Genomic DNA, 279679 nt, shown 5'->3' with positions numbered 1-279679 from the left:
ATTGTTAGATTCAATACTGTTAACCTTTGAGTCACACATTTTTTTCTTATTAGGCCCATATTTTGAGTTTATAGACAACATTTTACTTTTGCCAAGCTGATTTTAAAATAATGACGATTGTCTTATTGCAAAATCTTCAGAAAAACAGCCATTTCTACCATTCTCTTTTTAATCTTCTTATTACTACCAGGACTACACATAACCACAAAATTGCTGTTGGCAAGTTGTAAGCACATATGGGGATGTGGAGTGTGCATGACATAATGCCATGTAAATGGGTCTACAGTTCTGTTAACCCTTCCTGCTGAATCCTTTTTGACAAGCAGAATAAAAATTGCTGGGATTACTTTTGTATTTGGATAGTTTGTCGTAAATTTACATTTGGTTTCAGTTCTAAAGGAAACTACAGAGAAACGAACCTTTGTCTAGACCCCTCTCTGACATGAGGTACTGTTCCACTCACGTTTGTGGTGTCAGTGCTGCCTTATACCTGTTTAGGATCTGTTTCAGCATGTCTGTGTTAAGTCCAAGGTAGAACCTGAATCTGTGTTGAGCTATCCTGCACAAAGAAAGCTGCAAAATGAGCAAAACAAAGACCTTGCAATGTGAGAAACTGATGTGTGTTTTGCCTTCTAGACTCAAGAAAAAATGACTCTTGCCTTTGAACACAGGAAAGTGCTTTCAAAGTTCAAAATGCAATCCATGGAAAGTAAAGATACCACATATATAAAGTTATATAAACCAAACAACTTTTATAATGTTTAGGTTCATCATCCAAAAAAAATACCAGAAAGTTCTTTTCTACATTCTTGGAAGAAAAGAAAGGAATTCTGCCCTGTATCAGCCTGCTAGGAACCTCTCATTGTGTACCTGTACTCCCAGAGAGAGAGAGAAAGAGAGAGAATTATGCCAATGGACATTCCCTGCCCTCATAAAGTAAATAGTGCATTGGTTCAGAATTTGCAGTTAGGCTGACAGCCCAAACTGAATCCTTTTTTCCCAGAAATTACTTTAGTAGATTTGGGCACATTAAAATAAATATTTTATTTTCTCTATGCTCTGCTAAAATTGGTTACAATATAAGAACACATGCATACTTCAGGCATTTCGGAGTACCATTGCAAAGTAGCAAGATAGTGTAATTTCACACTACAGGAAAAGCAGGATGCAAATATTGATCCTTACCATATAAACTGATATTATCTTGACTAGCATTTGCTTATGACAACTGGCAGATGCTGCCCTTCTTTGTACAAATGGTACTGTAATGCTGTGGGTTTATCTTGTTTTAATTATGGTGGACACTCTGTCAAACCACAAAGATGTAAATAATTAAACTTCACTTTGATCCTCTAACATGGCTCTATCTCATTAAGTAGATATATTTTCAGTTTCCACTTCCTCTTCAGAGCTGACATATCTTTATTTTTCCTACATTTTACTTGAATGAAAAGTGTGCTAGATAGGAAACTCTTTCCTGAAGTAAACTTTTCAACCTTCTAATTCAGAGGTTATAAGTAATTTTACAGATATATGTTTGTCTGATTTATCTTTAGCCATCTAAAGAGCAACAAGGACCCTTCTTTATTAAATGTAAAAAGTTATATTTTAGGATGGTGTTATCACTCTTCAGAGGTAACAACCCCATTGACCATCAGAGGGAGTCACTCAGACTAAGAGAATCAGTGAGAAAAATCTCGCCATCAGTTTTTCAGCAGAATGAAATACGTACTTTCAGTTATACCAACAGGCATTCTTTGGACACAAGCCACTTTGCAGTTATGGAAAAAAAAAGTCAAAAAAAGAAAAATAACACACTAAAATCAAGTGATGTGTAATTTTATACCTTACGGTTTCTGTGGGAAGCATCTCCACAAAATCTACTTTTTCTTAACTGAGCATAAACAGAATGAATATGGGAGGATATAAAGTACCTCTGATATGACTACACTTTAGATACTCCCATGGAAGTAAATTTTAAGCACATATCTACTCTGAAAACAAAAGTCTTGCTCCTAATACTTCTTATGTACCATTTCAAGAATGGGAAACCTGAGACTTGTTCTCCTCTGCCCATGAAAAGGCACAGAACATTTGAACAAACTGAGAATTTTTAGCAAGCTGAATCTACTGAAGCATTTGTGGCCCTTTATGTTAAGTTTTTAAGATTTTTAAGTAAAGTAGTTTTAAATCTACCATATACTGACATTAGGCATTCAGTTATTATAACGGTGAGCATTAACAGGTAGTTAAATTTACAGAAGCTAAAGCTGAAGCAGATATCTTCAATACTCCAAATTGGCTGGGGTTTTGTTTGTTTTGGGTTTTTTTAATATTAGATGTCTTAAACTACTCCTGAATGAACAAGTCAGCTTTATGCGATAATAAGAATTCAATATAAAGGGAGAGAATGAGACAAGAAAGCAGAGCAGAAAAATTTCAAAAATTAGAGAGTATATTGAAAATCACGGATCTTTTTTCACTTATTCTGTTACTAGTCTTTATTGTTCATAGTGAAAAGACACAGTGTGTTGAATATACAAGGATGTTTTAGTCACACAGGGTCAAGGTTTTTACTGCTCCTCACCCCTCTACACCAGTGAGGTGGCTGGAGGTGCACAAGAATTTGGGAGAGGACATAGCCAAGATAGCTGTCCTCAGCTGACCACAGGGATATTCCATGCCATGTGACATCAAGTTCAGACTGTAAAGCTCAGGAAAGAAGCAGCAAGGAGGGGGCGCTCACACTGATAGTGTTTCTCTTCCCAAGTCACCATTATGTGTGGTGGATACTGCTTTCCTGGGAGTGTCTGAACACCTCCTTGCCCATGGGAAATGATAAATTATTTTTTTTCTTTCCTTATGGGCACAGCTTTTTCTTTCCCTATTAAACTGTCTCTACGCCAACCCACAATTTTTCTCACATTTACTCGTCCAGTTCTGTTCCCCTTTCCTCCATGGCAGAGAGTGAGTGAGTGGTTGTGTGGGGCTTAATTGCGAGGTGGAGTTAAATCATGCCAGCTATTAACCCACTTCTGAAGATACTGAAGTCTCTCAGTCTTTGGTCCCCAGACTAACATCACATCCAAGGACTATACAAGCAAACTGCTAATGTGCACCCTTTTGCACATGTCTCAGTGCAGCTTCCACATGTTCCAGTTTTAAAACTGTCTGACATTTCTATTTGAGTAGATTGTGGCTAAAGATGTGGAGGAGCAATTTTTCCAAAATTATGAATTTAGTTATTCTAAAATGTTTATTTCCCTAAGTAGCCAAAAGTACAAGTCCGCAACCACTACAAGGTGGACTGGAAGGGCTTGCAAAGTTACATTAAAAAAACAATGCAATGCTTGAGATAGAGAAGTGTGGAAGAACATCTGAAAACAGTAACCTCCTTTTTCTTTTAGTTTTATTTATGTTTATTCATTTGCACTACTGTAATCTGAAAATGGGTTTTTCAAATATTATGAAAACAAATGTGCTACTGGATTTAATACCCAAGCATCAGGACAGGAAAACTGTTTTACAACCACATTATAATTCCCTGAAAGATATCAAATGTCTTGTTACTGAGTGGGCAATAACTCAGGTTTTAAAGAAGTTCTTTTCAGCTTTGCATTGTTACTTTCATGCCTAGAGCTTCTGCACTGTTTGAGTGTACAAAAGGGCAAATGCATTAGAATGCCATCATTGTTTGTGAAAGTCTTGTGATCTGAATGGAAAAGTCTCTTTGACTTTGACAGTTTTCTTTAATACTCCTATCATGCTTGTAGTTTTGTTTAGCACTTTGAGAATAGAATGTTCAAGGGTTTTGTTTGTCATATTTTTCTGCTTGTCTTACCTTTTCCTTGTTTTTACCACTCATTTAGGCCTCTCCTATTCAAAGACTCTCTTTCTATTAGAAAAAAACCAGAACTGATTAACAGCCAAAAATAACCCCTACAAAATATCTCTCCATTGATTTCTCAATAGCTTACAATACTCTCAAGGTACTCTATACAGGATGATTAAAATTGGAAGTATATTATTTTGAATAAAAGTATAAAATCACTCTACCTTTTATTTTTCAAAATACAGGAAAATGTAAAAACATATTTAACAGAACATAATCAGCTTATAATTATCACTCCATATCCTCCCTCTCACTGTAGGGAGAAAATAAACAGACCAAGAATAAAAAATGTTTTGTGGAGATTTCACCCCCAAAACAATGAAGCCTGAATGGGAATCAAAAAGGTTATGATGCAGAGAAATCAGATGATTTTAAGGTCCCTTCCAATCTAAATAATTCTATGATTCTATGAAATTCCTTTTTGCCAGTTCTCTTTTGTGCAGGAAATAAGTTTGTGGTGGATGAAACCTGTCGGTTTGATCCCAAACAGCTATCGCAAAACTCTCAGGTTTTTAATTTAAATGTAAGACACCTTTCTTTGACCTCTATGTTTCTGGTGCCAACACAGATATTTGTGCTTGTGCAGCATAGGATGATACCCACAGATTCCACTGCATTTACAGCTCAGCTAGATGATGACAGGAGAACAGACATGAGAGCATTAATTATGTTTCTCTGTCCAGCCTGGTGTTGAACACTGCCAGGTAGGGGGCACCCACAACTTCTCTGGGCCACCTGTTCCAGTGCCTCATCACCCTCACGGTAAAGCATGTCTTCCTAATATCTAATCAAAACTTACCATCTTTCACTTTAAAGCCATTCCCTATTCTCCTTTCACTAAATGATCTTTTAAACAGTCTCTCTACATCTTTCTTGTAGGCTTCCTTCAGAATTATTTCTAAATTTTTAATAACTCTGAATATTTCAGAATTATTTAATAATTATTTATTAAAATTATGTACAAATATGTCAATCAGGATCTTCATCCTGGGGTTTTCGAGGTCACTAACTACCCTAGTCCAGACAAGCATAACCTGACAGCTAGAAAAGGACAGAGACCACTATTCAGTGTCATGTTGTAGGTCTCCATCTTTTCTGGGGGAAGGGGGTTAAGATAACTCACTGTTACAGACAGGATTCACATCATGCTGCTTGGAAACAGTCTCAATGCCTAGAAAACATTACATTAATTGGCAGGGTGTGGGGGAAGTTGCTTCTTTTCAATTATTGTTACATATATCTACAAAATATTACAGTAACATAAAAACAATTACAAACCTATATATATACCTATATTTATCTATATCAATATTAATATAGATTTAGATATAATGCATTCACTCCCCTGAAAATAGCACCTCAGATCAGATAAAACATCAGTAGATCCAAGTTACCACTTACTTATGCAAATCTTCAGAATTTTGGGTGACAAGCTTGATAATCTGTTTCTTATTCTTGTATATTTAGAAAATTCATTTCCTTCTTAGGTCTCATTCAAAAAGTCACATGAAGAGAGGTGCTCTCCAAAAGTTTAGCGTGTCTTTGACTCTGGACAGACAGACAAAATTAACTTACTTTCTTGTGATCTATTAACACGTCTGATTTTAATAATTTTCCAGTTCAGTTATGGCTTAAATCATAAAATAAAAATATTTCAGAATGCACAAACGCTTCTCTTATTTTAGGTATTCATTCTGTTCTAATTATTATGGTATCCCAGGTGCTTTCAACACTAAGTATATCCCTCAAATAATCTAAACACAAAAATGTCTGCCTTTTGCCCTTGACAACAAGAAAAGCGGGTGGATACACTTCATAAAGGTAAGGTAAAATGCAAGTGAACATAGTGCTTTTGTTCTGTCAAAGAGTGTCATGAAATAGCCTCCTGCAATACTACAGCTGTTTTTTCTTTTTCTGTCATGTGTGGCCAATAATCTGAGATGTTCTGACTCCCAGACCAGTGCTATAATCATGCCTGTAACAACTTACTCTCAGATAGTGTGTTCATATACATATATATATGTAGTCTCTCTGTGCATAATACACATATCCATCTCAAAACACATTGATATGCCACTTCTAGTTCACTTGTCAGATACTTAAAAAATTAACAGTTCAGAAAAAAAGTTATGGGATTTACATTTTAATGACCTTAGATATCAACTGGAATAAGTCAGCATTTCATTGATAAGTCAGAATGTCATGGTCTTATATTGGCCAAAGTCACCTCTAAATGGTTGTAAAATGTACTCTATATGCAGACCAACCTTATAGAACCATATAAATATAGAATCATTTTAATTGGGAAAGACCATGTCCACAGGTGCCATATACATACTTTTTAATACTTCCAGGGACGCTGATTCCACCAGTTGTCTGGGCAGCCTGTTCCACAGCTTGACCACGCTTTCAATGAAAACATTTTCCTAATACCTAATATAAACCTCTCCTGAAATACCTTGATGCTGTTTCCTCTTGTCCTATCGCCAGTTGCCAATGAGAAGAGGCCAATCCCCACTTGGCTTCAACCTCCTTTCAGTTAGTTATAGAGACCAATAAGGTCTCCCCTGAGACTCCTTTGCTCCAGACTAAACACCACCAACTCCCTCCTCATCAGATTTATTCTCCAGACCATTCCCCAGCTCCATTGTTCTTCTCTATGTACACTCCAGCATCCCAACATCTTTCTTTAAGCAGATAGCTCTATTCAGAACCTAGAATTTGAGGTCTGGCCTCACCTGTACCCAGTACAGGGAGAGGATAACTTCCCTGGTTCTGCTGGCCACACTAATTCTGCTACAAGCTAAGATGCCATTGGCCTTCTTGGCCACCTGGGCACATGTTGGCTCATGTTCAGCCTGTGGTGACCAGCACCCACAGGTTCTTTTCCTCTGGCAACTTGCTAGCCACTCTACCTCCAGTCTCTAGGGAGATTCATGGGGTTGTTGTGGTCAAAGCATGGGACTCAGCACTTGGCGTTGTTGAACCTCATATCACTGGCCCATTGATCCATCCTGTCCAGAACCATCTTCAGAGCTTTCCTACTCTCCAGGAGATAAGCATATTTCATCAATGAACTTTACAGTAATTTCTACTGCAAGAAGTCTTTTTATTGTAAGTAATCATCTCACTATAAGAAAAAGCAATGAAGAGGCATTATACTTACATGTATGCTATCTAAATTCTAGATCTAAAAAATATGTACTGTCAGTAGACCACTAATCAATTAATACCAATGAAGTCTGCAAACAGGGTGAGCTCTGACAGCTGCAGGAATCACACCATATGCCTAGGAGTATTGTCAAAGCACTTCTTGGACTCTGGTAGGCTTGGTGCTGTGACCTCTTCCCCACAGAGCCTGTTCTAGGAACTGATCATCCTGTGAGTGAAAATCCTTTCTCTAATGTATAACATAAACCTGCCCTGGCACACCTTCAGGCCGTTCCTTTGGATTCTGTCACTGGTCACCATAGAGTAAGAGATCAATGTCTGCCCCTTCACTCTTTCCTCATGAGGAAATTGTAACTGTGATGAAGTTTCCCCTCAGTCTTCTCTTTTCCAGGCTGTACAGACTAAGCCACTTCAGGTACTCCTGGTATGGCTTCCCTTCTAGAACCTTCACCATTGTTGTAGCCCTCCTTTGAACATTCTCTGATAGCTTTATATCTCTTACATGTTATGGTGTCAGAGTACACTGATGAATCTTACTCAACTTACCATCCATCAGGACCCCCACGTTCCTTTCCACAGTGCTGCTTTCTACCCTCTCACTCCCTGGTCTGTCCTTACATCTGGTGTTGCCCCATCCCAGATGCAGAATCCACCACTTGTCTTTGTTAAACTGCATATGGTTGGTGATTGCTCAGCCCTCTAATTTGTCAAGGCCTCTCTGTAGGGTCTTTCTGCCCTGGAGGGAGTCAATAGCTCCTCCCAGGTTATTATTGTCTACAAACATACTTAGCATGCCTTTAAGTCCTGCATCCAAGTCATTAATGAAATGTTGAAGTGCACAGGGACTAAGATGGAGCCCTGCAGAACCCCACTAGTGACGATCACCAGCCTGATATGCGCTCATTCGCTATAACACTTTGTGCCTTACCTATGAGCCAATTACTCACCCACAACCCAGTGCATTTACCCAGCTGTGCTGGACATTCCATTCAGAAGGATCCTGTGAGACACTGCATCAAAAACTTTATTGTAATCCAAAAAGATGACATCAGCTGGCTTTCCTTGATCAACTAGGTGGGTTATTTTGTCATAAAAGGAAACTGGACTTGACCAGTGAGATTTTCCCCTCATGAAGTCATGACTGCATTTCCTCCAGGTATTTTTCAATACCTCCCAGATTAATCTTCGTTATTTTACCAGTCACTGGACTAAGACTAGGAGGCCAGCAGTTTCTGGGGTCCTCCTTCTTGCCTTTTTTGAAAACTGGGACAACTTTAGACAGCATCCAGTCAGGTTGGACCCATCCAGATTCCCAAGACTATTCAAAAATCATCAAGAGAGCCTCGAGATGACATCAGCCAGGCCCTTGATTATTCTCAAATGAATTTCATCAGGCCCTATAAATTTATAGGGATCTAACTTGAGCACCTTTCAGTAAACAACAAAACTGAAAAGAATAAAATAGGAAAGATGATTTTCCTGCATTCTGTCACTTGCATGACCTGAACACAATTTCTAACTTAGACTTTCTATGCAACCAGAACTAATTATCTCACAACAGTCTCTGCCTTAATTTTCACAAAAAAAATAAGGCAATACCTTCAAATTTAATAGAAGCTTCTAGAATAAAATTCATTCATGTGAAACATCTGTTCTTGCAAAATGAACAGAAGTGTATCTCTTTTTTTTTTGCCGTTGAAGTGAAGTGATGTAAAGGTCATTTTTTTGCAAGAGTCTGAAACAGTAGTTGTCAATAGTACATTGGCATGTCATGATGACAGACCATTTTTTCTTTATTGCTCTTGTAAAGCAAAAGTGGCTAAAGTAACTGTCTCTAAAGTGATTCCTATGACTTTTGTCTTAAGAAAGAAACAAAGAACCCCACAAAAACCAAACAAGCAAGCAACCCCCATCTTGCAAAAACAACCAAAAAACTATGACAAGTATGATCCTGTTAGAGCACAGCAAAGCCTCTTAAGAGCCTGAATCCTCTTGTAGCCTGCAAATTAAGTCAGCTTACTTACATACTCCAGTAAGAAAGATCAGGTCTTGTTGAAAAGCTCAGAGGAGGATCATAACACTTTCTTTTAATGCTTTGGATAATTTTGTTTGGAGTATTTTGACTTAATGACTAAGCATAAATAAAGTTTTGTCCTCCTAATTTTCTAGACAAAATGTACAACCTATTCTAAATCAAAATAAAATAGGTTAAACCAGCATGGGTTTAGAGCTCTTCACTATTTGTTTTTTTAGGTTACTTCCTCTCCCTTGCTCTTACTCTATATCAAAAGATAAAATGAGCTATGCAAACTTCAAGACTGCTCCATGTGTCAGAGAGTCTCCAAAACCAGCAGAAATCTGCCCTGTGTCTGTGTCAGCAGGCATGGGATTGGAAAGACAAATGTTGTCATAACCTCCACCCACTGGAATCTAGTTGTTGGTTTAGTTAACACATCCTCTGGCTATTTGAACTGGTCACCCGAGAAGTCAACAGTAAGTCAAGTTGTCATGCATTGCTTATTAGTCATTTCCTCCCACAGCTGGATCTTCTGCTTTCATGTTTACAAATCAGCTGAAATCTTGTTTGTGTTTTGAGGGTGAACTGAAGATATTAGAGGAGTATGAAATGAAGACATTAGAGGAGTATCTACTGTTAAACTTTGCAAACTAAGTAGGTTTAGGTTCCCCCATGAAAGCAAACTCCACCAATTTTCTGTTTGCCAGCTGTCTTGCTACTGCTGAATTACATGAGTTTTACAGTATCTGGGATTTTTTTTTGGTGGGTTTGGTTTTTTTATTTGTTTGTTTGTTTGCCTTTCTTTTTGGCGGAGGAAGGGGCAAGGGGGCACACAGGCAACACATCCTCTGAGCCCTTCTAGGTAAGTTTCCAGGCAAGAACTTCTGCTATTTTCAGTGAAGGAAATGCTTGAGTTATATAGTTTTCACTTGACATGATAGCACTAAGCAGTTATGTTTGTTCATAGAATGAAAGATGTGCATATAATTACTTTTTTTTTTTCACTTAATGAAACAGATGTTTCTGGACAATATTTCGAGCTAACTGGGTAATTGTTGAGACCGTGGGTCAACATAACTGCTTACTTTAATTTAGTTTCAGAAAGAGTATGAAAGCTCTACCTTTAAGAAATTCTTCGGTTTTACTGAATGCAGAACAAGCAGTGTATGAAAAAAAAAAGAAAAAATAAGCATGATATGAAGGGGGAATCTAGAAAATTTGTAGCCAAATACAGCTCATTTTCAAGGATATTTCTCTTGACCTTCTTAATTTCTTGTCAAAATTATTCTTACTCTTCCCTCTAAAGAATTACCTGAAACATACCCTCATCCTGCCATATCTGACTAGTATATCAGTCTTTTCTTCAAAGATTAAACACAGAAGACTCAATCTTTTCTCCTTCCCCTCCCCCTCCCCAAAAAAATTAGCTGTATTAAGAGTTGCCTTTTTATAAATATGCCCCTTACATATTTAAAGTCATTTTTTAGAATTAACTACTACTTAATCGTCAACTTTGTGGAGAAGTGCTTGTATCCTACATTTATTTTTATGACATCTCATTCCCTAGAAATTAATAAATAGAATATATGAGCTGTGAAGGTCAAAGAGATTTACTGAGATGGACCAGCTTCATCTAAGACTCACAGCTTTCTCCCTAAAGCCCACCCCCCACCAAAACCAATCCCATCATTCACTGATAATAGATTTACCAGTAACAGGTTCTATAAGCAAACTAAGGGGTGCACGCTAGCTTGCAACACTGCCCTACTACTATGTCTCTCCATGGTCAGAAACCAACCACCACTAAAACAAAGTTAAGGTTTCTCTATCATTGGGAAGTTTCTTTGACTGCCTGTCATTAAAAATAAACAGTGACATTTCATATTATTACTTTGTCCTAAAGTTCCATAAAAGTGTCTTCCACAAGATGCTAAAGTGCTTTTAATTTTACAGGAGAACAGTTTGACTTTTATGGGCCATAGAGATGAAAAGTCTTTCATGGAAGTTTCCTAAGGTAGTGGAGCCTTACACAATGTTTAATGCATTTTTGCCAGGCCTCTTGAGTCATTTGCAATGAATAAGAGTTTTGATGCAAAACAATTCTATTATTTGTATTGACAGAGTTGCAGCAAAATAAATGCCAGTTTCATTTGTATTATGAAGACATAAGTACATTTTGCAAAAGCATCTTTTTTTTTCATAAGAACTTTTTTAGTCAGATTTCATCTCACAACAGCTATTTTCTTAGTCCAGATAAGATTTGTCTTGAAGTAATCAAATATACATTATACAGCTATTACTCCACCTATATGAGGACAGATCAACTGCTTGAATGCTTTCTTGTGTGCTTTTGGTCAGTAACTAAATCTCACAGCAGAAAAATATGTCTATCGATGTTAAGAAAATTTTTACCTTGATAATAAAGAGTTACACTCACGGGACTGATTTCATTCAAATTCACATTTGTGCTAATAGTTCTCAACTGCAGCTGTTGTTTCCACTGCTCTGCTTAAGCAGTTACCTTTCTTGTGGTCCACTGTATTATAGGGCTTATTTCCAGGAACTGAAACAAACTGAGTCGTGGGATCATCTATTTGGCCAGCAGATGAAAACAAGCAGAAGGAGGAGGGATATGGTCTCCAGTGCTTTGTTTATGAGAACATCCTTCCTGTCATCAATATCCGCATTCCATTAACGTATGGTTTCAATTCTGCCTTTGCAATGTGGTTCAGGCACTATAGTCAAAGCATTTATGCTCCAGTCAAGCACATTTCGCTTTTTAAATCAAGTAAGAAAGGATACTACAGCAGTTCCTGTGAAAGCTCTAGCTGTTTCATAACCTGCCGCTTCTAATCATTTTCAATGGTACTGCAAAACTTTTCCATTACATAAGAGCAAATTCAACCTCTGATAAAATATTATGGATAATATCCATGAAAAATAAGATGCACTCCAAAATGGTTATTGTTTTAATTATTTAACTAGTTTCTTAAAATCTACATTATTTAAACTACCACACTGTCAAAAAGTTATTTGAAAGTGTAAGAAATGAGAAAAGAAGCCTGAAAAGAACAACTAATCATTAATAAATAAAAACCTCTATATGTGTTCCTTCATTTTCATAGCATGTACACTGTATCCAGGTTCATGGCCTGAGAATAGCTTTAGGAAAATGTTTGGAATGTGAACTGATATTGTAAAGGAACCAGGGAATCTATTAAGAAGTTATTTGAAGGTATATAAGCTATACTTTGGCATGAATTCCTAGGGTCAGCTAGGGTATGCTCTAGGTTAGTTAGAGCCCCACTGGCTGTGATGCAAGTGCAAGCACAACTGACATGCAGACACCATGAACCACCTAAATTTAGGTGTCTCAATCTGAAAGATGAATTTCACATTAAAGATCTGAAGACCCAGCTTTATTTCCCCTGGAGAGACATCAAATAGATGTCTTTACTTATGTCAACAAACTGCTGCCTCTGTAATCCTAGATATATTTACATAACCCATTAAGAATACTGGCATCATTACTGCTTATATTGATTTTCCAACATTAAGAAGTCATAGATAATTTTACAGAGCATTGCACTGCCACATGCATATATAACTCTGACTGCAAATATGTGCTGAATCAGATCCAAGGATGGGATCTGCCAGATTTTTTTTTCTGTGCCTTGAGTTTTTGACATCAGTACAACCTGTGGCCAAGGAAATAAAATCACCTTGACCTACAGCTCAAGTATCTTTTCTAAGAATTAGACACATTTGACTAATATATAAAATTTCAGTAGACAGTTGATCATAATTGGTATTATAACTGATAGAGTGATTTCTCAACATAACACCAAATCTGTAACTATGTGTGAATCCATTAGGCTACCACAAACCAGTCTCTAGCAACAGATAACATAGGTTGCTCTGGGGCAAAAAGGCTTGATTTCGTTTGAACAACAATTTCTCTTATGATGAAGGCAATTATTGAAAACAGAACAATTTAGATATTGGGAAAAATAGTAGCATAGCACCTGTCCATCTTTAATTTCTGTCATCTTTTCTGAAGCTTCCTATGACTTCTGGAAAATTTCTTTCTTGCTAGAAGGATATAAAACAGAGCCAGTATTGCAGAACCAGTATTTGTAATGTTGTGCCTGAATTCTGCAGTGGCAGTTTTCTCATTTGCAGCTGGTGCCTTGCCTAACTTAAATTTCTTATGAGAATCATGGTGTCATAGAATATTTTATATGTTTGTTAAAATGGCTTCTCTGGTCAATATATATGTTAGATCTATTTATCCTTCTTTAGAAATTAATAGAACCAAGATAAAATCATTGGCTTCATAATTCCAGTCAAACCTCCCCCCGTGCAGCTGTGAACCATTCCCACACGTATGTCACTACATACCAGTGAGAAGAGCTCATCACCTCCCTCTCCATTTCCCTCCTCATGAAGCTTCAGAGAGCAGTGAGGTCACTCCACAGCCTCCTTTTCTCCAAACTGGAAAGTCCAGACTCCTCAGCCACTCTCTAGAACAGTTCTTCCAGCCTTCTCATGAACTTTGTTGCCTGCCTTTGAACACTTTCAAAGACCTTTGAAACCATTTCCCACTGTGTGGCCCAGAACTGCCAACAGCACTCAAGGTGAGGACACATCAAGGCTGAGCATGGTGGGTCATCCTCTCTTCAGGCTGGCTGGCTGTGCTGTGTTTGATGCACCCTGGAACAAGATTTGCCCCCTCGGCTGCTCAGGCACACTGCTTACGCACACGGAGCCCAGTGCCAGGCAGACTCCTCTCTCTGCAGGGCTGGTGCCTAGACGGTGCTTTCCTAATTAAATCTGGTACCCAGCTTTACTCTCTCCAATGTGCAGAATCCAGCATTTGGAGTAGTTAAATTTCATTCCATTAATGATTGTACAAAGTTCCAGTCTATCTAGATCCCTCTGCAAGGCCTCTGGTCTCTCCAGAGACTCAACAACAGCTCTGAGTTTGGTATCAGCAGACTTGGTAATGATGCATCCACCTCCTACATCCAAGTCATTGATAAACACATTGAATGGAACTGGCCATGGAGTGGGGTCCTGAGGAAGACCATTGGTGTGACCAGTCACCAGCCAGGTGTAGCCTCTTTCACAACAACCCTTTGGGATCAGTTTCATAGTCAGTTCTTCACCCAGCGCTCCATGAACCTGCTTATCCCACAGATGGACAACTTATCCAGAAGGATGCTGTAAGTATTGTTGAGGACCACACTGGTGCAGGCAACTCAATGTGCAGCTGCAAAGAGTAAGCTATGGGTGGTGGGACCCCCAGGCAAGAGGCTATGAACTGGCGACCGTTTGCATAGCAAAGGGCATGGGAAACTGTACTGCCATCCAGGGGACTGGACATGCAGAGGCACAGCAGAAACTAGGACCCCATATTTTGCACACTTAGACTGGGACAGTATAAAAGTCCAGGGTTTCCTTTTTTCAGGGTCTCTCCTTGGACACACCCAGCATGAGCTGTTATTTTGTTATTTAGTTATTGCACCAAGATGAAATTATTTTAAGATCAAAATGTCCAACACTCTACTGTAGAAAACATGGGCTGGAGTTGGTAAGGAGAGCTTGTCTGACTATGGGTGTGTCCTTTGTATGTTTAGGAAGTAAAGCAGGGTACTTAGCAGCTCACTTAAGCTGCCTGCTGCCAAGGGTCTTCATCCCAGCTCAGGTGGTGCAAATGTGACTGCCAGAGTAGCTTCTGGGTGGTTGGACAGGAAAATTTCCTTAACAGTATCAAAAGCCTTAGTAAACTCCAGAAAAACTACATCCACTTCATCCACTAAGATGGATCTTATCATAGAATGATAGCAAAATTTTTAAACAGGAACCCATGTGAACTCATGTTGACTGTGCCTGATGATGGCATTGCTCATTAAATGCCTTTTAATAGTTCCCAGTATAATCTTCTCCATAATGTTTCCACGAGCTGAGGTTAGACCAACAAACAAGTCTATAATTCTGTCCTGGTTTCTGCCAGGATGGGGTTAATTTTTTCAGTAGCCAGGAGGGGGAATGGCTAGGATCCAGGAATTATTCACCTGCATCATTGCTGGGGACAACAGGAAAGGAGTCTGTTTCCAGAAGGAAGGGCTCTTTTCCAGTTTGAGCAACATGGTGGCAGTCAGGTTGTGGGCTCTGCCATGAGTATTTTGGAATGTGACTCACACTCTCTTTTGCACATTTTTGTTGTTAATATTGTTGTTGTTACTAAATATTTTTTTATCTCATTGTTGTTTGCAGTAAATTGTTCTTAGCTCAAGCTGTGAACTTTACCTTTTGTGCCTCCAATTCTCCTTTCCACCATGTCACAAGGCAGGGAAAGCAAGGGAGTAAGTGAGCAACATGTGGTTTTGAGAGCCTCAGTGGGAACTCTGAACAGAAGAGCACCATTCCTAAAACACAGCAAGTTCCTTGGTCCTTCCTTCCCTTTAGGAAACTGGAATAGCACTAGCTATCTTCCAATCTGCAGGGACTTCGAAGACCTTTAACAGATGATCAAGAGGAGTCCTGCCACAACATTCACTAGCTCCCTCAGTACTCTTGAATGAATCCCACCAGGTCTCCTGGACTTGAGAAAATTCAGCTGATACAGTGAGTCCCTTACAATTTCAGTGTCCACAAATGGAAACCACGTTTCCACACTTGGTGGTCCCCTGACTCAGGGCACTGGGCAGCCTCATATATATCAGTATTAGTAAAGATAGAGGGAAAAAGCCACACTGGATGCCTTCACCTTTTTCATCCATATCAGTCAGGACCAATTAATATTGGTCCAATTATTTTTAGACCTCCTCTTGTTATTATCATACTATAAAAAAACCCTTTCTTGTTGTCTGACACAACATCAGCCAGTTTCAACTCTAATTCAGCTTTGGCTTTTCATGTCTTCTCACTTCCACAGGTCATGTAATTTTCTTTTCTTCTTAAGCTCCATGAGGAGTCCCCTGTTCAGCCAAGGTAGTCATCTGCCTGCTTGATTGACTGACTACAAAATGGGATTGCCTGCTCCTGTGCGCCTAAAATGGTGGTTCTTATAGACGGACTAGCCCTGATGGAATCCTAAGCCCCGGAAGTCCAGTTGGCAACTCTACAGCCCATTTTTCTTATTACACTGAACACACTAAACTCAATCTGTGGCCAAGACAGACACCTACCATCACAGCCCCAACAGGTTTCTTCTCTATTCACAAATAGCAAGCCTAGAAGTGGAACCTTCCTATTTTCCTCACTTAGTGCCTATGACAAGAAGCTATCTCCTGCAACCTTCAAGAATTTGAATAAACAGACATAAAAAGAGAGGGGAGAAATTATGTTCCCATGTACTAAGTTCATTAGTTGAAGAGAATCAAGTATTCTGGAATATAAACAAAACTGTTTTCAATAAGCATGTAATCTGAAAGTTTCTTGTGGGCAAAATAACTATCCTGGAGTGGAGCCTAACTTCACTCTAATAGAAGTGACTCCAACACTGTGAGAAAGAACTGGAGACTGGAAATTGAAACAAAAAAAGGACCCAAACATTTGATCACATTTCAATCTTGTGGTTCAGGAAGTGATGGGAAGACATGAAATTACATGAAATCCTGCCAAAGCTTGCAGAGGAGCTGTCAGTTCCTAAAGAACAGGGTGTGCCTCAAAACCACTGCATGGTTTCTTGTAGTCATCAAACAATGAACTTCATTTATATGAGCTAGGTATTCAGGAGAATGGGGTGCTATTTCCACAGCTCAGCTTCCTGGGATTATAGCAACTGACCTCTAAACAAAATGTTCCAGCAACATGCGTCACAACTAAGAATTTTTAATTGATACTATATTTGAAGATGCATCATTTTCTATTAATTCTTACGCTTCTTTCTACATGCAGCTGAAAACATATTTTTCTGCAGGAATTTGGATGCTATGATTCAAACAACAAAGACAACACAAAGAAACCACATTCCCAAGTTTTTTCTATTACTTTGAATATTGATTATGTTCCAAGTGATAGGAGCAGTTACAGTGCCTCAAAACAGGTCTTAGCTTATATTCATAAGTAAAAGTGAGCTTCAACAAGCTCATATTACTTTTACTGGAACAAATCTTGCTTCTAACACTGTGAAATCTCCCTGACAGCACTTGAGTTGATGTAAGTTCATTTCATCAGAGCAGCGGGTTACAGGCACTGGGATACAGATGTCAGGACACAGAAATTAGGAGTGCACAGATCAGAGTTTGTAGAGGACCAGGCAGTGAATCACAGAGTTATGCATAATACCCATCATTAAAACCAGGGCAGGAAAAACAGCTGTTGGAATGCCTACAGCTTCAGGGTTTGTTTTCACAGAGCCTATTAGTTGGAAAGAATTAATTTGAGATAATAGAGTGCAACTGGCCTCTGAGGGATTTTTTAAGTTTGTAAATGATTGGGTTTTTTCATATCCATAACTAAAGCCCTTACTGTGTGTAGTACAGCAGGCTAACTGAGAAAACCATACAGTAAGCAAGGCAAGTTAAAGTGGACACAACCTTTGCTCCATTTCTTGCACTACAAGAGAACTATGGAATGAAAGGTTGAACCTGAACAAATGCTCATTCCCACTAAAGATTTTCTGTTGTTCTGAAATCGTAAGTCAGAAAGAAAAGATATGAACGCTGAAGGCACGGGTGAAAGAAAGATGGCAAAAATGCTACTAGGAGAAAAACACAACCATTCATAAGAAACTTCTGGAGAGCAACATGAAACCCAACTAGTCAAAAGGGGTCAGTCTAGTACCCATAACAGCTAGCCAAAAGAACCCAGAGCTGGATATTGCATGAATAGGGATTTGACTAAAGAAGACCACACTAATGTTTCTACAACTGATAGTGAAAATACGAAAGGGGACACTAATAAATTATTCCTCAGTAACCCTTTCAGTCTTCTTACTGAAAGAAAGAGTAGCCTAATTCAGTTCAAAAGATACAGATGACACAATAGCTTTATACAGAAATTTATAAATAAATAATACAGTGAAAGAACTTATGTTTTCAAGGACATTATGAAATTATGTTTTCAAGGACAGACTCAACCCAAAATCTAGAACTATAACACATCTCTTTGTTCATACTAAGTGATTGACATCTCATTACAAATATTGAACAATGAACTGTCAGTTTCCACTCAAAATTTCTTTAATTAGCAGAGACATGGATATTACCTGTAGTTACGCAGGTCTATTGACACTGGTCAGAGAACAGAATTGCATTGAAAACTTTGTTAGCAGTAATATTCTTCTTTGCCACCTGCTACCTGGGTAATGATTCTTACTACTCCCACGGTTTTCTGCCCTTCCTTGGGCAATACGCTGATGGACAGAGTCTATCTTTCAGTTAGACTCAGAGGGGTACTCTGAAAGCTGGCCATGCACTAAGCCATCCCCCACTTATGGAAAAAACCCAGCAACATTTTCAGCTGGACAAATGGCTTCATCAGGAAAGTACCTAACTAAGAATCTGAAATTCTATGTAGAACTCACAAGTCAATATGGGAATTATGAGGAGATTAATTAAATATAAACCATGGTTTTTATCCTAAATAGGTGTTTATTTTTCCAAGAGGCAACTCTGAAAGTCATTATTTGGAACATACATGGTGCCAATGTAAAACAGATGCATCATCCTCACCAGGTACCTTCTGTCAATTCTGCTTATTTTTTCCAAAAATATTACTTAACTGTTCTACATTTATAAGAGCAATCTAAAAATCACAAAATTGTTTTTGGACAGTCAAGACCGCCTATATCCTCAAAGGCTTTGAGGAACTCTCATGCAATTGATTTCCATGAGAAATTTATCTATCTGCAAACAAACCTCCCAGTCAAGCAGAAGCTATTACTCAAAAGTGTAGCTAAACTACTCAGATGAAGCAACATGCTCATTGTTTTTGCCTCGTCACATGTAGCCAAGGGGGTAATGTGCAGTGATGTTACAGTTACAGTTACTTGTTATACACACCATAAATTAAAAAAGTCTCGATGAAACATATATTGTTTCTAATTTCTGAAAAAAGAAACCCACTTTATCTGAAATTCACAGGTGCAACTGAAAGCCAGGTGAAACCAATAGGATTTAGAATAGAAAATTCAGCTCTGTAAAAAACCTATAGTCTTACAAAGAACAATGCTTATTGAAAATTACTCATCTTTTTTCTAGTATATCTAGATATGTAATATGTAGGGAAGTACATCTCCAGTCTTTCACCAGATTCCTCTCACATCCCATAACTATACTAGTCAACTACTAATCCCGAATTATTGACTTCTAAGTCATAGAGAGTAAACATTTAGGTTCTTTCTCTGGTCAATATAGAGTGATAAAATATCAGTAATGATGTGCATTAACAAATATGCAAGCTTGAGTTGCACTCAATTACTTGAGTACATTTGTATCCTTCTGAGAGTGTTTGAAAATCACCCTCATTAGAAAAAGTCATGGTACTTCACTGTCTCTGAGGGAAGCCTCGGTGTGTCCATCATTAAATTGGGCACATTAATTCAGCCCTAAATTCCACTAATAAATAAAAGTCTATTTATTAGGTATTTAGATATTTTTATGCTTAATTTTATTTAAACTAGGACTCTTAAAGCCTAGGGTTCATGCTACTTGCTTACTTCAAGTACAAGATTCTCCCTACTGTGGAGTCTTCTAATCTAATCCCTAATGCTCAAGGGAAAACTGGGCTCCTCTGAGAAAAGGTGATTAACCTCATATATTTAATTTTGAACTTGTTTTTCCCTTTAACAGATGGTGACCTTCTCTAACTGCCAGGAATCCTCATGCATGTGTTGACCTGTAACTCATCATTTATTCCAGGGAAAGTGTGCAATAGTTTTACTCTCCACTTTATACTGGCTGACCTACAAGGTTTTTCCTAATATTTCTACTCACAGCAAACTGGACTTTTCACCATATGACAGTGACCTCAGAAGCCAACTGCATATGCTTTTAGATAAACAATATGTTTTCAAGATAAACATTATGGTGGATCAAAGAATGAGCTTTTCCAAAAAGGGGCATGTTAACTTCATTAGTTATTGTGCAATTATCCTGCATTTGTTGCATCACTGATTTTCTTTCCTTTGTGTACTAGTTTTCATCTATTTTATACATTCACTAAAATTCACATTATATTCACTTCAGTAGAGGTTAAATGTCTAAAAGATGGATTTAAGTGCACAATTTTCCCTATTTCTATATAATTACATTGCCTTCTATGTTGCAGTACAGGTGTCAAAACAACTTCTCAGTTCCCCGCAATCAAAACTCTCAAGCTAGTTCAGGCTCCAGGAGTTCAGCCTACAGAGGACTCAAACTAAACAGACTCTGGCCCGATGAAAATTAAGCACTTTCCCAAAAGGTGGCAATGGATAGACACCAGATGGCCGATGAAGGGTAAAACAAAGCTTCCCATGTATGCCAAAAAAAAAGATAAAAAAGTGTTGAGAAAACAACAACAGCAAACAAACAAACAAAAAAAAAGAAAGCAGAAGAGGATTTAAAGATTGGCATCAAAGTGAAATAGTAAAATGCAATTAAATCCAAGTCAAGGGTGCTGCCTGGCAGATAGAACAAGCCAGAGGCAGAGGTGAAGGACAGCAGGATGCAGGAGTTCAGGAGAACAGAGTCAGGTTTCAGAGGTGGTATGCAGCCCAGCACACACCTGAGAAGAGAAGCATAAAATGCCCTGGTGGCCATGCACTGATGGCAGAGATTCCAGGCTGCTGGAACTTTCCAGAAGGAGTAGCCATGTTAGAGTTACTGGGCAGCCTGGCTAGGCAGCACCTGTAAACATCCTGTGGGGTGGCTGGTGAGCAGGAGCAGGTGCAAAGCCCAAAGGTCCTTTCCCAGGGGCTCCAGGCAGGCTGGGTGGAAGCACTGCAGATGTCTGAACCAGGAACAAGATGGCAGCGAGCCATCCATCGCCCTTACCCTGCCACGCTACCACTGCACCGGTGGAAAAGCATTATCCAACCTCTCCCAGCACAGCTGTGATTTTAAAAGTTTGCTGTTCCGCATTTTTTAAATTGTAGTGGTTTCAGTTTAAAACACAATTTTGGAGTTTGAAAGGTTCCATTGGTGTTTGTTATAAGAGAAATGTGACATGAGCTACCTCAGAGTTCTACTTGACAGGGATTTCATCAGGGAAGAGAAGCAGCATCACCTGAGGACAACACAACACTAGTTCAATGAACCAGATTGTTGGAAATGTACCCTTGGATTCACTTGAAAATACTCTGCCAGTATCACAAAAAAAAAAAAAAAAAAAAAAAAAGAAAAAATTAAAAAAAAAAACCAAAAACAAACAAACAAAAAACCAAAACCATGGGCTGAGAACTCACCCACTGCAGCTACAGGTTGGAATCTGTGGTATCTCTGCAAAAGCAAATTATGTTCACTCCCACTTTAAATGTTCAGAAAAGTAAATGGAGTATCTGCAGAGCTGGGGGAATTCATCATCCTACAACATAACTGACTTTACAATGATTTAAAGCTCTGAACAAGATGTACAGCTGCAGACGCCTCTGCTGATTTGAAAATCAAATTCTGCAAATGACTAGAAGGTCAAGAAAAGGCTGCAGATGAGCACAAGCCATTTCATATTTCACAGAGGATCCTCCTACTTTCATTAGGATTTAAGAATTTTAATAGTTAGAGGATTTTTAAAAGGAAAGGTAGATTTGTCCAGTATTTCTCATTAGAGGTTTTTAAATTTTGAGACTAGAAACTGTACATTCCATGCACATTGGCTACCACCATAAACGAAGAAGGCTGTAAGTTTTCAAGACTTCAGGCTACCCTAAAAATTCATAACAGCCTTGTTCATTTAAATCAGTCAGTTTATAATCTCAATATGATTAGACGTCAGAATTGAAAGGTGCCAAAATAAAAAATTTCCACAGCTGTAAACAGTAAATACCTGAAGTGAGAAGAGTAAGAAAGCACAAAACTTCCAGTTGAGTGTGTTTTGCATTAATGTGTACAAATCAAATGTTTTGTGAACAATTTAAGTGGATGAAGCGTTAGGAATGTAGCTATATAATCCAGCAAAGTAAAGCATTCATACCCTGAGGCAGAAGTGGTTTTAGGTTTTTTGTCATAGCACAGCATTTTGTTGTGTGTTTGCAATGAAGTGGGGAACATTCAAAACAAGGAGCTGATTAAAAAAATCTAGAAGGTCTTTGCAGAGTTAAAACCCAAACATTTTGAAGAAGTTCTACATTGCCTCACAGAAGTTTTCACTTGCTTCTCCTTTCTAACCAGTAAACTATTTCCCTACCTTTTCCTGTATGCAAATATAATGCAGATTGCAGGCAGCATATACTTGCAGCAATGCTTGTTTATTTTTTTACTGCCACACTCAAGAATCCATTTTCATCTGGAACTACATTTTTATTCATTCTCTTTTTCTCTAGCTCTTATCTAAATTATTTAGAAATGGGGCTGCAGTGTTCCCAGGGCTGGGAGTTATACAGACATCTAGTCTTGTCCTTCCCTAGCAGGTAGTCCAGTGAGAATCCAAACGCACTGAAGATGTTTTGGGTTTTTTTACCCTTTGGAAGGTCATACTTCATTAAAGAGAGACAAAAATGCCTCTGTAGACAACCTGCCACCCACTGACTGAGTTCTGTAGAGTTCAGGCATTTGCTGTAAAGTGTTATCTTCAGAAGAACTACTTTTAATTAAATGTTTAGTTCTTGTCTTTGTCCTTTGAATTACATATCCATGTATTCATTCTTTACACAAATCATCTTTGTGTTTCATTTCAGATTCATGCATAGTCAATCACTCTAATTACCAGTAGTAAAATAAGCAGCTTGAGTTATGCCATTTTGAGGGAATTTGTAAGGGAATTAAAATATTCAGAAGAAGGGTGTCTTGGTTTGAGATAAGCAACTGCCAACCCCCCCCCAAGCACAGAGAGAAAAGCCTCCCTCCTAACACCAGGGAAAGGGAGGAAAAGAGAGGGGAAAGAAAAAAAACCACTTCAAACCACATTCATACTAAAACTACATATATTTCTACAGAAAGGAAGAGACAATTAGAAGAGAGTACAAATATACACTCACACAAGTCTGCAATACACAACAAATTCCTCACTTCTTAACGAACACACAAACTTTACTGTCTTAACTACACATTACTTAAGAAGAAGCTTATTCCCCAGGGAGACAAACTCAGGCAGAAAGGAGAGACCCAGAACAACACATTTTACTTTCCTGAGGTACCCTGTGAGCCAGTGGTGGGCCTGGTCCTCTCCATCCCCCCTGGGACAGCATCGTGCATCCTCCCAAGAGGAGGGCTGAGAAGCGACTGCCTTAACCACTCCCACACTGGTTCCTACTTCCCTGGAGATGATGTCATAATGTGGTATGGAATACAAAATTACTGGCTACAAGAGGTCAGCTGTCAGTTCAGCCCAGCTCAAGTCAGCTGACAGCTTCGGCCCAGTCCAAACTCCAGAGCCCAAATCTAGGCCCACCTAGGTGAACCCATAACCAAGGGTAAGGCTGACCCTTTCCAAAACCTGGCTTGGGATGGTCACCTCTGCACTAAAAACTTGTACTTCATGTGTTGTGTCTTGATGCAAAACAGTCTCCCATTTCAATAGAGAAGTGTGTGTTCATTACATTTCTTGTAGATTTTTTTTAAGTTGTTTTGAGAGTATATTATCAGGAACCAGCAGCTGCACAAAGATCACATCTCAAATACTTAATTTCATAAAATTAAACATGAAGTAGTCCAGTGGGAGAAGAATCTATGTCTGTATATGCAGTGAATTTTTCAAAAGGCAGAGGCTCATTACTCTTATGCTTTAGGTTTCCAACATCACACAATTTAACCATGACATTTCAGACCTGTCACAATATTATGTCATGTCTTATGGGCCAATAAGTGATTGCAAGCCTGGAAACAATTTTTCCACATTTTGCAAGGAGCTGGATAGAACCCTATGTGTATCATCTTGCAGCATCAGTTTCAGCTGTACTACTCAGCACTGGGCTCCCCAAAAGGTAATCCAGGTGTTATGGCATGTGCTTTGCTGGTCAATGTGCAGCACTTTCCATGCCACCATGATGCTTTTCACACTGCAGTGTGACTCTGCTGAAAGCCTGTTGTCTTTGATCTCTCACAGCTCTGCCTTCCAATGGTGTATATTTTTAGATACAGTGGAAGTAAGCCATTGGCTTTTTTTCTCCTTTTTTGATGAAGTCTTCTCACATGTTGTTTACTCTCTCACAGAGCTTTAGTGAGTGTTTCTTCTCCACTGAGAGGAACATACTGTTCACGTGCACTCTTTCTCCTGCTCATGTTTGTGTTGCCTGGAAAAGTCCACTTTTCCCTAACTGCATCATGCCATGCACTATAAATCACATTTGTGTCCCATTTAAAATATAAACCACAACACACACAGAAGAACAAAAGGAACCACACACCCAGCTTTTCTTGACAAAACTCCCACACATTGATAATTAGAAGCACATAAACCCATACATAGGCTAAGAGAGCTTGAGTGGCTGTCATGCCTCATGCTGTCTGTCTCAGGCTCCTCCACTTTCAATTCTGCCACAAAATTGCCTGGAACAGTAAAAAAGGGCAGGAGAAAATTAACATAAACAATCTGTGAAACAATGGAGATTAAAATTATAGTAGATTGACTGACAAGTGTTCTTTTATGAGACTCTGGGAAATCTTTAATTAATTATCTAAATTTGTCCAAGGAATATCTGAAGCACTTAAACACTGAAAGGAGGACAATGTGTTTTAAAAGACATCTGTAACACAAATAATTTTTGAAAACTTTTTAAGTAACTTAGTGCATAGACAATGTGGATAGAGGTTCCTGGATGCATGTTTATTTTTTATTTTGCAATCAGACTTACTAGCCCTAGAGACTTGAGCTGTAATCCTGTAAGCTCACATGTATAAACACATTTCCACTAGACTGAACAGAGCTATCTGAAGGACTGGATTGTCTGGTTTGTTATGTATATACTTATATACTAAATGTAATTTATAGCACTCACTACATTCACTAACACTGTTGCTGCTGTTGCAAGGCTCCATGCATTTGTGCTTAAGCTATGTAAGTGTGCTGGTTTAAAGGTGAACCAGCAGGGGAAATGAACTCACCACGAGAGAGATTATAAGTCAGACCAAAAATTTAATAATAATATTACAATAACAACACTGACACACAAGGGAGATTGCTTTCAACTCACAAAACCCCAGCAGTATAACCCAGTGTCCTGGGGCACAAACCCAAGGGGGTTTGTTTGCCCTTGTGCTGAGACCCCTGTGGTTCCCCCAAGTCCAGAGCAAAAGGAAAAGAAAAACCTGTTGGTGCAGGCAAGGGCTGTGGTCTGGGTGAGAGTGGGGATCTCCTCCTGTCAAGGTCCTGCTGCTGCTCTGGATCTGACGAGAGGTTCCCAAGGTCTTCTTACCCACCACTTATGTAGCCTCAGGGAGCTCTCAGTCCCTCCCCTTGGGTGGGGACTCACACAATGGGTGATTAACTCTGGGAGCCAGGGGGTGTTGAGCTGTTGATGGCCCATTAGCAGCTCCGCCCCCCTCAGGCTGGGTGTGAAGGTGATAATGGCTCCCTGGGCAGCTGCTGCTAATGGCCCATTGACCTTGGGGAATGATAGAGGGGGTAGAATACACAGCTTTGATCACCCCCACACAGGGTTAGCTGGTCACTTCTGCTGAACTAGGACAGTAAGGTATGGTCAATCTGCATGCCTCATGCACCCATTACCCTTTTAAGAGTTTAAACCCGTAAGAAGGAACTGAGCAAGTTAGCAAGGTGTGGAAAGAGAAATAATGGTTTGAAGGGAAAATGAATTTTACCCAAGGAAGTTTAACAGATCAAAGGCAAAATTCAGTAGGAAAAGTAGATCTCTTCATTCCCCACACAGTATCACATACTACATAGCAGTGTGTACTTCATACTAGGATTTTACACGGTATGTTACACCAGGTGTTACACATGGCAAAGAGGGGAAGAAGAACCTCACTGGTAACAGCAATGTAATGACAAAGATTTTATTAGTCTAAAAAATAATCAGCACTGAGCAGTTTTATTTATCAACTTAGGTAATTCTGGCACCAATTTTTTCACTGAAATATGTTTATCTTCCATTAATTTCACCCTTTAATTCAAATGAATAATGATTGGTAGAACATAACCATCCTTAAAATAAAACGTCATTTTGTAAAAGTCAATCCTTCATATTCTTTTACTTATTTTTTTCATTTGCTGTTAAGTTTCTCCCATACAGATATTTGCTACTAATCCTCTGTGCCAGTATGTTATAGGTGTTTCACACAAAGCAATGGAGATGCACTCGGGAAACCTACACAAAGTCTCATGAACTTCATGCCCCCAGGTCATCCCACCACATATTCTATCATGCTTGGCCATTTAGAGCAGTGCCAACATTAAGGAGACCATGATTTCTCCAAAAATACAGGAGTACCTACTGAAGGGAAATGTATGGCCCTGAGTCTAGTGGAAACAGTGATTATTCCTGGGGCAAAATTATTTCTCTTACATGTTTAGGGAGAAGCAATCAACAAGAACACTCTATACCACATTTTAAGGTGGTACCAAGGAGAGAATCTTGTGACAAATTTAAACTGCTTCACATAAGCCATTTTCAAAGTTCAGCAGTGTTTTAGTATTTTATTCCACATTTGTGTAAAAACATTCTCTCTAGTTAAGTAGATGTTGATGAAGATAGCTGGCTTCAAAATCACTGCAAATGATGCAAGTTTTCTCAGTTTCTTGAAGAAATAATTTCACTTGCAATTGACAAAAACTACCTTTTTCAAATCATTATTATTCTTGCATATGTGAACCAAGGAAATCATAAATGTTTTTTCTGTGGGGGCTTAATCAGGACTCTCAGAGTTTATACTTGGGATCTTCCCATATGCTAAAAAGGAAACTTAAAGTAGCCCTCCAGTAATTCCTGAATCTCTCAGTAATTCTTATTCATAAAACTTCATGTGAACAAATTTTTTCATGGAATTGGCTCTTTCAATGTTTTGTTTAACTCAGAATGAGGCAAAAAATCCTGGCCCAAGAAACAGTCACTTATAGGTTCCTCATTTTGTGGTCAGTCACTGGTTTATGGAAATAGAATTGAACTATCTTAATTAGCTATATACTAGACACTTCAACCCACTAAAACCATTCACTGAGAACACACAAATGCAATTGAAATTCTAAAAATTTGCTGTATTCAACCCAGAATCTTGGACGAAATTAATGATGTGATATTGTTTGTATCTTTCCATTCAAATTTATAGGAAGCTATGCTATGATATTTGGAACTCTATATTTTTTTGGAATTGTTTCTCAGACAGAAGGCAGAGGAAACTTTGCAATTTTTATTTAAAAATACTGGGAAAGGGGGGAATTAGAAAGTCTAAGGAAGTGGAGGTTATTTACACTTAAAAAGCAGTACCATTCATGTAGTTCAGCTTATATCTAGGACGAAAATTCTAGTGTGACATCTTGAAGCCTTTAAAATCATAATGCTTAACTTTGAGGAATTCTTATATTATCCATACAAAAAAACCAAGCAACCAACTAACCAACATCAACAAAAAAGAAAAAGAAAAAAAACCACCACCAAGCTGCATAGATCCTTTTTCTCCATAGTTTTTTTCAGATCACAGTTAACACATATTATACATACTTATAGGTGTTATTTTCAGGTCAGATTCCCTGGTACTGTATTCTCAGTACTGTATGTGCAGGTCATGAAGAGTTCAATAATATACCTACACTGCTGTTCTGCTGCATGGATAGAAAGTGTCTTTCACAAGCTTTTTATTCACAGAAACAACATTTTAAAGGGCTGTTTGTTTGTTCTGGCTTCTTGGAATTTTTTATTTTTGATTTGTAACACTACCCTTAGAAAGGTTTGCGTTGTCCCCACTTAGTTTGCTCTCTTTTGTAAGTCAAGAAGGCATGTTGGCTATGAAGTATTTAGCAAAATATCCCAACTCCAAAGTAGTTGACCCTTGGAAACTAAGTTAAAAATGCTTGTCCAGCAGAGAATCCACACATCAGGACTGTTTCAGTTTGTTTCTCACCCTTTGCAAGCACCAGGACCACATGAGGCGATGGAAACCCTTTGCACATGTTTCATAGGCTTGCCAAATTATTTAACTAAACCTGGTAATTACATGTAACTATTTTTGGCCTTTTAAGCAGAGGCCTCATGCAAACACATTTTATAGGTCTTCAGCTGAGATGATTGTTAGTGACACACACTCTTCACTGGAATTTTCCTTCTCTGTACTGTGTCTTATACTCTTTGGCAAGATAAAGCATCCTTCTCACAGCTTCTTACATAAAAATTTTCATGGCTATATGGCCCAAATATGCACCTTGGAGCTGCATTCTGCTGCCTGCCTATGTTGTCTGTATATTTTGTTCACCAGTGTTAAAACTAGATTGATTAGATTGATCGCCTTCGGCTGAGGGATGGATTAGGAAAAGCATTAACTGCTCGATTTCAAGTGCCATGTTTGCTGTAAGCAGCTCAATCGTTCCATCTAGTCAGGATTAAAAGCCAATCACAAGTAAGCCAAGCAAATGGTAGCCAAAGCACAAATCATCATTACATACTGGCAGCTGGCTGCAGCTACATGACAAATATTCACAAACAGGATGCTTGATGCCCTTTTATGTGGATCTTGTGTTCTTTGCACATGTTTGTTCCACATGAATTGTTCTCTTGGAAATACAGGGAGAGAACTAAGGTGATGAGAGAACAATGAAATATCTCATTGTCTCCTGCTGCCTTTTATTCTTGGACAAAGGACCCTTTTATTCATGGACACATTAAGATCTGCCAAACTCATCTGGAGATAAGCAAAACCTGCAATATGTCCCTTATATACGATACACAAAGCATATATGTTCTTGACTGTTTGCCTCCAACATAAACTGATTTACGAAGATATAATAACTGCAGACCATTCACCAAAGTTTCCATCCAGCCACAGCACTAGTACCTCTTCATTACTACTTGGGATTCTCCAGCTACATGGTATGTCTGCCCCATGATGTGGTCTCTTTAGTCAGAGAAAATTAAAAATGTTAACACAGAGTTTCTTTCTTGGAGTGATCCCAGCAGTATTATCACATGGGTGAAGATCACCTCTCCTTAAGGTGAGATGATTAAACTAACATATTTAAATTACTCAATTTTTAAAAGTCTGTTTGGAATTCAATATGACTGAGTGGCTTGGGTGACTGGATGTTTTTTCTATATTTTTTTACTGCCTTTTCACTACTTTTAATTGTTTTTCATAAAGAAGTCAAGGATACACACATTTCAGTGACACAGACACATAAATTTATGCAGTTATATCCTTAAGAAAAAGGAAGAGATAAGTCTATTAACTTGGAGAATATATATTTTTTTCTTCATAATCAAAATAAAGTTTTATGGCATGACTCCATCCTAAATGTTATTCCTCATGGTATTATGTCATTAGCAGAATACAAACATCCCATATCCATAATGAATATTCCTAATAAAAGGAGTTAGAACAATCTCAAAAACCAACAGATTATGCAAGTAACACACTCTTTTCTTTATCTGTACATTCAAATATATTCATACCTCCCAACATGGGAAATACTTTTAGAAAACATACTCATTATAAACTTTCTTGAAGTATTTTGAACATCTGCCATTGAGTTGTTCTCCCATTACACTTCAATACCTTATCTGTGATAGTCATAAATACCAGATGTAAATACCAAAGAAAGGTGTAAGAATTTCAGCACAGGCAAGTGCTGGATAATCCTCAGTCACCTTAACTTTACTCTTGAATCCTAATCCTTGAGAATGGCTTATGCATCAAAATATTTCACTGAGTCCTTTCAAAATGTGTTAGATTTAGTAGGTCTAAATCTGAAGTTCTTACACCTCATGTAAATATCTAGTACTTTTTCAGACTTTGATAAGTGCTTCATCTCACTTTCTCTGGAATAGTGTTGCATGGGTGTTTCATGGAATTGTAAAATCAGCAAAGTAGGAAAAGACCTCTAAGTTCACCAAGTCCAAACATTAACCCAGCACCACTATCTTGTTCACCATGAAATCATGACCTCAAGTTGCATAGCCACATGTTTTTTTAACATCTTAAGGGATAATGACTCCACCACTGCCCTGAGTAACCTGTTCCTCTGGTTGACAATCCTTTCTATGAAAAAATCATCCCTAATATCTAATCCAAACCTCACCTGGTGCAACTTGAGGCCATTTCCTCTTCTCCTATTGTTTTTCACCCCGGAGAAGAGACAGAACCTCACCTTGATACAATCTCCTTTCAGGTAGTTGTAGAGAGTGATAAAATCACCCCAGAGCCTCCTTTTCTCCAGGCTAAACAACTCCAGCTCCCTGAACGGCTCTGCATAAGACTTACATCCAGACTCTTCACCAGCTTTGTTGCCACTCTTTGGAGATAATCCAGCACCTCTTGCAGCGCTCCTTCAGCTCAGTAGACTTCTTTGTTATTGCTGAAGTCTGGGAGGGATTACTAAAGTGTATTACTGTGCTGCTGTTTTGTACATAAACCCCACTAACTGGACCAGAAATATTTACACCTATCCCAGATTTTTAATTTCACAAATCTTACAGACAGCATAGATATATTCATCTCACAGAAGAAAAGTACATCCAGGAGGAAAATCAGAACCCCAGTAAAGTCTGTTTATAAACAGTGCTATGAAAAGAACTTGACATATTATGTAACCTCTTCCAAAAGTTAATGTGACTTTTCTGACTAAGACAAGAATCTGTGCAACTCTGTGAAACAGTGGTTGCTTTTCTGCTGATGAATGAACATCGCTGTTATCTTTTTTGGATTACTTCGTGAAAAAAATAAATTCCTTCCAAATAGCCTTAATTATTCAATGTGGCACTATCACATTTAATCCACATGGGTACATGAATGCCACATTAATCCACTGAATTCTTCCTGCCCAATATTTTGTTTTATCCTTTTATTTAACTGTCCAAATTTAAGTACCTGAATGCTAGATTACTCACATACATTGTCACAACTGTAAGTAGCTTCATATCCTGAAAACATATTGAGCAATATGAGAGTTGTGAATTATTCTAGTGCTGGAACACATTAAAAGTACCAGAAAGTTAAACCAGAGAAGGGTGCTTTCTATTAAATTCCCAGCGGGAATAAAAAGTCTATGAAGCTGATTAAATGACCTCATAATTTCTACTTGAAACCAAGTCCTTCTTGGTATACAAGCACATTCTAGCCTAAGATAACTTTTCAGATGAATGGGATTATTTTAACCAAAAGCTGTATTGATATCCCATTAATAGTGATCCTTTTATTTCAGTAAGCTTATCTGCCATCCTACAGGGGATAAATAAAAAAATAGCACTTTTATATCTGCATGCTTAAGCACACAGTACTAATTTTTATGTTACTGCAGGAGTATCATTAAGACAAAGTAACTTAAGCATTGGGGAAAAGCTGGCAGAGGGTCACATAATCTTCACAAAATTCTTCAGGAAAAGATAGTTTCTCCTGGCTAAGACTTAAACCCACAAGACCTTTTGAATGTGCCTAAAAGCCACTGAAGTCAAAAGGCTTTAAAACACATGCTTACTATTAGAATACACTCAAGCACCATTTCTGAATAAAAATGTTTTCCTGAATCAGGGCCACAAACAAGCTCAGAGCTTCTCTCTGTGACCCAGCATTCCATGTGGGCTGCTGTTAAGTGTTGCCCTGAGGAACTGGAACTGGATATTCCACACAATGATTCAACAATCAACATTTTTCCAATTTGCGCTGGTTCTTTATATTTCCAAGAATGGGTGGTCCCAATTGGCATTGCCCCAGTGTTAAATAAGGTAAAGGTGTGTAGAACAGCAAGTTTCAGGAAGATATTAGTATTGTAGTTCCTTGTGTGGCTTGTAAAAGTAGTTTTCTTGCCAGCAGCAAAAGCAGTAGTAAATAACTGGAATTGTTTTATTTCAGAGACTAATGGTAAATGCAAATAAAGGCTTTTTTGCTCAGAAAGCAACAGCCCTCTGAGTTAACAGAAAACAGAATAACCGGTAGCTTTCCCTGTAAGTAGCAAATCCGGCTAAACAACTATCCACATGTATGTCACAAAGAAAATCTTTCTGCTAAATATTTCTCCCTAGCTCAGTTACTGTCTATGGGGTCACTACCTTAGGTCTGCTAATTAGAACTGTTTCAGCATCTTAAAGTAAAAGCTATAGATTGCATAGAAGAAGTAGGTTAGCAGCTCCACTGAATCTGAGCATAATTGTTTCCTTCAATTGTAAGTGCACTGTTTTATAACAAGAGTTTTAATCACAGCCTTTCCTCCACCATAGAACAAGCAACAGGGCTTAGCTGCTGATGCACTTTTTCTGTGGCTGAAGAATAGGCCAAGAAACTATTGCAAAATACATTTTAAAGTTAAGATTTGAAGCCTCCTTGAAGCTGAGAACCTATTTTTTGTGCATCATTTTTTGGTGTCTACTCTGCTTCCTACTGGCACTAGTCTTTGTGATCCTTTCACTCTAAAGTAGAATGAATTTATTTTCTGTAAGATTCTTGTCACAAGGCTGTAGTAAGAAAATATTTCCATCTGTTTTGGGAGAGAAATGATTAAAGATTTGCCAGCAATGCAAGTGAGTATGGATACATCACAACCCGACCCACTCCCCAAGCTTAATACCTATATTCAGAGAGGCAATCAACAGAAAAGACGACAAAACACAAAGTAAAAGTTTAGACATAAATGATTCAGAACTAAGGAACTGTTGAGCTAAAATATCATTCCAAAATTAGTGACTTGATCTCATCCTAATGTGAACTAAGACTGGGTCCATGACTGCATTGACTTGCTAAATGGGAACAGAATTGTGCCACAGCCCTGTGTCTGGTTTGAGAATAAGAACATTCATTGTTGCTGTCTCGATAACTTAAATATTAAATGCAGATTGAGCTAGTAAATTCAGGCTCTCAGTTCTGAGCAATATGGGAGGTGTATTAATCTAACACTGAGTCAGGCCTCAGGCTCTCTGGCTGTTAATCCAAAATTGTACATTGGCCTGTGCGCATTTCCAAATTCTGTACATAATGGTTCTCTCTCTCCGCATATTCCTTGTTCTGAAAAACCTTCTTCCCACCAGCTTCTCATTCTTTCCATCTTCTTCTTATTCCTTGAATTGTTTTCTTATTTTTCTCCTGTTGTTTTGGATTTTTTCTTCTCTTCTGTGCTTTGATTTACACTTTTTCTTATGATCTCTTTACTGCTCATTCTTTTTTACTCTTGACTATTTTACTCTTTCTTTACATTGATTGGCTACCATTACTGTGTGGAAAATGACTGGGAATATTCAACAATCTAGCAAATGACATAAAATGAGTGAATAATTTTTTTCTGAAGCATAAAAGATCCCTGCATTTCCTTCTACATTCTTGACAAAAGAGGTGCTCAGTGGCTAGGAATCAGTCAGAGGTTTCTCCTCTACACCCTGGACTCAACCCACCTCACAATAGGTGCTAATGATGATAGCAATGGAAAAGGTAAACAAAAACTAGGTCTGGATGAAACCTAAAGCAAAGAAAGCAGGTCCCACACCTTACACAGTGAACTTATGGATGTAGACTTTCATGGAATAAGGTAACATATGTCAAAGTCATTAGAGATGCGAACATAATACACTGAATATCTGTTACACACATGCAGATCTAAAGGTGGAAACAGTGAAACCTCTAAATTATATTTTTAGGAGCATATTCACAGGAAAAAAACCATAGACAATGATCTTATTCTCTTAATGCAGAAGTTGTTTTCCATAAATCTCTATGTTGTGTTACAGAACAACAAAAAAAAAACTTTTCCAAAGCTTTCATATGAAGTCTTTAGTTCTTAATGCAGTGCTCAGGTGTGGTGCGACTTTGAAAAGGAAATGTATATGACATTGCATTTTCTCACACTGATTTTTGCATAAGTTGTCAGTATTTTAGAACAACGAATCAAGAATTTTAAGCATCCTGAACCACCCATAATGTTTTTTCCCCTCAGACTGCCCCTTGGAGGCAATGAAGCTAACAGCATCACTTTATTTTTATTTCTCATTGTCTATGAAAATATTGTATAATGTTTGGTTTTCTGGAGCATCCACTCACACATTTTGTTGCTTATTTAGACTTCCAATAGACTTTGCATATTGGCTTTAGATTTGTATGGTTTTTTTTCTAAGTCAGGTGAACTGAGATGTAACTGAGATGTATTCTCAACACATGTAGATGGATATGTGTCATATGCATGTACATGGCACAGACAGTCCTATAGCAAAGTTTGCAAGGGTGAAATTGAGATGAACAAGGTCCTCCAGACGTACTCTGATGACTCAAGACCTCTGATATATTACCTTTTGCTTGTATCTCAAGCCAATTCCCCCAAGCACATGAATTTCCTTACCAGCCTCAGATTCTCCCAGACTCTCCAGTGCTGCAAGGCACAGTTATACCACAGTAGGCTCCTGGGATTCAAATCCATCCTAGCATTACTTTCCCAGGAGGACTTGAAAGACAATTCTCAAAGACATCTTTCAAGAAGACTACCATAGTGTTTGCATGATGGGAAACGAGTCTCTCAAGGGCACCTTTAAAGAAGCTAGACCACCAGTGAGATCCTGAGACATAGTTTTCTGCCGAATGTCTAAAGCATTAAATCACACATGCTATTTTCCCATCAACAGCTTATAATTAACTTGTTTCACTGCTTATTCGAAAAACTTCAAGGTACCATCTCACCTCTGACTTGTTCCTGTGTACACTTAACATTTTTACTTTCCTTTTTCTAAAGAAAACATAAGGAGAACTGTCAATTTCCTACAGTCACATAAAGTGATATGTCATCGGCATCTTCCAACTGAAGCTCCAGTGAGCTTAAAATATCAAAGTGCGAGAAGGCTTGGCTGCTAACCTAGACAGTATGAAAAGGCTCTAAGAATGTCCATATTGGATGTTTCACTGGAAAACTGTAAAAATCGCATTCCATATGGCTTCCAAAAAAATCCCACAGTTGCTACCAATGGGAAAATTGGGAGGCTTTTACAAATCAACCTCAAAATTCTTCCATCGTCTGTCTCCCTGGAAATTGCGTTCCAAGATTAGCTCTAGAAACTGAAACAAACAAACTTTAAATAACTTGACACAAATAGAATTAATATATAAACTGCTACCATACAAGAAGATTTTTTTAAATCATATTTTTTCATAGATTTATGAAAAGCACAGTGTGCTAGTGCTTGTGCATTTAGATCAGAGTAATGGATTTGTAACTAGGAATGGTGAAATTATGCACTTGAAAATTTGGTCTTTGGAAAGGCCAGGACATCATAGCTGTAGGAGGGTCTCAAGGTCAGAGTGTTTTCACAGACAGGCATGCTCCCCTAACTGGTCCTTTCTTGCTACAAGATAGTCAATAGCTTATCCTAAAAATAGGTTGTAATGGCAAAGGCAGTTTCAGCAGTGGAGTGAGGCTGTGTCTAGACTGCATGAATATGATGTGATTTCTCTGACCTGTGTGGCTGGTTTTCCGTCTTATACAATACAATGCATGACAGAAATAAGTATGCCTGGTCTTCAGGCTGAGTGCAAGCTACCCAGAAGAAACCGTATGGATGCAAGATGTCAGTCTCTGGGACATTCTGAAATCTGAAGTGTTACTGAGAATACTCTAGCACACATTTTTTTGTGAGAATTTTATTCCTCTTGGTTATCACTTTCTAAACTTCCACTGCTAGCTTTGGCTTTTGCATTGCTTGTATAGATGTGCAAATTTTCTATATTATCCAGGATATCAGGACTGAGAAAAAGAATTAAGATTATTATTTACCCTGGGTCATGATGAGCCATATGCTTAATTATAGTTATCATTCTTGATAATTGTGTGTATACAGTATTGGACCACAAAGGAAATGTAATTCTTCTTCACTGATGAAAAAATAGTGCTGGTATACCTCAAAGTATGATTTCTAAATTCTGGAAATCATACAGCTATTATATCTCCAATAGGCTCTATGACAACTTAAATTCACTGAACAACCAGTTGCACTTAACCCTAGTGCAAATTCACAGAAACTGATCTTCTGCAGTTCTGCTCACAATATAGAAAAATAGAAAATTTAACCAAGTACCTAAAACATGACAATGCAACATGTCCTCCAGTATATCTATATACCCATGCCTAGGAAAACATGAAAAGATCAAAATCAAGGCACATTCATCCCAAAAAGAACATATTTCAGACACAAACACTAATAGAGCCACAAAATCTTCTAATTCAAATAAACTAGCACCTTTTGTAATGTATAATATCACTGGTATGAACACATGTTAAAACTAAATACAGATGAACATACTACAATAATTTTTTCCAAGTGTAACTTTTGGAATCGTGTAAGTCGCTGTGGTTTCCAAGAAGACAAATGACCTGGAAAATGAAAAATAAATTAGTTCTGTGACTAATTGCAGTCAGACATTGAAGGTCAGACTTGGTTCTGCAGTTGGCCTTGGTGACCAGTAAAAGTCCAGCTTGGCTCTTAGTACAACTTTCTGTATTTAAGAGTTGTTTACAATAGAGAAACACTGAAAGTGTACATTAGAAAACTTCCTCAAACAAATCTAAAACACATGCCAGTTCATAGGCAAATAATAAACTTATAAAGGGTCATGTTGACAGTTTCAAAACCTTTTCATAGGACCCTGCAGTTTAAGATTGGAAACATTCTAATAAACTTCCCTGCTTTTATACTTTGCTGCTTATCCTAGGATACCTGAAAAAATGTATCAGCTTCTTGAAGAGTTTCATCTCCCTTGGTCTTTCTCATCACATAAGAAAATTATCACTCAACTTTGAGTATATATTGCTTATCTATGAATCTCATCCAATTCTCTTCAGTCAAAAGAGTTAAACTAGTAAAAAAAAATGAAATGTTACTTTATAATCAGGCCTTTTATGTATCACTCAATATGTTACTAATTTAGCAAATTGGCCTGGACTTACAATGCTTGATGCTTTCATTGTAGTGCTTAAAGTATTGTGCTACCTTCGAAAGTGTTAAAACTGTTTCTAAAATGCACCTGTTTCCTTGCATCATGTAATCAATGATCATAAACTCTGTTTATGAAGCATTACACACATAACAGGTTATACAATTTCCCAAAGCTCTGATGAGCATGAGACTCACCAATTTAAGAAAAGTTAAGCTCTTATGCACAAGCATATTACTTCTTGAATATACTTGTAGCCAGTGGAAAAATTCAATACAGTTGAACCTTCCACTACTTCCTGAAGTCCCAAGTAAGCACATAATAGAGTAGATGGAGGAGTTGACTGGAAGAGAGAAATCTGACTTAAGAATTGGGGTAGGAGCAGGTGCATCTCTGACTGTGTATTAGGGAGAGAGGAAGCTGCATGGTCACCAAGATCACATCACCTAGCATCTACAAGGTGATGTAGATAATAAGGCAGACATGTCCTTGTCTTGACTGGCAATGCTTGTAATTTTAGGCCTCACCTGGCCTATAGCATTTACTTACTCTACACCTTATCTAAACTTTTTGCACATGCCTGCTACTCCTATGCCAGATGCAAGAGAAAGCAGAGCACTGCCTGTTTTCTAAGTCTGCAGAACAGAAGGCAACCCCAGTAACTCCCAAGTAGCAGGGTATTTCAGAAAGTGCTATTTACACATTATTCCTATTCACAATACTGATCTGCAACAGTTTGGATGCATTTGCTGGTCTTGCCTCCAGATAATTCTCAAAGCATTGTAGATTCCAGTTTAAAGTCAATCATATCACAAAAATAGCCTTCCTGAAACTGTCTCCTCAAGAGCTGGAAGCTGGGATTTTTCCATGACTAATAAATTCCATGTCTGTTTAATCTATTTTAATTACAATGATGCATCTATTTTTCCCCTTCCATTGTTAAGCACACTGCTACCAGAGCTTAAATGAGTTACTTCTGTCCTTGTTTGCCTCTAGTTTGGGAATGCCAAGGGTACAGACTCTTTACTTTCACTGTTTGCTCATAGGGTAAAGTATTCACTGACCTCCACTGTCTTATCCAGCAAACAATTCAGAAGTCATTAAAAACAGAAATATTTTCAGCATAAAATATAATTTCTTGCACACTACTATGGGCAGATGACTTCTTTTTAAATTTATGGCAGTATATCAACTGATAATAAAAATTCCTTGTACTACATAAGTTAGGAACATAATTTATCTAAACCAGTATTCTGAGAAATAATGAGCCCAGAGAGTCTGACTTTGGTGGTTTGCTGTTTTTTTTTTTTTAAGACAGTGACATGGAGGATGCAGAAAGGCTTGCAGAATCAATATAAGCCAAGTATTTATGGATCACAGATAGTCCAGTCCTCACAAGTCAAAAAAGATTCTTGCATCCAAGTCCCCAACCAAAACCCAAGGTCTGTCTATTTGGGAAACCTGTGAGAAACCTATCAAACCATACTATATTGGTAACCCAGTAACACCATGGGAAGAAATAATATGTATTGACTGTCAAATAGTTCTTAAGGTCATTGGTAAGTTCACAGACAAATGGTACGTGTTGGCCATTGCCAAAATTTTCCACTTTCATAGAAGCAACGCAAAAGCATGTGCCAAATTCTAGTTGTATGTCAGAGAGGAGACAAATAGGAGCTGACATGGTACTGAAGTGGCACTTGCAATTTTTTTAACCCATCTGTACCATTCTTATCTATGCCAGCAGGTGAAGCAGACACAGAATGGAAATAATCTTAATCTCAGGTGTAGTGAATGAGACTGATGTGCTATGGTAGCTATGTGAATGTTCAGCTTGAATGATCACAGGACAGGGCTGATGACTTCAAAATACTGCCAAAATTCCAAAGCCCCTGTCAGTTCTCAGGCCTTTGTACTGTCTCATCTGGTCTCATCTGCAGATCTCCCTCCACCATGCAGAGTAGAGGAGATGGTCATCCCAGTGAAGAACTGAAACAGCAATTCCCCCAACAAACAAGTCTGCTGTTCATTCACCCCAGGAAGCACACAGCAGCTAGCCAGCTTGAACTTGAGAAGCAAAACCAAAATGTTTATGGGATATTCAATAAATGGTTCAGCATTTTGTAAGTCCCCGAAGAATAATATTTAATAAGAAATTTCTTTTCTTTTCCTGCATCCTTCTTGAATCTCTATTAGAAGACTTAACTCTCTCCAGAGGTGTTACCACCTCACCATTGAAAAATATTGATTTAAAGGTGGTCCCTCAGCTAACTCAGACAAATTCTACTCCTGGAGATTAATAGGTCTCTCAGACAATTTATAGAACATACTGCTTTGGATTAAATTAAACCAGAATCTTCCTTTAATAATAAGAAGAAATCAAAAAACTAGAGTTTTGCATGCAAATGAGAAAAGTGTAAGATATCTTATTGTACCCACCTTAGGTGACAATATTAAAACACTAGATTTATCTTACCACTAGTAAAATAATGTTCCTGTCATCAGATATTCTCCACTTACATTTTATTAATATTATAAAATACTTTTTGACCGGCAGTTGATGAGATGTGAAAGGAAAATCCTCTACAAATACACCACATGAAAAGAGTTCAACTTACACACTGTTATTTTTTCCTGGTTATTAAAACTAAAATTTCCATGTAAAAATGTTCCAGAGCACAGGCTTCCAGTCTCAATTAATTGTTAATAAAAACAAGTAATTAAAATACTTTGCCAGTGAATTGTGCAATGTTAATACAAGCATGGAAAGTTACAGAAACTGTGAGAAGTAATATAACAGAAGGAAAATGGGTAAGACTACATGCATGAAATCTGTAGCTTTTCTGTTTTGTACTGTGAGCTCATCAGAGGTCATAAGCAAAGTCCTGGACTTAAGCCAAATTAAAATTCAGATAAGAGAGCCTGGGAGTTACTGAAAAGTGTATTTTCCTTCCTTGGTTAATGTCAACGTATTGCCAGAAGTAGAAATACCTGGAATGCTGGAAGCACCCACTGTATTTCAACAGTCATGTATTGCACACATAATGCTTATTTGTGGCATAAAAAAATGTTGTGCCACCATTTGGACTTAAAATACACATTAGTCCTACTTTGTTTGTCAGATTCTCTACAAAGATAAACACATTTTTCCTAGACAAAAGATATTTCTTTTTTTTTTTTTTTTTTTGGAATTTAAGTATGTCCTCTTTGATTATAATTATCTTCATAACAATAAAAAGTGTATATGCCTTCATGAAATGAAAAGCAAGTGACCCTTGGAACATCCCTTGATTTGTGATTATTTAGCCTAAACTAGAAACAAATATTATTCAGAGTTCTGCATAATCAAAAATGTGTTTGATGTGTTTGCTGGTTAGTAAATCCATGTCCTCATTCCCACAGGGGTGGATATTACCAGGACAAAGGCAGAATCAAGAGTTAATATCATTAAAAGTCAGGAGCTGCATTCTAATTATGGTTTCCTGTGTTATCTGAGCCTCTCATAAATTCTCCAGACTTTGCTTTTCTGCTCTGTAACACGGCGGTCATGTGGGAAGCTGAAATTTTTAATACATATTTGCGAGTCACTTGGTACCACAGAAGAGTCTTTAGACCAGCAGTCAGCAAAGAATTTTAGCTTGCAGTTAACTTCAAGCTTTCTAACTTGAATTATCATATGATTCTGTGCAGAAAACCCACTGAAAGAGGAATTAAGACTTGTCAGCTAGAAATAATCATTGTTATTTCACTGTATTCATTGCCTACAGAAGTTTTCAGTCACAAGCGACATAAAGGAAAGAGTTGGATGAATGGACAGGTGATGCCAAGAGCTGTGCAGTGAATCCTATCAAAAAATTAATTTCTGTGAAACACCTGTCAATGAGATTCAGTTGTCAAGATGGCTTTAGGATTTGCATCACTGTATCAACCAGTTAAAACAGGAATGGTGAGACTTGACCACAACACTGAAATTCCCAGACTAAACAAGGAGCTAAAAAATGCAGAGAAAGGCATTTTTAAGCTTCATGTTCCTCACAACACTACACATTTAACCTCATAACCTGACCACATGTTCTTAGAAATTACCTGTTTCCTGGTGTTAGGAAGTTTTAATCAGAGAAGGCTTTAATTCTCCACTTAGGCACAAGGGCATCAGATATGCTCAAGCATCCTCTCCAAGCCATTCTGCTGTTCCACTTGGGAAGGTATTTCAGTGTTGGGTCTCTGCATCACCCTTGTAAATGGAGTCAACATGACACTTTTTCTGGCCCAATTCTCATGTTACTCCAGGGAAGTAAAGCATCTTCACCATGAGAGTCTAAGCATGTTTTTTTGGTTCATAGACACAGACAAACCACCTCTTAAAGTATTGAAGGTCCATATTCAAAATTTGTCTTCCAAGTCAGAGAAAGTATTTGAATTAATATCAACAATATCATGGATGTGTGATAGATGAGTTATATCTCATGGGCTACTTCAGCAGTCACAGCAGTAGCAGATTCTTCAATTTGCATAGCAAAATATATTCCAACATAGTGTTAATTATCTGAAAATTTTTGCTGAAAATAAAATACTTCTGGGATTAATAGCAACTGTCAAAGTGAAAAACAGGATTAAAACATATTGGAAAGGAATAATTTTTATTGTTGAATTATACCCTCTTGTAATGGTTTGATTTGTTGTTTGGTTTAAGTAGAATTGATATGATGCCTCATGAAAGCCTGGGAAATTACTGACCTGTACATTTTTTTAATTCTTTACATTTTTCCCATACATATTATGAATTATTATAACTGAAACCTTGAGAGCACACTAAAGTCTATTGTCCCCAATACAGTACTCCCAAATGTATTTGCCAGAGACAGGTATCTCAAATCAGAGTCTTACCACAGGTTCACATAACATTTAAAATACAGTGAAGGGGATTTTTTAATAGAACAGAAAGGACACAGTATTCACTCATATATCACTCACAGGATTCAAACTATCAGACAGTTTTTGGCTAATATTCACTGTTGCATTGAGTCTCCTTGTTGAGCATCAACCAGTTTGGCATGTAGTGTCCTGTGCAGAACAGGTATGTGATTGCACGTGGTCTGCATTTGGAGTGGGACTGCATCTTCCCATTTCCCTCATTCCTGATAGTTGTTGTTCAGATTTCTAGTGTTCTTTTCATGGGAAAATGCCTACTTTGTTTATGCTGTGAAACTACCTTCAACATGGAAACTATTAGTCCATTCAAATTTGGAATTTAGAAGCTGGAAAAAGTCAGTCATAAATTAATAGTTTGTTTGACAATGAGATTAATACTTATACTATGAGTGTATAACTTACGAAGACAGTTCTCACAGGCTCTTATTCTGATTCTCTCAGTCTGATTCTTCTGATATGGACAAATTGATTTTTTCAGATATCAGCTAGGAACAGAAGAGTTAAAAATCTGAATTTCTGTTAAAAGATTGATATTATCCAGGTGTTCAGCTATCTTGGGAAAAGGCATTTGAGATATACCCTGTCTGCTGTAAATATCATTAGATAGTGTTATACAAAACTTCAGTAAAACAGAGGGATAATGAAAAAACCATTGTTCAAGTTCAGTGAAATAAATTGTCAACCATATGACGTGCAGAGTGCTGGAGTGTCCATATCACAAGCAGCAGGCTTGTAACATATCATGGAGAGGCAATTTTGGAGTCTTCTGCCATAGGCACACTGGAAACAAATTTGATGCTATAAACAATTTTGTGTTAGTCACATAAGAACTGTATTTCACTTTCTGCTGGAAGGTATAGAGTCCTTACCTGTAGCTTGATAATTTTATTCAGGTTACAAGATCTAAGTGTTAACCCTAACTCATTACATGACATAATTCTGATGCAGAAAATGAAGGTAATCAGAGGTCTCCACTGGAAATCCCTAAAGTTCTGACCCTTGGGAGCAAGCTGCCATGCATCCAGCCAGTTTGGTTTATGTAATATAACTACTAAGCTGTTAAAAAAAAAAAACACAAAACAAAACAACAAACATTTAAAAAACCCACTACTTTTGGTGACCTGTTAGGAGAAAATATATCTTTAGGGTTAAAAGCTGCAAGGATTCACAGGTGAAATTGTCTGGGGAAGTATACATTTTCACAGGGGAATTTACATAGGGTCAATAGCTGCCACCACAATACAATTTGAGTGGGAGAAGGAGTTTTTTAACAGAGCAGTAAAATAACTGTGTCTGTTTGTAGTTATTCAGCTGTTGTGCTTTTTGTTTAGTAGGTCAACACAATGTTGTCTTACTAATTTGTGTCTGGGCCTATTACACAAAGACTTTCCTTCACAAAGGGTTTCAATCATAGTCAAACGAGCAGAGTGGGATGTCCTAGCCAGAATTACTTTTTCAACCCCTTTGAACTGTTGCTTTTTCAATCAGTCTTTGCAGATTTCATTATTAGGTACTTTTTTATAGCATGCACATTTCTCATGACATAACAGTTTTATGTAAGTCAAGTATATGGCCACTCACAGAGGAAACCAGGATACAAAACACTGCTAGTAAAAGAAATAGCCTTAACCAAGTCACACGTCATGTGACAAAAGTAGCTGGTGTACTTCTACTACAGTCTTTTTCTTTTCTTATTTTATTCCTTGTAATGATATTCTATACCAAGTACAATAACCCTCCTGACCTCTCAGAGAATGAACTGTGTGGAAAAATGAGATTTCAATTCCCTCATCAAACCAGACAAAATAATTCAAAGTAAATTCAAAGCTGTCCAAAATAGAAAAGAAGTTTTCTTCTTCCTAAAATCCCTTTCTGAGAAAGAAACAGAACATTTATTCTGTGTTTCTACCTTTAAAATGTTACAAGCATATTTCAAAATAAAATGTTTCACTGAAGAAAGACAGTAAGATGTTTCACTTGGAGAACGTTGAAATGAAACATGTAGCTTTTAGAGCAATGAAATAATTAAACATTGTAACAAACTTTCAACCAAAATTATTCCCTAACTGTTGCACGGATTCTCAAGAACTTCTGGCTGAAACTGTATCTATGGTTTTTGGTGAACTAAGAAACCATCAAAACTCTTTTTCCCAGCTGCTTCTTTTAATTTTCCACACTGGTTATTCCAGGTGGACTCTTCTCTTCTCAGCAACCTTTTATAGACAATCCTCCCTAGATTTGGACATTTTATATAACTGTTTATTTAACCAAAGTCAAACTTATTCCTGCAAAAATAAAAGACTTCCTTTCAACTAAATAAGGATGACTGCATTTTTAAAATATTGTTAACAACCAACTTTTAAATCCTTAAGAAAGCAAGTCTGTATGTGTATATGTCAGCCTGAAGAAGGAGCCAGAACACCAAGATGGTTGGAGATAAATAAACTTGCTTCTAATACTATTTTCTGCTAAGGTGTTTTTTCAGTTGTTAACTTAGTAACTCATTATTGAATCTTAAAAACTCAGGAGGACATACTGATGAGACATATTTTGACCTTGCTGTGTGATTTTGCATCTCACAAAATACAATCTTGATTTTGCTTGAAATCATAACAGGTTTCTATTTCAGTATCCATACTGAAAATAAGCCACTAAATGAGTGAATTATTCTGTGTAGCTATGGATTGTGGAATATATTGAATGCATTATATTTATTTGTAAGGGAAGTAATTATGCTATTCATATATAAGGTGCAAGGGAGTTTTACTATTTTCACTTATATATAAAAATTTCACCTTGGGCAGTAAAGCTCACATTGTATTCCTATACATATGCAGTTCTGTGATGTACTCCAGGCCATGCATGATTTAGACATCAGTCCTTGATGACTGATGAAGAATGTGGATGTGGACTACAACTGTACTGTCAGTAGCGGTAACAGACTATTTAGGAAATTCCAAATCTGTCTGGTTTCCTCCAGTTCATGTCAACAAGCAGTCCAAAGGCACCAGTATGACCGGAAGTGGAGCTGCATTACATCATCTTAGTTTTTAGCTACTGTGGTTACATTTAATGATGTTGCCCTTGGTTGCAAGTTACTTAGCAGCTGTGGTGCCTTCTCAATTTAGCACAAAGAATTACTGCGTCAGCTATGTTTTTTGTTTGCCAAGAAAGTAGAATCCTGCTGTGGTCTGTATCTTGGGATTTCTTCTTGTCTGGATTGCTATCACTGCAAAGTTTGCTTTAATGTGAAGTTTCAGAATTTAACCTCACTCTGTCAGTTCACTACTGCTGGATTAACTTGAATATATGTTTAATGATGATGGATCATATTTAGTAGTTTCAAAAGTACATACAGGAGTTAAACACTTCTTTGATTATGGGGGATTTTTATTGTTTCCTGAAGGGATGACCACTCTAATTTCTTGTGTCTTGTCTCAAGTCAGAGGAGTTCTACTATAACCATTTCTGGTCACAGTAGAAAAAGAGATTTCTGCAATAAGGTGCTCAGCCTCAAACCTTCTGAATATTTAGCTCTCTAGACTGGAGTTTTCATGCAGATTTAAGAAGTTGCCACTTATTTTTTAAATATTTTTCAGCGATGCTGACAACAAATAGTCAGCAGCCGCATCACTCTGAAGGGCAGAACCAAAGAGATACATTGAGACAGACACACCTCTAAGACCTGAGTTATGACAGGGTGTAATTTGCTAGTTACTAATTTAGAGATACATTCTGACCATTTTCCCTTATAGATACTTAAGGAGGACAAGGGTGGCCACATCAAGGGTGATCACAGAGGAATGCTTTTCAAAAGCAGAACTTTCTGTCAAAGTGATGGTCATACAATTACATAGTTTCCTCACTTACTAGATATTTTCTTTACTTAGTCTTTGATTTCATGTTAGAAACTTATACCTTATAAAAGAGCCTGCATCTGTGCTTCATTAAACTAGATTCAGGGGAAGGGGGAAGGGACAAGAAAAAATCTGGTTTTTCTCCAAACTTCTCTGGATTCTCCCAGTGGGACTGGCAGATGCAGAAGGCAAAAGACAGAAATTAAAAACTTAAAAGAGCATCTCAAAGAATGGGCAAATGAAAACACAAAGTATGAGATCTATGACAGAAAACTGCTACAGTTACTCTTGAATTTTCACTTTGGAAAGCATATTTTTCATTTTAAAAATTATAACTGCTTTCTTAAGTAGATAAATGAGATTTAAAAACAAAAGAAAAAATAAAGATAAATTAAAGATGAAATATGAGGATTGTTAATCAATAATGTAGCTGTTCCTATTACACTAGGACCATACTGTACCATAAGTATACTTTTTTTTTTTTGACACTGTTCTGCGCAACATCTCTGTCTCCAAATAGGAGAGACATGGATTTGATGGATGGAACATTTGGTGGATAAAGAATTGACAGGATAGCCACATAAAGAGTTATGGTCAAAGACTCATTCTCCAGGTAGAGACGAGTAGTGAGTGGTGTCCCTTAGGGTTCGGTACTGGGGCTGATACTGTTCAACATATGCATTGCTGATAATGGACAGTAGGATCAGGTGCACTCTCAGGAAATTTGCTAATGACACCAAGCTGTATGGTACAGTCAACATGCTGGAGGGAAGGGATGCCATCCAGAGGCACCTTGACAGGCTGGAGAGGTGAGCCAATATAAATGTCATGAAATTAAACAAACTCAAGTGCAAGGTCCTACACATGGGTGATGACCATTCCAGACACCCCCAAAGGTTGGGTAGAGAACTGATTGAGAGCTGCCCTGTAGAAAAGGACTTGGGTGTGATGGTTGATGAAAACTCAACATAAGCCAGTAGTGTGTGCTTGCAACCCTGAAAGCCAATGAAATCCTGAGCTGCATCAAAAGGAGTGTGGCCAGCAAGTCAAGGGAGGGGTTTCTCACCCTCTCCTTTGCTTTTGTGAGACCCTCAGCTGGAGTATTCCATACAGTTCTGGTGTTCCCAGCATAAGAAGGGCATGGAACTGTTGCAGTACGTCCAGAAGAGGTCCACAAAGTTGATGAAGGGACTGGAGCACCTCCCTTACAAAGACAGGCTGAGAAAACTGGGGTTGTTCAGCCTGGGGAATAGAAGGTTGCATGAAGATCACAGGCTATACCAGTGTGTCACAGGCTATACCAGTGTGCCGAAAGGCTAGCTGGCAGGGAAGAAGGCCGGCTTGGTTAAATAGGGAGATTCTGAAGGAAATCACGGATAAAAAGAAAATTTACTGACTGGAAAAAAGGGCTGGCTACTTATTAAGAATTTATGGAAATAACTAGGTCATACTGAAAAAAAATTAGGGAAAGAAAAGTGCAATTTGAAGTAAATTTGGCTAATTCAGTTAGGGATAACAAAAAGTCCTTTTATAAATACATTAATAACAAAAGGAGGGGCAAGGAAAACCTCCATTCTCTGTTGGACTTGGAGGGAAATATAGTTAACAAAGATGAGGAGAAGACTGAGGTACTTAACACCTACTTTGCCTCAGTTTTTACCAGTAGGACAGGTGGCCCTCAAGACAACTGGCCTCTGGAGCTGGTAGACAGGGAGAGGGAGCTGAATAGCTCTCCTGTATTCCAGGAGGATATAGTTAGTGACTTACTGAGCCAGCTGGATCCTAACAAGTCTATAGGACCAGACAGGATCCATCCCCAGGTGATAAGGGAGCTGGCAGAGGAGCTTGCCAAGCCGCTCTCCATCATCTTCCAACAGTCCTGGCTCTCTGGGGAGGTCCCAGATGATTGGAAGTTGGCGAATGTCACCCCAATCCACAAAAAGGGCTGCAAGCAGGACCCTGGCAACTACAGGCCTGTCAGCCTGACCTCCGTGCCTGGCAGGGTTATGGAACAGATCATTCTGAGTGCAATCACACAGCACCTTCATGGTGGACAAGAGATTAAACCCAGCCAGCATGGATTTAGGAGGGGCAGGTCCTGTCTGACCAACTTGATCTCCTTTTACGATCAAGTGACCCACCTGGTGGATGAGGGGAAGGCTGTGGATGTGGTCTATCTGGACTTCAGCAAGGCCTTTGACACTGTCTCCCATAATATACTCCTGGAAAAGTTGATAGCCCATGGCTTGGACAAGTGTACCCTCTCCTGGATTAAGAGCTGGCTGGAGGGCCGGGCCCAGAGAGTGCTGGTGAATGGAGCTGCATCCAGCTGGCAGATGGTCACTAGTGGTGTTCCCCAGAAGTAAGTCTTGGATCCAGTGCTGTTTAACATCTTTATTGATGATTTAGATGAGGGGATTGAGTCCATCATCAGCAAATTTGCTGATGACACCAAACTGGAAGGGAGTGTTGACTTGCTGGAAGGCAGGAGGGCTCTGCAGAGGGACCTGGATAGACTTGACAGATGGGCTGATTCCAATGGGATGAAGTTCAACAAGGCCAAGTGCCTGGTCCTGCAATTTGGTCACAACGACCCCATGCAGTGCTTGGGTACAGAGTGGCTGGAGAGCAGCCAGGCAGAAAGGGACCTGGGGGTACTAATTGACAGGAAGCTCAACAGGAGCTAACAGTGTGCCCAGGTGGCCAAGAAGGCCAATGGCATCCTGTCCTGTATCAAAAATAGCGTGGCCAGCAGGACCAGGAAAGTGATCCTTCCCCTCTACTCTGTGTTGGTGAGACCATACCTTGAGTATTGTGTTCAGTTCTGGGCCTCTCAGTTCAGAAAGGATATTGAGGTGCTGGAGCAGGTCCAGAGAGAGCAACAAGGCTGGTGAAGGGACTGGAGCACAAGTCCTATGGGGAGAGGCTGAGGGAGCTGGGGTTGTTTAGCCTGGAGAAGAGGAGGCTTAGAGGTGACCTCATCACTGTCTAGAACTGCCTGAAGGGAAGTTCTAGCCAGGTGGGGGCTGGTCTCTTCTCCCAGGCACTCAGCAATAGGACAAGGGGGCAAGGGCTCAAGCTCTGCCAGGGAAAATTGAAGTTGGAGATCAGAAAAGAATTCTTTCCAGCGAGGGTAATCAGGCATTGGAATGGGCTGCCCAGAGAGGTGATGGTTTCACCATCCCTGAAGGTTTTTAAACTGAGATTGGACATGGGACTGAGTGCCATGATCTGGTAAACGGACTGGAGTGGACCAAGGCTTGGACTTGATGATCTCAGAGGTCTTTCCTGACCCAACTGATTCTATGATTCTATGACTGTGTAATTCCCTGCACGGGGGGAGGTACTGGGTGGTCCCAGCTGGACCTGAAGGGATATAATCATGGGGGGTTTGGGACTTGAAAAACCACTCGTCAGATCCAGAGGAGAACCAGAACTTTGACAGGAGGAGACCACCACTCTCGATCAGACTGCAAACACCACTCTTCACCAAACTACATCTGTCAGCTGCAGTAACAGGTTTTTGACCTTGTTTTGCTTCAGACTTGGGGGAACCACGTGAGGCTCTGCACAGGGGTTAACAAACCCCTTTGTGTTTGTGCCCCAGGGAGGTGGGTTATACTATTGGATTTTGTGGGTTAAAAGCAATTTCTCTTTGTGTCATTTTATTTATTGTAATATTTTTATTAAATTGTAACTCTGACTTACAATCTCTCCTGAGATGGGTTCATATCTGCTGCCAGTTTACCTTTAAACTGGTACAATGCCCCATCTCTGGCAGTGCTCAGAGTCAGGCTGGATAAGGCCTTGAGCAGCCTGGTCTAGGGGAGGTGTTCCATGACAGGAGGAGTTGGGACTAGGGGATCTTTAAGGTCTATTCCAATCTCTTGGCATTCTATGATTTTAATTTTTCTCTTCTTCCTAGTTCAGTCCTCTATCTCTCAGAGACACACCATTTACCCCTTCAGTTCCTTTCTGTCTGTTCTACCAAACACCTTCCTACTCCTCTGAGTCTAATTTCTGACAACTGCTTCATACTACATGTCCTTGCTTTTCCTCCACCAGGATTCATATTTGCCAAATGTCCTATTTTTTTCCCTCTCAGCATATTGCTGGCCCACTTTTCTCAGCTGGCACTGATTCTGTGTCCTCTTCCTTTTTATGCACTTACTTATTCCATGTTGCCTTATGCTTCTCGTTTTTTAAGTTTAATATTGGTTTATGAAATCACCACCACATGTCTTAGCACTTTCTTAATGTTTTCTGCTAAGAATAAGAATCAAAGTTTGTTTTTACAAAATGTAAAAATGATTAGTATGTTTAAAATTGACCACTTGCCTCTTTTTAAGAATATGTTCTAAATGTCTATTTCATTTATGCTTCAGTTGCAAAATGAGGAACACAATATTTAAAAACAAAAAAGTTCAATTAGCTCTAACATACTAAGTCAGTTTTCATTTACAATTTTAAATAAATTCACTGCAAAAGTTTATTTGTAACTTTTTCTTCTGGTTGTTTGAGAAATTTACTGCAATAAACAAGCCTGTCCTCTGCCTCTATTAACATAAATGCTGCTTTACAAAGCTCTTCACTGTTGGAACAGTAAACAAAAAGCAGTACATTCTGACACTACTATTGGCAGTGCCTCTGCCATGAAAATTCACTGTTCATCCTCCTCACAGAGAAATAACATTTTTTTATATATAGTTAGTATTTATATATGAGAAATGGCAAGTGCCTAGAGAGTACATTCAACATGCAGAAAGGTTGCCAATGTACATGATCCTACATAGGACTCTTTGACAACCCACTTCAATGAAACCTTGTCTTGTGCAGATAAGATTAGAAAAAAGTGTGCAGCATTCAATTTGATTACAATGTATGAATAAAAATTAATCAGAACAGCAAACAAGAGAGGAAGATATAGCCAGATTATAGATATATGAATTTCATCCTCAAAAACAAAATGTGTTTTTGGCTTCTTCAGTTCAGACATGAAGCCCACCAGGCATTCATTTTAATAAAGGTCATTAGCTCTACTCACGAATTAATGGCCTTCTCTAGTCAAAGGTCATAATTCAGCCAAAGATCTGTCATCCATCCTGGGTATTTGCTCATCCAAAAGTGGTACCTTGTGAATAGAGGCTGCAGAAAAGAGTCTAATTCATAAGGTTGGATAAGGCCTTTAGCAACCTGGTCTAGGGGAGGTGTCCCATGACAGCTACAGTCCAGCTACAGTCTTTAAGATGCCTTGTGTCACTCTCTGTAACTTCAGGTCTAGCATGACAAAGGTATGCACTGATTTCTCCTCCCCAACTTATGAATGAAAAGAAGAAGAGAGGTACAATCTCCCCAAACTGGAGTTATGTTAGCTCTCTGCCAGACACCAGCCTGGGCTTCTCTGATGTGAGTTCGCTAGATTATGACAAAAGCATGCACAGATCTCAGTCACAGAATCATGGAATTATTTATTTTGGTAAAGACCCTTAATATCTTTGAGTCCCGAAGTGCTAGATTTACACATCTTTTACATATCTTCAAGGCTAGTGATTCAGCCACATTCCTGGGCAGCCTGTTCAAGTGCTTGACAACCTTTTACATGAAGAAATTTTTCGTAATATCTCATCTAAATCCCTCCATATGCAACTTGCCCAAAAGTTAATGATAAAGTACTTAAATATGAATCACTTAACAGCAGTGTGGCCAAGTGCTCTTGCACACAAGTCACAGTGGAGGTCTCTCTGAGCGGTTGTTACAGAACTGCCTGGTTCAGTTGTCCCAACAGTAAACTATTATCAGAATAGTCAGCTGCAACCAAGGTATCCTCTCCAGAAGCAGGATAAGATACAATGAAATCCGTGGGGTTACTGAGATGCAAAAGGCAGCTCTGCAGGTGGCTATTAAACTCTGCTGCCCCACAAACCTTTGAAGAAGCCTAAACTTGGGTTCAAGTTTAGCTAAGAGAAGTATCAAACTGGAGAAGGAAAGAGCTTTCTTAGCACACTCTTTTTAAACATGAAGTACTGGCCACTATTGGAGATAGTTTTGTTAGTCTGAATTCTGCTCTGGTCCAGTGCACCAGTTCTTGAGCTAAAGTGTGAGCAAAAGGAAAAATCTGGTCCAGCAAGGCCACAGCTTTTGGTCTTCTGACTTCAGAAGTACAGAGCAGTGATATTGTTTTCATTAACTCCAGCAATAAGCTGGCCTTCTGGGTCCAATCTAAAGCTGCTATGAAAAGAATTAATTACTTTACCAAGCTCTCAGTTTTGAGGAATGAAGATTACATAATTCCAGCCTGGCCTCCTTAATTAATTTAATACAAGAATGTTACTTGCCTGCAGCCTGTCTTTCATTGTCCAGTAATGTTACACAAACTAAAAATTAATCCTCAAAAATAAAAACTTATGTTTATTATCTAATTACCAAGAAAAGTGAAGTTTGGACTTTTCCTGTATTAAGCTGTATTGGCCCTCAAAAGTTAATCTAGATATTTATTTATTCTAGTGAATTGTTTGGTACTTCCCTTCACTGGTGCCAGAAGGTAGAAGGCAGGAGGGCACTGTTCTATTCTACAGAACCTGCCAGCCAGAGGGGATTCCTCCAGGCTGACAGAACAACTCAGAGGAAGCTTCTGCTGCTGCTCCAGTGAAAACCCCTGCTGGAGTGACAACAAGACACTGGTATGACTTGGTCAGCAGGAACACAGCCATTCCCTACACTGAACAGCAGGCAAATGCGCAGGCATGTCCTGCACATTTGTGCCAAAACTACTAAGCTGCTTAAATTCACATTGGCCTCCCCACCTGCACTGAGGCATACATGTAATTAATGCCTGCTGAGACAGTGGCTGGTTCCCATCCCCAGAAGGAATTAGATGAGACCCCTTAGTCCAGCAGCAGTCCCTGAGTCTCAATCCATTGCCTTTTGCTAAAGGGAGGCAGGATTAAACTCAGGCATAAAGCTCAGCACTGTGAGGTGGATCTGATGCTGCACTTAGGAGACAGTTTTTGCCTGCTCCATGGGCTTTTGCATGGGGCCTTCAGTCGCAATCTCCTCAAGAGCTGCTTAAAGAAACGCCACAGCATAGCTGACCCGCCCACCAGGCAGGAACAACAGCGTGGCCTCAGGCAAACATTCTTTCCTCCAAACAAGGTTATCGGGAAAATACACACATTTCTGAGCACTGTGTTTTCTTGATTTGCAGATTTCTCAATAAGAAAACAATTCTGATCCTACACAATCCACATTCCAAACAATCTGAGGAGGGAAAAGAAGTATGGAAATAATGGCATAAAAACTTTTATGTTACTAAGCCTCCAAAACAAATTTAAAACACATGTATTTTTTTAAGTAATTTTTTTCTACAAATTGGACCATATTCAAGTCATTGCTTAATTTTTGCCAAACCAGCCAAATACAGAGCTTTGACAAATGTGCAGGTGATGTCATTTCAAAAGGTCCAAGGACATTTGAAGGGGGAAAACAATTTATGATTTCGCCTCAGAATGAGAACAGTCTGCTGTTTATTCAGACTAAATGCTTAAAAACAATACTAATCTGGGCAACAGAAAATGAGATAATTTTATTTACTTCAACAAAAGAACTGTTTATACCTAAACAGAACTGTAATATTTTCTCTTTTGATATTGACTGTGAAATATGAAAATATCCTTGTAGTAATGCCCCAAAATGATCCTTTTTGAGCCATCATAGCATTCTGCTCTTTGTTGTCCTTGTAGATTACTCTTCTGTATGTGATTTCCATATTTACTGTAATGTTCCCATGTATACACAGAGACCAGAATGTCAAAATGGAAATAGGAGCATCAGAATAAAGAACAGAGGCTTGTCCTCAGGGAAATGGAAAAGGTATGAACAACACAAGAATTTGCCTGACTTTCTGTTGCCTAAGTGACCATCAGACCAAGCTTTCCTCTTTTTGGTCAGCATATAGCAGAGCATATGAAAACTATGCTAAGCCATCTCTGTTTTCCTAAAAACCCCTAATTTGCACAAACAGTGACCTGACTCTGTCACTATTTTCTCTACAGTGTAGGTAGAATATGCTGTGGGTATTTGGAAGGCTCACCCAGCCACATCATGCCTAATGTCTAGGCGTAACATCTTCCAGGTGAGCAGTAGTTTGCTCTGCCATGTCCTTCTGAGGTATTCCCTTCAACAGCCACCATCTAGTGTTGAAAGAGAAATCTAAACCCATCAGGTAGTTGTCATCATTTAATGAAAATAGTAGAGCCAGAAGCTGTCTCCATATAATTTCTTCAAACTTAAGCACTGTATCCTGCTCACACATCCAAGCACAATATATTTCCTCTCACTGACCTCATATAGCTCTAGTTTCAATGATCTCTGTATTTTCATATTTAAACAGGCTTGCACTGTTTCACCTCAGAATGTTGGAGCTTATCCTTCTTCCACCATTCTTAGTGTTCCTCCACTCTTGAATCTACAGCAACTCAACCTTTGTGGATAATCTGCCAGGTTCCCCTCACACACACTTGCAAGGCAATCATAAAGGTAGCCTGCCTGCAGCTTCCAAGATTATTCTTAGAAGTTTATGATATCTTGGAGAGCACGAAATAATCTTTGCATTTTCTCTATTTTCTTAACTACCTCTGTTTATACAAAATTAAGTTTAAGTATATGTCCCATGGGTTTCTTTATATAATGGAGACACCTTTTCTTCTTGCTGCCCATATTGTAACATTTGGCTCTATGCCAGTTATCTAAGAACAATAACACTGGAAGACATGCCAGGTCAGCAGATCTTGGCCTCTGAGATTTCTGTCAACGTATTTATATCTTTATATTCTTTAATGTAATTGCATAAGAGGATAACGAAGAAAAACATAAGAATGCCTGTACTTCAGCCAGAGCTAAGTCAATATTGTAAGCTCAAAGTGCTGGAATTTAACAGTTTTGAGTGAACTCAAGAACATACCACATACTTGAGAAAGCAGACACCAAGGAAGTATTTTAAGAATACTCTTCCACCAGTTTTCCAGGGATAGTTTCTTTAAATAGCACAATGGAATCCCAGGTAATATGACATCAAAAAGAGGGCATTTAATTTATTGATATAGGAGCATCAGCTATACCTAAATTGTATTTAAACCAAGAAGGATGTGGAGATTCTGTAAGCTCATGGAAAACAGTAGATCTGGTATATTTCTGTCTGAGACTTTCACTCAAGAGCTTACTTGTTCATGAGTCCAAAGCATGAGATTTAAGAGCCCAGAGCTTGTTTGATCTAACAGTGATTGAAAACACTGATCTCCCAGATCTGCAGTTTGCATATCAGTTCACCCAGGCATACCATGACAAAAACCCTAAAGAGTGTGTGGGGTGATAGCCTTGATAAGGTCTCGATGAGCTGAGGGAAATGTCCCAGCACCCGCCTGCCCCTCCGCCCCACCCGAGGGATGCTCCCAGAACCATAGTCAGAGGACAAAGAGCTTTCCAAAAGTGCTAAAGCCAGACTGATAAGATTAACAAAGGATGGATTATTGTAAAGATGACAAGGCCATCCTTTGTGACATCTTCTACAACTACACAGGGAGCCTTTCAGGCCTATGCTGTCTATCACCCCCAAAGTATTGACTTTAGTCACACAAACCACCTAAAGGAAAATAAAATGTATAAAAGGAAATTGGGCATAAGCCAAAACTGGAGGGAAAATGTCATCGTATCTTCAAGGGAAGCTGCGAGCAGCTTTTCCTGCCTCCTCCCACCTCTTCAGACAATGTAGGAGTGAGAAACCATGTGTTTTCTATACTTTATATCTTATACTTTCTTACAAATCTTAGTACTTTATACAGCCTATGTCATATATTATTCTTACAAGTACTTTGATTTTTACTCTATTAGCACCTTATTTTCTAACCATTTTTTGCTACTTTGATACTAATAACAGTAACTTGCTTTACACTTTACCACTTACTAAGTATATACCTTAGTTTATATTAGTTATTGTGTTCCTTTTATGTATGCAGTTCTTTTTCGACATGTGTGTTGATGAGAAGCAGCTCTGTTCTTTCCTTTTGCTTTGTGTTACAGAGAAGGTGGTGTGCAAGCTATTTTATTGCCCTATGTTAGTGAGGGGGTGCCTAAATATGTTTTTTGGGTAGTTGTGTTTCTGTTGCTAGTTTCTCTCTGTCATGAGAGTGGGATACATTGCTGTATTGAAACTTAAGTTTGGTATGCTTGTCTTTGTAAAATGTGTTTTATGCTGGTTTATTTTGATGTCTTTTTTTATCAATTAAATATAATCTTGCAGCTAAACGTTATCACCGGCAACACAAACCCCACAGTAACTGTCACACTTGTATTAATACATGTGTTTCAGGACCTGTTTCTCACTATTAAGTGTTGTCTCATAGCAGAGGTCAGAAACCCCCCCAACCTGTGTGCTGTCCTTAGTTCCATAGGCAGTGTTGGGTCCACAAGGCTCTGATTTTCTGGAGGCAGTTTTTGCTACTAAGTTCTCCCTGGCTTAAGTGTGGTCCTCATAGGAAGGTCAAAAATCTTTCCGGCCTGTGTTCTGTCCAGAATTCAACAGGCAGCGCTGGGTTCATAAAGCTTTCATTGTTCCAAGGACGCTTATACTAATAACTGTATATTAATACAGGTGGGACTAGAAGTCTTTGCATTTTCTGTCCCTCCCCTCTCTCCTCCTTCCCCCCCCCCTCTTTCATGTGACAGAGGGTAAATTTTTGATCTTCATTTTGAGGGGAAGGTGGAGATTGAAGAGGCTGGTGATGGGGAGATGAAAGGAGATTTGGTTTTGTACTATAAGTGTGCTGATGACCAACTGCATGGTTCTGTGTCTGCAATTGTGTTGACAATCCCAGGCCTGGTCTGAACTTTAAAGCCTAAATTTAGGCCTACTTTGCTAACCCCTAACATGTGTATTTGGCAGTTGAGAAAAAATTTCATTTTCATGCACCCAGCATCAGAGAAGCTTGGATATCTTTTAGAAAATTAACCAACCCAAAAGATGACATCAGGCAGCTCTTTCTGATGAAGAAACATTCGCTACCATCTTGTCATTTTGTTAGACAAACTGACTAAGTAAAACAAAACAAAAAAAAACTCTCCTCAAACTAAACAAACAGCCTAGCATTGCACCCCAGACACTGGCTCTGGCAGACTGTCAAGAACAAAAACATATATAAGCAGAGCTGCTTGGCTAAGAATGACATGCAGACAGACTTGAAGCTTTGGCCCTGCAAAACGTCTGTGGTGGAGTGAAGTAATAGAGAGGGACCTTTGAAAAACTAGGTTGAAGAGACCAGTTAAGAGTGTAAAAGTAGAACAAAACCTGATGTAAGTTTTAGCTAAAATTAAAGACTGGTGTTATAACTACTCACCTCACTTGTGAATAAGAAAGACTTTGCCTCACATATGCTTCCTGAGAAACAGGAGTTGCTAGCAGAACAGAGCACTGCAGATAAAAGGTTGAAATGGCCACAATGAAATTACCATTTAAAAAAACATAGCTTAGCGCATAGGGAGGCACAGAATGTACAAAGCTGCAGTGCAGTCCAGGAGAACCAGGAGAAGTAGTTTCTCCTGTAGGATACAGGGTGGGGGTGGGGAAGACTAGACGTTTTCCCCTTATTAATTACTGTCAATTATTTAATTTTGAAACATATGTGAATTGTTGATGCCATGTCTTTGTTTATTAAGTAATGGTCATGCTCAGAGTCTTGAAGTTACACTGCAGAATTCAGTGGGCTTGGTTGTATGACTTACACAACTTTACTATCATCATTCCTTTTGTTGCATGATCTTTAAAGAAATAAAGAGTTTTCAGAAGGGGTTTGCATATGTGACTGCATAGGTAAATCCACCACACAATGATTGATTCCCTCTTCAAAGATACTTCTGCAAATAAAGTTTGACTCAAAATTCTTGCAATAAATAGAGAAAGGGGAACGAGTCAGAGTGAGCTTTGCATCTGTAAGTCAAATAAATATTTATAAGCAATGTTCACACAGCTCTGTCCAACCATATTCACATTTCAGCAAAAGGCTTCCATGCTCTCCCAGTGCCAATAAGTCCTTCTCCATTTCTTGAAGTGCCTCTCCCATTTATTTCACTCTCTGTTTCTGTCTCAGATCAAATATAACCTGCTCAGTTTTATCGTCTTGGACAGTCCCACTTGCTAGAACTTGTTTATATCCTAGATGGTGTATTACTGTGATGGAAGATTCTACTGTTCTCACTCAGAAGAGTCTTTGCAGATACTTGATATTTCTGACTAGACTTTCAAAGAATCACAGATTCATTTAGGTTGGAAAAGACCTTTAAAATTACTGAGTCCAAATCTAAATATGACCCATGAACTTGTCAACAGTCCTGTAACTCTGGAGACCAGGCAAATAGCTCGGCTGAAGCCATGGCCCTGTGTACAAGGCTTGAGAAACATCTCTGAAGACACCCCCGCCCATTTTGCTCTGCCAAAGAGAAGCAAACGGGATGAGTCAGATATAGAAAGTTCATTCCCTCAACTTCTGCTCTTTGGAGTTATTAGATAAGCAGTCGTTCCCTTAATTTTGTCATAGCTCAACTGCCTCTGGTATTGTCCCCCTTGGGGGCTCGAGCTGTCATCCAGAGCTGATACAGTCCTAACCTGTATAATAAGCAACCTCCATGTAAAACCCCATCTTGTTGCAATGCAAATTCAGTGAAAATGGGCAGAGATCGCATGTAAACATATGAATAAATAAAATTCCTTTCTAGAACATATGATTCAAAAATCACTACATAAATCTCTCAAAACAGTAGGACAAACTCTGTTTAAATATTTTAATGTGACAGAAAAGTTTAAGGTAACATCTGATCTCTATTGTGCCAGAGTAGCTACAATGAGATGCTGTAAAATGTGGTTCAATGTAAAGAGCTGACAAGAATACAAAGCCTGGTAGCTGTTTCAGGAGAAAGATATAATGAAACTCTACCTCCATGCAACTGCTGTGTTGCAACACCCATCAGTCTCTGAGCCCAATCAGTATGTAGCCGAGGAAAAATGCTTTTCTGATTTGTTACTTTTGTTGTACTCATCTTTCCTACTTCATATAAAATTCTTGCTTTTAGAAACAAACTTGTAAATATTTACAAAATGAATCATACTAAACAGCAAAGAAGATTAGAGAAATGTTTTGGTACTAAAACAATGTGTTTCACATAGCCCGTTTGTATAACTCAATTTTATAGTAGAGGGGAGATATGTAAAATACAAACAGTGAAATATGATCTGATTTTATGAGGTTATATTTCTTATATACAGATGAAATCCAAATTAACTTCTTGTTGCTATTTTTATTTTGAGAAAAGTAAATTTCATAATTATATTAGCATCTGGAGATATTTGGTGATTTGTGAAAAACAATGTTAAAATATTCATGAATCAAGATGTTTGAGTGTGAACGAAAAACATGCATTTGAGGGTTTTGCTGCTGAGATTTATTTTATTTGATCATTCATAACACCTACTCCTTTTCACATAAACACATGCAAAACTTTTGTTAATTATTAAGAAAAAAACAGTAAAACAGTACTGCTTTTTGTTTCTTAATGGTTTATCAATACTGCAGTAATAAAAGAAGACCATAAGAAACAAGGCTGCACTGCATTTGTAGGTGGTTAATTTCTGCATAAACTGCATTTGTGATTTATTGAAAAGCACTGTGGTTTACAAACAAAAATTACTCAAACTGTGTGGCATCAAAAAAAGAGTATTGTAACACTTAAACAAAGACAACTTTGCTACTTAAAAACACATAGATATTGAAAATATATCATTTCCAGAAAGAATTTAAAGATAAGTGGGAAACAGGAAACTAAGTGCAAAGTACTTAGTACAGCTAAAGAAATTAAATATTTTATGTTGAAATAATGTAGTATTTCTTGTACTAAATCACATCAGATGCTATCACAGGTAATTCAGGAGGACAATCAGAAGAGACTAATGAAATTGTGATCTGCAGAACATTCAGCTCAATGTAACGGGAATTGTAAACATTTCCCTGCCCATGGAAATAGTGCAAAAAAAGGGGACTGGTATAGGACACCTGACTGCAGAGGAAGTCCAGCAGATGCCCAACAAAGATAAGAACAAAAGATGAGCTGTACAGAAAAATTGAGATTAAACCTCTGAGGTCTGGTATAGCAACCACTCCAGACTGCGGATCCTAACCTTTTCCAGAAATCCGGACTATTTACTAATTTGTTTCTATTTCTAAGAGAAAAATGAGCCCTGTCTCACTTCATTCATCCTAAAAATTATTTATTTCCTAGAGTTATACAGCTATATTCCTTGAGCTATTTCAAATCAAGTAAATTTGAGACAGTCAAAAAAGTTTGACTCAGGTTGCCTTGAGAGTTTACTAGCCTGTGCTACCAGCTGATGTAGAATACTACCCTGTTGTTTCTGCCGCTGTTGTTGCTGTTGTGATAGACCCAGCTGAAATTATCTTCATGTCAGTGATGATCTTCTTCATCAATATTCACAAGGCTCTTCTCTGATCCAATGCCATTAGCAGCTATAAGCGATCATGTGAACAAAGCTCAAAAGGAAATAAAAATTGAACGGCAAAGAAATGTTAATTGCAAGTAAAGTAGTCCCAACAGAAGATTGATTAGAGAAGTAATATCAACTCAAGGACAGACTCAAATTTTCTATCCTGCCTTAAGCCTTTTTGGCCAAATAGGAGCACTTTGTTTGAGTCATGCCAGTACCTTCAGACAGCTTTTTACTAAATATTGCTTGTCTGTTACCAAATTCTAAGTACAAGCCTAGGCACCTGAACAAGTGCCAAAATCCCACCTCTGACGTGTTTTTAACAAAAATCCAAGTTACTTGGTTCAGATCATGTTTTTTTCAAAATTCAAAGGGAGCAAAAATTGCTACTCTTTGGAGAAGTGTGTGGTTCACCACCTAAAGAAGTGACAGACTTTCTAGAAGAATCTAGCTTTCCCTGCAGACTGAGAGGGAAATTGTGGTAACAAGGCTTCAGGCTTAGTCATGTCCTCATGTTTTGAAAGTCTGCATCTTTTTCCTCAGCTGCAACATGGGAGTAGTCACATATTTATTGTATTTCATCGGACTCTTGTGAGGGAATTAGTTTAGATCACTTTTCAGAACACTCAGTATTTATTAAGTCTGCTCCCACCAGCAGGTATTAATTACTATTTTATTTTGTAAATATTTTGTGGAGTTCTCTTTCAGCTGCATTTAAGGTTTTCCAAAGAAAGGAGCGTGTTAGTAGCTTCAGAAATGTCTCACTAAGCCTCCAGTTATTTATGTCTGTCAAATTCTCCAAGTTGGAAAGGGAAGAGTTGCATTAAATATCCCTATTAACTTTCCAACATGTGACTCAAAGCAATAGCTCTGTCTTTGATTAGTTAGAAATACATCTGCAAAACTGAGTTTACAATACACCACATAATCTCAAATGCAGATCTTACTCTGCCATCTGGACCATACGTGTTAGTGTCAACAACAGCAATAAACAATACAAGACACAGCGCACATAAACATTTCAGAAATCGTAAGCTTAATCATTGTTCAGAAGTTGGACCAAGATATGACTAACCTCTTCAGCGGTATAAGCCCTTGGCTTACTGACTTTGAAAGGTATCCAGAAGAAAGCATATCCAAAACCTGAATCTAGAGATAAAAGGAAATTCATGTAGCATAACAATGATGTGAACAGCAATAAACAACTTCTAAAGTTGGTCAACTGTGAAACTTAAGTTGTGTTGAATTTCAAGCCTTGCTGAATGGCAATCTCCACTAGCACTGCAAACACTATTGCTCTTACAGAATAAGACTAATTCTTAATTCATTCTATTAGCTACTTTGTTTCCAGTTCACTGAAGTCTGTTGGACTGTCTATGCTGTAATCTTTGGCTTTCCAAAAGGATTCTGGCGGCAGCATTAGTGGGTAAAATTGATTAAAGTTGAACCTGGGGTTAAAAAACAAACAAACAAACAAAAAACAACAAACAAACACAAACCTGAGGCAATAATCAGTGGAAAACATTTCAGAAAGCAGAGCCTAGAAAATTATTCTTAAGATGGTCTGTGCACACAAATGTAAGGTTATCACAAACAAGTGCCCATGTGACTCACATGAGTCAGAGCCAGAGCAGTAACAGCCATGGGCCATGGTCATCCTCAGTGCTTTTCTGCTTTGCCACCTCCCTCCATCCTGTGATTTCCAATAATGAAAACCTGATTGCATTGAAAAGGAAAGAGCCATATTTTCTCCTGTCTGACAGCAGTCTAGATATGCCCTTCAACTACTCTTAGGTTTTTTGTACAAGACATGAAGAATGTTTCAGTGTTTTAGAAAACAAACTGAACTAATGAGAGGTGCTTTCTCTTTATCGCCATACATAGACGTTAGGTCAGAGATAGCTAAATTTTAACATTCCAGGTCCAGATTGAAAAGATTCTTGTATGATATTTTGGACAAAGTCCATGTAAAGCAGGTATTTCTATAGCCTGATTCCTCAGCTGTAAGTGACAGCAAAGACCTATACCCTACTAGAATCATATATGACTACATTTACTTGAAAAAATAATCTATCAGAAATTGCTGTCACTATTTAGAAAGACATGGATAAAAAATTCTTACAAAAGAGAGAAAGAAAAACTCTCTTTAGACTACTGGATATTAGTAAGCTTTCCCTTTTCCTCCTTTGGGAGTGATATAAAGGTCATTGACTCAAGCAAACTAGGAATTATTGCTAGTAGAAAAAATTCTGCTGGTTTTCCTTAAGAAAGTACTAAGTATGAATTACATAAAATAACTTTGTAATCTATAGTCTGAGTCCTAAAATTCAGTTGTACACAATCTGTTTAGTATAAGGAAGGTAGGATAACCCTCAATTATTTTGCTACCTCATCCTCAAACCAGTGCGGGTCAAACTGTCCTCCAAAATCCTTTAGACAGACTGCTATTTTGCATCAATATCCAGATAGGGGTAGATGAGCAGTTTCCCCAGGTAATTTGTTAATGCACGTCTCTACCGCCTTGAGAGATACTACACAGAAAAGCTAAAAAACAAGAGCAAAATTAGATGCCATATCTTGACTTAGATTTCAGCAATCGTGGTGTGATAGCTAACAGAAAGTCATGTGCATGGGTGTTACATTTCAGACATCTGTCATGTGAAAAGGGGGCAGAAATGCAAATATCTCTTGTTCCACCCATATTAATATGTTTTTGTTGGCTCCTCAGAATATCAAAGCCTTTTAAAGCCCAAAACAGTCCATCTACATCTAACCTAAAGAGACCCTTCACTAGACAGATTCACTGCAATGGACAGGACTTTTGATACCCAGATATGGGAACAGCACTTAACAGCAAGGGAGAACCTTCTCTGTAAAGTTTTCCTACAAGTTATATTGCTGCCAGCAGCAGAAACAAATTGGACTAATTCTAGCAGTTCCCAAAATAACTTTTATTAATACAAGTACATGACAATTACTATAGGGGTCATGTTGTCAGAGATAATATTTAACTGCATGATTGTACTTAACTAATAAGAAAAACCCCAAAACCAGAACCGCAGTCCACAAAACAGCAAAATAACCTAAGGTTGCCTACAAAACTCAAGCACCACTCCCTTTCACAACAGACCAGCTTACAAAGACTGGGAGAAAAATCTAAATATGCTCATTAACATAAAGCAAAAAGAAAGAATATACTTGCTTCCCACTAACACATAAGTTAGCTCACTAAGATAAATAACTGCACACCTGTGTTAGTTTTACTTAGGCCTCAAATTAGCAGGCTCAGAGAATCTATGCAGATCAGGAGAGACAGGTGTCACCTGACTTAAGCAACCTAAGAAATATTATATACCCGATGATGCAAACCTGAGATAGGAAGGAGGAGTTTCTCAGTTCCATCACAGCCGAAGTAGAAGCAGGACATGCAGCTGCTGTCTTGCTGTCTTGGGCCCTGCTGCTGCTGCCGCTACGTACATTTTGTTTGAGTTCAGGGAGGTAGAAACATTTTGTTGTTATACTTTCTGTTTCTTGCTGGGTGTCTTTCAGGGTGCTTAGGAATTTAGAGTGATGGAATCTGTTTTTGGTGGGAGTTAAAAAATTTTTGTTATATCTAACTTGTGTAAGTGTGTGTTATATTATCGGGTTTTTATATATAAATATATATAGTTAGTTTAAGTTTAAACCTAATTTGAGGGTTTTTTTCCCTTTCACCCTTTTCTCAGTGGGGAGGAGAAAAAGACTGACTCTGTGTTGGGCAGTTGGCATCTTGCCAGCTTAACCCAAGACAACAACTTCAAGCAAATCACTAACAACAAGTCAGCAATAAAGTATACTGTAACAAAACAAAACAAATATAAAGGAAGATATATACCCAGTAAGATACAAAGTGTAAGGCAAGGTAAAATTAGTAGCAAAGTACAATTAGTAAATAAAGTATTTATGAAATAAAGGTGAAAGACAGTATAAGGCATAAGGTATAAGGGTATAAGTTAAGGTATAAGATATAGAAAAACAGAGTAAACATTTGCTCACCCTTGCAGTGTCCAAAGGAGTGGAAGATGCAGGGTGGCTCCTTGGTTACCTCTGCAGAGATGATGGAACTTTTCTCTACCCAGTTTAGCTGATGTCCAATCTCTTTTTATAAATTTTTTCCTTAGGCAGTTTGAGTGACTGTAGTCAATAATAATTTTGGGGGTGATAGACAGATGACATAGGCCTAAGGGTTGGCTCCCTGTGTTTCCATAGGATTTTGTGAAGAAAGGCCATACTATTTCCATAACACACTCTTCTTGGGTAATCCTATCAGGCTGTTTTGAGCACTTTGGGGAAGCCACTGTGGTCTCTTTGACCTTTCTTGTGTAATCCATTATCATCTGACAATGGTTTCTGGGAACACCACCTCCAGGTGCTGAGGTGTTTCCTATAGCCCATCAGGACAATCATCATGGCCTTGAAACACCCTGCAGACATTGCTTCCACAGTCTGTTCTGCCCAATAGTCTTGCTATACCCTTGTCTAAACCTCCAGGTAGAGTCAGGGTTAACAAAGACTTATTAGCATAAGGAACTAAGTAGTTATCTATAGAGTAGCAGAAGCTACAAAATGCTTTCAGTGGCTGAAGTCAGAAAAGAACGTTGTAGGGCTTCATCCAGACCAAGATAAGGGATACAGCATAACTGAAGCTGAACTCCTAGGTACTTCTAGTTATAAAACTACAGTTTAGAACAGCAAAGATACTGAGAATACTGGAAATTTGTGAAAATAATTGATACTGCATAGCCTGTTGTCAAACTGATGATTGTGTGTGTTGGCTGCAAAAGAGAAAAAGTGATAGTTGACTGTTCTGTTGCCTTCTAATGCAGAGCAATTTCTGTTTTGTTGGGTTTTTTCTGTATTTCTGCAACTTCCACTACTGAATATTGTTAATACAGAAGTCTCCAAGAGCAGAAGAGTTCTTGAGGTACTTTTATACCTTCTCTCAGACAAGAAGCCCAAGTAAGATGAAAGGCTCAAATGCCTTTGACCATGTCTGCTGCAAAGCATAGGCATGACAGTGAAAGATACCAACCAAGAGAAAAAAACAATCATTCCATCTGACTTCGTTGAATTCCTTCCCTATGAAATGTGAAATATTCCTTAAAAACTCACATATCATTGTTTTCCTGATTAAAATTCAGAGCTTTCAATTGAATTGATGCATCAAATTAATTCAGCCAAAACTTTTCTTGGGTATGCATATCCAGGATTAACTGTCCTTTTCTTTCGTCACCAAAAATCACAAGCCTCCAGAATCTGGATGTCTGGAGTCACATGGTTATGATAAAGGTAAGAAATTAAAATAATTTCTCCAAAACTGTTGTCTATTTTGAGATTAAAGCCAAAAATTAATAATCTGTGAAGTCAACCATAACAAACAGTCGTCACTAATCAATACAAAGTCATTGTCCACATTTTTTCTGAAGGAAAATGGTTCATCATAACTACTAATCATAAGATTTTAATAAAAAATTACAGATGCCATGTTTCTATGACAGGCAATGAAGATTACAGAGACTGATTGCTCTAAACAATTTATGTTAGTGGAATGACTTGCTAATTCCTCCAAAGAAGGCTGGTTTACAGCATTTGATTCAATTTAAAATTTGGGGGGGATTGTTCCCTATCATGTTTTATGGAGAAGGTGCTATAGAATACATTCGCTATTTTAGAGTGCACTCCAAAGAAGAAATATATAAATAAAATACTGGTGTAAATTAATGGATTTGAATATACTGACTCTCTATATACACAATAGACTACAGTGGAATTAATATCTCTTTATATGTACCACTTCTTTGGAACAAAGACACAAACTTCTACATGTGATCCAAATATATTTGTATCCAAAAAACTACAGAGTTTCTCTAATTACAAACATCTACTTTAAATTCTATTACCATAATACTTAGGAGCCCCAGTCACAGACCAAAACCCTGTTTTGCTGGGAACTGTATGATTCTTGAACAAGAAAACAATTCTTGTGCCTGCAGTGTGAAACAAGAGGAGAAAAGAATGTTGAAGACATACAAATGGCAAGATTCACAGTAGTTTCAGTGTATTAGCAGTCTGGCCATCCAGAAGGCTATTTTTCCATTCTTGTTTGGCTGCTTTCCCTTTTCTTAGTATCATAACAAAACAGAATTTAAAGGTATATATATACACAGTCTAACTATGAAAAGAGATGTAATTTAAGGCAATAGCTAGTTACCATTACTAAGTCGTCTACATTTGTATAATATCAATTTAAAAATATCATGTCATAAAAGTAGCAATACCATTTTCAGACATTCAATATATGTGGCTGATGATAAAGTGCAGCTTTAACCAGTGATTCAGCATCATGAACAAAAAAAAAGACTGAGCTGAGCTAAATTTCCATACCATTAGCACATGAGGATTTCAATAAGAAGATTGTATTTTTGAGGAATACACATGAAAGTGTAAGCGTAATGTGAGAAAATATGAAGATGATAGAGAAATAATACTGCCTCAAATTTTTAAAGGGAAATTCAGAAAATTTTAAGATCTTAAAAATATCTGAAAAATAAATCGTTCATTTAATGTCATTTCTGTTTGATTTTCTTAGGTTATAAAGTACTTCAGTTTTTCTATTAATTTGATGAGGTCCATGTAGATGTGACTCATGCTGATAGCATAGAAGGTATTAATGATCATTTCAGTGTGGGTTACTTTCCAATCACAGCAGTTCAGCATTGAATGGAATCAAAATTGCAATCCAGAATTATTGATTTGTTTACTTATTTAAATCTTAAGCAGTTCTGACATCTCTACAGCTGAACACAGATTTGGTTTATCAGTCGGTTCTCAGTTACAACTACCCATCACCAGATTGTCTATGTGCTGCAGGCTCTATATAACTCCTTTTGCCAAATATTTTCTTGAAGAATGTTTACAATTTTGACAAGTACTAGAAAATATTTATGCATGAAAGCTACTGCTCATTCTCCCCAAATCATTCATTATTGTTATTGTCAGGTCCCCAAATAAAAAGCCAAATTCTTACTAACCTTTAGAGGAAAAAAAATCAGATCAGAGCAACTAAGTCCACATAGGTCTGGTATGAAAACCCATGATGCATGTTTCTTGTTGACTCTTCAGTCATCAAAGATTTATGCCTTATAACCAAGTAGCTGCTATGAAGAAGGGGATTTCAACTTCATGAGCTGGAACTGCAACAGCTCATAAGGAAAAGTCATTTCCAAACATTTTGATTTTTTTTAAAAAATCATTTGCAATAAGTTCTCTGTTCTTGACTGCACTTTGAGTCCTTTGTTACATATTTTTCTTACCGTGTCCTGAACACAGAAGAAAAGCAGATGGCTGCAACCATAATCTATCACCACAACTACTTGTTTCATGAATAACATTTACAACTTTCTCGTGACTGGTTCTCAATAAAATAGTAAAAATATTTTGCTAGGTGTAACATTCCTTCAGCTGAGAATATCCACAAGTGATGTTGTGAATTAATTTTACTGATATTTCAGATAAGATAATAAGTGCTAAATACCAAAATATTTAAAAAACACAGTAGATTTCAGTTAAAATTATTCAAACTAAACCAAGTTACTCTTTATCAATTCCTAGGGTTCAACAGCTAGGAGAGCATTTGCAGATGGCTCATATACTTAAATGCATAGACAATTTAAACCACAATCTTAGATTAAAAAATCAGGGTGGAACCAAGGGTCTGCCGATAAATAGAACAGCAATTAGCTTTCAATCCTTTCCACTACATGGCAAAGTGAAGTTGGAAACTCAGCATGACTGGCAGGCTAACAAGTGTAGTCTTCAGCAAAGCAAGGTTAAAAGGAAATCTGCCAACACAGCACCTGGCACAAAGATCTTACAACTGACTCAAAGAACCTTTCCTTGTACTGGCCCAATATGATCCTGAATCTTAGCCTTAATTTTGCATGAGGTAAAGGGTGAAAAGGAACTGACAAAGTAGAGGTGGTTAGCTATATTTCAATAAAATAGTCTCTCTTTCAGAAAACTGAACTTATGAGAACAAGGTACCACCTTCATCTAAAAAAAAACCCAACAAAAAAAACCCCAAAAAACAAAACTAAAAACAAACAAAAAAACCCCAGTAGGGGAATAGTAATAAATGTTGAAAAATCTTCTTTTGATATTTTCCTTTAAACTTGCAGTTTCTCTGTTCAGGACACAGAACAATTTCTACATTCTGATAACAATGAACAGAAAAGTCATAACATCACAGACAGGTTGAAAAGACCAGGAGGTCCCCAGCACAACAACCGGCTCAAAACAGCACCACTGAGGAAGCCTGTTCTTAAAAAACCCTGAACAATGCAAGACCATATGACCTCTCTGGGCAACCTGCTCTGCTCTGGACTATTACATGTTACGAACGTTTTTCCTTTATATATAGTCTGAACTTCTCTTGTTTCAACTTATGCCTGTTGTCTCATGTCATGCTGCTACACACTGTTGCAGAGATCCTGGCCTCCTCTTCCTGTTAACCCAACTACAAGTATGGGAAGACTGCTCTGAGCTTTCTCTGAGCTGAAGCGGCCCTTTGTCTCATGCTTCCTTCACATGCCAGGTACTCCAGTCTCTGAGAAACCTGGTGGCCCACTGCTGGGTTAACTCCCATCTGACAATGTCTACTTCAGACTGCGGAGACCAAACCAAAAGTTGCAGTGTCAGTGACAGTGTGGTCCAAGACATACCAAGTTGAGAAGAATAATCACTTCCCTCCATCTTTCGGTTGTGCCCTTGCTCATACAGCACTGAAGGTGCTGGCCTTCTCTGCCTCCAGACCCACAGGCTGCCCACTCCTGTGCAGCTCTCTGTCTCTCCCAAAGCCCTAGAAACTCACTCAACATACTGCTGCCCAGGCAGCCAGTACCCAGCCTGGACTATGGCTGCAAAGAAGGACTCTTTGCATAGCAATGCACAGCTTTGCATTTTTCTTCTGGTGTGCTATGTTTCCCCATCCCCCAAGTATAAGAAAAAAGTGTGATTGAATGATTCTGTCCATAAGACTTGCAAGATTTCCTTATTTCCTTTTCTATTTCAGGGCTGCCTCGTGGGATTTCAGCTACTAGTCTTCTTAATTAGTTTGTCTGCTACACACTTTCCTTACTCCCTTCAGATTCTTGACCTCCAATAGTTCTGGTTCCTACAGTGAAGGCTGACACTGATTATCATGTTCCCAGTTGTGCCTCTCCACTCGTTGGCCAATCCACCATCTTTATGAGTAAGTAACCATTTGTACCCTGCAGAAGTCTTCTCAACTGGTCGCAATTTGCCATGTTGCTCTTTCTGCAGATGTTAGGGAAGTTAAATACTCACCAGTAAGCTACATTTGTGATACAGAGAGTTCTTCCATTTGTTTAAAGAAGATGTGGTTGACTTTGACCCTGTCTGTGTGGAAAGACAAATTGCAAAAAATACTCTAAAATTACAGAAATATTTGGATTGATAACAGTATTTTTTTCTGACTGAATTTCTGCTTCTTAGATTTCACCCTTTCATCTTAATTCAGAGCAACAAGTTTATTTTAAAATCTTGACTACATCCTAGAAAAAACCTCCAAACAAACTAAAAAAACCCACAAAACAAAGGAAAAATAACAAAAACACCATCACAATCCACAACCAAAAACTGAATAAACATAAACCCAACAGCCAACACATATTGAAGAGCGACTCCAGGATAGTTCCCTGAAGAGAACAGAAATAAACCATGGAAAGAGCTAGGGAAATAAAAAATGGAGCTATGCCTTGAAGACACATTCCCTGAGGGTTAATTACGTTTTCTTTATTGCACTGTTCTTCACTACATAAATTACAGATTGACACTCATTCTAAGCTCAACGGGTTTTTCCTTTGTAAAGGCCAATTAGACATTAGGAAATGTCTGCTACATATTTTCCTTGCTGGGATTTCTGCTTGCCCATCAGTATGTAGGGAAAAATAAATAGCCTAAAAGAGGACTGTGAGAGCACTAGCAAGAGAATTTGGCCACAAGAGAGGAAACAACTAAACAGGCCAGGTCTGTTCTACTTATTGGTCTCTGTTCTGCAGCTGGCAAAACATTAGAAAATAAAATTGTTTCCTGATATTTTAATTTCCCATTGGAATATACTATGGTAAACTTTCCTTTTGGGTAAGATATGTTTTGTAAATCTTTCTTTGTTTAGCCAGAATAAAAGTCTGAAGAAAAAAACCCTCACACATGCAGATTGGTAAAGTTTCCCTTTCTTTGAGTTCAGATGACATGGGGAGTCCTGTCATCACTGATGGGAAGAAGTTGCATCCCTGTATAGAAAGATGTATTTACTGGATGCATTACCATCACCCTTCATACTGAACTTTGGAGAACCAAAGCAACTGTCACATACTGATAGGAACATTGATATGAATTGAAATGAAGTCTGTATGAATAATATAAAACAGATGTTTGCTCACTGTTACCCAACTAATCTCAGCCATCGCAACACCATGTGGCAAACACCTGCTAAGGCTTGTCTGTGTCTTGGATGTGCTCCTAGTCACTGAAGAAAATTTGTTGTAGCATCCTGTGTAAACTAAAGAGCAGGAAAACTTCAAATTACAAGATATTTGCCTCCAATTACATGGAGTACTCGTCTCTTCTAGTCGTAAGTTTCTTGTTTATTTTGTTGGGGTTTTTTAAAATACTACTGAAGAATCAAGCAGTGTTTAACACTTTTTGGAATGAAACTTTCTTCATACACAAAAGCTCTGAACATCACACAGGAATGCCAAGGAATGATGCATTATCCATTTGAAGGGTAAGATCTCAATCACAGTACAGCCCAGCAGCAGGATGGTAGAGAACAGAGCTTTTGAATCCAGCAGAAGTGATAACAACCTCTCTTCCTCTCACTCACTCCACTTCAACAGTAGCACTTCAGTTTTTTCTTCCCATTGTCCCTTCTGACATTTCTGCAAATGCAGAAATTATTGTTCTGAATTTATGCAACACAGACTCATTTTGCCCACTGAGGACAGCTGAGAAGCCATTACATCATCACAACATGGGTGGGGTGAGAGGATTTTTGGGTTAACTACACAGTGCCCAAAAGGGAAACAATTCTATCCCCAAGTAGCACATTTTGTGCAATAGATTAACTGTAATTACAGATGTCTTGAAAGTATAGAAAATATAATGGAGCAAGATAGAGTGTGTGAGAGAAAACATCAGACTGTTTCACACTCAGATATGATGAGAGTTACGTCTGCTAACAGGCCTGTGTTGTCTCTGCAAGACTTTCCAAGGGCTGACTGATAACATCCATTTCACCCATTTCACTGGCAAGTCTTTCAGCTTTTGTATTCAAACTTTTCTAATGGCACTACATGTCATGTACTGTTGATATTTTTATCAGAAAATTTCCTGCATTTCCATTCTAATCCTAAAAAAGAAGAAAGAAACCAACATGTGAGAGGAAATTACACGCATAAAGAGAAAGAAGAGTTGTTTGTTTTGCAAATAGTAAAACAAAAGCTGTAGAGTTTCATTTTCCTGTAAAGCATTATTTTTATGTCAATTCAAATTCATTTGCTTCAGTGAAATTTTTTCCAATTTAAATGCATGGAAGAGAAGAATCAGACAACCCCTCACTGCTTATCCTGTTATCTCCAAATATCTCTTTATGTATTTCATTTATTGAAGGACAAGCTCAAACACAAATTAAACTAATAATATATCCAAAAAAGGAACATATTTCCACATATGCCGCAAGCCACGTAAGAAAAAGATTTTATACAACTATATAGCTATGTCACATTAAAGGGAGTAGAGAGACAGAAATGTGAAGATTTCTAGTCCCACCTATATTAATATAAAGTTATTAGCTATAAGCTTCTTCAGAACTATCAAAACTTTATGAACCCAGCACTGCCTGTTGAACACGGGACAGAACACAGGCTGGAAAGGTTTTTGACCTTCCTATGAAGACCACACTTTAGCCAGGGAGAACTTATTAACTATAAGTGTCCCAGAAAGCAAAGCTTTGTGTAACCCAGATCAGCCTGTTTGCACCTCACCTGAAAGAGACAACACAGGACAGCACACTGCTTGGAAAGGTCTTTGATACTCAGCTTATGAACCACACTTAATAGCAAGAACAGCTCCTGAAATAACTTTTATTACTATAAGTCTGTGACAATGACTATATGGCTTTCTTAGTCGATGATGGATTGCTGCAGGATTGTATTTAATTGACGACAAAAAAATCCAAAAGAAACTGGCACAAAACACATTTTACAGGCAACTCCAGCAGTATATCCCTCCCACAACAAACTCAGCTAACAGAGGATTACTAATTCAAAACACAGCAGCTCAACACCACATTTAAACACACTCAGTAACCCAAAGCAAAAGCAACAGAAAAAATATAGCTGCTTCCAACGTACACGAATACACCCAGTGAATTATAACAAGTTATAATTAGTAAGGCATAGGAAAATAGAGTAAGAATTTTGTTGCTTACCCCTGCAATGTCTGATGGGGTGGGGGAGGGAGACAGGGTAGCTTGTAGGTTGCCCTCCCAGAGGTGGTGGAAGTATTGTCCCCAGTTTTTGCTTAATCCCAATCTCTTTTTACACCTTTTTTTCTCTTTAGGTAGGTTTTGTGACGATAGTCAGTACTTTGGGGGTGATAGACAGATGCCCGAGGGGTCTGTGCAGGGTGCCACAGGGTGTGCAAAGAAAGGCCATGTCATTTCCGGAACACTCCATTCTTCGGTAACCCCATCAATAAGCCCTTTCAGGGAAATACTGGAGTCTTTTTGTCCTGTCAGCATTCCTCCAGGGGGTCGAGGCATTTCCCCCAACTCATATCTATCACTCTACATGGTATTTGTTTAGAATAACAGAAACAAGAGAAATAACACTTCACATTCAAGTATTTTTCAAGTTCTATGCTGAGATTGTCACTTTTCTATATATATTGTCCTAAGTAAAGAGCTTGTCCATTCTTTAACATACATTCATGAAAGGTTTGCAACTCAGAGAACTAGCATTATTTCCCTTTTACAGATGGGAACCTAGGCAGTGACTAGAAAAAAGATTTGCCATGGCCTTTCTATGGACTTGGATGAGCTCTGGAATTCACATAGTAAACTATTATTTCCTGATTGTGAGACAGAGTGTTTTTGAAAACAGTGGGATGAAGATTCTTAAACAGAAAACATGAGTTCACAGCAAAAGGCTTGAAAGCCTAAATTATTGTAAAGAAATGCCATTTCCTACAAAGAAAATAATGTATTTGTCTAAAAACATCTCAGAAAACAGTAAGGTGAAAATCAAAAGAATCCCAAATAATAAATACTAGCCATCAATATATATTAAATCTTTAAGACTCATGAGAAATATTACAAATATTTCTGTCTGGAGTACTATGGATAATGAAGGGGTTTTCTGAGATGGTATTTAACATTGCAGTTCAAAATATATCAATAGTTTAGCTCTTTAGTGGATGCAAATGATAAAGTTATTAATGAGGATAAAGGAGAATCAACAGATGCAAATCCAGAAAATAAATAATTCTGTTCTGCATTTGGAAGGAAGCAGGTTTATATACTTACATCACAAGGGCAATGCACTTTCCACAAGTAACAAGGGGAAGTGTCAAAGACAATGTGTGTTAGAATTACATGTCTTAAAATCCACAGGCCTATAGTATCTGGGCCTGAGTCTTGTAGCAGTGCTGGCTGAGATGTTCAGAGTCAGAAATGATGCTGTCAGTACTAGAAAGGATGTGCTCCCATAGTCCAAGGGGAAACAGTCAGCAACCTGCTCAGGCACACACAGGTCTCTGAGGCTGGATGGGATCCCCTCAAAGGTACTGAGGGAGCTGGTGGAGGCACTCACCTGTTAGGGAATATATGGTAACATATGGTAACTTGCATCTATTCTCAACTCTGTCTGTGGAGTTCAGGCATTGTGACACTCACCAAGATGCTTTCCATCATTTCGCAGCAGTTCTGGCTAACCAGGGAGGTCCCAGGTGACTGGAAGTTGGCCACTATGATGTCTATCCCAAAGAAGGCCAGAAACGAGGATCCAGGGAGCTACAGGTCTGTAAATCTGTCCCTGGTGCCAGAGAAGTCACGGAGCAGATAATCTGGAGTGCCACCATGCAGCATATACAGCACAGGGCAGCAGGCCCAGCCAGCATGCATTTAGGGAAGGCAGATCCTCCTTGACCTCCTCCTGCTGTGGCAGGTGACCCACTTAGCAGGTGAAGGAAATGCTGTCAGTGTTGCCTACCTAGACTTTAGCAAAGCTTTTGACACCGTTTCCCACAACATTCTCATGGAGAAACTGTCTATTCATGGCTTGAACACATGTATTCTTTGCTGTGTAAAAACCTGTCTGGATGGCTGAGCCCAGGGAGTGGTGGCAAATGGAGTTACATCCAGCTGGTCACTAGTGGGTTTCCCCAGGGCCCAGTATTGTGGCTTGTCCTGGTTTTTAACAATTATCTGAATAAGGGGCTCAAAAGCACCCTCACTCTGTTTGCACACCAAACTGTACAGGAGTGTTCACGTGCTGTGAGATTGGAAGGGTCTGCAGAGGGATATGGACAGACTGGATCAATGGGCTGAGGACAATGGCATGAGGTTTAACAAGGTAAAGTGATGGGTCCTCCACTTGCACCACAACAACCCCAAGTAGGATGGGGAAAGAGCGACTTGAAAGCTGCCAGTGGAAAAGGACCTGAGGATGCTGATTGACAGCAGCTGAACCAGAGCTGAGCCAGCATGTGTCCAGGGGGCCAAGAAGGCTGATGGCATCCTGGTCTATCAGCACCAGCGTGTCCAGCAGGACCAGGGCAGTGACTGTCCCCCTATACTGGGCACTGGTGAGGTCACACCTTGAACACTGTATTCAATTTTGGGCCCCTCACTACAAGAAAGACATTGAGGTGCTGAAATGAGTCCAAAGAAGGGCAACAGAGCTGGTGAAGGATCTGGAACACAAGTCTGATGGGGAGCAGATGAGGCAGCTGGGAGTGTTTAGTCTGGAGAAAAGGCAGCTCAGGGAAGATCTCATCACTCTCTGAAACTACATGAAAGGAGGGTGTCGCCAAGTTGGGGTCAGTCTCTTCTCCCACCTAACAGGTAATAGCAGGAGCGGAAATGGCCTCAACTTGTATCAGGCTGGATACTAGGAACAACTTTAGGAACAACTTTAGAGAAAGGGTTCTCAAGCTTTGGAACAGGCTGCCCAGTGAAGTGGAGTCACCATTCCTAGAGTTGTTTAAAAGGTGTGTGGATGTGCTGATAAAGGACAGGGTTGGCAGTGCTAGATCAACAGCTGGACTTCATAATCTCTTTCCCCTTTCCCTTTCCCTTTCCCTTTCCCTTTCCCTTTCCCTTTCCCTTTCCCTTTCCCTTTCCCTTTCCCTTTCTCCTTCCCTTTCCCTTTCCCTTTCCCTTCCCCTTCCCCTTTCCCCTTTCCCTTTCTCTCTTCCACTCCTAGTTCTGCACAAAGTGAGCCACCAAAACTTCTGTTGTCCACTTCATCAACAGCCAGAAGGTGAAAACCCAGCTCTCGCAACTGGTGCTTCCTGAGGTTTCTTGCAGGTGTGGCATTGCAAACCCACCAAGGCCCATCATCTCTACTCCCTCCCTGAGCGCACCAGGGGAGGCTGAATTATAAATATGAATAAATAGTTCTGTAAACCATTTTGGAGGAACTTATTTGTGTTTCCTACAAAAGCCAGCTTGAACTTCAGAGAGAGGCAACACACTTCAACAGATCTCTCTCAAGTGAAAGAATCCCATTTGTTTGTAGGGGGTTTTTGTTTTGTTCTTTTTTCTTTTTTTTTTTTTTAAGAAATCATAAAGGGTCTAAGTCCCCATAAATGTGTCCTTTAGAACAGAGTTGTTTCAAATTCTTCTATCAGTTTCTTTAAATGTGGGAGTTACAGTCCAAAAAACCAACTCTTTGGAAATGTCAAATTCCTTCAAAATCTCTCTGCTTCTTGTGTGTCTTTGAGAAGTAGCTCCTGCTTTTTCTGACAAAAGGAATGTTTCACTTCTGTTAGCCTGCAAAGCCAAATACATTGCAGAACAGGGGGTTGGACTCAGGCCATCCTTGTGCATCAGCAACAGCACTGTCACCTAATTTGCAAGAACAGAACAATTATGACTGTCAAGAATAGAAGAGGCAGCCCAGCTTTTAGATTCCAGCTTGGAATGAACAATTGACAGTAGGAAAAAAATTTCATTCTTAGAAAATGTGATCTGAACATAGTTTTTTTAAAAAAACCACTCCTATATATATTTTTGTAGTAATAATATATATCAAGCAGCATATATATCAGCAGTAAATAAGACAGATTCTTTTAATAAAGAAAAAAATTCAGTTTGGAATAATTAATTAGTTCTATAACTTCAAATAACTGATCCCCTGACTGCAATTGGCAGTGTACACTTACAGAGCTATGTTCATAAACACAAAGACTATTAGAACTCAGGAAAAAAACAATAACAAACAAACAAACAAAAAATTGGCAAAGATATTAGCAAATTACAGATACAATAAAGAGATAAAAGAAACAGGAGAGTGGAAGATGAAATGCACATTTCAGAGAGGTTATAATGTTCAATGAAAATTAATATATAAATGAATAATTATGACATGTCTATTACCCTTCAAATCCAGAAATTATATTTATGCTTCTTTTTCACATCCATTCAGTGCCTACGTTTAACATTTTTAGATGGAAGATACATGTATGGACTCAAAATCTGTGTCTGCACAGACTTCATTGATGGGTTTGGTTTTTTCCTTACTCTGCAAATGTTATCTTTGTAAACAACTATGTTTGCAAAGGAAAAATCTTTTGCTATTAACAGAGGCAATTAACAGAGGGCTATAACATAAATCCGACCTTTAGAACTGCATTTTGCTCTGCTGATTTCTAAAGATGAGTAGAACAATATTTCACTATCTTAAAGAAATGTTTTTCCTTTGAGGACAGACATAACTTGTAGCCAGTTATCCCAAAGGGAAAGACAACAGGATGGGCAGCTGGATGATCATGTCAAAGACACCATTATGACTTCTGAATTCCAAAGTGGCTCAGTTCAAAAGTAATGTAGAATTAGTTTTATGCAGGTGGCCAGATTGGTCTTCAAACAGGGCTTCACTTGGTCCTCAAATGAGTCCTCCACACTGAAAAATATAACTCTCCAGTTTGAGCCAACAATTTAACTGTATCATCTGCCATTGGAGAGAGACAAGAACACAACCAAGTCATTAGCAAAGCGCCCCTGAAGTGTGCTCATGTAACAAGTGTATGAACCAACACAGTTTTTGGTTCTGCCACCTGTAACTTAGAGATCTGTAATTTTCATTCCTGCCCATTTCCAAAGAAAAAGTCGCTGCATTTTGTAGTAAATACATAACCAAAATGCCAAGTTTGTCTATTATTTTCCTTTTTATTTGCTTTAGGTATTTTTTTACTGTAAGGCAGAATTAAAATTCTTGTCAAGCCCAGACAATATTACAGCTCAGGATGAAGTTCTAAATATAAATTGTCCTAAATATAAATCCTAGTTGTCATATTCAACTCTATTTTATAGTTAAGTTAAAAACAAATGAACAATGGGCTGAAGTAATAAAGGAAATTTTACTCTGCATAGGACACAAGACCTCTCTGTAATGGTTTTTCTAAACAAAACTTATTCAGCACTGAAAAACCCTCTGTTGGCCTTTGGTTTACTTCCACATCTTACAGACATTTTTCTGGGATCCTCCCTAAGATCTCCTAGCATCGTCTCAGAAAGTTAGGACCTACAAAATCTTTTAAGGTCATAAAGAAGGCTCTTTGCTTCAGCAGATCTGCAAAGAGCCTGGTCCATGTTTGTAGATTCTGAATTAACTTTTTATGCTGGTTATGGGAACTGGTGGAAAAAGAACAGAAAATATTTGTAAGGATATTCATATATGGGAAATCTTAATCATTAAGAAAGGGGCAAACTTCTGGATGTTTTTTCCTTTTGCAAATACTTTTTCAATATTGCATTTTTCCCATTTTTTCCCCTAAAATTGCTGTCTTCATAGCTGTTTTCCCTCACACCTTACTTGTGGAATTTCTGACTTTCTCTCTATACACCACAGAAGTTAAATTTCCTTCACTGTATCCCTGGTGATACTTTGATTTTTCCTGATTAGCTTTATATTTTCATAAGACCCATACCTTGCCTTACACTGGCAGGTGACCTTTACATTGGGTATGCCAAACTCTGAGGCATTGCACTTAACCCCATTTGACATCCATACCTGCCTGCCCAGTTTCAAAACCTGCTTCTGAGATCTCTGAGTCACAACACAAAGACATAGAGCCAGTACAACCTGGGTCAATGGGACTGAGGTTCCTCACTTGCATCAGTCATGATGTGGTTCCTGTCCACATATGCGGCATGGAAACCTGCTCCTCTTCCCCCTCTAGTGCGCCCCTCAGCTGTCCTTATATGCACAAAACTTATGTCCCCAGACTTCCTACAAGCAGCTTTCAGGTTTTCTCCTTAAACATTTGCTGGTGGTAAAAAATCTCCTAAATACTTAATATTCTTCCCTCTCCAGGACACTTACCTGTATGCAGCTTAATTTTGTGAGGGAAGTTCTTGGGGCTTTCATTACTTTTACGGTTCTTCCTGCATTTGTTTTTATTAACTAAACACACTGACTACATTAAATTGAATAAATTATAACTAGGTTATCTACACTCTCAAGGGTCACATCTCAGACAGTTGTCTGGTCAAAGCATCTTCTTTTCTTCTGAAATGCTTACAGACCTTTAATTCAAGACACTGAGGAATTCAACAATTCCTGGAAGTACTCTGTACAGCCACAAATCTTCCTATTTCTAACTGGTCATATGTCACATTCAATAATGTACCAGGCACTGGAGCAGGACAGAGAGAGAGTTGACAGGGATTCCTCCACAGCCTAAAAAGTGGAATTGTAATTCTGCACCCAGGACTGGAAGGAAACTCAACCTTACCAAATTCAGTCCAAAAAGAAGGAAAAAGAACAACCTGTTATGAAGCTTGCAACCTTGAGATCACTCTCATTTTCATTCTTGCTACATGTATTTCCCTTCACACCAAAATGTTCTCCTTTCGCTCCTAGCAATTCTCACACCCCTGAAAACAAAAGGGTGAAAGCACACAGTGCTGACAGGCACATTTTGGGTTTGGATTATGTGACTTTTAGCCTGCAGTGTTCTTGCTGATTTTATTCTCTTGGCACCCCACTGACTGTGTTTGGCTGTAGGTCTCCAAAACCTTTCTACCCAGTGCTTACTTGCATAAGACAATAGAAGGGAAAAAAATGAGTCATGAAGAGCTCTCATATCAGCTATGAAAAGTACATTTAGCTGGCTTTTTGTACATCAACAGATTGCAACATAACCTTTGTAAGTTTTGCCTTTGTTTCCTGTCTTATCTTAAAATTCAATTCATCTACACAAGGAGCAGAGAACTCCAAGTTATGATAGGATGAAAGGATGACTTCATTTTCCTTGTTTTTTAATGCATTTTTAAAATAATGAACAATTATTTCTATTCTCCCAAATGACAGAGAAAGTATTTCCCTTCATCCGTCTTCTTTCTTCAGTTATGCCCGAACTGGAAAGCTCCTGCATATTATCATAATTTTACAAATACTCAGGGCAGGGGTGTTCTCTTTGTGTGCATTGGAGAAATTATCATAATCATTTGAGCCATTCCAAAGTAATTCATTCTAAGACATGTGTAGAAATAAGGTAGGGATGAGGAGATTGATCTGTTACAGCATTCATGTGCATGTCAAATGCTCGTTGTGCACTCTAAAAATATTACGCATGCATGAAAGTCTCATTTTCCATGGAAATGAGCCTAAAGGAGCTCTGTCAATCAAGAATCATACTAAAAGTGAATCTGTGAAGAGAACTTACTTTTCCCACAGGCAAAATGTGCTGAAAATGTGTGTGAGTTTTCCAATAGAAATTTTCTGTCCCAGTAAGGGCAGATTTACCAGGAGGCAAATGTTGCTTTATTCCCACCCTATATAGAGGCACAGTTAGTGAGTTCTTGTATTACCTAAAATTCTGCTAAATATAAAGAATTGTGCCCCTAGTGGGTTACATTTTATCAATCAAGTATGAAGAAGCCTCAGTTCCATTTTCATAGACTTGCACTTCTCTAAAGAACAAATAATATGCTGACTGACCATGCATCTGAAATTATAAAATGCAGAAAAGACAAGGTTTTACAGAATTTCTCTAGGTCACTGAATTTTAACATTGCACCTATATTTGCTAGCAATTTTACAAAATTGGATACTGTTAATTGTCTATGTTTCAAATCAAATGAGATGCTTAATTTAGTTTAACATCTTTTTTTCCCCTGAAGTCTCAAACCACTTTGACAAGTTCTGCCCTGATTTATAAGCATTCAGTTCTTAGAATGGCACAGTTAGATCAAGAATTTACCAAATTATTTGATTAAAGACAGCATTTCTCTGAATATATGACAGATCTGGTCGAAACTTAAAGAGTCTGAATAGCAGTGCCAGGCTGTAAACCTCTGAAAAGTACAACCCATTCAGTTAAGCTGGCTTAGATAGCATAGGGAAAGAAGAAGTCTGCCTTCAGGCTTAAAATCCAAAAAAATTTCACAAACAAAATTATGGTTGGGCATTAATCCAAGTGGAACGACTGCATACACATAGCTGAGCCTCCCTCCTGTGCAGAAAGGGTCAGTTTTATCCCACTGTCCAAAAGGAGCAGCAGGGTGCTATTTTGTGGGGGCAGAGGAGAGCTATCAGTCCTTCCAGTAATCATAGGATCTGCAAATAATAACCTATGGTCTCCTCTGTTCTAAATGCCTTTGAATGCAGGAGTACAACCCCCTTTGTATTTCTAGCAGCACTTTATCCTGTCTGGCTTTTCAAGTTCCATGGGACAGAGTATCTGCTTCTCCCCAGGGGAATTATTCCATGGCTAATAGGTCTCATGGGTAGGAGGTTTCCTTCTCTAAAATGCCTCCTACTGTTCTTAACTAATTCTCCTATTGCCAAATCACTGGAAATAATTCCTCTGTATTGTTGATGCATCCATCTCTATATATGTTCATGCAGAAAGTTGTCACAGTTTATCCTTCTTCAAGAATTTAGTAATATTTTAAGTAGCTACTAAAACAAACAAACAAACAAAACCTCACAAACAACAAAAACCAACTATCTGTGCTTCATTTCCACAGCAGCTTTCCTTAATACTGAATTCCCCTTTCGGTCAGTACCAGTTGGTGCAGACCATTGCCCAGAAGATATTTCAGGCGTAATCATAGCACCTTATGAGCAGGAAGAGTTAATATTAACCCACTTTTGACATGACTCTGCACACAGCCCTGTCGCAGCACTGTGTTTTCATGCATAGGTTTATGTATGATAACCACAAACTGAGCAATAAGACAATCTGTGAATGTTGAAACTGAGTTTGATATGTATGGTTTGTTAGTTGCTGTTGTAAGCCTCAATGGAGAGCAGTAGATAGAGGGCTCTTCATGCCTGTAAACTATTCTATGAGACTTAGAAGAACATCTCCTTCATACATATTTTTCTATCATTTAGGCAGCAAAAGACATGACAAAGCTTCAGGGCAAATGTCTAATTTGCATTATACAACTAGGTAACTCTGGACCAAGACCCACTCTAGATCCCTCTCTCTTATTAGATAAAAGTTTTGGGTTATCTTTCCACACTTTTAAATGGTTTACATTTTTTCTTAGCTGAAGAATTTATTTTAATCTCTCCACCTTCTGTTGCAGTAGTGCTGTAGTCTCGCAAGATGTTCAGTTCTTCCCATGCATTTAAATGTTACTCATAAATTTTGATACCAAGCTTGTTACTTCCTCTTTTCAGACACCAATTAAAGTACCAATTTAGACCCACAATAATCGTTGTTCCTAGTAAAGATCATGAAATACAGTGCTAATGTGTTTAATGATCTTCCCGCTAACACAGTGTTTTCCCAGAAGCTATAACCATTGGTTTTGCTTCTCCACAGGAAGGACATTGTCAAAGGTGCAAGCTTTCCTATGCTGCCTTTTTGCGAAAGAACCATATGTGTGAAAGAATAGGTTTCATTTGTATGACCTCAAGACTTCATGACACAAATATGTCTGAAAGTCTTTAAGCAGCTGTGAAAAGATCCCTATGAATCCTAGCTACAATAAGATCCCTGCAGTTTTAAGAAGTGATTTTGGGAAGAACGAGAAACAGATCTTGATTCATGCAAAGTAGGAGGCTACTATTTCTGTAAGGTAAGACCTCTAAAGAAAGAGCTATGCATAGACTCAATTATAAAGAGAATGTACTTATTACACTCTAATTTATAGCTAAACACAAATAATTTAGTACAAAACCAAAGAATCAGTGTCTGTATTACACTTGTTCTTATATAAAGCTGTCCTAACATGGATTTCCATGACCTGGTGTGACTTTTCCCTGTAAGCAGGCAAATAACCAATGAGATGTTCCACTTGATGTCAGTTTGGAACATACCAGACTTGCTGAGTACTCATATATATGCATTTCATGGGCATCACAAGGACAAAGACCATAGCAGAAAAACATCTTATAAAAAAGTTGAACACTGATTTATACATAACTGCTGGCCACCTGACTATGGTTTCTCTGCAAACTGAAGCCATGTATGAGTGGTTAGAAGCTTATTTCGCTCAGGCAAGGAAAAAAAGGAAGGATAAATAGTTGTTTTTAAGGAAGGGAGGCAATGAAATTGCAAAGGAAGAAGAGAAAAGTAAAAGGAGAAGGAACAGAAATACATGATGTGGCAGAGAAAACAATTGACTGAAACAAAATGGTGGTCAAATTAAAGAAACTGTAAAAATCAACTCGTAGACTACAGTTAGTTTCTAATATCTCCTGTTAAAATCTGGCAGCTATATGTTATTGCATCATCAATCTTTTTAAGACTAAGAATATATCATTTCTTCTAGTGTGTATTTGTTTAGTTCTTTGTTTGCCAGCTTTACAGGGCTGTACTGAGAACAGATACGTATTAAGGTTGTGAAGAGCTTGGATGCTGTACTAGTTCCCTGGACAGAGATTAAGGTAGAACATAAAATGTGTAAGTTGTAGATATTTACTTGTGATGGGCAGGATACTTTTTAATTCTTCTATTGTTTTGCTAAATGTAGAGACACGGTCTTGGAAACTGCTAGTTATAACTAGCTCTGACAAACTCCCTGGTATCTTACTAGCACTCTCTTTATTGTTGGAGTAAAATTATCCTGATCATGACTGCTTCTTTCTACACACCTTTTGCTTCAGGCCTGAAAGCAAATTTCCTTGGTTGTCATAGTCCTGTGGTTATTTCTTGGAATGAGGACTATGATTTCCATCAGGTACCAGGAGAATAAGTGGCCAAACAAAAAAAGGTCAAAAGCTGTGTAATCTCCATTGCTGATACTGGATAATACAATATATATGAACTTGTTTAAATCACATGAGCTAGCTGTAACAGGCATAGTAATGTCTTTACACACTTCAACTGAGCTACTTCTCATTTCTGGACTGGCACATGAATGTCCACCTTGTGGCTTATGTTAAGCATTAAGAAGTAGTATAAGCACTCATCTCGCTTTGTCATTGGCCAATAACTTTCTGATTCAAGCTCTATGGATGCCTCCAATTTTGCATGAAGAGAATCTTCATCTGTGAATCTAGGTGAAAGTAATAAAGGTCTGGTTGGTTCTTTCAACTTTGTTTTAACAAAAACAGAGGCATCATTTTACCTAGGACAAGCACCTCAGATATGGTATTTACTTCCTGTTTCATCAGAATTTCAGTTTGCTTTCATTGCTCAAGAAAGCACAGTGTTTTCAGAGTCAGGTGTTCATGTACTAAGATTTACTTCTCTCTGGATTTAAAATTATGACCAGGATCTGGAGGAGACTAGTGTCCTTGTTAAGTCACTAGACAGTCAGTCAGCCTGGGTCTCTCCACTACAAAGCAAAATCTCTGAGCTATTAGGAGTACAGTTATTAGAGATACTGTAATAATTGGAGACAATGTAAATGTAGAAAATATTGCCTGTCATTTGAAGGAAGGAATACATGTGAAAAGGATTGGTTTTGTTGCCTCATAGTAAAACGCATATTGGAAAATCTCATCAACATAATGAAGTGATGTGGGAAATTTGATACTGAGGCAAGAGGGAAGGATGCTGTGTAACAAAATTGCAATGTGACATCCTGATCTATATTGTGTTAGTTCTGTTAGTGTCTCCACAGTCAAAAATTAAGAAAACAGTGCTTGGTATTAACTCATGCTTGAATTGTAGCAACACATAAGAAGGAATGCATCTCATAATGTTCACAAATATTTCCTCAAGTGAAGTTTTGAGAAATTTTCACGTGAAACAAACTTGACTGCTGCAAAGCTGAAAATGGCTAGGGCTTCAATATTTCTGTACATTGAGGCTATATATATGAATGCCTTATAATGTACTTCAAATCAAAATGTCTTGGTGCTGTCCAGAATGTAAAGTATGTGAGGACTAATGTGACATGTAAATTTCTTACAGTTTTTGAAGACTCTTGCTGGCAAGTGCCACCAAATTACAAACTATAGCATATAAATACTATGCTGCAGGAATAAATGGTTCAGACTTTTTCTGCCTGGATTCTTTATTTCTGCATTGCATGTGCTTTGTCAGAAGGGAGAGGATTCGCAAAAGCTTTGTACTTGGAAGGCAAAACAACACATAGAAAATCCTCTCCCTGTTTTAAGCTATGCACAGAGGTATTACCAAAACTGCAGGCAGTTCAGAGTAACCCTCTAGACAGCAGACTGCTACCAAACACAGGAAAGGTAGTAACTTGGAGTGAGAGCAATGGCATCATGCACGTGTGCACACAGACACCCTCCCACTTGAGAGCACTAACATCTTGCAACCATTACTTGCCCTATGATACAGACATAGTCTAGTTAAAATGGAAATGTATTAGTAAAGTCAAACAATTAATTGATCCAAGAAAGGTTGTTTCATGTTTTGTGTAAATCAAAGCTAAAAATTCATTTGAGGGACACTGCCATATTGTAGACTAAACAGATTTTGGCATGAGCACAGGGCTTGGTGTGGGTGTTAAAGTTGTTCTGCACTACACATGGTCAGTAATCCTCAGCAGAAATGTTAACTCAATTTGTCAGCATTATCTTTATGTCAACAGTAATGCTTAAATATTTACAATAGACATAGTACTCTGAGGGCTCGCAATGCAAGATAAATTGGAAAAATGTTAACAAAATGGATGGTACTAATACAAGCCCTTGGCATTTTGTACTCTTCAATTTTATATACAAGAGGGTTTGCCTGAAAGTTGGATTTTATTAGGCTTTATGGCTTATTTACTACCTCCAAGCTTTTGCTAAAATGAAGCAGAAATTTGTACAATCATTGTAAAACAGTAATATATTAGGGTAATGATGCATGAGGACTGGGTCCACAAGAAAGAGGCATAGATTTTTGCATATATGTTCTGGACCAATTTCAGTCTTGATAAAAATGAGTATGAATAGTATAGACCTCAAACTGAGTTGCACCTGTTTATATACTAGCAGAATTCTGCCCTGTATCATCAAAGAAATTATAAATATGCAGAGTATGTTTTTAGATAACCTGTTCAATATATAGTATTGTTCCAATTTCACTGATAAATTAAAAAAATGTAAATTTCATGAATGGCTAAGAACAAAAAGAAACAAAAAATAATTAGGGAAAATGGCTTCATTGCAGCTCTGAAATTACAGGAACAATAAAATAATGAAACAAGACAGCCTTCCTAGAAACTTTGCCTTCATTATTTTCTCTTTTTCAGAGTCATTGCCATGTATTCTTCTAATGAATGGGGGCTATAAAAACCAAGCATTTATTTCAACAATGAATAAATTTTTTATTACTCTTAACCTTGAATGTTTTCCCTCTTTGCATTTCTGACTATAAGCTGTCCCTTAGCATTTGCTCTCCCCTATGCCTATATCCTACCATCTAAGATGTCAGAGTCCTACTGTATTTCCACCAGTAATAGTAGTTCACCAGATAACAGCACATAAGAAATGCCAGTGCCCACTTTGACATGCTGGTTTTAAGAATAACAGGGAAAAAATATTGTAACCATGTCTTTCCCTGCATCAGACAATGTCACTTTTCATTTAACAGTATTTATAGTAGCTTTAACTCACCTTCATAGAACTACAAGTCATTATTCCTCCATACTCTTTTCTCCACCACTTTCTACAGAAAGTTTATCATCTGTTGTCTTGCTACTATTCATACCAGAACCTGTTATCTTGAAAAGTTTGTTTCTATCTACCACATTTTCCACTCTTACATTTACATCTGAAATTCTTTTGGGACATAATTTTTTAGATATTCTGAGTGCTATAAGAGGGGGAAAGTGACATAGTACAACAAAAGGGATTTCATCTATTTCACTGCTTTTTTCTATTATGATTGCATACAACTTCATTGGGTAAAAAATTTTATATGTTCTACTCATATAATTCTTGTCTGCTCACCTTTCATAACCTGCCAGTCATCACTTTACTGTGATATTGTGTAAATATGAATAAACAGCCCAAAATACTAAAAATTAAAAGAGCAGAGCAACAGAAAATTAAAAAAAAAAACAAACAGACCAAACAACAACAACAAAAAACCCACACAAACCTGTGCTTTGCAAAATATATTGTTCTTTCAGAGATGACTGGCCTAGAAGGTTTTGTCAAATGAAGAGCAACTCAACATCAAACTCCCTTAAAACATTTCTGCCTCTGCTCCAACAAAGTACTGCTTCAAGGCACTAATTGCTGAGAGGAATCAACAGGAGAAAACATGTTTCAAAACATTCATTACAGACTGTAGTGTCAGACAAAAGACTTTAGGATATCAGTTTGCAAGACTTCCACCCATTTTCACATACAGTTGCTTTTTTCCTTCATCTTCATCCCTTCCGCCCATTCAAAAGCCTGCAATGCTTACCTTTGAACTATATGGTTTTAACCTAATATATGTTTAGCTAAACAACCTCAAATAATTACATAGTTTTAAGTAAAAAAAATAGTGAAAAAAGGTAAGTATGATCCAGTCCCTTCCTACTCACATACACACACACACTTCCTACCAATGAAACACCGTTCTTTAATTAGGGAAGTCAGCTGGGATTTGAATATTTCTTTGACGGAAACACAGAAGCAATGTTTAGAAAATGTATGAAATACCATCTTGTCATTGAGCTGTCACTCAGGCTTTGAGTCTTTTGCCCTATATTCTATTCGCCATTCTTATTCTGGACCTGTGATATCTGATTCCCGTTTCTGTAATTTCCATCTTTTGTTCACAAGTTTATTCTCTCACAATAACACCATTCAGATAAGGCATGTCTTTGACTAGTCAGCTACTACTTTTTTTTTCCCTCCTTGTAAAGATCCCATTAGTGCCTTGGGATTTTCTGATACAAACGTACAAAGCAAGAGCCCTCTGCTGAAATATTGCAGCTCACTTTTCAGTACTGTTTCAGATAGCATTAGCAGGGAGTTTTTACAGTTTACCTTGCAAATGATGGAAACCACTCTTTGTTAAACAAAAAGAATTAAGGAAGCTCAGCAAAAGATATACTTGTAGTACATAGCTGATGCGTTATGGTATCTTGGCACTGAAGGGAAAATGTAAGAGGATTTTCCTAGATAAGGCACATTGCAAATAAAACATATGCATGTAGTGACACTTTGCCCATATATTCATTATTCAATTCAAAATGGTATGCTTTCCAGATTTAAAAAGTAAAAAGATCAGAGTAATGACCTTGAACTGTGCAGCAAAAGACATATTTTTGCTATGTCTCCTCTCGACACAAGGATTATAGTTTTTTCAAGTACACATTGACCAGCAAAATCAATCAGCATTGCCGCAATGTAAGGAATAAATCTATAATAAAACCCACTGTATTTCAAATAATTTTAATAAAAATAAGAGTCTGATGTTTATTGCTTTAGATACAGCTTAGAAATATATGGTGCATGTTTATAGAGCGAAGCCCTGAGTCATTCACTCCTGGATCCCTGCCACTTACATCTACAGAAATCTCATCTTATATGCCTGTAACTTGGGAATGTTACCATTTGCATCAGAGACTCAATTCAAAGGTGCAATTTCATTTAAGAGTATTTGAGATTCTTGGAGGAAAAATGTCTTAGCCATGTCTCAGATCTACACTTCAATTAAAGAATCCAAAATTCAATGTGGTTTCCACAGGCATTTATTGTGGGATAAAATTTACAGTTATACAAAGCAAGTGATAATAATTGTGTGGGTTTCAGGGGGTTTTCTAATAGTATTTAAATTTTTTACAGTTCTTAGGTTTTATTAAATTTTTTAAATTTTTAATTTTTTTTAATTTTAAAGTTCATAATTGTTTTTACAGTTCTTATAACAAAAGAAGAGTGATTAAAAATTTGATACTAGACTGTGTAATTGTTTTAACACTTATTCAGTAGCTTAGGCCATGAAATAATTAAAGTATTCTTCATCTGCAACCAAACTGACAATAACTTTGAAATATATTTGTTAAAGTGCAATGCCAAGATCAGGCATTTTCCGACTAGTTTAACATATTTTAATTTGGAAAAAAAAAAGAGAGATAGAAAACAAAAATTGTTTCCATAAAAACCTAGATCTGTGTATTCTAACTGGGCCTCAGGAGCTTGTTTACCTTGAAACCTATTTCTTTTAAAGTTTTTAGACCAACAAAGTTGCAGGCACAACTAATGGCAAGAGCAATCAAGGTTGTTGAGGTCACATAATGTAAACAGATAAATATTTAAACAGCACTGGTGCCTCATATTTTGTGGCTATTCTAAAGTCTAAAAGCCTGAATTCTAAACATTTAAATTTGTACTTCTGAAACCCAGGAAAAACATAACTTGGGATGCACTGTGTACATCATACAATGACAAACTGCAACAAAGCACTTACTGAATTTATTTAGGTGGTATTAAACTCAGCTGTGCTGAGAACTGAGCTTAAGCTGTGCCTGAGCACTCTGTTGAACTAGAGGCAATCATTGCTGCACTTGCTAATCTGGAAGTCTGGTGCAGTCTGAGCTGAAAACACAATTCCAACAGGTTTGTTTTTTTAAGGAAAATAAGCACTAATAAGCACTCTTCTAAGAAATGAAATATGAATTCTTTGGCCTTACTGAGTCATTTCTCTTGGTCCTCTTGAGCACTTCTGATCTCAACAGTCAGCACTACAGAGACACCAAGCAGAGGAAGCACATCTGCTAGTCATGGCACCTACTCCCTGGCGGACTTCTAGCAGCAGTTGGCTGTAGTTTCAGCTTTATCTAATGATGCGTCACATATTCAGGCTGTTATGTGATCTGTCTTTGCTGCTTTCTCTTCCTAAAAGCTTTCTCTGTTCCATGAACTTCTACACTTTTTCCACATTTGTGAATTAGGTGCCATATGACTTGCTCATGAAATCGCTACATAGGCTGTTTTTACAGCCCTGGGGTGGGAGCCAGGGATCTCCCCACGTTTGTGTGCCTTCTGCCTCCAAGCAAGCAAGATGGGAAAACTAATTACCATATGAGCACATTTACATTCTGGGACCATGATTTCAGTGGGGAGAGGTCAAATGTACAAACACAGCCCTTTGCTTGCCTTATTATACCATATTATTTCTTGCCACACAAGTAGGAAGCTTGTCACTTGTAAGAATTGTAAAGTAAGGTTACTGAGAATTTTCAAAAGCTGATCTTTGACCAGTAGCCCCAGAGCCTGTCAGAGCCATAGAAGCTGCACTCATGGCCTGGGTACACATAAGCAGAGTGTCTTTCACGTCAGAGAGGATTCAGGAACATGTTCGGTTTGTTACGTTCACAGCATTGGGGCATTTGCAGGTGCAAGCTAAAGCCACAAAGGCAAAGCCTAACTAGGGCACACTGAAGGGCATCTCTTTGATCCCTGAAGGTGCACTAATGCACTGCTGTGGAGAAAACTGTCCTCCTGTGTACTTGGGAACATGGTAGGATCAACAACAGACACAGCTGGATAAGCAGGAAAGAGCAGTTGGCTTCCTTGAAACCAAGGTTCGTATTAGAAACTATGCTTAGTGGATAAAGCTGTAGGTTTTTCAAAATGCACTGAAATCTGGAGAGGAAAGAAAAAAGCTAAAACAAATCAGCATATTTCAATGGGTACTGAAGCAGGTCTAAATTGTGTATGTGATAACTATAGTTATTTCTTTAAGGATTTTGTCCTCATTCACCCCATAAGACTTTTCAATAGATGTTCTGAACATATCTGACAAATCCTGCTTCATAGACTTTCTCCTACTGACAAATCCTATGACTAGTGTTAAATTTAGTTTCCAGTACAGCCTTTAGGGTGCTCTAGTCCATCAGTGAAACAGAGCTGTTATAATTACTCTTAAGGCCCTTTTGGGAATGTAGGGGGATCCAAACTTCCTTTGTCTCCTTATTAGCACACCTTGAAAGAGGTCCTAAATTAGCACTGGCTTTTCCACGAATTAAATGCAGAACTTTTTTCTAGGTTTTAATATGTTCAGAGAGAATTTTATTTTTGTTCAAACAGAATAATCAATGAAACACTTGTTCCATGCCTTATACGTACATGGTAATTATCTGTAATTACTTAAAAAAAAGGAGAAAACAAACTTGAAAACTGCATATTTGGGGGCAAAGGAGTAGCCTAAAATTTTATAGAAGTTTTAGGAAGTATCTTAGAAAGCAGGAGATAGATGCAATAGTGGAACATGTGTAATTCATTATCTTGTCTTTACTAAAGTCAGTGCTCTTTCTGCTTGGAAGTGGACCACGTTTCATACTGAGTGTTTAATTTGCTATGAATGAGTAATTCCATGAGTTTTAAGCTCCTTTTCTATTTATCAGACACCTGTGAATAGATCATTTTCTCTGAGCTTAATTGGTATTCACTGAACTGTGATATTTGCTTAGTTCATCAAGTACTTTTGCATATCTGAGATTTAAGTTATTCTACTCAGTTGTGATCGGCTGGATGAGTGACCAAGCATGTGATGTGCTTGAAAGCACAGATCATGCCCACTCAGAACACAAGCTGGTCTAATCTATTCTCTGTTTGGAAAGGAACTCAGTTTTTTCTACTATGCATTTTCTGTGCACACCTCTAAATATCTTTCCCAGTAAAATTGTATGATTCAAATGCCTAACGGGTTCATATAAACTGGATAGAAAAATCTGCACATTACCTGATTCTTAATCACAATCCATTCAAGGGCTGTTTTAAATGTTTAGATACATAATTTATAAAAGTGTCTCAGGTAGTTCAGTGCAGGAAGAAAAGGAATGTGCCAGGATGGGAATGGAGAACTCTAAATTACACAGTAGATTATGGATATATACATTTATCAAACAGAAAGAAGCTGCCAAGGCACAGTAGTCCAGTATCTAGTAGACATCCTAGATATCCTCTGAAAAGTTGATTCATTTACCTTATTTTACACTGAATCCAAAAGATAAGAAAAGAAAACTGGAATTTCACTCCTAGAATCTGATATGACTTGTGTGAGAGATGAAGTAGACATTTTTATTTATTTATAGTATCTCCCAGACACAGAAAAAGTGTTGGTCTTTTTTTTCTCATCTAGCTGATGATAAAAGCAATAATCAGGTAAGTGCTGAAGCGATGGCTAGAATGGTAATGCACTTGACCCAGTGTATGCACTTCAGTGAATAAAAAAAATCTGCTTTTCTATGAAGAGACAGTAAACCATAGAAAGTATCTGAAAACACTGGCATCCTTGACAGGACAAATGTTTTTATGCAAGTCAGAATTGTTTTGGAAAGTGAGACTGGAATTCTGCCCTGATTATCACTCCCCAGAGAGAAAGAAGTAAGTAGAGCCCAAACAGTCTAAATTCAGTGTTCAAAGCGAAGAGAGAGTATCTGTAATGCTCTCACTAGGGAGATCATGTATTTTTCAAATGGCAATCTGACAATGTTCTATTCCGTCTTGCCTTAGATGTTCCAGAAGGCCTCACAGTCAAAATTATATATAGAACTGACTGAACTGCCTTAAGTATTTGTTGCACAGTAAAGATCAGCTGGGGGGTTTTGTGTTGTTAGCCACAAGCCAAGTCTTTTGAGATGATTTCAAGTTTTCAAGTTAGATTTTCCTTGTGAAGGATTTCATACCACATCACAAATATAACTGATACAGTTCCAGTGCAAAAATAAGTGATGTGCAAATATCCATGCCATGGTGTTGAGGCATCTGCCGCACATTTTCTTTGGACAGAGGAATGTCACAAAGCTTCCAGGCTCCAAGCTCCCAAGCCACTCTAAGAAACCTACTTCTTAAAGAAAAAAAAAAGAAACCAAATAAAACCCCTTGAAAACACAAACTAGTATGTTATCCTTTACTTTTACTTTTGTTATGCTTTCCTTGGTCTCTTTTGGAAGAACTAATTTAAAATGGAGATTGGACAAAGGTAACAAGGAATGAGTAGGTGTCAAGAAATTCTACTGGGATGAACTTGAAGATGTTGAATCATGATAAGGGATCTAACTTTTTTTGCTTTCAGAGATATCACTCCACAGCACATTACTTAAAGCACGAGAATGAAAGATCTGCTGTGCCATTTTGCTTCTCTGCATCCTGTGGAAATATAGGCAACAAATAAAGCTAGTTACAAGCCCTCAGGATTTGAAACTAAGGAGCAATACTTTCAAATGCAAAGTACTCAGAAATAAATTATCAAAAAATAAATTACCAAGTATCTTGTATTTTTAAGAATAGAAAAAAGAAAACCACTATGAGGCTATGCTCTCTTTATTATTATTTCACAAAAATATTCCATGTAGATTGTTTTTGAAAAAAGTAACCTACACATGGTTAGACAAGAAAACCCAGAAGAAAACCTATATAATTCCACTAACAATGCTGTACATCTGGGAGATACACACAAATAGGCATTGCATCAGAGGCAGATAAGACCCCAATATTCCAGATTCACTCACAGGTTTAATAGCACCAGTCTGCCAAATTAAGCCCTGTTGGCTTGCAGGACTCCTGACTGTATTTCCAGTCCTAAGAGAGAGGTTTCCTCTTTCCAGGAGCTATCCTCAAGTGTTTATGTGACACAACAGGCAATTGTCTGCAATAGTATGGACTCAAAAACTTTCTAGCCTACATTATTGTCCCTCTGCATTTTTTTGTATGCATCTCTTCTTTCCTAATGTAAGAGTATGTCATTCCTACATATTTAAGCTTCTTCACATGACATCTATGCTACACAAAATGGAAGGGCTGTGACATACTTGGTAAAGTAAGAGCGGCCATTTTGCCCTTGTGTATTTCATAAACCATATCCTTCACTGATGAGCAACATGAATTAATCACCAACATAACAATAGAAAAAGAGTTCTCTGGCTGAAGTGAAAATCCAGCAATTTCAGTTGCTATAATCATGACAGCTGTGATCATTCTAAGCTAGGAAGTACAATGTGGAAAGATAGTGAGAACTCCCTTTTAGGGAAAATCATGGCAGTGCTGGAGTAAAAATGAGGACTATTTTTTAATGGAACCTCAATTTTGTACAACTTACTTTAAAAGAAATTAGTGCTTTCTATTTTCTTAGCATAAAAAAAGCATAAAAACTTTCTGAAAACTAGAAATTCAGGGACAAAGTTTGTTATATGAAGACTCATGGCATAACATTTCCAGCTTGAGGGAAAACAAAACAACACCCACCACCACCACCATCTCTGTGTAATAAAAGAGGGGGCTGCAGGGAGTGGAGGGTTGTATGGGGCAAAATATAAACAATGTAGAGACCACATTTAGCTGAAGGGGTGTGGCAATCCTGCAGTGAGTTCTAGCTGGTTTTTGAGACTGTGTGTTATTTTTATTATTTCTTGATAATGAATTATTCTTTAACCTGTGAACCTGACTGTTAATTAGCCTTCAACTAGTATCAGATCATGGTTGTGTTTCACTGAAAATAGCAAAATCGAGCACAAGATTTCAAATAATTGTCAAAAAAATTTTAGTAAAGGAGAAGGTGTTTATTGACTTAAAAAAAGAAATTGCATGGAAAGAGGAGTGTCTTAGAAAGTGAAAACTGGGAGTATTTGTGGGTAATGTAAAATAAAAAACCTGTATATATGAGCATGCCACTATAGCACAGATGTAAAATGGTGGGGCTGAAAAGAAATTGTGGCATTGGTTCTACAAATCCATTATGAGTTAGAGATTAACTAGGAGAAATATTGGCTTGCTACTTAATAAGAAAGACAGAAGATACTGAATATACTATCGATCAGAGCATGTAATGCTTATTTTCTTTCAGATTCTTCTAAGGTCAGTCGCTCTTACGCTGTTAGAATTCATGTCAGATAGTTATTACATAAATTTGATTATTTCAGTTAATCAGGATTTTAAATATAGTTCTAGAAAATTTTAAAAGACCTGTCTGGAGTACTCATCACAGTGTCCAATAACCTTTTAAATTCCTCAGGGATCAGTGAGGCTCCAGAAATGGGAAACCTTATGACTATCTTTGGAGAATGTTAGACTAGTCAGGTTAACTTCACTTCCAAGAGTGAAAAACATAAACAAATCACTCGCGAATTTGAAGGTAACAGTTTGAAAGTACCTGGAAGAAATAAGGAGATAAGCAACAGCCGAGACAGACTAGTCAAGTTCCCATCTAATTTTCTTCTGTGATGAGTAAAAGATTGTTTAGATGGGTGAAGAGATAATTAAGAAAGGTGCTGTCTATCTTAATTTTAATAAGGCTGTTTGTTGACACTGGTTCCTATGTGAAGTTATCTGCTGTCTTCATTTTCATCTTTATAGTCCACTGGACCCACGCAAACTGTTTTTCAAAATGCTGTGACTGTTGTAATAAATCCTAACAGAACTGACCTGGTCACAACTGACAATATGATCAGATCTAGTCTGAGAAAAGTGATTAAAATGTGGGAGCACAGGTATTAAGAAAAACATTCACAGACAACTCATTTAAAAAGTCACTAATTAATAAGCAAGGCTATTAAGCCTTATGAATGAGTCTGTCCTGGGGCTGATGCTATAACGGTCAACCTAGAGGATGAAAGAAAGGGATTTACAAATTTGTGGTGAAGATCAAGCTTGAGAGATATGAGAGATTCAATATGATTTTGTCAATTTGGAGAAATTATATAAAAAAACCTATTCAATGGGCAAGGGGAATGACAGTAGTGTTCATGAGTGATTGACCACTCACAAGTACAGCACAGTGCACAACAAGTAGCATATTATAAGTTCCACATCAGTCAAAAATTTCATTCCTAGAAAAGACCAATGCCAGCTGGGGGCATTTAAAGAGCATTTTGACCTGCAGAAGACACAAAATAATGTTTCTATTGTGATAAGGTCTCAGGAGGCTCAACCACTTGTAAAGATACATAGGCCAGATGAAGGAACAATCCAGGGGAGGTCTGAAATGGTAGAACGATATCTGAAAAACCATGACTTGGAAGAAGTGATTGAAAGACCTTCAAACCTTGGGATTGTTTAGTTTAGATAAGAGAAGATGCATGGAAAACAGACCAACAATCATCTGGCATCTAGGCTGCTGCTAGGAAGATCAGTAGGAGAAGAAATATCACAGGGGATCTTTGAGACAGCATTTGGATGAACTTTCTAGTCCTAACCACTGTCAATCAGTTGTCTGGGGAGACTGTGGTATTTGCAACAGGGCAGCATTTAAGAACAGTTTAGGTAAATAGCTTTCATGAATGACACAAACCAGGAATGAACTGAATGACTTCTCTCACTTTCGCTGATCTGAGTGTGCAATCACTGTTGGCACATATCCACTCTAGAATTTTGGCAATAGGTCTTTGAGACAGAATGAAAAATGGCTGTAGCTCCATGTCACAGGAGAGATCAAACTAAAAAAGACTCAGAGTAAGGCCCAGACCCAGGGCATCAAGAAGCCAAAATCCTAGGATGTCATGAGATATCCCAAACAGGTGGCACACAATAGTCACTGCTATTGGGCAGCCCTTAACAAATACTAATAGACATAAATGATACAAACTGAGAAGCTGTCATAACATTAGCTAGATAATCTATCACAGAAACTACCAAGGGTCTTGGTAAAATGTCACTCCTTTGGAGACAAAGATTAAAAGTTTACATACTTACAATTTTTCAACAAGCTTTTCTGCAAAGACACTTGGAATTCACTGGCATGGGAAGTTCATCAATGGAAGGTTCCCCGAGTTTGCAGCAAATATAACAAGCTATGTGAGCCTCTGGTGTTTCTGAAATAGTCTGAACAGTTATGTACTTGTAGAAACTACTAGAATAGTCTAGTTATCATCACCACAGAGAGAGGATTTGCAAGACAGAAAGGAAGTGATTAAGGATAGGATCAACGGATGTCAAATAAATACTTTATTGGGTTTTTTCTGCATGTTTTGTTTTGACAACTCTAGTTTACTGCCACTTCTAAATGTGTCAGAAGCTACATCAAAATAAATACTCCTTCATAGAAAAGTGAAGTTGCAAGACATAGTAGGCTCTTTTTATGTGGGCTTTATGTTAAGAGTTCCCTTAGGAGTTCTAGGATTGCAAAGAAAAAGACTAACAATGTCAGCATGAATACATATACCACAGTCCTCAACAGGCAGCCAAGATCTGATGCCAGGGATATAACTGATCAAGTCAGGGAGGAAATGTAGTTTTCTTTTTTTAAAGGATAATTTAGCAACAAGGCTGTTCCCTTTTTTTTTTTCCAGAGGAAAAATTAGAAAAGCAAAGACACATATGGTTGGGGAAAACAAGTAATCAAAGGTAGTGCATGTGGTAGTTTGAAGGAGGTGACAGTACATAAGAAAAATCAAGATCCTCTAGAGTAAATTTGCTGATGACATTTAAATTCTTGCATCAAATCAAACAGCAGTTGGAACTGGGCTTCACTAAACCCTCTATAACAGCGAGTTACACACTTAGACATTCTTGAGACACAGATTTCCCTTTTATAAACATAAATCTTCATGATTTTACACATTTTAGAAGTGGAGTTGAAATCATCATAATGCTTTGCAGTTTTATTCTGCATCAACATTCTGCAGAAAATTTACAAGTATATGTCTTCCTGGTTCTTGTTTTCATGTTGGAAACAAGTCAAGGGCCTCGCTTTGCCAGGCCCAGCTAGGAGTCAATAAGAGCAGAAGCAAATCTTGCAAGCCCTAGAACACCAGCCACAGTTACATCACAAACTAAATGCACCACTTGGATTATCTGCTGTTTAAAATAGAACTCTTTAGTATGCTATCTATGTGAATAAAAGCATAAACATTTCAGCTATCAACTCATCAAAACTGCTTGAGCAAGCATAAAATATCTTCTTGGCAGCAGGTAGTCACTCCGTCCTCTTAACACGATTTTTCTCCCTCAAACTTACTCTTCAGCCACATGCTAATGGGTTCATCTTAAGATAGCAAAGCCATACATGCTTTTAATATCAGACTTCCTTGCATTGGCAAGAGCCACAGATTTTTTGCTGACAAGACATTTTTACAACTATATGAATGGTACTTCTTTGTTTAGGGAAAAAAAATGAGGTGAGTAAGAATTCTGAACCACAAATGATGCCACGTGAAAGACTAAACTGAGTAAAAGAAGCATTACAGACCTCTTCACACATGCAAAAACAAAGTAAAGTGAAGAATAGTCCAGCTCTACCCATAAAGTGGCTTGGTTTTGGTTTTTTTTCTGTAAAGAGCCTTCTTTCTTTGAAATTTGTTCTACATTCCCATGCTTATTTTTTTATTTTATTCTTTGTTTTCCATGATTGCTACTGGTCAGGAGTATCTGAAGCAGACCACGTAAGTTCTTTTAATTAATCTGATATTTTAATTTCTGAATTTGTCCTTGGGTATTGTTATTTCCTTGTTTCAAAGGACCAGCCATGGCCTCTAAAGCCATAGGTCTGCCTGACTGGTCAAGTAGTTCACCAGGCACAGACTGAAGTACTCACATGACATATACTCCTAGTGATTAAGTGCAACATGGACTGGAGCACAAGACTCTTTCTGCTACAAGAGGTCTGTGATGACAGGCATACAAGGAATCAAGGGTTACCTTCCCTTTCCATCCCCAAGGCAAATCAGCATGGGTTTCCTCTGCTCTGGCCATCAACCAGAAAATCTTCACCCACTACTCTTCCCAGTATCCTTTACAGGCAAGGATGTCCAGTTTTTGGTCCTCTCTCTGTAACAGTAATGTCACCCCCCTCAACTGTACTCATATATACACACAACCTCTTCCTCTTCAACTGAAAAATTAGAGGCAAGTAGGGACAGCAGATTTCTCCCTAAATCTTTGTTGTTGAAGACAGCAAAAAAGCTTAATGAGTGCCTTGGCCAAGAGCCCCACACTGGTTTGAGCTGGCTGTTCCTGTGACGACAGCATCAGCACGGTTTTATTCTCAGCTCAGTCAGCACCTCCCCAGCAAAAGACTTCAATCACACCAGATGCTGCATTCATACAGGAAGGGACCACTGTCTTTCTCTCTGTTCCTGCGGGTGATATACCAGAGAAGATCAGGGAGAAATACGAGAGAAATCCATGCCTGTACAAGGCTACTAGGGTCAGATAATTCCTTTTGGATTTGTATCAAATTCCATTTAATGTCATCCATTTCTGTGGTCTCTTTTTTCCCCCCTGCACCAAGGTCCTCTCAGCTGTCCTACTGACAAGTCGGCCTTTTTCTGATGTCCGCAAGTGCTTGTATGGACACAGTATCAGATAAGCACTGGAATGAGTGACTGAGTTAACTGATAAAGTTGCTAATTAAGGCTCTGTTTTCAGCACTGCTGAAAGATTAACTGGGCCAAAATTTAGAGCAGAGGGGAAGTTTTACTTTTAACAATATACTCTGTTTGGTAAATAAAAGGCTCTAACAATTTCAAAGAAAGTTGTGCCAAGAACCTTGTAAAAACATTTTCCCCCTCAGCGAATTATACAAACGGTGCGATTCACTTTAAAGCTTTGAAGGTTTAGCTTTGTGAGTCTCTTGTAAACATTGAGGCCAATTTACTAAAAACACTACAGACTGAAAGCACAGTCATTTTATAATCTTAACCATTCATTCCCAATTACATATTCCTAACATTTCAAACTGGCCAAAAATCAAAATTACTGGAAAAATAGAAGAGGGTTTACAAATAATTTCTGTCTTCTCTGGTGAAAGGTTAGATACCCAGTTGCTGGCAGGACTGAATAAATAAGACAATAAAGTCATATTAGGATGGCTGTGACTAATACCTATCCTAAACCACTAAATGCACCCTGTGTAAACTGTGTGGCTCTCAGGCTGAGCTGATTAAGCCTGAACTTGAGTCCATGTGCAATCCATAGAAAGGCTGCTGCTTGTCTTTCTGGCACTGGCACAATCACCAAACAGTTCATCATTACTGGTTGCATAAAGTACTATGGAAAGTATAACTAGCATAAGCAGACATACTCTTGAGGTCTAAAAATGCTCTCAGGTGCCCCAAATGCAAGCACAGCTGTTTTGTTACTTGCTTATAATATTCCCAGATGGAAAAAGATGATCAGTTTTGAAACAGTATGATGAGCTGAACTGAACTCTGTCTGATAAAAACCACAGTTTTCTAAGCATGTTTTTGATTTAAATGCTGCAGCAATGATTATTTACTGTAAGGATAATAGAACAGATGGTGAACACTTAGCTGACCAATATTTACTGGTTGCACATGCAGTACATCAGGACTTTTATTAGGATTGAGGTAATGATTCTAAATCAGAGCTTGTTGTCTTGCTTTTAGGAGATAACTGTTAATAAATAGAATGGAAAATGAAAGGGAATTTCCACTGAAGGTTACACTTATGCCTTGACTACCTTGTGTTTGATTTATTCAGATTTTACAAGGTAAACCAGGGCCAGCAGGTCATGATGAAAGCATTAATTTATGATCTATACTAAGTTTAATTAAGCAATGGGTGATGAAAAAAATCCCATTGCATGTTCTGATCTGATCCCAAAATTACATTTAACCTGCATTTTTTTTGACAGATTATAAGGAACTGAGGGAAGTATCCAAACTGATCCCACCACTACTGATGAATTCTGGAGGTGCTTTGTTCTGGACTACTCATTTGAGAAAAAGTTTTAATTTGTGAAGACTCTGCTCTGTTGGCATTATTACTAAAGAGAGTTACTAAAACCAAGGCCATTAATCTACATTGATATATATTTTTTTTATGTAACAATCTTCATTGATGGTGTTATTGCTCCTTTCTAATTACATATTGAAACAGGTGAATTCATTCCTTTCAGTTACTCCACAACAGTTGATTGACCTCTTTGTGTCATATTTTCAAAGCCCATGGAGAGACATCAACACTGAAGTTGTGGCCTCTCTTTGTGTTAACACGATTCCAAAGAAAAATGAAAAGTCACATGTCATGTTCTTGATAAAGTGTCTGAATTATCTTAACGATCTAAAGCTGCTGTGCAACATAAATATCAAGTAATCATTTAAAGGCCTGCTTTGACAGCCATTGAGGATGGAATGTCTTCTTTCTCCATGAGGCAAATACAGAACAGCATCACATAAACATGAAACTGCCAACACAAGACCTACTCCCTAACTTGGCCTCTAAATGGAGAGTGCAAGGTGGGATTCCTGCGTGACTGCTCTTAATTCTTTCACATTCATTGCAACAATTTTATATTTCAGCAACCCAGAATGAATTTTTACTGAGAACTTAGAAATTATTTCAGGAGCAATTTATTTTTCCTTTTCTTCTCTCTATGAATATTGTTCAACTTGCTTCCTTTCTGCTCTCTTTAGGAGCTCTGCCTATGTCTAGAAACTAGCAGTGATTAAGAATTATTAAAAATTGTCATTATGCCATTGCTTCTACAGAAGTCAGGAGCAGCAGCAGCTCTAACAATGTGGACCTAAAAGCAATATGCAGCACAGAGAATGTTAGAGAACCCTTCATAAGAACAGGAACATAAAATTTAGCAAACGTACTGCAAAAATTGCCTAAAAGATTACCAGAACTTTAGTCCTACCCCACTATAGCCTGATCCTGTTCCTAAGTCTACACTGAAGATTGAAAAGTAGTCTCAGGCTTCATGTAGTTCCTGAATAGTTTGCAAAATCCTTGATAGAAGTTTAAAGAGAAAACATATCTTCCAGTTCCTTTTACATAGGTCTGCTCTTGCAAGTCAATTATTCACTCACTCAATCCAGCTGCCACCAACAGAAGAGTGCACCTTGATAAGAATAACTCACATAACAGTTTGAAAGGAAAGGTATGAAGAATTAGTTATGTACCTTGCTGGTTGTGACTCTGTGAAAGTTTCGGGGTTGATCCCTAAACCTAATTCAGAATAATGTTGCAAGGTTTTGCCAGTCTTTCTCTTCATAAACCCATATCTTCCTCATAGACCTCTGTACTCAGCTTCCAGTCTACTTTTTAAAAGTATTTAATTTTCCTTCCTTTTCCAAATGACTGTCTTCTTTAATTTAAATAATTTTAATTATTCTTCTTTAATTTCCAAACTAATATGTTTGGTTTCAAATTTTTTACTCCCTCCTGTTCCATATTGATGCCCACATCTTTTCCACTTTTAATCCTTACATATTTCTTCCTACCTAAGAATGCTGCCATTATCTAAAGTACACTAAAATTGATTAAGAACTAGTTCCTTAGGTATGTGGAATTGAAAGGTCCATAGAGAATTTCGTTAATCATTTTATAAATACAATGTACAACATAATCACTTTATGACAGAAAAAAAAAAAAAGAAATTAAGTCAATAAAGCAGAAGAAGGTATGAAAATTTACATGTGTGAAGAGATCAGGTATTAAGGCTATTTAGATTCTCAAATTCTAACAGAAAAACCATACAATAAATGCCTCTGCATATTGCAAAGAGTACTGCAATATGATGAAAGAAGGATGAATAATTAAACACACACAATGAGGAAGAACTCGCACCACCTAGGAGGAGTGCCTTCAACCATAGAGCTAAAAAGAATGGGTAAACACTGGCTCCCATCCACCTACAGATAAATTTACAACAATGACAGGGACTTGCAAATGGCAGAAAACGAACATACAGGATCTGGAGGTAGTTTCTGTTGAGAGAGACTCAAAAACTGAAGAGTTCAGTAAAATCTTAATTTTCCTGTCACATTTTACTTCATACCCTGTGGTTTCTGTAATGTTGTAGAGCATTTTCAGGGCTAGCAATAGCAGAGACATATAGGAGGGATTACTTTAGGAAATCTTTACCCCGTCAGACCCATACTGGCACAGTTGTCTGCACTTAAGTATCTAGCTTATACCTAGCTTGTGTTATGGCTGCCCTTCAGGCAAGAAGCGTACATGTGGTTTTCCTTATCCTTTACACTTCACCTTTAACTTAGCTGGAACTTCTATGGATACAGAAGGAAATAGCAACAAACAGTGTATACACTGATATTGGTAGAAGCCCTGAGGGAGAAATGCCCTTATGAAATCACAACAGAAGATTTGCCAAGCAGAGTGCTTTGAAACAGGAAAGTAAATCCTGGCAACATAATAAAAATAGGATGAGGCAAATTACAGTAACTTTGAAGTGTGGCTCTCACACTGGATTACTTCACAGGAGCAACTGCTTTTACTCTTAACACTGATTCTTATCTACACAGAGGTCATACTATCTGTTTTTGCAACACCATGTCACACTCCACCTCTTTTCCTTTAGCAGCATGTAGCTGCATCCAGTTCTACAATATCGCTTGCACCAAGACCTAAACATGATTTACACAAAATACATCACAAATTTACAAGCTATTGACAACTCTAGGATCTATTGCTATATTTATGGTGATTTTATGACAATTGTGTACATCAAATGGGTTAATAAAATCATTTGCTGTTTAAATAAATCTGCTTTTTCCCTTCCCTTGTTTCATGTCTCCTCTGAATATCCAGTCAATTTCTAAGATATGGCGCTTTTTGCAAGTGAGGAGCTTGTAAAAAACGAAACCAAAACCAAAACCTTCAATTCTTCACTTTCTCTTGTAGCACTGCTCAAAGGATCTGTGAATAAAAGCAAGCCTTCAGATACCTTTCTCTGTAAAACATCCATATCATCTCCTTTCCTCAATACAGTGCTGCCATAAATCAGTAATATCACTTATGCAATGCTCCTACCTCCTATCTGGTTGATTGGAAGTACACAGTTTATCTCAGACTGAAACGATAATCTTACAAGAGGTTCTATTACCCAAACGCCGAGCCAGCTGGCTGTATTTTCCAAAGAAGTAATTCAGTTGTGCTTTCTAGTAACAAATTCTGTCCAACACTGTATATCACAGAACTACATCTTTTACGGTGTACCACACAAGCAGCTGTGATACTCTACTATCTACATGCCCCATACAACAAAGCCCTTATATATGGCAAAAAGAGTTCAGCCTCCCAGGACAGCTCTGCTGACTTCGATAGGGCTACACCAGGCAAGAGCTCATAATCTATAAAAGTAGTAAAATGCGAGGCAGTTAAATGCCTCCCTGACATCCGATCCCGTCAGATCTCGGAAATTCAGCAGGGTCAGCCCCGGATTAGTACTTGGATGGGAGACCTCCTGGGAAATGCCGGGTGCTGTAGGTTCTAGTCCTTAGGAACTTCACTGGCGCACTGTCCAAGCTTGCTCGGCCGTGGCAGGTGAACCTCAGCTCAGGACTTAAACAGTGGGGCCAGTTCTGCGCACGCTGAGCCTCACCTAAAAAATCCACTGCGCAGGCTGGAAGGGCACACCCACGTGGGGAGAGTCCTTCCCAAGTCTTTGTTCGCGAAGCCGAGCCACACACAGTAAAATACACTCCTGGATCAAACATCCCTTCAAATGCTCTGACAGGGAGATGCCTTGTCATGAGAGACTGGCTTTGTATCAGTGCCTGCAGGGAACACATTAGCCACTTCTGTTACAACAGTAAGTAAACAGCCAGCCTTCATGCATGCACTCCAAAGGAAGGTTCTTTGCACTCTTGTTTGTACTGACAGCTGCTATTTACATACCTTTGAGAAGGGCAATGAGTCAGACACTGTCTCACTCTCCATATAAGTCAATAGGGCTGCTAGAGTTATAAATCAGGAAATAATATTTCTTGCAAATAAACCCCGACTATTTAAAATAATCCTAAATAAGACAGCATGATTATTTCTCAAAATAGCATTAGAGAGAATGGATTGACTGGAAAGCTAGATTTCAGTTCATCCAGATGTGTGCAACGGAATTATTTTTGTTTTCTTACAGCTGTTAAAAGGTTATCAATCTTAAATTTCACCATGGAAAATTACCAAACTCTGGACTAGTCATGAATGGCACTAGAATCAATTTAACAAAAATATGTCTGAGACACAACTGATTCAGAGACAGAAATGATTTATAATGCTCTTTCCCTAGTGTCGGCTGTTCTTTCAACTGCAGTCACTTTAATTTCAAATATCTGTAATTCAGCATGCAGCTAAAAGCAGCCTCCATGACCTGTTTGTAATTGAAAGGAGAAAAAACCCCTAAGTATAAGAACATAAAAATATGAATAGCTCTCCAAACGTGAAATAAGTACTTATCTACTTTTTCTCACCAGCATTACTGAAGGGTTTTTCCCAACTAGGCAGAAAAAAGGCAGACTTTCCCGTGTGCTCAGACAATTACTGTGTCCCTTCTTGCAGACAACACTGCCTATAAAGACAAAAAAAAACAAACAACGAAACAAAAAAATTTGGGATATTTTTTCACACTTGAATCACATATTTTACCAAATGATCTTCTGTGAAAGGACACCAATATGTAACAAGTAACAATGTGGGGTAAACATGTTGACCTGTCATCTTCTCCATCACCTTCATTTGCACCAGTCCATTCTACATTTTCGGCCTTAGTCCATTCATCTCAGCTCAGGAAATTTAATTGTCTATTTACCAATTCTGTGGTATGATTCTAAAATACTACTGCAAAACAGCATGCTTGGATCATCACAGTAAATTAGTCCCATGGTGGTGTTTACAAGTGAAAACTGAAAGAATGTTTTAAGTGCTTTTTTCCCTCTTTCTTTGATGCAAGGGTTATGCTGCTGAAAACAGTGCCAGACTTAATATTTTGGGTGGAGTCCTCCACTGAGCAAAGACTAGATCATAAGAGAGGTAACAAAAGAATTCAATCCCTTGAGAAATTAAATCCTTGGCCTCTCTTCTCGAACAGTCAGCAAGAATCTCAGTTAAAGCCAAACACAGTAGCAGTATTTCTCTGTGATGCAATTTCATCTTTACCATGTTATGGGCCAAGACAATCTAAGAGGCTTTCACTTAGCTACGAAATGAACACGTTGAAAGAAAAGAAGTCAAACTGAGATGAAAAAGGTTAATAGACAAAAGAACTACAATACAGACCCTGCAAGAAAAGCCTGGTCTCTGAAGAAAATGAAAGTTCATCAACCCATCAACCTCTCCAGTGATTTGTAAAGTACTTGAACTGTCTGAAGTGGATTAGCAGTTGACTAGTACCATTTGTAAATACATCAGGAAGTTGCCAATGTGTAAGTACTAATTTGTCTGGAAAGGGTAAAACAGGTGGGTTGTGGGAAGAAAATTTTGTGCTGTAGCAGTGTGTGATGATCACTGTAATGACCAGGTTTCTCCTTTTTTAATGTACTGAGCAGAAGTGTACTTCTGCACTGGTGTCCATCCACATTACCCTAGGAATGACTCCTCCTTTCAGAAATGTCATTCTGACATATCTTTCACTCATATCCTTGCTTGTTTGAGAAAGCAGTCAAGATCCATTGGTCTCTGGTAATCATTTTTTACTGGAAAAGGGGTTTTCTACCATAAGGTCATTTGCTCTGACAAATTGTGTAAAGAAGCCAGTGGAGGGTGGAGAGTATGCTAACTACACCACTCCTACTTGAAGTATGTGAACAAAAGAACCACAGACTACGATAAAAGTTGATCGTGTGAGTAAAAAGGCCAAACCCCTACCACATGGCTGGTAAAAAGTCAGGAAAGATGTTGTCCAAAACAAGATTCCCAGGAGAGGTGAGATCACACTAAGCGGGGGAGAAGGGTACATACAGGATGTTGTTTTGTAACTGTCTAGTGTTTTCCAGAGTAAAAGTGATTGTGGTTTGGCTAAGCCCAAGTTTCTTGCCTGTCCGCTACTTTCTCCCTGAAGACTAGAAACAAGAGCTCCACCACCAGGTAGGCTCCCTGTAAAAGTATCCAACCAACAGGCTCCAGCCTCCCTGTCCAGATAGAACTAACTGCCCAAGAGTTGTAATACTGCCTCAGAACCTGGAGGGGCAGAAATAGACTGGCCAGTATCCAAAACCCAGAAGTTCAGTCAAACTGATATGGTCACTAAAGGTTCAGCTTCACAGGAAGGAAGGGACTTCACAGTAGCATCATGCTTCCAAACTAGGTCCTCATTGTAAGGAAGTCTCTTTTTCAATGAATCTGCAGGCGAATAATTACATCACTCCATGAGTCAGCAGCATTTTTACATATTTCAAGTGATCCACAGTTGGCTAGATTCTTTATTTGTGATGATTTTTTTTCTTTTTTTTTTTTTTGGGGGGGGGGCAGTACAGCTATAGAAAATATTTTAGCAATTTTCCACTTTTCTTGCAGTAAATTAATCCAGGCTGCTCTTAGAGGCCCTTCTACTTTCTTTACTGAGTTTTCATCTCTTGTGTACTGTCCACTTTCCTGGAAATTCTATTATCTTAATCTCAGAGTATTCATTTCATTTTCCAGTGTTGCTTTTCATATCTTTTACACTCTTGATTTCACTATGTAATCATTAACATTTCTCCTCTGCATTTAATGTTTGATTCCATGGCTGAATCTCCTCCCTGCTTTGCACTACTTTTCCTGCTTCTTTCTTTCATTGGACCTTCTAGACTGTTAGCTTCTGCAGAGTCAAATTCCTTGAAGGACTCAGCCTCCATTTCCATTATTATCAATGGCGAGCTCTGGAATTCTCTTCAGAGTATGAGGAACAGCATGCACTGATGGTTATGCCAATCCTCTTGATACAAAATATTCCTTTATTCTATATCTTATGTTCATCCCTCCAAACATTTTATTGCATCTTGTCAATTACCCTGTCATGCTACTAAAATTTCCTCTGGCACAATGTGGTAGTCTTGTTTCTCTAATTTTTCACTGATGGCCTAATTATAAGTCTACTTAAGTTATAAAAACTAGATGCTCTTGTATCCATTCTTATTAACAGTTTATTCTGGTTTAGGAATGGTATTCTCCAATTTAGTGTTCCCACTGAAACGACTCCAAACCATGCAACACTCTCCTCTGGGTTGGAGAGGAGAATTGGAGGCACAAAAGGTAAAGATCACATTTTGGGACAGGAATAATTAACTAGAAATAGCAATTAGATAAGAAAACAAACAGTAACAGTAGCAGCAACAATATTAATAACAAAATTGTACAAGAAGGGCAAGTGATCCACATGCAAATTCTCATCACTAATAACATACAGAGCCCAACAATACCCAATCACTGTCACACTACTCCAACACATAAGAGAGCCCTTCCTCCACTCCCAGAAAATTATATGAAGTGATGTACAATAATATCCAGGTCATAGCCATGCCCCATCCTGGGTACTGTGAAAATTAACTCTATACTCACCAAAATCAGGACATAGTTCTACATGAGAGTTAGACATGGTTCACCTTTTGGTTAGAAAACCACACCACAAATATGAAACAGTGATAAATTGAAACAAGTTTCACATCACCTATTTCATAAGCAAATCCATTACTTTGCCTTGTGTGAAGGAAATAACTCCCTGAAACCTCTCTATTCCCTTATTTCCTAAGTTATTACTACACATTCTCTGATAACATAATGTATTAAGATCTGTGTAGGCTTTGTAATTAGGGTTTTGAAGTCTGTAAACTTAGACAGAGCTACACAGCAGGATTTCAGGTTTCTTTCTGTTCCCCAACCCAGTCTTCTAAAAAGCAAGTATGTACTAGTTAAAGATATTTTCCTTGTGAAGATATTTCTTGCTCTCTTTATTTCAGAGTTCTATCTTGTTGCTTTTCATCTGCAAAGTTCTGCATCTGTCTATCTGTACCTGCATGTCATTTTTGTTTATTTCTTTGCTATTAATGCAATTTTTGTAATTACCACAGAATAGGAAGTTTAATTATTTTAGTTTATGAACTGCACTGCAACAATAAAGTGCCTGCCTGAACAAAGAGTTTGGGGCAGAAAGTGTTATGCTTTTTTCATAACTTAGTATGCTAAAGTATTACTATTAAGCAAATTATGCCAAATTGCAATATACTTTCAGTTATAACAGCTCAGTGATTAATTAATTGCTTGGGATAATCAGAGCTCGGAGTAAGCTATTTTTTTTCTTAGACCCCACGCACAAAACAGCTTTTAACACCATCACACACTGCATACCAGTGATTAAAAGGATCTTCAAAGTCCATTAAAATGACCCATTCCTAAGATTGCCTGGAAGGTCTCTGAGACCCTGCACAGGATATGTGTGGGTCTCACTGTACTCCCAGTAGACATTGACCTAGGGACCTAAGGACAGAACAAAAGTGTCCAGAGTCTTGTGTCCAGCATCCTGTGTCCAGCTCTCATAGTTCCACACTGACTGGAAATTAAATGGGCTGAGGCATCAAGTTCACTGAAGAGGCAGGAGCATCATGCAATACAAGCTATTTGTTATCCAGCTGACTTCACAAGAGCACAAAGAAAGGGACAAAATGTTTTGCTTGCAAGATAGATCTGAAGGTAGATCATCAAGATATATAGAGTGCGTATAAGGACAGTCTGCCTTGAAGAACAGAATACCTTACACATCATCAGGATCACACCATGCATGTAATCAACTAAAGAGGTGGATGAAATGACACAAGAGTTCAATATTAACTAATCCATTTGCAATTTTTTTCTGGCTGCGTCTGGAGACTTTGCAACAAGAATCCAAAGCATAGAGTTGTCCAACATAAAATACATGTAAAAATCATCACAAATTATCTACTGACCTGACCTAGTCAGTTGAAGGCAATGTTATAGTGCTGTAATAATGATTTAGATTTATAACTGAATATATTTGCCAGATGGTACTTTGGGGGACAGTTATGATAAACAACAAATATTTGACAAGCATTTATGGGCACAACAGCATGTGAAAAAGGACAGACTGTAACCTCAGAGACATGCAGTAGTAGACTAAGCTGGTTTTCCAGACATCCAGATCAAAGAGTGCTCTCTTGGTCAGTTAACAGATACATCCAAACTGGAGGAAGGGCCGAGGAGGAACAGTGCATCTTTATACAAGAGGAGACAGCTTCAAGATCCATCATCAGATGTTGGCTGTATTTTTATTTCCCACCAAGATCATAGGGGAGAGCAGAGCCCTCTATTTGGAGACTTTTGGGCCCTTTTAGACTTTGAAAGGGGAGGAGAAAGAGATTAGCATAGAGCAAAAAGTGGATTCCTACTCATTGTCTTATTTTTCACTTTCACTGTCCACAAATAAACTTTCTTGTTCATTCTTTGATACCCTCTTTATGTCTAATCAAGATAGAATCCCACTGGAGCAAGAGTGTGTAAGCTCTGAGTAGGCAATGGGCAAAGGATGTTCAGACATACTAAACTGGAAGGTCATGCGCCACAGGCCACCAAACAGGAGAGTAGCCTTGCTGGGGATACATGCCAGCATCACAACTCAGAGCCCTCTTTCACACCGTGACATATCCTTGCATTAATGTAGTTAAGCTTTTGACACAAGAGACAACATTTGAAAATTATAAAATTCACCTGTATAGTTACAAGAGATATATAACAGCTCAGGAAGCCCAGGCTCTAATGAACCTTTTGGTTTTAGTCATGAGTAGAGAGATTCATGTTTTTATGTCTATAAAACTGGAAAAAACGTCTTGCCTATGAATGCAAGAATAAAATTTATTACTTTATCTTTTATAAAACAAAAACATGTACCGAGAATTAACCTCAGAGATTTTAAAGAGAGATTTTCCAGTGGGACCTGAAACCAAATTATCATTTTGAAATTATTTGATTTGGAAGATAAACAAAGATTCCAAATATTTATTTTTTTTTACTATGTACTTGATAATCTTCTGTACCAGCTGTTGTTAAGGGCTACAGAAGGAGTTTTCTATCCTGCTGGATGCCCAGAATTCAGTTACCTTCCCTCAAAGAGAGCAAGTCAAAAGCACGGCTTTGCATTAACACAGTTCATAGGCCAGCCTGTCTTTTGTCCCAGCTACCAAGAGTTCCAGTGCTGCTGTGGCAGCTATCAGTAATACATACAGACTCATAGCAACCCTTGTTTTCACCATCCGTTTGCAATTGCTAAAGATTTGCTTCATCCTGCTCTGGAAGAATTCCCTAGTAAGAAGTGAAGCCAGTTGTTCTGTTTTAAGCAACATCATGACATAAAGCAGAAGAGGGAGTCAAAATTGGTGGCAAATTATTTCCAGCAATGTGACCAGGAAAGTGAGCAAGGACAGATGCCTGCAATTCTCAGTGATGTCGTATCTTCATTGTACCACATTTACTTTCCACAGACATTGACAGGTTTCCACCTAAAAGAGTGGTATTTTCTCATGCTACATGGCCTCTAAGTTACTTGAGCTGATGTACATTTCTAGTACCTCGCTTAATAATGAGAGAGATTGCAGGCCTAGATTTGGTCTTCACAACATTTTTCTCTTTCATCTCAGGATGTCTCTAAAGAAATTGAATAAGCAGGGCAAAGAAAATCAGCAGAGCATGTGGCCATTAACATATCAACTGTACTGTGTGCATTTATGAATCTGTCACTCAGTGATTAGGCTAGACATGATTCTCTCATCAAAGGCTTCAAAGTCTAGCCTGAATACTCAACTGACTTTCCCAAGATGGGATTCTTCTACTCTCAAAACAACCATGTCATTTCTGTCTGTGCTGGAGAACCCTCTCATATACTGCCACATCAAGTATAATTAGTTGAATTATTGAATCCAACTGCTCCAGCATAAGATTCCCTGGTAAGTTCCAGTGTGGCTAAGTTTCTGCCCTACAATTTGCTCACAGAAAACATTAAGGCATATTTTCCATATGTATTAGGACTGCTCTAACTTCATTTACAGTTCCAGTGAACTGTAATCCAGTGCAGCCTAGAGACTAAAATCATTTACTGGAGAGCTGCCTTTCTAGGTACAGTACTGGGTTACTGTACTGGCAAGTTGTTTAATTTTCAGATAATCTTTTGACTAAACTTTAATATCACTATACCTAGTACACTTGCTTCACAAGGATTTTGTAAAGCTCAATTAGTATTTGTAAGTCTTCTGCCTTAGAAAACAGTTGCTGCTGAAAGGAGGATTATCATACGTATTAAAGCTGCTTCACAAATTTATGACTGTACCTAACTAATACTCTTGGAATCATGTTTGGGCACTTTTGTTATCTTGTCAAGGGAAGCTAGACTGCTTCCACAACCAACAAAACTACCAGTCCTGCTCATAAGTCATAAAGATTGAATCCATATTTTAAAATGTGATTAATTTTCTTTCAGTTCACAGCTTATTTAAGGCAAGGCAATGCTTTTCATTAGCTAGAAAAGAAATTAGTTTTTACTCATAAACTTCTAAATATATTCTTCTCCAGTGTAGAAGAATGTCACCCTGGTTAGATCCTACTTTTTACTTCTGTTTGAAGTCCTGCACAGAGTTAAAGGATGAGGTGTGACATGTAGGAAAACACGCACGTTAGCTTTTCATGGTGGTCAAAGGCTATTTTGGGCACAGAGACCATGAAATGATAGTTTTTGATTGTTCCTAAAGCAAGAAAGCAGGTCAACAAAACCTCTATCTTGGACTCCCAGAGGGCAGACCTGGGCCTGTTCAGAACACTGACTCTGAGAGTTCCCTGGGAAACAATCCATAACAAAAAAGGGGTCCAGAAAGCCCTGACACCTTTTAAGAAGGACATTTTAAGAGGCACAGAAGCAGGCCATTCCTGTGTGCTGAAAGAAAAGCCAGCAGGAAAAAAGGCCATCTGGGCTGAATGGACAGCTTTTGCAGGAACTCAGGGATAAAAAGTGGGTTTATGATCTTTGGAAGAACAGGCAGGCAACTCAAGGAGATTACAAGAATGTCAGGAGGTAATGCATAAAGAAAATTAGAAAGGTAAAAGCTCAGCTGAAACTCCATCTGGCCACCTCTGCAAAAGATAATAAAAATAATTTTATAAATGCATTAACAACAGAAATAGGACCAAGGAAAAATCTCCATCCTTTATTGGACGTCCAGGGGAACATTGTCACAAAGGATGAGGAAAAGGCTGAGGTACTTAATACCTTGTTTGCCTCAGTCTTTAACAGAAAGACCTGTGATCCTCAGGGCAGCCAAGCCCCTGAGCTGGTAGCAAGAATGGGGGCAGAATTAATTACCCATAAACCAGGAGGGAGTGGCTACTGATCAGCTGTGCCACCTGAACACTCACAGCTCATGGATGGGATTCACCTGAGTGTATTGAGGAAGCTGGTGGAAGAGCTCTCTAAGCCACTCTCCATCATTTGTCATCAGTCCTGGATAACCAAGAAGGTCTCACAGAACTGGGAGTTGGCCAATATATAAGAAGGGTTGGAAGGAGGATCCAGGGAACTACAGGCCTGTCAATCTGACTTCACTTCCAGGGAACATTACGGAACAGAACACCCTGAGTGCCGTCATACAACATGTACATGAAAGCCAGGGGATCAGATCAAGCCAGTGTGGGTTTAGGTCCTGCTTGACCAACTCCTTCTGCAAGCAGGTCATCTGCCTAGTGAACGAGAGAAAGGTTGTGGATGTTGTCTTCCTGGACTTCAGTAACCCTTTGACACAATTTCCCACAGCACTCTCCTGGAGAAGATGGCAGCCCACAGCTTGGACAGGTGCGCTCTGTGCTGGGTTAAAAACTGGTTGGGTGGCCTGGCCCAGAGAGTGGTGGTGAATGGAGTTACATCCAGCTGATCACTAGTGAAGTTGTCCAGGGCTCAGTGTTGGGGCCAGTCCTATTTAACACCTTTATCGATGATCTGGACAAGGGAATCGAGTGCAGAGGACACCGAGTTGGGTGGGACAGTTGACCTGTTGGAGGGCAGAAAGGCTCTGCAGACGGACCTGGACAGGCTGGATCGACTGGCTAAAGCCAATGGTCTGAAATTCAACAAGGCCAAGAGGCAGGTGCTGCTCTTGGCTCACAAAAACCCCCCGTACTGCTACAGGCTGGAGAAAGAGTGACTGGAAATCTGCCCAGGGAAAAAGGACCTGGGGGTGCTGGTCAACAGCAGCTGAACATGAGCCAGTATGTGCCCAGGTGGCCAATAAGGCCAATGACATCCTAGCCTGTATCAGAAACAGTGTGTCCAGCAGAACCAGGGCAGTGACCGTCCCCCTGTACTGGGCAGTGCTGAGGCCATACCTTGAGTCTTGTGTCCAGTTTTGGGCCCTTGACTACAAGACAGACATCAAGTTGTTGAAGCAAGTCCAGAGAAAGGCAGGACCTTGTGAAGGGTCTGGAGAGTAAGAACTATGAGGAGTGGCTGAGGGAGCTGGGGGTGTCCAGTCTGCAGAGAAGGAGACTTGGAACCTCATCACTCTCTGCAACTACCTGAAAGGAGGGTGTAGCCAAGTGGGGGTCAGCCTCTTCTCCCTGGCAACTAGTGACAAAACAAGAGGATATGGCCTCAAGCTACGCCAGGGGAGACTCAGGCTGGACATCAGGAAGAATTTCTTTATTGAAAGAGTTGTTAAGCATTAGAATGGGCTGCTTGGGGAGGTGATGGAGTCACTATCCCTGGAAGTTTTTGAGAAACAACTGTACGTGGAGCTAAGTGCTATTATTTATTTGACTAGGTGGTGATCACTCAAAGGTCAGTCTCAATGGTCTCCAAGGTCTTTTCCAGCCTAAATGATTCTATGATTCTATACAACAGCATACAATGTCAGCAGTAATATAATAACTAACATTACAAAGACAGCTTTTACAAGGTAAATTGCATACCTTTTACTGAAATTATTTCCCATTTGAAACAGCAAGACTACTAGCTGAAGGTGCTTGCCTCCAAGCACTGCCCAGATGGTCTGCAACTGAAAGCAGTAATGCAATGCAAATTACTAGTTTTCAACTTAGAAAAATTCTTAACAGGCAAACAAACAAACAAAATGTATTGATCAACCCTCACAGACTTAAAGGCTGATCTGTTTCTGTTGTGATGAGGAAATTTCCTTTCTTACCCTTGCTCTCTGCTGTTTTCTAAATTAGACATCTATCACATACATCCACCTCATAATCACAAATGATGGTTCAAAAGATTGTTTTAGCCTCCATGCAGTGAGGAGAAGCACCTAGTAAAATTAGCTGATGGAAGTCAGACGATTCTGAGTTCCTGTTTTGTTTGCTTATGGGCAAAATAAGCTTCTGATGACTAGAGAAACTGCATATTCTATTCCTAGTAAGCTATCCATAAGAATCACAATAGTAAGATTATCCACATGCATGTGAATAAGCATAATCCAGTGAGTCCATCCAGTGTGATGAATGCAGTCAGGAATTGTCTTGTTGCTCTATAGAAACAGTGCAATAATTCAAAAATAATTCCAAGTGCTTCATCTGCACTTTCAGAAAGTACTGGAAAATCAGCTTACACATATGAAACTGCTTCTGAGTACCATCTGTGGCCTGATAATTAGTAGTATTTGATCATAGTATAACAAACTTTATAATCATCTTTGCACTTGGGGAAGAAGGTAAGGAAAAGGTAAGGTAACTATGTTTACAGATGTAGGCATTTAAGGGCCCTAAGTAATCCAAACAAAACTATCGTTGTTCTCATCTGCTTTTGTACAGCACTAGCAACTCACAGGTTTTTATCAAGAGTATTCCAGTACATTATAATATTCTCAAAATACCAGCTGATGAAGAATGTCAATTTGTGGCTTTCAAGCAGGAACATTCAGTGCTTACCTTAAACACTAAATTTGTATGGAAATCCTGATGTGTCCAAGGAATTCATCCTCTCTGCAAAATTCAAGCAAACAGAATTTCTCTCTAGAGGCCTCCAAAGGCACTTTTTGATGAGAAAGAGGTCCTGGAAAAGTGTCCTGATGTGGTTAAAATGAAGCCACAGGTTAGGTGGCCTGGGAACCAAATGAAGCTTCTCATGTTGTGATTTTAAAATATGCCTAAATATCCCTCATGTCTGAAAGTTCAGAGTCCAAAGACAAAGCATGCTATGCTTCATGATGTGTCAAGTCATGATTTTTAAGCTATCCTCATTATTTTTGAAGTCTGCTTATTTAATATCTGCAAACACTTCATAAGCTCTTGGATAAAAATTTTAGCTCTCAAGTATGGTCCATCACATGGCTTCCTCTTTAAATAAAGATCAAGTGGTTCCTTCAGTTGATGACATTAATGGCAAGTATGCAAAAGGCTGTCTGGGAGCAATGAGGGCTGACACTTGCATCCATGCAGCCTTCAAGCCTAAAGGGAATTCAGTGTGTTTAGCTGAGCTTCAGTGGCTGATGTTTATGGCCTGTGCTGTACAAAGAAACAAACTGTGATTTAAACAGCATGGAATTTTCTTCTGTAATTTCAGTGTTGATGATAGGGATTTCAATGCTGCCATGTGGTTGAGCAAAGATTCTGCTTATCATGAGCATGTGTAAACACAAATATAAGCATGTGGTTCTTTACAAAAAACCCGGAGCAGGAGTTTTGTTTTCTTTTTTAAAAGTCAGTGAATTCACAGGTGCATTTCAAACTCTTCTGGGAGTGCCCCTGCCAAAGAGTGCCTCTCCAGTTCCAAAAGCAGGTTTGTGTGTTTTGCCTGCCTTGGTCACAAAGTCCCATAGTATAAGGGTCTAGATTCTCCCCATTTTATGATGTTAAAAATGGACTGTCACAAGGCCATCTGGTATATTCCTTGAAAGGAATTTGGAACATATTGTTTACTGGATGTTAGCAGCTACTTGAAATTGAACTTTTTCTGTGTGTATACATTACCATCCTCCAATCCCACAGGAATTATACACAAATATCCAGCTCTAATGATGGAAAACATGACAGGGTGCATTTGGCAAGGATTTTTCATTCAGAACTGACTTCTTTGCCAGGAGGTTTCGAGTCTCATGCAGCACAGTTCATATGGCACCTACCCTTCTGCAAACCATCAGTGGGGCTGAAAAAGCTTTCTGATGACATCACTTCTTTTAGTTTTCTTACCATTTGGTAAAAGTTTCCCCTGGTGGGAAAAAGGTGGGACTCTTGGCCTTACTCACATTAAACATTCTCACTCAGCCTCCTGTCCCAATTCAAACAGATTTAATGCAAAACTTCATACTATATGTAGTGCAAGCAAAAATGGCCCAAAAGAGTGATTTGCTCTTTTCCATTTCTGGATCTTCAAAGTTTCTGCAAAAAAGGTGGGAGCCATGTATAGCAAACATAAGTTAAACAAAGCCTTTCACTCCATAGAAAAACACCGTCCTAAATCACTAAACCACAGAGCTTAATTTGTCCAACATTTGACTTTGTGAAGCAATGAAGTTATTCCTGTACAAGATTAGTGCCCATGATTTGGCCCATAAGACCTTCACAGGTTGTTATTAACAAAATCTTATCACACAATAAAGGAAAATACATCTTCTCTGCCGAATGATACATTTGGCCATATGGCCTCACTTTGAGTCCTTCACAGTCTGTAGGTTGTGCATTTATATTTTATGTGTATGTGGTATGCTCACTTTTAACAGTGGACAATTAAAAAGCAAAGAAATAGCTTTTCATATATATATTTAGGAATCTGATTTCAGAGGAATTAGAAACACACCAGAAATTTTAGCTTCACAGTGGAGAGCACAAACTATGATGCAGAGCACGATGTTCACATAGATAGAACTACTAATCATAGAATATGCTGAGTTGAAAGGAACCCATCAGGATCATTGACTCAAACTACTGGCCCTGTGTAAGACACCCCAAGAGTCACACCATGTGCCTGAGAACGTTGTCCAAATGCTTCTTGAACTCACATAGGCTGGATGTGACCACTTCCCTGGGGAGCCTGTTCCAGTGCAGGACCACCCTATGGGTGTAAAACTTTTCCTGATATCCAACCTAAACCTCTTCTGACTCCACTTCATACCAATTCCATACAAAAAGCGATCACAGCCTGCCCCTCCTCTTCCCCTCATAAGGAAGTTGTAACTGCAATGAGATCTACCCTCAGTCTCCTCCAGGCTGAAAAACCAAGTGACCTCAACCGCTCCTCATACAGCTTCCCCTCAAGGCTCTTCACCATCATTGTTGTCCTCCTTTGGACTGTTTTTAACAGCTTTACATCTTTCTTATACTGTGGTGCCCAAAACTGCAAAGAATATTCAAGGTGAGGCTCCCCCAGTGCAGAGCAGAGCAGGACAATCCCCTCCCTTAACCAGCTGGTGATGCTTTGCCTGATGCCCCCCAGGAAACAGCTGACCCTCCTGGCTGCCAGGGCACCACTGACTCATATTCAAGTTGCTTTCAACAAGGACCTCCAGATCCCTTTCAATGGCACTGCTCTCCAACCTTTCATTCCCAAGTCTATAAACACAACTAGGGTTGCCCCATCCCAGGTGCAGAATCCAGTACTTGCTCTTGTTAAACTTCATAGAGTTGCTGATTGCTCATCTCTAATTAGTCCAGGTCTCTTTGCAGGGCCTCCCTGTCCTCAAGGGAGTCAAAAGCTCCTTCCTGATTTAGTGTCATCATCAAACTTGCTTTATATTCCTTCTAATCCTGTGTCCAAGTTGTTAATGAAGAATTTGAAGAGAACTGGGCCAAGGATGGAGTCCTGTGGAACCCCAGTGGTGACTGGACACCAGCCTGATGTTACCCCATTCACTATAACTCTGTGAGCTTGTTGCTCGCCTATCACGTACCACAGTTATGCAGCTATGTACTGTGTATTGTGTCCGGAAGGATACTGTGGGAGACAGTGTCAAAAGCTGAAGGGAAAAGATTACAACTACTGGCTTTCCTTGATCAGCTAGGTGGGTTTTGTCATAAGTGGAAATCAGGTTTGATAAGCAGGACTTTCCCTTCATGAAGCTGTGCTGGCTTTGACCAGGCACTGAAGCAAGTCTGACAGGTCTGCAGTTTCCAGGGTCCTCCTCTCTGTTCTTCTTGAAAACCCGTACAACATTCACCAGCTGGTACCTCTCCACAGTCCCAAGACCACTCAAAGATTGTCAAGAGAGACTTTGCAATTATATCAGCCAGCTATTTGAGGATATTGTAAATACTTTTCGGTTCCCCAAGGGACACTGGTCCACAGGTGACCCAGGCGGCAGTAGGGACACCCCATAGGAGTGCAGCCCAAGAGGATCCACACTGCGATAGGGACATTTCTGTGGGACTGCAGCCTGCAAGTATTCCACACCAAGAGAGGGAAACACCAGAGTGACTATGACCAATAGGCAACCCACATCAGAGGAAATACACTAAGAAACATTGTAGGAAAAAGAAGGAAAGAAAGAAGAAGCTAGTAGCAGAAAAGAAAATAATTAAGAAACAGACAGAGGCCCCAGACCTCCTATTCCACCTATCACCTGGCTGAAGTAAGTGGGACAGACCGAGTATAAGCCCAACAAACACAGGGGAAGTCGAGCCACAGAAGGAGGGAAAGAAAAGTGTTTGGTTCATGATTTTTTTGATTGGTAACTTTCTCTCTTTTTTCACTATAGTCATATCAATGTTAAGAATCTGATGTTAACTGGATGCAAGTAAAAATGCTCTGAGAAGAAATGTTTTGCTCATGAAAGATGCTGGAATGCTCTGGACAGTAAGGTATGTGTTTCCACAGGGCAGCTCAGTCCAGGAAATCTTCCATTTCTCTCTGAGGGAGCATGTATCTCTCTCTGTAAACACAGACCAGGACCCACAGTGCCTGGTTCCCATCAGGTGTCCCAGCCAAGAGTTTCCTTTAACTACTCCAACATAAGAAATCATAAAGAACTTACTAATCAGCCAAACCTAAAGTTAAGGAGTATTGCAAAACACTCGTTATTAGATTTGCAGGGAAAGGGGAATGAGGAGTTATATTTGGTAGTAAAGAACTGATGTCCAATGTTAAAAAATAAGTAATTATGTTAGCATGAATACTATCATACACAGAGTTAGGTGATTGTCATATTATAGACGAGGTTTTAGGATTCAATTTTTCTTTCACTACAGGCAGTAATAAAATATGCCTTTATTTCAATTGGAGGTGAATGGAGCCATTAAGTGAAGTTGAAATGTTAGGCCATATGGTCTCTCTCCTTGTAGATTTCTTCATGTTACAGGTATTTGTTTCTGGTTTGTGTTTGTATTTACATATTCCTGGCCCTTTTAGTGCCCTAAGGAACCATTTATAAATGGTCATAACACAGTAACCCACAAAATTATGGCCCTATAAATTATTCCCTCAGGCGTTAAAAGAGCCTGGGAAAATACAAACACAGACAGACTCAAAACTCATTTAACAAAATTTACACCATATTAATGGTGTTAAAAAAAAACATCATTTCAAAAACTGAGAAACTACTTGTCTTATGAACATACGTCATTTGGTGTGTGTAACTTGCAACATATATAAGAACTAACTAGGCCTTCTATAGTTTCTTATGAGATCCAAACTGGTGTTTTTGTTAACAGGGAAAATGTGGTTTATGTCAAAAACACAGATATTGCTAAATGACTATGTACTTACTTATCACGTCATTTCCAAAGTGAAATGCTTAAAAAGCAAGGAATTAATAAAGCAGTTCTGAAATCTTAGATTTGTCACATTAAAGAAAAAGGACAAGGACATGGACAGACAGGGCATAAGCCTAGGTATTTCTGCAGCTTTTTTTGTTTGTTTGTTTGTTCGTTTGTTTTTTGTTTCTCTTTTCTACCTTTCCCCACAGCTCAAGGCAGTCATGCCTCCCAAAAAAATGAAAGCTGTTGCTCCTGTTACGAGTAGAGGGGTGTCAACACAGACAGAACCCTCTAAAAAAGGATGCAGCCACTCAGGCCTCTGGCTGCATAGACTGTTTGAGCCTGGACCTACTACCAGAGGACAGTGTGAGAAGCACCTGCATACAAAGTGAGTAGGTGAACGATTTGCTGTGTCTGGTGGCAGAGCTAAAGGAAGAGGTAGAAAGGCTCAGAAACATAAGGGAGAGTGAAAGGGAAATTGACTGGTGGAGTCACATCCTTTCGACTCCTAAGGAAGCCCAGCAGGAGGTGGTGAAGCCCAGCCCCTCCTGCCATCAGGCAGACAGAATGGACCATATGGATGGGGACGAATGGAAACAGGTGCCTGGTCGTAGAGGCAAAAACACCCCCTCTCGACCCCTTTCACCTGCCAGGGTGCCCTTAAAAAACAGGTATATGGCCCTGGACTCAGACAGTCTGTTGGAGGACAGTCAGGAGGAAGATCTGTCTACAAGGTCTTCTGGTTACCCCCAGTCTACTGGATGGGTTACAACTACAGGTAAGAGGAAAAAGAGAAGGGTTGTTGTAATTGGTGACTCCTGTTTGAGGGGAACTGAGGGCCCTCTGTGTCGGCCAGACCCATCCCACAGGAAAGTTTACTGCCTTCCGGGGGCCAGGGTGAGGGATATTACCAAAAGACTTCCTAAGCTTATCCAACCCTCAGACTATTACCCACTGTTGGTTGTCCAGGTTGGAAGTGATGACATTAATAAAAGGAGTACCAGGTTAATCAAAAAAGATTTTAAGGCACTGACCCGATCACTTCATAGGACAGGAGCACAGGTAGTAATTGCCTCAGTTCCTGTGCTAGCTGGGATGAATGAGGAGAGGTTTAGGAAAGCCCAGCTTAGCAATAGGTGGCTTAGGGGATGGTGCTATCATCAAAATTTTGGGGTTTTGATCATGGGGCAAACTCTATGTTGCCCAGTCTTGTCAAAGCACATGGGCTTCATTTATCTAGGAAGGGCAAAAGAACTGTAGCCCAAAAGTTGGCAGTGTTACTTAGGAGGGCTTTAAACTAGGTTTGAAGGGGGAAGGGACGGCAACTGGGCTCTCCAGAGATAAGCCTAAGGGCGTAGAGCCCAAGTTGAGAATGAAATCCATGGCCCAGCTGAAGTGCATGTACAGCAAGAGGAGCCAGAAGCCATAGTGCAGCAGGAAAACTATGACATAGTTGCTGTCACAGAAACATGGTGGGATGACTCACATGACTGGAGTGCTGCTATGGGGGGCTACAAGCTCCTCAGAAAGGACAGGCAGGGAAGGAGAGGTGGAGGGGTGGCTTTACATGTTAGAGAGTCTCTTGACTCTATTGAACTTGAGGTCATCAGTGACAAGGTTGAGTGCCTGTGGGCCAGAATCAGGGGAAAGGCCAACAAGGCTGACACCCTTGTGGGTGTCTGTTACAGACCGCCCAACCAGGAGGATGAAGATGAATTGTTCTACAAACAGCTGGCAGATGTCTCAAAATCTCCAGCCCTTGTTCTTGTGGGTGACTTTAACCTGCCAGATATCTGCTGGGAGCTTCATACTGCAGAGAAGAGCCTGTCAAGGAGGTTCCTGGAGTGTATAGAGGACAATTTCCTTCATCAACTGGTAAATGAGCCTACCAGGGGTAAGGCCCTGCTAGACCTACTGTTTACAAACAGAGAGGGGCTGGTAGATGATGTAGTGGTTGGAGGCCGCCTGGGGCATAATGACCATGAAATAATAGAATTTTCAATACTCAGGGATGTAAGGAGAGCCACCATTAAAACCTCTACTCTGGACTTCCGGAGGGCAGATTTTGACCTATTCAAAGAACTGATTCAGAGCATACCCTGGGAAACACCCCTTAAAGGCAAGGGGGTCCAGGAGAATTGGACATGTTTTAAAAAGGAAATTTTGAGTGCACAACAACAGGCTATACCAGTGTGCCGAAAGGCCAGCCGGAGGGGAAGATGGCCAGCTTGGTTAAACAGGGAGATTCTGAAAGAAATCAGGGATAAAATAAAAGTCTACATACTATGGAAGAAAGGGCTGGCTACTTACGAAGAATTTACAGATAGAGCTAGGTCATGCAGGAAAAAAATTAGGGAAAGAAAAGTGCAATTTGAAGTTAATTTGGCTAATTCAGTTAGGGATAACAAAAAGTCCTTTTATAAATACATTAATAACAAAAGGAGGGGCAAGGAAAACCTCCATTCTCTGTTGGACTTGGAGGGAAATATAGTTAACAAAGATGAGGAGAAGACTGAGGTACTTAACACCTACTTTGCCTCAGTTTTTTTCCAGTAGGACAGGTGGCCCTCAAGACAATTGGCCTCTGGAGCTGGTAGACAGGGAGAGGGAGCTGAATAGCTCTCCTGTATTCCAGGAGGAAATAGTTACTGACTTAGTGAGCCAGCTGGATCCTCACAAGTCTATGGGACCAGATAAGATCCATCCCACAGTGATAAGGGAGCTGGCAGAAGAGCTTGCCAAGCCGCTCTCCATCATCTTCCAACAGTCCTGGCTCTCTGGGGAGGTCCCAGATGATTGGAGGTTGGCCAATGTCACCCCAATCCACACAAAGGGCTGCAAGCCCTGGCAACTACAGGCCTGTCTGCCTGACCTCCGTGCCTGGCAGGGTTATGGAGCAGTTCATCCTGAGTGCAATCACACAGCACCTTCATGGTGGACAAGGTATTAGACCCAGCCAGCATGGGTTTAGGAGGGGCAGGTCCTGTCTGACCAACCTGATGTCTTTTTACGATCAAGTGACCCACCTGGTGGATGAGGGGAAGGCTCTGGATGTGGTCTATCTGGACTTCAGCAAGGCCTTTGACACTGTCTCCCATAATATACTCCTGGAAAAGCTGGTAGCCCATGGCCTGGACAAGTGTACCCTCTCCTGGATTAGGAGCTGGCTGGAGGGTTGGGCCAAGAGAGTGCTGGTGAATGGAGCTGCATCCAGCTGGCGGCCGGTCACCAGTGGTGTTCCCCAGGGGTCTGTGTTGGGTCCAGTCCTGTTTAACATCTTTATTGATGATTTAGATGAGGGGATTGAGTCCATCATCAGTAAACTTGCTGATAGCACCAAGTTGGGAGGGAGTGTCGACCTGCTGGAAAGCAGGAGGTCTCTGCAGAGGGATCTGGATAGACTTGAGAGGTGGGCTCATTTCAATGGGATGAAGTTCAATAAGGCCAAGTGCTGGGCCTGCACTTTGGCCACAACAACCCCATGCAGTGCTACAGGCTGGGCACAGAGTGGCTGGAAAGCAGCCAGGTAGAAAGGGACCTTGGGGTACTAATTGACAGGAAGTTCAGCATGAGCCAACAGTGTGCCCAGGTGGCCAAGAAGGTCAATGGCATCCTGTCCTGTATCAAAAATAGCGTGGCCAGCAGGACCAGGGCAGTGATCCTTCCCCTGTACTCTGCACTGGTGAGGCCACACCTTGAGTACTGTGTTCAGTTCTGGGCCTCTCAGTTCAGAAAGGATATTGAGGTGCTGAAGCGAGTCCAGAGAAGAGCAACAAGGCTGGTGAAGGGACTGGAGCACAAGCCCTATGGGGAAAGGGGGAGGGAGCTGGGGGTTGTTTAGCCTGGAGAAGAGGAGGCTCGGAGGTGACCTCATCACTGTCTAGAACTACCTGAAGGGAAGTTATAGGCAGGTGGGGGCTGGTCTCTTCTCCCAGGCACTCAGCAATAGGACAAGGGGGCAAGGGCTCAAGCTCTGTCAGGGGAAATGGAAGCTGGAGATCAGAAAAAAATTCTTTGCAGCGAGGGTAATCAGGCATTGGAATGGGCTGCCCAGAGAGGTGGTGGATTCACCATCCCTGGAGATTTTTAAACACAGATTGGACGTGGCTTTGAGTGCCATGATCTAGTAAATGGACTGGAGTTGGACCAAGGGTTGGACTCGATGATCTCGGAAGTCTTTTCCAGCCCAACCAATTCTATGATTCTATGGTGTTTTAAATCAGAGAGAAAATAAGGCACAAAGCAACAGATTTTGAAAGATTCCCAGTACTTTAGACTCAATAGAAATATGTGATCACTCTTCATTTCTGCACTAAAGGGACTCCCTGAAGTCCCTCAAGGCTGTATTCACAGCCCATAGGAGTGCAAGCAAGAGGGTGATGAACACACTTGCATCTCTGGTGAGTTTCCCATGCAGGTCCCCAGAAACAGAGTATACGTATCTTGGAGATGCACAACCACACAATTATGCAACAGTTTAGGTTAGTCCCAGACCATATAATTTGGGGATCAACACAATAAAAGCCTCACAGTCAGCTTGCATAACATCTACCATACGATGCTGTGGTAAGGACAAGAGTAGTGTGGATCTAATGCATTTTGACACACCACTGAGTGACCCAAAAACCAGGCAGCTGAACTTGGACACTGCCTTGTTCACACTGAGAAACAAGAACCTGCATGAAAAACTAAGCGCAAGACCAGGAAAGCAAACAAAAGTGACTTGATTGTCCTCAGGTTCAACTGCAGCCTCTCCTCAGAAGTTTCCCAGCACAGCCTATCCTACGTAGCCTGTCAAATTTGGCAAGATACCAAAATGAGGTGATGTGGCCATGAATAGTCTCAATTTTAAGGTCTGTCTAAGAGATACTAGTTTCTTCAAAAGATGATTTGGACTAGAGATGTAGTAGCAGAACACTTTGAACTAATATTTGCAGAAGATAAATGTCTCCACAGTAATCCCAGAAACAGCAACAAGAAAATACCTTTGTCAGTTGTTTCCAAATGTTGTGGGGTTTTGACCTCTTAGTCCAGGAGATTATGCATTTCAGATGGAGAAACTGGATGCCAGATTTAATAACTGAAATAATTGGTGCCCTGGGGACCCAGCTCAGGAGGAGACTGAATTTATCAGTAGACTGTGCTGCAAGTCCCGATTTTGGCACACATTCATATGGAATCAAGGACAGGGGAAAGAAATTTAGAATTCACTGTAAATATTTTATGGACAAAATTCCTGGTTATACATTATTTTTCTCACTATAGTACTACCATTGTAAGATTTGGGGAATATTTTTTCACTCCTTCTTCTGAAAGGGATGAAAAGCAGGTGAGAAGCTATGTCTTTCACTAGGATGAGCTACTAGGATAAGGCAGTGCATCTGCTGGAGACATAAATGGAGCTGTCTGTCCACCTTTATGGGGAGACTCTGCAAGGTAATATCTTCCAGTGTATTTACCCTCTGATCTGCAAAGAGACAGCACCAGCTTGCATAAGGAGAGAAATAAGGCCCAAATGGCAGTGGAAAGATACATTACAGTTTCTCAGAAAGGAGGCTTTGGGCAGAGTAGGAAGAAAATAAGCTGCTAAGAAGAAGATCTCTGTAAAATATACTTCTCTGCTAAAGCAGAGTGCACAGATTTTTTTTCTGGGGCATAACTAAAGGTTCTTATTCAGTGTTTTTCCAGAAAGTACTGATAAATTTCTCTTGCCTATAGAAGATTTCTACAGGCAAGAGTGAGAGTTCGCATTTCAGTCCTGCCCGATGCTTTTGCTTTATTCAGCAGGATCAGTATTGTTTGCTGGTCCTGAGGTCAGCAGGCCATGCACAGATCACCACATGTATCCCTTTCCCCACCCACAAAACCAAGGTAGAAGCACAAAAACCAGCTCCTAGGAATGCTCTTTGGAAGGTCTCACAACCAGATCTCCTCTGCGAATGTACCAGCTGTCTTGGGCGACAGCCAGGAACCATGTAAGCAGTTCTACTAGCACAGCTATATATCTTACTAATATACCTGTAGCCACTGAGAGGAAACTTGGACCAAATGAAGGTAAACCAGGTCTACTTAAGACCCTGATGCTAATGGTCATAGCATTGTTCCACTTAGAGGAAGATTAAAAAGTGCTCCTAACTGTCCCATAAAACCATTTCTGAGTATGAAGCAGAATTTCTTCTATATAACTTTGTTTCTAAGACAAAACAACTTTAAAATTCAAGATTTTACATTCACAGAGATGAAACCTTATGAGCATCATAAATTTTATGACATTAATACTCACAAACCTGCTTCCATATTGAGTGCAGGTAGTGCCCAAGTACCAAGTATACATTCTACTGGATATTTTCGTAAAATCAGTTGTTCCAGCAGATATGAATTATCAACATTTGACAGTTTTGACCTAATTTTTATCTGTAATGGTATGTTGAGTAAAATTTACAGAAATGAGTGATTTACTACAGACTGCAGATTAACAGAATATGTTAGATGTCTCAACCAGTGCCATGGCTTTAGAGAAAATTATTCTCAAAGACTGTCCCTAGAAAATGGTTTCTTCTCATTTGAAAGCTATTACTTATCCAAGTATATGATTCATTTTATGTAAAAAAATTTGGTTTGTATGTGTAGATATAATTTCAAGGTAATACCAGTCATGACAACAGTTATACTGAGGAAGAAAGCAATTACGTACAGAAATCTAATACCAATTCTCATCTCAGTTTAGACAATATACCTTTTAGTCATTATCAGGAACTGCTCAGTCTACAAATACTATGGGCAGTACATGAAAAAAACTCATCTTTTCAGAACCCACAGTTATTTGCAATCTTACATAAGGCATACATTCATATATTTACTTTGTCTGTCTTTTTTCCTTTCACTATGCCTTACCATCCTCTTCCCATCCTGTCTCTGTTTTCTGCAGCTGAATAAATGCTAAATTGTCAGGGGTTTTTTTATGTGCTGTGCTCTTTCTAGTAATAGTATAAACAGTCCTCTATCTTAACCAAATGAGGTTAACCACATTTAAAATAGACAACATCCAAAACATTAATGAGTTTGTTGCCAGCCATCTTTATTTAATATCTGTGAGCTAAAGACTTTCATTTCACCTCTTGATGTCACACCACATTCAGCCTCAAGACAGGTTTAATCTTTTGCATTGGTTGCAAGACAGCTATTGCCAATTGCTGTATTTCAGTACAAAATTTATGCATTTTATTGCATTCTCTTTAACTGTCCTTGAAGGGGAAAATCCAGCAAAAAACCTCATTCTGTTCTGTGGTGCATTCTAGCAGCACTTTCTTTGCTGAAGTCCAAACCTTCCATGTCAGTATTTCAGGTTTCAACAACAGTCATCATCCTTGATGATAATAAAGCACACACAGTTCTTAGCAGACTGCAAAATGTTCCATAAGAGAAGATATAGCTTCACAGCCCCCTTGCTCCAGTCAGTTCTGGTTTATATCTACCTGACATTCTTTATTTGTATGCACTCTCTTTCATACATTGTTTAAATATACAGTAAGGTTGCTGCTTTTCTACCAATATAAATATACAACCTAGAGTAGGTAATCTCAGTCTCAGTTCATTATTCAGTTGCATGCACTGCATTAGCTTAGGGTTTCTGTTCAGCAGCTGAGGAATCAAGCAGAATTTTACAAAGCTCTTTTTATCCTGATTTTATGCAGATTTATAAATGGAAGAAGAAAAGTAATGTCTTTCTTTCTTAAGACTTCATTTTAAGTAGCATTTTGAGAATTCAATTTAGTACACAGTTTATTAAAAATGGTAACATTTTACTAAAGGGTGTTTTTACTTCTATTGCTCCATTAAAGTTTTAACAGGGTCTTGGCTTTCTTCCATTATCAGAAAGTATTGTTTCCAAAAATCAGCATTTATTAGAGCAATAATTATTTAAAAATACAAAGACAGGCTAAGAGGTTTGGGGGGTGGGGGCGTAGGGAGTGCTGAAGTCTTCTAAGGAATAAAGGAAAGGTAATTCAGCCTCTACCACCATGGTTGGATCTGCATTCCCTCCCTACAAACAACTTTATTGATCTCTGTGTCATTCCTCCCAAAAGAATTACTTTGGTGCCTGAGAAGCCCCCTCATTATGTAACATGCCACAACATTTAAAGCATGCAGGGAGTAGCTGCACCATTATGCAATGTCAGTATGTGAATCGGGGCTCCCTTGCAACAGGGCTCCCAGTGCTTCACAACAGTTTGGTTGTGTCTCCTGTAGTACCTCTCTTCTGGTAACTAAATATTTTAGAACAGTTTATATTGACTCAAGGGACAGCTGTTGAGGAGAAAATTCCTTATTTCAAGCCAAATATGGAGTTCATAACTTAGCTCAGGAATTGGACAGTACCCAAGAATTTGTTAGGTTTTCTTCCCCTTTGCCCAGAATCATCCAATATCCCTCCTTCCTTCCCTTCCCCCTCAAAAACCCCTCTACAAAAATAAAATTTAAAGCATATCCAGAATGCTTAGTCTACGCTGAAATTATCTTAAAGAGACAGTGTCAGGATAGCTTAGGCCAATAATAACATTTTAAACAAAAATGTGAAGTTAACACAAAATTAAGATGATTTTAAACTGCCCCAGCAAAAAGAATAGTACAGATTTTAAGAGAACGTTAATGTTGTATTTCTAAGAAACATTTTGATCTATAAAAGCTAGTAATTGAAACTGAATAGCTCAGGTTTTTTAAAAGTCCAGCACACAGGTCTGCTCTTATTTCCTAGGCAGAGAAAAATGCAAGGGGAAAAAGAAATTAACTATTTTCAGATTTTTTCATTCTTAATTCTTTATCTTTTATTAATCATACACCATATCAATATTGTTTTTCATTACAGCATCTACAACCTTGTAACCTATAGCTCTTGAAAAGAAAATACATTCCTCTGTCCTAACAGTGAAGCTACCATTGATAATGAAAACAATTTTATATCTTGCATTTCCAGTAGCCAAATGCCTAGCTATTTTCTTGTGTCCAACCATAACAAATACGTCAAGAGTATTAAAACACAGGAAATGCTGATCAAATTCTTCTCCAAAAAAAAGGAAATGTGTTTATAAAATTACTTATCTCTTACAGGAAACATCTCCAATTGAATTTATTACATAAACCCTGTGTTGCATATTTAATTTCTCATAATTTTACCTTGGTTTTGAAATGTAGGGCAACATAAGGAAGTTACAATTTCCATAAATTTGTTTAGAAAATGCTTCTTATCAAGATAATAATACTCTTCACAGCTAAAATCTATAAAGGTTTTCTGTGAATGACATCTTATATAGCACATAAATGATGTCACTAGTCTTTTGGGAATTGCATGATACATCAGTTACAGTAGAAAAGGAACTTGCTATAGTAGGAAAAAACACCATTTTTTCAATAAGGTAAAGCATTATCAAAAGTAAAAGTAAACCTGTAACTGGTAACCTCTAAAGCACAGGTGACTCAAAGCAAATACTGCTTAATCCTAGTGATATGCAGAGTATTTTTAAGACATGCAATTGGGGATATCTGAGCAGTTATGAGTTTTAAAAAATGCCTCTTGGGTTTTGTTGAGAATTCTTGGTGGAGGCGATGCACCTGCAGGGTGTTAGTCCAGTAAAATCAGGTTTACTTTGACCACTCATAACAGCCAGAGATCTCTGCCCCACAAAAGGATGGATAGCAGAGGCAGCTTGAGAAGTTTTCTTTGGTCATGTGCTGCAGTCTCAGAAACTACCTTCAATACCCACTGCAACTATCTGGACTGGCTGGAGGGCACTGTTGCTCCGGGAGATGAACATGGGTCCTTCAGGCAACCAGCTGTGATACACAAACCTTCATCCTGGGGCTCTGCACAGCAAGTTATTAAAGGAGAATGATTGCTGATCTACAGGGTCATAATGCAAGGGCATTGTGTAAAGAAGTCCTCTTGACCGCTGCATCACAGGCAGAGTTTCCTTGAGGAAATGGCCATAGCTTAGGTCTTCAAGGAAGAATTTTATGACACTAAAATCTAACCTACCTCCAGAGATTTATATATATAGGCACTTATATGGCTAGAAAGCACTTAAAAATTAGAGTCCAACTTCCAAATGGGTCTTTCTCTTGTCTGGTCCCTTCAGAGGCTTTATACTTTCTCAGTGTTTTTGTTATGGTGTTGACTTGTGCAGAAGCACTTTGGGAATATCTACAGATGGGGCCAGCAGGAGCAATAAATTTGATTACAGCACTATATTTACCAAAGGACGAGATGATCCAACACTGCAACTCAAATGTGTGCACCTCTTTGCTGTAAGTCTCTGCCTGGTACCATTAAAAAGTCAAGATTAGTTTATGGAATAAAAGTATAAGATGTTTTTTAAGTTCACACGTTAAGGAATTTCTGAGCAGGAGGTTATTTTACAAGTGATTTACTGATATTTTGTGTTTTGATCCTGTTTTAAGATAAAGCATCTGTATAACTCTGTATTGAGAGGAATCCAGTTTCACTGGGCCACTGGGGTTAAGTGACCTGGGAGAATTCCCAGTGGACTGCTATCCCAAGGGCATCACTCAATCCAGGCTCAAGATTTTATTTAAAGAATTCACTGGTAGGCAATATCAGAATTCTTGGCACAACAAATGTTGCTTTAAGCATAATAGACCTCTTAACATTGTTAAAATGGGACCCAAAAGAAAGGAAAAAGTCATAAGTGTGTTTCATGGATCACATAGTCCCACATTTACATCAAGTCTGAGCTCCTAAATCCTATTCTGGTCTGCCCTTCTAACACGGATGTGGTAAAACTTTATTTTCTCTGACAAAATTTGCAGGGCTCCTGTTTAGCAGAGTACTTTTCATAACACTTGCAGGTTATCACCTACCAGTGCTTTGGCTTGTATAAGCATGGGGCCGTGATAAAAAGGTCGCAGCTTACACATGAGGGAAAAGAAAAACATGTAAGTGTTGCTGCAGTTTTTCTAAAGTAGAGTCCTGGAAAAATTCATGTAAACTGTGCATAGCTGTAATGTGAAAGGGGACATTTGTTTCTTTAGAAGGAATTACTGCGGTGCAAGAATTGTCTTGGCAGATAAACAGAACATATTTGCCCAGTATGTAAATAACTTTTTCTTCTGTAAAACTTCTAGTGAATAAGTAACTTTTTGAAAGGCAAAAACACTTCACCTCTTTTTTTTTAATAAAATAAAAGAAAGGAAAAGAAAATGGAGTTTTTTAATTCTACCTTTTGACCTCAGTGGTTTTGGCACAAGTTTCAAATGTCAACCAAAAAGTATTGCTCATGAAAATAATCTGCTGGCAAAGGTAATTCTCCTATCAGGGTCACATTCTATAGTTCAAAATGTGGGAAAGTTGATAGTTTTTCCCCTTTTCCTAAGGGATTATTCACATAAACATTTTTTAATTAGAGAAAGCACTAGTCATTACTTTGCCTATTGAAATGTATTTGCATGTCTATTTGCACAGTTTCACTTAGGCAGTGTCCCGAGAAAGAATGCCTGCCCTTCACAGATTGTGTGCAAATGTGTCCTTCCCCATTGTCTGACCTGGGGAGGAATGAAACCAGGTCTCTAGACAGGAATTCCCCCAGCCCTCCAGACTGTCTGGATGCTGCAGAATATTGTCCCTCTTAACCCAGGCTGAAGCTTTCAGCTGGGCCTGCTTTCCTGAGCCCAGAGTTGAAAAGGTTTTCTGCTGGAAGGGGACCTTACATACAAACATAACAGAGTTGATGACAAAATCTGCCACGTTGGTGGGAGAAGGGCGGGAGAAAGGAATTCTGCTCAGCCTAGGCAAAAAGATACCCTTTTCCTCTAAGCTGTGGTCACCTCACCAACACGAATCATTTTAAGGCTCAAACAGAGGATGTTCACAGTCCATATAAAGACTTGTTGTTTTCTCCATTTTAGTAGGGAGTCTGTCAGGACACAGATCTCAGGGGTCTCCTGGGATTTAGCATGGAGCATAAATGTACCCACTGTTACACCATGCATCTTTTTGACACTTGCCAAACTCATCAAAACAGCCACATCTTCTTGCCTGTATTCTTTGGACATGATGACTTCTGGCTACGTTATTTTACCTGACTTTTTCTCCTCTCTACTTGTTTTGTGAGTTGTCAGTAGGAGAACCATTCCATTATTTGCTGGAAAAAGAAGAAAAAAATGGGGAAAAGGAGAAAAAAAGAGAAAGTTTTTCATTAATAGCCTATCAGTAGCTTAAAGTACACAGACACACAAGTTTTTTTTAAAAATTAACAAAACGAAGCCTAAATAAATTTTTCTACCATTTTTAGATAGTTTTTGACATTCAGCAGGCTGGAACAACTTGGTCTTTTCTCAAGATTCACGAGGAGGTCCACCATACACTTTAAAAGAATTAATGAATATATCACCCTGCAGAACACTAATGCATGCATTACTCATTTTGCCTCAGCTTGTTTGAAATGTTAGCATGAAAAGGAACTCAAGTACGTACTGTTTCATTTCATCACTTACAGTGTCTGCAACCTGACTGCAGTAAAATTTACAGCCCTGAGCCTTTGAATGATTAAAATACTACTGCCCTAAGAATTTACTGTATTTTGGTACCACTATACGCATGTGTTTCTGTTGGGATACAAACCTATGACTTTACATAACCTGAATTTAAAGCTAGCAAATATTTCCTTGAATGATGTTTTTAGTATTATATATCAAACATAGAAAATACTCTATGAAACTTGCAGAAGAGCTCCTTTGGAAGCAGCTGATACAATTCAAGCCTAGCAAGCAACTTAACATAAATTTGCTTGCACCTACTCATCTGTAATTTAGAACTGTACAACTCCTGAAAGCAAGAAGACCTACAGGACTCCTAGGCAAGAAAATAAATAAAAATATCCAGCAAGGTCTCCGTCCATTATCAAGCAAAGCAAGGGAGAAGTGGAGACTTCAGAAGACATTAACCCTGACCCTCTTTGCTCCTCTTCCTGATATTCCTCATTATGTGAATTAAAAAGTGGCACCAAAAAAACCACCACCAACAAAAACCACCAACAAAAAACTACCTGGAATAGTTTGTGGTGAAATCCACACTGCTGAGAGGACAAAAGTCAAACAAGGAAACAGGACAGGATGCCACAATACATGACACTAACTGCCTGCATCACCTCTCTGTCCTCCTCCTCAAATGTGAAATGAGACACCAGCTGAACACCAGTGGCAATGCTGAAAACTGTGGCAAACAGGTTCTTCTGAAAGTGGGGATGGAGACCTAGCACATGAAAGCTTATCTCCATCAACAGTTGAGGGAGAAACAGCTGTGGGAGAAACTGCTGTGTCCTTCTCCATCTGAATTCCACTGGGTACAGTCAAAATATCTTGACACAGCTGTTAGAACAAAAAGTTGAAGTGCACAACAATAAGTTAAAGCTGATTTTCTTATTTCTTGTATTTTTTTCCAGTCCTCACATGTGTGTGATTACAAATGGTCCCCTCATAATCTTAATTAAAATATTCAGTGCCAGAAAGGAGCTTACAAGCTCCTACAGCTCTTGTAATCCGTAGCACAGTCCTTTAGGGCATCATTTACCAAATCTGACCAATATGTTTAACTGTTAAAACAAAATTAGCCAAGGTTTCTATTATACACTGGTAGTTAAGAGCAAACAAGCTCTGTTGTTTCCATCAGTATCTAATACGGTATTGTAATAACCAGACACACACAATCTTTGCTGTAGGGAAATTAATACTCTATGGAGTAATGAAAAACACGGACTTCAAACTTCACTACAGAGTTATAAGACACAACAGAACAGAGGACACAAAATCCCTGTGACCAAAGACCAGACATAAAAACACACAGGGTGACCAAAAGATCCTTGGAAGGAGACCATTCTTTAACAAAATAGCCTCTAGAGCTGGTAATCAGCAGCTACTGGAGACTCTCCACCATGCAGTGACCTGTACTTGAGTTTTATTAGCAGATGACATTAGATGCAGAAAACACAAAGAGAAGAGGAGGGAAAAATACTATTTCAGTTTTAAACACATGAGATATTTGATATGTTATTGTAAAAACTGAAAAGTTTTCCAAAGTGCTAAATAAAACTTCAAGATAACAATTTACCATAAAAAGGTGAAAACACAACAAAAACTTATAAATACTCATTAAAATTAATGTAACCTGCAAAGACACTACCACTTCAGTGTTTATGTTGTAAGTTTCAGGGAAATGACAAGTAGGAAATTGTTAAAAATAATTGTTGGGGTTTAGATTGGATCCACCCTTGAACTTCCATTCTTCAAGTCAAATGCTCAGAATTCTGTAAGATGTAACAACATGTATTTTCGTTTTGATCAAAAAATTTTGATTAGAAATAAAAGTCATGTATTTCCACTGCATGATTTTCTAAATGTTGTTTCCCAGATGACAGGGAACAGTTCTGAGTGTTCATTTTTTATTTTTAGGAATGCAGTAACACCTCAGAACAATTCTGTTCGCATGAGAAGAACATGCTCAACCTGAAGACATTTGAAGAAGTAACTCACTTCACTGAGGACAAGTCTTATTCTATATCTTAAACATCAGCAACATTTTAAGAGCTGACATTCTAGACAGTAAAAAATAACATTCTGACACTACAGAAAATCTGTATTGACATAAATTCATTCAGTATGGGACATTATATATATATATATATATATATATATATATATATATATATATATATATGTATATATATAAAATGCATTCTTTATCTTTCATATTTACTTTACATGCCTTTATATTACGTTTGGCTAAGATATTTAGAACATTATTTATATTTTCTTATTTTACATACTTAATAGAAAGATGAAAACTTAACCAGGAAGAAAAGTGATGGACAGTGTGCTCTTGCTGGGGGTTACCTGCATGTGCACTGACAGGTAAGTGAAAAAGACTTACCACAGTTCTTTGTGGATAAGTCAGGAGAACACCCTCCCTCCTTTTATTCCAGTCTTTTGATAATGCTGTCAGACAGATACTGCCATTAGGACTCATGTAACAAACAGGCTGTACGTACAGGCACAATTTTGTTTGCACAGCACATGACCAGAAGAAGAGTAAATACATAAGCCAATACACAGAAGGATAGTTGATATTTGACCGGTGTTCACATTGTCTACACATTTCTTTAAAAGATGTGAATTTCCTTAGCTAGGCATTCTGAAGTGAACAGTCACTACCTCAAGAATAGAGTATTTCCCACTGGGTTTTGTTTCTTTCTATCTTTTGTCACTTTTTTTTTTTTGTTAATTTGTTTTTTATTTCTTTTTCTAACTTTGATATGTCTTACTCTATACTCACATTTTAGTCTTTAAGGTAAGCTTACAAATGCACAGAAGATCCAAAGCATTGTTGTGAAAACCATGTTTCTGTTGACTCAACTCATTGTGCAAGTTGATGCTAATGCTACAAAGAGGAGGGAGATCAGCATGGTAGTGGCAGGAACAGGACGTTACATTCCTGATGGCTGTCTTGTGGTTCCATATTATAGGAAAAGCCAGCATCTAAACTCTGGTTAAGAAGTTTTACAGGGTAACATAAGCAAAGTCAGATAGAAGCATCTTACACCATAAGGTAGCAAGACATAACTTCAAATTAATCTCTCCTGATTTTCAGGCCAAAATGAACAAGACAGAGAAAGAAAAATTCTGCTGCCTGTGTTCACCTAGGCATCACTTCCATGTTCACATTCTGCTGCCTGTGTTCACCTAGGCACTATTTCCGTGTTCACAAACAGACATGCAAACTATTGTCTCTGATGCCATACTAACTTTCTGGATGTATTTATGTGGAACAAGTGACATCCAGTGGCCGATACAGTCAATTACCATTCAACTCCCAATCCAGGTGTACCAGCGTCCAATCTTTCTCCTTCCTTTATTCTGCTCCTTGTTTACTCCAAGAACCCAAGCAAATCACCCAGTTCTTCTGTCTGAGAAGAACTTCTTCAGGACCCTCACTAAAAAAAATCACAAGGTAGACTGATAGAGGGATAAAGGAGGCAGAGGGGAAGCCCAGATCACACTTAAGTGGGGCTTTTGATGTTCAGGTTTGCTGTGGAATTTGATTGCAAGGCCGTTTATGTTGCAGCTTGTTTTAATCCTCAAAAAAGAAAAATGAATATTGATTTCCTAATGGTAGTCTAATTAAGCTTGCTACCTGTCTGTGATATATATCAGTTCTCAAAGTGCTGCATAGAATGCTCTCAAAAAGCTGAATTGAGAAGGCATATTCAGAAAGTGTTTCTGAAAAATCCCAGTAGGACTCTGGAACAAAGTTAAAAAGGAAAACAGAAGTAGCTTTAGGCATTTTTCCTAGGTAATATTGTATTTTCATGCTACCTCATTTTTATGAGGTTAAGTGCTCAAAAATCAAGCATTTGCATGCTAACTATCTCAGAAAAGTTACCTAGGAAATCATCTTGTTCACCTATTTTTACTGAACACTACTCACAATAATATTGCGTTGACAGAATTTATACACCAGGGGAGACAGGGATAGGCAAATCTTTAACCCCAACACTCCTCAATGATCCCCAAAAAAATGGGATGTCCTACAAGAGTCAGAAGCATAAAGTGAAGTCACAGCAGTAGGGACTTGCTAAACCTTGCTGTTGCTCTTATGACCAGAACTCACCAAAAAGGGAAACAGCACAGAAAAGCAGCTCAGGTCCCATCAAAAGGCAACCTGTGATCATTTCTGCCATGAAAACTACTATACATGGCACTTAGGGACATGGCTTAGTGGTGGACCTGGCAGCATTAGGTTTATGGTTGGAATCAATGACCCATTTAAGTAATGAGAGAATGCTATAAACTAGGTAATTCTGTAAGAAACTGAAGTGTCTTAGTGAACTTGAAAGACATGTCTAATCAAATGCTCAAATCAAATACTCTAGTCTGAAAGCCATCAAAGGACAGAAAACAAAATATAGTCTTTAAAAAATGTCCGTTTTTTCTACCTTGAAGTATTCTCTACCTATTTACCACACATAGGGCGGTCACGTGTTGTAAAGGAGAGCACTCTGGACTCTGAATCCCAAGGACCTGAGTTCAAGTCTCAGTTGGACCATCCCTTAGCAGTTAAATGCCGATCCTGTTAGATCTCGGATGCTCAGCAGGGTCAGCCCCAGTTAGTACCGGGTGCTGTGGCAGTCCCAAGGACTGTCACTGTCACTGTCCAAGCTTGCTCGGCCATGGCAAATGGACTTTAGGACTTAAACTGTGGGGCCAGTTCTGTGCACGCTGTGCCTCACCTAAAAAATCCACTGCACAGGCTGGAAGGGCACACCCACGTGGGGAGAGCCCTTCCCAAATCTGTGTTCACAAAGTCTGGCCATACATATACATACATTTACCATGCGTGTACATATTCTTTTATTTGGTGTTGGTTACTTAGAGTAACAATTAATTTTTTGCTGTGCATTCCATTTTAAATTCTTACCTAAGAATTTTCAGTACTTTTGATTCAAAATAAGATAGAAAACATTGCTGCTAGAGAAAAAGGAAAATAGGTAGTTATTTGAGAATAAATGCCAGACCAAAAAAACATACTAGATAGATTTAGAACCAGTTTAATATTTAATAATTTTAGATCCCAGAGCAATGAGAAATTTTACAAGGTACAGGCTTGCCTGACATACCATGGAAAGCAAGTTTTGTAAGAAGAAATAATGTAAGACCTAACAATATACCTGGGTAAAGGACCAGACAATATTTCAAGTGAACACATGCTTCAAAGCTAAGTACAAGGCCATTTCTGACTAGAAGAAAATAAAATCTGAAAAAAATGTGTCTATTCTTCTCCCAACTACAGCAATTGCCTAATAAAGGATGTCAAAGCTCCCTTTCATTTTTAGTCTGTTATGACAACAACAGACCACCAAACAATAGCAACAACCAAACCACCAAGAAGAAAAGGTCTTTTTCAGAAGACAATGTCATAGCTGCTCCATTACACATTCTGCACAAGGTTATTTCTCAGTGATAATGGGAATACAAGCTAAGCCAAAGAGACCTAACTCTGATGTTTCTGGAACAAGGTTTTAAAAAAACTCTCTAAATATTCAACCAAGGAGCAGCATATGTAAAACTCCTAGCTATTTGAGCAAAATGTGTTTGTATAGATACATACCAGCTGAAACCTGTGTTTTGAAAATTGACTTTTACATATCCCAGCACATGTGCAAACAGAGCTTTACCTCCACTGTTTAGGCCTCAACTGTATTTATTTCTACAGGGTTTTAATAAACTATGGCAAAACATTAGCCTTAAAAGGTCTTTTTATTTTACAGGAACTCATGTTCCATGTCCTGAACACACCATGGAGTCACTGGGTGACTCTCCTTCTCAGGGTATCAAGCCTTACCTGGGACATAAATATCTGTTATTATGGGCATTTCTTTTCCACCATCCCTTATTTTGGGCTCCCCAAATATATTTTCTACACAAGAAATACAATCCAGTAAGGGGACAATGGGTTTTTTATGTATGCTTTAAACTGAAAACATAAATTTCATGTTTCAAAGATAAAAATCTCAACATTTACATTTCTTAAATGTAGACTGCTTGTGACTACTGTAATAAATCACAAAGAATCCTTTTAGGAACACAGGAAATTTTTGGATGCAGCAACAGATGCAGGCTGTAGTGAATTCTCGTGTCTTTGTTTCTTTGACACTTAAATACACAAACACTAAATTTTTTGGGGGAAAAAAGATGCTTTAGATACCCAATTCCTATTTGTATCTGTTCTGTTCCTATTATATTTGTATTCAACACAATTTAATTGCTTGCAAAGCATGACAATTCTTTTCCATGTTTTCATTCCTATAAACTATGGCCATCTTCTTCAGCACAAAATGCAGACAATTAAGAAAATTATCAAAACTAACTTTCACACATGAACCCATCAAAAGTTATACTGCAAGATCATTAGAGTAATTTCTAGGTCAATTACAACTGTTCTTAAAAAGCAATCTTTGGAGATAAGTAGACAAAAGGGAGTTGATACTAACTCTGCTTGGAACTGCAAAAATATTAATGAATTTAAACTCTGGCAGAATGCTTTGGTATTTCCTGCAAAGAACATAAGTCTTACAGGTATGGTAAACCTTATGTCAAACTGATCAAAACCTGAGCTACTTCCCTGTACTAACTCTGTAATATATGAGGTAAGTCTGGATGAGAGTCAAATCAGTATATTTTGAACATAGAATAAAAATTATAATGGTTGAAAACTAAGGTTCAAATACTAACTTCTGCACCTCACCAATGTGAGATTTTTGAAAGGAAGAAAAAAAAAGCATTGCCTGCTGGAACACTCCTAACAAAACATCCTCTCAAATACATGCCACAGGTAGGCTAAAAAGCTTTTACAGCTATTTAGAGTGAGAAGTTACCTTATTCTTGGAAGGCTTTGCTACAGGTTTATGAAGACCTAATGATGGAATATCACCCTACAAACACAGGAGCAACACAGGAGCAGTCTGTAGACTATATGTGTTCCAGGTTATGATTGGCAAAAGATCCAGCTTTCTTCTTTCTGTTTTTAAGAGCTGAGAATTTTGAAGACAATTATTTTGACAAGAATGCATGCACAGAAACAATGTGTTGCTAAGGCTACTACTTACTTTGTTTTAAAAATGGTTGCTGTTTATAAGCACAAGCACATTTTCTGAGAGGGAAGGGTATCAACACCCCTCCAAACACTGAGATGTAACTGTTCTGCCCAAAGCCACAGAGCTGGTCCCTGAATAGAGTGAAAAAGAACTGATTGTTTCAAAAGTCAAACTCACTCCTTCTTGAAAATTTTCTCATTTCTCATGTCATCAACAAAAGACATAAGATTTCAGATGTCTTCCTCTTGTTCAGAGGAATATACGGCAATTCATTAGGGAGATCAATGCAACACGTCTACAGGACAACCAAAGCAACGCTTTTTATGTCCGGTGTTACATCATTTATTACATTGAGATCTTCAAACTGCATTTTTGTCTTCACTGTCACCTCAATTTCATCCCAACACTGTTTTGCCTAACCTTTTCATAAAAATAATTTTAATAAATCTGAGAAATTGCAACATATGTCTAACATGAAGACTATGGTAATCCCAAAGTAACATGATACACTAGCTGTATTTCCACACTAAAACTGAATTTTCTCACTCATGCCATCTCCCATTCAGGACATATTCATTCTGTTCAGATCTCTAATGAACAAAAGGGATTTGCAACTAACTTAAAGAACAAATGAATCATAGAAGGGTTTGGATTGGAAGGGATCGTAAAGATCACCTCATTCTAACCCCTAACATGGGCTGAGACACTTACATTAGACCAGGTTGCTCAAAGCCCCATCCACCCTGGCCCTGAACACTTTCAGAGATGGGGCAGCCACAACTTCTCAGGGAAACCTGTTCCAGCACCTCATCACCACTACAATAAAGACAAATAAGACAGATGTATATTTGAAAACAAATGTTAGAGCAGGAGAGTAATATCTTAGAACCAACCACAATGGCTGGTCCAGCAAAGATGAAAAGCTTCCTCTCTTTTCTAAACTTGGCCACAGAGTTAGAGATACAGGACAGTAAGGTAGAGCTAATATAGGGTTTTCTGTAAGATCAACTCCGTAAAATACATGCAAAGGTGACAAGCTCCCAAGGTGGACAACAGAAATTAGATCCCTCAGTAAGAGTTAGCATTTAAATACCAAATGCTATAATAATTTCACATAAAACAAAAAAAGGAATGAGTAGGTTGAAAGGCAAGAGATGCTTCTTGTTACATTGCCCTGCAGGGCAGAGGAGAGGGGGTGGGGAGAAGGGAAGTGATTCTGAGGTCTACAGTTGAAGTTCAGCAGTTTCACGGACAAATTGAACATTTTCACAGATCAACTGACCAGGCATACAGTGTGGTTTATGATAATCTCTGAAAAGTTAAGAAAAGAAGTCAGTGTCACATCAGGAATGCAACATGAAAATTATAGCAATACTTAGCACATTGCATTTGTTGATTACACTTCTTTATTTTTAAAATTCAAATATAATTCAATCACCTCAAATTATATGGTTCACTAAATTAATATTCAATGGATATGTTTGAGGACAAAATACTGATGAGAAATAAGGACTGTTGATGTGGCTATAAATCAGAGAAGAGACAACTTTCTGTGTTGTGACCATACATTAACAAATCCACCATAAAACTCTTGAGAACCAAAGTTCATTGTACCATGGTCTATAACAACAATGATCTTCTGAGTGTGTAAAATTAGCAAATCAAATGGGTTTTCCTACCACATCTCTCATATTTAACAGGAGGAATAGGCAACTGCTAGTTATTACTGCATGTGATTGCATTAACATCTGCTTGAGCTTTTTATGTTGACTAGCTGTTAGTTTCCATTCTGCTAGGGATTTTTTAAATTATGGGTTAGACTAACCATGTAATAGAATAATTTAATTTCATGCTGTGCTAGAGTTCGACCTCAATCTTCTTTCAGAAGACACATCTTACTGAAAGTGAAGTCCCTTCAGCCCTTCTGTCCTTCAATTCTTTTTTTGCTTCCATCCTTTAATCAGGGCATGGCTGGATAATAACAACCAGTTTTATGGGTTTTGTCAACCAGAGGCAGGAAAAGAAGGTCAGGAGACACACAGGGCCTTTTCCCACTCTCATGTCTAAGTGCAAAACATCACACTTAGTAAATGCCATCCTCAGTACATCTAACAGAACTGCACCAGATATAACATTATTTTCAAAGCCACACTTACATGTGAGGTGAAGATCTGATCCTTGCAGCACAATTATTTTAATTCTCTGACATACAATTTCTTTCCTCCCTTGTCTGACCCACTTTGACCCTATGATCAAAATGAGACATATTTTGTACCTAATTCACCTAATATTCTAAAAGGGTTGTAGTCAGTAATAAGGTTTAATAGCTGTTTTCCATATCCTTGTCAAATTGAAATGTCTTCGCAGAAGTACAGTCTACAGAGTTAAAAAAAATGTCAAGAGGTGTGAATTCAAAAATTAGTAAAGTAGAATTCAGAGAACCATTTGAGTAAAAATTAATATTAATATGTAATTCATATGTGCTGTGCAGAAAATTGGACTATGGAGTGCAAGGTTTCAGGGTGTCATACTGGGCTACATGCATTCTTGGAGCATATGGGAAAAATAAAACTGATGAACCATCACTAAGGGAAGAATACAAAACTACCTATGCATACGTTCAGTTAAGGAGTACGATTGCCTCATTCTCAGGGAAAGTCTATCTCCAGGCAAAAGTGAAATAAACAAACTAGAATAGTTACATTTCCTCTATTTTTTTTTCTGTTTGCTGTCTTCTCATCAGCTGACATCCCTCACTATCTTTGCAATGGGGCAAAAAGCTCTTCTTTTATAAACAATAGGATGATTACTCTGGAATAAAGGCTATAAATTACATCCTTAATTTCTCAAGTAATACCTCAAATTAATGTTTTAGGACTGTTTATGCTGCTCCAAAAACTTCATCTTTTGAGAACTTGAATATTACTAAACTCATTTATGAAAATGTCTAAGTATGTATCTTTCTTGCAGGAAGAGACATATAGGACATCAACCTAAAATAGTAATGTAATATATCCTTTGGACAGCTACAGAGCAGTTGGATTATGCAAGCCATTACCATTTGTAAATTATTTACTTATTTTTAAATATTGAGGGAACAATACTCATTGCAAGACTTATGAAATTATTATTTGAACTGCAAAGTTTAAGTGCAGAACAGAGGGCCCAGATCCCCCAATACTCAAATTCTTTCCTGCAGTTTTCCTGCAGAATTGGAAAGCTTACACAAAAGCATACATGTGCTAGTGGCCCAAGACACTTTTTTGATTTGGTATATTTCTTTGAATTTAAATAAGTTTACTTACTACAAATAATTGCGCCTTAGAATAAAAGGAAGTGAATTATATCTAGTCATTCTGTCTCATGCGCTGTAGATCTGGAAGACTACCTCTGCAAATATTTCAGCACAGTAGAAACAAACATAGCAGACAAGGCACTCTGTGCTGAGGATATGAAATCCAATCCTCTGTGTTTGAGGGTGTTTACTGTGTATGACCTCTAATCTGGTCCTACAGCCTGACTGTTTGTTCGTGGTTCTAACACATCTTCTAGCTTAGCTTAAAAAGCATCCAAGTTTGTGTGCTCCTAGAGTGCCAACATAGCAGGATACCTATGACTCAGTAAATGGGAATTTTAGAAACTATCATAAAAAGTTTGAGAAACAGATTGACAGATTAAGAGAACACAAAACCTTGTCATTTTGTATTCAGCAAAATGCCTCTACTTACAAAAATTTCAAAGTCAATTTAAAAACACATGACCAAACTTTGTATTTTTCAGGATAGAAAAAAGTATATTTGCTAGAAATAGCATATTTTACAAAGTTAAATTTAATTTCTGAGCTTAATAATAAGTCACTGGCTCAAAAAGTGTAGGACAATGACAAAAGAGAGTTGGTTTTAGGTCTCTTTTGGGTGCAGCCTCCACCCCACACCCTCCATCTCCCTCAATTTAAGCCACCTCTGATGTTCAATGTGTTTTGTCTAAGACAGGAACACCAGAAGGGTATTGCAGAAGGGAATTGTCTGGATGATTACACAATTAATGTACTTCAGAGACGGGGGAGTTGAGACGTTTGCACTGACTTTGGTGCACATCAGCCTGTAAAAGGGTATGAAATGCTGATGGAGACTGGAACAATGGGGCAAACTGGTCTCCTGAGGATGCAGGCAGTTTCAGCAAAGGAAATTCTAATTACAATTTTTTAAACAAGTAATTTGTTCCTAACTGGAAGAAACAAACACTGGAATGACAGTCAGGCTGTGATATTTCCACTAAGATGTTCAAATCAAAGCCTGTAGCAATATGACCAAACTGGATTTGCTTTCAGATTCAGTTACTCACGCAGGAAACATAACAGGAGAGAACAAAGACAGTGATCAAGAGAGTATAATAACTGACTTTTATTAGCACTTCAACAATCACCTGGTGTTCCATGGTAAAGCACATTTTAAAGGTAATGCTGGTACCTCTGATTCAACGCAGCTGTCTGGGGTTTCTTCCAAATACAAAGGAAAACGTATTCCCTCTCCCTTGTTGATCGCTACTTTTTTAAAGAGAACCTAAGTCTTTCATTAGCTATAAGTAGAGACATGATGCATACTGCAGTTAGATACTTCAACAAGACAAAAATTAATGCTTCAGGATTTTAAATCCCTTCAAATTCCCCTCTTCCCCCCTCCCCCCTTTTTTTTGCTTAGTTGGGAGAGAAATAGAGAATTATTTCCTTGTCTTTCCTCTTCTCCCATTTCCCTTCTGTTTTTTTGCAGACCTGAGGGAGAAGTTGAATAAAATGAAATCAAGAGGTCATACATGCTACATACAAATATAGCTGCCATGATGTTTTAAATTAAAAAATTTAATTACAAGTCTTTTCCTGCAGTATACAACATATTAATGCTTGCATGATCATTTTTATGTCAAATTATATAAAAGAGATCTGCAAAAAGGGCAGATCTTTGGTATATTGTTACATTTCTTAATGCATTACCTATTCAAAGTCTGGTTTTTTAAGTGATTATCACATAAAAGCAGAGGTAGCCATGAAGAAATACTGCATTTTATATGAGGTCTCTATGCATAGGGTAATAAAAAAATGTTTGTTCTATCAACAAAGATGGATTAATTTGAAGAGTTTCTCCATTATAATTTGTCTTTCCCAGACATGAATGTTTTCTAACACAAGCAGAGCTAGTTCTATTTACCCTCTGTCACCATGGGCAATTGCTACATCATTAGGGAAACATTATAGAAATATGGCAAATTCATTTTATTAGGCAAATATTTGAGTTTCATTCAAGCATACTTACTATAATAAAAACAAAACAGCAACCTATGTCATAATTTAACTTTGCTGGACTTATTCTGGGAATTTCACAGTGCTTTTGATTAGATTAGTCAGAATAATCAAATACACTGGATTTTAAGTTTAGTAGGTTTCTTGCTGTCCAAACAATAGCTTATTTATTTAGAAAAATTCTAATAAACTCCAGCATCTTGAATAGAGAATCATAAAATTATTTGGGTTGGAAGGGACCTTAAAGATCATCCAGTTTCAAACTCCCTGCCATGAGCAGGGAACCTTCCACTAGACCAGGTTACCAGGCAGCCTGGCCTTGAACATTTCCAGGGATGCAGAGTGGACAGCTTCTCTGGGCAACCCGTTCCAGTCCCTTCCCAACATCATAGCGAAGAATTTATTCCTAATATCTAATCTAAACCTTTTCTCTTTTAGTTTGTAACCATTCCCCCTTGTCAAACGTCCCCCTCCATTTTTCTCATGGGCCTCATTTTAGGTACTGGAAGATACAAGGTCTCCCCAGAGCCTTCTCTTCTCCAGGCTGAACAACCCCAACCCTCTCAGTCTGTCTTCACAGGAGAGGTACTTGGGCCCTGTAATCAAGTTAGTGTTTCTCCTCTTGACTTGTGCCAACAGGTCAATGTGGTTCTTGCGCTAGGAGACCAACTTCTCAAGGCAGCACTCCAGGTACAGTCTCACAATAACAGAGTAGAGGGAGAGAGTTCAAAAGTGATTTTTTCCAGTATTACAAAAATGTTAATTGAGAAAGCATCACTAAATTTTGAAAGCATTGAATACAATTAAAAGTCTAAGTGAACAAACTGAAACACTGTGGTCCAAATTCTATGAATACCTCAGGTATGTAAGATGTTCTGCCTGTGCAGAACTGGACTATATTTTTCTCTCAGACACTTAAAAAGGCAATGACTGGAAAAGATGAAGCATTTAGAGGCTGCTTAACATAGTTAAGCAGTGCAAGTAAATGTAACTTTTCTTGTCAGACTTGAAGATTACTTGGCAAATGCCTGAAATCCTGTGTTTCATTTAGCATAAGTGTGCACCATAAAAAAACTAGAACCGTATTTTAAAGAAAAGTAACTTTCCTAAAATGTTCCTGTTTCACAGCATCCATACAATCCCCAAAAGAACATTACACTTAGAACATCAAATCTTGTAATCATCTATTTCACAGAATCATAGAATGTCCTGAGCTCAATGGGACATGCAAGGATTTATTTCTGCTTGCATCTGTTTGAAATTTATTTTTAACTTTTGATGAAATCAACAGTTGTTTTGTTCATACCAGCCAAAAAGCTGCTTTGATGATAAGACTGAATACAGTTTTGGCACAGCATTTTTTAGTGAATTTTCATGACAGAAGTAAAGACAGTAAGGAGGAGGAAGACAGTAACTACGTAAAGATGACTATGAGTTATTAGTTTCTTCTTGTAACAGCTCAATGTTAACCTTAAAAAGCACATTTTCATTCTTTAATGCATTGCCTCACTGGAGATTCAGTTTGAAGGGCTAATCTGCCCACTGTTTTATAAAAGTCTATATCCCCTGACCAAACTACATCTCCCAGGAGTCAATGCAGTCTTCTCCAAAAGTCAGCTGCCTTATGACAAAGAGAGATTCTTCTACCTCTTGTTTTCTGTGACCTCTGTGACAAAACTGTAGTCAAAAACATGAGCAGAATATAAATCAGTATTTAGCTTTGATATGATTCCCTGACTTTCGCCTGCAGGGCATCACAAGTCTTCTTAGCATCTCCCAGCAACATGGCAGTATTGGGTTTGTAGAAGATTGGATTGTCCACTGCTGCATAACCGACTCCCAAGGATCTCTTCATTACAATGACCTGCACATAAAGAGCTCACGTTTGATACTGCAAAAAACAACCACCATCTTCCCTCAAAGACAGACCACACAAAACCAACTTCCACAAATGAAGGAAGAGAAAGAGACATCCCTGGCCAAAGCAGAGTGCTACTGCTATGAAACTGTATTTCAGATTTTAATATAGCATAAAAATTGATATCCAAAACAATTTTAAAAACATTTTATTGATAACCATGGTACCTTCAGCAGAAAAACTGTAAATCTCTACCAACTTTAACTATGTTTGTGTTTCTTTCTCAATTTTGCAACACAAATCTTTGTATGCTGCTGATAAATACCTGTGTCTATGTCTGAGTACTTGAATGGCTAACCCACAGAAGAACTAAGGCTACAACTGGGTTCAGAACAAGATATCAATTTCACATCAAAGAAACACAAGTATATCAACTTTGGATCAGATGACATTGCTTTCAAGGAACAAAACTGTTGAGGTAATTACATTGTCAGTTCAACCTGGACAGAATAAACTCTCTACTCAACTCAGCCACTCACTGTTTTAGCTTTTTGGGTTTGGGGCTTTTTTGGGGGTAGGGTGTTGGGTTTTAATTATATTTTTTGTTATTTGATTTAAGCATACTATCCATTCTTATATTTCCATCCCAATATTGAAGTTGTCAACCAAATTTCCTATAAACTTTTAAAAGCAGATATCTGTATAGAAATACTTCAGGGCTGCAGATGTGAGCAGGACACTTTTTATTCTAATAACATATTCTAGTAGATGCACTTTGATTGGTCTTTTCCAATGCAGCCATCATTGGTTTCACTAATGTACTTGATGAGTATAAAATCTTGATCAGTGCAACACACTTACAAAGCACCGACTGTTTTACTGACAACTCAGAGAAAAGCTTCTCAGGGAAACTAGAACAGTGGGAGAATCTTTTTAGCTTATCCACCATGTTTTTAAAAGCTAAGGGGGGTGCTAACGCAACTCTGTTAATCTCACCTGTTTGGACTTCCAGACCTCAAGTACTGGCATTCCAGCTATGATAGAGTTTGGATCTTCCTGAGCTGCTGAATTAACTGTATCATTTGCACCAATTACAAGGACCAAGTCAGTTTCTGCAGCAATACAAAGAAAATAATAGTGATGAAAAATTACCTGAAATCTGAACACTGAGTCTGACACACATTTTTGTGTTAAATATGTTCCTTATAGGCACAAGAACCCATAATGGTTAAGTACTCTACAAACATTTATGGAGACGGCATTCACACAAATACTTTACAAACTTGTCAGGCAAATTATATGTGAGAGTTCAAGTGTGCTACAGCTACCTCCAGCAAACTGCAACCATCCACAATCCAGTCCCAAGGGACTCATTAGACCATCCTACTACGCATATCCTTTGATATTTAAATGTGTCTGTATACACACATAGTATCACCACTTTCAAATTTTTTGTGCCTGGTTTTTCCTTTGAATATTTTTCTGAAAAACTTTTTACTAACAACCTTCTGATCTTTAAATAAAGAATTTAAAAAAACCAAGAAGTTGCCAGTACAATGGTATGCAAGTTTGCAAGACATGGCAGTGTTGAGTCATCCACAATAACTGACCTAAAGAAGTAAAAATAGTTTTCCTCTGTAGGGATGGGGCAGTAACAGAGATAATAAAGACACAGCATTTGTCATTTACTTCACAGCTACAAGCAATTAAAGAAAAAAATGCACCTTCACAACAAAAAATAAGTTCTCCTCTACAGTACTGTCACAAGAGGTACATAGTGACACTGAATGACCTGACCGAGATTTTCTATTTTTAAAAATCCTTGTTCAATGCAAAAACAAAATCAAATAAACCATCCAAACTTCTGAAAACTTATGGCTCACATGCTAACCTGGGAAGTCTTCATTGATCTCATCCATCTCCAGTACAATATCATAGGGAACACCAGCCTCTGCTAGTAGTACATTCAGCTGACCAGGCATACGGCCAGCCACAGGGTGAATACCAAACCTAAAAGGGAAGAAAGTCCAACCTCATTAGTAAGTACAGACTGCTCTGTTTTATACTGTAAAATTGTTACCTGTGACCTACAAGACTGAAAAGTTCTTACATATGAACGCATGCATGAATGAATAAAATGAAATTGTTAAACCTTAATAGTTCACTTTCCAAGCAGTACCATATTTAAAACCTTGTGACAGATCATTCTGGACTTTTACAAATAAGCCTTTTATCTGCAAGACTACCACCAACATTAATATGCTTTGCAGGTCCCTTACATCACTGAAAACACTGAAGGCTAAATAAAATCGCCATTATGTAATACTCTTCATGAAAATGGTAAAAGCTGTGCTGCCTTTCTGAAGCAAAACCATTACTAGACCTAGAAGAGCCCTTGGCAAATGACTTTATTGATTCAGGTGTCTCTAGAGTATGCATTGCTATTGCAGTCCGACACTTTAATCCAACAGAAAAATCAGCGGGGATTCTATTTCAAGCACGAGACAATGTTTTGCTGCACTAGGTTAACATGCTACTTTCTCCTCATGATTGACCTTAGGAGGAAAAGAGAAGGAAAAAAAAGAAGAAAGGAGTGCAAGTGAGATGGTGGAGAGCTAAGAAACTGTAAGAATTTAAGGATAACTGTTTTTTAAAAATCTTTTCACAACAGCTCAAAACCAATTTAGAGAAAAAACACTGCTTATGAGTTAATAAATCTTCAGACAGAAAACAGGGTGGCAACCAAGGGTCCTCAGGCATGCATTCAGTTCTGTAAGGGTAAAAATCTGAAAAAAAGTCAGAATAAAGATATTAAAACTGGTTTAGCTACAACTAGCAAAGCCATATTTGGTTAAAGCAAATCTGTTTTGAGTTGGCAGATTGTACTCTTATAGTCATCCACTGGCCCTTATAAGTAAAGCATATCCATGTCTACTGTCCTGTGCACTTTCTTTCCAGGTCTGGAGCTATCACCAGATGTAATGCTGACACAAGCACACCAGCAGTGCCCCAGATGATACAGGGCTGAAGATAAATGGTCAATGATAAAGCCTCTATGTCCCTTGGAAGAGAAGGAAAACAGTCAAGAGAAAACCTGGATTTTTGAATTCTTGGATTTTGGAACAGAAATTTCTGAGCAGAAATCCTAGTAAGTCAGGAATGAAATAAAAGGACTTCAGACTTCTTCAGAAAGAAGAGAAAGACTGATAAATCAACTTGCCATGATGAACATACTGTCATATATTTCTACTTTCAACTCCACTGGGATGAAAAAGGGTAACACATCACTGATGGACCACAAGTCACAGTCCAATCAACACAGACCACTGGTGAATTTAACACTGTACAAATACATCCTTAAAAGGGCAACTGAGTGCTCAATCATTAAGACAACATTAAGACAATACAAAAATTATTCAATTGGAACTCCAGCAACAAAATTCAGGACATATGATTAATCCACATAATACTAGATATACTACAACTTTAAGCCCCATACCAAATAGCAGGATAAAAGCTGGCTTTAAAAGGAATGCTTTTAAAGAAACAAAGACAGTAGATTGTATTTAGCTAGTAAACATTTGGGATCCTGTTGCAAAGGATAATACCTAGAATCAGAAAAAAGAGAGCAAATATACAGGACAAATTACTAACAGCTTACATTTCACACCACTCATTCAGTAATACAAGCCATGTGTAGTACTGCAGACAGACCTCAAGAACACCAAATTCAATCACTTACAGTACGGTAGGAGAACTCTTATTCTGAAGTACCCTTGAAAAAACTCATCACTTCTCTGGCAGTGAAAAGATTTTCCAACAAAATCCTCTTTTGTGTCTAATAAAATTTTTTGAGTGCCTTTGTGACCAAAGCTGCTTCGGCAATACACAAAACAAAATACTTGTGAGGTTTCTATTAAATACTATATACACATACAATCTTATTTCAAGGGCTGGAAAGTCAAAATTTAAGCTGCCAAGAGAAGAAATTTCACCTTTGACTTCATCATTCCTGGCAAGAGGCAAGGAAAGAAGAAAAGAAAGGGGCAAATTATCTTTTTGCAGGAAGAGTTATAGCATTAAACATCACTAGTCAAAAACTTCTGACAGATTCTGCTTGAAACCACATACTGCATATTTACAAAGTTTAAGAAAGCTGCTCATACAAAAGCTTTCTTGGACAAATATTGAAGTGACTCCCAGAAGGCTGCCTGTTAACCAAATATGACAGTAGCTTGCCAGTACCACTTGTAATTGGATGTGCAAGAATGTCCAAAAGAATAATTAAAAATATGTGGTTTTCTGAGTGTTTCATTATGTCACAAGGTAACATCTACACATTTCTGGAGTGAAATCATCTTGTCTAATACAAAGCAGAATTCAGAATTCAGGTAACCATGAAAAACAGGTACCTAAAATCCTTAATGGATCACAATGTGTCTAATAAAATTTCCTCCCAATTCACAACAGCAGTTGGGTGTATTACAGCAGGAACATTTTGTTACATGTGCTCTCACTCATATTCAAAAATTCAACACAGAAATTATTTTAAAAGAGACATGTTTTATGGTAAAAGTGCTTTAAAGTGAAAAAAATGCCAAGTTGCTTTGATGTTCTTTTAGTATCAGTTATGCAGGAACTCCATTAGGTAGACTGGTTTGTTTATAAATCAAGAAGAAATCTTAACCCACAACACATATTCACAATCATGTGTATGACTTGAAACATTATTCTGGTCTTTCACTAAAACACAGAAATCACCAGGAATATTTTTTTTGATGCTGACAACATAACGTGGGGCTTGCTTAACACCGCCAATTGTCAGATACTGAAGTAAATGTACATCTTCTTGCTACTCAAGACTTAATAGATAAGACAGCATCAGGCAAGGCTATTCAGCTTTTTTTAGTCAGCCTCTATTGAATACTTCTTAGATTTATAAAGACAGCACAGCACACTGAAAAATGAGTTCATATTCTGGACTTTTTCTAGTGATACAAACAGTGCAACAGTTTCTTTCAAATTTCGACCAAATATTTAAACTTCCTAACATTGTATCTAGAACAGCATTTTTAGCACAAAAAGCACTTAGATTGGAGGTGGAGTGGGTAAAAGGGATTGAAGGTGGGAGAAGTAGTATTTAATTTCTAATGGTAGTATGGAAAAGACAACTGTACCATAAAAAAGTACTGAAAAATCTCAGAATAGAAGTTACTTTTTATACAGCTCATAAAGTCAGTATGCACCTTTATTACAACCAGCTAGATAACATTCTTGTGATCAATACTGCAAGAGCTGGCTCACAAGATCAGCACCTAACCCAATGCATAAATGTTTCAAGACCACTTCATCCATGTAAAGATAGGATTCCTGTCATTATGACAAAGCTGGACAGAGCAATATAACATCTGGGTGGGGCCTAATTAGCTCACTCCACACTTCAGATGCTGTACTTGCCCAAGGATTTTGCCACACCTACTATTCCTAATGTTTCATTTACTTTATTTAGACACCTCTCCACCTCTGTTTCCAGTACAAACAATAATCTGTTATTCTAGGTAACAAGAGGGGAAAAGAAAAGCAAGAAACTAGCTGAACAGAAGCACATCATTTGGAGTAGTCCTGCTATGTAACAGTTGCAGTGTAGCACGACTTCAAAGTATCACAGTATAATGTTCATCACCCCATGAGGGATGACTTTGTAGCATCCACACACACAGCCTAGCTAGACTAGACTTGGGTTTATGCTGGAGGCAACATATGGGCCCAAAATTAATCAGGACAGTTAAATATGAACTGCATTAGATTAGCTAAATGAAGCATACTTAAACAGGGGTCTGACACTGGCTCCCTGTATCCGACCACTATGGTTTATCACAGCAGGGAGAAGATCCAAACAGACCTTAGCTCAATGCAACAACCCTCCCAAGAATCCAACTACAGAGAAAAAACAATAGCCTGCTTCCACAAAGCATCACACACAGATGTAGTGAGGTCCTCCAGAGCTGAGCTGACCCCTGTGGAAGCAATGACACACCTAAAGGAGCACACAGCTAAAGCTGCATCATTGCAGAAGTGGATCAGGTCCAGCAAGGTTTGCAGTTCTAACTGCACCACTGTGGCACTGGAGCTAACAGATCTGTTAGACTCCATTAGTCCCTTCACCTACAGTACTAATAATTCAGAGCCCACCCAGTTAATTTGACTATAACAAACCAACAGGCAGTTAAATGCCTCCCTGATATCCGATCCCACCAGATCTCGGAAGCTCAGCAGGCTCAGCCTCAGTTAGTACTTGAATGGGAGACCTCCTGGGAATACCGGGGGCTGCAGGTTCTAGTCCTGAGGACTTCACTGTCACTGTCCAAGCTCACTCGTCCATGGCAGATGAACCTGAGGAGTTCAAAGGTGGGGCCAGTTCTGCACACGCTGTGCCTCACCTAAAAAATCTACTGCTCAGGCTGGAAGGGCACACCCACGTGGGGAGAGCCCTTCCCAAATCTGCGTTCACAAAGCCGAGCCATACAAACAAACCAAGCCAAAACTCACACAGATGTACACATTTTGTGTCTTCATACTAAGTATAATTCATCTTTTCAGAAACTTGCGTCAGCACATATTGTTCTTATGCTGTCATTCATCAGTGACAGTAATTTCCACTGAGATACACAGTATGTTAAGACTGCTTGGGATAGCATCTTAACAGCTCATGCTTTAAAATTCTTCTAGATCTTCCTGTAAAGCCATAAAGAATGATGACTGTAAACTGATATAATTAAACAGTTGCAGTTAATCAGTTTTATTTATTCATTTCTAGAGAAATGTGCAATCAACGGCCATCCACATGTTCTACTACTTCCAAAAAAATAGAACAGTGGAGAAAAAAAAAATCAGAACCCTAAACACATCTTATTAGAGCTCAGCCATTGAGGTATCAAGGAAAAAAAAATTAAAAATGCAAGTATGACACTAAATCAATACTATATTTTCAAAAATGTAAGAAACTCTTGTTTTCTTTTGCTCAGAATTAATTAAATTCTCCAGCATCAGAAGACAGAAAATCAAGTCCTTCAAAATATCCACCTGCAATAAGTAGATTAAAAATACCCAAGACAAACCACTATTTTGAAAGACTGTTGAAGAGGTAATGTGCATCTCACTCAACTATGAATCACCAGAAAATATACTTATTTACTATGAAATTATTTAAGTCTGTAAAAAGCACAATTTTAAGAGTCCTTTCATCCTAAAATGCATTTTTCTTATCAAGAACTTCTTACTGCACAGGAAAACAAAACACATTGATAGAAAATGTCTTAGGAAAGTCGTATTGTGGCAAAAGCTAGGACAATTAACCCGATGTGGACATGGAGAACATCAGTAACCCACATGCTTATGAGAATGTATGCAGTTTTACAGTGTGATTACATACTTACATACAAAATTACTACAGAATATAATTTTATTACATAGAAAAAAATTGGAATTCCACAACTTGGCTCCTACAAACAACACAACCTGTGGCTGACGTGTGGCAAAAATGCAGTACCAGTTGTAGAACAGCCATTTCCTCTCCAAAGCCAATAGATTCCAGGGGCTACAGGATTTAGCCGATAAAAAGCTTTGTTTTATCCATCCATAACAGGGCAAAGCTATACTCAAGGCTCAGTAACATCCAGCTTTCTATGTGACTTCACTAATGCATTAAAGATGTGATCTGCTGCAAGACCATCTCAAGTGAGCAATGATGTTAGCTATGCAACTAAAACAGTCTAAAGTTTCCAAAAACTCTCCTGTATTTCTAAATTTAAATCCTAATCAAAGGTTATGTATGATGTTATATAACCTGCGCTCACTGAGAATGTTATGGCTGTAGGCAAAGCAAATGAAAACAACAGCTCCTCTGGATCAATGGTGAGCCATGAAGCAAAAAACCAGACCACATGACAGTTGCAATTTTTCTTGGCACATATGGACATTACAGACTGATGCAATCCCATGTCCACGCTGGCACCACTCCACAGCGTATGTGTGAGAGTGTCACTACATCTGGATGGTGACTGGTTTGGGGTCCCAAGACACTCCAGGCCTACTGAAACCCGAGGACAACAGCTGCACTCAATGAACACCATGGGAACCCAGTAAAGTGATGAAAGGCCTGAATTACCACAAACTGTAAATACAGATTTATTTCATTAAAATACTAGGTAACCACTGCAGTGATCCCTTCCTGAAATTGACTCATTTCAAGTATAAGCCATTTATTTCAAGGACTCATTCACTTTTCTCCCCTGCAAAGCCAACATAAAAGGAAAACCCAATATTTTGTTATTTCACCAAGGCTGGTGAAAATAAAAGCTCACCCCCACAGAAGCACTGAAAGAAAAGCCAAAAGTATACAATGCTGTCATCACATTAGTCACGAAAGGGTTTTTTTGTTGCACAACTAAGGACTCTTCATATTTTTTAATGCAATCCGGGCACACACAGAGCTTTTGCTAAATATGGAGAAACAAGGTGTGAAGAGAACTGCTCCAGGAAGTAAACACACCACCACACACCCTCACTTCTCATGCATCCATGAACAAATACATCTATAAAGCAGTTTTATATGCAAAATTGCAACATCCTTGCTAAATACTAACAAGTAACTGCTGCTAAACCCTAAAACAACTTTACTGTTATCCATAAAAATACATGCTGTAACGCACTACAAGAGTTTACATGCAACTTTTCAATAAGGTTGGAAGAGTACTGGAAGAATTAAAACAAAACCAAAAAAACAGCAATTATTAGAGTCCTGATTCCAAAGGGAAGTCACCATCTAATTGAAATAAAACACATGGAAATCAGAGAATAGCCAGCTAAGAAGTATCTGCCCAAATACCTTGTTTGAAATGAAAACTGAGCCTTGGCTAATTTTAAAATATTCAGTTATCATAATTAGAAAACAAGCAAAATTTCAAACAATCAGCAGGAAAGGGATCATGTTTGCTTTTCAGTACTTTCAGTATCTATAAGGTCTACAAAAAAAAAAATGAAGGAGGAAAGGCCTTGAGGCCAATACTGGCAATCCAATAAGTATCATAAGTATCTCTGTGTTTTGGAGCAGCACTCCAGCAGAATAAATTAATGGGACTGGCGACATACACTACAATAATCTTTCCAGCCAATACTCAGAGAACTCTAGTAGCAGTCTTGTCTGCAACAGCAAAATCTTATGGGAACCCCACAAGTGCAGGTCTAGAGTTGCTCAATGGTTTGGAGTATCTTCCACAAGATGAGAGACTGAAAACTGGGATTCTTCAGGCCACAGAAGAGAAGGCCCAGGGGAGTATTATCACTGCATATAAATACTGATGAAGGGCAGCAAACAAAGACAGAGCTGGATTTTTTGTTCAGTGGTATTCGGTGAATGGGCAAGAGGCAACAGCTGCAAACTGAAATATGGAAAACAACTATTTTACTCTAAGGATGACTGAACATTGTAAAAGGCTGATAAGTCTCCATCTCTGGAGACTAGATGTTCAAAACTCAACTGGACAAGATGCTAAGCAACCTGCTCCAGTTGACTCTGGCTTGAGCAAGGGGGCTGGCTGAACTAGACAATCCCCAGAGATCTCTAAATTCAACTATTCTATGACTCTGTCAATGCTCAAAGTAATATTAAATGAAAACTAAGACTTAATTGTGGTAGGGTTTAATGGAATGATAAGAAAAACCAAACCGAAACAAAACACTGTAATACTTTTCATCAAGGAAAGCACTTACCTGACATTCTTCCCTTGTTCTCTCAACATCTTCACCAGATCAGCTATTGGGTACTGAGCTTTTGCTGCACACAAACCATAACCTGTAGGAATTTCAAAATATTAGGCTATTTTTCTATTTCAGTGCAGAAGGACTAACTGCAGATAAAAAGTGTATCTCCCACACACAGACACACTCTCATAATTAAAAATAAATTAAAAAGAACCACACACACTTCAGATTCTCATATATTCACAACCTGACCTCTGCAATTCATCTCTTTTTTGACCTCCTGACCACTCACAGCAAAGTGATTTGACCAGTCAAACTACAAAAGCAACTTATTTCAGCTCCAAAAAAATATATGTTCCCTTCTCTATCAGAAAAGGATGTTTCAGATAGGTACTCTGAAAAATTGATAAAGAAACTACTATTATGTTACTTCACAACCATTATCCTCAAGAAAATGTTGAACTTGCATAATGCATATATAGTAGCTTGATAGTTTTTGAAGTCTTTCTCTCTAAGCTAATTCGTCAGAGCAACTATACTGAGGAGAAATACAGAGTACAAATTATTAATAGTGTCCTCAAGGTTTGACCACAGAAGAAAGAGGCAAATTCCTTGAGGATGATTGCAAGCTTTACTGGAAACAAAGGTAAATTCCCAGGTTAGAGCCTTGCCTCACTGTTTTCATTTAAGCTGAAGCAAAATGAAAGATGACTGTATTTTAGCATTCTTCACATTCCAATGCTAAAATAAATTAATATAGCGGTCCTGCTATTCAGTTGACTGAAAAGAAGTTTTGAGCTATTTCCTACCTGAGCATTCCTATCAGGGATTTTGCTACTGAATAATATGAGCCTACAGTCAACATAATAGTTTCAGACAATTCAGGGTTTAGGTTTTCAAGTTTTGGGGGGTTTTGGGGGGCTTTTAAGTTTTATTAGAGTATTTATATTATCTAAGATTTAGATGAGTTTTATTGCCTTTCTTTTTCTCATAAACCAATGCAGAATGGAGCAAGTATGTCAGAACTGTAAACAAAATCCTTTCAATAACTTAACAGATGTATTGGTACCACTGGTATTGTAGTAGTGCTTGGAACCTCAGTTAATTTTGTGCACAGCTACTGTGATATAAGCTTAATTTACAAAATAAAGTCTTTGTCCTGTAGAATTTAAGATGCAAATGAAAAGGACAAAATTTGAACAGACATACACACAGTGAAAAGAAGTGGTATACATCTCTGCACAGAGGAATAATGACTGATCTGGGAATAAAAACAAATCACATGGACCCAGTCAACATTTGATATGCTGCTGCCTTGCTGCAGCTGCAGGCTACATTTTTTTGGTTCGTTTGGGGGTGTTGTTTGATTGGGGTCCCTTTTTTTTATAATACATGTTCTGTAACACCTTGTGAGTCAAGAGTGTCTTACCTGGAGTAATAATAATACTATTGGCTTCTTTTATCATTTCAATTGCATTGTCCACATTGATTTCTGTGTGGGTTCCAGTAATTTCCATGGGCTTCCCTCCAGCTGTTGATGCAGTGCCATAGCCCCCAAGAATCACATTTGCAAGAGAACGGTTCATAGCCTGAAAGACAATAGGGTTTCGATCAGATAAAGATAAAATGCAAAAATGAAGGTGAGAGCCCACAAAGGAAACTTCCGAATAGTCTGAAAACATTCAAGACTTCTGACAATACTCTTTATCCGCTGCTTTTGCCTTCTTATAACTCAAAACTTAAAACAGGCTACTTACAACAGTTTAACACAGCAATAACCAAACAACAGTTTCCAACACATCACATTACACATATAATAACAAAGCATCAGCATTTTCCCAAGACAGAGAACAAATTGCAAATATTAGTCTCTTCTTGTTCTTAAAAGGGGGGGCTATAAAAGAAAGCCTACATGATGGCAGAATTTGAAAAGATATTTTTACATACATATATACACACACACCCCAAACTTCTGCAAGATGTTTTCTACAGCTCTTGACCAATTCAACATGTAAACACAGAACTGCTATATGACAGCATGGAAATCACAAAGTTCCTACAGGTGGTACAGAAGAAAAACTCCTACAGCAGTAAGAGAGGGAAGAACACAAAGCAGATAAGAAGCCACACAAAACTAGTCAAATTTCAGTGAACTCAAGGGGGTCATTAACTTACTGGCTGAGCACCAAAGGGAAATGAGATTTTAACTAGGAGCTTTAAAAGAAGAGCACATCCTGAAAATCTGGCTCCATTAGACACATAACCAGGAAAAGTCACTGGCTAAACACTTTCACTGACATGTCTCCTTGTGAGTGTGGTTCCAATACTTGTAGTTGCAGTGAACAAAACTTTAGAAGCAGGAAAGAAATGGAATAAATTGCTTCTTTAATTCACATGCAGATCATACACCATCTGTACTAGCTAAGGAACACAACAAAATTTAGAAATGGATCTAGAGAGACAAGGGTACGAGTGGGAGGAATCACCTACTCTCCTGTCCATTCAGCTGTCCATTCTCCACTGACATTTCAATTCACACCATTGCACACGTTTTCTTACCATAGCATGAGAAGATATGCCATTCTTTGAAATTTGTCATTTAGCCAATAAGCCCAGTGAAGATGACAGAACTTTTGTTCGTCCTGGTAAGTCATCACTGTTTCAGATATTGAAAGGGAAGCACACAAATGCAGTGAAATCAGCATCTTTCTGCTGTCTGCAGTACACAGTAGTTCATGTCCTCTAAGAACACACTGCCTTTGGCATGTATCACAATAGCAAACTGCCAAGCAAAAAAACCAGACTATGTAGTATATTATAGCAGTTAAGCATCAGGTAAGACAGCCTAGATAGAAGAGTACCCTTTTCAGATGTTGCACACACTAAGCTTACAACAAGTAAAGCACTTTATACAAATATCTAAACCACAAGTCAATAGACCAGGCCAAAGGGGAAAAAAAAAGTTGAAGTATTATTAGACATACGAGAATCCACTAAAAGCAAGTATGAGATTGAAGCACCCTTGCCTGGCTTTACCACAAAGACCCAAGACAACTTTCCTTGCAAGAAGCAAGTCTGGAAAAAAAGGTGGATGGTACAGAGAGCCAAAACCTTATCAAGCAACAGTTAACCAATGTAGCTAAAACCTACTCAGCACTGGGACAGTGTGAAAATTTTTCTATATCCTCTATCACCTTCTTTACCACAAAAGATTACAAATATAGTGATGTAAAATGCAGGCTTCATCACTCACTGATAACCCAGCAACCAGCAGAAAGCCCTCTGTGCTGTGCATACAGAGAATACAATAGTCAGGAGCTTACAGTCCAGCGAAAACCAAACACCTGATTCCAAAGAATTCCAAGCACTTCCACTGTGCCCACAGAAACTACACAGGTGATGGGCCAGCACACAGTTTGTAAGACTAATACAGTTTGTCACTTCTACTCTGTTTCATTCATCAGTTTCTCTTCAACCTTAGCCTTCTTCTCCATTCCTAATTATAATGATTCTAATATCACAGTTGCAATCAAGAATTTGCTCTGGGGAAAAAAATGAGGCAGAAGCACACGCTAATACAACCAAATTTTCTGAAGAAGATGTATTGTGTTGGTGTTATAAGAAAGTCACAATTAACAGGATGAGTAAACAGTATAGGCCCTTGCTTTGCAAAGTTAAATTCTTTGACCTTTACTCAGCTGCTAAGAGGTACAAGAGAAGGACAGGAGAAAAATCAAGCAGATATGAGTGCAAAACCTAAGTGGTTACCTAAATACATATTGGTCAATTTTATCAGTTGAAGCTTTAAGAGATAACTGAACAGCCTCTGGATGATTAAGCTATAGTTTTATCACAAAAAGTAAATGAAAATGATGTAAAAATAAGATTTCAGCCATTAAGATGTTTCCACAAATACGTTCTCACCTGTACTAGATAAGTTTCAATAAATCCACTGCTTTTCATAGAAGTCTTACTAAAGAATGGAGGTAAAAAATAAAACAGAACAAAAAAGGGAGGGGAAAATTGTTGCTCCATTAGTACAGGTTGCAACACCTTGCAGACTTTACTGAAAATCTTGAGCATTTTTTTCTCCTGAAATGCAACTTTAAGACAATGATACTGAATTCCCAGTTTATAACACTGCTTTTTAAAATAATGATTTTCATTAAAGGAAATAAAGCAGAAAAGAAAAGTCCTGGGCTAGAAGCAAGTTATTCTGCTTATTATGCAGAAATTATACACTGGTTGATGAACTTTAATTGTCTAAGTTTATATAAAGCAGTACAAGATTTTTAGACTACTACCTCAAAAACTAAACTTCCTGAAATTTGATAAATACACAGAAGAAAGCCACTCTGCCACTGCATAACTATTTTGCTAACTATTCTCCAAGGCTTCCTATTTACCTGGATTCCTCCAACCAACTCTGAAAGTATTCCAAAACTCTCTTGTGAGTTCTAAGAGGGGTTAGCAATAAAACAAATTTTAAAAGAAGGATACAGTAAAAGAAAAATGAAGCCATAGACAGACTATGCCTACTGCCAAATACATACCAAATAGTTCATATTTTCACTAAGGTTTTACAATAATTTGATTTCCACAGCACATAGTTGTCATACCTGTGTTACTCACAAGCATCATCTCTCTACTGATATGGACTAAATTCCTGAATGTACACAAATAAATGAGCCACACAATCTCATTTCCTTCTGATAAGAAAACAGAAGACATTGAAGAAAGAACAAGATTCTTTAAAATTCATATCTGGAATTGTTAATTTGCTCTTTTAAACTTTTCTGAAATTGTTCCTCAAAAAAGATGAAAATATATGATACTGAAAACTCCTAACATGGTAACAACACTACCAGCAGAGATGAAGTAAAAGATGACAGCCAGAGCTGACTATAGGGGAACATCAGACAGTAGAACAGCAGCACTGATCGTAAAAGAACACAAGAGCAGAAGTAAAACAGGATTACACAACAGAGGATGAGGAGTTTGGCAGGTGTTGCACTGTGAACAGTTTTCTTTAAATCATTACCTATCCATCTTTGAAAACAAGACTTCTATACAAATGTGGCAGGGGAAAGGAGATCATTACTAAAAATGCAACACAATTTACACACAGCTGAGTGCAAATTTGCTGACACAGAAACTGGCATAGCAGTGAACCCCTGCAAGCCTGCTGCCACCCCGTGGTACTTCAAAGTAGCTGCTATGAAGAAACCAACACACTTTCTTGCACTCCAAAAACAAACTGTAAATTACTGTTTAATCAAACAGCTTTTTAAACGAACACACTACTTAAGGTATCTCCTACTAAATATTAGATTTAGCTTGAATTTAACAACACTGCAGATGTATATGACTAGAAAAAACAGCTGAGCATAAGTAATCGTACTTGTTTGAGCCCAGATTTGAATTCTCAATGTCCAAGTTAATACAAAGGCTTTCCACTGTTTTAAGTGTCTCTCCAAACTTATGAAAAATCAGCTGACATCTAGTCCAACAGTTTCAGTCAAGAATTTTCTAGTTTGTAAAGACCTAATAGCTTGAGATCTAATGGTTTATCTTCATGGAAAACATGTTGAATAAGGTTTTTCATTGCTTGGCAAACGAGCACAGTTTTTGTTGACTTCTTACCACACACATGATGTAAGAGAGGATGGCCCCAGAGGAGCCTATGAGTGCACCAACAATGGTCAGCAAGTTGTTGTTTAGTAGAAAGCCCTCAGCACACAAAGCCCATCCAGAATAACTGTTCAGGACAGTAATAACTACAGGCATGTCAGCACCGCCAATAGCTGCTGTTAAAGTGACACCCTGGAAAAGGAAAGAAAATACTTCAGTGTAAGCTATAACTAAAGAGAACACACAGAGAAGACAGTGTGCTTGCAGCAATAAAAAATACATATAGCAGCACAGGATGGTTTGTGTTGGCAGGGACCTTAAAGATCACCCAGTTTCAACTACCCTGCCTTAGGCAGGGATGTCACCCTCTAAATCATGTTGCTCAAGGCATCCAACCTGGCCTTGGACAATTCCAGGGATGGGGCAACCACAACCTTTCTAGGCAAGTATCAAGTAATTTAATAACCTATTTAAGTATTTTCAGTGTAGGTGTAGTTGTGCAAGCTATGGCCTGAGGATTGGACTTACCAATTCTGCCTTTTGAGACAGTACAGGAAAGTACCCCCTCCATCCTCATACTGTGCTAAGTCATGTATTTTTACTTGCAAAAATATCCTACCAGCTCCATGGAACTGTTCATACCATTAAAGGATTCATACTGAGCAATCTTGGCAAGACTCAGTGTACAGCATGGTAATATTCAGGGTAAATTTTGCAACACTGGTGTGAATGAATGTAAGTTACACATGCGGATAACCTTAACAAGTTATCATGATAAACTGTAAATCCAGAGATTTTTTAAGTATTTTAAGGAATAACGTTCCAAAAAGTCTTCTAAAATACTATTTTCTCATATAAAAGGCTTCAAGAAGTCATTATATACATACATGCCTGTTCTCTGCAGCAGTTCTGGTTTACCGCTAGATTTAGGAAAGTCAGCTGCTATTTGCTGCTGCAAGTTACCATACAGGCAGACACTGTGCCAACTGTGACTCGGGAGGGTCAAATACATTCCTTCAGAGGGAACTTGCAAAGCTGTACCACAAGCTGCTTTTTAAATTTGTTTCACCTTGTACAGTTTCTTGACTTACCATTATAGCAGAAAGTGCTGACACAGAACCTAGGCAAGTAATTCCTGTAGTGTAACTTGGATCTATCATGTATGGAACCATCCCACCAATGCTGGCAGCCAGCAATCCTGCGTTCAGTGCATGTCGACCAGGCAAGAGCAGAGGTGCAGAATTCAGGATACCTGCAATAAAATGCATGTTCAGAGACTGAAATGTACATTCAGGAGAGCCTGTTTCTTGTCTTCAGAGAAGACTAAATAACTCAGCAAAAGAAAAAATAAAAATACAAAAAGGGAGGGAAAGAAGATAAGGCAAGTCAGTTGAAGCTGAGACCTTGTGCTGACTCAGAATTGCAAAACATTCAAAATTACTCTAAGATTCTCAAATACTTCTGTTTAAACTCTTGTTCCTAATTTCACTAAAGTGCCCCAGAATAGTCACAAAAATCTCTTCTGCTCTTGAAAAGCCTTTTTATTTTTCCTTCAAAAAATCCTTTCATTTTGACTCCAAGTCTTGGCATGTTGTGTAAGACACACTGTAGTTGGAAACTTTTAACTGGAATTTCTACACAGATATAATCTCAGTCTCTCAAAAGCTGTCTGCTTAGAAAAATACAACTACACAGATAACACCAGATATGAACCACTCCTGTTTTCAAATGCTTTAATTCCACCACTACCCTCAGCCACACAGAACCTCCCACAGCTTCCCACACTGGTAGAGACTTGAGGGGAAGAGGGAGTTCAGTATTTGTGTGATTCAGTTTAAAAACATAATCATGTATTTATTTTCTTATTAGGCATTTATTTTTACCCAAACAGCATTGCAAGGAGTAGAAATAATGTGAACTTCTCAGTAATTACTTACATCAGAAGTAAAAGAGTGTCTCATTTAAATTTAGCTGAATTCAAGGGAAAGGAGAACCTGATGGTCTCAGAACTAGGAGTCAAAGTGTGTGATCTACTACCTTTTCCACAGTATAGAATCACTAGTTCAATAGTATAGATAAGCTTAGTATTTCATATCATGATGACATCAAAATGCAAGGGGGAAAAAATATACACAGATTGGATTGAAACAGGCAGTGAAGTTCATCAGGGACATGTGCATAATCACTGTGGGGGTATGATGAAGGGAGAAAAAAAGACTGAGAAGAAATAAATGAGTAACTGCTTAGCAGAGATACATCAGAAATACATACTACTGACAAATCCTTCAAAATATTATTAGAGAAGACAGCTTTCCATCCATGTCAAGCTTCCTCCTTCAATAGCTGGTCTCATAAATACTGAAGAAAGGAAACAGATATTTCCCAAACGAACTACTGCAAAGGTAACAACAAAACTAGCAATAGGAAGATCTAAGCCTGAAATTCTTAGTGTAGGTATTACCTGAGTCTCTCAAAAGCTGTAGGCTTAAAAAAAAATGTAATAAGAAACCTTCATGTGCATAAGGATCAGGAATTTGTGAGTATTTAACTCAGAAAGCATATTTACTAAAACAGTAAGACGTGCAGAGCATGGAGTTTGCACAGTAGATAAACAGACAGTGAACTGAATGGTTTAAAGTGAGGCAACCTCAACTGATACTGCAAGCTGCCCACCTGAAGGAAGCCTGCAATACCAAGAACTAAATTCCATAAATATTACTGGTGCTCACTGAATCCAGCAACACCAAGGAATGTCTGTTGAGGAATACAAAGTTCTGATCATAAAAGTTCAATACAATCAATTTAGGGAAAATCATCAGGTAGAGTCTTAACAACACTAAAGCAACACTTACTTCTAGAAAAGATGAACTGAGGGAAGCTTACAGGATTTCATCGTAAATAGTAGTAATATGCCTAATCACTGAGGACAAACCTTTCACAGGTAAAGATGTACACAAATTAAATATGGTAAAGCCAAAAAGTATGCTCATAAGCATTAAACATATAAGCCTTTATCTGATGCAAAATACAATCTTTCTTTCCAATTACACAGCACTCTGAAGGCAGAGCTAAATCCTTGGGGGTGGGGGAACAGGGGCAAATCACTTTACCAAATCCTTAATTTTTAACAGATGGTCTCACCTTGCAGTTTTCCATATGCAACAAGCGAGCCACTGAAAGTCACTCCACCAATGTACGTGCCAAGATATGCCACAATCTTAGTGAGGTTTGCAGCTGGATCAGTAGCGAAGTGGGGATATTCAATCATGTATTCTGCTACACAGGTGAGCACAGCAGCCAGACCAACCAAACTATGGAAAGCAGCCACCAGCTGAGGCAGATCTGTAATCTGGATGCGTTTAGCGATCGTCAGACCTATTGAGAGTTGAAGACAGAATGGAAGTCTTACAAAACAAAACCAGTCTGTTCAGTCAGAAATCAATGCAGCATGGTTCAACATGAAATGAATACACTCACACACAAGACTGTTCCAATTAGAAATTTCTATGGCATTGAACTGAACACTGCACATGTGTATTTTGTGCAATGGGGACATCATGAAAACTAGAGAGAAGATTAAAGCATATCATGTTCTTAGAAGCATCACTAAATATTGAGAAATTCAGTGTTTTCTGTGACAAAAGCACTGTGTGAAATAGGGAATTTAACAGTATTCAGCGAGGAACTGAATAGAAGTATGAAGTTAAGCAAGCTCATTCATCTCTGGACACCCAGTTTCCCTAAAAGAGAAGATGTGCTCCTGCTTTTCCACCAGTCTACCCATTCTTTACCACATTCTGAGCATTAATAAAAGCCCTGGAAGTCATATTTTTTTGTTCACACATTTGCAACATAATTTTGCACAACCCACAAATGTAAATTGGTCAATTCACCTGCAAGCTACACAGTATTTTATGTATTACAATATTATACAGCTCACATAAATGCATGCATAGAACATGGATTGCTAGTTCATGGTATCATACACATACCTATGGTACCACCAAGAGCCATTGCACCTGACATCTGTGCCAACAATGCAGGTGAGGGATTAAGGCTTCCAAGAGTTGCTGCTAAACCTCCTGCAACACCAATCATACCCAAAGCATTTCCAAGACGAGCTGTTCCTTGAGTAGACAGACCAGCCAGGGCACCAACACAGCACAGCCCTGAGCCCAGATACATTACCTTTAAAATAAGAAAACAATCAATACAAAGCAGAGACAAATTGCATCACTATCAAAAGTATTCCTGATTATCACACAAAAGAGCTGATTTCTCCAGAATGTGTTTAAGTCACAGTTCTTAATTGAAATCAAAACTCCTGACTGTGAGAAACTGTTGCATAGCATGCGATTTTGGCCAATTAAAATGTGATATCAATAAAACTTTTCCCTCACTTTACAACCTCTGTTTATCTGCAGCACAAATATGAGAGTCAAGGCAACTTTTCTCATCAGTACTGAAGCAAGCTTCTCCTTCGTACAAACCCAAAGCTAAAAGGTCCTGTTCATTATGGGAATAGTTTCAGAATTTGCTTATGGCACATTTGAACTATGAAATAGTTTTGATAGTTCTGAACTATCAGCAATAGAGTGGCCAGCAGGACTAGGACAATGATCTTTCACCAGTACTTGGCACTGGTGAGGCCACACCTCGAATTTTCTAAGAAAACAGCCCACTAAATAAAAACAGCTGCTTTACACAAAAACAAATAGCAACAACAAAACTTTTAAAATTTGCAGTTTCATCTGGAGTATGATTGCAAGCTTAAAGTTAGTCAACTTCAGATTGACCTGGTGGCTCATGTAGCTGATGAAAAGACCTTGGAACTTTCGTCATTTATTCCTCAACAGAATGGGCATGACGAAGCATTACAGTGACCAGAGTCCTAAGAGCCATAGTAACCTCCTTACCTGTTCAATATTATAGCCCCCACTGAGAGCTGCAGCATAGCCTCCTACAAAAACACCACCAGGAAGCAGGTACAAGTAGTTGTACTCAGGAGGGTCTGTGGGACGTTTGAACATATCCAGCATTCTCTGTGTAACTAAAAATCCACCTGGACAAAGTAAAGGAAAAATCTTAGAAAAACAAAATCTGAAACTCAGCATATGCCAAGATATAAGAGAAATATTTAGTGAAATGATATGACCACACATTTTAGCAACTGACACCAATACAGACTCTAAAAAGCTGGTAATCTAGAAAATCACCAGGAAACAAAGATGCTACCAGATTTAAACCTGTTGTCTTACAGCCTTTGGAAGAAATTCAGAAGAAAAGGAGGACATGCTGTGACTCCATACCCTACACTGACTGTAAGATACAGTTTAGTTTATGACTGTGTCCTTTTTCCTATCTACTCTACCAAAAGCCATATTTGTAAGTCACATTCCTCACTTTCCTGTCTTTTTAATTATTAAAGCTGGGGCTTCTGAAGCTCAAGCAAGAAGAATTTTGTTCTATGCCGTTAGTATCTATTTCAAATAGGAAAATGAATACAAGTATAATTTCATTACCATCTTGGGATATACAGGAAAAAATAATATATAATATAATTGCCCAAAGGATACTGTAAAAGGAAAATGCACATTTAACTATTTCCCTAAGAAAAGGTGACTCCACATAGGATACAAACCATGTACAATAACTAATATGAAAATTAGAGAGGTGGTGGGTTTTTATTGATGAATGCTCTTACATTCTATTCCCAGATTAATATTTCTAGAATCTATACAATTAAAGAGCTAAAAGAAATTGAAAAAATATACAAGTTCTTGAAGTTCCTCTCAGCTGAAAACCTAACATTCATACCTGCAATATTGACTGAAGAGATAAAGGCTGAAAGCACTGCTAAACTTTGAGGAGTGTTTTCAGGGAGATAGTGTCCTCCCATCAATACCAGCCCACCAACAGCAGTTAGACCTATTTAAAAAGGAAAAAGTGTTACTGAACCTTAAAAGCCTCTATACCTGTAGCAAGTTTTTTTAAACTGTCAAACAAATACCAGCCAACTCAAATTCTGACCCCTACTCTGCATATTACGCTTTAAAGGAAGACTACCATGGTCTTTTTCAGCAATACAAACATGTTCCAAAAGAAAAAAATTAGTATATGAATCTAGTTTTAAAGAACAGGGGCCCAAGCAGAGTTAGTGTCCAAGTGCTTTCTCACTAAAAGAAATTTTGCTTATAAAGCCCGAGGTACATCAGGCTTCTGACCTGCCTCACATAATCGCACACGCTTGTATAAAACCCTACATATTTATAGAGTTATGAATCTTATGCATAATCTAGAGGGGTTTTTTCCCTTTTGTCAAAACACATAGTTTGAGGTGAAGAATAAAAGAATGCAAAAAATATGAAAGACAAGTTATTTTCAGGGCAACGTTTTGGGAAAAGGGAAGGAAAGATACGTTCTATGAAAGGAGACTGCAGCAATCCAAGTAAAACTTTAAAGCAGACAAGTCAAGTGAAAAAAAAATCACTTAAAAAAATTAAAAACTGCACAGCAGCACAATTGCTCTTCTTTCCAGAAAATCAGACTCTCAGGAAGACTATGTTTCAGGTGTCCTTGCTATTTATGAATGCAAACTCAAATAAGCACAGTAGTATGAGGCTCTTTGGCATTCTACAAGGCATATCAGCAGAATTCTGTCTAAAGTTCAAGTAAAAGGAGTTATGCCTACATCAAACAGAAAACAAGCAGTTGTGTGACCACCACTTACCTGAGATAGCATTAGTCACTGACATGAGTGGAGAGTGCAGAGCAGGAGTCACACCCCACACTGTGTGGTAGCCCACTATTCCAGCCAAGCCAAATGTCGTCACCATCTGAGTGAAAGCAGCATTAGGTGCTACAATGCCCAGTCCTAACATACCAGCTAAACCTAGAAGAAAAGCACAGGAAAACTAACTTTTCAGTGATATTTTACACTTAAACTGTATACAACAGGAGGCCAGTAGTGACAAAAGCAAAATGGAGTTCTGGGCATGGGCTTGTTTCAAGATCAGGTGGATCATCTTCATGAAATACAAAGATCTTTCAGGGCTAGTGTTTCTTTTACAACGAAAATAAAACCAGAAAAACACTTCAAACAACTGTGTTACGCATGCACACAATGCAGCAAAGGTACATTTCTACACCAACACTGAATCCTGTCACTCTCCTGTCTTATATAAAACACATAGAAAAGTCACAATCATGTCAAGATGCTACTTAGGATATATCAAAGCATACATATGAAAAACAAAGATTAACATTTAGAATACTCAATTTGTTAATTACTTCATAAAGAAGTTCTATGCACTGAGAGTAGCAAATGACACAAAAAGACAATTTTTTTTTCTCAAGACAAATGTCCTATTCCCAGTACCTCAGCAGACTGAGAGTATTTAAGTTTCACACAATACTGTAAAACTTGAAAAAGCACTGGCATTGAACTGATTCTGCTGTGAAGTATGGGCACAATCCTGGGTAGGATTTCTTCAGAATTTTAAGCATTTTACTGGTATTTAAATAAAGTCAAACAACATACATGCACACATCATTAGTCAGCAATTATTTAAATGTTAATACTTTTGATTAAATTTCTAAGGTTTTATTTTCCCTCTTAAAACCAAATTATTACACTACCCTGATTTTACACTAGGATACACCAGCCAATCAACTGTTCTCACAAACAGTTATTAAATTGGATGTGTTAAATGATGAGCCACTTTAAAAGCATTAGCCAAATGAGTACTCCACAACAATTCTCCAACTCTGGAAGTTGCCTACCTGCTGTGTATAAAGATGCACTAGTCATAGTCTTTCTAAAAGGTGTAATAGTAGCTGCTTTTTCCGCCTCCAGCTCTGCTACAGTCTTCTGCTTAACAGGCACCCCTTGAGGAATGTTATTTGGTGGAGGTGCTGGGAAAATGACCTTGCCATCCTGTGGAGAAATATTTACAGTTATGACTAACATGGCAAATACTTTGTAGTTAGAGAAGCTTTCTCTTCTTAATACTGCAAAATTCAGGTTAAGTCCTAACATCCTACAGCCATGCCAAAGGAATACCTTCCTTTTCTGCATCAGTATAAGTTTGGTAAAAATCTGCTAGAGGTCTGAACTGCAATCAGAGCCTGTCCAGACCACTCTTGATATCTTCCTTTTTCTGCTGTCCTCCAGGCCTCTGAAGACAGAACTGTGCAGCTGTGAGCTCTGAGCTGTACACACTACATCAATAGTCTGGGAGAGCTTAAGTCAATGCAATTCTCCTCCAGGGCAGCCATCATAAACTTTATAATAAAGTGTTGGCAGCATTATGCACCAAAGCTCAACTGAAAGTAATACCTTCTACCTAAACTGCAAATTATTATTTCCTAATAATTGTAGAAGGAGAACCCTTATGGTTGATGCACTGAGTTTGTACTTTATTATTTCCTAATAAAGCTCAAAGTATCTTGCATATTCAGGTTTCATCACTTTTTTCCTGAGGATACTATAAAAGTAAAATGTGTTTTAAAGAAAAGAAATAAAAAAAAAGAAAGAATGTTTTTATGGTCCTGTAGTAAAATCTCAAATATGTCTTATAAAAATATACTTTTATCACATGAATATAACAAGCAAACTATCATTTTGCTATTTTTCAACAGTAGGGACATTAGGTATTTGTTTAACCTTGACAAGAAGACAAAACAAAGAGCTTTCCCTCAGCAAAAATGGACAGAGAAATATTCAGCTGAATAAATATACAATTATCCACACTCTCCATCACACCACCTGTGAAGTCTGTTGACATGCAGTATCTTTGAATGCATTTTGAAGAAAACACCGATAACTGTTAAGTATGTACTCACTAATTAAGAAGAGAGCATTTTCTGACTTACCTTCATTACTACAGTTCCTCTAATAACATGATCCAGCGTCCCATAATCAAATTCATCTTTTGGATCAAAGTAGAAGTTCTCCTTGTCAGGACTAATAGCCTTTAGAAGTTTGATAATATTATTGGAGTATAGGGTACTAGCCTGAGTAGCCATTCTGCTAGGCAGGTCTGTGTACCCAATGTGTGTAACACCCTAGAAAAAAACCCAAGTAAAATAATAAGGATTATACAACCTCTGAAAGAGCATCATGTCTTCCAGTATATCATTCCAGAAATATATATCCAAACTCTTTCACTTATTTCTGTTTATAATCCCAGCTAAAACTGCTACCTGCAGTTCTGACATTATTAAGTCAGGGGAGGATTACTTACAGCAGTTACAGAACCCAACATGATCAAACCTACCACCATAAATGCCACTAGCAACAAGCCTACACAGAGAGGAAGATGTATTGGTGCAAGAGCTTGTCTTCTCCAAATCCTACCATTCTCTCAGAACTAAACTTCTTTAAGGTATTAGATTATCCTGCCTAATGCTTGGCATCTTCTCAGTTTTCTAGAAACAACCACTGGAGGCAACTTTCTGTATGCCAGTAGAGTGAAGGGAGCTTCCTCAGAGCTAGCTAGCTGTGCCAGTAATATGTCTGGCTTCCTGTGTGAAAATGTAATGCAATATATCCTCACTCATTAAAGAACAAATGAGAGTACACCTGGGCATCAGGTTTGTGGAAGGAAAGAGAAGCTGAGGCTGGCATATACTCTTAAGCAGGCTTGTGTTAGAACACTGCTCCCCACAACTTCAAACTTAAAACAGCCATGTTTCCAGAACTGTGGCTTCTTAATGCAATGCTCTGGCACAATCCTAATACTTCTGCACTGCTGCTATTTTCCATAGCAGAGTGCCAGTACAGGAAATCCAGTGGTAATAATTCCCTGACTAGAAGAGCTCCATACAAACTCTTCATGCAAGTGTCTGCTTACTTGTATTCTACATCCTCTAGTTTCAGGTTTTAAGCAATGACATCAAAAGCTCTAGAAAGTCATAAAGCCAAATGCAACATATGTTTCTATGATATATACACACACAGAGGTCTGCTTATGCTGATGACAACCATGGCAGCAATGCTTGACAGGCTTCACAAATAACAGCATTATGTCCTTGCACTACCAAATCACAAACTTGGAAATATGCTACTATCAATGTCATCATCCAGATTTCTATAATTACTAGTACATTTCTCACAAGTACCAAAAACAAAACTCAGAAAAACAAGTTCTCAACTGAACCAATGAACACTGGAGCAAAATTGCTTATTTTAATGAATCAATTTATGCTACACCTAGTTTGGGTTATGAGTGCTTCGGGTACTCTGTGGGAGACAGACACGTTAAAGCTAAAGACATACAAAGCCAGGACCCTTCTGCAGCTGAAATTGTATTGAACTAAGTCAAAGACTACATGCTGAAGTAAACACTGACATAGTCTGAACCTGCTTACCTTACCTATGACAAGGACTGTCAGCCTCCAGCTATGGGAGGTGATAAGGTGTAATGGTTTGACCCATGGCTTCCTCAGTAACCATTGTATCTAAGGAAGTTACAAGTATTCCACACGGGTCTTCCACGTAGCAGTGGGGGAGTGGTTTTTTGTTCTTGCGTCGGGTCCTGGGCTGAGGAGCTGGAGGGAGGTGGTGGAGGTCTGGTTCCTCCGTCCCTGGTGTTTCTCCTGTCCTGGGTGAGATTGTTTCATTCTTGTTCCCCTTCCTTAAGGTTTTTAATTGTGTTTGTTTTGATTCATTCGGTTTCTTTAGGTTGGGTTGGTGTCTTCCCTATTTCCCAGCTAATCAATCCCCTTTTCTCCCTTCCCCTCTCCCCTGGGAGGTGGGATCCTATGTATTGTGTATACAGTGTGGTTTGTAAATGTTAGTAAATATAATTTATTCTTTTTATTCAGTTCAGTTTCTTTAGAGTGCGTTTCTCTTCAGTTTTTTTTTCCCTTTCCTTTGCTGGGAAGGTTCTGGGAGGGGGAAAGGGGGGGGCCAGTCCAGGGTTGGCAACAGCTAGGCTAAACCTGCGACATAAGGAAGTCAAAGAACCTATCGCTATTGCTGTCTCTTTTAGGTAGACCAAGAAATAGACATCAAGCCACACCTTCAACTCAGCAGAGACAAATTACTGGACTTGGAAGTCTAAGTAGTAAGAATTCTGTAACATCCATTAAGAAGCAAATTAACACTATATAAAGGTATTTGTATTTTTTTAAATATTCAAATTCATATACATATTACTAGTGACCAAATGCAAATGTAAAGGATTCTTTCAGACAAAAAACAGCAAAATCACCTATTCATTTTCAGTACATAGTTTACAAAACACAATGTGAGATCAGGCAAACTGAGAATGAATTGCAGATTAAAATGCTTACCTTATGAACATACATTTCCCCAGGCTTTGTAGTCTCAATATTACCCCCTGCTTCTGCAGCTAAATCCACAACAACTGAACCTTCCTTCATTGACTCAATCATATCTTTCTTAAACAAGAGAGGAGCTTTTTTGCCTGGTAAGACAAAACATTGCAAGTTAAACACAAAATACAACTTTCTATCTGTTGAGCTCTGGAGATTACTTCTCTCTTTTCCCTATTTATAAACCTATTTTTGTAAGCCAAATTTTCAACTAATCAGTACCTAGGATAAAATATCTCAGATGGTTTGTTAAGACAGAGAGAAGATAAACTAGAATATCCTGTTCCAAAGCATATAAAAATTTATGCAGGGGCTGCCTACCAAACATGCTAGCAAGTCCAGTTTTGTCAACAAATGGGTAACACCCAATCTTAGAATTCAAGTCATAACAAATAAAAAGCATCTTTGTAAGTTATTAAAATACAGATATTGTGCAATACAAAGCACTAAAATCTAAGCTCTGCCTTACCATGTTTCAATTGCAAAGTGAGTACCATTTCAGAGTTGCTTCAGTGCAAAAGCTCTGTAGCACAGTAGGTACAGTATATCCAGTAAGTATGCAAAAGAATTACATATTCTTACTTGATTTATTATCTACTCTGTGTTTAGTAAGAAAAACACGATTGTAGTAAGTCAAAGATTGACAGTTTATGAATGTAAAAGTTGCAAAAGAGGTACACACTTTAAAACCAGGCACTTATTACAAAAGGATAGAACTACCTGCTCACAGACATAAGTCACTAACCCTTCTGTTTTCAAGGCAGGCACAGCTCCAAAATATGCCAACTTTTACTTAGCATTTTATACATAAAACGTACCCGGAATAAGTGCTGTAGTGATGATAATATCAACATCTTTGCACTGTTTGGCAAAGAGTTTCATTTCAGCTTCAATAAATTCTTTGGACATCTCTTTAGCATAACCACCTTGTCCCTCCCCAGATTCCTTTAAGTCTACTTCCAAAGGCTCAGCACCAAGAGACTTGAACTGTTCCAGAGCTGCAGCTCTAGAAAAAGAAAATTGAAGGAGAGGGAACCACACTTTAAAAACACACAACGGCTTTATCAGTGTTTTCAGTAGCAGTCTTCAGACAAGAGACATAAAAATTATTCCAGGAATAAGGAGACCATAACTTAAGTACTCAACTTTCTGTACGTAGTGCAAAAAGTAATTGCATCACTAAATTTAGGTTCCAGACAGACTTGGATAAGGAATAAAGTCAATCTTGGTTTCCTGCACAATTAGCTCCAAGAAAACCCTCAAAACTGAGGGTTTAACTGATGACTAGCTCTGCTCATGCATTTCTCTTGTCATGACTAGGTAAACCTACTGCCCAAACTTAAGTGCCTAACTTAGGCAATACAGATACAATCTGTGGCCCTGTCTTTAAGCTGTGAAATGGGAAGTAGGAGTCTTATTTTCACAGGGAAAATTGCCAGGGTAGGGGTGTTTGGAGTTGACTTTTTTTAATAGTCATTCTATAATTTATTTTGCATCATGTGACATCAAAGTAAATGATGAGACTTAATATCAGTATTAGGTGAACATTTATAACATGCAGAGAACTTGACAGAAGCATCTTTGCACCTCTAGATTAAAGTATATAGGGTGCTTAAGAAGGGAATTTTAAAAATCTGAAGTTTTAGACAGCTTTTGACCAAGCTTCTATGAAAAATAAACCCTTTCCTGTATCATTTAAGGCATATGTAGATTTTCTAAGAAACCAGAGTGGTTTTTTCATGTTGCACATCATAAATCTGGAGATATATTAATTTTAATTCTTTCATATTAGATGTAGCTATGTAGCAGTAGATGCCATTTCTACATAAAAAGATACCACTTCTACATGAAAACATAAGTTCGTCATTTTAATGTGAATACTGCATTAAGCATGTAAAAATTGGATATAATAAGGCCATTTAGCAGAAAAAAACTAATCAAGTTTGCAGTGCCTGTAGCAAGAAAGAAAAATGTTCGTGCTCTCCAATTTTCCTAGTCTATTGCTCTGAAAAATGGCCACAGGATGAAAGAATCCTTCAGAACATAAAGGCTATGGGTAAGGCTCTGGATGTGTCTATCTAGACTTCAGCAAGGCCTTTGACACTGTCTCCCATAATATACTCCTGGAAAAACTGGTAGCCCATGGCCTGAACAAGTGTACCCTCTGCTGGGTTAGGAGCTGCCTGGAGGGCCGGGCCAAGAGAGTGCTGGTGGGTGAATGGAGCTGCATCCAGCTGGCAGCCGGTCACCAGTGGTGTTCCCCAGGGGTCTGTGTTGGGTCCAGTCCTGTTTAACATCTTTATTGATGATTTAGATGAGGGGATTGAGACCATCATCAGCAAATTTGCTGATGACACCAAATTGGGAGGGAGTGTCGACCTGCTGGAAGGCAAAAGGGCTCTGCAGAGGGATCTGGATAGACTTGAGAGATGGGCTGATTCCAATGGGATGAAGTTCAATAAGGCCAAGTGCTGGGTCCTGCAATTTGGCCACAACAACCCCATGCAGTGCTACAGGCTGGGCAGAGTGGCTGGAGAGCAGCCAGGCAGAAAGGGACCTGGGGGTACTACTTGACAGGAAGCTCAGCATGAGCCAACAGTGTGCCCACATGGCCAAAAAGACCAATGGCATCCTGGCCTGTATCAAAAATAACGTGGCCAGCAGGACCAGGGAAGTGATCCTTCGCCTGTACTTAGCGCTATTGAGGCCACACCTTGAGTACTGTGTTCAGTTCTGGGCCCCTCAGTTCAGAAATGATATTGAGGTGCTGGAGCGAGTCCAGAGAAGAGCAACAAGGCTGGTGAAGGGACTGGAGCTTAAGTCCTATGGGAAGAGGCTGAGAGAGCTGGGGGTGTTTAGCCAGGAGAAGAGGAGGCTCAGAGGTGACCTCATCACTGTCTAGAACTACCTGAAGGGAATTCTAGCCAGGTGGGGGTTGGTCTCTTCTCCCAGGCACTCAGCAATAGGACAAGGGGGCACGGGCTTAAGCTCTGCCAGGGGAAATTTAAGTTGGAGATCAGAAAAACATTCTTTCCAGAGAGAGTAATCAGGCATTGGAATGGGCTGCCCAGAGAGGTGATGGATTCCCCATCCCTGGAGCTTTTTAAACTGAGATTCGACGTGGCACTGAGTGCCATGATCTACTAAATGGACTAGAGTTGGATCAAGGGTTGGACTTGATGATCTCGGAGGTCTTTTCCAACCCAAACGATTCTGTGGTTCTATGATAAAGAAGAGACTCAAGGAAAGCAGCATTTAAAACTGCTACGCTGAAACTTCTTTTTCTTTGCTCTGAGTTTTATAAATAAAGTAACTTGAACTCTTTCACTCCTTCAGCAGATTGAAAGAAGTGTCTCTCCAGCATTCCTCGATGGCCTCTCTGGGATCAGGAGAGTAGAGGTGAATGAGAGTATACAGGTATGAAACTGCATCAAAAGCTTTTTATTTATGAAAGTCAAAATGATTTAATGAGAAGGGCTCTCTGTAAGGTTTGGTTGTTTTGAGGCATAAAAATTGAATGAATAATGATGTAATAGAAAAGGTAGGAAATAAACTGTGATTTAGTGCAGTAGAAATTCCTTCACTGTAGTATGGCCACAAACAACTATTTTCACACCCCTACCTAGTATCAAATCCACGAACCACTGCACCCATTGATTTCGCTGCTCCTGCAGAAGCCAGACCAGCAACTCCTCCTCCAATGATCAAGACCTAGAATTAAAAATCTCATTAAACAGCCATTTAAACAAAGTTACCTTAGGACACAGAAACCTAAATTACTTTGGCAAAAATGCTCCATAATCTAACAATTTAAATACTGTAATTACTAATTTCACATATTTAAGAGCCAACTCATCTCCGGCTTATACTTTATGTAAGTAAGTAGAGATTTTTCTCTTTGATTTATCTTCCGATTTTATTTCCTTTCCCAATTCCACTTTCATCTCTCTTCAATGCAGTCCACCTGTAATTCCAATCACGTAAACCTTTCCATTGCATCCTTTGATGAAGTAGAAATTCCACTACCTCTGAATTTTCTTGACTGCTTCCTTTCCTTCATTTTGAAAAAAAAAAAAATCCATCTACATAGAGCTAGTCTGATGTTTAAAATTAAGCAAACTTAAACAAAAGTCAAATTATCTTATTGTTCCCAAAACAAAGACAGTACAGATGTGAACAAAAATTAGCATGAGAATAACTACAGTGATTTTGAGTCTCTAAACTAGCTTCAAGGCAGAAAAAAATAACAGTTTCAGCAATGGTGACGCGTGATGAGGAACTTGCATATTCTTCTGCCACAGTATGTGTTTAATTGCACATACCTTTGCTGGAGGAACTTTACCAGCAGCTGTGATTTGACCTGTGAAAAATCGACCGAAGTGATTTGCTGCCAGTACCACAGCCTTGTAACTGTGAATTAAGGATGAACACATATCAGTATTTTGCGAGGTTCAGTAAAATTCTGCTCATGACAGCAATCAAAAAGATGAACATTGGACTGTAGCATGTGTAAGAAAAAGCAAGCTTAATATTTTAGTATTGAGTACAAGTTTAACAGTCTTTGTTCATATTTCTTCCCCATTTTTTAATCATGGAATGTGTTTCCAGGCATAATTTTTGGACTGCAGTATACTCGATGTCCACAACTATGCATGCTCTCAAATAAAATTTTGCCTGAAAAATAAAGGCCTAACTTGTCAAAAGTTATCTCTGTGGTCTTTGAAATGACCTTCAAAGGGTGTAACCTGAGGCTTGTTACAGTAGGAAGCATGAACTTAGAGTAATTCTGCAGCAAGTTCACTTAAGACAAGCAAGTGCACATTCAAAAAGATATTCTAATCCTAACTTTGCAAAGCTATATGACTTAGGCCAAAGAGCTTAACTTTGTTACTTCACTTGCCCCATCTGAGACTGGGTGGCTGGACACCACTATCTGAAAATCAAGATTAATATGTAATTTTGTTGTATCTTAACAACAATGCACATTTTCTTGCACTTTTACTATCTTGTGGTTCACCAGTCCAATTCCACTCATTTTCCTGTCTCTAGCACAGGCATGTGCAGGTCTGTGTGACATAAAATTAGTTCAAATTTGGAATACAGCTTACAGATTTTATGCCTTTAAATACATTATGAATTTCTGTATTTTAGTTAAGTTACACCAAGCGAAAACTGAGAGCAGCAACTAAACATGTATAGTGGATGTATCCCACTTGTGTGCACAAAATCCAGCAGCCTTTTCAAAGGTTTATTATTCCTCACAGACAACATCTAAGTAAAAAAACAAAAACAAAAAAAAAACAACTAAAACAAAAAAAAAGAAAAAAAACAACAACCAAAAAAAATCTAAAAAAAACAAAACACCCAAATAATAGAAGTCAGCTTGACAACAACATTTTAAATCACTGCAATACCTAACAAAGCATGAAGAAATGTGATCTTTTATTTGTAGCTGCCATGTCAGTTGTTTAGGTTAGTTAGCTCCTCACAGCATGAGATGCTATCAACAGACAATCTGTGTTGAAGATGACTTAGTGATAACAACTTCTCTGACCTAGTTCAGATCAAAAAGGTAGGAGGCAAAGTAGTCGTGGAATTAGAATTGCCTTCAGTTTTGTTTATTTTTTTTAAAAAGCCTTGCTCTGATCTGCTGCAAAGCTGACCATAAGAAACTTTAGTACTAGTTTGGCACCTCCCAACAGCACCATACTGCTTGAAACAGCTGCATGAAAACAGAGATGTATTGTTTTACACATACCAATAATACTAATATCAAAGCCTATGATTTTTAGTCCAGTTGTATTTGATTAAGCTGAAAAAAAAGAGCCATACCCAGCAATGTTGGCCATGGAGCTAAGTGCATCATATCCCTGAGCAATGGTGACCCGTGGAACCTGATCCATAGCCAAAACAGTAGCTTTTTTTTCTGCAAGTTTCTTCAGGAGGTCTGGATTTTGTGCTGGGTAGATAAAACTAATCAGAGTCGCCGCTGTCTTAAAAAGATCTGCTTCATGTACACCTAGAGTCGAGTTATATAGAGGAGCCCTCACCTGAAGGCAGACAGAAGTTTCCAAGTTAATTAGAGGAAAGAAATCAGAACACACTCCACTTCCTTTCTCCCACCCCACAGTCTGTCCAGTCCCATCCACAAAGTATAGAAGGAAGGAAGTATATCAAAGGCTGTTCATACAACTGAACTAACTGCCCTTTTTAATAGAAGTTCACATATTGGAATTAGCTCTATGTGGATTAGTGGCACTAACGGTCAGCACACACCTTCAGAAAGATCTGATGGCTTTTAACCAACAGCCCCTGTCTTTTCTAACAGAGAGCTACCTTCAAACCCACCATTTTTAAGCAAAATAGTTACTTAAGAGATGTGACAATTAAGCTCTACAGGCTAAGAATCATTAGTTAGGTTGCAATGCATGACTACACACAGGGAATTTCAAGCCCAATGTCCAGCAGATAGTAATCTTCATCAATATTTAGTTAAGTTTCTCACTTAAGATAGAGTTTGAAGGATTGTTCATAACAAAGCTCACAAAATTTCCACATTTAACTATGATGGCATAACTTCAAACAGAGCAATGACAGGAAGCCTCAACATCAACCTTAAGGTCTCCTTCTTTTTTCCTTTAGGACTTTGCACAACCTAGGACCTCTCAAGTAACTTTGCTTTTATCAGTTTTCCCAAATTAACTATAACTCACCTAATAACAAATACTTTGGATACACAGTGCGTTGTGGAATTGAAAAAGTTAGAAACTTATACCTTTACAATTCCAAGCAATTGTCTACAGAGGAACTCGAGTTATGTGTCACTAATTTTGAAGAAAAGGTTTCTTAGAGCAGGGATCTCACCTGCTTAGAGCCCAAAACTAATCTCCCTCACTCTACAAAACACAACTCTAAAGCAGTTAAAAATTTGCTAAGAAATTATCCTCAATTTTGTTTGTTGTTTTCTTGTTTTTTTAATGTACGTGGACAACTGAGCTATTAAAAAAAAACAACCTAAAATTGAATCAGAACAGAGAGTGGAAAATACTAATTTGAAGGACCTTATTATCTGAACTTTCAGCAGACTATTAGAGAAATTATGTTTACGTTTCTTCAAAAAGAATGTAATAGAAAATACACTAATAAAGCAATTACTTTCACAATCAAATCAGAAGCCAGGACTTCCTTGGTCCCCTGGATCTTTGCTCCAACTTCTCTGTAATGGTCATCAGAAAATTTGGAAGCCTCTCCAGCACCAGATTCCACCACAACACTGAAGCCTTGTTTAACTAAAGCTTGAACTCCAGCTGGTGATAGAGCCACTCTCTTCTCATTTTCAAATATCTCCTTGGGGACACCCACAGTCAGCTGTTTATATGGAATTCCTGCAAGAGTGGCAGACAGGACAACATTAGTGGTACTAAAGACTAATTAATTGATATTAATTCAATGTTGTACAGACACATGCAGACATGTCACAGTTAGCAATTCTCCCTCCTAAGGGAAGAGGAAGCAGAATGCTATTTTCTAGGGACGTTGTTCAGATTTCCTTAAATTACATCATCTTCCTAGAGATCCTTGTTCACTCAGCAATCAGCAGGACAGCACAATCAGCCACACAAGCAGGAACAAGTATTTGGTGCAGGTCATACCCTTCGGAGTTTACACAGTTCTGATTGTGTAATTGGCGTTCTGATTTACACCATATCTGGTGTTCTGGTGGTAACACTTTCTACCTCAGGTAGGAATTTAAATCTCTCTCCAGTCAGTTCCACTTTATTGTGAAGAAATAAACAAATGAGCTTGAACAGTGGGACTCCATTTTAATTGAACATGTTTTTAAAGTCTAACAAATTACAGTTGCTTCAAATCACTATTAATGAATGTACATATGTACCACAAAGTACATTCAAAGGGACAACTACAGCAATGAGGTACTCTAAAAGTTGCCACAAAAATGAAAACTGTGAATTTAGAAGTAGCTGAAGAATGGATTCTCCATCTATAAGCTTCTTCAGCAGTACTTCTCTTTAATATTATCTCCTTCTCTTAATTTGTCCAAAGCTTCACTAAGTAACACCAGGAAACTGTTTAAGCTGAAATTTATCAGTTTTAGCTGAAGTTTTCAAATTACAAACGTCTAACTTTGTTTACGTATAATTTATGGGCTTCCAATCTAATATCTGGGAGTTCAACTTCTCTGATCCAAACAAGTGTTTAAATATATTATTTATAAATATACAGGCTCAAGCAGAACCACATATCAAACTACCACACTGTTTCAATTACACTGACAGCATGCAGTCCAACCAAGGCCCGATCCTGTACCAGCTTTCACTGATGTCTGCCAATAATTTAAACCTGGACTGTGACATTACTATGCAAGACATTTACACTACATAGATATTAATGAAATATAACTTAAGCAGTCTAAGCAGTCACTCATATTAATGATCAAGCAACAACAACAAAACCCACCAAACAAAATACCTCAAGCAAAAAAAGGGAGAGAAGGTGGATGAAAGGTTTGTTTTAATTTACAAATCTGCTTTTAAAATGTCCATCACTATGTACTGTGCTAGGAAAATGTGTACCAGACAAGGAATTCATATTTTAGGAAGGCCTCCTTTTCACTTACAGCTAGAAACAAAACAAAGCTAAAAACATACTACAAAATAAGAACTTGGAGGGACTAGGTTTAGGTTTAAATATCAAAATAATTTAACCATGAAATAAAACTTGCACTATAATAAACCTAAAGTTGAAAATCTGAAAATGTTTTAGATTAAAACTTTCAAGATACTATCAATTTATGTTCTGAAAATGCACAACAGAATTACTAAGAACTGGTAGTTAAGTATCTACCTATATTTCTCAGTTTACTAACTGATTAAGAAAAAAAAAGATTGAACACATTCAAAAAGAAAACCAAAGATCACCAGACAAAGAAGAGTATTACTTTTAATTGCTGTGCCAGGGGAGGTTTTGTTGAGCCCAGGGAGGGGCAGATGGGACATCAGGAAGAATTTCTTCCCTGAAAGGGTGGTTAAGTCCTGAAATCTGCTGCCCAGGGAGCTGGTGAGTCACCATCTCTGGAAGTGTTCAAGAAACGACTGGATGTGGCACTTTGTGCTGTAGTTTAGTTGACTAGGTAGTGTTCAGTCAAAGGCTGGAGTCAATGTTGGAGGTCTTTTCCAATCTTAATGATTCTATGATTTTTTTAACTTTGTCTTTGAAATGTAATGAATAAAATGGTAACAAATACTTCAAAGATGGAAGTGTTTTGATAGTTTATATGTTGGAGAACATTTAAAATGTTCTAATCACAAGACAAAAATTCAATTCAGGAAAACATACATTAAAAGAACATAAAACACAACAGAAGTGAGAATGCACATCTATAACAGACCCACAAAGGTAACAGTGCTTTGCAATGATTTGCTTCAACAGCAGACAGGACATCTAAACATCACCGTGCAGCTCAGGCCATACCTACCACAGCAGCACTAACCACTTGTCAGCTATGGTAACTGCTGCTGTCACTCAAATTACCCTCTGTCATTTGAAGGCACCTTTCTCCCCATCTCTTCTAATTACTACACAATAAAGTCCTGCTTCTGTTTTTCACTAAATCAACTCCGTGGAAATGAGCTCTCTTGTCTTTTAGAAGCAGGAATGAAACCTAGAAGATTGAAATTTGTTAGGATACCAGAGACCAATCGTAATTTCAGAAAGGAAATAGCTCTAGGGTAGGATAAAAGGCAAAAAGCTTTTCAAAAATCACAGGGGAAAATTAAGAACTTGAGTTCTACATTCTCACTCTTCTTTTGGAAGTTTTTGTAGCACAAAAGTGCTAAGAAATGGAAGGACTGGATGAGAGGGGAAAGAGGAGAGGATGGCAGGGAAGAGAAGGGGAAGACAAGGGGAAGGATCAGGGCTAGGGGAAAAGAGGGGAGGAGAAGAGAAGGAATAAATTATAGCATACAGGTAATAGAAAGACAACTGCAAATTTAAACACAGACACATGGCTAAAACTTTAATTTTTTTCAGGCAAAAAAAATATCTTTTTTAAGCTCCTGAGGCTCATATGGCAATAGATGCTTCTGATTTCTTTTTTTTTTAATTTGTTTTTATGTGGAGTACCAGAATAGAATAATTAGAAAGAACAGGACAGGAATATGCACTCTCTAGATGCCAAATGTGTTTCCTCATTCCTCACTTCTTTCACATTGTTACATCTTAACTGCAATAAAAATAGGCACAACTTTTTCAGATAGAAAGTATTTACACCTTATTTAATAAGCAGAATGACCAGAGACCAATACTGAGAACTATGCCCTCCTCCAATACTTTGGGAGATAAATCCAAGATAAACATTCAACAGGTCTCATTCTCATGTCACATTCTTTTTTCCTCTGTTCCACTAACAAACTTCTAGGAACCAGTAAATACAAAAGCAAATTAATACCTAAGCAAACAGATGTCACCTAGAGCAGGTACAGCATATTTTTCAAGTAGACTGCCCTGAGCTTTCACAACATTCAACACCAAAATGGAGCAGAAGTCTACCAGTGGAAAAAAAAATCTATGTTAAAAATTCAGTAGAGGTTTTGGGAGGAAAGAGTTAAAAAGCAGAAGACTGACAAGGAGGATTGTAAATCGCTCAAGTGACCTTGCAGCTGGAAATAACTCTTGGTAAGCCTGTGTGAATAGCAGACGGGATGATTTACTGGGGCCTGTGCCTCCACTGGTGTTTCTCTTCCAGGGTGCTGCTTCAGGGACATTGTTACAGAGGTAATGGAAATAAATTTACTCCTCGCATTCCAGCCACAAGTTTGTGGCTGTCACGCCTGCCTCTCTGTGCTGACACAAACAACAGGGCATGATGGATAAGGTGTTTGCAGGAAACTGCACAATGAGCACAGATTAGTTTGCTGAACTCAGTAATTTCTTTAGAGTTTTTAGTTTTAAGAGGTTGAAATCTAGGTTTTATTTTGTGGAAGCATATCTGCTATCCTTGCCATGGGCTTGAAATTGCATGACAATGTGAAGCTTCCAAGCTGTCTTTCTAACCTTTCATGTCAGATAAACTCTCTATAAAGTGCCATGAGCATGTTCTAGTGACTTACTGCTTTATGGCATCAAGGACATTTTGCAAATGCTGATTGATATACACATACCTGGAGCACTTTTCTGAGTCACATGTAGATTTTTAGTATATTGTTCATGGAGTAAGAGATACACAGTACTTTTTTATTAAAAAAAAAATCAACACCAATAGGATTCTGCCACTATGAGAAGTAGAATCATTAAGTATCACAGGCCTTAGAAAGGAATATATAAACTAGAATTCAGAAAAACTAGTAAGCCACTTTTTGTCATACCCTTACCATAATCTTGATAGCGTAATGAGAACAAGTATGTCCTTACTTCAAGTAAACAAAACTATAAAAGTTATTATCTCTATGTAACTTCCATCTACAAGACTCATAAAAGAAGTTCTAAGTTAAAATTACAGCAAAAAATACAGATTTTTAACCTTCTTAACACAATTTGGGGAAGTAGTCTGCAGCAAAATAGTATTAACAATTACCAGAAACTGACTTAGAGAAAAGATAAAGAAGCTTAGACTATATGCCACATGTTGTGGGATGAAAAAACAGGATATGTAATCTGCCTATTTTTATGTTGTTCTAATAACCTTTAAACAAACCATCTCACCTGTTCTGAAGATGAGGACATATTCCGAAGAACAGCAATATGATGTTGGCAAAAAGAAAAAAAAATGGTACAGAAGATTAAACAAACACCCAATCCCCCCTGTTACAGAAGCAAGGAATTACAAAATGAAATTAAAGGAAAATGTCTCTTGTTTATAGACAATGTACAGCTTACCTAGAGACTTAACTGAAAATAAACTGTTATATGTTTAAAAGCATGATTTAGGGGAAAAATAATAAAACAGGGAATTTTTTAAAAACAAGCAACAAAATAAAAAGGTTATTAAAAGTCCAAAGACAGAGAGTGGTAAAAGTTGCAGAGCTGTAGGAATACCAGTCTGGAAGTATACTGGAAATCTCAGACTCTGTCACTCCATAAGCACCCATTCCAGAGCTTCAGAAAGTTTTGCCTGTTTTCAAAGCATCCAGTGCTGGTGACTATTTGAGACAGGTTACAGGAATATTTGTTTACTCCTACATGAAAATTATGTTTCTAATAAACAAGTAGCAGCAAAATAAATAGCAGCAAAAACGTTATCCAAGTTTGCTTTTCAGCTGACTCCAAATCTCTTCCCTCCTCAAGCAGCTGTTACTTTTGTACATAAGACAGCCTGGATCAAATGAAAGCTAATCTGAGAGATGGAAGGCAACTGCAGGCTTAAGAAGAATTACAGTCACACTAGTCTTTTCAGAAAACTTATACTTAGTGTTGCAGTGATTTTACCAAGTGTTGCTATACTCAAAGATAATCTCTAAAAGAATAAAATTTAGTTATTTTGTATTTTTATTTAAGAGCACTTAAAAAGTAAATCTAAGCAATAGTACTGCTTCTAGTTTGTCATTCAATTGCTGTTTAATCCTTGATTTGTCCTCTACTGGATAACAAAACACATTACCAAAAAGATATATGGGGACAGTTTAATTATCAACCAAAAAACATTCACAGCTATAATTCTCCATTTTAAACAACTGCATTTCATGAATACTACTAATCTTTAAATAAGGTCTTCCACCCAACAGATTTGAAGGGGCAGCACTGACCGTTAAACACATGACACTAATCAGAATTCTGCATCCTTTGGGAAAATTTTTTCAAAAAATTATTCTAAAAAACAAGAAAAAGCACAGAGTAGCACACCAATTGCAGTAAAACTGAAGGGATTCTTCAGTTTCATGATCAAATTTGTGGTCCAAGTCAAATACAAAGATTGATTCCAAACTCAAACAACAACAAGGGCACTTACCTGGGACATTTCAGAAAGACCTTTGAACCCAGTTTCCTACATCCCAGTTTACACTCCCAGCAAAGGGACAATCTGCCATGTCAAGACTGACAGATGTCTCTTTCCCTCAAATATTTAATATAGACAAAAATTTGGAACATCACAAATCTACCAGAGCAAATAAATTCAGGTTTCACCATGCCACTGTGGTAAAAAGCCACCTGATGCAGATTGTCAGGAGGCTCAAAGTACAGAAACTTCCTCTCCTGACATTTCCTCAGAAGTTTCAAAATCTTCAGTAGCTGAGTTAAAGGCACAAAATGGGCCACCTAATGTTAGTGTTGCCAGAAGTTCTATAAAAGAGGCTTCTCAGGGTTACACATGGTAATTTTATGTCCCATATTTTCACAAGCAGAAACTTCTGATCCCAAACAGCCCTACTTTCCTAATACTTTAAAGTATCTAATGCAGTTACCTACTGCCTACATTTGGAAGAACTAAACATGATGTGTCAGTCCAACTCTCCACATTAATCTGTTGCAGACTAAGACCCCAGATCTGCCTTGAAGCAAGGTCCATAAATTCCAAGGGAGACATGACCCATGCAGGATTAATGGGCAAAACACTAAATCTACATTATGTATTCTCCAGTCCTCCACCTGCAAGGCTATGCACAGCACAGAATAGAGAAAAAAAACATCAGTTCTGATCTTCATACACCAGGCTCATAGTATCAACTGGAAATGAGGATGCCACCTTTTCCACTTCTTTTTTCCTTGAAAACATCCATTATTTGCTAAAATTTAAGTACTACAAATATACTTACAAACCCTACACAAAGTGGTGCAATGTCAGAGTTTCCTGAACAAAGTTAGCAGGTTTTTTTAGATGAGATAATTGTATCTACACATAGTCATGCTTGCTGATGCTCTCTTTGTGAGGTCTGTATTTTTTCTCACATGCACACAAAAAGCTGCACTATCAAAACTGCTGGGAAACTCAAGCTTTTAACTAAGAAAAGCATTTGATTAAATAGCTCCCTCAAGCAAGGCATTTAACAGGCCCTCGAAGTCCCTAGCCTTAAAAATTATTTGGATCCAAAGTACTCATAATAAACACAAACACCTTCTGCATAAGCCCTATAAAGTCAGTCTAAAATTGTTCTGCAGCTGATTCAAGTATGCTGCTGACATGATTTCTATTTTAAGTCTTTTCTGTACTAATGCAGATCTGAAAGAAAAAAAAACCAAAGAAGAGACAATTTATATTCATGTTTTAAAACAACACATTATTTTCAAGAGTTTCATCAATTTACCTGGCTTTGGAGCTGCCTGAGACCCAAGCATCTGGTGGGTTCTAAACATGCGCAAACACGGCATCTTTGCAGAATGCGCCTTCGGCGGCAACACATTGCCAAAAACAGGAGTTGAGCACCCACTGACAGCAACACGCAGAAGGCTTGCCATCGCACCCAGACTTCACAGCAAATTCCTTGCCACGTATGGAATTCCTGTGGCACACATAAAAACAAAGCAAGAGTTATTAATGGCACTGGACAGAAGGTATGTAAACGCAGCAGGTTTAAGGCCAGTTGACTGTCAGTAGCCGCAACACGATGGTTCCTTCCCACCTTTATCTTTCTGGCTAGAAAACAAAATCAAACTTTTTTCCAGCCTAAGTAGAACACGCACCAAGGTCACTGGGCTGGAGATGGCATTTCTGTGACTCAAGGCTGTTTTGTCTTTACACCGCTACCCTAAACCAGGAACTGTGACACGTGAAGACTCTCCGCGCCCCAGGGAACCAAACAAACGCATCCAATCCCTGCCAGCTCTCCCGCAGAGTCGCCGCGGGCGGGACACAGCCCGGCCCGCACTCGGAGCGGAACACGCCGGGCAGTGGAGCCGGGAACGGGCTCCTGTCCCGGAACGCCGCGGAGCGGCCCCTTCTCCCTATTTATAGCCCGTGGCCATGGAACGACCTTGGGCAAGCGGCTCGTCCCCCGCCAGGCACCGTGCCCTGTCCGCGGGGACGCCGCAGTCCGAACCTCCCCGCACCCTCCGGCAGCCCCGTAGCCTTTCCACAGCTCCGCACCTCCCCGCAGCCCCGCACCTCCCGCAGGGCGCCCGGGGCCCCTTCCCGCGACACGCCTTCTCCACGCGTTCTCCCTCTCTCCCTTGCCCCAGGGCGGGACACCGCAGCCTTCTCCCCGGCCCCTGCCCGCGCCCGGACAACACGGCGCTAGTGCCACTGCTGGCCCCCACGCCGCCGCTCGCCGCCCCGCACATGCCCCGCACGACGCTTCGCACACACGCCCCGCACGGCTCCGCTCGCAACCCCGCACACGCCCCACACGGCGCCGCTCGCAGCCCCGCCCTGCACACGCACCGCACGCTCCCGCACGACTCCTCTCGCCGCCCGCGGTGCCGCCGCCGCGGCTCTGACCGACCTTGGGGCGGGCCCAACCCGGAAGGACTGTGGCGACCGCGTCACGGCGGAGGGTGCGGGGCGGCGCGCGTGGTCCCGCGGCCTGGCCGAGCGGCGGCTGTGCCGCGTGTGCGGGAGCGCGTCGGGGCTGGCGAAGAGACTCGTGCTGGAAGTGGGACTAACCCACAGCACGTAGGTGGTGTCCTCTTCGTTACTGTTACTTCTTACAAATGCGTGGTAAAGCAGCGAGGTGTTGGACTTGGAACGGTAGATAGGGTGCGGAGGGTGACGGGAAATGAGGAACTGTGGCAGCTTTGGGCGTCGGGAAGAATTTCGTCGCAGAAGGGGTGATAAGATACCGTAATGGGCTGCCCAGCGAGGTGGGGGTCACTGTCCCTGAAAGTGTTCAGGGAAGGACTGGATGTGGCACTCGTTGGCGTGGTGACGTTCGGTCACAGGTTGAACTCATGATCCCAGAGTTTTGTTCCAGCCTGTAAAATGATACTGTGATTCTGTAACTGTGCCAGTGATGCATGGCTGGATGAAGAGAACACGTGGCTGGAGAGGCAGTTCCTGCACACACCTGTCCAGGCTGCCCATCGCCTGCAGATGTTGTCTTAACTTCACACGATCCTGCGGGTGTTATCTGACTTCCCGCGATCTGTGGTTTCCACGCGCGAGTTAGGCGTGTTTTTCCTTTTCTGTGTAAATGCCATGCAAAATACATGTTGCCAGAGGTGTCATACAGCTTCCAGGCTCTTGACTGGTGAGATGGGACTAGAAGTGAAGCTCTGAAAGCCTGACTCTCTGAGGGTAATTATTATGATACTCTACTACTAGATGATCACTACTGTGCTTTTAAGTTTAGATTCCATTTAGAGGTATGCCTTATGCCTGTGCTGTATGTTTTGGGCTTAATAAACACCAGTCCAACAACATGCCTCATCATTATGATAGGGCATAATTTAGCTATTAATTATAAATTCTATTTTAAAAGCTGGAATCAGCCCTCTGCTTTCCCCTGCCCCCCGCCCCACCCAATTCAAAGTATGTTATCAGCATGTAAAAAAAAAAATATCCGAGCAGTTAAAACGTCCTGTGCTCTAAATAGTTACAAGGTTGCAGTGTGTGGTTTCTCAGCACTAGGCACCAAATGCGTGTACAGTGTTGGTTCTGAACTGTTTGAGACTACTAGGTAAGACACTTAGGACAAAGTGTGTAACTCCTAGTGGATACTTTGAAGTGGTCGTAACTGGCTTTGGTGAAAGGTTTAATAAAGTCATTGGGTGCTTAGGGTATGTCTTGCTAGTTTAGCAATCTCAAGTGTTTGGTCTCAGAGGCTTGAAGTAATCGACAGGACTTCAGTTACTGAGACAAAACATTCCAAGCAGAATTTTAGGCTGTCTAAAGGAATTTACTGTTGTACATAGTATTCGGGGATTGTAATTTTGGAATTAACTGCCTGATTATTTTTCTTAATTTTGTTTTAGGTGTCTACATTAGGGAGGAGAAATTGAGCTCCAAACAAACACAACTGCTCTCATGCAAACTTCAGTAGTGCATCTGTAAGAAAAACATGGATTTGGGATCACACGCCACTCTAAATAGTAAGTTGCTGACAAAAAGTCCTTAAATTACGATAATAGAGAATATCTGTTAAGTGAAAAGAATTCACACTTATGACTAAAGCTGAAAAGTTTTCTGGTCAATAATGATAACCTCAGACATTTAATTCTTCATAGATATATACCTTAAAGAGCGAAATTCGCCTTTTTAAAAGATTGGCATATTGAAGAGTGATCCCAGTTTTTAACAATGCAGAATTTCATCTTTCTTTTTCACATTATTACAGGCTTTTCATTCTCCTCCTGGTAAGGTAAAGTCTACAGGTGTGGACAGAGGTCATAATATAGACTTTAAACTAGAGCTGAAATAACATGAGAACACTGAATATTTTTAATATAGATATTTTAATAGCTAATTTGTGATCCTTAAAGGATTGGTAATACTGCTTAAATTAGTTGTCATAATTGTTTACACAGGACTCAGACAAAACCTGCTGAATTGGCTTTCATGACGGTTACAGAGTATACATATGTTATTTTACCATTCTTTACTTTCAGAAAGGGTTGCCTAGGAACAGTCTTCCCATGATCATCATTAATTTTAATTTGTGTGACTTTTAATGGTTGGCCATGTTTTTATATCACCAAAATCAGTCCAATTCATGCCTTGGGGAAGTAAAAAAAACTTTACATTCTACCCCTCCCCCTGTTAATGATTGAAAATGGTAACATGTAACAGTAAACTGTAGAAACATGACTTCTAAAGGCAGCATTTTACAATCCAATTGGATTTCTTCTTTTAAATACCAGACACTGCTATTCTGACTTTTTAATTAATGTTGCATACATACTTGCCTATTTTTTCATTCTCTCATGAATGGTGAACAGAGTTTGAACCAATACCAACAAGTTTTTGACTTGGTCTGTGACAAGAACAGGTGGCAAGGTCAGCACAAATTAGACTGTTCAGGGAGACAAAACACAAGCACTGCCAGCAAGATTAGATGAGGTGTATTTGGGGCACCCCAAATCACATTTGCCCTCCTCATCTTGAAAGGACATTGTGATCTGGAGTTTACAAAACAAATAGAGCAACACTCTGTACTGAAAGCAAACAAAAATAGAAGAATTATATTGTAAATGGGCTTGTGAGTTGAATCATTCACAGTAAATGCAATAATAGAAAATGTGTTACATGTACCACCTTCTTCAGTCTGTTTCTATTGGCATGAAAGGTGTTTTTAAAAATTCAGAAGAGCGTTTGTTATCACATCATACATAAATTATACACGAAAATAGACTGTTCTGAACAAATACATTTATATTAAGTAGCCCTAACCATACAGTAATATGGTCATGTTGGAGGCTTAACTTCATCGGGTTACATTTAGAATTTCACCCGCAGCTTTCCCACCCCTTTCTGGTGGAAGCAGCTGTGTGTGCACAGCGTGGCGTGATGCACCTGTGGCTACAGCTCTGCTGCTGTAGCCGAAGCCTTGGCCCCGCTCCGGCCACCTCGCCCCGATTTCCCCGCGGGGACGCGATGCCAGAGCACACCGCGGCTTTGGTAGCGCTGATTGCAGGTGCCGCGGGTTCATGGTGGCTTTGGCAGCGTCGATTGCAGGGTGCGGGTCAGCGGCAGGCGGCGCCGGGCGCGCCCATCGCTCCGCGGGGACCAAAACGAAAGTGCAGAGGCCGGGCGGGCCTGGGGCGGGCCCGCGCTTCGCCCGCCCCCCGCGGGCCGCCCGCCCCGCTCCGCTCCTCCCTCCCATGAGCGCCCAGGCCGCTGGCCTCAGCATGTCGGAGAGTTGCGAGAGAGCGCTCGGTGCTGGCCGGGGCCCGGGCCGGGGAGGGGGCTCGCCGGAGAGCGGCCGCGCCCGCTCCCGTCCCGGGAGCAGCGCTGCCCGCGGCTCGGGCTCGGCCGAGGAGCAGCAGCACCAAGCGGGCGGCCTCTTCCCGCAGCAGGAACCATTGCGGCCTCCGAAGACGGCGCCGCTGGGCACCGGGATGGCAGGTAGGGACCACCCTCCCACCCTTCCTTCTCCTGGGCACCTGCCCGGCCCCTCCCGGCGCTGAGCGGCGCGGGGGGCCGTCACTGCCCGCGGGAGGGGGGTCCGGTGCCTCCTGCCCGAGCCGGCACCGCGCCAAGGCCGGGGCAGCGTGGGGAGCCCTGGGCAGCCGGGGGGCAGCCGGGTGTTTCGGGAGGGGTGCGGAGAATGTAACCAAAGAGAAACAGGTGGTACACAGCACAGGTACTCACCACCTGCTGGCCGGTGCCTAGCCTGGCCCCAGCAGCGGCTGCGGCCCCGGGACGGCTTCCCCAGTTTGGGTACTGAACACCACACTCTGCTGTCCCCTTGGACGGTTCGGGGCAGCATATGGACTGCGCTGCCTCCCGGCTTCTTGTGCACCTTACTCTCGGAGCGCTGGAAACTAAAAAGTCCTTGGTTTAGAGTATGCATTGTTTAGCAGTAGCCAAAATATCAACGTTATGCTCATACAGAATCCAAAATCTAGCATTGTACCAGCTACTAGGAAGAAAACGAAGTCTCTCCCGGCTGAAACCAGGACACTGGTTATGGCCCTGACCCAGGTAAAGGTGTGAGGTATTGCAGGTGCTCACAACATTCTCTGTGCTCCCACATCTGAGTGTTCTTTTTATCCATCTGTTAATCCAACCACAGATGGTCTCAGCCTTCCCCCTGTTGAGGAACTCCAAGCCAATGGTTTGCAAAAACAATAAACCCAACCCAACTGTAACACAAAACACTGTTTGTTGGTTAGCTTTTTCAGGTAGGTATCAGGTTGTTTGCAATAAACTTGTGAGCTAATCTCTAAAGATATGCTTTGAAAATAGCATTTTAAAAACACCTTAAACTGGATATTTTGCAAATGGTGTATGAGAAACATGATAACTAAATGTCTCTGAGCACTTTGTTAAAAGTAAGTGTTTCTGAAAATTAGTGGCATCTTTCTTTTATTGACCTTCCAAAGTCTTGCATTTGTATCTGAAATGTATGAAAAATCACAGGATGAGCAAACATACCATAAGCAGATTTACTAGTTTCTTAGGTTAGCTTTTTAATAAACCACGTTTTCCAAGGAGAGGAGAGCTTTTTTTTCATTCTTCCTTTTTTTTTTGTTCCCTTCACATGAATATTGTGTTTACTTTTTGTCACATAGTAAGATATCTAGAGTGTGCTCAAATGCAAACTGTATCCATATTTAAGAGAAATAATAAAAATTATGTATTTAAAGTAAACTTGAAAGTATATTTATAGTAAAATTATATTTAAAGTAAAAAAGAAAGATATTCTGTGTTTGTATGAATATATACTAGTTTAGTGATTTCTAAGATAAGGTATTAACAAAATTTTTTCAGAACATCTGCAAAAGACAGGAATTCCATCTCGGAGAGAAGATAAAGTTTCAGTTCTTGATTCTGGAGCAGAAATGGCTGAACCTCAGTTGGCTGTGGCTCCTGTGGTAACATCAAAGTTGTCTGTTAAAGCGCCTGAATTTTATCCATCAGGATACAACCAGAATTTCAGTCAGAATTTCCCGGTGAGTGCTTTAGTTTGTTTCCTCAGTATGGACCCATTTGCTTATATTCAAATTAACAATGTTTTCTTGAGATCTTTTATATCAGATAATTTGAATTCTGTATTTGCTGAAGAGATAGCAAAAGTTCTGATAATAACATCCAGAGTCACAGCCAGAAATGTAAATGGTAACGGGTGAATATAATGATGTACATGAGAGCTTTTAGTGTGGGATATTTTGCCAAAGCTTGCTGCAGGTAACCACAGTCCTTGTTGACTACAACAAGCATTGGTTACATCTCTTACAGCTGGTTCTTTGGTGACAGCCTCTGTTGTAGTGACATTTACACTGCATTTTCAGTAAAAGCTTAACTGCATTTTTATGCAGAGTTCACAGGTTTTTGAAGAAAGTGTGGGAGAAAGCTTGAGCTTTAGCTTTGCCTTTCCTGAATTTCCTGTGCCACAGGTATGATTTGTCATGACTGCCTAAGTCAATGTACCATCATGTGTCTTTTAATTCCTTCTGTGGTATTGTATGAAGCAAAGGACAAAATAATAGAGTTACACTCATTATTAGCAGTTACTTACACACACACACATAATAAGAAATGCATTTCCCGCTAGACTTAAAATGATCTCACATCAATATTGTAGATCCATCATGTAGTAGAAGTTGGTGCTTTTATTTTCTACTACATTGTCTTTCATGTTACTGCTTCAGTAGTTTTACTTCAGGGAAGATCTGTGTGAATTCTTGGGATATTGTTTTGTTACCTTAGCAATCAGGCTCTGCTACTATGTTTAAACAGGTGGCAACTATTACAAATACAATAAAGAGATAAAAAAGGTTGCTGAAGCAAATAAATTCTTTAATAACTCGTAGAAGAATACTTTATTTGAATGGTAAATATGGTTGGTTGGTGTTTTGAAGTCTTATTCTCACCAAAACAAATTGATGTTACCTTAATGTTACCAGCTTGGCCGGCCTACTGAATATAATTACTTTCCTAAATAGTACAAGCCCACAGCCAATATAGAACTGTTAACAAAATGTCAATGTGAACCTGCTTCTGTGAATCTAGGGGGAAAAGAACTACTTTGCCCCAGTAGGGGTTACATGGTTTCTGTAAATCAAGTATATCATGTTCAAGACTGAAAAAAAAAGCCATTTTGAATGGCTTACACAGTGCACTCTTAAAATGACAAAGTTTTGAGGCCAACAATGTTGCTTTTCAGCTGTTTTGCAAAAACACATGAGCATGTGGGAGTTCCTGGTTGCTATGCTGTTGGAATATGCTATGAATGTGACTCATCTATTAATAAAAATACCTCTTAAAATGTTAGCAAAACCTAGAATGTTTATTTGGAAGTATGTTGCAGGGGCTTTAATCAGACCACACTAAGCATAAAACAGTGGTATTTCAGACTTTCATCCTTCACTATTATAAAGTGAGGGATTTTTTTACTTCAATGACTGAATTAATTTCATAAACTGAAAATTTTAACACACTTTACTATTACAAAGATTTTGACCATGAGTTTTAAAATTTGAATCAAGACAAAGTTTTGAGAAACTTCTTTCTCTATGACTTAAAATTAGTACATGTTAGCTTTCATTTATGAAATTCCTTGTATTTTTAGATCTGAAAACTTGTATTTCTTTTATGAAAGACACAGTAGTTTTGCTATTAAACATTTATTGCTTTAGGAAGTGTTGATTTCTTGTTTGATTGTACATTATTATAATGATCATGTGTGTCCGTATAACATTTGATTATTAGATCACTTATTTCCCCTGGGTTATGATACTCAAAACCATCAATAACCCATGGAAATAGTTTAAGGGGTACCACATATAATGCTTACTAGAACTTTCAGAAAAACTTTACCAGTCTTTGGAGAAAGGCTTCTGTGGAATTCTGTGTTTGTATACATGGTCCAGCACATCAGAAATTGTAGATGTCTGCAGTAGACTAGAGGTAGGTTTGGATTGCTGGTATAGATGTGTCAGAATAGTTCTCTGGAATGGCTGTATAGTATTGGTGCAGCTGTCGCTCCATCAGAAGGGCATAATGATGTTCTCACTTCATCATTTGAGAAGTGAGATTTTTATTGTTTTAGGATTCCGCAATCCTTCCCTCCTGCTGCCTTTTTTTTTTTTAACTTCAGCTAATTTGCGAAAGAAGGCCAAGCACAAGAATACCACTTAACCTCATTCAGCATGCATGGGCCATTTTGTATGTGCAACAGTCTTAGTACTTGAGTTTGCATAACTTTATAAACTTGGAAGAGACGAAAGGCTTGTTTCTAAGTCTAAAGAGAAATCAAATCAATGATTAGTGACTGAGTTCCAAAGTGAAAATGTAAATTTACGAGATGGCAGAAAATGGCAGTCAGCACATGCAGAGAAACAGAGTCCAAGAGTAGATTTGGCTGATGAATGTTTTCTATAAACTGTTTTATCTTTATGTAGATCAGAGAAGTTTTAGTACCTGTTTAGTCTTCTATTCTTATGTCTGTAAACTCATAAAGTGATACTTAGTGGAAGAGAGGCAAGTGTAGCATTTGGCATTTTAATTGCCTCTTCTGTTGTGAAGGATTCAGGATTCCACCCTATAGCTCTCAAACATTAGGGAGAAGAATTAGCACCAGCTTGATAGAGAAATTAATGAAGTTAATGGAAAATTTCTGTTTGGCTTTCATGGCTTTGAATCATAAATTTGTAATGAATGTGTAATCTTACAGGTTTCTTCTAGCCAACTGTAACTGCTGTTGAAAATATTCATAGAATGAACTGGGTTGAAGGAGACCTCTAAGATCAAGTCCAACCTTTGATCCAACACTACTATGATTACTAGAACATGGCACTAAAAGTGCCACATCCAGTCTCATATAAAAACCTCCAGTGATGGAGAATCTACCACCTCTCTGGGCAGCCCATTCCAATGCCTGAATGTTCTCTCTGTAAAGAATGTCTTTCTAATATCCACTTGAAACCTGCCCTGACAGAGCTTAAGCCTGTGCCCTCTTGTTCTACTGCTGGTTGCCTGGAAGAAGAGGCCAGTCCCCACCTGGCTACAACCCCCTTTCAAGCAGTTGTAGAGTGAGATGAGGTATCCCCTGAGCCTTCTCTTCTCCAGGCTAAACAACCCCAGCTCCCTCAGCCTCTCCCCATAGGGCTTATGCTCCAGTCCCTTCACCAGCCTTGTTGCTCTTCTCTGGACCCTCTCCAGCACTTCAATATCATTTCTGAACTGAGGGACCCAGAACTGAACACAGCACTCAAGGTGTGGCCTCACCAACACAGAGTACAGGGGAAGGATCACTTCCCTGGTCCTGCTGGTCACGCTATTTTTGATACAGGCCAGGATCCCATTGACCTTCTTGGCCACCTTGGGCACACTGTTGGCTCATGTTGAGCTTCCTGTCAAGTAGTACCCCCAGGTCACTTTCTGCCTGGCTGCTTTCCAGCCACTCTGTGCCCAGCCTGTAGCACTGCATGGGGTTGTTGTGGCCAAAGCATTTGGCCTTATTGAACTTCATCCCATTGGAATCAGCCCATCTCTCAAGTCTATCCAGATCCCTCTGCAGAGCCCTCCTGGTTTCCAGCAGGTCGACACTCCATCCCAATTTGGTGCCATCAGTAAATTTGCTGATGATGGTCTCAATCCCCTCATCTAAATCATCAATAAAGATGTTAAACAGGACTGGACCCAACACAGACCCCTGGGGAACACCACTGGTGACCGGCTGCCAGCTGGATGCAGCTCCATTCACCAGCACTCTCTGGGCCTGGCCCTCTAGCCAGCTCCTAACCCAGCAGAGGGTACACACTTGTCCAAGCCATGGGCTACCAGCTTTTCCAGGAGTATATTATGGGAGACAGTGTCAAAGGCCTTGCTGAAGTCCAGATAGACCACATCCACAGCCTTCCCCTCATCCACCAGGAGGGTCACCTGATCATAAAAGGAGATCAAGTTGGTCAGACAGGACCTGTCCCTCCTAAGCTCAAGCTGACTGGATCTAATGCCTTGCCCATCCTGAAGGTGCTGTGTGATTGCACTCAGGATGATCTGCTCCATAACCCTGCCAGGCGTGGAGGTCAGGCTGACAGGCCTGTAGTTGCCAGGGTCCTGCTTGCAGCCCTTTTTGTGGATTGCTGTGACATTGGCCAACCTCCAATCATTTGGGACCTCCCCAGAGAGCCAAGATTGTTGGAAGATGATGGAGAGCGGCTTGGCAAGCTCTTCCTCCAAATGCCTTCTCACCCTAGGATGCATCCCATCTGTCCCCATAGACTTGTGAGGCTCCAAGTGGCTCAGTAAGTCACTAACTGAGAGCCATTTCCTTTATTTTCCTTGAGCTGATGGTGCTATTATGTTAAATCTTTAAATCTGCCAGTGAGAAATGCAAGTAGTTTGTGTGTAGAAGTTACTGAAGTAAATCTAGTTTTTAAAGTATCAGGTATAAGTAATTTAGCAATGTGTACAACTTTATTATAATATTTGAATTACTCATTTTTCTCTCCCATTTGTTCAGTTCCCTGGCACAATTACTTAAACCAAGACTACTTTTGGAGTTGCATAATTAGTAGAGATAGATGAATGTGACACAGAATTTAGCCTCTGTGTTTTGCTTAATAATTACAAAATGGAAGTAGGAGTATACAGGGACAGCAGTATACCCAGTGATATCGGGATCTCTTATATTCTTCAAGGCTGAATTCTTACCAAGTTAGTATGAGAGGAAAGATCCCTTCCTCTTTGCTGATGAGGATCTCATAGCAATCTAGGGGCTGTCAGAAAGCAGCTTCTTTTATTAGGTACAACAGTTGCATGCTCTGCAGCCTGGCTGGAGAGTTTTCAAACAGGTTGTTTGGAGAGATGCTAGTTCAGCTGTATATGATTAAGCTGTAGTAGCTACAATAATGTAATAGTCTGTGGAACAAAATAGTTTTTAAGTTCATTGTACAGAACTCTTACTGGACTATTTGAAATTGCCTTGTAAAGGCTGATCTCCTTTAGCAAAACAAAGTATTTTGCAAGTCACACATAGGCCTGTTAGCCTTTACTTTTTGGCTTTATAAGCTCTAAGCCATTAGAATCATGGAATACTTTAGATTGAAAAGGACCTCCAAAGTTTCTGTACTTCAGTCCTCAGCTCAGTTCAGGCTGAATGCTGTTGCATTTGCCATTATTTCCATAAACCCTTTTTTTTTTCTATTTCTGATGGGCAGCATTAATTACTTAGTCTTTAGTATTATTAACTGGGCAAATATTCTGCGTAATTAAACATCACAGGAAATCGTTCTAGTTTTACTGTTGTTACACTGGTGTGTCCCCCACATGCTTTTTTTCCCCACACTTTCTTCGCAAGTCATAAAATTAACATCAGTACTTGATTTTCAGCAATGGATATCTGTCTTTCTTACAGCTCGTACGCAGGAAAAAATTTTCACAGGTCCTTGTTGCTTCACAGTAGAGGAGAGATGGAGGCTTTTAAAAACAATGTAAATGAAAATCCCTCATTAAGGGAGTGGTAGTGGAGAGAAGGTGAATATACTTATAAGCGTTGTCAGTATATTTATGTACATTAAGTTAAGAAAAAGTATTTTGTCATTTTAGCTCAGTCTTTTTAGATACATTTAAACACTTTTAAATAGTAGATCAGTTGAGAATTCTGACATTAGTTGTTACTCTTACATCTTGGATTGTAGGTCACTTTTTAGCAGCTCCTCTTCAGACTTCCTCTGGCACTTTTGAAATCTGTGAGCTGCTTTTCACAATGTTTTTTGTAGTGTGACAAAGTGAATTATTTGTACTGTATTACTGCCCGAGACATCACAAAGTATGCTTTTTCTGCTATTCCCCTCATCTACCAGCATTATAATAATCTGTAACATTATTGACTTTAGATAGTGTTACATATACTCTTTTCTGAATGGAAAAAAATCAACATTCCTCTGTTCATTAGTGGGAGCATAAGGATTGATAAAGGGATATTGTGCCAGCCCCTCCTGTCTTTAGTGAATTACTGTCTGGTTTTTAACCTCAGTAGCTACAAAATAATGCAATACTATTTAAATAGTTTCATTTCATGCCTTGTAATCTTTCATCTAGTGCCAAGAGATGCAAATATGCTGACTTCATAATATTAGATTTCCTGGTTAGACTTTCTACATGGGAACACTACACTGTATTTATTGAATTTCTTTCATTTCTCCCCCTTCTGCATGTTTTTGGCACACTGTACACACTATGTAAGGCTAAAATACCTTGTTTCAAATTTTTACTTCTTCATCCTTCTACAGTTCTTATAGCCATAGTAGTTTGTGTGCACATCAGGAATGGATGTTAAGCCTCAGTTTGATAGTTCTGCCTTAAAAGACATACTTACTTTGTTAGTTAATCTTGCACTCACCTTGGGAAACTGATTTCTGTTTAATCCATCTTCTGATGAGTTTTGCTGGCAGACCTGTAAAAATATCTTGTTCTTAAGATGATCTGACTACAAGAGCTTTCTCATAGAGTGAGGTCTGTGCTCTGTAAAATGTTGAAGTGAACTGTGTAATCAAGTGTGCAGAGACTCAAAACCAGGGGCTATATTGTTATTTCTGAAGATAAGATTCACAGGTTTGCAATCAAGTCACATTGAAGGTTCTTTTTAGGTGGTTGCTACATTTTTTCACTTCTATAGGATTCTTCCTTTGAAGATAGATACGATGGCTATCTGACTTTGGCAGAATATGTACAAGACTTCCTAAATCACCTCACGGAGCAACCAGGTTGTTTTGAAACCGAAATAGAGCAGTTTGCTGAGGCGCTGAATGGCTGTGTCACTACGGATGAAGCTTTACAAGAACTTGTTGAACTCATCTATCAACAGGTAGTCTGTGTATTCTGTCTTATAACATAGATACTATGTTTCTGCTACCTAATGTCCAAGATACATGTACCAGAATTATTTGTTACATAACTGTGGGTAGTTTAGTAGTATTTTAGTAGGTATTTTAGTGGTTTGATTTTTACTTTTTTCTTTTGGACTTAAACTTAGAGGGAAAGAGTTAGCTCAATACATTGAAATGGTAGCCCAAATGTGGGATACATGGATTGGATACACTTCTCCAGCTTGCTGTTTCTTTGTTACATACTTGTAACTCCTGGGTAAAATGCTGCAATTGAAGTTATGGTGCTTAATTAAAGAAAGTTGTATTTGAAACTCTTAAGCAATGTCAGAGTTGTAAAGTTTTATTCTATCCTGCAAAAATTTTCTTCACAATCCTAAAGTGCTTTTAACTCCTTGGTATTTAAAAAAAATAAGTTCATGCCTACTGCACACATGACCCTTTGGGAAACGCTTCTTTATTGACAGGCTTTCTTCTTTATTTGGAATATACCTATTTCAGAACAGCATAATTGGAGAAGAGGAAGGCTCATCTGAGGGTAACTAGGTCCAGTCCCATTGATGGCCATGGAAATGAGGACAGAGACCTTGAGCTGAACTCTGTGCTAATTGGGGGAGCCATTGGAAAGAACAGCTTAGTATGTGTTGCTTAGCAAATGAGCTGCTGTTGCTGTCTTTTGGGCTCACTGCAGAGAATAAAGCCACGCTTCTGCTTGCTATTTATTACATTGGATGTCTCACCCTTTTAAGGGTTTGTTGCTTTCAAGTTCTACTGTGAATGCAAACTTTTATTCAAGTGCAGATACCTGCAGAATATCTTTATCTGGAATCTGTAGAAGTAGAATGACTGATTAAGCATTGTACAGAACTACAGAGTCTCAAGTTGCTCATTATCACACAGAATTAATGCACATTTAATAGAGAACAGTTTAGTTAGACGTTAGATCACTTGTGCTGTGTTTGGCAGCATCATTTTCCCATCTTTTATTTGAACCTATGGAGGATATTTATAAAAAGATGAAAATATTCAATATAACTTTATTAGAAGAACTAAAGGGAATTTATGCTATTTAAAATTCTTGTCTTTTGAATTTATGCTATTTTTAAATTCTTATATTTTAAATACCTTGACTCATGTTTAATGTGACTTAGAAACAAGTATATTTAAAAAAAAAAAAAGTCCATCATTAGGGTTAACTGTGCCTTCCTCATCTGACAAAGCAGTATTACCAGTCTGAAATAATGTGGAAAATAGAATTTAGTGCATAAAGCTATGCTAGTATTCAAAAGCATCTGATTTTAGATTTGTAGTATCTCAGAATAGGATAGTGTTTAAGCATAGGTCAACTACACTTATTCTGCCCTGAGCAGAGGCTAAGGTATTTGTTTTCTGGCTTATCACAAAACAATATTGCTGAAGTTCATATGTGTCTGCCTTAGTGATGTTAATTTATCTCAAGTAAGCAGGTTTACATTGCTCCCTGAGAATGTGTCCTTGAAAAAGGGTTTTAATAAGCCACTGTTGATTTTTTGTGTCAGAGTTTTTAAGTGACTTTCAGACACTCTTTAGCTGTAGGTCACAATACAAAAGCAGAGCTGAAGATACATGGCCTAATGGTGATTGTTTTCTTAGAGCCACAAAATCACAGTATAATGAACTTCTAAGTGCTGAAATGCACATCGTGAGCTGCTGATGAGATGCGAAAATGAATGTGGCAAATAGTAATTATTAATCGTTAATCTTCTGCTCTTCAGTTGTCTAATGAACTGTTACTAAACAGAGATTTCAAAACAGCTTTTAAAGATATTTCCTGATAGCTTAATCATTAGTTTTTGTGAATAATTTATTTTTTCATTTTTATTTTGTAAGGCTACGTCTGTCCCAAATTTTTCCTACATGGGAGCACGGTTGTGTAACTATCTGTCTCACCACCTAACCATTAGTCCGCAAAGTGGGAATTTCCGACAGTTGTTGCTTCAAAGGTTAGTATTTAAGCCTTATTAGTATTAAAGGTTGTTTTAAGCCTTACTTTCTAAAGTGTCTTTGTTTTCTAAAGAATTAGCATATACAAAACAAATGAAGCACCATGCAGTTGCTCACCACTCAGCCACCCACCCATTCAGCCTGTTCCTGAGCAGCATCCCCCAGTCAGCTTTTCTGTAGTTTATATGCTGAACATGAGGCCAAGTGGGGTGGAACATCCCTGTGGTCACTTGGCATCAATTGTCTTGACTGTGTTGCCTCTCAACTTCTTGTGCCACCCCAGCCTCCTCACCGGTGGGGTGGGATGAGAAGTGAAAAAGTTCTTGATGTACTGTAAATACTGTGAAGCAACAACTAAAACCAGGACATGCAGAAGCTGAAAATACTCATTTTTCCTTTTTTTATTGCTTTCAAAATTACTTGAACATGGAAGGAAATCCTTTTTTATGTTGGATTTCCCAAGTCCTGATTTTTGAAGCAAACCCATCAGATAACATTCATTTTAGCACCCTGTAGCCATGAATTTAAAGTTACTTAGGTGTTTATTGCTAATATAGATGAAATTGAGAGGAGGGAGAATGTGTGCAGATAAACAACCTAACAATATGACCACAGAGGGATTGTCTTCTCTTTCTCAGCAACGTTTCTGCCTGAAATACGGTGTTTCTGCCGAAAATTTTTTATTTCAGCTCTTTAGATTTCTGTTTCTCCACTGTTTTTTAATGTGTTCCATGATCATTGACAATACCTTAGAATTTGTCTGGCTTTCCTTTTATCTCAATTGTTTTTTGGTTTTGGACTGCAATGTAGACTTGTGTATTTTTGGCACAAAAAATACTATAAATTTTTGGCACATAAATACTATAAAATTGGAATACTATAAAAATTACTTTGCTGCCATATTATCTTAATCCTTTGTATTTGTATTTAAGTTACAGAATCACAGAATGGTTTGTGTTGGAAAGGAACATTAAAAATCCTCTAGTTCCAACCCTTCTGCCATGGGCAGGGAACCTTCCACTAGACTAGGTTGCTCAAAACCCTGTCCAACTTGGCCCTGAGCACTTCCCAAGGATGGGACATCCAGAATTCTCTGGGCTACCTGTTCCAGTTTCTCACCGATCTCACAGTAAAGAATTTCTACCTAGTATCTAAACCTGCACTCTGTCAGTTTGAAGCCGTTCCCCCTTGTCCAATCACTACATGCCCTTGTGAAAAGTCTGTCTGCATCTCATTTGTAGGCTCCTTTTAGGTGCTGGATTGTGCTATAAGGTGTCATCAAAGCCTTCTCCAGGCTAAACAACCCCATATCTCTCAGCCTGTCTTCATAGCAAAGGGGCTTGGGCCTTGTGATCAACTTAGTGGCTCCTCTCTGGACTTGCTCAACATGTCTGTGTCCTGCTCATGTTGGTGACCTCAGAGCTGGATGAAATACTCCAGCTGGAGTCTCAGGAGAGCAAAGCAGAGAGACAGAATCTCCTGTCCAGCTGGCCGTGCTGCTTTGGATACAGCCTGGGGCATGGTCGGCTTTCTGTGCTGCAAGAATGTACTGTGATGTTGAGCTTCTCATCAACCAACACCCCCAAATCCTTCTCCACAGGGCTGCTCTCAGTCACTTCTCTGCCAAATCTGTACTTGTGCCTGGAATTGCCCTGACCCATGTGTAGGACCTCACACTTGGCCCTGTTGAACTTCATGAGTTCCGCAAGACCTGTCAAGATCCTGCTGTGTGCCATCCCTTCCCTGTAGAGTATCCCTTGCACTCAGCTCAGTGTTGTGAAATGTTTATCACTGTCACTTTAAATGGTGAGACTGAGGGTTTGTCAAATAAGTGTAAAGGCCTCTAAGACAATGTGGGCTGCATCCTGAAGTGGGGAACTTATCAGCATTGTTTCTGTGGACATTTGGTTGCCTATATTAGTGTTACACATCCTGGACCCATATTCTAATATATAAATTATTTAGCTGTCTTAGAGCAACTTACAATATGTAGAAATTATTTCATTTTGATGTATCAGATATCTTAGTGCTTAAAGACATACATATTTGTCTAAAAGGATGCAAATTACTATTTCTTTGTGAAGGCCTTTCATTGTCTTCAGACAAAATACTTCCCAGCATTCAGCATGTAACAGTCTTTCTGCAGGTCATAAGTTCTGAGCCTTCTTTAAATGAGTAGCATGTTGCTTATGTTGGAATGGCTACAGATGATATGATTGTCTTTGAATGTTTGCAGGTGTCGAACAGAGTATGAAAACAGAGATGAAGCTACAAAAGGTGATGAGACTACTAAAACCCAATTTCATTCCTTTGTGCTGTTCTTAGCTGAACTTTACCTTAACTTAGAGGTAAGAACAAAGCTGCCTGTCATGTGGTTCTTTATTATTTTTTTGTTGTGTTTAGGTAAACACTGAACAGGAATATAATTTGAGATGTTTTTCTAAAGGCATAGGGGACTAAAGTAAAAGAACTTTAGGACAGTTTCATGATAATGTGTATGTTCAAGTAACGTATACAAAAACAGGACAAGATCATTAGAAGAGAAGTGTATAAAAATTAAAGTGTAAGCATTCTTAGAAAGAACTGACCATACCGTGCTCATGCCACCAAAATATTCTCTGATGCTTCCATTTCTGTTCATAAGTGGTCTTTGAAATCTACTTTTCACTTGCTAGAAGAAAACAGGAAGATTTGCAAAGGCTTTGGAAGAGGGGAAATTGTCCATTTGTGGAGTATACCATACTCTGTGGAGTAAACTATTTACTTTAAAGAATTTTCTGTAGTTTTTTTTAATACATAAAGATTGCTTTCTGGAAGTGAGCCACTACAGCTGTAAAGAATACATAATGTAGTGTGGAAAAGAGCGTGGAGTTCAGGGAATTTGATATTTTGTGGACCATTTTGGAGGCATTTGGTAGCTTTTCTTAGCAATTTATTAGAGAAACAGAATGCCAGACATGCATTGTTATGTCAGAATTGTAAGGATATTTCTCCAAGTATGTTCAGGGATGACACCAAGTGTGTGCTGCTTTCAATGTGCTGGAGGGAAGGGATGCCCCCCAGAGGGACCAAGACAGACTTGAGAAGTGGCCTGTGTGAACAAGGCCAAGTGCAAGGTCCTGCACCTGGGTGAGGTACAAATACAGACTGGGTAAAGAATTAATTGAGAGCAGCCCTGCCGAGAAGTACTTTGGGTGTTGGTGGACAAGGAGCTCAACATGACTGAGCGATGTGCGCAGACAGCACAGAAAGCCAACTGCATCCTCGGCTGCATCCAAAGAAGCCAGACCAGCAGGCTGAGGGAAGGGATGATCTAGATGATCCTTAAGGTCCATTCCAACCTAAACCATTCTATAGTTCTGTGAATATTTGTGCTTTAAAATGGTTGCAAAATTTGGTGTGTTTTCCCCACTGTAGAGATCAACTGTGTTGATCACAAACCAAATAATACTGATTCAAGAGATAACATGTGCCTAAATTTCTAAAGTTCAAAGTCTTTTAGATGTGTTTTCCTTAATACATATTTTGCAGATTAAAGGAACAAGGGGACAGGTAACACGAGCAGAAATTCTTCAAGAAGGCCTTCGGGAGTTACTAAATGCTCTCTTCTCTAATCCTGTGGACAGTAATTTGATATGTGCAGTAAAACTCCTAAAGGTGAGACAGAACTTTTAAAAGAAAAAAAAATTGTTTTTTAACCCATCTAGGGTTGGGAACAGCAAGGTAAACTGCAAATGAGGATTTATGGGGGTTTATGCATTAACATCATTAGCAGAGCAAACTATTAATTCTTATTCCTAACTGAGCCAGTAAAAAAAGTAATGTGATGCTGTAAAATGAAATTCAAGGCCATTTGTGTACAAACAAGAGAAACAGAACTGAAACCCAGGTGCAAAAGAGCAGTCCCTCCAGTTCTTATTTTGCTGCTTTTGCTGTGGGAGAAAACTGTAACCAGCTTGGATGAATTGTGGGATCTTGTGTATGTTTTGTGTTCTGAAGAACACTAGGCCATTAGTGTCCACCATGTTTTGTGGCAAAAGATTTTTGATATCTGTTATTTTCTTCTGTTTTGTCTGTGTCATTACTATTGTAGAAATATATTTATTTCTCTTTCAAAACAAATCTCTTTTGCTTTTTCTTTAAAAAATATTTAGCCTCCCTGCAGGGAGAAACTTTTTATCTTCACTAGGATTGTTATACTCACAGGTGGGAAAACAGGTTATTTTAGGAATGAAAGTTAAATGCTAAACAGTATTTTTCTGAGGATTTTCAGTTGGCTTGTTTGTTTTTCCTCATTTTGTACCCTTCCTCACTCTCCACGGTTTCTCAGACTTTATCTTGAATTTCAATTCTGACAGCTTCTTTTGATAGGGTAAACAAAGAGTAAGGAAGAGAGATTTTTGCAATTTAAAACCTTCATTTGAAGTTTGGATGCTTAAGCAGGTTGCTTCATAGCAAGAGTGAGATTGAGCACAATGCGCACATTCACTACTGTGGTCAGTCCTATTGTTGGCAGTGCTTCCCTGAGGGCAAGGCCCACTGAAGAACCTTTTCAAACATGCTGTACACAATTTAGGAAGCTTTGCAGTGCTGGTTTTCAGTCAATCTCCAGTGAAGGTGGTGATTGCATTATTCCTGTGAATATTCTTGATATATTTGTTTAGCTTCACAGCATTCATTCTGAAAAAAACCCAACAGTGATCTAAACTATTTTATGACACTGATATGTCTAAAAGGTGTTATGGAAGTGTTTTCTGATGTCTTACAGTATCTACAGATGTTGACTATATATGTTGCTAGACTGGGCTAGCTCATAAAACCTCATTTTTACTACTAAAGCAATAAATGTCTTATGTTTTCCTTTTAATACAGGTGATAGTTACATGTTTTTCACCTGTTTGCTGTACAATGTTTAGTTTTAATTAGCCTTCCTGGTGCTAATTATTTAGGATCAAGGTAGGACAACAGTAGAATACTGTATCCCAAACTAATGTGAGCAATGTATCTTGTTTCTATCTGTCTTAGGTTGAGCTGGCAAAATGCCAACTGCCCAACACAGAATCTTTACAGCTTCCCTCTCCCCACCAAGAAAAGGGAGAAAGGAAAAAAAACCCTAGAAACTCAAACTAGTTTATACTTAAGCTAACTATATATATTTATACAGAAATGAGAAAATTAAAGGAAACTACAATATAACACACACACAAGTTAGAAATAACAAGAAATAACTTTCCACTCCCCCGTGAACACAAATCTCACTGTTTTAACTACAAATCATTCCAGAGAACTTAATTCTCCAGAGACAGACCTAAGCAGAGAGAAAGACTAAGAAGAAACACTTTACTTCCCTAAGATAACATGATGATAAGCCTGTGCTGGGCCTGAGCCTCCCTGTCCCTCCTGGGACAGCATGATGCATCCTTCTGGGACCACAGTTCGAAGCAACTGCCCAAGCCACGCCCACACTGGCTCTTACCTTTGAAATGATGTCGAAATATGGCATGGAATACTATTGGCTAGAAGAAGTCAGCTGTCAGCTAGCCCAGCCCAGCTCAAGTCAGTCAACAGTCCCAGGCCTATTCTGAAATCTAAAGCTTAAATTTAGGTCTACCTAGCTAAACCCATAACATATCTTACGATTTTATCCCTTTGTATCATCAGGTGCCATTTCAAGCATTTTTGATCATGTAGTATTTAAGCTGGGGTGATCAGGAATTGCTATTAACTTTTGTCCTCGTGGCAAACTAATTTTTTTCTTATTTAGCTCCTATTGTGTAATTATTGGGCAGTGAGGTACCTGTTCTTGTAGTAAAAGGCTTCCATCCATAGCAGTTGTAGACTGACTGCTGCTAAAGCTTTCTCAGCAGCAGCCTTAGCCTCACGGACTTTGTGTATTAAAGTTCAGTCTGGCTTGGTCAGATGACTCTGGTCCCCTTTATATATAGCCACATGAATTTCTCTGGCATGTGTGATGCTAGCCAAGTTGACCAAAGTGTTTCTAAAGTTTATTAAACTATTTCTTATTCTCATGTAAGCTGGTGGCATCAGCTGCAAAAATAAGGTTTCCTTTATGATAGTATGTACTTAAATCAAGTAGGTTAACTGTGACTGAAGAGTTGATTCAAAATCGTATTTCAAGATTGAAAGAAGTGGCTGTGACCTTGTAGGAAACATTAACATTGGACATAGAGTTACTGTCTGTAGTTTAAACTATTTATGAAGTCTCTTAATCTGTTTAGAAAAGAGACTACAGGCAATGGGGAGCTTCAGCCCTCATGTAGACACCCAGTGCATCTAAGCATCATGGATTGTTCCAGAATCACCTGAGTTGACAGTTTATTAAGGTTTTCTAGTTTTCTTTTAAAAAAAATGCTAATCTCTTATGTTTAGTTGACAGGCTCAGTTTTGGAAGATGCCTGGAAAGACAAAGGAAAGAATGATATGGAGGAAGTGATTCAGAGAATTGAAAATGTTGTGTTGGATGCAAACTGTAGCAGGTGAGAAGATAAATTTATGTGCAGTGATTTGTTTATATTAAACAGAACACCTTGAAAATCTTCAAGAATAATCAACGGATCAAAAAAAAATCTGAAAAACTTCTATTTTTTAAAACTAAAGTGATATATGGATAATTTCCCATGTAAAAAAAAGAAAAGATACTTTCCATTGAAGAGATGTGTGGATTTTGTGGCATGTAAACAGGTTTTGGTTTGTGGGGGGCTTTTTGTATTTTCTCTTTTAATAGAGGAGCATGTTCCACTCTTTTTAACCTTTTAGGTCTTGAAACCTTACATAAGTGCTTTAGAGTCAAAAAGCAAGTATATACAAAGAGACAGTAGTGGTCATATCATAGCTTATACTTTTAAATCTGAATTTAACATGATTAAATATATATGAACAGTATTAAATATGTAGCAGTATTAAATACATCTAAATTACTATAAATTTAGAGGCAAAATTAAATGTGCTTTGTGGGTTTGTTTTGATGTTTGTTTTTTTTTTCTTCTGGAGAGCATACGTTTTTACCAAGGTCCTAACTGCAGTCTGGGAAAAAATGAGTGGTTGAGGGGTTGACTAATCACCTGTCTGCGTGAGATTATCTCATTCTGCTGTGTTTAACCCTCAGCTTCTTGCAAGCTCACTAAAAACCTGTAGTGGGTTCAGACACTGATCTCCTGCCATATGGAGGGGAGGCCCAGAGGTACCTCATAGCTCCTCTGGGTTGTAATAGAGCTGCCCCAAAGAAGGATGAGGAAAATTTTTCTTCAGGAACCAAAGGTGATGGCACAAGCTGAGGCTTCAAAGACACAGAATAACAAACTCATTTCAATTGAGAAAACAACCAAAAAATTTATTTATGTATTCTTTAATGAGACTCTATAGACTAGCTTAAAAGAAAAAGGCAATTTCTCTTATTTTAGGAATAAAATGGGTGTTAGTATCTAATGTACTTCTCACTGTTGGCTACATTGCAGTATGATGAAGAGGGCCAAGGTTAGGAGTTTGGAATAGATGGTTAAAGAAAAATTTTAAGATCATCTCCCTGCTTCTCCCAGTATTTTCCTTTTATCAGAAAAGAATGTGTTCCCCAGCTTGTGCTACAAGGTGCAGTATCCCAATGAAAACTGTAACAATTTCCTTTCCCTTATGAGTCCCTACTTAATAGCAGAGGAAGTGGAGATGGTATCTCATAATTGACACAAAGTATCCAGGCTTGCAGATGCACCTTTTAACTCGAGATTTTCTGCAGAGTGGATAAAATTTTGTCCTTTCTAGTCGTTTTTTGGAGTGATTTAACTATCTCATATTAGCACAGTAAGAGAAGCCCAATTTTTTGCCTGGCAGAAAACATTCTAACTTTTGTAGGGCTTTTCTTTATTTCAGAGATGTGAAACACATGCTTCTGAAACTAGTAGAACTGCGATCTAGTAACTGGGGTAGAGTTCATGGAACAGCTCCACATACAGAAGCCACCCCAGAAAATGACCCCAACTATTTTATGGTAAGAATACATGGACATTTAAGTTCCTTAATTTAATGTTAATTTAATTTGATTCATAGAAAATCACATTACTCAAAATTACAAACGGCTGTCTCTCTGAAAACATATAACTTTCTGTATGACTTTTTCTTAGAATGAGCCAACATTTTACACTTCTGATGGTGTTCCTTTCACTGCAGCAGATCCAGGTATGTCACAAGTTTAATTTACATGCCTTCTCAGTCTTCTTTAAAAAATTGTAATTCAATTTATGGCCTTTTGAAGTACATAAGATGTTGTTCTTGAAACATCTGAAACTTATACAAGTTAAAACAAAGTTCTCTCTGAATTCCTGGTTTTGTGGAACACATGCTTTATTCTGCAGTAAAAGAAGGTAGATGTTTGAAATGGAGAATGTGTATTTGAGTTCATTTAGCTCAGAAGAATTTGTGCAGTAGTGCTCAGCACTTGGTCTCTCCAGAAAGCCAGAAATATTCAAGTCTTATTTTGTTTGTCCATTGTTAATGGCAAGAGGGATTTTCTTCCTTGGTTTCTTTGTTATCTGTAATCTGAGCATGATGTGGCATGACCTCATTTGAAGTAAAGACATCTGTCACTACCTTTACAGTTCTGTGGGAAATTAGGCATCATTCTTAGAGGTCAATTCATTTCCTAGGAAATCATTGTTGGAGATTTTTTTTAGTTAATATGTTTCATTAAATAACCTATTTTCAAGCTTTATAGATGTATATTAATTTAGAGGATTAGTCTGATATGTTACTCAGTCTCATTATAACTTTGCCAGATTATCAAGAAAAATACCAAGAGCTGCTTGAAAGAGAGGATTTGTTTCCATTTTATGAAGAAAATGGAGCAGACCTATCAGGACCTGGAGATCTGTATGTTTTCTTTTTTAGTGATTTCGTCTAATAATATTTATTTTTACTGTGATTCTGTGATACTGCAGACTTAGGATACCAATCTTGGCAAAAATGAAACTAAGTAACATAATTGTTACTTAGTTCTATAGTGGATGTGTTTGGGTGTAAATTGGGTTTTAATCACACAAGTTGAAATCAATTTCCTGTTTATCCAACTGAGTAGGATTGTTACATATGTACAAACATACTTTGCATTTAAAACAGTTTGCAATCAAAATGAAGCACCAAGTTTTCAAGTGTTTGTAGTGAGGCAAACTGAATTAACTTGACTGATGTACATAAACATCCCAGCTAGAGACAATTACTGAATTTTCAGTCTGTGAAAGAGAGGAATTTATTAACTTTCTCTCCTCAGTACAAGCAGTATTCCCCGGAATTAAAGGACTCTTCAGTATTCCTGTAGAGCAAGAGAAGTAACCTAATGGCAGAGGGGGAAGCAACAGTAGTCTGCCTTTTCTGGCATCAGTTTCTAAGAAAGATATGTAAAATAAGTAGAAGAAATATGGTCTAAAATAAATTGCTCTGAGCTTTGTACTCACAGGGTAGGACTTTCAGATAATGATTTGACACCCAAGAACTTTTCTGGTAGTGTATTTCTGTGTGATAAGAGTGAAGGCCTGGATCAATATTTTTGTTAGCAAATTAGAAAACTTAGATTGTACTTAGCTATGGGGAGTGGCAACTTTGAAAGATAAGTAAGAGATGTCATCAAAAATCAACAAGCTCCTACTGAGGGGTTTGAAAAGACCCATGTGAACTTCTGAGCCTAGAAGAATAAATGCAAATTGGAGCAGACAGCAGTTAAAACCACAGCAAATCCAAAGAGTGCCAGGTAGAACACTCTGAGTCAACATTAAGCAAGGTGACTCTGTAACCTTCTTTGTTGAAGGCTTAAGGAAAGCTTAGACAAATGACTGCTGATTCTCTGTCAGCTCTTTCTCATTACTGACATCAGGGAAGAGGGTTCTGTGTGAGGGTTCTGCCTTCTGAAGCCTATACTTCTACAAGAAAAAAGGAACGCATAAATGTGCAGATTCCTTCTTCAATGCACAACACTGAAGTAAAAATCCCTTTCATACACGTTTTCTGTGGCTTGCTGAGGCTTTGTGTGAAACAGCATTTGTGGCTTCTGTGCACATCAGACATGCCAATGACCCTGTTTAGAATTGAGACACAGAAGTTAGTAAACTGAGCTGAAATGAATGCACACTTCTGGAGAGTCAGTAACTGCTAACTTGGTTTTTTCAAGGCTGTTTAGAATTACATACACTATCATGTTCAAGCTACAGCTCCAGTGTCTTAGTCTATGGTTATAAACACTAGAGTGGGACATGGAGAAAACAAAGAACACACAGGTTACTTCCCAATATTCTGGGGGGGGGAAAGAAAGCTGAAGTGATGCTTGTCACTTCCCAGCTTTATTTTGAAGCGCTGTGGTAATCTCCACTGTGTGCAATACTTATATAATCAGTGGCATCCAGTCTTTCCTGCCACCTAAATAAGACTGATCTTTTCTGAAAGTCCAGCTACTGTACACTACAAGGTAATACAATGCAGGTGCAATAGGGAGCCTCCTTTTAAGTATCAACAAGCAGGAACTCAGGGATTCTTTATAAACATATTCCTCAAGCTAGGATATTGACCTTACTAATATGTTGGTAATTTTGTTTTTTGTAAACAGAACAGTACAGATTCATTAGTAAATTTTGGGAAGCTTGGATTGCGTGATTGCATTTTTATCATATTGGGAGCTATTTCTGTCTCTTAAACTGGGCAGCAGATTATCTAAAAAGATGATGAACGTTGTAGGAATTTTTATACACATCCATACTCCTTTGAGGTTTATTTCTTTTCTTAGTACCCATCATTTTTTCTTTTTCATCCACTTTAAAAAAAGTCATAAATAATGTCATTTATAAAGTTTTGTTTTATTCTTGACATCTACACAAATGGTTCTCAAAATCTGTATCTAAACACCTTTAGTGACTTTTTTTTTTCCTTTAGGTATTTTGATGAGATTGATGATGAGATGGATCCAGAAATTGAAGAAGCATATGAAAAATTCTGTCTAGAATCAGAACATAAGAGAAAACAGTGAGATGTTATGTATTAATGTTAGTTTATTGAACCTGTTTAGGTATGGTTAGAATACAGGGGGATACGAAACATTTTTACCAAAATGAGGAACTTCAGTTTCTTCAAATACTAAAGTTACATGAATTCCATTTTGTTTAAAAGAATCTGCCAAAAAATGTAAACTTATGCCCTGTAACTTAAAATGTTGTGTATATATCATAGTTTATTTTATGAATAATCTTTTTTGAACAATGTTTTGGCTGCAATAAAAATGATTTAGAAGTTATAATTGAAATTAAAGTTTAGTGGGGAATTGCCCCATAAAATTTCCCTTGAATGAGAAAGGGAAAGAATAATGATCTGAATTTGCTTGCTTGTTTGCTTTAGTATATATTGGGGATATATTCATGCTGTTTACCATATACATTATGTGTTGTGTTTGATTCTTTTCTCCCCCTCTCCCAAGAAGTGTATGGTCCAAAATTAATTTTTTTTTGTAGATCACAATCATGAGAAGGGGTTTGTGAAAGTTCTGTTTTGTGTAAGAATTTTTGTTTGGTTTATTTCTATTTTTTATTCCTCTTCCAAAACACATATGGGTGAGGTCTGGACTTATTTTTTTTTTCCCCCTGAAATAAATGTTATATGTTAATATGTGAAAAAGCAAGCGGTATTTTGGAAGTGAGGTGCTTTCAAGATCTTTGGTTCAGATAAACTTATTTTCAAATTTACAAGCAAAAACTATTCTGTAATTTGTTGCGTTCTTCAAGACTACAGTAATATAGTTATATTTTAACCCATGCTTCTCAAAAGTATGTGCAGTGCTCTTTTTTTCTTCTTTTTTTTTCCAGTAATGTATCTAACATGTCTAACCTTTTGGCAACACTTGTAACTTCCTTTATTCTTCTAATTTTATGTACTTTGATTTCATTTTGTAGTTGGAGTAAATTCATGTATTTCTGAAGCCAACTGCTCTTTTTTTTTGATCCCACATAATCACGTTAGTTTTCCTAGGATACTCCATTGTTTTTGTTGCCAAACGCAGTTGAACTTTTTCTTGTTACCTCTTGCTGGTTAGACTGAGTAGAAAAACTTACCAAGAACAGATGCAAATATTCCAAGAAGTTAGCTACTTCTATTAAGAACACACATTGTAAATATGCATGTAAATAATTCTGATAATATTTCACTGTTATTTGTTTGATTAAATAAGTTGTGCATCTGCTAATAGAGTGAGCACTGACTGTTTTCTGGATGTTTATTTAACATACTTACTTAGGTTGAATATTTGGAAAATAAAACTTAACCAGCTTTGTTTCCTTTGGTACAATTTCACTACCTTGTCTTTTTCTTTTAAAACAAAAATGAATTTTGACCTTCTTCTATATCTCCTTCACCTAACACTCCTTTTTTATTTTCTTCAAAGTACACAGTGGCAGAGAGAATTATGATTTAGTACTCACTGGAACAATAAAATGTATCAAAAGGCAGTATAGTCACAAGGACTGTATTAGCATTTCAAAGTTTTTAGACTAAAATCCAGAAACTATAAGTGTGAAAATTAGGTGATTTTCAGGCACACATTCTCTCAGTTAAGCATAATATACATACAAATCTTCTAATCCAAATACAGGTCAGACTTCCTGCTGATTTTATAAGCCAGATGTCTTCTGGAAAATGTATTTAGTCAAAACTAGAAGTCCCAAGGAACATTCACATATGCTTTGTAGTAAAGTAATAGTGACTTTGAGGGTCTCTACTTTACATGTTTGTTTTGCATCTTTTATGATGAGTTTTCTCTTTCTGTAAAGTAACTCTCAGGCTCCAGATGTACTCTGTCAGCTTGTGCTGACAGCATATCTTACATGTTAGGAACTAGGAATTGTGTATATAAACCAACTCAAGTCAAGTTTGCAACATCAACTTTTTCCTCTATCAGAAATACTGAAAAATCATACAGTGAGACATTTCTTCAAAGTAGTGAAGTTTTTTGTCTCTGTACCTATGAAGCTTTGTCAGAGCTTGAAGCCTTTGCTGCAGTAGGGAAAATTAGTTTTAACTCTGTCTTACTGCATAAGGAACACAGGATAATCTTTTCATTAAACATTTAAGTCTTTCCCACTTGTCTTAAATCTCACACAATTTTAATACAAATTCGTGACAGTGGAATGAGATGTGAGAGCAAAACAAAGCAGCAGGTTTCTGACTGTTAAAATCACCATTTGCTGCTTGTCTGCCCGCTCTTAATTGCCCATTTTTCTATGCACGATAGAGATGAGTTAAAGATTATTTCATCTGAATTTTGGCATTTACAAATTTCAAGTGCACTGTGTACATGCTTCTCATCTACAGGTTTCTGAACAATGCCTTGCAAGTATATAACCCTTTCAAAAGATGGCTCCTCTTTATTATGTAATGGTAAATCAGTGAAAGCACAGAAGCAGGAGAAGCAAAATTTGGGGGACATATGAAACAAACTTCTTTTTAGCCCTGGTTCTGAAAAGAAACAGGCACTTCACATCTGAATTTGAACACCAGAAACAAGCTTCACAGATCAGTAAAAGTATGCACAATATTTGCCACTCTAAAAAATTCACTTGTGATTTAACAAAAATGTTTAGTATTTGAAAACCACACTTTGTTTAAAGTAATTTCAGACTGGGTTGCAAGAGTTGCTGTTTTGCTTGAGCATAGGTGTTGAGTGGTTTTCATATTCAGAAAACAAGTCCACTTATTCTCAGTAGTTTCCATTCAAATCTGCAAAGTCTTTGCTACTGGCCTATTTTTTTTTTTTGAAAACAGATGGTCACTGGGTTTTGACTGTCGATTTTTATCATAATTGTAGCACTACAGGAAGAAGTAAGACTAGTCCAGCTATGCCAGGTATTACAAATTGTGCAGAGCTGGGACTTCTTATTTTTTCAACACAGTACTCTATTATGGCACTGAATATTAGTGACAGTCTGGTTTGAAATAGTGTAATCTTTGTTTCTATCTGGGACAGTACTACTTTATCACATTCTGTCTTTCCTTCCTACTGCATAGAACTCATTCAATTACTGATAGCTTAAGTTTGCAACTTCTCTCTGACTAAATTTCGTTCTAATCATCCATTTGATGCCCATGGATCCTGGTAGTTATTTGTCAACATGGCTGGGTTTCATGAGCGCAGATTTGGGTAGGGCTCTCCCCACGTGGGTGTGTCCTTCCAGCCTGTGCAGTGGATTTTTTAGGTGAAGGTCAGCCTGTGCAGAACTGGCCCCACCCATTAACTCTTCGGGTTCATCTGCCACGGCCGAGCGAGCGTGAACAGTGATGGTGAAAGCCTCAGGACTAGAACCTGCAGCCCCTGGTATTGCAAGGAGGTCTCCCATCCAACTACTAACCGGAGCTGACCCTGCTGAGCTTCTGAGATCTGATGGGATCAGGTGTCAGGGTGGCATTGAACTGCCTTTGGTAGTTACTACAAGAACAGAAAATGACATTCCGCCCAAAAGTTTGTATCCTGAATTGTTGATTTGCCACCTCTACTTCAGCCTGTGTGACCTACTTCTGCAATTTCTGTGCTGAGCGTTCCAACCACAGCAGTGAAATTGTCAGCAAAATACAATGCATCATCCATAATAAAAACTAGTATTTATAATTCATTCATAATCCCAGTATATACTTTGAAACTTGATTCAGGCAAGTACTGTACAGAATAATACTCATTACTAAGGGTATTGCAAATAGAATCAGGTTATTTTCATGCATGGTTGTGTCTGCAGCCACTTAACTGGATGCTGATTTACTCTCTCCTGGGAAAACAGCTCTTGAGAATGGAAAGTTGTACTGAATGGCTTCGTCCATGATTGCAGTGATCTCAGAAACCTGTACCTCCATAGGGAGGTAAGGGAAGATTGTTCCAGCTAGGTGAGACCATGTGATCTAGTGTGGATCTTCAGTTACAGTTGTTAAGTGCAGTGAGTGGGGATCGATAATAAATTGTCACTTAGCTGTAAACTGTCGAACCACTAAAATGGCTTTGATTAATTTTAAGTGTTGGAGGAGAGAGGGCATTATATGTAATCTTCCAAAAAGGCCTAATTTTAAAACTGTCCTTTGCGAACTTAGACTGTCTATTCAGCTACCCAGTTCTAAGTTACGTGGTTGTCTGTTGGATTTTTCTGCCCTGTGAATACATGAACGTAAAGTGGCAGTCACTAGAGAATTATTTATCTTCACTCTGTCACTCGAATATGTTGCAGATGGGGCAGTCTGCCTCTTAGTTTTCCAGAGGTGCAGATGTGGGGAAGCGAGGGATGTAGGCCTGGTTGCTCGGTGAAGCAGGAGAAGCACTTCGGCCAGCGCTGCTCTGCCTGAGACTTCCGAGCGCCAGCGGAGGGTGCGATTAGCGCACCTGGGAGAAGCTCGGGAGCAGTTCGGGCGTACTCGGGAGCAGTTCGGGCGTACTCGGCAGCAGCTCGGGCGGAGCTCGGGAGCAGCTGGAGAGTTGCTCGGGAGCAGTTCGGGCGGATCTGGGGAGCAGCTCGGGAACAGTTCGGGCGGAGCTGGGGAGGAGCTCGGGAGCAGCTGGGGAGTTGCTCGGGAGCAGCGCAGGCCCTGCCCCCGCTCTGTCCCGCCGTACGGCGACGCGGCCGCCCCGCCCCGCGAGCCGCTGGTTCCGACTCCTGCCCTGCGGTCGCGGCCGGGCCTCCCGGTGCGATGGAGGCTGAAAAGCTGATGGTGCTATTCGGGGACGACTCGGTGGAGGTGCACTACGCGGGGGGGTCCCGCTTGCTACTGTCTCCTTGCGGCTGCGAGTACTTGCACGAAGCGGCGCTGCCCGCCAACGCACACCCGCTCCAGCCCGCGGAGACCATCCGCCAGCGGGTCGCCTTCGTCGTCAGTGACTACAGGGTATGCGGCGGGCAGTGCCCTGGGCCGCACAGTGCCCTGGGCCGGGCAGTGCCGCTGGCAAGGCAGCCGTGCCCCAGCCTGGGCCGGCCCGGCGAGCATCCTTTGGGAGGTGCTGGGGCTGCCGCCCGGCCCGAACGAGTCACGGCACAGAGAAAGTTCTTGAAAAGCGGAGGAGCTTTCTTAGCTCAGCTCAGCTCCAAAAAAGATAAGTAACAAATCAGATTAAAATGTTACCGCTGCATATAATAACAGGGCTGTTTCCTTTTTCTCCACACTTCAACAGGAACAACTTCTACGAGCTCTGGACTTCCGGAACAAATTTTCTTCTCGCCCGTACTTGCCTTCTTGCGTTATCCCTCCAGAAAGAAAAGAGGTGGGAGCTGCACGTACAATGTTTTTGTAAAGGAAAGTCTTCCCCACTGGATTTAGTGTGACCTCACAGTGTGTGTGCGATTACAGGCCATAGAGATCTATCGAGGGCAGTTTGATGGAGCTGTCAACTTGATTGGAATAATATAGGTGTTATAAATGACAGTCTTAACTGGAACTTAGCCCTCTATTTGTGCATATCCTTTGTAGACAAACGCTGAAGTTAGTGTACTCCTAGGAAAACTAAAACCTAGGATTTTGTACATAGAATAAAATGAGCTGTTTTATATGGCAGTAGAAAGCTTTCAGGGAAGACACAGAGAAATAGGATGGTGTTTTCCAAGGGGCTGTCAGGTTTAACATTCCATTGTCTCCCTACTGAAGTCCCTGTTACTGGGGCAAAGTGTCACTGCAGGAATGGCTCCTCCAGGGCAGACTGTCCATCCAGAGACCAAGTTACCATTTCTGGGAGCTTTACTCCTCATCAACATCCCTCTGGTGCTCCCACTTGAATGCAAGTGTCTGCACTCTGTGGTGGGAGTCTTAAGACAAGAGATAAATCAGTAGAGTTTTAAAACTTTTAGACTGATACTTCATTAGTAGCACAATTTGTGCTAATGTTTAAGAGCTTAAAACACTGTCACTCACTGTCACTATGTACCACAGGGCACAAAAACACCCATACTGTTTTACTTGGATCACACTTGAATTCAAAACAACCTGTTACTGTGGCGTGCTTAGGCTGTCCTTTGGCCACTCTCACCATCCACATCTCTAGGCAGCTCGATGAGGGGATCTAGTCAGTGGTGAGGCCTGTTGAGAACGGCAAACAGTATTCAAACTGTGAACATATATTCAATGGTATCATTGTGTCTTCTGTATGCTCTTGTTCCTTTCCTAGAACTTTCAAACATTTAATACTCTGATTAAGCTTCTGTTGAGCCTTGAGTATGGGACTGACAATTGTAACACCAAGTTCTCATTCCTTGTTGACAAACCCCAACAGCTGGCTCAGAGCCCATCTTTTTATATAGAAAGCTAGGACTGCTTTTCCCCATTTATATCACATTGTTTATCCCAAATGAATTTTTATCTGCAGCCTTATTGTCTGGTCACTGGGGTTTTTTTAGGGTCCTTTTACAATTCTTTATGAACTCAGTTGATAACTGATGTGAACAAGATAATTCAGCCATTCTCTTCAGTGTTTCATAAGAAACAATTGGAAATAGAAATATCTACAGTCTGGGTAGTTGTGCCTGGTCAGACTACTATTAAATCATTATTGCTAGATAGAATTCTGTTAGAACAAGAGGAAGCAGATGTGAAGGTTAGATATTTTGCTTGCTCTTGAGTTCATATATGCAAATAAATACAGAGCAATATTTCGTGTTATACATGACCTTGCAGAAGGACTGAGGTCATTTAAATGTCAATCCCCCACTGTAATTTCTGTGAGGCAGGTCATTTTTGTCTTGCTGTACATACCAATCCTTTTTCTTGTATTAGATTCTTCTCAGTGATATCTCAGAAATTAGATGGCCTGATTCTGCAACAGCTGATCTGACAAGATGTATAGACAATGGCAATGTGAAGATCTCATCTGTTGATGGTTATGCTCATCTTTACCTGTCAGAATTGCAGCAAGAATTTACAGTGGAGTTCTTATGCAAAGTCAGCCAGTCATCTGCAGCATCCTTAAGTTCCTCTCAGAAGAACAACTATCAAACTGGAGCTCAGTATGAAAAAACAAGTAAAAATTCTGTTGCAGAAACGTCACTGAAACAAACAAGAGTAGAGAATAAGAATAAATATGGTTGTGCTGAAGATAAAAACAGAGAATCAACCAAACTGAAGGACCAAGGAGACAGAGATGGAGTCCCTCTGTTCTACTCCAGTTGTTCATATGAATACACATGGATTACACAGTGTTGGTCTGTTTCCTCATGCCCAGAAGAATGGAAATATCCTTTGTCTTTGGCACTAATGTGCTATAACTTACATACTGTTAAGACATGCAAGAAAAATAACCGTACATCTGCCAAAGCTGCTGTTCTAACAAATTTAACAGACCCTGAAACTCATGCAACAGTTTCTAGTTTACCTACAGCTTTGCCACTCAGCTGCAGAGCCCCAGATTTACACAGGTAATTTAAGTGTTTTACTTTGTAACTGTTAACATGCTTCACAATTTGCAATTTGTAACTTCAAACTCTAGAGTAAAATCACTGAATTCTAGCTATAAAAAAAGGTTAAAATTACTATGAATTGGAGGGTTTTTAGAAACTTTTGAATCATGACATTTGTGAAACCAACATTTTGTATCCTAGTGTAATGAAGTGATAGGAATTAGTCCAGAGAAAAAATTATTTTCTGACATGCTGTATAAATATGCAAATGAAAAGGAGAATACTGAAAAAAGAATACAGATGTTGGATTGGGGTTTGTTTTTTTTTTTCTTTTTTAAAAAGATAATACTTTTGAGGTGGACCAGTGGCATATGTTCTCTGTCAGCTTCACTAAAAATAAGAAAAAGCCATTTGCAGGATGGAGAAGTCTAATTTGGTAACTAATGGGAATTGGAGGACTCAGAAAAGATGTATCCCCTTTCCTTTGAATAGCTGTGCATATGTCAGTTTTAGTTACCAGCACACATGAAAAATACCCAACCAACCTTTGGACTTAGTGAGGCTTTTATTGCGTTTTATACAGGTGGACTTTCTGTGACTTCTTTCAGAATGAAGATATTGAAAAGTACTCATGCCCTCAGCTAATTCAAGTTGTATGGTGCCAGGGTGTTTTTTATAGGTATGTGGGAGGTTATGTATGTCATCTTTGAAAGACTTTATTTGTATGGGAATTAAGCTTTAAGATGAAATGTCTTACTTTGTCTGTTTCTCACTATTGGAGAAATTGAAAACAATCTTCATGTAAGAGATTCTTCCTTTCTGCTGTTTATTCATTGGACTTCAGATTTTCTAGTACAATATGTTTCCAGGTCTGAAACTGAAATCACATTTAAGGCTTCTAAAAAAGTGATCTGATTATCTGATTTCTTAAAAGTTTACTGGACAGCTGGAGTTCCCACAGATTTCACCAACAATCATGGTACTTGGTTGCTTTGCAAATTACTTCATGCTACTTTTGATGCTGAAGATGTTGCCATGAAATGTTGTCATGCTTTAGATATGTTTGTCTTGGTGATCTACATAATAATATATATTGCACCCAGTTCAACTGCAGATTTTCCTGAAAGTCACCTTGTCCGTATGGTTAAAAAAACACAAAAAACCCTCACCTTTTTTTAACACTCTTTCAAATTGAAATGGCTACAATTGCTATCAGCATCTAAAGGTCTTTGATAAAAGCATCATTGGCATTTAAACCTTTAATCTTTCTGCCCAGTGTTATTCATTGTTCTTAGCTAGTTTCTAAATGTCCATCTCATCTGTCCAAAATGCTTAGCAGCACTTCAGAGCTTTTTTCTCAAAAATCTCATTTCTTTGTAAGTGTGGTGAGTAGCCATACTTACTATTGTAAGTCCCGCCTCCAGAGTCCAGGCATCTAACCACAGAGTTACAGAACTGGGTCATTAAATCAGTTTCAGGCTCAAAGATACCATATGATCACAGGTAAGAGACCATTGATCTTAGTGAAAAACACACAGTTGCAGTGTGATTTCAAGTTTCAGATTGTTCAGGAATCATTTGGTCTTGACAGTTTTCTGTGTACACTAGGTAGGGCTGGTCTACTAAGAAAATTTTGTCTTCAGAATCACTATATTTTCTGGTCAGTTATATGATTAGGTCTTGTGAGATGTCTACCTCAGCACAAAAAAAAGTTTCCTTAGTTTATTTAAATTACACACCCATGCATACATGAAAACAAAGAGCTCCAGTAATGCTAATCTTCTGTGTTTAAAAAAAATAGTGGTACATTCTGCTCTTTGTGAAACAGTAGAATTTATTTCACATGTGAGTTATTGAAAATGTGTTTCTGCTTATTGCACTGACACAGCATTTTAACTTGTTAAAAATCTTGTTATTTTTCTTAGATTTATCCATGGCAGAACAAACATCACAGAAATTTATCCTGGTGATGATTCGTTTTTCAAGTCAGAGGGAGCACTTTTTGGAAAATATTTTGTACATTATGCCATCCAAAAAGGAACGAAAAAGGTATAAAATTATTTTAAAGTACTTTCCAATTTCCTTCAAGTTAGCAGCTTTTTAGTTTTAAGACATTTGGCTATGCAGTCTGTAGTGAAGTCCCTACACTGGTAACTGCTATAATGCCTGTATCAAGCTATCAATCATGCAAAAAAAAATGAGATTACTCCTTGTATTTCAGAAGGTATTTTTACAAATTGTAGACACAATAAGAAAAATCTTACTCATTGTGACATTTATTTTGTCAAATCCAAGAGTACAGTGTTACAATGAGCATTTGTCACTAATTTAGTTTAGTCTTTAATATATCGATTATTAATCTTTATGTACGTGGAAGTATTTTCTACTGTATGGAGATGGAACCTAGAAGATGTACATTTTGTTCCAGCTTTGATACAGACCAGCTGTTCAGCACTGAAGAAAGGATTTTGCCTCTCCATGTCTGCCTGTTGTTAAGTTTCCCTGGAGCAGAAATCCTCTCAAGTGCTTATGCAGTGCTTCATATTTTTAAAGCAGAATTAAGGGTCAGCTGCGTACTCTTCAAGTCCAGCCTTTAATGTGTAATCAAACATTGTTACTCAGCAATGAAGTGCAGTCTGCTCTCTGACAAGAGAACCTCTTGGCCCTTATTGACTGCATAGAAACAATTCTTCTTCACATTGGAGTAGGCTTAAAAGGATATATGTGCTTTTTTTTTTTTCCTTCTCCTTTTCAAGGAGATACTTGTTCCAGGGCAGATTTAAATGTGATTATAGTTGCTTTCTGGGAGGTCAGAAATTTCATAACTTGCAAGCTCTTAATTCATCTCCTTTCTGCTCTTTCCTGCAGGTGGAAGAAAAGATGTATTCAGTGAACAGCCTTCCTCCTGATGTACCAGGAAGTCTGTACTCTGTATCCTCCATTATTACTCAGGCAACCAAGTAACTTCACCTTTGTTACAGTAATTACTCTGACTTAAAAAGGGCAGGAGTTAAAATTACATGTACCACTTATTACTACATGAAGTATATAAATTAAAGGAATTTATAATCAGCTCTGAGGACATATGTAGATGTACAAAACAAAGGTCTCAGCTGTTTAGAAGACTTAGTAAGAATTAAATGCTTAATATTTTGTTTGTTTGTTTGTTTGTTTTCTCCTCAGAATACTTCAGTATTGCTGCAAGACAAAACTGTCATTAAGTCATAACTCTTATCTCTGCTGCTGGAAAGTGGTATGTAGCTGAAAATTTATAAATCTTTCAGTGTTACAGGGATGATTATACAGGCTATAGGGAATAGGAGTTAACCTAGAGTAAGAATGTTAAGTGTGTTTCTCACAGACCAGAAGGTAGATATTTGGGTAAAAGCATGCAGTGTAAAGTTGTATTTATGAAGCAGAAAGAAACTGTATAATGAAGAGAGCTGGTTGTGATCTGGAAAAAAAACAAGTGAGTTGAAAATCTGGGACAGATAGAAACAGCTGTCCTGATGTCAGTAACCTTTCCTCAAGTTTTTGATGTATTTGATTGGTTCTAGGTACCTGAGACAGATGGACGAGAAATGTTGCCAGCTTTGCTGTATGAAAAGGTTATTCCAAGCATAGGAAGACTCATTGTGTACTCCGATCATAAAGTCCATGCTGCTTTTTGGGATGGGTTGACCCTGAATATGGTTTGGGAGTTCAGCTCCTCCAGTAGTGAGATTCAGGTAATTTGGGGGTTAGAGCAAGGACTATTCTTAAAGTTTTCATGAAAAAGTGTTACTAGAAAACCAGTGAGGAAATGAAGCAGAAGTTCTGATGCCTATGAAATACAGAAATAAAAAGGAATTGAAAATTCTACAGGTTTGGAGATGTTTCTACATACTTTTAGAAAAATTTCATTCCTGAATGGCACAAAGCAGGTGTTGGGGCTATGCTAGGTGTCCTTCCCCTGCATTTGTCATAGACTATAGCACAGGATCACAGAATCATTTTGCAGGCTGGCAAAAACCTCTGAGATCATCCCGTGCCTGAACACCACCTTGTCAACCAGACCATGGCACTAAGTGCCACACCCAGTCTTGCCTTAAACATCTCCAGGGACAATGACTTCACCACCTCTCTGGGCACCCCATTCCAATGCCCAATCACTCCTTCTGTGTAGAATGTCTTCCTAATATCCAACCTAAACCTCCCCTGGCACAGCTTAAGACTGGGTACTGGACCTATCTTTGCAAACACAAACTTGCAAGTGTTTAAAGTAGATTGTTCATAGATACTTAATTCTTAAACTGGCATTTTATGCTTGCTTTATTTTCTTCAGGTTCCAGCAGAAAATTAATACTTGTGATGTTTTTTCTTCTAAGATAAATGAAGATATAGGCTGGTGTAAGTTAACTACTCCTGATGGGGTGGAGCAGCTAATACAAATAAGTCATCCTGGAGTCTATGAAAGGTATAACCAATTTAAACAATGTATATATAAAATAATCCTGTACAAATTCTTTTAGTTCAAGAAACAGTATTTACTGACAATATCCTGGGAAGAACGGGCCAAAGACATAACAATAAAAGCTCCATCTTACATCTGGCAAAGATTCAGGACCTGTATGACCTGGAGCCACTGCATGCTGTGATTCCATCATAATTGTTACTGCAATGTCTTTTTAGAAAAATAACTAGAGCTTCAACTTGGCATTTCCCTCAGTGGATAAGAAAAAGAACCCAAAGCATTTGTCCTATGTAGAGTTGGTACACAAAACTGGGCAGCACTTTATCCAATTTTTGCTTTATTACAGATATTGACATCTGCCTGCTGATTACTTTCTCTAATCTTCTTGCTCTAATTACAGCCTCATTATGGGTATCATCAGAAGCTTACTGTGCTGCATTTTAGCAAGCAGATCTTCACAAACAAAAATAAACACTTTTACACTTAATTACAAATTTTAACAGCTTTGTTATAATTTTCTATAACTGTATAGATCTAAATATGAAGGAGAATCTTGACAAAAAGTGTGAATCAAAAATGACAAGGCAAACTAGAGAAAAAGCTATATTTTGAATCATAGCTTTTTCTTTCAGATCCAAATGTATTGCTTAACACCTTCAGTTTTTGCTCAAAATTAATAGAATTTATTTTTCATATAAGTACTACTTTTTTGAATTTTCATATTAACATAGGTACATCAGAACAGCAATAGAATGGTGCAGAAGTTTGAATGAAAGGAAGGAGATTGCCGAATATACTGCACACTCTGTAACTGAAGAAAACTGGTATTCAACTTTATCCTAAATAATTGACTATAAATAATGTTGAAAACAAAACTCAATAATATTATAAACTGTGCATTTTATAGATTGCATTTTCTAAAGGTCAGAAATGAAAATTGTAAGTCCATTTATTTTGTACAGTTTCATATTTTTAATTCTGTACTTAAAATGTTAGGTGAGTTCCAGATGAAGGTTGTTTCATTGAACCTGTCTTACTTAAAAATCAGAATTATGGTGACTTTGCCAAAGGAGGAATAATATTAGAGAGATAGTGTCTTGCAAGACAAAAAAAAGCAGCTAGACTAAGAAAGATGTTTTTTAACAGAACATCAAGCCATTCAAAACAATACTTTGAACTGCTAAAGGACACTTGCTTCTCTTGCTGATGTATTTGTCCTTTTTAATACATGCTACTGACGAGAAGTCTACTGACATCACATGCAAACATAATCGGATACTAAAAATGTTTTAATTGAAGTCCATTATACTTGTTACTTAAATTATAGCAGATTCAGCTGATACATTTTATAGATGATGAAATGAAAATTGTATCTATATTTATACATACATAGGGCAAAGAGACAATTCTTAGAGCAGAGCCCTGATTTTTGGAAACACCAATGATTAACAAATGTCAGCCACTGAACAGTGGTATGAAAGACAGAAATAAAGCCATTTTTTCACTTGGATTTTGCTGATATAATTTTCAGTATTGCTAGAAACTTTTTAAAATTAAAATCTGAATTATAAAATGCCTTTGAGAACTTTTTATAATACTAAATCATTTAATAGCTTTTATTTTCTTGGACAGGTCTGCTGATGCTGAGCTTGAAAAAATACAGAGATTTAATTGTATCCTTTTGAAAGCTATAAAGATTTTTCAGTTTTATATTCTGCTCTTCATCTGCATGTTCAAATCTTCACTTTAGATCACCAAAGGCTCTTGTCCTGTTCTTGCCTTCTTTTACTGCCTTACTCATTTCTTAAAATGAGCTCTTTTTCTTGCCATTTTCATTTTATCACTTCAACTTCTTTTATTACTTCCAACTTCTGCATCACAGCACCAAAATGAAAAGTCACCAAAAACCAGAGCCCTTTAATAGGTATTGTGTCAGTTTTGCCAAGAGTCATACTCTGTTCTTGAAAGAGGGATAATGCACCATTGCCTTTGGGCTTGTTGTTGCAGTACAGTATCTTTCTGTTTATCAGCCACCTTAGTATTGTTCTATTGTGTTCAGCCAGCTCAAAATGTGTACTGTGCTGAATCTGCTTAAAGCCACTCTATAATTGTTTAAGCCAGCATTCTGTTCCATTAGTGTGAAAAGTGCACGCTGTTAAACTGTAGTGTAACATCAGTTTTCTTTTAAAAGTAACTTTTGGAGAAAGTGAAGTCTAAAAGACATTCTTCTATAAATGTTGTAGGCATTTTAAGTTGTGTACTCTATTATTTGGCTAAATGTAATTACCATGCTACAAAATGTGAGACTTCGCAATGCAGAATGACAAATACAAACAGAAGTATTTTTCTCATTAGGAGGAAGAGTTGGATGTTTTTTCTTAACAAAGTAATTCTAGTTTTGTTAGACAATAGCAATGTTCTGAAAAGGACATCTGCTGCAAAAACCAATCCATCTGGAATTGCTGTCAGAAAACACAAAAACTGGAGTGAGGCAGAAGAACTCAGTGTAGGATGTGTCCTAGAGGCTTTGGAAAAAACTTCTAAAGTCATTCAGGATATTGAATCTCTGCTTGCAGCTTCTGGAAAGTGAAGCCTCTTAGCACGTGAACACCTGTGTTACCTGTCTCCCAAGGAGCTGTTCGAGCTGTGTGTGGGGAAGCTCTGAGGGCAACAGGAATGAAGGCTGAAGGCAGAGGAGACGTTCTCTTGTGATACCCGCGAGGTCTGTCAGCTGCCGGTGTCATGTCAGTAACGATGCCGGTAGCGTGTTTGGCACAGGCAAAGTGAGCAGGTGAAATAATAGTGCACAGCTGTGTAAATACATCAGGGCTGACCTGACAGTGCTGCTTTGAAATGTATGAATTTGTGTTTGAATCGACTGATTCTGTAGAACTCAGTGAAGCTGCTGAAGTGACTCGAGGAGGGATAGGCAGTGTGAACAGTAAAACGTGCTTTTATTCAGAACCGTACACCAAGAAGTGCAACACCGAATAAAATGTTCCCCAAATACTTTCTATTATCCTCTTTTTTAGCAAATAAACGATTAAGAAGACGCTTTTCTGCTGTGTAGTCTGTCGGTGGCACACCGTCTCTTTAGCGATGAAACACTAAATTTCCATCGCTGCATTTCCCGCAGCGCTTTCCGGAGCCGCAGCGGGAACAGCCAAACGCTGTTGCCGGCACTCGCGGGAAGAAGCGCCGCACACCCCGGGCAGGGCGGGATGGGAGGAGACAAGGAGGCTGCGGGTCCCAGACTGCTCCGCGGCCACGCATGCTTCCTAACCTGCTTCCCATCGCGCTTCCTGCGGGCCGCCACCGGAGCGGGGATGTTCCCAGGATGCTCCAGGTGGGGTCCGCGGCGCGCTGAGCACGGGCGGCTTCCCGACCCGCTGGGTCCAGGGCTTCCCGTCTGGCCTTGGCTCCTGAGAGTAATTCCCTGCTGGGTTTCATCCAGTTTGTTCCTCGGAATCTTGGTAAAATCGTACCGGTTCCTTCTGGGCTTTTGTCCTCTCCATAACCGCCCTCCACCCCCGCAGTGCTGCGTTATAATTATCTGACCCAAAAATTCTTGCATTATCAGTACTTAGCGGGTTGTCTTAGGCTGCGATCTCCTTTTCCACAATATGCTAAAGGTTTGGGATGGTGTCTTAAATGATAATTCTGCTTCATGCAATTTTTAATATAAACATCCAGTATCAAATAGTATGGTTTTTTTAGGAGATTATAGAGTTATAAGGCACTACAGCCTTTTGATTTTTTTCATAAAGTGCAAATAATTCTGCTAGTTGACTTTGTGGTTTCGGTCATAAATCAGACTTGATGGTCCCGTAGGGCTTTTCCAGCTTCATAATTTCTGTGATTCTGTAGTTTTATGCATTAAGTTCCTTTACGTATTTGTGTACCTGATAACGTCTTGCAAAACTGGGGCACAGTTTGAGACTGATATTTCTACGGGATAATTTAAGCCATTGGATATTTGTTTGGCTCATACAGCATGAGTTGAAAGGCCTCTTAGTGTCATCTGTTTCCTCAAATGCATGTTTACAGTTTTGATCTAAATATTTTCTTGTGTTAGTAATTTAAAGTGTTAATTGTGCATTTATTTAAATAATGTTAGTAACTTCCTTAAGTTAAATATGTCAGCAAAATTGCATTTTCAGGGCATAAGCAGAGATTATGTATGGTGCTTTATCTCATGTGAAAATGACATGAGACATCAGAACTGTAAGCGGTGTTACTCTGTTGTAAAACAACATAAAACTTTCCTTTGGCATGTAAACTGAACTGACCACACAGGTTTTTAAGCATTCTTTTGTGAATTATTTCCCAATTTCATGTTTTAACAACAATGTAAACTCCACAAGTATGCTTTCTAGCATGGGTTTATAGGACAGAAAAACCTATGACATTGTATTGTAATATTTTAAACATCTTGAAAATCATAATTTTTCAGGCAGAAAAGTTTCTAATTTTACATTAAATTTATCATTTCAAAGATTATTTTGATTGAACAGAGTTTTGCCTTTTCTAGTCTGATTTCACTCTTGATCTGCAGAATATTTATAGTTAATGCTGTTGTACCTGAGAACTCGATTTTTACACAGACAGCATTTGTTGTTTAAAAAAGTGCCAGAAACAGGCTGTTTAGAAACAACAGTTGGACATGGCTCTTGATTGATGTCAGCCTGAAGCCAGTTTTGCATCCTGTTCTTCATTCTGGTTCAAAGAAACCCATTCACATCCTGTATTTATTGGCCACTTGGCATTATTACCTTTATTTCATGGTACCTGATTCTCAAATCATACTCATTTTGAATTTTCTAAGATCCATAGTGATACTTGTCCTGTGCACTTTGTGCATATGTTAATACTATCCATAGCAAACCAGTGTGAATCCAACACAGAACTGACTCAGACTTCTGTTGCTTTTTGAATTTCTAGATCTCTGTTTATCTATTCCAAGGCCACTAAGTCTATTAAAAAATAGACCCCTGAATGTGACTTACAAATATTTTCTTAGGCAGGTATCTTTCAGGCACAAGAAGGTATAAAATAAAGTGCTCTATATTTGGAAAGGCATTTATGTAGAAGATTGTAAGTATTCTTTTCTGACTTTAACACTCTGGAGTTTATTATCTTTTAATCATTATCTTATTCTGTTTTTATGTGTGCTCTTCCCTTGTTTTATGGTCTTTTTTCCTGCTCTCTGTTACAGACCTTCAAAGCTGTAGCTGAAGTTGCTTTTAGCTCAATTATATTTGTTTCACAAATTAATTAAATGTATGTTTATTCTTTTTGAATTTTTTTACTCTTGTTCAGATTTTGTGTGTGTTTTGTAGAGAGTTCAAAGAGCTTTGTGGAGTATCAATCTTACTGTTACCTGATTTGTTTCATTTAGGATGGAACAAATAGTTTTTGTTATTTCCTACATTGGACTGGGCAGAATGGATTCAGAAAGCACAGAGGCTCAACACAGGCATAGACCACTTTTGCTACTGGAATAAGGCACCTGCAGTGGGAAAAAAAAAGTCCTCATAGTCCCAGGGCAAGTTTGATTCTGAGTACTGGTGTGCTTTTTAAAGGTATGTTGCTACATCAGCTCTTCACAGATTGGATTCTTACACAGATTTTATGGTAGTTTTAAATGAAATCCAATCTGACATGATGGTTATATAGAACAAACACTTGTGAGACGATCACCATTTTTTCATTAAAATGGAAGTTATTCAGAAATTGTACTGTATATTTAAAGTCACCCACCAGAAAATGGCACTTCCAGTATTTCAGGAAATACTTTGTGTTCACACATTCATTCAGAGGAGGCACAGTCATGGTTAACAGATGCTAAACTTGACCCACTTCTTTTCATCTCTGTGCAAAGACCATATATTATTCATGCTTTCTTCTCTATTCCTTTTTTTTAATGTCTTCCACATAAATAATTCAGTGGGATTTTTCTTTTCTATAAGGATGCCAGCAGTTATGTCTTGCAGATAATTCTTCAATGAACAGGCATGTAAATAATCTGGAAGAAACATCTTATGTTTTCTGACATTTAGGATCAATAATGTTCTTAAAATCACTAACTGTTATGTGACAACATTGTTACTAATTTTCAAAGGAAGTTTAATACACTCCCAAAAGTCCTCTCAGAATAAAGATTTACCTAATAGAACTGTACGCAGAAGGATTATCAGGGTTTAATATATTGCACAAAAATGGCGAACTCGTGGGAAGAGTTTAGATAGGATATAGGTTTCAAAACTGTGGTCTGTCCCTACAGCTCCCCAAAAAGACTTGCACAACAGTTAGGATAGGTGGAATTGGTACTGTCCTTCAAAGACAGCTTTTCAGTGTGTTTAACATAACAAAACTAAGGAATATTTCATTTACATGAGGGTTTTTCAAAAGTGCTCTTTTTAATGTTATCACAAACATGAGTACTGTGTTTTTGTAATCCGGGTATCCTGTAATTGTTTTGGGGGAGTGGGTTGGAGGTATCTGTAAGATCTTGAATTATTTTTGAGATTTCTTTTGAGATGCTAAGCAATTATTTAAGGTAAGTAATTATTCCCAAGAAATCACCTTGTATTGGAGGGGTTTGAAACAGTTACAGAATATAAATAGATTCTAAGAACTTTAAAATTGTTATTAATGTTTATAACAATGCCGTGATTTTCAAATTGCAACAGTCAACTTTTGAGAAGTGAGATTATTGAGATTAGCTTATTTTCTTTTTTTCTCTGCAAAAGCAGAAGTTACGAAGGTAATGTAGCAGACAGTAGTCCTAAAAGTAAAACCAAAGTTTGCTGCTGGAGCACATACTGAGGAAAAACATGTGTAATTTTGTCCTATAAGGAGTCAGTTTTGGTTACTTTGCGTGACTGAATGATTGTTGTCTTTGTGATTGACATAAATAGTGAAGATATAATAGTTGTTCTGGTTTTCTTAAGGCTTATTCTACATTCCAGTCTGCAAGCTGAACAAAGAGTTGACCAGGAAGGGGTACCAGGGTCATAATACATGTGTTTGCAAAGTATGTAAATTAAAATAGTGGTTAGGATTATAGATTAAAAACTCAGTTTTAACAGTTGTTGTACAGAGAGATCTGGGATTTTTCATCATCAGTCCTAGGAATCCTCCATATTGTGTCACCTTTTGTTGTTGCAGTTTAAAGCATTTAATTGGATTAATGTCATGTATTCAAGACCAGAAGGAATCTTGAAATGTATTATCATAGGCATGTTTCAAATGACTTTGTAAAATTTAAGATTGCAGTAGGAATTAGAGCTTTTCATGTTACCTGTGCTTGTTCCAATTAAAACAGGACAAATGTTTTAGTTCAGAGCTGTAGTGTTCAAGTCAACTAATTAAGTGAAATTAAAAATTCCCTAGGGATATTAAGTGCAAACATTGAATTTGTGGTTTTTATGCTCAGTTGTAGCTGTGATAAATGCTTTGTGCTAATGGTTTTTTTCTTTAATAATTTTCTTTCTGATCTCTGACATTTAACAGAACTGATGATACAAAGGAAAATGCACAGTGTGTATCCTGATGACATTTTGTGTGCTGTGACATGGTTTTTGTCATGGCATCTGAGACTGAAAAGGCCCATGCTCTTCTACAGACTTTCAGCACAGCTTCAGTAATTTCCAGTCTCAGTTTGGGTATATTCTGCTTTGTAGCAGACAGACTTCTGCAGTTTTCCTTCATTCAGCAAAATGACTGGCTCCGAGCCCTCTCTGATAATGCAGTGCATGGTGTACTGGGAATGTGGTCATGGGCAATAGTGATTGGACTCAGGAAGAAAAGTGACTTCACTGAGGTCACTCTGGCTGGCTTCCTCGCCTCTGTCATTGATGTGGACCACTTCTTTCTTGCTGGCTCCCTGTCACTAAAGGTGAGTTGATAGATCAGTAACTTATTTCTTTATCATTGTTTAAAAGTTCCAATAATTTATTCAAAAACATTTTAATAGGTATATGGGAGTTCTGTTTATATGAAGTTGTTATTATTTTAAAAGCCATAAAAGTATTTCACACCTCCTGTTATGTTTTTGCAATTTAGAGGGCTCTGGCAAAAAGAGTTCTGTAAGCCTTTGTATGTTCTCTCCTTTGGTCATCATGTAGTGGCTTTGTTATACAAGTTAGGCAGATAAGTGGATATGGATTATTCCATATCTGCTTAAGGTAAAGGGTAGAAATACTTGAAATATGGGGTAGAAATATCTGACAAGTAGATGATAGAGCTGCTGTTTCATTTCATTCAGTCCCTCTGAGCTGTACATTTGGTTCCCATCACAATCACCATCAAAGTGAAAATGTGTTTCCTTATGTCTAGGAGGAACCTCCTGTGTTTCAGTCAATTTCTATTGCCTCTTTCTCTGTCAGTGGGTACCGTGAGCCAGGCTCAGTTCTCTTTATGCTCACCCTTCAGCTGGGTTGATTAAAGAGTCCTATAATATTAACATTATGAAACAGAATTTAAATCTCTAATTATTCTCGCGTGTATTTTCACATGTTAAAATCAGTAAATGCAAGTAATGAATGACTGACTATTAGAAAGTATTATTAAAATTGTATTGCTGCTTTTTCAGATGTATTTGAGATGATTGCCGCTGTGTTTTTTCTTAATTGTGAACGCTAGATGTCTCTCTTCACTGATGTCTGTTTGGAAAATTGATCCTCTCTTGTTTGCAGCTTTCAGTGAGGAAAGGTTAAATATTCTTACACTTCCCATGATGGAGAACATTTGTTTATCCAAAACAAAGTAAATTACTGTAATTCCATGACTTAATTTATTCCTGTGTTGTTTCAGTTCTCAAGCAGCTAGCAATTAATTTTCTAATCCAGGCTACTATTGTTGACAGTTAGATCTTGTTTTCTTATTCCTTAAGGTTTTTTTACAAAAGACAGATGATTTCTATGCTCTCCCAAAAAATGTTTTTCACATCAGAAACTCACAATGTGGACACCACAATCATAGTCCTTTCAGCCAAACTTACTTAACAGAGCAAAGGAGAAGACAAGATGTCCAAAGGGCTTTTCAAAGTGATTTACCTAGAAACTTCTTCCCTTTCCATATGTTAACTGGGCTAATAAAGGACATTTACATGTGGAACATACATAGTGTTGGTCCCTTGACTCTTAGAGCAGTAACAGCATTACAAATTGCAAAGCCATTGTGCTTTGCAAAAACTCTCTTCTTGATTAAAATAACTTGGCAAAATAGGAAATCATATGGGTCTGGATTTGTGTTTTCTAAACCTCATACTATTTTTAGCTCTCTTCTTAATCGCCTTTTGCCTGAATTATCTTTAAAGGTTCTAAAACCGTGAGTAGTATTTTAGGTGAGACTTCATATGAGCCAAATGGCATAGATTAATTCTTTTCAATGGCACATTGATACAACACTTCCATCTTTTTAAAAAGAAAAAAAATAACCTGTTACAAGTTTTATGTCTCTTTTCAGTGCCATCAGAGTCTCTTTTGTTCTGATGTCATGTAATCCTCATAAATTTTTCTGCAGTGTGCTGTCTGGTAAACTAGGCCTGACTCTAGTGTGTGATTTTTCTTTCCTCTGTTTAGTATAATGCACCTCCCAGTTTCATCTCGTAATTTCAGACTGGTGCCTGTGTGTTTTATTACTTTCTGGAATACTTTTTTACTATGTATTTTTAGATACTTTTTTACTACATATTTGTTAGTTACAGTCCTGGTCTTCATCTTTAAATTGCAGGATTGAGAGTAACTGATTTAAGACACTACATGTTTACTGCTTATGCAACACATTACTAGCTATATAATAAATTAAGAGTATAGAATTAATTAACCACACCACTATTACTAATTTGTAACAATAGTATTTTTTAGTTACTCTGTGCATATACTTATAAAACTCTTCATCAGTGCTTTTAAATCTGATGACAGGTTAATTTTTTAAAATAACCTTTCTATGCAGCACATGGCAGTATTGCCTTCTGCCTCCAGCAGCTGCCTTCACACTACTCCAGTCATCTACTTCTGTTCCTGCTGATGCAGCTCACTGCCTGAATTGGTTTGTTTTTCACGGTCATCATTTTTTTCTGGAGTATTCAGGGTAAATACCTGTGGTATTTATACGTTTGCTTTGATAAATACTTGTGTACCAAGTACCATGTGGTCTGCCCTTTTGCCCACATTATTTTTGCAACAAACATAAAGTCTAGAACAACTTCACTACTTGGAATTTGTAGTTCTTTGTATTCTGTATGCTTTTTAATGTGCGCACAAGTGTAGAAGAATCCAGGAATCAGTGTTTGAAGAACTGCCTCACCGACTTGCTCTGAAGGTGATAGTTGCTGCAGCCTGTCGTCAGTCAGGATTGCTGACATGGCATGATGGGCTTCTCCCAGTGTCCCTCAGGATTGCAGTCCAGGACCTCATGTTGCAGAACACACTTGCAGGAATTGCTGTATTGCTACTGAAGACTTCTGAAAGTATGGAAAGTGCAGTCAGTGGCAAACAAGATTGTACCAGCAAACATACATAACACAGCTGGTTCATGTGTCACTGCTGACCAACCTGGGTTGCATAGGAGCATGTCTGAAATTGCAGAATAGATTTTGCACACAGTTAATCTAGCATTGAATATGTTACTATATTGTTATAGTCATTAATGTAATACAATGAAATGTTACCATATATGTTACATTGAATATGGTACTATAAACTGAGGACTTCAGGCTTGTGAAGCAACACCAATTATGGGTGAGGGAGCCTGTGTTGCTACATTAACATCCATGGTGTCACTGTGAGCAAAGAGTTTGCATGGGTTCTCCTGTGTGAGATTATTGCCTCCTGTCTCCAGCTGCTCATTGCAGTATGTGAGAGGGGCTGGAGGAGCAGGAACTACAAGATAATATTGCTCCTGATTGAACATGTAGGCAAATGGAAAAGGTTATTTGTGAATAAATTCTGTTTGCAACTTTTTCCATGAGGTTTAAGGCAGAAAATTGTACTAACTTCAATTTTTATTTTTCTTTAAGATGTATTGATTCCTAAATGCTAACAAGTTTTCCTGTTAGGAGAAAGAGAGTTTATATTGTCAAGCAGAACTACCTTTCTGTCTCCTGGGCTTGGCAGTTCAAGGATGTAAGTGTTCTTCTAGTCACAGAATGTAAAAATGGAAATAGACTATTCTTGAGAGACAGCATTTCAAAAGCCTAACAGCTGTATTGCAGTTATAAAATAAGGCTTTCTCTTGCTAAAACCGAACATGCAGGTTTGCTCTATGAACAACCCTGCCATCGAAAATTGTAGGAAAAAATTTAAGCATTACCTTCCCAAAACTGGGTAAAGATTGACACCAATACTGCTAAACTGTTTACGTAAGTAGCATTAAAGATCTCCTTATTCACTGTGTTGCTCTTGGCACCTAACCTTAATAGGACAAAGACTAATTTAGGCTTTGCTACTAATTTTTTCGAAGTGCAGAAATAGAGACCAGTTAATAGACTATCTGCCAAAACCTATCACTGTCCAGGTGCTTTCAAAATTAGGCTAGTATGGACTTTTGAGGCTCTTGTTGACAGTAAGAAAAATCTGACTCTTTGTAGGGGAGATGATAAACAATTTCACCATCTCAAAATTTTTCTACTTTAATCCATGAACAGTCTGCTTGTATGAAACAGAAATGAAGTTGTAAAAATACACTGTTTGCACCAGCTTAAAGGAGTTGGGTCCATAAGTCTAAAAATTGTTGAGACAGTTTGTGAGTCACAGACAAGCATGTGGTGGCAAGGTGACAGGGCAAAGCTTTCTGCAGGCCTTTTAATGCTGGCTTAGGTTTAAAGCATAGGCTGTTGTATTCCAAGGTAGTCCATATCTTCCATCTCCATATTACTTGGCTAAGGCTACATCGAAGTTTCCTTGCAGAGAAAACAGCATTCCAAGCAGTTGTCTAAATAGTGCATGAAAGTTTGAAGAAGCTGTTCCAGAGTCCCACTGCCAGGTACTCCTGCTGTTGAATCCTGCAACAATTAACACAACCAAAGAACAAACGTGTTGGCAATGGTCTGTTTGCTTTCTGCAGCAGGTGCAGTGAGGGATTGTCCAACACAGCAGTCAGGTACACCATAAAGCTACATCTCTGGTGCATGTTACAGTCCTTCCAAATGTTCTCCAGTATCTGAACTGAGCCAGTCAATCCTACATCACAGCTTTTAGTAATGTGCTGTCATTTCTCTTGTAGTTACAGAAAAAAGAATCAACTTATTTGTCATTTATTTGTCCAAAATATTACTACTTTTTTTTTATTGTGTTTGAATTTGTGGCAATGGTTCTAGCTGCTGCTCATAATTACATCCACAGAATATTTTCTCAAGTATGTACATTGAATTTACATGATTACTTCTTAAAATGGCTAAATCTAATCTCACTAGCTAGGTATTCACCTTATTAAAACCAAATACCAGCCTTTCAACTGAGTTAATGTTAAACAAGTTGTTGATACAAAATAACCCAGTCACAAATGTTTCAGATGTTGCCTTCTGAACTTTGTTTTGCCTGACCATGACGAATACTGTCTCAAGGTGATCAAAATACATCTAACTTTGATACAATAATAATTTTTTTATTATATTAGACATTACTGTTTTGTTTTAAACATTGTACAACTGAAACAACTTTACAGGTGCTAACTGTAATAACATATGGAATGTTTTTTTGAAAGTAAATGTCATTGAAGCATATGATTTATTTCAAGTAAAGCATATTGAATATTTCATGTGTATTGGATGGTTGTTGTAATTATCTTGAAATTAAATACGTATTATCAGTGCAGCAGATTTTACAAGTTCCTGCATACTACATGACTATATGACAAATAGGAGAAGTCTCCCTCTCCCTCCTTGTTTTGCTGTCAGTAATGCTAAGCAGAATGCATGGTTCATACAGTAGAGACAGGGCAGGACACAGCTCTCAGTCATAACATGTCATATTGTTGATTTTGATTAACGGCAGTGGAAAGAAATGTTTTTAATTTGTGCTCCCACTTAGTCACCTGACAATGCACCTGTAGACATCTACAACACTTGTCACAGTTGCAGGCATTGCCAATTATATTTTTCTTTTCTGTAGGCTGCTCTGACACTTCCACGGAGACCACTTCTTCATTGTTCTACCGTGATTCCCGTTGTGGCTCTGGCATTGAAGTTCATTATGCACCTTTTCAGGCTAAAGGATTCATGGTGCTTTCTTCCCTGGATGTTGTTCATATCCTGGACTTCTCATCATGTTCGTGACGGAATTCGTCACGGCCTCTGGATCTGCCCGTTTGGAAAAACTCCTCCTTTGCCGTATTGGCTGTATGTGGCAATTACAGCATCCTTACCTCATCTGTGTTCATTCATCATGTATCTAACAGGCACTAGAGAATTAATGTCTATAAAACATGGAATCCACATTGATGTATAAGAATGATGGCTTTTAAAGGCCATTTGTATTAACACTTGAAACAACCTGTCTGTCACTGAGGGGGTTTCCTAATGTTTTCTACACCCTCCAAGTGAGGCATTTTAAGGTTGTAGAGCCAGTTACAGTCCCTGTGTCAATTTCTTGTGGTCACAGAACCTATTTATTGAATGATAAAGTTTTATATCTATACATTACCCTTGTAAAGCATGTGGTCTCCCATGATAGCTCATGCATAGCTAGCTGATTTTTAAATTACTTATTCTCTCTCTGTAGTAATTGCATTACATTTTACTGTCATGGTGCCATTCATCTGATCACCATTCACTTTGGATTTGTATTCTGCCTTTAGAGAATACATTTCTTCTAAAGTGCTTTAAATAATGTAAAGTACTATATAAATGCTAAGTACTATTGGGGATTTAGTAGTGTATGGCACTTGTGAAAAAACTGTGTTAGCCTTTTGAATTTATTTATTTGTTAAGAGTCCTGCTGGACTCTTCTGTTGGACTGCTTTAAAAGAAACACTGTCTGTATTTCACATTATACAACTGTCTATTCACATCTCTTCGAACCCTGATGTAGTCTTTTACCAAACCCTGTTCCTCTGTAGTTGCTTGGTACTGAATTTGCAGATAATCAATAGCCTTGTGGTTAGAAAGAAGAAGGCAGTTTTGTCATAATGGTGTGACATGTTGGCCAAATTGGTTTTAATTTTTAAAAATACACTACTTATGAATACTTTTTAATTTGAATATAAGAAATTAGGTTCTGTGAAGGCAAACATTTCCTAAAGTAAAACATAAGTTTTAGGGAAGATTATAGAAGATCCAAGAAAGCAAAAATTGATCAAAATATGTGTTTCCTTAAAGACATTACTACTGTACTTATAAATGGCATTTTCCATTAAGTGCAATATAATCCTCATATTTGTAAAATCAAATACATTATTATGATTATTGTTATTATTATTGTTATTATTATATAGAAATTTCCTCATAAATAAGTTCCTTGAGGAAGATGTTACTATACTGCAGGCTTATGAGACAGTAATTTGCACTGCGAACTGTTCAGTTTTCATTTACAGAATTTCTCAGAAAAAGTCCCAAATTAAAAGATGTCTGGTCTTGTCTGACTAGACAAGACCACCTAGACTCATGTCTAATTTACAGTGTACAAGCTGAGAATGTCTATTATTAATTTTTAATTATTTCATTAATCGAACTCCATTGCCGATTAAAGAAATGGGACCTTAACTACTCCAGTTGGTGATGAATAGCTGATAAAAGGGATTATTTTTATGGAAGAGCATATACAGGCTATGTGCTGAACCTAAGTTACCAGGGAGTGCCAATGTTAGGTAATGTGTTAATACTACATTTATATTAGTAAATATATATTAGTATAACATACAAAAAACCCCCAAAAAAATTAATTGGAATGGCTGGCTTAATGAGTAACTGGAGACCTTCTGTCACTCTGCAGCACACTGTGCTGATTATTGAAAGTGTTTCACCCCTTTAAAATGTGTTTTTTCACCGAAAGAAGAGTCTCTGCACTATTTGTTCTTCATGTTAGAAATGTGTGCTGATGCAAAATTGTCTGATAGTACAGTGGGCCATTTAAGCCTTTAATATAAAATTAATAAAAGTTTTCTCTCCTGGAAGGCATATTGGAAGAGGAGAAAATTCCTTAAAAGGGTTATCTTCATGTTATGGATTTCTGTCTCTCATAATTTTCCAGGAACAGCAAAAGAAATGTCTTGCTTTAGAGGCCTCAGAAGAACTGTCTTTTATCCAAAGGCATCATGGTTTACTGGAGGAGCACTGCTCATTCATTTACTTCTATCCTGTATTTTAAACTACATGTTATGAAATGACAATAACGAATATATTTTGTGCAAGAAATGAACACTGAAATCTGTGTAAAAACTTTTTTGTATTCTTGTTTCATGGCATAATATTTGTATAATTTTGTGCTTTATCCAGATTTGTTGCAGAGGGAAATGTATATAGGAACAAGTGAAGGATTGCACTTTCTCACTTTTAGATTGTGGCCGTAGCATTTTTGGTAACTATATGTCCACCAATGGTCCTTAAGATTGGTACTGTACTGTTCTAGCTATTTTTAAGGATCAGTTAATGGGGATGTCTTCTGTAGTTTAAAATCACATATTTTCATTCTCTGTATTTCTAGCTATTTTTCTGTGAGTTTTTACAATAATTGTCAGCTGTAATTCAAAATAGTATTTTTTCTGATCATGTTCTTACACCAGTTCTACCACAGCAGTGGGTGAACACCACTTGGAAATCTGTTAAGGAAAATAGCAAGCACTTGTAACGCATGACGTCCTTCACTCTCCGTCCAAACACACATGGCAGTCTCACACTTCAACCTGACATTTAGGCAGCATTAGCTGAGGCCATTGGCAACTTTTTGAGGTAAACTGAGATGTTGAATGTAATGCTGTAATTAGTGTGTAGACAGAGTAGAATACAAAGGAGAACTTAAGTGTTTGTTTCAGCCCATGTGTCACCGGCAGAGTGGGAGCTTCAGACAGAGTTTATTAGAGAAGCCCCCCATTGACTCATGAGGTGCAGAAAGGACCCTCTTACTTTCTAACCTTCTCAGAGAGGCGCCTGCATGTGGCTGGATCCAACCTTTGCCCCAGACTTTGCCAATAGTTTATTTTTAAAGGAATATATATGTGGAATTGAACCTTTATACAACTTTGTCCCACAGGATTAAGGATGGCAAACCAAAATATATTTCTATAAAAATATTTATTATGATAATGATTAGACTAAAAGTTCTTGAAATTATTTACTATACAATATTGGTGACTATAACTACTAGTATAGTGCAGTGCACTATTTTTGAAGCAACGTTGACGCTATTATATTAAAGCAATTCTATTGAAGCAGTTATGTCAAAGCTAGCAAGAGATGGATGTTCCTGAGCCATACCAACGACCATGGACAAATCTTTTTCTCTCAGCCTCAAGGGCTTGTGGGGCATCCCCACTCATGGGAGGAGTCTGCACACACAGTCCAGGAAGGGGCACATTACAAGACTGTCCCATTAAAAAGTGGGATTGGGCCTTATGTTTCCGGATCAGCTGTGTCAGCTCAGCGTTTTTAGATTGGTTTATGAGTAGTATTGCCTGTTGTTCCTTTATCAGGTACTTTACCAGGTCTGCCACAGCTTCACCTGAGTCAGGATGTTTATCTCTGGGACTGATGAGTGAGGCTGTTTTCAGCATTATGCCACACCAATAGCACCAGTACAGTCCCATTCTTCATTGATCACTGGTAGCTTTGCAAATAGGGTGTTGTTACAGTTGTTTTACCCACCCCACTTCAGGCAGAGCATCCTGCTGCACTGTGTCACTGAGGAGTTTCACCTGCCTGTTACAGGTGAATTGCTCAGCAATTCCTTACCAGTATTTCATGTACATTACAAATTCACTGGTATTTTCAACTATGCATTGATGCTTGCCATGTGTAGCAAAACCATGAGAAAAATAAATCGAGATACTAAGAACATAATGACTTCTTGCTTTACTGCGTGTGTTATTATAAAGGGTAAATGTGAATGCGAAAAAGTGTGTGAGTTACACAAAAGATGGTTTACAAACTCAAGCTAACGATTTTGTGCACAATGTATCATACATATCACTAAAATATTAGTTATTTCAATGGTTCATTGAGTATGCCAGTCTAAACTTTCTCCATGTATTTTCAAGTTGAACTTAAAAAATTGAAGAAAGTGCGAGGTTTTTCTGACCTCCTTTTTTTGTTAGAACTGTGTTGCTTTTTTCCTGCTTTAATGGATTGCTGCTGTAAAAAGTAGATAGTAATAATTGCCAAGTTAAAGGGAAAATGTTGGAATGTTTCTTCTTCCCAGTCCTGTAGCAATGAGATAAAATTTCTCCTAATTCCCTAGTGGCCATAACAGAATGAGTGAACACATTTCCTACCTGTTTATATTTTAGTTTAAAATGTGATCAGTCTTTTCATGTGACTACTCATACCACTTTTTTCTACAGTGAATTACTTTGTGTCATGTGCCTTTAATTAGTTGTTGCTAAATGAATTATTCACAATTGGTCACAAGGAAAATGGTGGTAAGCCTGAATTAAACTGAAATAATTTTTACAACAGGCCATTGGTACTGGCTTATTATGAAAGGAACATTTTGTTTGCTAATGGACATAAAGTTCCAGAAAGAGAGAAAAGGGATAAAAATTCAGTCTAAAGGAAATGTTAGTACATAGTTAATTTTGGATACATGTATTTTTATTCCATCAGTTACTGTCAGTGTGAAGCTAAATGATGAAATGCATCAGAAGAGAACATTCCTGTTTAAGTAATTGAGCCAATCTAAATTCTGTCAATTATGCATATTTATTCAGGGCAGAAGAATTTCGTATTCTACGTGTTACGCAGGATTAAGGATGGCTTTGATCAACTGGTAATTTTGAGTCCACAGACTCGGTTTTGTTTCCTTGCTACAGACAGACCTTGCACTGAAGCAAAGGACGTGCTGTCAAGCTGAAGTACCCTTTGCATTCATTACTAAAAAACAGAAGTAACACTTCTCATCAAAATAATGAAATTAGTATCTTCAGTTTTTTCTGTAAAATTTCCAAATTTTACATCTTCTACATTGAATTATAAATATATGTGTGTGTGTGTGTGTGCATTTATATGTATCACACACTGATCTTTCCTTTCATGTTCATACATAATTCTTGATTTTCTTTATCTAATTTTGGGTTGATTTTTCCAGGGATGAGGAGGAGTGTTTGTCTCAGTGACTGGGAAACCTAGCAAAGATGTTTTAGAGCAATGTGAAGGAAATCCTCAAAATATTGAAAACTAGAAAAGAAATTATACTGTATTCTTTTTTATGGAAGAGATAAGTAGATTTCTAGGCAGTTTGTAAAAACAGATTTTTTTAGTCAAAACTAATTGACTGAAAACATTTGTATTAGTAAATATGAGTGAAACAGTCTGTGAAAATGGATTTTTATAACAAAACTATTCCAGGGGTAATTGGCCAAGTCCCTCTGTGCTGTTGCTATATCCATCACAGAAACAACTCTTTTGACCAAGGAATGTTACTAATATCTCTGGAGCTTTCCTGATGTTGCCAAGGGAATTCAATCTTACTTTGATCTCATTTTCCCTCTCCTGGGGAAGGGGCTCCTGGACTGGTGTGGGGTAATTTCCTCGAACTCATTCACAACAGTTTTTACAGATGAGCCAGAGAAGCTGATATCTGTGACTTCCAGTACAGGAACGTAGGAAAGAAATTAAATCAAAGATAGTAGATATAGTAATGGCATAAGGGATTTAGAAGGTTATAATCCTGCCAGTTTCACATTTCAGTTTAAAGTGGTGATTACTTCTTTTTGTATATTACTGCCAACAATTTAGTAGCAAATTTTATGATGACTGCTCTTCAAATACAAAGTATTTCTGGACCAAATGAACACTGTAAGATTCATGTAATAAGGCTTTATCAGCATGTTTCCAAAAAAAAATAATCTGTGTCTTTTTGTTTCTGGAACTGTTTAAAATATGTAGAAACAAGCAGTTGTTTCCTGTTACTGTGGAAAACATGATTGTGGCTTGGGAATTTCTGAAACAGAATTCTCTAGCTAACAAAATCTTCTAGCACAAATGTATTTTGCTTTGTTAGTCCATGTAGAGATAGGTCTTCCCTTCTGCTAGACATGCTTTGTTCAGGTGAAAGTTTGAGTGATTTACCAGCATCTTTTGGGTATTTTGTATGCCTCGTACATAATACAAATAAGCAAAGCAAAGGCACTTAGAACTTTATACCATAAAGATGTGTGGACACAATCTATGTATCATTTTTGACCAAAGCAAAAAGTAATGTGACATGCATCTTGCATCCTGCATGTACATATCTACAAAGATGTTGACCAAGCCATATTTCTTGTAATTTTATATGGCCACAGTGACATTAGCAGTGTTTTCTTGCACTCTCCTGGTGTTGCTTGACTTGCCTCAGGTTGCATGCGTGAAAAGCATGGTTCTGCTTCAGTGTACCAGATACCTCAGCTGGGTGCAGCAGACTAAGTGATAGACATCTGTCTCATAGCAAACCATCTTCGAGACCCTCTTTTATTCAGTGTGTAGCTAGTCAGTCTGTTCAGTGGTGCTTAAAATGCAGTTTATCTCTTCCTAGAACACATGTATACTTCTGGTGTACTGATCTGCATTCCAGCTATCACAGATTGTATTAACTAGATGGTGGCTCACTGTAATTTGGATTATAGATTGGGTATATAGTCTGTCATTCGCATGATTTCCTATTATTCAAGAACGAAACTTTTATCTTTTCAAGCACTATTTTGCCCAGGAGATTCTTTGACATATAAGTAAACATAAAAATGTGAAAAAACTAAAGGCAGTTTTCATGAGGCACTATGATTGCTTCTAGACCAACATATTTCAGTCAGAGGGATTACCAGTTTTTTAAAATTAGTTTTAGCTTTTAAAATGTAGATCAAGCATTTATTGTAAAAGTAGACAGTTTACTTTCTCAAAATCTGTCCAAAGCCAGGAGTTTCTCTCTGAAAGATTTTACAGTTCCAGTTAGTACATTTATTATGGCTGAAATCTTTGCTTCAGAGTTCATTTATTTCCTTGGAAAAAAATGGTTTATTCTAGCTCCATTGTATGGGGACTTGGACTAGGAACATGAAATTTGTTAAAAGTTTGTACCTCTTTCTCTCTTGAAACTTCATATAGAAGAGGGTCTACTTGGGTATCCTACAGCAGAGCTTGTAGTAGGTTCTGTCAGCCTCTCTTAGTGGCAATACATAAAAGCTGATCACCTGATATTGTCATGATAAATATTTATTGCAGTTAGAAATCTCTGATACTGCTCTCCAGCACTACCACAGAGGTGTGGGTTGTTCCTCCTGCTGCCATCTGCATGCTCACTGCAAAGGAGTGCTGGAGTGTTACTTAGGGACAGCCATGGCTCGAGCATGTGCTGCATGGGGCTTCGTGCTTTAGTGGATTCTGTGTGTTAAAACTGCTTCTGTTAAAAAGAAAATTGTGAGTTTCAGAAAAAGAGTTTTTTCCCCTAATGAATTTCTGGCACTGAAAGTCTTGTTGAATGATCAAATTTCTTGAAAACTCATTTCAGATAAGAAAACCAGTTTGTCAGTTACTTGATTTACAAGTTATGTATATTGTTGCTGTCTGTTTAAAAGTCATTAATGTTGGCACATCTCTGGTTCTCTGTTGCCTGGATTAGCTTTGCAAAAAACCGGCAGTGTTTTCTTAGTTACCGAGTGTGAGCATTTCCCGTCTTTAGGGTGAACAGATACAGAGATTTGGAAATGTTTGGTACAACCTTTTTTGCCTTTGGCAGATATTCACAAATATTCACCTGTCACATTATGAAAGGTATTTAACAAAAGATGGAAAATGCTTCAGGCAAGGCACACACTGAGCATTTAATCAGAATCGGTCCAAACTGCTTACATAGCAGGCTGTAGGAGAATCCCCTCTGGAAGAAAGTTACTGATAGCATGAAAAACTCTATTGAAAAACAAATCATTGAAGGCAGAGTTGCTTTGCTCCAGCTTTTTTCTTCACCCAGTTATTCTGCCTCCCTGTCTTGCAGAAGGACTGTCCTTGCAGTGGGCTTGCTCTCATTGTCACACAGTGTACATGCACTCCAGGTTCACGTGAAAGATGAGAGGTTTCAAGTGCACAGGTGAAGGTGAGTTGAGTGATTCTGGCAGAATATTCTGTTCCTCAGTTGGTGATATACCAAGCAGGGGTGGGAGAAACATCTCTCTAAAGGATTAATACTGATTGAAGGTAGAGAATATGTTATTTCCCTGGCACTGGTGATACAGCATTATGCCAGTATATCTCCAATTTCCCTCGCAGGGGTTACTTTATTGATAGAGGTAGAAGCTTGATTTCAGTTGGGATTCTGTCTGATTTGGCACATGATCACTGACATGATTGCATCTACAGAGGTAAAAAAAATTATGTTCTCTGTGTAGTGAGAGAGCTTCTAAAAGTTTCCAAGTTTGTGCTGTATCTACCCTTAGAAAAAAGTGCAACAGAATACTTTTCATTGAAGGTATTGTCTGAAAACACTCATCCTGTCATGCTTACAAAGGGTGTTTGCTATTTCTGCTTGCTTTCGATCTCAAAGTAACACATACTTGCAGGCCTTTATCTGCTTCACAGAGAAGGAAAGGACTTGCAGAGTAACATACAAGAGAAAATTTGGTTTACCAGTGTTCTGGAGGCTTTCTGCTAGGCTTTCAAAGTCAAAATAGTTGAGCAGAGGTGTTGTAGGACATAGATAAAATACATATCAATGCTATCAAATGTTTTATCCTTTCATACTTTATCAAAGTAGAACTTCAATGCCACTTGTTTTCTTTCCTCCAGTCCATGACTTGTCCTTTCTTTCCTCAATCTCCATCACTGTCCTGGTGGTTGAATTTCACATTTATCCCCAATTTGCTTTGTAAGAATTAACCAATCTCAGTACGTCCGTGATTAGTTTATAGGAGGAAAAGAGGTTTATTGTCTAATGTGAAAATGTCAGGGAGCTGGGCCAACGAGTGTGTTCAAAGATAAATTCGTCAAAGTTGAAGAAGTAAAGCTGTCTAGAGAATGTCATAATGAAATGTAGTTTTTCAAGAAAAAGACTGCTGTAGAGAGGAACTTGTTTCAAACTCTGTAAAGACTAGCTTGGAGTTTCATGGTTAAATGGTATATATCAGTCACTTCCTACTAGCTGACCTAAAGTGATGAAATAGTTTGGGGTTTAAAACTACAAAAACAGAGCAGGGTTTGCAAACAACTTTCCAATGCCAGGAAACGGGATTTGGAATGGTGAGGAGAAACAAAGATACCAAATTCACTTGCCAATGTAAATCACCTTCATGCCCCAAGTCAGTCAATAAATACAAATGCGCAGGACTCTTTCTCCATCCAAGTGTTTGATGGACTGGAAACCACTGAATAATTTGAAAAGAAAGGCAGTGTTGTGTAATGTCCTCTGGAGGGCACAGAACCACCCCTGGGCAGGTTGGGCAGTATTTACTTGAAAGATTTGTCTGTTATTGCGATCTAGTTTTTTGCTGCAACCCAAAGACTGGATCTCTGAAGAAGTGGACAAGTCAGGGTGGTCCATCTCTAACTGGAAACATACAGTCACTGATACTTGAGTGTAAATGAGATTAAAGAATAAAGCATATTTATTTGCCCAACCTCAAGGGGTTAACATAACATAAAAGAGTTTTAAGTACCTATTTGCATCTGTGTATTTTTGTAAATCGAATTAACTCTGTTATATCTGGGCATACTTAATCTGTTGGCTGTGAGATGAGCTTGCTTTGCTCTGCTGGTTTTGTGCAAATGAGAAATATTTGCTGCAAATGAGAAATATTTGCTGCAAATGAGCAATATTTGGTGATAACATTAATTTAAGTGGAATTCAGAAGTAAAGCAGACCAAATCCAGCAACCAAACCCTCTCCTGGTATTAGTGAAGGGAAACCACAGAAACAGACATATTATTAATAACATCCTTATTAATAATTTATTTGATCTGGGTAGTGCAGGAAGGTTTCAGTCACTCATTATGTTAGGTGTTGTGTAACAGTAAGACAGTCCGTGCCCAGGTAGTCTTACAATACAAATATTCTGCTTTATATCATGTAGGTAACATTTAACTGTAAAAATATGAAAATAGAAGAAGTTATTCTAGTCTTGCTTATGTTCAAACAACAAAATTTATAAATGTAAATTAGAACAAATTACTGCAAATTAGTACTTCTTTTTTCAAAATGTTGTCATTTTCCATACCCCTTGGACTTGTGAAATTCATGCATCTGGTATTCCAAGAAGAGAGCAACCAAGAATAGTCCCACACTTTTTTTGCCTTTTTTTAAATTAAAAAAAAATCAAGTACCTTTTCCTCAGACAGTAGCATCATGTAGGAGGATAGGGAGCATATAGATCTAATTCATGCATCATTTTACTGTTCAAAAATTTGCTCTGTACATTGTTGGTAAAGTACAGCCTTTTTCAAAACCACGGCAAGTCAGATCTTCTCCAAATGAGGCAACAGAAATTAAACCAGCTGCAGTCCTGTCTGTTGTGCTTCATCATAATGCATGATGGAGCTGTACACTGATGTTCTTTTGTGCCTTTCTGTGGAAAAAAACCCAAACCAACAAAAAAAAAACCCAACCAAAAAATAACTTAAGGATTAAAAAGGCATGGGGAAGAATCTGTTTAGGCTGAGCACTCCTTGCATGGTGACTTTCCCCACTTTTGCCAAGCTGCCTGACAGCTCCAGAGACAAAGTGGGCCTTGATAGGAAATCTCTGCAGGGACCTGAGGTGAAAACATTCCACCCTTGTTTTGTAGTCAGTGGGCCACAGGGGCTGTTCAGAAAGGAAAGATCCTTCATTAGTGTCATACTCACTTTTCTACTGGGCTATGAAAAGCAGAAGTCTTGGCCTACACAGGTCTTAAAGGAACTGTGAATTTAGCTCTGAGTGAGGAGCCAAGCATACTGTTTGAGACTTAAGAGTACAGAAAAGCCTCAGCGCTGTGAGGGGACCATGATCTGTTACCTAGCAGATGTGAGGTCATGTGAAGTTGTATAGAGGTCTCCTCGGTGCTAGCCAAATAACGAAAATGTAACATGAGGGCATGGTGGTTTAGAAGACAAAATTTAATTTCCTGGTATAAACAAGGGCTGCAAGAGATCGTAGTTCATGGTTGATAATGACTTCACAAGCTACTGTAACAGTCAGTGAATATGGGTCACATTTGTTCCCTGTGAAACTGGTGCAAGGCTGCTGGTCCTCACGCACTGATGCAGTGCCCTGCACGTGCTCCACACCGACCTGTGTTAGTATAACCTTGCAGAGAAGTTATGTTTGTGCTTGTCCCTACGTCATCTCCTGTGCCCGTAAACACATTTTCAGACAAAGAGTAAAACCAGAACATCTGTGTATTTATTTACATTGGTAGAAAAGAGCAACAGCCTTTTTTAAAAAACTTGATTTTGTGCATTTCCATGGGACATTTGTCACTTTTTATTGTCCCTGCGTACATAAAATGTTGTTTTTTAAAAGATAGGGAGATCAGAACAGATGTTCAGAATGGACCTTGTCCTGAAAGCCAAATTCAAGCTCTTCAAGACCCTGGAGAAGCACATTAGAAAAAGAGCATCATACTGATTGAGAACACTGATCTGTGTGGTCAGATACTGTCTCTCTAGGGCATGAGTTCTCACATGTTTGTGAGTAGACCTTCTGTCCATCCCCCATTTTGACTTTTGCCTTTTGGAATCAAAATAACAGACTCATTTCCTCATTCAAAGAATCAGTTAAGGCCTAGGACAGATAAAACATCTGAAACTTAAGGGAACCTGGTGTTTTGGCACAACTTTGTCATGACAAAACACGAAGTCTCTTGAGAAGCAGAGTTAGAATTAGGCTGTTTGGACACTGATGTAAGTGGCTCCATTTTACATTTTTCACTAGCTTTCAAAAATTATTAAACTAAATAGTCAAGAAAATATGTTTGGTTTTCAATTGATAAGAAAGCATGCAGAATTACTGCTCTTTGTTCTATTCAGAAACACAAATCCCAGTGTACTTATTTCCTGCGTGTGCATCTCAGTATCAGGTTTTCTCCTGAGCCAATTACCTGTGGAAAACATCTGCCATTCTTTTTCTTCAGCACCCATCTTGTGGTTCTCTAAATTATTATTGATTTTTTTTAAATAAAGACTGGGAAGAGAAGGGTCTTCAGTTTGTCCTTTTGCTCATTGCACCAATAAATCAAGTCCTCCTAATGATGCATAATAGTATGTAAAATTTAAATGTCACACTGAATGTACAAAAAGGGGTTTTATTTGGATATCTATTAATGATGGGAACGTGCCATTGGGAGCCAACTTTCCAGTTCACTAGCAATAATGTACTCCTTGGCAGTCTTAAAGAAAGTTCTTGAGGAGAATCCCAGGACTCTACTCGGGGCTGACTTCCCAGAATGGTTCAACACCTGCAACACGATGCTAACACAGTATTCTATCAAATGGTACTCCTTGCTTCAGTAATGGATTTCTGGGTGTTTGCCTCCATAGCCTGCAACATTTTCATGCCTATCTTCCCTGCTATCTCTATTTCTTGCCCTCACAGAGGAAGGGAGTCACAGAACTTGTATCAGCCTGTTTTCTTCATAGTTCTCTCTTCAAAGAGATTTTCAGTTCTCTTTTGAATGCCAGTCAACTTCCAATCTCTGATAGCACCTGTGCCGCAGCATTCCCTCCTCCTCCTGCAGTTTGACCTCCAGAGCATTTCCGCGTGAGGGACAATCCCTTTGTGCAGTGTACTAGCGTAAGGACTTTTCTGTGTGCTGTTTACATTGGTGATGACAGCTGCCACAGTAAGAGCTTAAGGCCGGCAGAGACACCCTTAGGTAAAATGCCTGAAGGGGGCGTATGTGTGTTTGTGTGTCTGTCTCCCTGTGTGTATGTCTGTGTCAGCTCCTTCAGATGGAATTCAAAATATCTGTAATGAACATTTTACTGAAGTGGACAGTGGAAAATACTAGGTACTTCTCTGTAGATTTAGTACTGCAGCCAGAGCTGGCTCCTTTGCCTTCTTGGTCTGTAAAGCCCAAAATATATTTTTCAGGACAAAACACTGCATTCTTCCAAAGAACTCTACTTTAATCCTATTCTGTCATAATTTCGCAGTCAGGGAGTGGAAAGTCCATGTCCTAATTGCCAGGCAAGAGTACCTACAAAGACAAGCTTCTCAGCTCCTCCTGCAAGTGCTGCAACTCTGTGCACTAGAGTGTCCTGGGCAGGCTGAGCACAGCAGGAGCATGAGAGCATTATCTGTTTCTGGATAAATTCACCTGATGGAAGGGAAATGGGTGCTCCAGTCCCACCTCAAGCATCTTCTTGGGTTCATGTGTCAAAAAGATACATGAAAGATACATACTGAGTGTAAAATACACCCTGCTGAGACCTTACCTGGCTACTGGGGAGCTTTCCTGCGAAATGAGTGTATCCATGTGCTCTGCCTCAGACAGAGGACTGAATCTGGCTGCCTTGCATCTTAGCAAGTGCATTAACCATTTACTCACAGCGCAAAGTTTTTTTCTGGACTCCTTTTTTTCCCTCCAAGGAAACTACCCACAGATAAATTTCTGGTATGCAAGAGACAGAATGAGAGTTATGCAGATAATTTTAAAGATGGGCGTTTATGGCAGGCACAGGGCCAGCTGATGCAGTCACGAATAGGGGACATCTGAGGAGGTCATAGTTTGGGATTTTGATGCCCACACAAGCAGCTGGGGACATTTGAAGGAAGTCCAAAGTATAATCTTGTGAAATCTGTTCATTCATAATTTAAGCCAGTCTAAGAAAAAAAAAGTATTATTGTGAGTTGATGATTGTGACCATTTACGGAGTAATAGGAAAGACTGTGATAAGCATTTATCAGTGTGTCAGAAGTCTTTCAAATTAAGCTTTACTGGAAACCTCAAGGTGTTTTTCAAATTAAACTTTGCTGGAAAGTGAAGATCCAAAGCTGTTTAAACATGGGTTACCCGCTTTAGCCAACTCAGTCAATGGTTTAGTGGTCCTCAGTAACCAGCACTCCTGCTTCAAAGGAGGATTGTCTGATGGCAAGGAAAGCATTACAGAAGGACCATTTACTCTTACCTCCACTAGAGAAATGTATCTATAACTGAGGGTATTATATTAAAATACATATTGGTATAGAAGAAGTTTCAATCATTAACCTGTTCTCAACAATTAAAGATTCAGATCAAAAGAGCTGTCAGTTTTAGCCTCCCTAGGAGTTCTATCTACATTCACCAATAGAAGGTAGAACTTCAGAAAGGATTAAACCAAGAATTTACTTTGTTTCTCAGGATAGAGGTATGACTAGCTTCTCAGTTGCAACACTTTCTGCCTGGAGGTTAGCACTTTGATTTGAGCTTTGAATGCAATCCAAATCAATGTCAATAAAACTCTTTGCCTTCCTTCAGCTATACTTGTAACTAATGCCACTGTCAACTACAGCAGCCCAATTCTTGGAACAGAATTGCTGGCTAACTCTTTCTTCCTTTGCAAATTGGATGGCTGCCTGCCTGCACATTCCTGTGAAGCCATAGCACAATATTTGCTATTGTTCTCTGACTTTGTTTTTATTTTTAATTTCTCAGTCTCATAAATCAGTGTTGTTTCCTCATTTTACACTTTTTCCTGTTCTATTAGGTGTAGCATTTTAAGTTGTTGACACATTATACAGCCTCTATAAAGTGGAAAGCATGTTCCGGGTCTGACATAATCATAGTTTCCTTGCTGCACTTTCCCATTGAAGTTAAAACCATTTACTCTATTTTGGACCTATAAATGAGACCATGAGACCTGGGGAAACACAAGAAGTGAAACTTGAGTTCATGCTGAAAGAAATAAGTTTTTTCAGTATGCTGTCATTTGTTGCCAGCAGCAGAGAAAATAAATACCTGCAGATACCTGTATTTACTTTGTGTTTTTGAGAATGCAGCAGGTGTATGTGTGTGATCAAACTCCTGGGAACACTTCAGACTTGTCACATAGGAACCAGTCTTAAGAAACACAGAATGTTTTGGTTCTTCTTCCATCCCCATGACTGCTACATCTCCCTGTAGTCCATACAGATTTTGTAATCTGTATCAGACCTTTAAAACTGTGCCTGGAGATCCCATGCAAAGCATTTGCCAGAACAAACTAATTAATTATCTGCAAGGAAACAAAGCACCCCAGTTTGCAATGCCAAGACACTGGAACAGAAAATATAATATTGACTGAAGCTGTATCTTTACCATGTTACTCCAGTAATACCTGTCTCATTGCATTTCTTTTAATCTAGCTTGTTCCTCCTCATGCTAGTCTAAAGAACATTAATGCTGCTTATAATCTTGTCCTTATGTAGGTTCCAGTTAATAAAGGTGTTGTGAGCTGTTTTAGCATTGACCATGGTGATTTAGCTTTTATAATACAGATTTTTCACTGTAGCTAAATGGTTACAATGAATCAACATGTTGATTTCAACATAAATTACTTCCCTGAAGTCATGTTTTAAACAGCACACATCATTATCTTCTATTCTTTTTCCTCCTAACAGTAGACTTGCATTTCAAAGTGTAGTATTATGCATTTGCCCCAGTCTCTTATCCTGGTAGATAACAGTGTCAAGCAGAAACCAAGTGCTATGGAGTAAAACACTGATAGCCAGAAATGTTAATTGCACTATATTAATTTATTATTAGATGAAATTGCAAAACTGGTGTTAGGACAGTGTAGGCATAGATTAAAGTCCCTGAGGTTAGCAATTCCTTCTAATTTGTAGTCTGGAGATTTAGGAATGGTAAGAATGGCTGTAATAAGCCAGAGCAAAGATGAGCTTGGTTGAGCAGTCTAGGGAATTTCCAGACTGAGTTTTCCAGTTCAGCCCTGGGAAAGGTCAATGCAGACAGATTGCTGGAGTCCAGCAACTGCTTGCTACCCATACAGCCACAGTGTTCAATTCAGTCTGAGACTGCACAGTGATTTTTTTGGGCTTTTGGAAGGTTTGAACCAGTTCTAATGACAAGTGTGGCAGGACTAACACAGCCTTTGCTCAGGGTCCTTACAGACTTACACCACGGATCAAATGCAAAGTCAGTGCAAGGCTAAGGGTCTCCTTGAGGTTGTACCTGTTTATACTACAGCAAGTTTGGCCCACAATGATAAATGTTTAGCTTTCATGGAGGTGATATCTAATAGCAAAGGGTTTTTTCATTCTGCCTTAATCCTGCAAGGACTTGTTTCTGAAGTATTTCTATTCTTGGCATTTCTATTGTTGAAGAACCTCATCAGTGAGAGCTGTGAGGATCCAGCTGCAAGGCAGTACCGTCTTGGGGCACTATAAGGAATACAGACTATTTTCCCATCTGGCAAAACACTTAACCACGTGTCTATAGGTGGGAAGAGGAATCCTGCTGAAGTCCATAGTGCCACATAGGACGGAGCCGACGTCAAGCTGCTGCTCAGGGTGGGGCTTTAAGCCACATTCATCCCCAGCAGCCGGGAGGAAGGGTCAGGTGTTAGTCTGCAGCTCACCGTCAGCTCTGTGGCTCTGCTCCCGCAGCTCCTGGGAGGAATGAATGTGAACTTAGTCACTGCTTTGGTTGTTCTAGCAGTCACGGTTAGTCAGACATCTGAGAGTAAGTAAAATTGTACTTTATTTCTATGCTTTAATATCTTAGAAGAAAAAAAGACCCCAACTGTGTCTACCTGGAACTTTGTCTATTTGAACCTTTGCAGCTCTGTACAGGAGAGAGTGGATAGCCTAGAGGTTTCTGCTGTAGCATGGGAAGATTCAAAATGTGAAGCATGGCTGTCTTAACTACACAGAGCAATTGATATTTTCAGTGGAGTCACCTAGGCATTTCCTCAGCAAACCTGGTATTTCCACAACAGATGTGGGCACTTCATAATTCTGTGAAGTTGCTTAATCAAGGAAAAGCCAGGCAAGTTTTTTGTCACAGGAAACATTATCAAGAAGATAGCTGAAAGGAAAGTGTAAGACCTTTTAAAGAAGCGATTTCCTGAGTGAGCACCTAGTAAAATTTCAGTATTTGTTCAAAAAGATCTCTCTAGTTCAGGTGTAAATTCGTTTTTTCCAAGCTTCTCAGAGGGATTATGTTTAGAAAACAGCTTGATCTTTTTCCTTTAAAGTGAAATTGCCCTGGGTGGCAAAGGTTTCAAAAAACTTTTTATGACAAACTTCAAGTAACTAATTTCAGAAGAAAAGCGGTTTTGATTGCAAGTTTACTCTGTGTTCAGTTTAGCATGTCTTGAGGATTTAGGACATCTAATAACACTTCATGTATTTCCATAAAAATTAAAAAAAAAAATTTCAAAACAGATTACCAGTGCTGTGCTTGAATTCTTAGTTTTTCTTTGTAATTTTTATGTAAAATAAACTGTGTTCACAGAGAGGATAAGTGAGATTCTGGTCACTTCATCCTTTGGAGTGATCCTTTTTCAAGCTCTGCTGGCTTCAGTAGAAGTAAGAATAGTGGATTTCCTTGAAGATTTAGACAGCATATGGACAAAATCTTCCTTAAAATTTTATCCTGTTAAAATGGCAACTGCACCTGCTGGCATGGGAAGGCTCTGTGAGTGCTTTTGTACTAGATTTATGATCTGGCCAGTCAGCAAGGTCTTGCACAACAGGACTGGCACGTACATGCACAGGTCAAAGTAAAGGTTCTCTTAGAACACGTTCTTTTGTACTGAACCACCTGGGACAGGGGAAATGCCTTTACCACCTAAATTTTCTCACCTGAACACAATCCATACTTGTCAACAATACTCAAATAGCAGAAACCAGGTTAAAAAAGAGCAGAACTGCACATGGCTATCAGAGTACAGGTGCACCCTACCCTGAGCTGAACTAAATTTCGGGCCAATCCTACCTAGGGTTAGGCTTCTTAGGCTCTCCATTATGCATCCATTTACTTCAGGCTAACAGCAGAGATATACAGGGGGGCTGGGGCTGGTACATGCAAACGGGCAAAAGTTTCCTTTGCTTGTGGACATGAACTAGTAGCTGCTGACAGAGGCCAGGAAAGCCATCTGTTGCCCAAAATCATACCTAAACACAGGCACAAACATGGCCTGGCCAGGCAATGCCTGCTATTATTCCATCATCACCTCTCAGTGCCAGGAACTTATGGAGTGCCACACCTGCAGTGAAGGGAGCAGCACTGCACGACCAACTATGCAGCAGGTTGGACAAGGGAACTGATTTTAAAGAGACTTGGGTTTGGAATTTCAGTTTGAGAGGACAGAAGTTCTCTTTTGGAAGCTCCTACTTGTTGTTCATCTTGAAGACATGAAGAGAGAAATTAGGTAATTCTTATAAAGTAGTAGCATCAAAGTGTTGGATGCAACAGCTTAGGAATAACAACTAAATAAGACTGAGACTTCCCAGAGTACTATCTGCAGTTATCCTACTCAAGTTATTCCAGTAATGCTAATCTGGTGAGAACTAGGGTGATCTGTGCAGTGTGGAAGATGTGTTCCCTCTTATAAAAATGTGTTACCTTATAGACAAAGACTTATCTCCACATGACAGCTTCTTTTTGCATCTTAATGTGCAAGAGATTATGATGTTTGGTTTTGCTAGGCATAGCAGAAAATTCACATTCTGATAAGGCACTAGATACTACTGTTTGGTTGACCACCTCAGAGTTACTCTCTGTTTTGCCAGTTTTCATCCTGCATTTCCTTGGCGCTCGTTAATCCAAGCATCAAGGATATTGTATGGGGACAGGCAGCTTGCAAGCTGATCGTGATTTGATGGACAAAGACCCATCTGATAATCCTGACCTATATGAAATCCTCGTCTGTCCAATTCCAGTCAGCCTTCCAGCTTTGAAAATGTCTATCTTAACAGCAGTCCTCATAGAAAAACAGGAAAATCATCACTGCATAACTTCATTTGTATTTATTCTTTGCCACAGAATTATGTAGTATGATTTATAGATTTATATATTTTTATTTATAATTGATTTATTTTTATAGCTTAGAAACCCTTCTATCATTTTTTAATCTCTCAGAATTGTGCTTTAACTGTGTGTATTACCATGCAGTCAAAATAGTAAGATGCACTAGAACATTTTTCAGCATTTGAGTTTCCCCTCCCAAGTCCAGCTATTAAACAACCTCCTTGTTTTTACAGACTACAGTTATGCTGCATTTGTCAAGGACTCTAGCATCCTGATTTGTTCACCTGCCAACCAGGATCAGAGCCTTCTGTGTAATGAAATAGTTACTGGATTGCAATAGGTTAAGCTGAAAAGTCAACTCTTAAAACACCTTCAAGTTTCTTTCAAATGAGAGGAACATTTTCTGGCAGCTTCATGAACAAATAAGTACTAAATGAGCTGCCTTACAGTAATTTAAAGTGCAGGTGATGTGGTAATAAATTTCCCTCCAAGGACAGAGCCTGGATTCTATGTTCATAAGCCAACAACATAGGATTAAGGGCTGAAACTTGTCCATGGAAATGGCTGTATTGATAGCAGAGTCTATCAGTACATACCACATGATGACAAAACAAGATATTAATCTGATTAATCAATGCAAATTGTTTAGGGTTTGGTTCTGGGGTTTTGTGTTTTTTTTTTTCCCCAGGTGTACAAAGCTTACTTTGTAACCACAAAAGAATTCCATTAGGAAACACTAATGCCTGCTGCTGTAGCACAGGTGTGCCAAAGTTGTGCAATGGGTGCAGAGCTGCATCAGTTCAGGATAAACTTAAGGCATATTAGTGGCAGATCTCACATTTCAGCATAGAAACAGAAAGTGTTTCAGATTTATGGATCTTTCTGTGCAAGAAAAGCATTCCTTCAGACTACACAGTGTGTTGGGGGACTCCAACCTGCTTGATAACATTACACATATTTGGTGGGCCCCCTTAGTTTCTGTTAATTCAAGAACTATTCTTTTGGGGTTTTAGTTACATAAAAGAAAAACTACACCATGACCTTTAACTCAGCAGTCCGTGGGTCACATCCAGTTCATGAAGGTCAATGAGTTGCTCTGCCAGCAATACTGACAGGCTCCTCTGTGCAGCAGGCAGGATCCAGGAGGGAACACCAAAGGCTCAAACAAAACACCAACTGCAGGAGTGAAACTTGTGAAGAAAAGAGCTGCACAGGTCCTGCCTACAGCAGCAATAATTGCTTTTAATATTTCTTGCCTGAACCCTAAAAGACACAGCCTTCCTCAGCTGATTAACATGTAGCTCTCAAGTTTGAGAATGACAATTGAAAAAAGTAAAGCAGAAGGATAAGAAAAGTTTATATGGCCTAAGTTTAGCCAGGTAGCTGAGAGGAAAGGGAAAAAGAAACTTTAGGCAGTGAAAGAGACTTGATACTGATCAAGTAAAGGGTAAAGACACATTATATATGAATAGCAGTCACAGAGGTCTCATTCCATCAGAGCCTTTGTTTTCACTGTGTTTTATTCCCATTTCAATCATAGAATTGTTTGAGTTGGAAGCGACCTTACAAATCATCTCATTCCAAGCCCTCCTGCACTGGGCAGGAACACCATCCACTAGACCAGGTTGCCCAGGTGCCACATCCAGCGTGATCCTGAGCACTTCCAGGGATGGGGCCTCCATAACTACTCTGAGCAACTTGTTTCACATTCTCACCACCTTCAGAGTAAAGAATTTCTTTCTAACATCCAATACAAACCTGTTCTCTTTCTGGTTGAAGCTGTTCTCCCTTGCCCTGCCAGTGCGTGCCCTCGTAAATAGCCTCTCTCCAGCCCTCCTGCAGGCACCCCTGGAGGTACTGGGAGGCTGCCATGAGGTGTCCTGGAGCATTCTCTTCTCCAGGTTGAACAACCTCAGCTCTCTGACAGGTTGTCTTCACAGGAGAGGTGCTCCAGCCCTCAGAGCATCTTTGTGGCCTCCTCTGGACTTGCTGCAGCAGATCCATGCTCTGAGGGCCCCAGAGAACCCATCACATCAATTCAAACCCACTGAGTCTCATAGTCTTTGGGGATCTGCTACATTAGGAGCAACATTTTAATAGAATGACTTCTAACAGATCTAGCTGAATGCAGATAAAAACACTAATCTCTAAATGTCAACTTCTTTTCATTCTTTCAGCCCTAAGAAAGTGACACAGAGATTTGACAGATTTTCAAGGAAACAAACCACTGTGGGACATTAAATTAAGTTCATATGCTACATTCCTTGAACAACAAGCACTATCAAAAATAATTAAGAATTTCAGGGATACTCTTTTTTTTATTGTTGACAAAATAAGTGTTGTTTTTTTCTTTTTCAAATGTGCTAACTAACTTAAAGAAAATAGGTCTTTTCCCAATAAGACTTCCCTGTGAAGAAATACCAAAACAGCTAATATCACCTGCTGAAGTAACAAAAGAGCAATCCCTGAGGGGTCCTGCCTCAAAATCCATCACTAAGCTTGTTGGTCCATTCAGCAACCTCTTTAGGTCTCTGGTTGAAGAGGCTCAATGTCAGATATCAGGTCTAAATAATTTTTGGGTAAGTTTCTGTGTATTTCTGATTAAGCCACTTAGCCATAGAGACAAATAAATTGGGCAGCACTGAAAAAATCTCATTGACTGATAAATGGCACATGAAAGGCCATGCCATCATCTGAGTGGAAAACCACAGTTCTTTCCTTTCAACTACTGTTTAGATAGATGATTACTAATAACCCTGACCTAATTGCTGAAAAAAATCATGGTATTGTGTTGGGCAGAAATCATTAGCTTTGCTTATTACCTCCTGCTTTCCTCCCACTCTCATGATTTGAGTGAAGTAATAGTAATAATGAAGCTGCAGTATGGCTCAGTGGTCCAGCTCTCTTGGGGTCTGAGGAAATAGAGGAATTCCTTGGCTCACTCCTCTGATCATTCCTCACACCCAGACAAAAAAAAAAATCACTTATAAAACTGACTCCCACGTACAAAGGTACCAGTTATCACAAATGTCTGTGTCAACAGAAGGTTGCTAATGACACTTTCGTTTCTCCACCAGAAATTCCCAATGCCACACATTATTCTGTGATCCAAAGGTTATTTTCCATAATTGCAGTCATGCTTTCATGCACAGAACAAAGAAATCCAAACAAATATTTAGAAGTGGCTGCTTTTTTTTCAGTTAAAAAAAATCATTGCATATTAGAATTCCTCAAGGAATACGCACAATGAAAGCCTCCTCAGGCACAGAACTCCAATAAAAAGTTAGTAGCAGGTTCTCAATATCCATAAGAAACACTTTTGCCTTGTTAGCCAGAACATAAGCACAGTCTTGCTCATGTTTTATACAGAATTTCGGTCTGCTTTCTGTAGGTGTATTCACCAGTATCACACGCAGTCTGCTGTCTGTGCTCACATCATAAGGCACAGGTTTAGTACAGCTGCATGAGTTGGATGTCAGTGGGTTTAATGCTCTGGTTCAAAGATTGACTGAGCATTGGGTAATTGAATTCACTCAGAATCAGCTACTCTACTTTAAGTGGTAGACAAACATTCAGTTACGAACAGGTTTCTGAAGGATACAGTGTCCTTGGCTGTTTGTTGTAAGAGGGCAGTCTGTCACCAGGGGCCAGTGAGATGCATCCACCTAGATGCATCAAGAATTTTGCTTTATTTCCCTTTGATGAGCTTGCGTATGGTTTTCTTTACAAAGCTATAGAAGTATATCAATATCAATTCCTTAATTTTCAGTTACAAAGTGTACAAATGCCCAACACAGTGCTACATAGTGCACTGTGAAGTGCAATACTGATTGTTCAGATCTGAGTAACCAGGTCAAAGCAAGTGATGTTTAAGTACATAAAGTAGGATAAGGGCAAGAGATGTTAGCCAAGCATCAGTGAAAACAGTTGTGAAATAGTTCAGGGGGACAGCTGGCTCACCCTAACACCTCCTGTAATATCCAGCCATTTCACAGGAGCTAGCAGTGGTGGCCTTACCAGGTATTTTAGTCCACTAGACCCCAAAAAAGCACAGGACTAGGCCACCCTAAAAAGCAAAATAGGCAACCTCAGGCAGAGCTGAAGATATAATTACCCTTCCTTGAGTATTTTTTCTGATGTGATCCTTCTGTTAGGACCTGACTGGCAACAACAAAAGTTTATACTTTAGCGTTACCAATGCTGCCATGAGGCCTCAGAAAAAAAGTTAAACTTAGTGGTGCTTAATGAGCTGAATTTTCATTTGCAAACATCAATTAATTGGCTTCACAAGAAGTATGGTGTTGAAGAGAGAAAAGCAAAGGACAACAGGGGAATAATACAGGTAATGCTCAACACTTAATTAGTCCTTCTGAACAAAGCGATTATTTATAGTCCTTCTCTTTGTTGTTGAGGAGACAACTGCTAGACCAGCTGTTGTCTTTCCCCCTCCCTTCTGATTGAAATCCTAGGGGTCTGTCATCAGCCCCACAGGTATAAAAGCCTCCTGCAGTGGACAGTGTGACTGCTCTCCAGCAACTCTTGCTCCACAGCTGGCTGCTCGAGCTCACTGCTCCAGTTGTGCCAGCATTCAGCATGCACTCCTGTAAGGAGCAGAGCACACAGTCTTTTTGCTTACATGAAAATTTTTAAATAGATTTCTTATCTCCTGCTTTCAGGAACTGAATTTCATCCTCTTTTTCTCTCTCTGTGACTCTTGTGCTCAAGGCTAAATGATTACTTAGGGGACAGCATGACTAGGAAAAAACTTTAAACAAGTAGGGAAAGCTCTCTCTCTCCCCACTTCTCATTTATTCCAGATTAGTTCATAGTATGGGAGAGGGGTCCCTACAGTGCTCACTTTGAAGCATGGGTTTAATCCTGAGACCTTCATCCTAGACAGTTCCCTGAGCAACACAGCTATGTTTGTCCTTGAGCTGATGGAGGAAATTCCTTTCTGTGCTAGCACAGAAGATCAAATACCAGGATATCAGAAAAAGAGAACATCTTGAATTATTACCTGCTTTTTAAAGTTCAGTGACTTTTTATTTTCAAGATGGTATCACCAACCAGTAAAAAAATCTTCAGGATTCCCTAGTGGACACACATTCAACTATGGGAATGCCTGGGGCAAAGAAAACACAAAACCAAGCAATAACATCAATGATTTCTAAAAGAAAATAAAAGATGGTGACTCTGATTCTACCTCACAAGGCAGAGCTTTTAAATTACACTCCTGACACTCCTTCTATCATTAATGCTGGTGATTGTCTGCAAAAAAATAAAAATAAATCTTTTAAATAATTTTTATTTTACTGTAACAAGCCTTTACATATGTGTGCACAAGGAGAGGTAAGAGAAATTGTTCTGTAAACAAAAAACCCACTGATCTCTCTTGTGGGAGAAGCTGAGAGGATGATAGCCCACAAGCTGCAGAGATAGTTAACCCTTGACACCACTTTGAAATGCCCTTCAACTACCAGCACAGGGAGCAAACAGGAGTCTGAAGTCTGTCTGCAGGTACAGGGCTTGCACCTCACTGGCGTGAGGGAGGCTGTGGGGTGGCTCACATGACTGCTGTGCTGCAGCTGAGGCATATGGGCTTTCATGAAGAGCAGGCTGGAAAGTGAGGAGGGAGTTGGCATTTATACAAAAGAGCAGCAGGAGTGCATGGAGCTCAGTCTGGGGATGGATAATGAGCCAACAGAGAGCTCACAGGATTAGTGAGCACACCAACATGGGTGACATGGTAGCAGGTGTCTGCTACAGAACTCCTGACCAGGAAGAAGTAAATGAGACCTTTCTCAAACAGCTGGAAAAAGCCTCAGGTGCACAGGCTCTCACCGTCATGAAGCATTTTAACCACCCCAATATGTGGTGGAAGGGCAATACAGCAGTGTTCAAGCAATCCACAAGCTTTCTAAAGTGCATTAATGCCATCTTCCACCACTTGTAATCAAGGAACTAGCAAGGAACAGCATTCAGCTGGACCAGATACTTGCAAACATGGCAAACCTAGTCATCAAATCAGAGGCAGCACTGGCTACATTGTCCATAAGGTGGTGGAGTTTGAGATCCTAGGAGAAGGGAGCAAGGCAAAAGCAATATCACAGTGCTGGATTAAATGAGAGCAGATTTACAACCTGTTCAGAAAACTGTTTGGAAGAATTCCATGGAAAATGATCCTGGACAGAAGAGGGTTGAGCAGAGCAGGCTGATGTTCGAGGGACACTTCCTCCAAATTCTAGAAAGGTCTATCCTGAAAACCAGAAAACCAAGCAGTGGTCCGGAGTCCTGCATGAGTATGCTCAGAGCTTCTAAATGAACTTGAACATAAAAACAAAGTAAGGAACAAAGGGTGGAAGTAGGGGCAGGTGACCCAGGTGGAGGATAGAGTTGTTATTTAATAATGCAGGAAAGGAGTTAGGAAAGACAAAGATAAGGCTGAGCTGGAGTTGAATCTGTCATGGGATGTGATGTGCAATAAAGTATTCCACAAGCACATAAACAGCAAAAGCAAATATATGAACCTGCTGACAAAACAGGACAGTTAAGTGGTGACAAATTATGTGAGTAAGGCTGAGGTACTCAACACTTTCTTTGTCTTACTCTTTATCATCCAAACTGGCCTTCAAGAATCCCAGGTCCCTGAGACCAGAGGGAAAGTCTGGAGCAAGGATGACTGTCAGCGGAGGAAGACCAAATTAGGGAGCACTTTTAAAAACCGGACCTACATAAAGCCACAGAACAGTGGGCCAACCTCATCCAGCTTGTGGGAAGATGATGAAGAAAATCCTCCTAGAAAGCATTTCCAAAGACCTGAAGGACAAAACAGTGATCAGGAGTAGTCAGCATGGATTTATGAAGTGGAGATCACACTTGACCAACCTGGTGGCCTTCTCCAGTGAGGTGACTAGCTTGTTCATCAAGAGGAGAGCAGTGATGTTGTGTATCTTGACTTCACTAAAGGTTTTGATACTGTCTCCTGTAATATCGTCATAGGCAAGCCAAAAAAGTACAGGATACACGACCAAATAGTGAGGCAGACTGAAAACTAGAGGAAAGACCAGGTCCACAGGGTTGTGAACAGTGGCAGAAACACTGGGGGTCAGCACAGGGGCCAAAATTGTTCTTCATTAATGACCTGGATGATGGAACAGAATGTGCCTGTGGCATGTTTGCAGATAATAAAATCTGGGAACAGTAGATGATGCACCATATGGTTTTGCTGATGTAGAAATGGACGGAGAAGAATCTGCCCATAAATGGAATGAAGTTCAACAAGGGGAAATGTGCAGTCTTTCATCTGGGGAGGAATGATGGCAGGCAGCAGTGCATGCTGGGGGCTGGTAGGGAAGGGAAGTAGAAATCTGATTGGTTTCACAGGACCTTAGGGGTCTGATAATGAGGGAAGAGGCATGAACACAACCCTTGCTTGGTCAGAGAATGTCTGCTTGCCTCATAAAGTGGTGTTAGTTATGCCAACTACGTCATCAGGGGCTGGGAGCAGATCTCAAGCAGGACTCAAGGACCAGGTGGCCCTGCTTGAGCAGGGGGCTGGACCAGATGACTTCTAGAGGTCCCTTCCAATCTCAATTCCTCAGCAGTTCTGTGCAGCCAAACTATGACTTGTCCCAGTCCTATCTATGTTCTTTCTAACATTATTACTACTCTTTCCAGCTTTGTTTCCTGGGGCCTTTAACTGTTGCACAAAAATCTCAGAAGAAATTCCCAAAGGAATTCTCCAAAGAGTGGAGGGGTTTGCAATCCAGAAAGCTGATGGCCTGTGTCACCTAGAAGCTGTTATGTAAGAAATATTTTGGGTCCTTCTCTGTGAAAGGGAGTTAAAACCTATTAGGCACCATTTAAATAAAAATATTCTTGGAAAACTAACACAAATTCAATGAAAACACCATTTTGTGTGATTTAAGAACTGTTCTTTGTGCTATTTAAACTTTATTGCTAAAATTGAATTTCCTTAAGTATTGATCATTATTCAGCCTGCACTTGACGCATGCTTTATTTTCAGAACTGAAAAATTACTCACACACCTTAAGACTTCTCTGTTTCCTCCAGTTATTGATCCCCTAAAAAACTTTGCCTAAACTCATTAAATTAGCTTTAGTTTGGTACATAAGCTATTTCTAATTTATTTTGGTGCAATATCACACTGTTTGGGTAAATTGGTACATTTTCCAGACATTTGCATGATAGTCAATAATTATATAATTATAACAATAATTATGCAGTGGTCTACCAATTTATTTGCCATAGAAATCTACTGCTTTGCACTGTGGTTCTTTTTGCACTGAAGTAGTAAAGCTTTTTTTCAGATTTTGGAAAGTAATATTAATCATGTACAACTTAGATCCGAACTTTGGCTTATTTGAAACCAGGGGGAAAAAAAGCAAATAAACACAGTATAAAGCATAATTTAAGATTAACCAAGTCTAATTTCATAGGTGAGTGCTAAGGATGATCATTTTAAAAAGTTTTGGGGTTTACATATCTTCTTTAAAACTGACAAACAGTTTTTTCTCTGTCAGTCTCTACATAGAACACAAAAAGTTCTGTGTGAGTCCACAGATTAAAAGAGTTAAGAAATGGATGAAGAAGATGAAGCATAAGATTCACAGAAGAAAACTTCATGTTAAAAAGCAGAGAAGAACCAGAATTACTAAAAAGAAAGGGCAGAAGCAAGCCCCATGATGAAGATACATGTGGCATATGGCACTGTGGATGAAGATGACAGATTTCATCAATGATGGATGACTGTAGCATTAAAATGACTTTTTAAATGTCTATGTGCTAGAGAAAGTAGAGGCAGAAACAACACCTGTACTCAGAATGATGCTGATCAGATCACCAGACAAATGACAATGGCAAAGACAATGTCTTGTAGCAAGTGTTCCTCAGTCTATGGCAGACTTAAATCCTCCTCTCTCCCACCCTGCTTTCCTGGCAACCTCCCCTGTAGTTTCTATTTAACATTCTAGTAAGCTGTTCCTTCTCATTCCTCCATTTTTCCAGTTCTGTCCTTGGTCCTTATTCTTTCCTGTCTGCAATCATCTTTGTGTAGTTGCCTGTTTTGTGTCTGTTCTTCCAGTCATGAATCTTTTCTCTTTCTTCATTTTACATGTTTTTACAGGTACCTTTCCAGATACTTCCAGTTTAAGTTTGCCAAAACCATGTGTCTTTTACCTATTCCAAACCACCTCTGCTCCCAGCTGTTACTGTCATGAACTGTTGCAGTGATAATATCTGAGCTTGTTCGTAGGACTCAAAGTGTAGCATACAAAGCTATGCAATAAAGATCATCTCTATTGCTTTTGTTCATTCAATTCCCCATTCAGATCCTTCCTACCCTCTTTGCTAAATTTTTCATAATTGGCATTGAGGACTACATGTGTTCATCTAGGCCTTTCTTTGAAGACTAGCAATGATGACAGTCTAGCTGCCCACTCCATCACTGCACGGTGCCTTCTCCTGTGTGTAACAGTCTCTGATTCTCACTCTCTGTAGAACTTTGAACTAATTTAGTATTTCCACAGAGCCAGCTCAGTCAAATCACTCCTCCTCAGAGACACATACATGGACAGCAGCAAATGAGGTCTTAAAAAGAGTAAGTGCCATGCAATGCGTACACCAAGTGAGACAAAAATACTTCATATAGCAGTATAATTCTGTTCTTCCATCTCTTCTGTGAATAATTACTGTTTGTTTCGTTCACTGCATTTGACTTAAACTAGCTCCTCTGAGTTGCCTCTTATGTTTGTTTTGTAATTGTTATGTCTATTGTAATCATGGGAGAAAGTGATGCCAATACACAGGATAGAAACAACTGCAGGTACCCTAAATAAAAAAGAACATCTGTAGCAAGGTAGCTAGAGATAAGCAGCATACTCCCACAGATGCAAATCTGGTGATAGAAACTTGACTCCTTCCAAAACAGATAAGAGAAAACAATTATCTTCCCTTATGAGCCAACAGCCTCCTAACAGGGATGAGGCAACTCATCTAACTCTTCTTCCAGATTCTAGGGAATATTGTGTACCCCATGTACATTGGCATAGCTCCATTTTCTGCCTGCCAGCAAAAAGCCTGCTGCCACAGCAGGAGCTGGGATTGTTCTCTGAGCCTGCACAGAGGCTTTTCCTCCAATGGCTGTGCTCAGGACGCTGCTGAGGAAGAGGATGTGACCCTGCAGGATGCAGCTGAAATAGGAAATGCTGTCTTCCATTTCACTTGCATTCTGCTGCCACACTGTCTGGACACCACAAAGGTACTCAGCTAATGGGTATTAGACAGAATCCAAACCCCTTAGGCCCCCATCAGCAAAGCACCAGGAATGCTAAACTGCTGAAACATTTTACAGTATAGCATCAGTACTTCACAGCTTCTGGCAGTTCTATTTTCTTCCTCATGTTCTGCTCTGGATTCCATATCTTGCCTTCATGCTTTCCTCATGAGTCACAGATTCCTGGGTGGGTTTATGATGGCATCTCAGCTCCTAACAGCTGTTCCATCAATGCAAACAGCAGCCTTTGGAGTGTATAGACTGTACCTGACATACTGGCTAAAGCATGGAGTGTACCCTCATTTCCATGCCTGTTCCTGCATTGATTTAGGCACAGGATGCAGGGAAGTTCCATAGACTCCTGGCTTGCAGACCTGTCCTCCGGCAGTTGAAAGAACACAGCATAGCTGCAGTTCTCTCTCCTGTTTGGAAGGCAGTACAGATACTAGGTGGTGACTTGTTTTTGTACTGTCATCTTTCCTGGCCCCCAAATCTTTGATTCTTCTCTGTTCAGCAATTCCTGCTTCGTATTTGAAATTATAACACTGTTGTAGTTTGGGCCTATTATGTAAATTCTCTCCCCTGCCACTAACTGCCCATGCCAGCAGTTAACAAAAAGAAGTAGTTAACTGCTGATCACTTGGGTAGGGGCAGGTTTGTCTCTTTTGGTTTTGGGGACATTTTTTGCCATTCTTAGCTGGGGTGTGTGGTGCGGCCAAGGAGGGAAGCTGCTCTGCTGGCTACTGCTGGGGCTTCTCTGCTGAGACGCTGGTTTTCTCCTCACCGCGGCTGTTTCTCCTGGTTCCTGCATCTGGGATCCCGGCCTCTGTTCCAGTCTCACCACCGCCTGCAGCGTCACGGCCTGCCCGCCCCGGCTGGGGCAGTGACCCGGGAGAGAGAGGGATGCAGCAGCTTTTGCAGGATACGTGGCGGTTCCCCACTTTCAGCTTTCTTTTTTCCTTCATCTGGGACAAGAGACACAGAGTTTATCTGAGAGCTAACCACTCGTCTGTCTCGCTGGAAAGGGACTGGAAACTCACTCTGCAGCCAGCCGGGCTGTGACATTGACACTGCTTAAGTATAACTTTCCTCCTGGAGGAAAACCTGCTGGGTTTTGTTGCTGATTTTTTTCTTTCTCTTGTGGTGTTGGGGAAGCAGTTTGCACTAGTCTGTTTATATATAGCAGTTAAGAACAGTTATCCTTCTTGTATTAAATTCCTTTTTTTTTCTTAAATTTGATAAAGAGTGGCGTGATTATTGTGGAGAAGGCCCCCTCCCCCGCTTGTGGGTAAACATTTTGGTTTTTCCCCTCAAACCAAGACAAACACTGCTACAGTTCCTCCTCTAACACATATCATATAGAAGCACCCAAGTGTGATTGAAATGCATTTTTATAGTTTTTAATGACTGCAATTGTTATGACATCACACGTATTTTAACACTCAGACAGATCTGCAACTCAAATGTTATTGAAATCTTTGCATTTGCTGGACCTACTTTAAAGACAGGCTTTGATATTTTTCTTTACATCTCCTAGATCTTCAGAATGGGTGTTGTCTTCTATCAGGTTCTCCTGGAATCAGTAGACAAAACAGAGATTATGAGATGAGAGAAGGCCACTCCCCACTGCCATGTCTTCTATCAGGTTCTCCTGGAATCAGTAGACAAAACAGAGATTATGAGATGAGAGAAGGCCACTCCCCACTGCCAGCTGTGTTTCAAGTCTGGGGTCCTGTGCATTCTTTTGGGAATTAAATTAGAAGTAACTTATACTAGTCATTCAATCTAAAAAAACTTTCTTCCCTGATAGTGGTATATGAAATACCGAAACAGCACTTGAGAGATCTACTGACTTTTAGAGTTTCATTTATCACTAAACCCTAATACATATATAGAAAAAAACCTTTCCATTTTCAAACTTTCACTTGGGTGACCTCATACTCTCTGTCCCTGAGCATTATTTTTGACCTTTGCTACTTTGTACTTGGCAACAAAATAAAATCAATACCTTTTTCAGTAAAGTCATCTCAACATCTTGTTTTATAGAAGAGATTATTGGGGCACATCACATTGTTGTCCCTGAAAATCCTGGATAAAGCTCTCTTTTCAGTGGGTTTCAGTGCCTAAAGATGTAGTTGGCTGCATCTGAAAACCCCAGTGAGTATTTTAGTGGCTTAGAAGTATAACTTCCACTTGAATGAAGTCCCAGTTAGGCCTGTAATGAATATCCTTGAAAATTCCAATAATGCACTCTTAAGAGGTTTTAAGAAAAAGCTTAACAGATGATTAATATCTGTCTTTTAAATTTATTTTAAGAGTTATTAACCTAAAGTGACAGTTTTTGTCTCTAGGAGGCTTTAAAAATGTCACAGATAGCATTGCTTAAGAACTACTAAGCAGAAGCAAGGAATCTGTTTGGTCTCTTGAAACAAAACCAGCACTCCAAATTTGATACTCTGATTTAAAACCTAGAAGGTGAGTCATCGGACTGCAAACACTTTTCTTTCAAAACAGCATTAGGTTAGGAGTTCTCACACATTTTTACACAGCTGAAAAATGGTGAGACTCAAATTCATACTCCTCTTTTATCAAAACAGCCTGGATTTTAATGGAGGAAGAGGATGTGTGCTTGCCCTTTCACTAGCACCACTCGGAGCATGTTTCTGCTCCAAGATTATTCTGAGTTATGCTGAGCTTCTTTGTTAACACCATCTTTGTTAAATGGACCTGTCCTTTCTCAAGTTTCCAGTTCTAAGGTTACTGAGGTGCCACATTCATTTTGCTGCATTAGTCCGAATTAACAAATACAGTTTTGATTGAAAATCTCCCTGAGCAGATTGGCTGAGCTCTAGAGCCACGAAAGGGAAATGACCTGCATTCTCACCAGCTGGGCTGGAAACAGTGCAATTGCATGCCTGGAGCACAGTTTTGTTAGAGGACTATAATTAATTACCTAAGGGGTTTGGAACAAGATTCACCAACAACTTTAATGATATTAATGCAATCTTTATGAGAAATTAATACAAAACAATTGTAGTCTATTGCAACAGCAGTATATGCATATTCTTTCTTGTGAAGAAACAATTGTAATTTTTTGTAAGTATTCCCTTGTAATACACTCAGTGGCAGGAAAAGCAGACAGTCTCTAAAGTTAAATAAAAGAATAACACAATTTACAACAATTATAAAATAAATTGTACTGATCAATAAGAAAAAGTAGTTTTTAGATCTTAGGCTATAAAGAATTAGTCATCCAACTTGCCTCCATCTAAGAGGAGGACATCTGAACTTCATATAAATTTAATTTAGCATCTGGATCCATAAATATCCTGAGGAGGCAAATACATTGGTTTTAGCAGCAGAGAGACCAGCTAATTCTCTATATATCTGACAGAGATGTCTAGACCATAGAAAAGAAAGCAATAATATGGATCATCTCCCCATGTTAATCTTAATAATTTTGGCAGCTTTTTTTTAATCAGTTCTGTGATGATGTAATAAAGAATATTGATTTTTACATCTGCAATTAATGTTGACCACACAGCAAGAAAACCAATTACAAAACCCAATTCAGACTCCACCATTCTGAAACTATATATGATATTTTTCGGAAAAACCCTCACCACATAAGTGCAGGCTCACAGGTGAGCAGACTGACAGTGTCAGAGAGCAGCAAGTGCAGGTGAGTCCAGAGCTGGACACGCCAAGGCAGCAGGCAGGGCAGTGACCTTGCCAAGGGCATGCTGCCCCAGTGCCCAAACAAACACATAGAGCAGGGCCAGTGACGGCAAAACAGGGTCAGACAAGAGTCCAGGTTTCTGGACAAGTCTGTGGAGATGAGTAGGTAGGAGGTAAAGCTGGGAAGTCAAGTCAGTGGGTCAGGATCAGCAAGGGTTGTAACCAGGTACAGGCACTTTTGTAAGGGCCCAAGCTTGAAGATGGCTACAAGTGAAGGGGGAGAGGCTGCCAAGGAGGCTCGTCACACCTCCCTGTCACTGCTCTCTACAGTGCAGCCACATCCCAGGCTACATGAGCACATTGGAGCAGAGCAGGGCAGCTGTGCCCTCAGAGAGCAGAGAAGGGGCTGGAAAGCTCCAAGGGGCACTCACAGCACCCTTAGATGAGCTCCCACAAATTCAGTGAAATGGATTCCTTCATCTGCCCCTGAGCACACATTCCCTAAATCCAGGACAGTCCAAGAACCCCCATGTCAAGCAACACTGTCACCAAAGCACATAATGGTATTAGGAACACATTTTGATATCTAGAACAAGGACACAGATTTCATTCTGTTTTTTTGGTTTTGGTTTTGTTTGAGTTTTGGGTTTTTTGTGTTAGGAATGGAAAAGAAGAAGGAATTGGAGTTTTAGATTCCCAGAGCAGATGATGAACTTTTCTAAAAAGTCACTTTGGCCTGTAGGCACAGGAGGTAACAGTGTGTGTGCACGATGTAATTATGCCATCACCTACCCAGTTTGCATTTTGTCAGCATGTTTTTTCAGAACGACAAATGGAACTGGCTTGTACACAGGCTGGCACAAGCTTATCAGAAGACTGCAGTGTAACAAGTGCAAACAAAACTTTTCTCAATTTCTCAGTAGTATTTCTCAATCCTTGCACTACAGAGAGTTATGCGACAAATCTGTGATGATCTTGCATGACAACTGCAGAACAAGTACAAAACAGATTCAAGAAACAGAACAGGAGTTGGCACTTTCAATGAACAGATTTTCTCTTTCTTTTGCAGTATTTTTACCTACCCCTAAGGTGCTGGTTTAACACCCTGAAGTGAATGAGGTGGTGACTTCTGCTGGCGGCAGCACTCAGAAGTCACAGAACCCAACAGCTGCTAGGGAAGCACCTTTCCCTGGCTTGAGCAGTGTTTACAACCCAGTTATCTACACTGTAACATTTGTGTTTGACTTCTGTCAAGCAGCTTTCCTCCTGCGACAGAGGTTTGTGCTTCCAGCTTTCTGGGGATGCTCTGTAGGCTGCGAAGCAGAGGGTTAGGTGGATATAAATCATGGCAGGGCCTGGAGGCGAGCAGGGCTGGCATGTGGAACACACACATTAGCTAATTGCCAATTTGTCAGACAGCAGCAAACCCGTGATGTGCACCTTGGCACACCATGGATTTAACGAGCTGAGACGACACTATGACGAGAAGTTCCAGGGCAGGGCAGGGCTGGACATCCATCACATCCTCCGTGAGGCAATTCTGATGGCAGCGCCCCGTCCGAGTCCCGGGGCAGGGGCACGCTGGGTTCAGGATGCTCCGGGTTCGGGATGGGCTGGGTCCGGGACACGGCGGGTCCGGGACGCTCAGCGTGCGGCATGCTCCTAAGTCCGGGACACGGCGGGTCCGGGACACGCCGGGTAGGGGATGCCCCGAGATGCCCCGGCCGCACACGCGGACGCTCCTGTTGCCGGGCAACCGCCGCGCGCCCGGCCTGCGCCCTTCCTACCCTCACCCGCGGTCGGCCGCGCGCTCCCATTGGCTGTCTCCGAGCGGCGCTCGGCTCCCATTGGGTGTCCGCCGCCCCTGCCCCATCCCAATTGGAGGGGCGGCCTCTGCCCACGCTGCGTCACTTTCTCACGCCATTCCCCCCGCCCGCTCCGCCCGGCGCGCGCAGGGCGGGGGGCGGGACTCAGGGCGACCGCGGCTGTGATTGGCTGAAGGCGCTGCCGCTCAGGGCGGCGCGCGGGGCGGCTGCTTAAAGGGGCCGCTCGGCCGTCGGGGGCCGGTGCTGCCCGGAGTGCTCTAGAGCCGCAGCGGGAGCCAGAGCAGGAGCCATCGCCAGGAGCCATCGCCGAGAGCCATCGCCGAGAGCCATCGCCTCCGACAGGTGAGCGTCGCTCGGGACGTGGATGCCCTCGGGGGCGAGGGTCTGCCAAGCCGCGTGGGGCAGCACGCGTGGGGTGCGGGAAGGGGGAGACGGACGCGGGGCTGGGGGACAGGCCGGCACAGCTGGGAACCGCGTTTTTGGGATGTGTTTGGAGTGGCAGTGCGGCTTGTCGGGGAGCGACCGGAATAACAGAAAGAAAAAAAAAAGGGGGAGGGGGGAGAAAAATCCCGTAGGAAGAAAGAAGAAACAGGCCAACAAAAAACACCCCCCAAAAGGCGTGTCATGGTCTCCTGACATCGCTGTCACGCGTCACCCCGCGCCGGCTGCTGTCCGGAGCATCTCGGAGCATCCCCGGTCCGTGGAGGGGCGGGCGGCGTCTCCTGTCCGGGCAACCAGGCGCATCCTGAAGGAGCCGCGTCCTGGGACAGGGATCCCATCCCGGCCGCTGCTTCCCGCCCTATCCCGAGGGAAGCCCCCGGCTGGGTGAGCTGCGGTGAGCGGTTGATGCGGAGCTCTGTCCCCGCCTCGGGGGCCACAGAGAAGCCCTCGGTATCTCCCTTAATCGCCTCCCAGTATCGCGATATGGTCGCCCTCCCGTGCCGCGGAAGGCGGGGCGAGAGTGTCTCCCTGCCCGCGCCGGGCAGAGGCAGCCGAAGCTGCTCCAAGGGATGCCGCCGCCCTCTTCCCTGACGGCGTTTGCCGCAAGGGTGTGGGCAGCCCGGCGCCCCTCTCTTGTTGCTGTACCGCCGTCCCCGCGGGTGGGGCCGCACGGCTGGTCCGAGGGTCCGGCCCCGCCGCCAGGGGCTCTGCGCAGGTTGCCCGTACCCCGCGCGCGGAGGTGGGCGAGTATCCCGCGGGGATGTCAGCGTGGTCCGGGAGAAGGAGCGGCCTCTGGTGACAGGACGGGTGTCCTGCGTGCGAGTGACACCTGCGGGGACAAGGCGGTGATGTCACCGCCGGGGCTGCCACCGGCGCGGTCCATCCCATGGTCCCCCCCACGGGCACATGGGCAGCGCTTCTAGCAAGCAAAGCTGGGACTTATTTTCTTACTTTGAGTAGAGTGTTCTGTTGGGATTAAAAACTTAGGCAGGAAATAACTGAGTCAAATTACTGACATAATAAGCTGAATTCTTAAGAAAGACAATGAACGTCACCAGTTGTTATGGGAGAACATGTTTCTGGTGACACCAGCAGAAAGTAGGGCTTGTCTTATACTGCTTGCCCATTCCCAGTAGAATCCTAAAGAGTCACAGAAGAAAGTAGGTTTCTCATTTATATCAAAGCATTTGGCGTTGTTGGTCTTTTAAAAGAAATATGCTTCTGAGAAAGTTCTCCTTTTCAGTAAAAACTGAATAGTGGGAATGTTGTTGCTGTTTGATCAGGGGGACAAAGGGCTGTTTGTTTTACACCAAGTAAACACTTTGGGGGTTTTCTGTAATGACTGCCTGACTTAAGATGTCATATGTTCCATTTCTTTCAGTGGTCAGAGCATAGAACAGCACTTCTCATCACAGAACAGAACAGCCCAATAGCCCAGCCTGCTATGCTGTTAGGATCTATCCAGGGAACCCAGTGTTTGGTGAGCCATGGGAATATGATAGAAAGACCTTCCCTTTAGTTGAAAGTTTCTGACGAGAGAACTGCAGCGAGGAATCCCAGTTAAATGCCAGTTCCAGATCTCAGAGTTCTGTAAGGAGCAAGCAGAGAGCACACTGTTTTTCTTTAGCTCTCACCAACAGTATCATTCCTCTTGACATACTGATTTTACTAATAATTAACTGCCTAGTTAAAAGCTGCTGTTCCTCTCTGGCAATTGCAGGTCAAGTCGAAGGCTCTGGGGAGACCTCATTGCAGCTTTCAATAGTTAAAGGCAGCTTATTAGGAAAAAAGAGAGGGTCTTCTTACATCGACACGTAGTTGACAGGATGACATGGAATGGTTTCCAACTGAAAGAGAGTAGGTTTAGATTGGATATTAGGAAGAAATTCTTTACTGCAAGTGTGGCAAAGCACTGGAATAGGTTACCCAGAGAAGCTGTGGATGTGCCATCTCTGGAAGTGTTCAGGACCAGGCTGAATGGCACACTGAGCAACTGGGTTTAGTGAAGGGTGTCCCTGCCCTTGGCCCCAGGGGTTTGGAACTGCCTGTGCAGATTTGGGGTAAAACAGGGCTCTTGGAGCCAACTTTAGGACCCAGGCCACATGTGTGACTGACTCCTGGTGCTGCTGGCAGGGGATGTGCCTTGTCCCGCAGCTCCCGGGGGCTCTGGGGACCACTACGCTCCCTGCCCTGGCTGTGGCTTCAACTCTGCTCCACTTCCAACCGCATCAACCTGCTGCTGTGCCACACGAATCCATAATCCCGACCATTGCTTCCTGGAGGCAGCAATAATTATGGCTTTGGTTTTGGGGGTTTTCTTTGCAATCCGAATAGTCTAAAGAAAGATATGGAGATAATACAGCACCACTCCACCATGCCAATGTTAGTGAGGTGCCACCAGGATAGGGTAGGGTGTGGCCAGGCATTGTCCAAAAGAAAACAAAACAAAAACACAGGAAATTTCCCCAAACGGGAATTTTGGGTGATGGTGAATTTCTTGTATTATTAGGGGTGTGTTTGCCTAGTGCAAGGCGGTGAATCCAACCGCGCTGTCCCGGCGTTTCCCAGCCCTTCCTTCCCCGGGGCGCTGCCGGCGCACGCGCGCTGCCCTTGGCGCGCATGCGCATCCCGCCGGGGCGGCGATGGGATCCCGCGGCTTGTGAGGGCCGGGATCGGCGGGAGCCCGGGAATGCGCCGGGCCCCGCGCCGGGTGGGACGCGGTGTGAGCCCGCCAGGCCCCTTCCCGCGCCCCCAGGCCGGGCTATGGATAACCTAGAGGCGGGCAGGGCCGCAGTAGGGGACACAAACCCGGCGAAGTTGGTTGTTCTGCTTAAGGCAATATTTGCTGTAGGGCTGTTCTTTATTCCCTGATACAGTTCGTCCAGGTTTTATGGAAGAAGCCGGGTAAGTCAGTACGGCGGTGCCTGGAGCTGGGCAGGAAAGGGCCAAGTGCCCTGTAAGGATGTCAGGCGAGGGAGGTGCAGGAGGACGGTGCCTGTCGGTCATAGAGGTGGGGCCGAAGCGGTGGCGTGGCGTGTGTCCTGCAGGGTAATATATCCGCGGGTGCGGTGACGGGGAAGTCATGGGATTAAAACAAGGAAACTCGGTCTCAGGAAGAACACTCTGTGTTCATCCCAGCCTGTGAAATATTCCTCCAGGCTTGGTGTTGGGAGTGCCAGTGTCCCAGAATGCTAAAACAGAGTATGCTTGAAGCAATCAAAGAGAAAAAGCCCATCCAAAATACAAACCCCCACTGCTATGCCAAAAAACCCCAACAACCCAGACATCCAAACAAACCAAAAAAATCTACACTGAATTCTGCTTTGTTGCGAGTATAGACAAAACACAGCAACCTGTGTCACATCGTTTAAGACTAAAAACAATTTTGAAAAGCTGTAGCCTGTTTTAAGGTAGTGATTTCCGGGTAAAGATAAATTTTCCGTTTAAATTCTCGACTAGCAACATTAAAAAAAAATGCAGTGTTTCTAACCTGGTGGTTATATCCAAACTTGGGATTTTGCATATAAGCAAAAATAAAATAACATTAATTTCTCAAATACTTCACACTTTTTAAGTGTGTGTTTTGCTTCAGTAAGATAACTTCGGCTTTACCTACATCTGTTTGTCTCGGGGCTGAAATCTGTATTTCCACTTCAAAGTACTTCTTAGTAGAAAATGTTGCAAAACTCCTAATGATGTTTACAGTATGCCTGGACCAAAGTTTCACCAGAGACAAAAGCATGCGTTTTGCATATGACCTTGTAGAATATATGAAATACAGCCTTTCTGTAAAACTGCAGAAACTGAAAGTAGCTTCCTCAAAATGATGTGACTAAATCACCTGGGTTTGTGGTTTTCTCTTTTTTTTTTTTCTTTAAAGATCTACCACCATGCCTGGGTCTCTTCCAGTGAATGCTGAATCCTGTTGGCCCAAAGATGTGGGAATTGTGGCACTGGAAATTTATTTTCCCTCTCAGTACGTTGACCAGACAGAGCTGGAGAAGTACGATGGTGTGGATGCTGGGAAGTACACCATTGGGCTAGGCCAGGCAAGGATGGGGTTCTGCTCCGACCGGGAGGATATCAATTCTCTCTGCTTGACTGTGGTCCAGAAGCTCATGGAGAGGAACAACCTTTCCTATGATTGTATTGGGAGATTAGAAGTTGGAACAGAGACCATAATTGATAAATCCAAATCTGTGAAGACTGTCCTGATGCAGCTTTTTGAGGAATCTGGTAATACAGATGTGGAAGGAATCGACACCACCAATGCATGCTATGGAGGCACTGCTGCTCTTTTTAATGCTATTAATTGGATTGAGTCCAGTTCTTGGGATGGTAAGTTCAGGGTCTTTTCTTGAAAAGTTATGTCATTCTTGCATCAGTCTGCCCTACAGTGACAGTGTTCATGTTTAACCATATAAAACCCAGAGGGTAATCTTTTTATCTTCTAAAATCTTTTTCTTAAATGCTCTGGGCATTTGCCACTAGTTCAGTTACAGTGTGAAGAACAATGACATCGCTACTAATCGCTGATCTCATGTAAATCTTGTCAATTGCTAGAAAATTGAAATGCAGGGGAAAGTCAGGATTGAAGAGCCCTTTAATCTTTGAGTCATGTCCTGAGTAACCAAAGTCTGAAAGTTGCTGATGGATGTTAAACCATACCAGGCTCTTGGCTACTTTTCACAGTTTGTCCTTTGTGTTTTCCCAGGACGCTACGCACTTGTGGTGGCTGGAGACATTGCTGTGTATGCCTCTGGAAATGCCAGGCCGACTGGTGGGGCCGGCGCTGTCGCCATGCTGGTCGGTCCAAATGCACCCTTGATCTTTGAGAGAGGTCAGTCCTGTGGGAGGACACTGTTTACACAGATAACAATTTGTTCTGAGGCCTGTTCCTGGTTTTTGTGCCTTGCTGGAGTGCTGGATTAACTCTTGCTAATGTCAGCAATTGTTCTATGTCTCCTCCTGCTCTCAGCTACCTGTTGTAGAATGGAGCAATGAACAACTAGAGACACTTCTATCTGTATCTCCTTGGGAATTCTCTAATAAAATTGGCAGAGTGGACTAGAGTTGAATAACACA

General features: G+C 39.0%; 6 protein-coding genes across 15 annotated transcripts in view; 5 read left to right on the top strand and 1 right to left on the bottom strand.

The window, feature by feature from the left end:
- Positions 1-144592: 144592 nt before the first annotated feature.
- On the bottom strand, positions 144593-189509 carry NNT (nicotinamide nucleotide transhydrogenase). Of its 2 annotated transcripts, none has more exons than XM_071581080.1 (22): positions 189432-189509; positions 188359-188553; positions 181256-181485; positions 179933-180150; positions 178423-178510; positions 177723-177811; positions 174919-175106; positions 174059-174192; positions 171635-171826; positions 170543-170696; positions 169491-169652; positions 168578-168688; positions 167677-167822; positions 166753-166948; positions 165902-166135; positions 163852-164012; positions 162773-162952; positions 158559-158718; positions 157139-157220; positions 149259-149377; positions 148364-148479; positions 144593-147373 (listed from the first exon to the last, which is right to left on the bottom strand). In XM_071581080.1, the coding sequence occupies exons 2-22, from the start codon at positions 188507-188509 to the stop codon at positions 147224-147226; spliced, it is 3261 nt and encodes a 1086-aa protein (XP_071437181.1). In that variant the 5' UTR covers positions 188510-188553; positions 189432-189509; the 3' UTR covers positions 144593-147223. The 2 variants fall into 2 exon arrangements, with proteins under 2 accessions (XP_071437181.1, XP_071437182.1); XM_071581081.1 differs by lacking the exon at positions 189432-189509 and adding an exon at positions 188735-188955.
- A 9-nt stretch (positions 189510-189518) lies between these two features.
- On the top strand, positions 189519-215797 carry PAIP1 (poly(A) binding protein interacting protein 1). Of its 4 annotated transcripts, XM_071581085.1 has the most exons (13): positions 189519-189662; positions 190961-191077; positions 192998-193049; positions 194418-194599; positions 201274-201462; positions 203351-203463; positions 205701-205812; positions 206996-207121; positions 209855-209961; positions 211349-211466; positions 211600-211654; positions 212251-212344; positions 214391-215797. In XM_071581085.1, exons 3-13 carry the CDS (start codon positions 193043-193045, stop codon positions 214482-214484), a joined length of 1197 nt encoding a protein of 398 aa, XP_071437186.1. In that variant the 5' UTR covers positions 189519-189662; positions 190961-191077; positions 192998-193042; the 3' UTR covers positions 214485-215797. The 4 variants fall into 4 exon arrangements, with proteins under 4 accessions (XP_071437186.1, XP_071437185.1, XP_071437183.1 ...); XM_071581084.1 differs by lacking the exon at positions 192998-193049; XM_071581082.1 differs by lacking the exons at positions 189519-189662; positions 190961-191077 and having other exon boundaries at positions 191087-193049.
- Positions 215798-219042: 3245 nt separating this feature from the next.
- CZH5orf34 (chromosome Z C5orf34 homolog) lies at positions 219043-229365 on the top strand. Of its 3 annotated transcripts, none has more exons than XM_071581314.1 (12): positions 219043-219361; positions 219645-219734; positions 221237-221874; positions 222440-222535; positions 223782-223905; positions 224725-224816; positions 225040-225109; positions 225414-225584; positions 226224-226312; positions 227041-227133; positions 227942-227982; positions 228706-229365. In XM_071581314.1, the coding sequence occupies exons 1-12, from the start codon at positions 219167-219169 to the stop codon at positions 228897-228899; spliced, it is 1893 nt and encodes a 630-aa protein (XP_071437415.1). In that variant the 5' UTR covers positions 219043-219166; the 3' UTR covers positions 228900-229365. The 3 variants fall into 3 exon arrangements, with proteins under 3 accessions (XP_071437415.1, XP_071437416.1, XP_071437417.1); XM_071581316.1 differs by having other exon boundaries at positions 219044-219214; XM_071581315.1 differs by lacking the exon at positions 222440-222535.
- Positions 229366-229593: 228 nt separating this feature from the next.
- TMEM267 (transmembrane protein 267) lies at positions 229594-243298 on the top strand. 3 transcript variants are annotated; one of them, XM_071581108.1, is made up of 4 exons: positions 229601-229655; positions 231708-231891; positions 233825-234209; positions 239428-243298. In XM_071581108.1, exons 3-4 carry the CDS (start codon positions 233886-233888, stop codon positions 239761-239763), a joined length of 660 nt encoding a protein of 219 aa, XP_071437209.1. In that variant the 5' UTR covers positions 229601-229655; positions 231708-231891; positions 233825-233885; the 3' UTR covers positions 239764-243298. The 3 variants fall into 3 exon arrangements, with proteins under 3 accessions (XP_071437210.1, XP_071437209.1, XP_071437208.1); XM_071581107.1 differs by having other exon boundaries at positions 229619-229782; XM_071581109.1 differs by lacking the exon at positions 231708-231891 and having other exon boundaries at positions 229594-229655.
- A 12701-nt stretch (positions 243299-255999) lies between these two features.
- On the top strand, positions 256000-267105 carry CCL28 (C-C motif chemokine ligand 28). Its single transcript, XM_071581026.1, has 3 exons — positions 256000-256063; positions 266033-266159; positions 266899-267105. The coding sequence occupies exons 1-3, from the start codon at positions 256000-256002 to the stop codon at positions 267059-267061; spliced, it is 354 nt and encodes a 117-aa protein (XP_071437127.1). The 3' UTR covers positions 267062-267105.
- Positions 267106-274384: 7279 nt separating this feature from the next.
- The window catches only part of HMGCS1 (3-hydroxy-3-methylglutaryl-CoA synthase 1), a 10785-nt gene continuing 5490 nt past the window's right edge, over positions 274385-279679 (top strand). The window contains exons 1-3 of one of the 2 annotated variants that reach the window (XM_071581398.1): positions 274385-274495; positions 278475-278932; positions 279309-279434. In XM_071581398.1, coding sequence (XP_071437499.1) covers positions 278485-278932; positions 279309-279434 — 574 coding nt within the window. In that variant the 5' untranslated portion in view covers positions 274385-274495; positions 278475-278484. Of the gene's footprint in view, positions 274496-277208; positions 277499-278474; positions 278933-279308; positions 279435-279679 lie in introns of those variants that run through there. The other variant, XM_071581397.1, reaches the window with a different exon arrangement.

Source organism: Pithys albifrons, chromosome Z, assembly GCF_047495875.1.
Source record: "Pithys albifrons albifrons isolate INPA30051 chromosome Z, PitAlb_v1, whole genome shotgun sequence".
NCBI lineage: Eukaryota > Metazoa > Chordata > Aves > Passeriformes > Thamnophilidae > Pithys > Pithys albifrons.
This window is presented reverse-complemented; position numbering and strand designations above follow the sequence as displayed.

Coding starts and splice junctions, on each gene's coding strand:
- NNT (XM_071581080.1), bottom strand. CDS start 188,509: ATGGCAAGCCTTCTGCGTGTTGCTGTCAGTGGGTGCTCAACTCCTGTT. Junction 175,107..177,722: donor GTTCGTGGATTTGATACTAG/GTAGGGGTGTGA, acceptor TTCTTTTTCTAG/AGCTGCAGCTCTGGAACAGT. Junction 164,013..165,901: donor TGCATATGGAAAACTGCAAG/GTGAGACCATCT, acceptor ATTTTATTGCAG/GTATCCTGAATTCTGCACCT.
- PAIP1 (XM_071581082.1), top strand. CDS start 192,632: ATGGTGGCTTTGGCAGCGTCGATTGCAGGGTGCGGGTCAGCGGCAGGC. Junction 205,813..206,995: donor AACTTTACCTTAACTTAGAG/GTAAGAACAAAG, acceptor CATATTTTGCAG/ATTAAAGGAACAAGGGGACA. Junction 209,962..211,348: donor TTGGATGCAAACTGTAGCAG/GTGAGAAGATAA, acceptor TCTTTATTTCAG/AGATGTGAAACACATGCTTC.
- CZH5orf34 (XM_071581314.1), top strand. CDS start 219,167: ATGGAGGCTGAAAAGCTGATGGTGCTATTCGGGGACGACTCGGTGGAG. Junction 219,362..219,644: donor TCGTCGTCAGTGACTACAGG/GTATGCGGCGGG, acceptor ACACTTCAACAG/GAACAACTTCTACGAGCTCT. Junction 227,983..228,705: donor AAAAATACAGAGATTTAATT/GTATCCTTTTGA, acceptor AAGTAATTCTAG/TTTTGTTAGACAATAGCAAT.
- TMEM267 (XM_071581109.1), top strand. CDS start 233,886: ATGGTTTTTGTCATGGCATCTGAGACTGAAAAGGCCCATGCTCTTCTA. Junction 234,210..239,427: donor CTGGCTCCCTGTCACTAAAG/GTGAGTTGATAG, acceptor TCTTTTCTGTAG/GCTGCTCTGACACTTCCACG.
- CCL28 (XM_071581026.1), top strand. CDS start 256,000: ATGAATGTGAACTTAGTCACTGCTTTGGTTGTTCTAGCAGTCACGGTT. Junction 256,064..266,032: donor GGTTAGTCAGACATCTGAGA/GTAAGTAAAATT, acceptor TACTCTTTCCAG/CTTTGTTTCCTGGGGCCTTT. Junction 266,160..266,898: donor TGTCACCTAGAAGCTGTTAT/GTAAGAAATATT, acceptor TTTCTCTGTCAG/TCTCTACATAGAACACAAAA.